This window comes from Schistocerca piceifrons, chromosome 11 (genome assembly GCF_021461385.2).
Source record: "Schistocerca piceifrons isolate TAMUIC-IGC-003096 chromosome 11, iqSchPice1.1, whole genome shotgun sequence".
Taxonomy (NCBI): Eukaryota; Metazoa; Arthropoda; class Insecta; order Orthoptera; family Acrididae; genus Schistocerca; species Schistocerca piceifrons.
This window is the reverse complement of record NC_060148.1, coordinates 79,130,499-79,418,856: the sequence shown is the minus strand read 5'-3', so window position 1 is coordinate 79,418,856 and position 288,358 is coordinate 79,130,499. Positions and strand designations below refer to the sequence as shown.

The 288,358-nt window shown below is 44.5% G+C and overlaps 1 protein-coding gene and 2 non-coding genes across 3 annotated transcripts; all 3 read left to right on the top strand.

The window, feature by feature from the left end:
• Nucleotides 1-69,272: 69,272 nt before the first annotated feature.
• Nucleotides 69,273-69,347, top strand: Trnas-cga. The gene has a single exon. It is a non-coding gene; the product is annotated as a tRNA-Ser (tRNA).
• A 61,370-nt stretch (nucleotides 69,348-130,717) lies between these two features.
• On the top strand, nucleotides 130,718-287,522 carry LOC124719722 (U4/U6 small nuclear ribonucleoprotein Prp31-like). The gene is made up of 5 exons (XM_047244925.1): nucleotides 130,718-130,894; nucleotides 185,462-185,819; nucleotides 195,437-195,777; nucleotides 255,472-255,831; nucleotides 287,307-287,522. Exons 1-5 carry the CDS (start codon nucleotides 130,718-130,720, stop codon nucleotides 287,520-287,522), a joined length of 1,452 nt encoding a protein of 483 aa, XP_047100881.1.
• On the top strand, nucleotides 164,262-164,335 carry Trnas-cga. The gene has a single exon. It is a non-coding gene; the product is annotated as a tRNA-Ser (tRNA).
• Nucleotides 287,523-288,358: the final 836 nt, after the last annotated feature.

Below are 288,358 nucleotides of genomic sequence, written 5' to 3'. Positions count from 1 at the left end.
CTCTTAAGCCACACGTCACACCGGTAAATGCGAAACGACGCCTCGCTCGGTGTAAGGAGCGTAAACATTGGACGATTGACCAGTGGAAAAACGTTGTGTGGAGCGACGAATCGCAATAGAACAATGTGGCGATCCGATGGCAGGGTGTGGGAATGCCCGGTGAACGTCATCTGCCAGCGTGTGTAGTGCCAACAGTAAAATTCAGAGGTTGTGGTGCGATGGTGTGGTCGTGTTTTTCGTGGAGGGGGCTTGCACCCCTTGTTGTTTTGCGGGACACCATCACAGCACAGGCCAACATTGATGTTTTAAGCACATTCTTGCTCCCCACTGTTGAAGAGCAATTCGGGGATGGCGACTGCATCTTTCAACACGATCGAGCAGCTGTTCATAATGTGCGGCCTGTGGCGGAGTAGTTACACGATAATAACGTTCTCGTAATGTACTGGCCTTCACAGAGTCCTGACCTGAATCCTACAGGACACCTTTGGGACGTTTTGGAACGCCGACTTCGTGCCAGGCCTCACCGACCGACATCGATACCTCTCCTCAGTGCAGTACTCCGTGAAGAACGGGATTGTCAGTCCCCAAGGAACCTTCCAGCACCTGACTGAATGTATGTCTGCGAGGGTGGAGGCTGTCATCACGGCTAAGGGTGGGCCAACACCATGCTCAATTCCAGTATTACCGATGGAGGTCGCCACGAACTTGTAAGTCATTTTCAGCCAGGTGTCCGGATACTTTTGGTCACATAATGTATGTGAAATAATCTGCTTTGTTTCGGTCGCTATAGCAGGGATGACGGTTATCGCTGAAACAACTGGTTTTCGGCTATATGTTTTTTTTTTTTTTTCCAGCGCGCGCTTAACCTGATTGTTAAAATTGCTTAAAATAGTCGTTTGCTGAAATGACCGAGTTTAGTTTTTAATTGCTATTTTTTCAGTTATAAATGTAGATATCAAACAAAGTTTGAAAAATTCTTAGACTGCCTCAGACTGCTGCATTATAGTTTTCAGTACACCTAGAACAAAAGTGTCAAATAAAATAGATACATAAAAGAAAACTACGTCCATATTCCGTTGGCTGCTTTTCTCGAAAAGTAACGACAGGTTGAACACTACAAAAAATCACCAATATTCTCCTACTGATTCTAATGTTTTGAAACTGCTAAAAAATTATGTTGTAATTAGAGTTGCGCTTACCAAAACTGCGATTCGGTAGTTTTGGTCCATTTCATAAACGTCGTAGTAAATGATAACATTGGTAGGGAAAGAAATATAAACAAAAGTATAATAAAGAAACTGGGGACCGACGACTTCTTTTTGTTTTGCACATAATTAGAACCGCACAGCGTTAGGTGTTAGTTCCTTGTGTATTTTATAGTCTTACACAATAGAATTGCATTTTATAAGTACCATAATAAAAGTTAGTTGATCATGTAACTTCTGCACCTTTATGAAATCAAAGCAATTACTTTTGATGCAAATAATGTACATATACAAACATAAAAACGTATATAATTATTGTTGTTATTTTTTACTTAACAGAAGGTTCAAGATTCATTGATAAATGCGAAAGTTGTTTGTAAATAGCAGAAACATGTGTTATACATGATCGACGAAGTATTGAATCGATGTTTGATATATTTTTGTTTCGCAGTCTTTTTAATTTCAGTTTTTTTAGAAAATTGCTTTTTGCAATGCTGTATGATAAATCTGTAACAGGCAGGAGAATGACTATGTAGGACAAAAATGTTCCATAGGTTACCTAGACTTTAGTATATCCCCAGCTTCTAGACAGTTCGCCACTTCCGGTTTTTAGGGGGCTGTAGTAAGACGCTCATTGCATATCTAAACATAGCGATCGTTATGAGGTAACGCCCAATAAGTATGCAACACACATAACATACACGTAACCCGGGTATGACCTTAACTGACCAAAGCTACAAGGAAAACTACCATATTTTACATTTGCTTATGATACTCTATAGTAGTTTCAAAACTGTAATTGTAATCGATAATAATAGAACTATTTGGGCATTACGAATAGTCAGTGCTAAACGACTAACACTGAGGTTGTAGAACTTTTCGTAATTTTTGAGGACATTTAGCGTTCATGAATGTGTAGCGTCTGCTCCGTTCACAGTCACCATCTAACATTACGGCGTAGGTACCAAGATGGTCTAAAACAGACCGAAACCTGTAATCTTCTATTTAAAAAAAGTTTATTGTGATTATGACAGTTCGTATTAATTTTCATTTTTCGTGTTATATAGCCCGTTGCCAAGGACTACAGACAGATGAAATCATACTATGTAGACAATGGCAGCAGATTAGCTACTACCTATATTATTACAAACAATGAAGTGTTAAATTTTTAATTTATTACTGTTGCCTTAATTTCCTTTCTCTTTGATTATTTCATAGACATGGCAGACAAATAATAAGCTTTTGTGTAAAATTTGTGACACACTCTTTAATTATTTTGAAAGAAAACCCCATTTTATCATCAAATATATTTATTTACTTTTTAATGGGAATTTGTACACGATTGCTTATTTGGCGACGAAACTTAAACGCCCTTTCAAAAAATTCAAATGAACAATTTAGATAGTACACAAAATAAAATATTTACCAGGAACAATTATGTGGCAGTAGTTAAAAATCTAGTAATGAATTAATCCATTGGCCAATATTTATTGTGCAATTTGTTCACAAATAGTCATTCTGTAATGTGTTAACCTGTAAATCGACTCCCTTCATCCGAAACAATATTTTTCAAAGTGGATACCAATCGTTCAAAAGCCACAGAACTTCCTTCATTCAACAAATATTTTTGGGCTACAAATGACAAGCCTGGCCAACACTTTCTACTCTGCTCCCAAAACACAGAAGGACCACTGCTACTAGGTAGTAAAAAACAGTAAATAATTATTGTCTCAGTATAAGGTGACCATATTTTTGAAACAAGAAAAGGGACATTTAAAATTTTTCTAAATGAAAAAGGGGCAAAAGAGAATGCATAAAATTGTTTCGTCACAAATACGAACATTTAGAAACTAATAATAAACAAATAAATAATGTGTATCTTACATGTATAGTAGCTCTAAATTCACTCCTTCGCTATCACCTGGAGCTATTATTGAGGATTTTAAATCTTCAGAACAGTCTTCATTATTACTTATTTCCTCATTTTAGCGTCCATTGTCCTTACCACCATTGGAGGTTGTAAAGAAGCATCGAACGTGAGTCCATTCTTCGCATCTTCAATTGGAAAGTTGTCTATTATGTAAGCAACGAGACTGAAACGTATAAATAAGAGCGCAAAGAAAAGCCCGTACACTTCCATTTGCATTTGAAATAGCTGGATAATAATGGTTTTAGTCAGTCATGTCTTTACTAGCTCTCGCTATTTTACAGTCAATAGTTTTAATTTGACCGTCTTTCCATTCAAATCTGTAGCTCGTGGGTAGTCGGTAAGTCGAGGTTACGTATGTTCTTCGCGCCTAGGCTTAAAATGGCTGCTGTGTGGCATAGCGTGTGACGAACAACCAGTGCGCAAGAGTATAGTCAGGTCTTAACTGCATACTTTCATTATATGGTCCACACTCTCAAGCTAGGTTGTTTGTGGGAGCCGAGATTGTGCCAGAGTGCTTCCCTTATTAAATATAAAACATGAAGCCAAGTGGATGATGTTTTGTTGAGAGCTCTAATTACGAATAACTTAAAGTTGTGCCTGAGTTTGTATTGATGTGTAGATAACACATGAGAGCACACTCTCAACTCGTTTTCTTTTTCTTCCTGCATAATTTTTAAGGGCAGAGATTCAATAGATCTTGATATGCGGGGAGCTGTGGTAGTCTAAACTTTTGGAAGGCGACAGTCAGTTTCGCCCCACTCTCGTATAGTGCTAGTGAGCGGACTCTCGCTTCTGCTTACACGGCACGTAGTATTCGCAAAAGCTCTATGGGTGAAAAGCTCTCATATGTACAGCTTAGCATTTGCGCAGTCAGCTGGCACTAGCTTCAATAGAAAATGGGCGTATATTATTTATGATACTTGCGCGTTACGCAATACGATTAAATAGTAGTGTTCCATTTTATTTTGTAATTTATTTTCCCTTCTATACGGATCGAGCTAACCACCATGAGCAGGAGACAGAGAGATACTGCACGCCACTACGCTTTTGGAAGTGCAAAGCGTAAAGCAAGAGATGAAAAGGAAAGACACACGCTGTTAAATCTAAAACACGTAAACTGTCTGAGTTTCTTAATGTTCAGAGTGATTTTGCCGAATACACAGAAAATGAAGTACAAAATGCAAAAGCTGTAGTTGATTTAAGGATGATAGTTATTTCAAAATTTTAAACATGGCTGAAGCAGCAACTGTCGAAAATCTTGACGGTAAATGATAACAACCAAACAGTTGCAGGACAAAGATTTATTGAAATCCTTGATTACGATTTCGGTATAGCTAAATATACCTTCATCAAAAGCAAAAATACACATGAACAGGGAGATACCTTCATCAGTAAAATTCTTAGCAACGTAACTGAGATAACGGAAAACACTTATAGCCTTAAGTGCCATGAAAAATTACCAGAAACTTTTTGTCACTTACAAAAATCACATCCTACAGTGGAGCTGCATCAGCGAGAGAGGGCAGTTGTGGTATACGAGAGGCACTCGCGCGCATTCAGTAAAATCCATAGCTACACTCCTGGAAATGGAAAAAAGAACACATTGACACCGGTGTGTCAGACCCACCATACTTGCTCCGGACACTGCGAGAGGGCTGTACAAGCAATGATCACACGCACGGCACAGCGGACACACCAGGAACCGCGGTGTTGGCCGTCGAATGGCGCTAGCTGCGCAGCATTTGTGCACCGCCGCCGTCAGTGACAGCCACTTTGCCGTGGCATACGGAGCTCCATTGCAGTCTTTAACACTGGTAGCATGCCGCGACAGCGTGGACGTGAACCGTATGTGCAGTTGACGGACTTTGAGCGAGGGCGTATAGTGGGCATGCGGGAGGCCGGGTGGACGTACCGCCGAATTGCTCAACACGTGGGGCGTGAGGTCTCCACAGTACATCGATGTTGTCGCCAGTGGTCGGCGGAAGGTGCACGTGCCCGTCGACCTGGGACCGGACCGCAGCGACGCACGGATGCACGCCAAGACCGTAGGATCCTACGCAGTGCCGTAGGGGACCGCACCGCCACTTCCCAGCAAATTAGGGACACTGTTGCTCCTGGGGTATCGGCGAGGACCATTCGCAACCGTCTCCATGAAGCTGGGCTACGGTCCCGCACACCGTTAGGCCGTCTTCCGCTCACGCCCCAACATCGTGCAGCCCGCCTCCAGTGGTGTCGCGACAGGCGTGAATGGAGGGACGAATGGAGACGTGTCGTCTTCAGCGATGAGAGTCGCTTCTGCCTTGGTGCCAATGATGGTCGTATGCGTGTTTGGCGCCGTGCAGGTGAGCGCCACAATCAGGACTGCATACGACCGAGGCACACAGGGGCAACACCCGGCATCGTGGTGTGGGGAGCGATCTCCTACACTGGCCGTACACCACTGGTGATCGTCGAGGGGACACTGAATAGTGCACGGTACATCCAAACCGTCATCGAACCCATCGTTCTACCATTCCTAGACCGGCAAGGGAACTTGCTGTTCCAACAGGACAATGCACGTCCGCATGTATCCCGTGCCACCCAACGTGCTCTAGAAGGTGTAAGTCAACTACCCTGGCCAGCAAGATCTCCGGATCTGTCCCCCATTGAGCATGTTTGGGACTGGATGAAGCGTCGTCTCACGCGGTCTGCACGTCCAGCACGAACGCTGGTCCAACTGAGGCGCCAGGTGGAAATGGCATGGCAAGCCGTTCCACAGGACTACATCCAGCATCTCTACGATCGTCTCCATGGGAGAATAGCAGCCTGCATTGCTGCGAAAGGTGGATATACACTGTACTAGTGCCGACATTGTGCATGCTCTGTTGCCTGTGTCTATGTGCCTGTGGTTCTGTCAGTGTGATCATGTAATGTATCTGACCCCAGGAATGTGTCAATAAAGTTTCCCCTTCCTGGGACAATGAATTCACGGTGTTCTTATTTCAATTTCCAGGAGTGTATTAACAATGGATACGACCCTATGTTAATTGACCAAATTGTTTAAAAAGAAAAACAGCTGTAAAATGTTCTGTTGTGGACTGGCAAGACAGCCAATCCACAGTGACGGGTAGCCGAAAGGCACGCGTTTAAGCTCACGCAGACTGGCGTGAGGTCTGGAACAGGACAATGTCTTGAGAATTGCAAATAAAGTACGAAGATCTTGGACTACTTAACTTTAATCCATAATTGGAGAACATCGCTCTTGTTTATACATAATTACAATCTCAATATAACTGGTAATGGCGCCTTGCTAGGTCGTAGCAAATGACGTAGCTGAAGGCTATGCTAACTATCGTCTCGGCAAATGAGAGCGTAGTTTGTCAGTATAGCATCGCTAGCAAAGTCGTCTGTACAACTGGGGCGAGTGCTAGGACGTCTCTCTAGACCTGCCGTGTGGTGGCGCTCGGTCTGCAATCACTGACAGTGGCGACACGCGGGTCCGACGTATACTAATAGACCGCGACCGATTTAAAGGCTACCACCTAGCAAGTGTGGTGTCTGGCGGTGACACCACATGTTCCACCTAAGGAGATAACAGGGCGATAAGGAGTGAGGGTAATAACTTTATTTCTATTCCATTTTTGGGGAACGTGTCATATAAGATAAGGAGAATTCTACAGAAACAATTCCCCCACCTGCCCTCGGCTGTGGTATGTCATATTTGCCAACTTTCTAGTGCAATGTTCAAGTGAATGTTCAGTGTTGTTCCTCTATCCAAAGTGTTGCGAACAGAAATCATGCAGTCGCTGGGTGTGAATTTTATGTCTCTTGCGAATAGAAACCAGACTGTCGCCGTGTTTTTTAATTGTCTGTCTATTCTTTTACCTGTCTGCTTCATACGTATTTTACTAGTATCATCATCCCTTTGTTTCAATGTTTTAAGTTCCACGATTTTTTCCGCCATGTTACCATTTAAGTCTCCGATTTTATCGCCTCTTTTTATTATTTATTATCTTCCTCTTTTTAAAACAAATTCTGTAGGCTGAAGACTGGCATACTAAGCTGCTGCCAGCCCGCTCCCTTCGGGGGGAATCGAAACTCAATAAACGGAAAAAAAAACAGGAACAATACGGTTACAGAGTTACCTTCCCGTAGACAATAGTTTAAAATAAAGAGTGATTCATACTATTGGGGCACGGGAAGAGCTTTGCATTAGATCCGGAGTTTACAAAATTACCTGTAATGACTGCCCCAACTATTACGTTGGACAGACTGGTAGAACCATTAAAGTAAGGTATCAAAGAACATGTGCTAGGTAAAAATGGGGAAAACGTGTACAATTCCACGTTTGCTGAACATCTATTGTTCTTCCAACATACGCCATGTAAACTGGATGACGTAGAATTGCTACACAAAGTGAGTAAGGGTTACAAACTGGACCTGTTCGAGGAATTAGACATTTTCAAACATATAGCTCAAAAAATTGGATTTATTCTTAACGAACAGGTGCAGCTTAGAGAAAAAAATTTTGGATAGTTTCAAACCCCTTCTTGCTCTAACGTAATATGGTCTGACTAGAAGCTAGTTTTCTTGTCTGTTGATGCTAGTGAGATGTTCCTTTCCTGTCTTGTTCGGATTTTACGTGATTTGGATGATTGTTGTGATTCTTGAGTTTCTCCCGGCGTATTTGATAATCAAAATATCCACGGGTATGCTGCCGGTCTATAGTGTCCAACGGGCACAATATTTCGGCGATCAAAGATGTCGCCATCATCAGGTGAACTGACGGACTGAGCTCCTGTGAACGTGCCAGCACGGAGATCCGTACGCTATGGCTGCTCAGAGGGAACTGGGTTCGGTCGCGGCGGCGGCCGATTTAAATACCCTCCGCCCGCGGCGCGTCCCCTCCGCCGTCCGCGCCCAGCGCCACGGTCGCGCGGTGGAACAGATTGCGACGGCGTCTGAGATGACGTCGGTGTGATGGCTCTGTCCGCCGTGGTCGTCACAACTATACGTCTGCTCGATTTACTCTTGATTAACCCGATCGCTGGTTCCCAAGCCTTGCTAAGATTATAGCCACAGTCACGGTTTATGAGGTATTCATTGGTGCGAATTTCGATGGCCTCTCTAACAACGCTGTCCCAGTATCTCGACGTCTGTACCAGAATCCTCGTGCGGTCATACTCCATGGCGTGATTTTCCGACAAACAATGTTCAGCGACCGCCGACTTGCTCGGATACATCAGTCGAGTGTGCCTCTGGTGTTCACGGCATCGATCCTCGACGGTACGCATCGTCTGACCAATATACGACTTGCCGCACTGTCACGGAATCTGGTACACGCCGGCCTTCCTCAAACCGAGGTCATCTTTGGCGCTCCCCACCAGTGCACGAGTTTTATTTGGAGGGCAAAACACAGTTCCGACCCGGTGTTTCTTCAGAATGCGGGCGATTTTCCCCGAGAGTGCGCCTGTGTATGGAATAAATGCAGTGCCTACCTCCTCCGGTCGCAGAAATTGTTAGTGCTGTTGAACAGGTTGCAGTTCGACTTCCGCCAGAATCAGCCGAGGAAATACGTCGTGAAACTTGTCGTGCGTTGACGAAATCCAAGCCGATGAAGTCAAATATCAGCAGTAAAGAGAGGGCGGCCATTCGTGATCTGAGGGAGCGCTCTGAAATTGTTGTCTTACCGGCTGACAAAGGCAATGCTACAGTTGTTGTCTCCCATAAGGACTACACTGATAAGATGCACAGCCTGCTAAATGACGATTCCTACCGGAAGATCAGCGTTGACCCTACAAAGAAGGTGGAGAACAAGACGAGGGCGCTTCTCAAGGACGCAGATTTACCGGAGGGTGACGCTAAGAAATTGTTACCCCAAGGTCCGGTACCGCCTAGACTATATGGACTCCCGAAGGTTCACAAAGAGGGGGTACCATTTCGCCTCATTGTCAGTAACATCAGGGCACCTACATATTTGTTGGCCAAATACCTGACGGGAATATTAAGTCCTTGTGTGGGTAAATGCCCTCATCACATCCGTAATTCCGTGGATTTTGTTAAACGCCTTGATAGCTTCAGGTTGGATGAGTCAGATATCATGGTGAGTTTTGACGTCGTTTCCTTGTTTACGAGGGTACCCCTGCGAGAGTCACTAGAATTGATTAGTCAGAAGTTTGACGAGAAGACCACTGAACTTTTTAGGCATGTCTTGACTTCCACGTATTTTCTTTTTAATGGAGAATACTACGAACAAACGGAGGGAGTCGCCATGGGTAGCCCACTCTCACCGGTGGTAGCGAATTTGTACATGGAGAACTTCGAGGAGGAAGCCCTGTCGTCATCCGTATGGAAACCTACTTGCTTTTTCCGTTACGTGGACGACACGTTCGTCATCTGGCCACATGGTATGGATAAACTCCTTCACTTCCTTACACATCTAAACTCCATACACCCCAACATCAAATTCACTATGGAGACTGAAACGGAGGGTAAATTACCTTTCCTTGACGTCTTGGTCAAGAGAAGGGCTGACGGCACCCTAGGTCATGGGGTGTATCGGAAGGCTACGCACACTGATCTGTATTTGCATGCAGACAGCTGCCACCACCCTTCACAGAGGAATGGGGTACTTAAAACTCTAGTACATAGGGCGCGCACTATCTCTGATGCAGAGAGTCTACCCCAGGAATTGGAACATCTGAGAACTGTATTTCGAAAAAATGGGTACTCAGAGTGGCAGATTCGACGTGCTCTCCGCCCAACCACTGCAGCACAACCTGTTGAGATGGATGAAGTCACGAGGGAAGAGGTAGGCACTGCATTTATTCCATACACAGGCGCACTCTCGGGGAAAATCGCCCGCATTCTGAAGAAACACCGGGTCGGAACTGTGTTTTGCCCTCCAAATAAAACTCGTGCACTGGTGGGGAGCGCCAAAGATGACCTCGGTTTGAGGAAGGCCGGCGTGTACCAGATTCCGTGACAGTGCGGCAAGTCGTATATTGGTCAGACGATGCGTACCGTCGAGGATCGATGCCGTGAACACCATAGGCACACTCGACTGATGTATCCGAGCAAGTCGGCGGTCGCTGAACATTGTTTGTCGGAAAATCACGCCATGGAGTATGACCGCACGAGGATTCTGGTACAGACGTCGAGATACTGGGACAGCGTTGTTAGAGAGGCCATCGAAATTCGCACCAATGAATACCTCATAAACCGTGACTGTGGCTATAATCTTAGCAAGGCTTGGGAACCAGCGATCGGGTTAATCAAGAGTAAATCGAGCAGACGTATAGTTGTGACGACCACGGCGGACAGAGCCATCACACCGACGTCATCTCAGACGCCGTCGCAATCTGTTCCACCGCGCGACCGTGGCGCTGGGCGCGGACGGCGGAGGGGGCGCGCCGCGGGCGGAGGGTATTTAAATCGGCCGCCGCCGCGACCGAACCCAGTTCCCTCTGAGCAGCCATAGCGTACGGATCTCCGTGCTGGCACGTTCACAGGAGCTCAGTCCGTCAGTTCACCTGATGATGGCGACATCTTTGATCGCCGAAATATTGTGCCCGTTGGACACTATAGACCGGCAGCATACCCGTGGATATTTTGATTGATGATTGTTGTTCGCGGCTTTTCATGTGTATGTGTGGTTTAAATGTTTCGTTTACGTTCTTTATTCATGATGACAGATGGTTTCGATTTACTACAACATTTTGTACGTTTTCGCTGGTATGTATCCTAGCCTTTAATTTGCGCGAGATTCTCGCACATAACACTAGTGCCCTCTCTCGCTGGATATGTTCCTTAGCGCAAGCTTCACCTGCTTGACACAAGGGTACAGGCAAATTGGTGTTCCTATTTTCTATTGTATGCAGGTGTCTTAAATGATTCTGATATGTTTTATTTATTAAGATAGAGGATTTGAAGTAGCATAACCTTTAAAATTTTGACGCGCATGAGTATGTATCCCGGGTTTTAATGCACGCCAGTGTCTCGCGCATACTGCAAGTACCCCCTCTCGGTGGAACTGTCGAAGCCGGGTGCCCACGGGGCGTGACACGCTAGCGTGGAACACTACCCGTGTGAACGAAGAGACGTGAATTTGACTGTGACGTCACGGGCAGGCGTGAGGGCTCATGCTTCATATCAAACGTGTTTGATTTTCAGTCGTGGGTTTGCCTCGTCTGTGGCTGTGTCAGATTACAACATCTAGTGCTACGAACAACAAGATGGCAACTAGTGCCATTAAAAGTCGTGTGATCAAGTTGCAAGACAGTGAAACTTTAGAATTTCTGGAACTTTACACTACTGAGCAGGTCTTGTATGATGTAAGCAGAGAAGAATACAGAGACCGAGATGCAAGAATGGCTGCTGCTAAAAGAATTAGTCATGCGCTCCGAATTCCAGGATTCGGACCGAAAGAAGTAATTGTGAAATTTAAAAACTTGAGGGGTTCGTATTGTCAGGAACTGAAGAAAATAATCGAAAGCGAACGGTCTGGAGCTGCCACTGACGAGGTTTATAAACCAAAAATCTTCTGGTTTGACAAGATGAATTCTTTCATTCGCCCATTCGTTCAGCAACGACCCACACTATCAAATCTGGTAAGTGAAATAGAAGTTTGTTTCCACATTTGAAATTTTATGTTGTTGTTGTGGTCTTCAGTCCTGAGACTGGTTTGATGCAGCTCTCCATGCTACTCTATCCTGTGCAAGCTTCTTCATCTCCCAGTACTTACTGCAACCTACATCCTTCTGAATTTGCTTAGTGTATTCATCTCTTGGTCTCCCTCAACGATTTTTACCCTCCACGCTGCCCTAAAATGCTAAATTTGTGATTCCTTGATTCCTCAAAACATGTCCTACCAACCGATCCCTTCTTCTAGTCAAGTTGTGCCACAAACTTCTCTTCTCCCCAATCCTATTCAATACCTCCTCATTAGTTACGTGATCTACCCACCTTATCTTTAGCATTCTTCTGTAGCACCACATTTCGAAAGCTTCTATTCTCTTCTTGTCCAAACTAGTTATCGTCCATGTTTCACTTCCATACATGGCTACACTCCATACAAATACTTTCAGAAACGACTTCCTGACACTTAAATCTATACTCGATGTTAACAAATTTTTCTTCTTCAGAAACGATTTCCTTGCCATTGCCAGACTACATTTTATATCCTCTCTACTTCGACCATCATCAGTTATTTTGCTCCCCAAATAGCAAAACTCCTTTACTACTATAAGTGTCTCATTTCCTAATCTAATTCCCTCAGCATCACCCGATTTAATTTGACTACATTCCATTATCCTCGTTTTGCTTTTGTTGATGTTCATATTATATCCTCCTTTCAAGACACTGTCCATTCCGTTCAACTGCTCTTCCAAGTCCTTTGCTGTCTCTGACAGAATTACAATGTCATCGGCGACCCTCAAAGTTTTTACTTCTTCCCCATGAATTTGAATACCTAGTCCGAATTTTTCTTTTGTTTCCTTTACTGCTTGCTCAATATACAGATTGAATAACATCGGGGAGAGGCTACAACCCTGTCACTCCCTTCCCAACCACTGCTTCCCTTTCATGCCCCTCGACTCTTATAACTGCCATCTGGTTTCTGTACAAATTGTAAATAGCCTTTCGCTCCCTGTACTTTACCCCTGCCACCTTCAGAACTTGAAAGAGAGTATTCCAGTTAACATTGTCAAAAGCTTTCTCTAAGTCTACAAATGCTAGAAACGTAGGTTTGCCTTTTCTTAATCTTTCTTCTAAGATAAGTCGTAAGGTTAGTATTGCCTCACGTGTTCCAACATTTCTGCGGAATCCAAACTGATCTTCCCCGAGGTCCGCTTCTATCAGTTTTTCCATTCGTCTGTAAAGAATTCGCGTTAGTATTTTGCAGCTGTGACTTATTAAACTAATAGTTCGGTAATTTTCACATCTGTCAACACCTGCTTTCTTTGGGATTGGAATTATTATATTCTTCTTGAAGTCTGAGGGTATTTCGCCTGTCTCATACATCTTGCTCACCAGATGGTAGAGTTTTGACATGACTGGCTCTCCCAAGGCCATCAGTAGTTCTAATGGAATGTTGTCTACTCCCGGAGCCTTGTTTCGACTCAGGTCTTTCAGTGCTCTGTCAAACTCTTCACGCAGTATCTTATCTCCCATTTCGTCTTCATCTACCTCTTCCATTTCCATAATATTGTCCTCAAGTACATTGCCCTTGTATAAACCCTCTATATACTCCTTCCACCTTCTGCCTTCCCTTCCTTGCTTAGAACTGGGTTGCCATCTGAGCTCTTGATATTCATACAAGTGGTACTCCTCTCTCCAAAGGTCTCTTTAATTTTCCTGTAGGCAGTATCTATCTTACCCCTTGTGAGACAAGCCTCTACATCCTTACATTTGTCCTCTAGCTATCCCTGCTTAGCCATTTTGCACTTCCGATCGATCTCATTTTTGAGACGTTTGTATTCCTTTTTGCCTGCTTCATTTACTGCATTTTTATATTTTCTCCTTTCATCAATTAAATTCAATATTTCTTCTGTTACCCAAGGATTTCTATTAGCCCTCGTCTTTTTACCTACTTGATCGTCTGCTGCCTTCACTACTTCATCCCTCAGAGCTACCCATTCTTTTTCTACTGTATTTCTTTCCCCCATTCCTGTCAATTGTTCCCTTATGCTCTCCCTGAAACTCTCTACAACCTCTGGTACTTTCAGTTTATCCAGGTCCCATCCCCTTAAATTCCCACCCTTTTGCAGTTTCTTCAGTTTCAATCTGCAGTTCATAACCAATAGATTGTGGTCAGAATCCACATCTGCCCCTGGAAATGTCTTACAATTTAAAACCTGGTTCCTAAATCTCTGTCTTACCATTATATAATCTATCTGATACCTATTAGTATCTCCAGGATTCTTCCAGGTATACAACCTTCTTTTATGATTCTTGAACCAAGTGTTACTTATGATTAAGTTATGCTCTGTGCAAAATTCTACAAGGCAGCTTCCTCTTTCATTTCTTCCCCCCAATCCATATTCACCTACTATGTTTCCTTCTCTCCCTTTTCCTACTGACGAATTCCAGTCACCCATGACTATTAAATTTTCATCTCCCTTCACTACCTGAATAATTTCTTTTATCTCGTCATACATTTCATCTATTTCTTCATCATCTGCAGAGCTAGTTGGCATATAAACTTGTACTACTGTAGTGGGCGTGGGCTTCGTGTCTATCTTGGCCACAATAATGCGTTCACTATGCTGTTTGTAGTAGCTAACCCGCACTCCTATTTTTTTATTCATTATTAAACCTACTCCTGCATTACCCCTATTTGATTTTGTATTTATAACCCTGTATTCACTTGACCAAAAGTCTTGTTCCTCCTGCCACCGAACTTCACTGATTCCCACTATATCTAACTTTAACCTATCCATTTCCCTTTTTAAATTTTCTAACCTACCTGCCCGATTAAGGGATCTGACATTCCACGCTCCGATCCGTAGAACGCCAGTTTTCTTTCTCCTGATAACGACGTCCTCCTGAGTAGTCCCCGCCCGGAGATCCGAATGGGGGACTATTTTACCTCCGGAATATTTTACCCAAGAGGACGCCATCATCATTTAATCATACAGTAAAGCTGCATGTCCTCGGGAAAAAATACGGCTGTAGTTTCCCCTTGCTTTCAGCCGTTCGCAGTACCACAACAGCAAGGTTGTTTTGGTTATTGTTACAGTGCCAGATCAGTCAATCATCCAGACTGTTGCCCCTGCAACTACTGAAAAGGCTGCTGCCCCTCTTCAGGAACCACATGTTTGTCTGGCCTCTCAACAGATACCCCTCCGTTTTGGTTGCATCTGTATCGCTGAGGCACGCAAGCCTCCCCACCAACGGCAAGGTCCATGGTTCATGTTCCTTACATTTACATTATTACAACAGTTTTTATAATGATTATACAGAATAGTAGGTATATCATAGGAACTGTACCAGCTTCTTTTAATACAACAATATCTAGCACTGTAACAACACATTCTTATGATAAAATATATCTAGCAATGCATTTACGTTGTGACACATAGTAATTGAAGACAATCATGTACAAAATAACTGAGCACAATATTGACACTGATGTGCTCTACGGTTCTGTTTTTGGAGCGTCGCCGAGTAGTACATTTTGCCAGGGCACAGCATCTTCATTATTAAAGTAATCACGGTACTTATTCCGAATTTGTTGTGCCTGTCGATGTGGATGTCTGTTAGCAGTTTGCTCTGACCACTATGGGACTTAACTTCTGAGGTCATCAGTGCCCTAGAACTTAGAACTACTTAAACCTAACTAACCTAAGGTCATCACACACATCCATGCCCGAGGCAGGATTCGAACCTGCGACCGTTGCGGTCGCGCGGTTCCAGACTGTAGCGCCTACAACCGCTCGGTCACACCGGCCGGCGAAGTCAATTAAACCTCGTGAGATGTAGGCGGGATTCATTTTCCGCAGCCAGTTGTGCAACGAGCAGCAGGCTAGTACTACTTTGTCCATCGACTGTATTTTTAAAGATATTGGTTTTTCAAATAATCTAAATTTACTCACAAGTATGCCGAAAGTTTTTTCTACAACTCTTCGAGCCCTTCAAACTCGATAGTTGTGGATTCTTTCCTGTCGAGACATGTTACGCCGACTGTAAGGTTTCATCAGATAAGTCTTTAGCGGAAACGCATCATCCCCTACAATAACAAAATCACTTGGCATTGCAACGGAATTTGTCTCCAAAGCTTTGTACAATGAGCTATTTTGAAATATACCACCATCAGAATTTCTTCCTTTAGCTCCTACATCAGCATACAGGAAACAATAATCGGAGTCAGCTAAAGGTAGCAATACAATACTGAAACCACTTTTGTAATTGTAATAATCGGATCCAGTAGCGGGAGGGGCACGAATGATAATGTGTTTTCCGTCCAAAGCTCCTGCACTGCCTGGAAAGTTCCATCGTTCTCTAAACCCATATTCTATATTTTTCCATTCATCTGAAGTTGCCGGCGCCTGAAACAAAATTAATGTTTTGATTGCAGGTGTCACCAATAAACACAAATGAACAATCACAACTGAAAAAGCCACAATCCCTATCTGTAGATTTAACTGCTGTTGACGATCTCAACGAGACCACGCCAAGTACATTACAGATTCCAGCATAAACTGAGACACCCAGGACAGTACTAAAACGAAAAGTGCCTTCAAGTCCATCGCAGGCATCATCATCAAAAAATCGGCGAAAAAGTTCTGCACGACTCCCAAATTTACTCACAAGTATGCCGAAAGTATTTTCTACAACTCTTCGAGCCCTTCAAACTCGATAGTTGTAGATTCTTTTCTTCCGTGCGCATTGAGAAATTAGAAGCTATTTCAAATCGTGCTGCAGTAATGAACCAAGAGGACTCCTACGACTATTTCGGAAAGTATGTTGCGTCAGTGCTACGCAGTATTGGGCCTCCAAATTGCCATGAGGCTTCAAGAGTCAATTACGTCACAAATAACAAATGCGATGTGCCCACCACCAACTCCCTCCAACCAATCAACACTACCAAGTGAGAGAGAATCAAATATATGAGTGCTGATTTCTCAGATTACTATTTATTTACAAATTTATAGGTCGATCTTATTTTATTACTCAAACGATTACTTTGTTTCTATGCTGGTAACATTTTTAATGATCTATATTATTATCTGATCAACCATTTTCGTATTATTGTTTCTTTCTATTCCTTAAATACTTAGACCTAGAATACTCGTACATTACTATGTTGAAAATTCAAATAAAATAATAAACGAAAAAGTTGTATACTACATGTTATTGTAATTACCTGTATGTATTCCATAAATGCCTTGTGGACCGCTTCGCAGGTTTCAGGTATAAATTTACTAATTGTGTTCTTTGGAACACGAAATAAATATTCCAGACTTTTAAAAGAGTCCCCTGTGGCTAAATAGCGTAAAGTTACTTGCAGTTTAAATTTTGCTTTTACTGCTTGTCTCATATTAGTATCTGATTTTGAAATCAGAAGTGAAACGCGTTCCAGAAGGTAGTCAAACTGCACCTGAGACATTCGTAATAAGTTTTTGAAATCTTCAGGGTAATGGTTTCTTAGTTCCATATCAACCAAATTATGTGCCCTCGATGTTCTTGGAAGTATCCAGTTCCTGACCCACCATCGTCTTTTCTTCCGTTTTTCTTGAGGTTCCACCAACCGATTCATTCTCTGTGGCAAAACAGTGGCAATAACCGAACTCACCAAACCAAAACTCTCGATAAGGAGCTCGTTCATGGCCGGCTTCGCGCGATCAACTGAATCACGCTTTCGTTGACACTCCACTCGGCGTGAACTGTCCACGCCCCACGACTGATGGTTTCACTCCTGTCATGGCACGAAATCAAGCACGAAAGCGTGGCACACATTCGTGCTCACGCCGTGTGGGAACCCAGCTGGATCTCAGTTATGTTGCTAAGAGGTTTGCTAATGAAGGTGTATTTTTGCTTCCGATGAAGGTATATTTAGATATACCGAAACCGTGGTCAAGGATTTCGATAAATCTTTATTCTGCAACTGTTTGGCTGTTATCGTTTACTGTGAAGATGATAGTTATACTACAGAAGATTCATCAGAATATGCAACTTTTTCCGATGTAGTTACGTTTTCCACAAGTGATATAGCAACTGAACAGACGGCAAGCCTCCCCAGTTTAGCCATATCGTCTCCAAGCCAGACTGAATTGAAAAGCACAGGAAGTCCTATCGGCCCAGAGACCTCGTCTTCAAGGCAAGGAGAAGACGAAAACATGTTACAGGCTTCTGACATTACTACATCTGGTAAAAGTGGAACACAAAGTGAAAGCAAAATGTATTCTAACGATGCTGGTGAGAGGCCAAACAACTATGATAGAGATTATTGGATTATGAAAGGAAGTAGCGAAGTTCAGCATATGATTCAAATGGCTCTGAGCACTATGGGACGTAACATCTATGGTCATCAGTCCCGTAGAACTTAGAACTACTTAAACCTAACTAACCTAAGGACAGCACACAACACCCAGTCATCACGAGGCAGAGAAAATCCCTGACCCCGCCGGGAATCGAACCCGGGCGCGGGAAGCGAGAACGCTACCGCACGACCACGAGCTGCGGACTCACCATATGAGCAGTAGTGTTTTGTCTTCAATGAAAATACACGAGAAGGAAAATATACCAATATTCTGTAGAAATTCGTTTTTCATATACAAACATAAACGATCGAATAAAACTTACATGAGAGATTGGTTACGCCATTCAGAAGGCAAAGGGCGACTGTTCTGTTTTGTTTGAACAGTGGCAGATTCTGACGGCACGGCACTGTTTACGAAAGACAGATTAGATGACTGGAACAATGTAAATATTTTGCTGAACAGACTTGAAGAAAGCAGTTCGCATAGAAAAGTGTTAATTTCCCTGTTGGTTCTAAAAAACAAGAATGCACGTGTCGATTCTCAACTTGTAAGCCAATTTGAGAGCGAACAAAAATTTTGGCGAACACTCTTATAACGAATTGTTGCAGTTATAAGTTTTTTAGCTGAGTGACGGCTAGCATTTCGTGGTAGTGATGAAATTGTTGGTTCATCCCACAATGGAAATTATTTAGGGTTATTGGAATTACTAGCCAAATTTGATGTGTTTCTGGCCCAACATATACGTATTCATGCAAATAAAGGAAAGGGACATATGTCATATTGGTCAGAAACAACGTGCGACGAATTTATCCGTGTAATTGCATCAGCCATACTGGATCACATTATTTGCGAAATTAAGAGCTTCAAATACTATTCACTCTCTCTGGATTCTATTCCTGATATGTCTAACGTAGACCAACTTACTCTGATAGTGCTCTACATCGTACCATCCGGACCAGCGGAAAGATATGTGAAGTTTTTAGATGTGGAAGGTCATACTGCAGAACAACTCTCCCAAAGCTTATTATCTTTTTTAACAGAGGATGGCATTAATATCAGAGATTGTAGTGGGCAAAGCTATGACAATGCCAGTAGCATGAGTGGCAGGTACACTGGCTTGGAAGCACCAAATAAAGATATAAATAAGTACGCTGAATATATTCCTTGTATTTCACATTCGCTAAATTTGGTCGCCAAGTGTGCTGCAGAATGTTGTACAGAAACATCCATTTTCTTTGATTTCCCTGAAAGCCTCTATACATTTTTTTCCGCTTTTACCTGTCGATGGAGCCTTCTTTTGAAAGCACTGAAAAATGATAGTACTAAAATGCCGATTTTGAAAAGGTTATCGGACTCTAGGTGGTCAAAAAATGGTTCAAATGTGTCTGAGCACTGTGGGACTTAACTTCTGAGGTCATCAGTCCCCTAGAACTTAGAACTACTTAAACCTAACTAACCTAAGGACATCACACACGTCCATGCCCGAGGCGGTCGCGCGCTTCCAGATTGTAGCGCCTAGAACTGCTCGGCCACTCCGGCCGGCTCTAGGCAGTCAGCCAGAGCTGATGCTACGAAGGCACTTTTGTGTGGTTTTCATGCAATCAAACAAGTTTTGAATGGCGTATCTCCTAATATGCATCAGAAGGTAGAGTGTCGCAATCTGGATTGCGGACTGAATTTGAAATGAGTAAGTTGGAACTGGAATAATGTATGTCGCATGAACAGAATCCTAAACACTTGCTGTGAATGCTTTTCCAGATGATTTAGAAGAGTCGCTAGGTGACGATCTGGTACAGTTTGCTGAGCTGCTGAACACAGATATCGCTGCTGCCATTGGCAGAAAAAAGAACGAAGCTTTGGAACTACAAATTTACAAATTTTTAATGGAAAATTCGTTAGGATTGTGTTTTCCAATTGTAGAACTAGCCCCTTCACATTTACTTAAAGTATCTTTAATGATCACCAACTGCAGTAGACAACGTTCTTTTTCAGCATTAAAAATGGTGATATCAGCATTAAAAATGAATTAAGAAATACGAGGTGCTATCCAAAGTTTTCGGGACTGGTGCTGCCGTCTGTTGAGAATCTTACCTTTGGACTAACGGCCACCATCACCCTCGAAGTAGTTCCCATGCGCACGTACACACCGGTTCCAGCGCTTCTGACTCTGGTCAATCGTTTTCTGGAAGTCCTGTTCTTTGAGGGTGTTTATCACCGCCAGCGATGCTTCCTGAATCCTCTCTAGAGTGTCGAACCGGCGGTCTTTCAACCTGAGTTTCAGGTTTGGGAATAGCGCGAAGTCACAAGGTTCCAAATCTGGCGAGTACGCTGGGTGGGGTACAACCGCCATGTTGTTTTTTTTACCAAAAAATCCTGGTGAGCAAGGACGTGCGACAGGGGGAGTTGTAATGCAGCAGCCAGTTCCCTTGGCACCAGAGTTCGGGCCATTGGTTGGGTGGTGCGAATTCTTTGTGCACAATTCCCTTGGTATCAAAGAAAACGATGATCATGCTCAACACGTTGCTCTTCACCTGTCTCGCTTTTTTGGGTCTTGGAGAGCCCGGGCACCTCCACTGGAGCGATTGCTGCTTTGTCTCTGGGTCCCCCAAACACTTGTTGAATCATTGCAAGGGTCTCCGCAGCACTCTTCCCGAGATTCGCACAGAATTTTGTTCGCGGATCCATCGTAAAATCGCCACATACCAAACACAGAGTACTACGGAAATCACTGTGGACATGCAACACGTGCTCCCAGCTGAATGCCACTCCGCACACTGACCCATCAGATTTGCAGCTCTCGCCACCTACCAGTACGGCTTTGCCGCAGTGGATACACCGGTTCCCGTGGGATCACCGAAGATAAGCGCTGTTGGGCGTGGTCGGCACTTGGATGGGTGACCATCCAGGCCACCATGCGATGTTGCCATTTTTCGGGGTGCACTCAGCCTGGTCATGCCAATTGAGGAGCTACTCGACCGAATAGTAGCGGCTTCGGTCAAGAATGCCATCATAACGACTGGGAGAGCGGTGTGCTGACCACACGCCCCTCCTATCCGCATCCTCCACTGAGGATGACACGGCGGTCGGATGGTCGCGGTAGGCCACTCGTGGCCTAAAGACGGAGTGGAGTAACTAGGGCCTCCTGTCAGGTAGACCGTTCGCCAGGTGCAAGTCTTTCGATTTGACGCCACATCGGCGACTTGCGCTTCGATGGGGATGAAATGATTAGGACAACACAACACCCAGTCCCTGACCGGAGAAAATCTCCGGCCCAGCCGGGAATCGAACCCGGGCCCTTAGGATTGACATTCTATCGCGCTGACCACTCAGCTACTGGGGGCGGACAACGTCTAAATGACCTCAGTATAATGAACATTGAATACGATTTGCCCAGAGACGTTGATCTAACTTATATTATTTCTAAATTTTCCGAAATTAAATCGAGAAAAGTTTATTTGTAACAATCTTGTAAGGGGATGCTCACCTGCGAGTTTCTTACTACTGCTACTATAGCCCCAATGCGGGTTTTCCCAAAGTTTCAAATCTTTATAAATTATTTTCACCATTTTTCCTAGTTTGCCTAGGGTACATGCTTTGCTCTACTTACGCTAATTTTAGCTTCGTTTAATTTTTGTTCGTCTACGCGGTTTTGATTAGGTTCAAAACTGCGGTGAAGCTCTCTTCACTGCTGGGGCAGCTTCCTAACACCGCTGTCGAACAACGGTGGAGCTTTTCCAGTCCTCAGAACTTTGCCTGGCACATAGCTTTTTAAAGCATATTGTACAATAAACTGTGTGGCTGGTCCCGGCGGAGGTTCGACTCCTCCCTCGGGCATGGGTATGTGTGTTTGTCCTTAGGATAATTTAGGTCAAGTAGTGTGTAAGCTTAGTTTCAAAATGGTTCAAATGGCTCTGAGCACTATGGGACTTAACATCTGTGGTCATCAGTCCCCTAGAACTTAGAACTACTTAAAACTAACTAACCTAAGGACATCACACACATCCATGCCCGAGGCAGGATTCGAACCTGCGACCGTAGCAGTCGCGCGGTTCCGGACTGAGCGCCTGAACCGCTAGACCACCGCGGCCGGCTGTAAGCTTAGGGACTGATGACCTTAGCAGTTAATTTCCGTAAGATTTCGCACACATTTGAACTTTTTTTTTTTTTTTTTGGACAATAAATTTATCCATTTACGCTAAATATGTTCATTGGCGTTTATCTGGCAATTTCACTTTCAGAACTGAATGCTTGATGTCGACTGTTCAGGTAATGAGAATTCTGTTTCTTGTTGTACTTACTAAACATAAATATCACCATAGCTTCGTTTACATTGCTGTTATCACACGCATTCAGTGATATTGTGGCCTCCTTATGATAACTAATTCCATACTCTACCTTAACTGGGTCGAAAAGTTCGGCGTTGTTTGTAACCAGTAGATCCAAAATTTTGTCCTCTCTCTGATTAGGTGCTGAAGGTAATTTTCGGATTATTCATTTAGAACAGCTGCACACGATTCCCCACCGATACTACCCCCCTTAATCATTTGAGTCTCTTAGTCTACAAACGATAAGTTAAAATCTCCCCCTAATGCTTTACGAGCGTCTTCTCCAACTTATTCCTGAAATGCTCCTCCACTACTGCTCGTAGGGCAGGATATCTCTAAAAATGTTTGAGCGCCATGTTGGATCAACTTTAACACAAGTCTCCATCCGAATTATTTCGCTTTCGCATTTTGTACTAACTTGTATTATTTACTGCTATTAACACGCCCCGACACAAGTATTCATCCTAATATTTCCATGTATATAAAAGTCATTGTCCTGACTGACTGATTCCCACACTGACTCATCATTGCACAGCGCAATCCGCTAAGAATATCAACTTGAAATATGGAGAGGTTATTGACCTTATACTGTAGGGGTCGTTTAAGAAGGGGTTTTACAAAATTCCACCCCTAAGGGCATGAAATAGGCGATGAGAGGTTTTTTGAAAATATGTCACAATTAAGGCAATTTTGAAGCTAGAGCTACGAAAATTTATATTTCGTTTCCCGGTCAGGAACGAAGAAATATGAGTTTCAGCATTTCTGGAAAAGTTAACTCCTATGGAGTGAAATTGTGGGTGAAAGTTTTCTGGAGAATAACCATTATTAAAGAACTACAGCACCAAAAACCAACATATATGAAAATTGCTATTTGATTTCTTAATTAGAAATTAAAGAATATGTGTTTCAGTGTTTTTTGAAATTCAGTCCTTTACTGGCTGAAATAGGGGATGAAAGTTTTAGTGGCAATATTTCATTATGAAATCATTTTTTTATCTAAATCCATGAAAATTTGTATTTGGTTTTTCTGTTAGAAATAAAAGAAATTCACATTTCACTGCCGTCAGAAATTCAACCCCTAAGGAGGTGAAACAGGGAGTGAAATGTTTTACAGAAATATTTCATTGTGAAAACATTTTTAAAGCTAAATCTATGGAAAATGGTATTTGGCTCTCGGTTGGAAATGAATAAATATGTATTGGACTGTTTTTGGAAGTTCAACCCCTAAGGGGGCGAAACAGAAGCAGACTGATTCACTGACTCATCATTGCCAAGCCCATATCTCTAGCGATATAAAGTTGAAGTTTCAAGAGGGTGTTTATCTTGTACTGTTGGGAACGTTAGAGAAGTAATTGTTCGAAATTCCACACGTCAGGCGGTGAATTAGAGGATGAAGGGTTTTTTGAAAATATGTCGCTATTAACACAGTTCTGAAGCTAGAACTCCGAAAATTGGTACAGTGGTACCTCGCTTAGCGAACACCACCCATAATACACAATTAGCTCAACGAGCAAAACAAATTGTAAAAAAAAAAAAAAAATTACTTGCTTAACGAGCTATGTTTCGCAAAACCAGTCACAACGATTTAGCGTGACGTCACTAGCCGTTCGCGCGCGGCGGGGAAACATTCAACAATATGAACATCTATCATTGTTGGCAGCGGCATATGAACAATGTCTGTAGTATGTACAGCAGTCTGAGTTTAGCGCTCATTCTGCTAGAATGTTAGTGCAGCTTGTCATCACACATTTTTCTAAACTTGTGTTCACACAGTGTTTTTTGTGTGTGAAAATTTTAATAACCTCCGTAGAAATGTCCCTAAAGAAAAAACCGCAATAACAGGACCATAAGAAAAAGAAAATGACCTTAGAAATGAGACGTAAAATTACTGATAAACGCTTTGCTGATTTAGTACGCATAAACAGTCGGTCTACATCAAATATTTGCGGTACCCTCAAGAACAAAGAGATCCTTCAAAGGGAGTGACAAGAGAGTCTAAACAACGGTTTCGTATTCTGGAGGATGTCGAAAGTTTGCTCCTATTAGGGGTAAATGAAAAGCAATTGCAAGGCGACACTATTAATGACAACTTCATTGTGAGAAGGCGAAAATGATTTTCGCTGACAAGAAGACGCCAGGATCGTCAGCGGCCAAAGAAGTGTTTAGGCCAAGCTATAGGTGGTTTGAGAAGCTTAAGAAAAGAACCGGCATCAACTGCGTTCTGAGGCACGGCAAACCAGCCAGCTCCGACATAAAGCCGGCAAAGAACTTCACAACAACTTTAAGGTGAGCGTAGATTCTGAGAATCGCAAGTCCAGAAGAGCAGATTAAATGTGATATGGAGGTCCATGAAAGGGCTTGGATGTCACATAATCATTTTTGTGACTGGATCAATGAAGTGTGTCTGCCCCAATATCTGAGTGATCAGCTCGACGGAATGCTAAGGGGCCCGGGTTCGATTCGTGGCTGGTTCGGAGATTTCCTCCGCTCAGGGACTGGGTGTTGTGTTGTCTTCCTCATCATCATCTCATCCCCATCGACGCGCAAGCCGCCGAGGTGGCGTCAAACCAAAAGACTTGCACCAGGCGACCGGTCTACCTGACAAAAGGCCCTCGCCACACGACATTTAAATGTAATGAAGTGTTTCGTCCTTTGGTGAGAATATACAATACTGGCCATTAAAATTGCTACACCAAGAAGAAATACAGATGATAACGGGTATTCATTGGACAAATATATTATACTACAACTGACATGTGATTACATTTTCACGCAATTTGGATGCATAGATCCTGAGAAATCAGAACCCTGAACAACCACCTCTGGCCGCAATAAAGGCCTTGATGCACCTGGGCATTGAGTCAAACAGAGCTCGGATGGCGTGTACAGGTACAGCTGCCCATACAGCTTCAACACGATACCACAGTTCATCGAGAATAGTGACTGGCGTATTGTGACGAGCCAGTTGCTTGGCCACCATTGAGCAGACGTTTCCAATTGGTGACAGATCTGGAGAATGTGCTGGCCAGGGCAGCAGTCGAACATTTTCTGTATCCAGAAAAGCCTGTACTGGACCTGCAACATGCGTTCGTGCATTATCCTGCTGAAATGCAGGGTTTCGCAGAGATCGAATGAAGGGTAGAGCCACGGGTCGTAACACATCTGAAATGTAACGTCCACTGTTCAAAGTGCCGTCAATGCGAACAAGGAGTGACCGAGACGTGTAACCATTAGCACCCCATACCATCACGCCAGGTGATACGCCAGTGTGGCGATGACGAATACACGCCGGCCGATGTGGCCGAGCGGTTCTAGGCGCTTCAGTCTGGAACCGCGCGACCGCTACGGTCGCAGGTTCGAATCCTGCCTCGAGCATGAGTGTGTGTGATGTCCTTAGGTTAGTTGGGTTTAAGTAGTTCTGAGTTCTAGGGGACTGATGACCTCAGATGTTAAGTCCCATAGTGCTCAGAGCCATTTGAACCATTTGAGGAATACACGCTTCCAATGTGCGTTCACCGCGATGTCGCCAAACACGGATGCGACCATCATGATGCTGTAAACAGAAACTGGATTCATCCGAAAAAATGACGTTTTGCCATTCGTGCACCCAGGTTCGTCGTCGAGTACACCATCGCAGGCGCTGCTGTCTGTGATGCAGCGTCAGGGGTAACCGCAGCCACGGTCTCCGAGCTGATAGTCCATGCTGCTGCAAACGTCGTCAAACTGTTCGTGCAGATGGTTGTTGTTTTGTAAACGTCCCCATCTGTTGACTCAGGAATCGAGACGTGGCTGCACGATCAGTTACAGCCGTGCGGATAAGATGCCTGTCATCTCGACTGCTAGTGATACGAGGCTGTTTGGATCCAGCACGGCGTTCCGTATTTCCCTCCTGAACTCACAGATTCCATATTCTGCTAACAGTCATTGGATCTCGGCCAAAGCGAGCAGCAATGTCGCGATACGATAAACCGCAATCGCGATAGGCTGCAATCCGACCTTTATCAAAGTCGGAAACGTGATGGTACGCATTTCTCCTCCTTACACGAGGCAACACAACAACGCCGGTCAAATGCTGTTTGTGTATGCGAAATCGGTTGGAAACTTTCCTCATGTTAGCACGTTGTAGATGTCGCCACCGGCGCCAACCTTGTGTGAATGCTCTGAAAAGCTAATCATTTGCATATCACAGCATCTTCTTCCTGTCGGTTAAATTTCGCGTCTGTAGCACGTCATCTTCGTGGTGTAGCAATTTTAGTGGCCAGTAGTGTATTTGCTTGGGATAAATCTGCCACTTCATATCTTGTTTGTTATGGGCAACGCCCTTGCCCGTTCTCCATGCCTATAAAACCACATGCTTGAAGAATTTCAATTCATGAAGATCCAATTTCTGCTTCTCAACACCACTCCGTTACTCCAGCCTATGGGCCAGCAGATTATTTCTAACTTTAAGAAGCTCTACACCAAAGCACTCTTCGAGCATTGTTTTGAGTTGACTGAAGCCACCAATCTCACTTTCAGAGAGTTTTGGAAACATCATTTCAACATCGTTGCCTGCGTCTAGACGATCGAAAGGCGTGAGAAGGGGTTACCAAAAGAGCTCCCACTTCCGTTTGGAAGAATCTTTGGCCAGAGTGCTTTGCCGAATGTGACTCTGAGGCATTTGAGTCAGTACTTGTGGAGCCAGTAGTCGACGAGGTTGTTCTTTGGCCAAGAGCGTGGGACTGTAAGTAGATAACAACGATCACAGCCAAGAAATGACCACGGAAGATCTTATGGAGTTGCAATGCGTTTCACAGCACGAGTTGTGAAGAGGAGTTTTTCGGAGGTGGAGGAGGAGGCGGTAACAGCAAAACAGCAACCTTCTGGCGCAATAAGAGAAATGATGAAAGCACGGGAATGGGTTGGATCGAACATTGTAAATTATCACCCCAATAAGGCAGTGGCTACACGCACTGCAAATTTATTTGACGACATTACTGTGTCGCATTTTCGGCAAGTGTTGAAGCGTCGGCAGAAACAAATGACTGTAGATAGCTTCCTAGTAAAAAAGAGTTATTGATGTATCGTTAATAACAAAGTGCATAATACTGTACGTATAATTTTCTTTCAATAAATGGTATGAATGAGACAAAACTTTTAGTACTTTTTCTGCACGGAACGCACTATCGTATTTTACATTAATTTGTAGTGAATAAACTGTTTCGCTTAACAAACGTTTCACACAACAAGTGAGCTTCTGGAACAAATTGAGCTCGCTAAGCGAGGTTTCACTGTGTTTAGTTTCTCAGTCAGGGTTATACCATGTGGAGGGGCACTTGTGTGGAGTTTCTGTCAATATCCTGTAAAATCGGGTCCTTCAAATGTGCTATGCGCACAGTTCGCCCCCTCCCTGCTCGTTCGCCTATTTTAATGGACCCACGATCAAACGAACGTCCAATAATGCCTTGAAATGTTGGTGTAATGTGGTTGGTGTCTGTGAGGGTAGTTGTTTTGGTATAGCCGTGCTGCCTCTCGACCGTTTCCATCTACTTGTCGCCGGCCGGAGTGGCCGAGCGGTTAAAGGCGCTACAGTCTGGAACCGCACGACCGCTACGGTCGCAGGTTCGAATCCTGCCTCGGGCATGGATGTGTGTCATGTCCTTAGGTTAGTTAGGTTTAAGTAGTTCTAAGTTCTAGGGGACTTATGACCACAGCAGTTGAGTCCCATAGTGCTCAGAGCCATCTGCTTGTCCGTACACATACACCATCTCTAGGGTGACCAGACGTCCGGATTAATCCGAACATGTCCTCCTTTGTAGCTCTTTGTCAGGGGTCCGGGCGGATCTTTACAGTGTCCGGCTTTTTCGCAAAGTTGAGCGTAATACAGTTAAATTTACAATTCGTCCCGTTCTATAGCTCTTTTCTTAATACTTTAACTATTGGAACAGCCTTCGTGATAAACAACGCACGAAGGCGGTGTTAGTAGGTGGCACCAGGATTGTTGATGTTATCGTTGATCGACCTATAAGCGAAAGCATTATATCGATTATTTAAAATTTTCGTTTCGTACCTTCGCTTTGTATTGGCTTGGCTCCCTGCAGTGCACGTATGATTTGTGAGTGTAATTTTTAACCGAGTAAGTTACGTAAAATATGCCTAAACGAAAGTGTACATTTTCTGCATAGTCAATCAATTTATTTGTATTCGGAAGGTTAAAGTGCAGTTTACATGTCGTCAGCTGCTGCTTGAATTGTAGATGTTGGTAGCTGGTGCGTCGAATGAAGGGAAGTGAATGCTCTTACGTTTTTCGCTTTGTAAACAATTCCGTGTTGTTGACATAACAAAACAATTGACGCCACACTGTCACCACAATCAATGTTTTTAATTTTTTTTTATATTGCTCAGTTAACCACCACCTGACCATCAGTAACAATTAACTACTAGTTTTACCGGTAATTCCCGGCAGTCACGTGACATGTCCAAAGCTGATGGATGGTATCCTCATCTGCAGTTACCCCTTTGATGTGTCCTCTCTGTCGTCCTTTGCCCTCCTCTTTGAAGCTGTTTGTCCTCCTTTTTAAACAACTGCATCTGGTCACCCTAACCATCTCGGCTTGTTCCCGACATGAATATGGGACCATTTTGCTGCTTACAGTGTGCTGCATCAATTACACAGCCTGCAACACACAGCGAACACACGGCACATGGTCAGAGGAACTGTCATTTGTCAGCTGCATCTACGGTGGCAACGACGCAGTTACGGACAAATGTTCATAGGACATTTTTTCCTCTGTTTCCAGTTAGGAATCCGTCCCTGCAGTTTGGCGGTTTTATTGGAGTTCAACCTGTATAGAAGGCTGTGAGCAATCAAATGGGGCGGCGTATGTCTATAGGCAACACAGCGTGTCTGTTGCTCGTTATCAAATCAAAGCACCAACTTCTCCGTTCCAAGAATGTCTGAAGTACGTATTTGTGTTTTCTTACACATCATAGACATTGTTCTGAAACGTTACTACACACCTCAGTAATTCTGCTTACTTGTACAAAATTTGTATGTAGTGGGACGAAAAATGGCTCTGAGCACTATGGGACTTAACTACTGTGGTCATCAGTCCACTAGAACTTAGAACTATTTAAACCTAACTAACCTAAGGACATCACACACATCCATGCCCGAGGCAGGATTCGAACCTGCGACCGTAGCAGTCGCGCGGTTCGTAGTGGGACGTATATGACCCAGAAAACCCTACAGAATGTAAAAAAAAAAAATTAAAATAAAATGGCGTGTGGTATGTCAAAGCCATCTTTAAATATTATGTTGGAAACTCGTGTGTGATGTTTCATCTTTTCCATAGACAGAAGAATAAATGTATTTTGATACTGATTTGTTACACTTTTTTCCTTAATCGTCCTCTTGATAAAATTATCTAAAATTAAAAATTTAGCTCTCAACATCCTAGGTTCACATGAAAACATCACTCTAGTTAGGTTCGTGGGCCAAATGTGTCCCGCTTCGCCGATTTTCAAAATCGGTCAGCTTAAGATATTTTTGCTTGTGTAAGTGTATTATTTATTGCACAGAAAGACAGATTTTGACATTTTTATTTTTCAAACATGTCCAAAATAAATTTTAATTATTTAAGAGTTAATGTGCATTCCGAACCACGACGGAACTCTGCATTTTTCGCATCAAATCCTAGGATTTGCTCTGGATCGGACCCATGACCTGTGTATTTGTAGTCTGACACTTTGCCAATTTTTTTTTCTAAATGACTAAATTTTTCGTCTCTAAATTTAAGTATAAACTTTAATGGACACATGAAACCAAAACCAACTTCTTCTTTTTGAGGGTATGTTATAATTCAATTCGTGGCATTTTAGAATCAAAATTATGTTCTCAATGTATTTGAAGTGCGGGAACTGACATATACTTCTACATAAACTTCAGACTTCCTCTGAAAGACCAGTTCTAGGCTCTACAGTTCGGAACCGCGGGACCGCTACGGTCGCAGGTTCGAATCCTGCCCCGGGCATGGATGTGTGTGATGTCCTTAAGTTAGTTAGATTTAGGGGACTGATGAGCTCAGGAGTTAAGTCCCATAGTGCTCAGAGCCATTTTCCTCTGAAAGAATTTGTTTGGTGTTTTCCTTTTCAAATACCATTGTTTTTATAAAAAAAGTGTATGAATGGGCCGAATTTTCCTTTTTATGGTTGTTTCTGACCTTTCTTGGTGCACGAGTAGTTTGAATTGTGTTACAGATTCACCTCCATCGTTGATGACATAGTTTATGTAGCAATATGTAAGCCACAAGACATTGTAATTCTCTCAGAGACAGCAAAGGACTTGGAAGAGCAGTTGAATGGAATGGACAGTGTCTTGAAAGGAGGGTATAAGATGAACATCAACAAAAGCAAAATGAGGATAATGGAATGTAGTCGAATTAAGTTGGGTGATGCTGAGGGAATTAGATTAGGAAATGAGACACTTAAAGTAGTAAAGGAGTTTTGCTATTTGGGGAGCAAAATAACTGATGATGGTCGAAGCAGAGAGGATATAAAATGTAGGCTGGCAATGGCAAGGAAAGCGTTTCTGAAGAAGAGAAATTTGTTAACATTGAGTATAGATTTAAGTGTCAGGAAGTCATTTCTGAAAGTATTTGTATGGAGTGTAGCCATGTGTGGAAGTGAAACATGGACGATAAATAGTTTGGACAAGAAGAGAATAGAAGCTTTCGAAATGTGGTGCTACAGAAGAATGCTGAAGATTAGATGGGTAGATCACATAACTAATGAGGAATTGGGGGAGAAGAGAAGTTTGTGGCACAACTTGACTAGAAGAAGGGATCGGTTGGTAGGACATATTCTGAGGCATTAAGGGATCACCAATTTAGTATTGGAGGGCAGCGTGGAGGGTAAAAACCGTAGAGGGAGACCAAGAGATGAATACACTAAGCAGATTCAGAAGGATGTAGGTTGCGGTAGGTACTGGGAGATGAAGAAGCTTGCACAGGATAGAGTAGCATGGAGAGCTGCATCAAACCAGTCTCAGGACTGAAGACAACAACAACAACAACATGTAAGCCACGTGATTAGTCTCGTCTTTGAAACAAGGAACGTTTTGAAATCCGTGTGCAGTATCCACTTGGTGTTATTTTCAGCCGTCGTTGTCGTTAATAACACTGCACATTTAAATTTAATCCACTTCCGTAAGCCTAGCATGAGTGAACAGCCAACTGCTCGGTGCAGCACTGTGTCAGTGAAGCCACAGTGTTCACAATAAGGGTTTACCGCGAATCGCAGATGGTGTCACCGTGATGCTGTTGGAAATACACTCGCAATCGCGATAGGCTACAATCCGACCTTTATCAAAGTCGTAAAGGTGATGCTACGCATTTCTCCTCCTTACACGAGGCGTCACAACGTTTCACCAGGCAACGCCCTGTTCAAATGGTTCAAATGGCTCTGAGCACTATGGGACTTAACATCTATGGTCATCAGTCCCCTAGAACTTAGAACTACTTAAACCTAACTAACCTAAGGACATCACACAACACCCAGTCATCACGAGGCAGAGAAAATCCCTGACCCCGCAGGGAATCGAACCCGGGAACCCGGGCGTGGGAAGCAACGCCCTGTCAACTGTTGTTTGTGTATGAGAAATCGGCTGGAAACATTCCTCACGTCAGGTGTCGCCACCGGCGCCAACCTTGTGTGAATGCTCTGAAAGGCTAATCATTTGCATGTCACAGCATCTTCTTCCTGTCGGTTAAATTTCGCGTCTGTAGCACGTCATCTTCGTGGTGTAGCAATTCTAATGGCCAGTAGTGAATCTTAAACTGGTAACATTATTTAGTTGTATACATGTAATACTTGGGACTGGTAATAATAAAATGTTTTTGTGCTAGCAATGCATTGCATTGGGATCGATAGTCAATTGCTGGGGATGAAAATATTTGCTGAATTTGCCAAAATCCCGATTTCAAATCCAATGCGGAATAAATAGCAGTACCATGAAATTTCTGTAGAAGTTCTTCTAGTTTCTGTGAGCGATCTGTTTCATTAATAATAATGTCGTTGACATGACGCGAATCAAGTACGAGGCGAAGTGAGCCATCCTTTTTCGTAACAATATGGAGCGGGTTTATGTACGGACCAACTGCCGGGCCGGCCGATGTGGCCGAGCGGTTCTAGGCGCTTCAGTCTGGAACCGCGCGACCGCTACGGTCGCAGGTTCGAATCCCGCCTCGCGCATGGATGTGAGCGATGTCCTTAGGTTAGTTAGGTTTAAGTAGTTCTAAGCTCTAGTGGACTGATGACCTCAGAAATTAAGTCCCATAGTGCTCGGAGCCATTTGAACCATTTTGAACTAACTGCTGGTTCAATAATACCTTGGTCCAGCATAGCTTGCAATTCTTTCTTAACTTGTTCTCTGTGAATATATGGAATGGGATAATGTTTGGCTTTAAATGTGTCGTGCTGTTTAACTTGAAATTTATACATAGAACCGGACATAGTACCAGGGATGTTGTCAAAAACTGGAGCTTGCTGTAAAAGAAATTTGCGTAGCTCTGTACATTCGTCGTCTGTATTTGCGCTGCTCTGTTTTACTTTCTCTGAAATCATTTTCATAACGTCATAGTAGGCTCCATCTGGTGTATTGTAGTTGTGTACAAACGTTATCTGTGAACCATATGTGATCACAGTTTATGTAATGCGATGTAGAAATGACCTCTGTTCGATCAATTGCCTGTTCTTCTGCAGATAAAGCGTGCTGAAATTCTAATGCCAATTGTACCTTTTCATCCTTTAACATTAAATAGGAATTTTGAAAGTCAATAATTGCATCGAGTTAGACCAAGAAATTCGTACCTAAAATAATGTCTGTTGTCAATAACGGAACAATCCAAAAATTTGTGTGGAACGTATGACCTGCAATACAAAATGATAAGTGTGTCTGTAATTCCACATCTACTCCTTTGCCAGATACTGCTCCTTTTACTTTAGTTTTTCCCAATGGTAACGTAGGATAGGTGTTTCATTGTTACATTCGTTGAAAGTTTCTTCATTTATAGCTGACATAGGTGATCCTGAATCGATTACTGCTGAAAATGTGGATGATCCAATCATTACTTCAATAATAGGGTGGAAAATGGTTTTTTGTGTAACTGGTTTTTCATGTAAAAGTGTGTCTCAAATGTCGTCAAAAGTAATAACATTTTCGTGAACAATATTCTGTGTATCAAAAGTATCGCTTACGTTGCTGGAAGATGCAACCTGTACTGTATCTAGTCAAATTCTTTCTGACGTGCTGTTATTTGCAGGAGGATGCTGTGGCATTTCGACTATTTGTACTGTTCTGTTACTTCGCCCTGACGCATTACGTTGGGGATGATATCGACTGTCTGGTTTATTCATGATAATCTGTTGTTGTGGATGATTCTGTTGCTCATAAAACCTACTGTTATTAAATGTACGCTGAAAAGTGTGCTCATTACTTTTACGTCTGTCATTATAGTCATTACTATACGGAGCGTTGTGATAGGAATTGAAATGATGTGTCTTCTGTACGTAGCGATTTCCTTGTTGCTGTGCGTTACTATTTAGCGGAGCCGACGCTAAACGTGTAGGCAGCGCAGCATTAAAGCTTGGTTGACCTTGCACATTATTTGTTGGTTAGGTATGCTAATCGGATGGTTTTGTTGTTGTGGGGAAATCCATCTATTGTTGCCAAAATGTGTTCGCTGTTGCTGATAATTTTGATGATACTGATAATTAAAATTTTGTCTGCTATTAAAGTTCTGGTGGTTGTCATTCTTGGAGTGTCTAATGAAAACTGTCACTTTCAGGTAAAACTTGTCATATCAGGTTTTCTTTACTCATTCCTAATCCTATATTGATCGATAGTTGTAGATTTGTTTTGATAGATATAAATGATCGTAAAAGAGTAGGCAGTAGTGCAGAAAACTAAAGAAGAAATAGCACTACTACGGCTCGGGGCCCTGTGCACGCTACAGCACATATTCATCGAAGTGTAATGAATCCCCTGAGGTCAAAAGCTGAAAATAAATTTTAGTTTCTGCATTACAGGCCAAGCCGGTGGAAATGCAAAAGCAAATTGTTGTATCCAATCCAACGGGTGAATCTGTGATCTATCATTTTAAAATACCTGAAATTTCCTAACGAATAGAAAGTGCTTGTAATCGAAATTATCGTCTTTGAATGTCTGAGCAGGTTCAGGATTGTATGATAATCTGTTTGTCTGTGTCTGTTCGGAATCTAACTCACGTACTCTCTGTAAATTGTTTAAGTTATACTGGCTGTGTGAGTGTGACAAATGTTCAGAATGTGGCATACGCTGTGACGTGTTAGAGGCTGAAACATTTTTCATTTCTGTCACTTCTTACTGTAAAGATGACAATTTTCTATGCAATGTATTGTTGGATGAACCTATCTCACTGATTGTCTGCCGTAAATTTTGGAATTCGGATGTTTGATTGAACGAAATTTGTGACGTATCGTCTGATTTGGTGTCATTGTTATTTTCGACAACGTCAATACGACTAGCCAATTCATCATATTTTTCAGTCAGTGCTTTTACCTGATCGTCATTTTTAGTGTCACAACCATTCATTTGTTTCTGCATTTTGCATGTGGTGTTGTTCAATTTCTTAACACCTGCTTTAATGGCATCGGGATCCTGTATTAATTCCAATTGTTAAAGTCTTTTTGTCACTTTCTGAAAGTCTACTGTGTATTTATTTTCCAAAGCCTGAATATCAGTGTCTGTTTTTATTTTTAGATTGGAGATTTCACCATGCAATTCAGTGTTCAACTGTTTGATAGTATTGATTTCGTCTGATACTGTAGCAAAGTTGTTGTCTACGTATGTTTTTGCTTTCATAAACAAATTATGCTTGTCTTCCTGTCTCTGTGCAGTAATAATTGTTTCCATGACTTGTTTCTTTACTTTGTTATGTTCCTGTATGAATTTACGATATCGCGTCTCACTGTTTTGTAAGTGGCGATTAAAACGTTCGTCAATTTGGCTGATCTGTTGTTCAAATTTCTTGTCTACTTTCGCATCCAGTGTGCGTGAAAGTTCTGCTGACATTAATTTAAACTCGTCGCGTAACTGTGTTGCGTTCTCTTAACATTGTTTAGCAACTGCACTAATTTCATCTCTAAGTAATTTTGTTGTGGCTGCAAGTGTATTACGTAACTCTTGTCCAACGGATGTAATTTCTTCACCACTATTCCTAGCACAAACCTTAATTACCTCACGTAACTGTTCTTTGGTATCATGACATTGCACGGCAACAGCTTTAATCTGTTCACTAAGTTGTTTGTAACTGTTGTCTTGATTTTCATTAAGTTGCTTGAAATTGTTGTCTTGTTTTTCATTCAACTGTTTGAGATATTCATTAAGTTGTAGCAAGACCGCCATAACTTAATCCATGCCAAAATTAGCGACTCTATTCTCTGTACTGTGTGATAGTGTATCTGCATTTTTCACGTTTTGTGTAACCATTTGGTCATTGTCTGATTCTTGAAAAGGTTTGCCATTTGGATGTGCACTATTGGTCACTACATCGGAATCAAATAAATCTGGCTTATTTTGAGTACATTGTTCATCTTCATTAGAAACATTTAACTGTTCACTGTGTAAATTTTGCAATCAGTTGTGTCAAACTGGGCAGCGTTCACTGTCGTTAAATTTAATTTGGACATAATTGAATTTGTTCATCGTTTGGATTAAAATCATTACTGGTGGTCGGTACGCACTGATTATCTGTATTTGGATGATTATCATTATGATACTGAGTGTTCTAGTATTATGAGTCAAGTCGCCTTTTTCACTCATTGTGCATCGCGATGTACTGTTAACAACTTTTCGCGGCATTTTCACAAGTCAAAGGTAAGCACAAAATCAAACAAAGACAAAGAAAAATGGAACAAATACAATAACAACAAAGAGCAATAAACTGCCGATGATCTGTGAAAGAAGGAATGACAAATCAGTAAATGCGTTGTGCCAGATGCAAACTACATTTAACGGTAGGTAAATAAGAGCAGATATATAACTGACTACTTCTCAGAAAGTCACAAAAAAAATACGATCCTTGCTGGTTGACGCCAAGTGTAACGTCCCAACAGAAAAAATATATACAGGGTGATTCAAAAAGAATACCACAACTTTAGGAATTTAAAACTCTGCAACGACAAAAGGCAGAGTTAAGCACTATCTGTCGGCGAATTAAGGGAGATATAAAGTTTCATTTAGTTGTACATTCTTCCCCCATGAACCATGGACCTTGCCGTTGGTGGGTAGGCTTGCGTGCCTCAGCGATACAGATGGCCGTACCGTAGGTGCAACCACAACGGAGGGGTATCTGTTGAGAGGCCAGACAAACATGTGGTTCCTGAAGAGGGGCAGCAGCCTTTTCAGTAGTTGCAGGGGCAACAGTCTGGATGATTGACTGATCTGGCCTTGTAACATTAACCAAAACGGCCTTGCTGTGCTGGTACTGCGAACGGCTGAAAGCAAGGGGAAACTACAGCCGTAATTTTTCCCGAGGACATGCAGCTTTACTGTATGTTTAAATGATGATGGCGTCCTCTTCGGTAAAATATTCCGGAGGTAAAATAGTCCCCCATTCGGATCTTCGGGCGGGGACTACTCAAGAGGATGTCGTTATCGGGAGAAAGAAAACTGGCGTTCTACGGATCGGAGCGTGGAATGTCAGATCACTTAATCGGGCAGGTAGGTTAGAAAATTTAAAAAGGGAAATGGATAGGTTAAAGTTAGATATAGTGGGAATTAGTGAAGTTCGGTGGCAGGAGGAACAAGACTTTTGGTCAGGTGATTACAGGGTTATAAATACAAAATCAAATAGGGGTAATGCAGGAGTAGGTTTAATAATGAATAAAAAAATAGGAGTGCGGGTTAGCTACTACAAACAGCATAGTGAACGCATTATTGTGGCCAAGATAGACACAAAGCCCACGCCCACTACAGTAGTACAAGTTTATATGCCAACTAGCTCTGCAGATGATGAAGAAATAGATGAAATGTATGACGAGATAAAAGAAACTATTCAGGTAGTGAAGGGAGATGAAAATTTAATAGTCATGGGTGACTGGAATTCGTCAGTAGGAAAAGGGAGAGAAGGAAACATAGTTGTTGAATATGGATTGGGGGGAAGAAATGAAAGAGGAAGCCGTCTGGTAGAATTTTGCACAGAGTATAACTTAATCATAGCTAACACTTGGTTCAAGAATCATAAAAGAAGGTTGTATACATGGAAGAATCCTGGAGATACTAAAAGGTATCAGATAGATTATATAATGGTAAGACAGAGATTTAGGAACCAGGTTTTAAATTGTAGGACATTTCCAGGGGCAGATGTGGATTCTGACCACAATCTATTGGTTATGAACTGCAGATTAAAACTGAAGAAGCTGCAAAAAGGTGAGAATTTAAGGAGATGGGACCTGGATAAACTGAAAGAACCAGAGGTTGTAGAGAGTTTCAGGGAGAGCATAAGGGAATAACTGACAGGAATGGGGGAAAGAAATACAGTAGAAGAAGAATGGGTAGCTCTGAGGGATGAAGTAGTGAAGGCAGCAGACGATCAAGTAGGTAAAAAGACGAGGGCTAGTAGAAATCCTTGGGTAACAGAAGAAATATTGAATTTAATTGATGAAAGGAGAAAATATAAAAATGCAGTAAATGAAGCAGGCAAAAAGGAATACAAACGTCTCAAAAATGAGATCGACAGGAAGTGCAAAATGGCTAAGCAGGGATGGCTACAGGGCAAATGTAAGGATGTAGAGGCTTGTCTCTCTAGGGGTAAGATAGATACTGCCTACAGGAAAATTGAAGAGGCCTTTGGAGAGAAGAGAACCACTTGTATGAATATCAAGAGTTCAGATGGCAACCCAGTTCTAAGTAAAGAAGGGAAGGCAGAACGGTGGAAGGAGTATATAGAGGGTTTATACAAGGGCGATGTACTTGAGGACAATATTATGGAAATGGAAGAGGATGTAGATGAAGACGAAATGGGAGATAAGATACTGCGTGAAGAGTTTGACAGAGCACTGAAAGACCTGAGTCGAAACAAGGCCCCAGGAGTAGACAACATTCCATTAGAACTACTGATGGCCTTGGGGGAGCCAGTCATGACAAAACTCTACCATCTGGTGAGCAAGATGTATGAGACAGGCGAAATACCCTCAGACTTCAAGAAGAATATAATAATTCCAATCTCAAAGAAAGCAGGTGTTGACAGATGTGAAAATTACCGAACTATCAGTTTAGTAAGTCACAGCTGCAAAATACTAACGCGAATTCTTTACAGACGAATGGAAAAACTGATAGAAGCGGACCTCGGGGAAGATCAGTTTGGATTCCGTAGAAATGTTGCAACACGTGAGGCAATACTAACCTTACGACTTATCTTAGAAGAAAGATTAAGAAAAGGCAAACCTACGTTTCTAGCATTTGTAGACTTAGAGAAAGCTTTTGACAATGTTAACTGAAATACTTTCTTTCAAATTCTGAAAGTGGCAGGGGTAAAATACAGGGAGCGAAAGGCTACTTACAATTTGTACAGAAACCAGATGGCAGTTATAAGAGTCGAAGGGCATGAAAGGGAAGCAGTGGTTGGGAAAGGAGTGAGACAGGGTTGTAGCCTGTCCCCGATGTTATTCAATCTGTATGTTGAGCAAGCAGTAAAGGAAACAAAAGAAAAATTAGGAGTAGGTATTAAAAGTCATGGAGAAGAAGAAAAAACTTTGAGGTTCGCCGATGACATTGTAATTCTGTCAGAGACAGCAAAGGACTTGGAAGAGCAGTTGAACGGAATGGACAGTGTCTTGAAAGGAGGATATAAGATGAACATCAACAAAAGCAAAACGAGGATAATGGAATGTAGTCAAATTAAATCGGGTAATGCTGAGGGACTTAGATTAGGAAATGAGACACTTAAAGTAGTAAAGGAGTTTTGCTATTTAGGGAGCAAAATAACTGATGATGGTCGAAGTAGAGAGGATATAAAATGTAGACTGGCAATGGCAAGGAAATCGTTTCTGAAGAAGAGAAATTTGTTAACATCGAGTATAGATTTAAGTGTCAGGAAGTCGTTTCTGAAAGTATTTGTATGGAGTGTAGCCATGTATGGAAGTGAAACATGGACGATAACTAGTTTGGACAAGAAGAGAATAGAAGCTTTCGAAATGTGGTGCTACAGAAGAATGCTGAAGATAAGGTGGGTAGATCACGTAACTAATGAGGAGGTATTGAATAGGATTGGGGAGAAGAGAAGTTTGTGGCACAACTTGACTAGAAGAAGGGATCGGTTGGTAGGACATGTTCTGAGGCATCAAGGGATCACAAATTTAGCATTGGAGGGCAGCGTGGAGGGTAAAAATCGTAGAGGGAGACCAAGAGATGAATACACTAAGCAAATTGAGAAGGATCTAGGTTGCAGTAGGTACTGGGAGATGAAGAAGCTTGCACAGGATAGAGTAGCATGGAGAGCTGCATCAAACCAGTCTCAGGACTGAAGACGACAACAACAACAGTTGTACATTTGTTCGCTTGAGGCGCTGTTGACTAGGCGTCAGCGTCAGTTGATGCTAAGATGGCGACTGCTCAACAGAAAGCTTTTTGTGTTATTGATTACGGCGGAAGTGAATCGACGACAGTTGTTCAGCGTGCATTTCGAACGAAGTATGGAGTTAAACCTCATGATAGGTGGTGTATTAAACGTTGGTATAAACAGTTTACAGAGAATGGGTGTTTGTGCAAAGGGAAAAGTTCTGGACGGCCGAGAACGAGTGATGAAAATGTAGCACGCATCCAGCAAGCATTGGTTCGCAGCCCAGGAAAATCGACTCGCAGAGCTAGCAGAGAGCTGCAAATTCCACAATCAACTGTATGGAGAGTCGTACGAAAAAGGTTAGTTATGAAACCTGAACGCAACTACCCGAGGCGATGGATCGGCCGCCAGGCAGCCCGTGACAGACCACTTCATCACTGGCCTCCAAGAAGCCCTGATCTTACCCCCTGCGATTTTTTCTTATGGGGGTATGTTAAGGATATGGTGTTTCGGCCACCTCTCCCAGCCACCATTGATGATTTGAAACCTGAAATAACAGCAGCAATCCAAACTGTTACGCCTGATATGCTACAGAGAGTGTGGAACGAGTTGGAGAATCGGGTTGATATTGCTGGAGTGTCTGGAGGGGGCCATATTGAACATCTCTGAACTTGTTTTTGAGTGAAAAAAAACCTTTTTAAATACTCTTTGTAATGATGTATAACAGAAGGTTATATTATGTTTCTTTCATTAAATACACATTTTTAAAGTTGTGGTATTCTTTTTGAATCACCCTGTATAATAAATACTTATAACATTCACATTTAGTGTAACCTCGCAATAATAACATGACTAACCTTCCAATATAAAAAAAATGTGACTCATATATAACCTTTCAATAATTAACTGACTGTGAATCTAAACTGGTAAATGTGGACGTCAGCAGTGCTGCGTCATGGCCCTGAAAGATCATTCTGAATAAATTGAAAATTCTTACCTCAGTTAAGTCGCCGGATAATATCTGCTCCTATAAGAATTTTTTCTGACACAGCCCAGTGCAGTGCTGGTCGCTAGATTTGTCATGTATAAAAAGAAACAACTGATTTTTCTTTACAATAATAGGGATGACCATGGATAGGAGAAATTAGTAAATTCTTTCAATTCAGATGAATGATTGTCAAAAGTTAATTTTTATAAGAAAGATTATTATTAAAAGATTTTTTAAAAACATTTACATGGGACTTGATATGACAATAGTACAAATTAAGTTGTAACAGATATTCGCGCGGCTGCATTTACATTACAGCCTGCTACATCGCTGAGGCACGACCGGCCCAACCGCCCGACTACTGCCGACACAGCTCCTACTGCTCTGCCATTCTATTATAGCTTACATATCGCAGGCAGCGCGTGAGCAATCCACCGAAGTTACATCTGCTCGAGTGCGCTGGCAATAAATTCCTTAGTCAAGGACCTCTTACAGCGTTTATCTCGAAATGACATAATTTTTATCGCCCGGTATTGTAACTTCAAATGTACTGAACCGATTGGCATGATTCGTTGTTTCCGACGAAGCCAACTAAATTGTCTAGGAGTTGTACCACTTTTATTCCGATTCATCAACTATAAATATTTTTACTTGGCCGACGAAATCGAAAAATCGATGAAAAAAACACTATTTTTTTCAAATGGCCGCCATTTTGTTTCCTATGGTCCAAAAACTTAAGCGAGGTACAACTCCTAAAGAATCTTATATACTTCGCTAACGTCAACTCAATTTTGATTCCAGATGAGCCGGCTGACCTGTGGCATACCGCCCGTGGAGGTCTACATCGAAATTTTGTTTCGTTCCGACGGCACTTCCGCCTATGCTCTTCGACATTTCCGGTCGAAAAAATTCCAGTTTGTAGAGGAAATATCAGTAAACATTTTGACGAAATTTGACATTGATACCTATAACACACCCCGATAAAAAAATCTCGAAGAAGATGCTTTTTTCGGGCCAAAAATAGTAAACCTCTCCTTAACGTAACATTTTGGACTCCAGCTATCTGGCCGGCCAGGGTAACCGAGCGGTTCTAGGCGCTACAGTCTGGAACCGCGCGACCGCTACGGTCGCAGGTTCGAATCCTGCCTCGGGCATGGATGTGTGTGACGTCCTTAGGTTAGTTAGTTTTAAGTATACTACTGGCCATTAAAATTGCCACAACAAGAAAAAATGCAAATGATAAACGGGTATTCATTGCACAAATATATTATACTAGAACTGACATGTGAGTACATTTTCACGCAATTTGGGTGCATAGATCCTGAGAAATCAGTTCGACGACGTTTGCAGCAGCATGGACTATCAGCTCGGAGACCATGGCTGCGGTTACCCCTGACGCTGCATCACAGACAGGAGCACCTGCGATTGTGTACTCAACGACGAACCTGGGTGCACGAATGGCAAAACGACATTTTTTCAGATGAATCCATATTCTTTTTACAGCATCATGATGGTCGCGTCCGTGTTTGGCGACATCGCGGTGAACGCACATTGGAAGCGTGTATTCGGCATCGCCATACTGGCGTATCACCCGGCGTGATGGTATGGGGTGCCATTAGTTACACGTCTCGGTCACCTCTTGTTCGCATTGACGGCACATTGAACAGTGGACGTTACGTTTCAGATGTGTTACGACCCGTGGCTCAACCCTTCAGTCCACAGCTCGTGGTCGTGCGTTAAGCGTTCTCGCTTCCCACGCCCGGGTTCCCGGGTTCGATTCCCGGCGGGGTCAGGGATTTTCTCTGCCTCGTGATGACTGGATGTTGTGTGCTGTCCTTAGGTTAGTTAGGTTTAATTAGTTCTAAGTTCTAGGGACTGATGGCCGTAGATGCTAAGTCCCATAGTGCTCAGAGCCATTTGATCCATCAACCCTTCATTCGATCCCTGCGAAACCCTACATTTCAGCAGGATAATGCACGGCCGCATATTGCAGGTCCTGTATGGGCCTTTCTAGATACAGAAAATGATCGACTGCTGCCCTGGCCAGCACATTCTCCAGATCTCTCACCAGTTGAAAATGTCTGGTCAATGGTGGCCGAGCAACTAGCTCGTCACAATACGCCAGTCACGACTCTTGATGAACTGTGGTATCGTGTTGAAGCTGCATGGGCAGCTGTACCTGTACACGCCATCCAAGCTCTGTTTGACTCAATGCCCAGGCGTATCAAGGCCGTTATTACGACCAGAGGTGGTTGTTCTGGGTACTGATTTCTCGGGATCTATGCACCCACATTGCGGGAAAATGTAATCACATGTCAGTTCTAGTAAGACATATTTGTCCAATGAATACCCGTTTATCATATGCATTTCTTCTTGGTGTAGCAATTTTAATGGTCAGTAGTGTAACAATCATATACAACCGTTCGTTCGACGAATGATCCAAAGATTGGAAAGTTGCACAGGTCACACCAATATTCAAGAAAGGTAGTAGGAGTAATCCACTAAATTACAGGCCCATACCGTTTACGTCGGTATCCAGCAGGATTTTAGAACATATATTGTGTTCGAACATTATGAATTACCTGGAAGGAAACGGTCTATTGACACACAGTCAACATGGGTTTAGAAAAGATCGTTCCTGTGAAACACAACTAGCTCTTTATTCACATGAAGTGCTGTGTGCTATTAACTAGGGATTCCAGATCGATTCCGTATTCCTGGATTTCCGGAAGGCTTTTGAGACTGTACCACGCAAGCGTCTCGTAGTAAAATTGCATGCTTATGGAATATCGTCTGTTATGAGACTGGATTTGCGATTTCCTGTCAAAGAGGGCACAGTTCGTAGTGATTGACGGAAAGCCATCGAGTAAAACAGAAGTGATTTCAGGCGTTCCCCAAGGCAGTGTTATAGGCCCTTTGCTGCTACTTATCTATTTGGGTGACAATCTGAGCAGCCGTCTTCGGTTGTTTGTAGATGACGCTGTCGTTTATCGACTAATAAAGTCATAGAAGATCAAAACAAACTGCAAAACTATTTAGAAAAAAATATCTGAATGGTGTGAAAAGTGGCAGTTGACCCTAAATAACCAAAAGTGTTAGGTCATCCACATGAGTACTAAAACGAACTCGTTATACTTCGGTTACACGATAAATCAGTCTAATCTAAAAGCCGTAAATACAACTAAATACCTAGGTACTACAATTACGTACAACTTAAATTGGAAATAACACATAGAAAATGTTGTGGGGAAGGCTAACCAAAGGCTGCATTTTACTGGCAGGACACTTGGAAAATGTAACAGACCTACTAAGGAGAGTGCCTACACTACGCTTGTCCGTCCTCTTTGAGAATACTGCTGCGCGGTGTGGTTGTTGTCTTGCAAACGTCCCCATCTAATGACTCAGGGATCAAGACGTGGCTGCACGATCCGTTACAGCCAAGCGGATAAAATGCCTTTCATGTCGACTGCTAGTGATGCAAGGCCGTTGGGATCCAGCACGGCGTTCCGTATTACCCTCCTGAACCCACCGATTCCATATTCTGCTAACAGTCATTGGATCTCGACCAAGGCGAGCAGCAATGTCGCGATACGATAAACCGCAATTGCGACCGGCTACAATCCGACCTTTATCAAAGTCTGAAACGTGATGGTACGCATTTCTCCTCCTTACACGAGGCATCACAGCAACGTTTCACAAGGCAACGCCGGTCAATTGCTGTTTGTGTATGAGAAATCGGTTGGAAACTTTCGTGATGACAGCACGTTGTAGGTGTCACCACCGGCACCAACCTTGTGTCAATGCTCTGAAAAGTTAATAATTTGCATATCACAGCATCTTCTTCCTGTCGGTTAAATTTCGCGTCTGTAGCACGTCATCTTCGTGGTGTAGCAATTTTAATGGCCAATAGTGTAAGTATGGAGCTAATGCATGAGCATACTCCGAAAGGAACTTAATTGGTATACAGTCTGGAACAGAAGACTTGCTTTTATTAAGTGATTTGAGTTGCTTCACTACTCCGAGGATATTTACTTCTACGTTACTCATGTTGGCAGCTGTACCCGATTCGAATTCTGGAATATTTATTTCGTCTTCTTTTTTGAAGGCATTTCGGAAGGCTTTGTTTACTAAATATGCTTTAGCAGCACTGTCTTCGATAGTATCTCCATTGTTATTGCGCAGAGAAGTCATTGATTGCTTCCTGCCGCTAACATACATCACATACGACTAGAATCTCTTTGGAACCTGTTACAATGAATACCTAAGCTATCTGACTGCGTATTTGAATAAGAATTTACAAGTGATACAGAATTAACTTGTGCAACGGAATTTGCTGGATTAGAGTACACGAAATGTTGTGGTGCGTCAGTGTCTCTGTTTTGGCCATAAGTTTTGCACTCTCCTCTTTAGATGACTACCTTTTCCCAAGTGATTTACAGCAAATCGCAGCAGCATGCAGCAGCAGCGGCTAAAGCTTATTGTTATTATGACTGGCTTTAATAAAAAGGATTTGCTTTGATCATGTTAACTACTAAATAATTTGTAAGAAGTGGTTTCATTAACTAAGTCTATTTAAAAATTTCAGAAATCATCACGGCCAATAATAGTTTGACAAGTATTAATAATGGCGAAATGCCTGACAATGACGTAAGTATCAATACTGGCTGAATGCCAGGTTAACAAATTATTTCATTGTCAAAGTTACATTAATTTAATCACTACAGCATTTTTAGTGAATTAGATGTGCAGAATAATTATTATTACTTGACGGGTAAGGAGGCTTCTTTAACCGACAAGCAAAACGTGGGATTATAGCAAAGTCGGACCAACAATCACGAGCCCAACTTTACCGTTGCGCTTTACGCTATGCTTCCGAATTTTACCTTGAATTCCATCTTCAAGCATAGTTAAGACATCTAAATCGCTCCTGGCCATATGAATCAAATCAGGCCTTGTGTGTGGTAAGATCTGCCATCACCGACGTGAGTGCAGCGTCACACGTCTTCTGTCACCGCGCACTCGACCTACACTACTGACTCGTCTCACAACAATGCTTAGAATCGCGCTCCCATGTTTCGCCCTGAGATTGTTACTATCGGCGTCTGAATGCTTATTTACTTCCGATCTTACTCAGTGCAAAGAATAGCCTTATGGTGGCTAACATTTAATCAATGTACTGGAGAATTCGACACACTCCTTACAGCAGTTCAGCAAAGAAACAATACAGCTTCGTTGTCATTTAATTATTTGAAGGGACTTAAATAATATTCGGCAAAACTCCAGCTCTACATCACGCTTCTTAGGTGGCCAGCCGGAGAGCATAAAATACTCTCGTTCTCGCCGGGCATAGCATGCTAATTACAAAAAAGAGTGACGAAAATTTCCAACGTAAACACAAGGTAATTTTTCTGAGCGAGCTATGTGCGATGCAAAAGCATACTGCAGGGATTTTATCGTATTGTTGAATACTCTAGCCCCCGAAGATATTAATCACAGACAGTCGTCTGGTAATCTCCTAGCTCCCTCGTTTTCCGAATCGAGAAATACATTTCAGTTCTGGAACTGTCATCTCCTACATTGATAACGAGTCGATCAACAACAGAATCCACGAAGCCACCCAGGCGCCGCATTTCCTCCACCTCTTTTATGACGTGCCGTTCTACACTCATGCTCATAAATTAAGGATAATTGCAGAATGTGGTGCCACACAACGTGGCACTACACAAAACTGGCGCTAATAGCATAGGCACATAGGGAACACACACGACACAGGTCTGTAAGCCCACGGTATTGGTGATAAGTTGAGCAAACCGTCCCGAAACACATGTGCTACAAAACGCCACTGTTTCCTGCGCTTGTAGCCCGACAGAAATGTGGTATATGATCACCATGCACACTACACAGGCCGCACAATGGGTTGGCATACCCTGAATCAGGTGGTCGAGCAGCTGCTGGGGTATAGCATCCCATTCTTGCACCAGTGCCTGTCGGAGCTCCTGAAGTGTCATAGGGGTTTGAAGACGTGCAGCGATATGTCGACCGAGAGCATCCCAGACGTGCTCGATGGGGTTTATGTCTGGAGAACAGGCAGGTCACTCCATTCGCCTGATACCTTCTGTTTCAAGGTACTCCTCCACGATGGCAGCTCAATGGGGCCGTGCGTTATCATCCATCAGGAGGAAGGTGGGACCCACTGCACGCCTGAAAAGGCGGACATACTGGTTCAAAATGACGTCCGAATACACCTGACCTGTCACAGTTCCTCTGTCAAAGACATGCAGGGGTGTACATGCACCAGTCATAATCCCACACCATCAAACCACGACCTCCATACAGGTCCCTTTCAAGGACATTAAGGGGTTGGTATGTGGTTCCTGGTTCACGCCATATGAAAACCCGGCGAGAATCACTGTTCAGACTGTACCTGGACTTGTCCGTGAACGTAACCTGGGACCATTGTTCCAGTGACCATGTACTGCGTTCTTGACACAAGGCTTTACGGGCTCTCCTGTGACCAGGGGTCAGTGGAATACATCTTGGAGTTCTCCGGGCGAATAAACCGTGTCTGCTCAGTCTCTGCAGACTGTGTGTCTGGAGACAACTGTTCCAGTGGCTGCGGTAAGGTCCCGAGCAAGGCTACCTACAGTACTCTGTGGCCGTCTGCGGGCACTGATGGTGAGATATCGGTCTTCTTGTGGTGTTGTACACTATGGACGTCCCATACTGTAGCGCCTGGACACGTTTCCTGTCTGCTGGAATCGTTTCCATAATCTTGAGATCACACTATGTTGCACACGGAGGGCCTGTGCTATGACCGGCTGTTTTTGACCAGCCTCCAGTCGCCCTAGTATTCTACCCCTCATAACGTCATCAATATGTGTTCTCTGAGCCATTTTCAACACACAGTCACCATTAGCACGTCTGAAAACGTCTGCACACTTGCTCGCTGCTTCGTACTCTGACATGCACCAACACACCTCTGCGTATGTAGACTGCTGCCAGCGCCACCGTGCGACGACCGCATGTCAAATGCACCGCATGGTCATACCCTGAGGCGATTTAAACCCGCAAACCGCCCACCAGAGCGTTGTTTCACCATGTATCAGCATTATCCTTAATTTATGAGCATGAGTGTACATTCCGCCAGTGTTCGGCAGTGACATGCGAAAAAGCTGCGTGGCTTAGTTCCAGCACGTCTGTGGCAGCTTAACACTCTGGTTGTTTCTCGCGACGAATCCGTTAACTTGGCTGCAGATCAGTTCTGTTGGGTTCTTACTGTAATCGTGCAGTGGCAAATGTAAGAATGCAGCATTTGTGCTCGTTGATGTGAAAATGATTGTTTTTTATGTTTTTTCGGCGCCTACCATTCCGGTCCGCGTGAGACTACACGTGTGGCATAAAACAATGGACATACCCAAATAAAGTGTATTTGGTTTTACATTTTTGTCCTAAAAATAAATTGTTTTGTATTCTTAATTTAAGCAATCTTTATTAACAATCCTTCTTTGAATATCTATAGTTAAGAATTTATATTTGAAATGAAAATAGGAATTTGGCGTGCAATATGTGATTAGAAACAAGAAGGTACGCATTATTAATCAAACATGGTGGTGAATTTTACAATTACGTGATGTAGGTATTTCAAATTGAACGAAAAAAAGGACGACCATCGCGAGAGTTGAACCAGAAATCCATGTCCTGCAGCCAGCCGGAGTGGCCGTGCGGTTCTAGGCGCTACAGTATGGAGCCGAGGGACCGCTACGGTCGCAGGTTCGAATCCTGCTTCGGGCATGGATGTGTGTGATGTCCTTAGGTTAGTTAGGTTTAATTAGTTCTAAGTTCTAGGCGACTGATGACCTCAGAAGTTAAGTCCCATAGTGCTCAGAGCCCTTTGAACCATATAAACCAATCAGAGCACAGCAGTACCGAGGTTGTGGCTGTACATTATTTCTGAAATAAAAACTGCATAGCAAAAGCGTGACTAAGAAAAACGTAGTTGGGTGTTTAGTGTATTAGAATATCTTTAAGTTTCATTTAACTTAATTCAGTAATAAGATTTCTAATACATAAGTAGGACCTATTTCCGTGCGTGCTACGGATTCCGACCTATCATCGCGTTTGTGTTTGCTTGTATCAGGCAACACACACGCGACACCACTACTGCCATCCTATATCACTGCAGGTCCACGGAACACGTGCAGGCGAGGCTTGAATGAGTTGCGGAGAGAATTTGCGGACGCACGGAAGAACTAAATTAGGTACTGCTGAGAAAATTAAGTTAGGATTTAAGACCAGTTTTGGTCATTTGGGTAGCAAAGTAATGGACTATGGCCGAAGTAGAAAAGGCTATAAAATGTAGTAAGACAATGGCAAGAAAAGCGCATTTGAAGAAGAGGTACACTACTGGCCATTAAAATTGCTACATGACGAAGATAACGTGCTATAGACGCGACATTTAACCGACAGGAACAAGATGCTGTGATATGCAAATGATTAGCTTTTCAGAGCATTCACACCAGGTTGGCGCCGGTGGCGACACCTACAATGTGCTGAAAGTTTCCAACCCATTTCTCATACTCAAACAGCAGTTGATCTGCGTTGCCTGGTGAAACTTGTTGTGACGCCTCGTCTAAGGAGGAGAAATGCGTACCATCACGTTTCCGACTTTGATAAAGGTCGGATTGTAGCCTGTCGCGATTGCGGTTTATCGTACCGCGATATTGCTGATGGCGTTGGTCGAGATCCAATGACTGTTAGCAGAATATGGAATCGGTCGGTTCAGAAGGGTAATACGAAACGCCGTGCTGGATCCCAACGGCCTCGTATCACTAGCAGTCGAGATGACAGGCGTCTTGTCCGCATGACTGTAACGTATCCTGCAACCACGTCTCGATCCCTGAGTCAACAGATGAGGACATTTGCAAGACAACAACCATCTGCACGAACAGTTCGACGACTTTTGCAGCAGCACGGAGTATCAGCTCGTAGACCATGGCTGCGGTTACCCTTGACGCTGCAGCACAGACGGCAGCGCCTGCGATGGTGTGCTCGACGACGAACCTGGGTGCACGAATGGCAAAACGTCATTTATTCGGATGAATTCAGGTTCCGTTTACAGCACCATGATGGTCGCATCCGTGTTTGGAAGCGTGTATTCGTCATCGCCATACTGACGTATCACCCGGCGTGATGGTGTGGGGTGCCATTGGTTACACGTCTTGGTCACATTGACGGCACTTTGAACAGTGGACGTTACATTTCAGATATGTTACGACCCGTGGCTCTACCCTTCATTCGACTCTGTGAAACCCTACATTTCAGCAGGATAATGCACGACCGCATGTTGCAGGTCCTGTACGCTCCTTTCTGGATACAGAAAATGTTAGACTGCTGCTCTGGCCAGCACATTCTCCAGATCTCTCACCAACTGAAAACGTCTGGTCAGTGGTGGCCGAGCAACTGGCTCGTCAAAATACGCCAGTCACTACTCTTGATGAACTGTGGTATCGTGTTGAAGCTGAATGGCCAGCTGTACCTGTACCCGCCATTAAAGCTCTGTTTGACTCAGTGCCCAGGAGTACCAATGCCGGTACTGTGGCCAGAGGTGGTTGTTCTGGGTACTGATTTCTCAGGATCTGTGTACCCAAATTGCGTGAAAATGTAATCACATGTCTGTTCTAGTATAATATATTTGTCCAATGAATACCCGTTCGGCATCTGCATTTCTTCATGGTGTAGCAATTTTAATGACCAGTAGTGTAAGTTAACTCAGTAATAAGATATCTAATACATAAGCAGGACCTACTTCCATGCGTGCTACCGCTTCCGACCTATCATCGCGTTTCTGTTTGCTTGTATTAGGTTCATTCTAACGATGAACAGACTGTAGACAGTAACATAACTAAGAGCTGCAAGACGAACGAGACACTACTTGTGCATTCCTATAACACTGCAGGTCCACGGAACATGTCCAGGCGAGACTTGAATGAGTTGCGGAGAGAATTTGTGGACGCACGGAAGAACTAAATTAGGTAATGCTGAGAAAATTAAGTTACGATTTAAGACCAGTTATGGTATTTGGGTAGCAAAGTAACGGACTATGGCCGAAGTAGAAAAGGCTATAAAATGTAGAAAGACAATGGCAAGAAAAGCGCATCTGAAGAAGAGGTATTTGTTCACATTTAATAAAAATTTAAGTGTTGGGAAATCTTTTCTAAATGCAGTTGTCTGGAGCGTAGCCTTGTACGGAAGTGAAAAGTGGACGAAAATAGTTGAGACGAGAAGATGGTACAGAACGAAAACTTTCGAAATGTGATGCTATACAGGAGGTAATCGTCTTAGCGCAGTGGATCCACCGGTTCCCGTGAGATCACCGAAGTTAAGCGCTGTCGGGCGTGGCCGGCACTTGGATGGGTGACCATCCGGCCGCCATGCGCTGTTGCCATTTTTCGGGGTGCACTCAACTTCGTGATGCCAATAGACTCGACCGATTGGTAGCGGCTCCGGTCAGAGACAACCATAGTAACGACCGGGAGAGCTGTGTGCTGACCACACGCCCCTCCTATCCGCATCCCCATCTGAGGATGACACGGCGGTCGGATGGTCCCTGTGGGTCACTTATGGCCTGAAGACGGAATACTTCTTCTTGCTATACAAGAAGCTATCGGGTAACCCGGAGCATGGTTCGTCGTCCCAGAAGTAGGTTGCCTGTCCAATGGCTTCCAGGGGCAACAAAAATATAATTGCCAATATTTCATGGAATTATTGATCGAATTTAAAAACTTTCAAGTTCTGTTATAATCTACTCATTAAGATGTGTAATCTTATATTAAAAGTTTAACAGATTAAGACAAGTATTACACTTACAGACGGCGTACGTTTCTCGAAACAACATAACTCATGGCGCGAAAACAACCCAGACTACATTCATCCAGTAGTTGAGAATGACATCACTTAGCTGCATCCGACAAACTTTACCTTCTCGCACCTTCTCGCTAAATCAACCACAAAATCCATATACACTCCTGGAAATTGAAATAAGAACACCGTGAATTCATTGTCCCAGGAAGGGGAAACTTTATTGACACATTCCTGGGGTCAGATACATCACATGACCACACTGACAGAACCACAGGCACATAGACACAGGCAACAGAGCATGCACAATGTCGGCACTAGTACAGTGTATATCCACCTTTCGCAGCAATGCAGGCTGCTATTCTCCCATGGAGACGATCGTAGAGACGCTGGATGTAGTCCTGTGGAACGGCTTGCCATGCCATTTCCACCTGGCGCCTCAGTTGGACCAGCGTTCGTGCTGGACGTGCAGACCGCGTGAGACGACGCTTCATCCAGTCCCAAACATGCTCAATGGGGGACAGATCCGGAGATCTTGCTGGCCAGGGTAGTTGACTTACACCTTCTAGAGCACGTTGGGTGGCACGGGATACATGCAGACGTGCATTGTCCTGTTGGAACAGCAAGTTCCCTTGCCGGTCTAGGAACGGTAGAACGATGGGTTCGATGACGGTTTGGATGTACCGTGCACTATTCAGTGTCCCCTCGACGATCACCAGTGGTGTACGGCCAGTGTAGGAGATCGCTCCCCACACCATGATGCCGGGTGTTGGCCCTGTGTGCCTCGGTCGTATGCAGTCCTGATTGTGGCGCTCACCTGCGCGGCGCCAAACACGCATACGACCATCATTGGCACCAAGGCAGAAGCGACTCTCATCGCTGAAGACGACACGTCTCCATTCGTCCCTCCATTCACGCCTGTCGCGACACCACTGGAGGCGGGCTGCACGATGTTGGGGCGTGAGCGGAAGACGGCCTAACGGTGTGCGGGACCGTAGCACAGCTTCATGGAGACGGTTGAGAATGGTCCTCGCCGATACCCCAGGAGCAACAGTGTCCCTAATTTGCTGGGAAGTGGCGGTGCGGTCCCCTACGGCACTGCGTAGGATCCTACGGTCTTGGCGTGCATCCGTGCGTCGCTGCGGTCCGGTCCCAGGTCGACGGGCACGTGCACCTTCCGCCGACCACTGGCGACAACATCGATGTACTGTGGAGACCTCACGCCCCACGTGTTGAGCAATTCGGCGGTACGTCCACCCGGCCTCCCGCATGCCCACTATACGCCCTCGCTCAAAGTCCGTCAACTGCACATACGGTTCACGTCCACGCTGTCGCGGCATGCTACCAGTGTTAAAGACTGCGATGGAGCTCCGTATGCCACGGCAAAGTGGCTGTCACTGACGGCGGCGGTGCACAAATGCTGCGCAGCTAGCGCCATTCGACGGCCAACACCGCGGTTCCTGGTGTGTCCGCTGTGCCGTGCGTGTGATCATTGCTTGTACAGCCCTCTCGCAGTGTCCGGAGCAAGTATGGTGGGTCTGACACACCGGTGTCAATGTGTTCTTTTTTCCATTTCCAGGAGTGTACGTTATGGCATCACAAATATGTATGTACACTATGTGATCAAAAGTATCCGCATACCTTGCTGAAAATGACTTACAAGTTCGTGGTGCCCTCCGTCGGTTATGCTGGAATTCAGTATGGAGTTGGCCCACCCTTAGCCTTGATGACAGCTTCCACACTCGTAGGCATACTTTCAATCAGGTGCTGAAAGGTTTCTCGGGGAATGGCAGCCCATTCTTCACGGAGTGCTGCACTGAGGAGAGGTATCGATGTCGGTCGGTGAGGCCTGGCACGAAGTCGGCGTTCCAAAACATCCCAAAGGTGTTCTATAGGGTTCAGGTCAGGAATCTGTGTAGGCTAGTCCATTACAGGGATGTTATTGTCGCGTAACCACTCCGCCACAGGCCGTGCATTATGAACAGGTGCTCGATCGTGTTGAAAGATGCCATCCCCATCCCGGAATTTCTTTTCAATGGTGAGAAGCAAGAAGGTGCTTAAAACATGAATGTAGACCTGTACTGTGATAGTGCCACGCAACCCCCCATGCAAAACACGGCCACACCATAACACCACCGCCTCCGAATTTTACTGTTGTCACTAGACACGCTGGCAGATGACGTTCACGGGGCATTCGCCATACCCACACCCTGCCATCGCATCGCCACATTGTGTACCGTGATTCGTCACTCCACACGACGTTTTTCCACTGTTCAATCGTCCAATGTTTACGCTCCTTACACCAAGCGAGGCGTCGTTTGACATTTACTGGCGCGATGTGTGGCTTATGAGCAGCCGCTCGACCAAGAAATCCAAGTTTTCTCGGATTCCACCTAACTGTCCTAGTACTTGCAGTGGATCCTGACGCAGTTTGGAATTCCTATGTGATGGTCTGAATAGATGTCTGCCTATTGCACATTACGACCTCTTCAACTGTAGATGGTCTCCGTCAGTCAACAGACGACGTCGGCCTGTACGCTTTTGTGCTGTACGTGTCCCTTCACTTTTTCACTTCACTATCACATCGGAAACAGTGGACGTAGGGTTGTTTAAGAGTGTGGAAATCTCGTGTACAGACATATGACACAAGTGACACCCAATCACCTGACCACGTTCGAAGTCCGAGTTCTGCAGAGCGCCCCATTCTGCTCTCTTATGATGTCTAATGACTACTGAGGTCTCTGATATGGAGTACCTGGCAGTAGGTGGCAGCACAATGCACCTAATATGAAAAATTTATGTTTTTGTTGGTGTCCGTGTACTTTTGATCACGTAAAGTTTGTGTGTGTGTGTGTGTGTGTGTGTGTGTGTGTGTGTGTGTGGGCGGGTGGGTGGGTGTGCGAGCGTGCGTGCGTGTGTTCCACATCTCCTTATAAACCACTGGACCGATTTCAACCATACTTAAGAGTACACATGTTCCTTACTGTCACGCACAGATCGCTGTTGCGGTAAGAACTACCTACCCAGCATAGTTTAAGAGACTTGACGTCATAAACAATGAAATGCGTAAAAAACATGACGTTTAAATTTATTACTTCTTTGCTACTGATTCTATTCCCAATAAATTTCGCAGACAGTATCCACGTGTGCCGCTAATGCGCCTACAAAATTATATCATGGTACCGCACGTATTTCAGGAGATATGACGTCGTAAACAATGAGATGCGTGAAAAACTGCCGCATTGTTCATGACGTTTAAGTTTATTACTTCTTTGCTACTGATTCTATTCGCAACACACCTGTAGACATGTCCACATATGGCGCTGAATGTGCCTATTAAGTGACACATAGTTCAGGGCATGTATCTTATTTAACACTGAGATGCGTGAAGAAATGTCGCATCATGTATAAAGTTTTAACACATTATTGTTTACTACTAAAACAGTCCTACAGTCGAGTCAACTCAAGGAAATCCCTGACACATGGCAGCGGTTTTGACGGCTTTCAGCTGCGAAGTGTAAACGGCCCTAGGCGAAAATAATAGCCGTCTATGGGGCTATGAAGTGGCGTTGCCATAGAGACATTTACAAAATCGCACTGTAGACATGCGAAGCAGCTCTCAGCTGTACTTATACATTTGTACATTATGCATATTTCTGTATACGACTGCATCACAATTTCAAGGGTATTTTCACGAATCCATGGAAATTAATTTTTTTCGATATTACGCTACGAACACTATTCATTTTTTGTTTCCGTTTCATATAAAAAACTGGCAAAATGAATACCTGGGCTATCGCAGGTTTGTCACATAATGATGACATACAAAATGATTCTGGCTTACTACAGTTTCACTGTTCATGCTGTAAAACTTCGACACTGTGCATGACGTTTAATTTATTAATTCTTTACTACGAATTCTATTTAGAACACATTTTGCAGACAATATCGAGTTACACCACCAAATGTACCAGCAGAATTACATCTTAGTTCAGGAGGTGTGCCGGCCGCGGTGGCCGAGCGGTTCTAGGGGCTTCAGTCCGGAACCGCGCGACTGCTGCGGTCGCAGGTTCGAATCCTGCCTCGGGCCTGGATGTGTGTGATGTCCTTACGTTAGTTAGGTTTAAGTAGTTCTTAGTTCTAGGGGACTGATTACCTCAAATGTTAAGTCCCATAGTGCTCAGAGCCATTTGAACCATTTTTGAATCTGGAGGTGTGACATCACAAACATTGAGATGCGTGAATAACTATTTTTTTTTTTTATTAAAGCGGAGTACCAAGTATCCAGTGTTTGATAATGAAAGCACTTGGTGACATCGAACAAACTTAAAGCATAATTTTAAACCTTTTGCAAACTTTTTCTCGCTTACGTGCGTAACGCCAAGTATTTAATACATCGGTGCATTTAAAAAGTAAGAAGACGTTTGACTCTGTTTAAAGAAAGAGGGTTTGAGAGTATACTAGTGCTGAAGATTACGAAAGTAAATCGGATAACTAATGAAGTAGTACTGAATCAAATTGGAAGGAGAGCAAATTTATGGCACAACTTGACTGAAATAAAATACTAGTTGGTAGGACACGTGTGCAAGATGTATGAGACAAGCAAAATACCATTAGACTTAAGGAAGATTGTAGTAATGCCAGTTCCAAAGAAAGAAAGCGCTGACAGTTGTGAATACTGCCAAACTATCAGTTCAGTAAGTCATGGTTGCAAAATGCTTACACAAATTCCTTAGAGAAGAATGGAAAAACTGATATAAGCCGACTTAGGGGGAGATCAGTTCGGATTCCGGAGAAATGTTCGAACACACGAGGCAATACTGACCCTACGAATTCTCTTAGAGAAAGCTTTTGACAATATTGACTGGAACATTCTCTTTGAAATTCCGAAGGTAGAAGGGGTGAAATACAGAGAGCGAAAGGCTATTTACAACTTGTACAGAAACCAGAGGGCAGTTATAATGGTGGACAGGCTTGAAAGGGTAGCAGAAGTTGAGAAGGGACTGCGGCACGGTTGTAGCTTATCCCTGATGTTATTCAATCTGCAGGCTGAGCAAGCTGTAAAATAAACCAAAGAAATCATACAACGAAGGCTTTCACGGTCGGATGTTTCAGCTGCTGAGAATTTTTCCGGTTTCTATGGCCGTGGTCCATGGAACTCTTCAATCCCTGACGTTTCGTCCAAGGCTACGTTGGATATCTTCGGAGGTGCTCCTGGTTGTGCTGAGTCTTGAGATTAGATGAGTACTTGTTCCATAGATCATGAATACGACACTTCGTAATGATGTGGAACGTGTGCGGTTAATAAAAGGTGTCTCTACAAGATAGTACATTAGACAAAATAAATGACGAGTCGCACGTCGAATAGCGGCCTAAGTACCGTGGAAAGTAGGCGTGGTTTGGATTTCACTTGGTAGCAGAGATAAATCTTCCACGGTATTTAGGCCGCTCTTGGACGTCCTACTCGTCAGTCGGCAAGACTCAACACAATCAGAAGCACCTCTGAAGATGCCCAACGTATCCTTGGACGAAACGTCAGAGATTAAAGAGTTCCATGGACCACCGCCATACAACCCGGAAAAATTCCCAGCAGCTGAAACCAAAGAAATGTTTGGTGAAGGAATTAGAGTTCAGAGAGAAGGTAGCCAATGCCGTTATAATTTCGTTAGAGGCAGCAAAGGACTTGAAAGAACAGCTGAACGCAATGTACAGTCTCCTGAAACGAGGATGTAGGATGAATATCAACAAAATCAAAACAAGGATAATGGAATGGAGTCAAATGAAGTTAGGCGATGCTGAGGGAATTAGATTAGGAAATGAGACGCTTAAAGTAGTAAAGGAGTTTTGCTATTTGGGCAGCAAAATAACTGACGATGGCCAAAGTGGAGAGGATATAAAATGTAGATTGGCTATGACAAGAAAAGCGTTTCTGAAGAACAGAAATTTGCTAACGTGGAATATAGACTTAAGTCTTATGAAGTCTTTTCTGAAAGTATTTCCATGTAACGTAACCGAGTGTATAAGTGAAAGATGGACGACAAACAGTTTAGACAAGAAGAGAATAGCTTTCGAAATGTGATGCGACAGAAGAATGTTGAAGATTAGGTGGGTACATCACGTAACTAATGAGGAGGGAATGAAGAGAATTGGGGAGAAGAGGAGTTTGTGGCACAACTTGACAACAAAGAGGGATTGGTTTATAAAAAGACTTTTTTTATAATATGAATATTTATGCACGTGTTTGGAGAGAGAGAGAGATTGATTTTTGATTGAGATTTTTACTTTGAGTCGTAACTGGTACCTGAATTTTGGTTTCTGCCTCTTTAAATGATCAGCTTCTGCACCAGTTGTTGACGTATTGCAATTTGGAGAAAGTTATTGTTCTTTAAGGTTTAAAATACGACTCTGTTAGTTACTTGGCCATATTGCGGATAGCTTTGAGCCCAAGTTTTCGTAGCTTTTCATACCTAAGGGACCACTGTTGTAAGTAAGTAAGATCAAACAGCAATCTGCTTTTCGTGAGAAAAGGAGATTGCTTGACACACAAACTTCTTTCAAACTACACGTCCTGCTACATCAAAATTGGTCATTGGAGTTCAGCACCATACTATTGTACAAGAACATAATCCAATTACTGTAATTAAGCAATTATGAGAGGTTGTTACTTATTGAATCAAAACTATAGAGAATGCGTTTCTTTTCCTGTATTTTAGTGAACTTTGTACACTTACAGTTCTGTCGATTGATAGACGGCAACGACAATGAAGTTCACCTCCTTTTCCAAAAACAAGATATTTCCATTCTTCACTTCCAGAAAGTTTGTATACATAAATGTTTGGCAACTCTTACACATTCAGAATTTGAAAGAGAGTATTCCAGTCAACATTGTCAAAAGCTTTCTCTAAGCATTTGTAGACATAGAGAAAGCTTTTGACAATGTTGACTGGAATACTCTCTTTCAAATTCTGAAGGTGGCAGGGGTAAAATACAGGGAGCGAAAGGCTATTTACAATTTGTACAGAAACCAGATGGCAGTTATAAGAATCGAGGGGCATGAAAGGGAAGCAGTGGTTGGGAAGGGAGTGAGACAGGGATGTAGCCTATCCCCGATGTTATTCAATCTGTATATTGAGCAAGCAGTGAAGGAAACAAAAGAAAAGTTCGGAGTAGGTATTAAAATCCATGGAGAAGAAATAAAAACTTTGAGGTTCGCCTATGACATTGTAATTCTGTCAGAGACAGCAAAGGACTTGGAAGACCAGCTGAACGGAATGGGCAGTATCTTGAAAGGAGGATATAAGATGAACATCAACAAAAGCAAAACGAGGATAATGGAATGTAGTCAAATTAAGTCGGGTGATGCTGAGGGAATTAGATTAGGAAATGAGACACTTAAAGTAGTAAAGCAGTTTTGCTATTTAGGGAGCAAAATAACTGATGATGGTCGAAGTAGAGAGGATATAAAATGTAGACTAGCAATGGCAAGGAAAGCGTTTCTGAAGAAGAGAAATTTGTTAACATCGAGTATAGATTTAAGTGTCAGGAAGTCGTTTCTGAAAGTATTTGTATGGAGTGTAGCCATGTATGGAAGTGAAACGTGGACGATAAATAGTTTAGACAAGAGAATAGAATCTTTTGAAATGTGGTGTTACAGAAGAATGCTGAAGATTAGATGGGTAGATCACATAACTAATGAGGAGGTACTGAATAGAATTGGGGAGAAGAGGAGTTTGTGGCACAACTTGACTAGAAGAAGGGATCGGTTGGTAGGACATGTTCTGAGGCATCAAGGGATCACCAATTTAGTATTGGAGGGCAGTGTGGAGGGTAAATATCGTAGAGGGAGACCAAGAGATGAATACACTAAGCAGATTCAGAAGGATGTAGGTTGCAGTAGGTACTGGGAGATGAAGAGGCTTGCACAGGATAGAGTAGCATGGAGAGCTGCATCAAACTAGTCTCAGGACTGAAGACCACAGCAACAACAACACATACTTCACTCGGTTTTATCACTAAAATATCAGTTTTCATTAAATGTAACAATACGTTCTGAGCGACGGCCTAGCAACACGTCCTCTTTCCACAAGATACAGATTAACAGTTCTCTTTTTTATTAATAAATCAATTGTCCTTTTTTTTAGAGTCCATATTCATAGATTCACAACTACTATTGTTGCGGGGATTGCGAGCTAAAGAGTTTGTTGCTGTCCAGCTGCGCTTCACTTCACTTCAAGTACTTTTTGAATCAAATTTACATTTACGGTATTTACACACATTACTGAGCTTCTCAGAATAAAATCAGGCACAAATTAGGTAAAGGAAAAAAAGCAGTGAGGCAGACATAACATTACAGGTTGATAGGACACGTTTAGTGTTGGGGGGGGGGGATAGTGTGGGGGGTAAAAATCGCAGAGGAAAGTAAGCAGATTCAGAAGGATATTGGCTGCAGTAGTTACTCGGAGAGGCTTGCACAGGATGAAGTAGAATGGAGAGCCACGTCAGACTAGTCTTCAGACTGTAGACCACAACAGCAACAGGACGCTTTCCGAGGAATCATCATTTGGTAATAGAGGAATGTATGGAGATGGAGAGGGGAGTAATAATAGTAAAAAGGAGACCAGGGTTCACAACACCCATCAGGTTCAAACTGACGTAGGTGGCAGAGGTTAGCAGAGACGAAGAAGACTTGTGGAGCTAAGACTAGCTTGGAGTGTTGCATTTTTCCTTCGGGTCGAGGTCTACAATAACAACAACAACAACGGGTGCCAGTTGTTTTACTGAACTTCATGAAAAAATTATTAAGTGTGTCTTAGAATATGATTAGAAAAGAGAGCAAGCTCAAGAATAAGCAAGTTTCGTCCTGGCATATCAACAAATCACCTCACTCTTTTAATTGCGAATGAAATAGATTCGAAAGATTGTAGCGCCGCGGAAACATGCAGGGGAGAGAGTCGAACCCGGCACTTCCAAGCGGAGGGAAGGCCGAGTCTAATTCCTAGGGGAGCGTAGGGGACCTCCCTAGTTGGGGGAGCCGGCGCGAAAGAATTCCACAGCTCCGCGAATCGATAAGGGGTCAGTGGACTCGGAACGTACACTGGCTTCCAAACGCAGTGGTCATCCCACATGCGAGCAGCTAAGGGCGAATGGTAGCTGAAGAGTACGGGAGGAAAAGGGGGCGGGGCGGGTAAACAATACGCGAGAATTTTACAGGAGAGAACTTTCAAAAAATTAAACACGAGTTAATTTTATTATTATTATTTTGAGCTTTTCCTCATTACAGAGGCTTATCTCCAACATAATAATTTACTTGGAAATTACAATACAAACAATAAACGTTCTTAAACTATATTCTCAAAATATTTCTCCAGGTGTTTCGATCTTGTGTGCCCTCTTCCTCTGCGCCCATTCTCCTCATTGTGCGCTGTACATTTTGGAGCCAGGTGCTCCTAGGTCGCCCTCTTCTTCTTCTCCCCTCCTGTTCCCACTCCAGTATCAGTTTTGGTATTCTGGTTGTCTCCATTCGTCGTACATGCCCGTACCACTGTAATGTCTTCCTATCCATTACGTCATATATTCCTTCTTTTATTTCCATTCTCCTTATTACTTCGGTGTTCCTTATCTTTTCTTTCCTGGAGATTCTTGCCGATCTTCTCCAAAAGTCCATGCCTAGAGCTTGTAATTTTTTAATGTGCTTCATGTTAATTGTCCAGGTCTCCGTTCCATACAGAACCACACTCTCTAGTATGGATTTGTATATTAATTTTTTAGTTCTGCTCATTACATTCCTGCTCCATAAGACTGAATTAAGCATCCCAATGACCCTCCGTCCGCTACTAATTCTTTTATTGATTTCTGACTCTGATTTTCCCTCGATTTCTAAAATGGATCCCAAATAACAGAAAGTGTTTATCTTTTTCATTTTCTTTCCTTCAATGTATAGCTCATCTGAATCATTAGTCAAGTATTCTGTTTTTTGGTAATTAATCTTCAAACCCCAAGTTTTGTATGCTACTGCTAGTTGATTGCACATATAGTTAGCATCCTCCCCACCTTGTGCTACGACTACTTGATCATCAGCAAATAATAAATGATGTAGGTAAACTCCATCTCTTATTTCTAATCCCATACTATTACATTTACGAGACCATGTTCTAAGGCTAATATCTATATAGATTTTAAATAATGATGGTGACATGGGACAGCCTCGTAAAAGGCCTTTGCTTGTTCTAAATTTCTGTGAAAGTTTATTACCAACTTTCACTTGGCAAATGTTATCTTTATACATCTGTTGTATTATTTTAATCAAGGAAGGGTTTATGTTTGCCATATGTAGTGCTCTCCAAAGTAATTTTCTTGGAACAGTATTATACGCTTTTTCTAGAGCTATGAAAATTAATCCTATATTTTTCGATTTTTCCCTATGTTTCTCCAAAATCTGTCGTAATGTAAAAATATGTTAATTTTACAGGAGAGGAATTTCAAAAAATTAAACGTAATGATTCAGCAGGCCTACAGTTCTCTATCGAGAAGACACAGTATGTGACGAACATCAAGAGACAAGGAGGATAACTCAGATGACACAGAGGAGTTACATATATTGGTTGGGAGTACGCACTGTTTTAAATCAATGGGGAAAGTGGAAAATTTGTGCAGAATCGGGATCCGAACACGGGTCCCCTGCTCACTAGGCAGATGCTTTCTACATCTACATCTACATGGTTACTCTGCAATTCACACTTAAGGGTGGTAGGACGTCAAACGGGCCGACTTGGAGCAGGAGAGGCACCACAGGACATTCTAATTTCCACTGTCTATACTTTTACAAATAAATTCATAAAACTTTGTCAGCGTGACCAGGAAGGATTCAGTATTCACATTTATAGCAGTGGAAGTTCAAAAACATAACAAAATTATTTTCACTTACTATTAGCTGCATTTGTTGCTATAGGTATACTTTTCTTCATAATTAACAGAGATTATTCGATGAATTTTCCACAGCATACAAATCATACTTACAGGTGTATGAAACTCTAGAATTTCCCAAATCTGTTAAAAACTGTGGTAAAAATTGAGACAGTTAACTATAAAATTCAAGTTTTTTTAAACATGAAATCTAAAATGTAACAGCTCGTTCATTTTTTCATAAATTAAATGAATTCTAGAGTCTCACACACCTGTAAGTATTGTTTGTATGCTGGACAAAATTTATCGTAGAATCTCTCTTACTTATGAAGAAAAGTGTACCTATAGCAACAAATGCAGCCAAGAGTAAGTGAAAAAATGATAAATTTCACATGAACAAAAAATTTATTTTATGATATTCTTGAACTTCCACTGTTATGAGTGTGAATCCTGAAACCTTCCTGGTCATGCCAGCAAAGTTTTATGACTTTATTTGTAAAAGTATAGACAGTGGAAATTTAAATGTCCTGTGGTGCCTTTCCTGCTCCAAGTCGGCCCGTTTGACGTCCTACCCGCCTTAAGTGCCTGGCAGAGGGTTCATCAAAGCATTTTCATTTTACTTCTCTACCATTTCACTCTCGAATGGCACGTGGGAAAAAGGAGCAACTAAATCTCTCCGTTCGAGCTCTGATATCTCTCATTTTATTATGATGATCATTTCTCCCTACATAGGTGGGTGTCAACAAAATATTTTTGCATTCGGAAGAGAAAGCTGGTGATTGAAATTTCGTGAATAGACCTCGCCGCAAAGAAAACCGCCTTTGTTTCAGTGACCGCCACCCTAACTCGCGTATCATATCAGTGACACTCTCACCTCTATTTCACGATAACACGAAACGAGCTGCCCTAATTTGCACGTTTTCGATGTCTTCTGTGAATCCTACCTGGTAAGGATCTCACATCGCGCAGCAATATTCCAGCAGAGGACGGACAACTGTAGTGTAGGCTGTCTCTTTAGTGGGTTTGTCGCATCTTCTAAGTGTTCTGCCAACAAAGCGCAGTCTTTGTTTCGCGTTCCCCACAATATTATCTATGTAGTCTTTCCAATTTAAGTTGCTCGTAATTGTAATTCCTAGGTATTTAGTCGAATTGACAGCCCTTAGATTTGTGCGATTCATCGTATACCCAAAATTTATCGGATTTCTTTTAGTACCCATGTGGTTGACCTCGCACTTTTCTTTGTTTAGTGCCAATTGCCACTTTTCGCACCATACAGAAATTCTCTCTAGATAATTTCGGAATTGATCGTCTGATGATTTTACTAGACGGTAAATTACAGCGTCATATGCAAACAGTCTAAGGGGGCTGCTCAGATTATCACCTAGATCATTTATGTAAATCAGGAACAGCAGAGGGCCTATGACACTACCTTGTAGATCGCCAGATATCACTTCTGTTCTACTCGATAATTTACCGCCTCTCACTACGAACTGTGACCTCTCTGAGAGTCACACAACTGAGACGGTACTCCATATGCACGCAATTTGATTAATAGTCGCTTGTGAGGAACGGTATAAAAAGCCTTCTGAAAATCTAGGAATATGGAATCGATATGAGATCCCTTGTCGACAGCACTCATTACCTCATGGGAATAAGTTGCACAAGAACGCTATTTTCTGAATCCATGTTGGTTATGTATCAATAAGTCATTTTCTTCGAGGTGAGTCATAATGTTCGAGTACAGTGTATGCTCCAAAATCCTACTGCAAATTGAGGTCAGTGATATGGGTCTGTAATTCAATAGGTTACTCCTATTTCCTTTTTTGAATATTGGTGTGACCTGTGCTACTTTCCAGTCTTTAGGAACAGACCTTTCGCCAAGTTAGCGGTTGTACACTCCTGGAAATTGAAATAAGAACACCGTGAATTCATTGTCCCAGGAAGGGGAAACTTTATTGACACATTCCTGGGGTCAGATACATCACATGACCACACTGACAGAACCACAGGCACATAGACACAGGCAACAGAGCATGCACAATGTCGGCACTAGTACAGTGTATATCCACCTTTCGCAGCAATGCAGGCTGCTATTCTCCCATGGAGACGATCGTAGAGATGCTGGATGTAGTCCTGTGGAACGGCTTGCCATGCCATTTCCACCTGGCGCCTCAGTTGGACCAGCGTTCGTGCTGGACGTGCAGACCGCGTGAGACGACGCTTCATCCAGTCCCAAACATGCTCAATGGGGGACAGATCCGGAGATCTTGCTGGCCAGGGTAGTTGACTTACACCTTCTAGAGCACGTTGGGTGGCACGGGATACATGCGGGCGTGCATTGTCCTGTTGGAACAGCAAGTTCCCTTGCCGGTCTAGGAATGGTAGAACGATGGGTTCGATGACGGTTTGGATGTACCGTGCACTATTCAGTGTCCCCTCTACGATCACCAGTGGTGTACGGCCAGTGTAGGAGATCGCTCCCCACACCATGATGCCGGGTGTTGGCCCTGTGTGCCTCGGTCGTATGCAGTCCTGATTGTGGCGCTCACCTGCACGGCGCCAAACACGCATACGACCATCATTGGCACCAAGGCAGAAGCGACATTCATCGCTGAAGACGACACGTCTCCATTCGTCCCTCCATTCACGCCTGTCGCGACACCACTGGAGGCGGGCTGCACGATGTTGGGGCGTGAGCGGAAGACGGCCTAACGGTGTGCGGGACCGTAGCCCAGCTTCATGGAGACGGTTGCGAATGGTCCTCGCCGATACCCCAGGAGCAACAGTGTCCCTAATTTGCTGGGAAGTGGCGGTGCGGTCCCCTACGGCACTGCGTAGGATCCTACGGTCTTGGCGTGCATCCGTGCGTCGCTGCGGTCCGGTCCCAGGTCGACGGGCACGTGCACCTTCCGCCGACCACTGGCGACAACATCGATGGCGGCGGTGCACAAATGCTGCGCAGCTAGCGCCATTCGACGGCCAACACCGCGGTTCCTGATGTGTCCGCTGTGCCGTGCGTGTGATCATTGCTTGTACAGCCCTCTCGCAGTGTCTGGAGCAAGTATGGTGTGTCTGACACACCGGTGTCAATGTGTTCTTTTTTCCATTTCCAGGAGTGTATATGATTGCCAAGAAAGGCGGTATTGTGTCTGCATACTCTGAAAGGAACCCGATTGGTATACCGTCTGGACCGGAAGACTTGCCTTTCTTAAGTGATTTGAGTTGTTTCGTCACACCTGAGATATCTACTTTTATGTCACTCAAGATAACAGCTGTTCTGGTTTCGAATTTTGGATACTTACTTCATCTTCTTTCGTGAAGGAATTGCGGAAAACTGTATTTAGTAACTCCGCTTTGACCACTAAGCCATCCAGACACAGCGGTCAGCGTAACTGCACGCACTGCACTAGAGACCGGCCGGTGTGTCCGTGCGGTTCTAGGCGCTTCAGTCTGGAACCGCGTGACCGCTCCGGTCGAGGGTTCGAATTCTGCCTCGGGCATGGATGTGTGTGATGTCCTTAGGTTAGTTAGGTTTAAGTAGTTCTAAGGTCTAGGGGACTGATTACCTCAAATGTTAAGTCCCATAGTGCTCAGAGCCATTTGAGCCATTTGCACTAGCACGCCTCCCTTCGCATACAAATTCTCAACTTATCCACACACTACTAATGTAGTGCCCCTTGCCCATTTTCCTTATTACGATTCCCGTAAGAGACATGTCCGAAAGAACAGACACATCATATAGATAACTCAGAAGTTGGAGATATTTAAATACCTAGGAGAATGGACAAACTCTGGTCTGACAGAAAAAGAATCAACTGCACCACGAATAATTTAGCGTACAAGCTTCCATGAATATTTACAATAAGAAGAATATTTCAATCAACGCAGAACTGAGACATCGCCAGACAATGATCCGCCCTGATGACTTTTACACAGCAGAAAGTGTGAACCTAGTAAGAATGGAAGTACTTAAGAGACCGGAACGTACTGAATGGAGGATTCTCAGCAGGATGTTGGGATCACAAAGAATAGCAGACTGTCTATATACGAGGGTCACTCCAAACGAAATGCACACTATTTTTGTAAAAATACAGTTTTCATTCTGCATGTGTGAAAGTTTTACAGTGTGTAGATACACCCTTCCCGCTTGTTTTCAGACTTAGTTCAACCTGTTCCCGTGAGTGGCGCCGCCACAGCATGTTTTCAAGATGACTGCTACACTTGACTTTCGTCAGAAGCAACGTGCTGTCATAGAATTCCTGTGCTGTGAAAACGAGACAGTGGGAAACATCCACAAGAGGTTGAAAAAGGTGTACGGAGATGCTGCTGTCGATCGCAGTACAGTTAGTCGGTGGGCGAGCAGGTTACGTGATGAAAGCGGGCACGACAATATTGAGGATTGTCCTCGCAGCGGCAGGCCTCGTACTGCGCACACTCCAGACAATGTGCAGAGAGTCAACGAATTGGTGACTGCTGACAGACGCCTCACAGGGAACGAATTGTCACGCTGCGTTGGGATAGGGGAAGGAAGTGTTTGCAGAATACTGAAAGTGTTGGCGTCAAAAAAGGTTTGTGCCAGGTGGGTTCCCAGGATGCTGACAGTGGCTCACAAAGAAACAAGGAAAACGGTATGCAGCGAACTTCTGGAACAGTACGAGAATGGTGGAGATGAATTTCTTGGAAGAATTGTGACAGGTGATGAAACATGGCTCCATCATTTTTCACCAGAGACGAAGAGGCAATCAGTGGAGTGGCATCATGCAAATTCACCCAAGGAAAAAAAATTCAAAACCACACCTTCTGCTGGAACAGTTATGGCTATGGTGCTTTTCGATTCCGAAGGACTCTTGCTTGTGGACATCGTGCCAAGTGGAACCACCATAAATTATGATGCATATGTGACGACACTGAAGAAACTTCGAGCTCGACTGACTCGTGTTCGACCACATCGGCAAAAGCAGGATGTTTTGCTGTTGCGCGACAGTGCACGGTCACATGTCAGTCAAAAAAACCGTGAAGGCGATCACAAAATTCGGATGGACAACCCTGAAACACCCGCCTTACAGTCCAGACCTGGCTCCATGTGACTATCATCTCTTTGAGAAACTGAAAGACTCTCTTCGTGGAACAAGGTCTGAAGATGATGACTCCCTTGTGCACGCTGCCAAACAGTGGCTCCAACAGGTCCAGAATTTTACCGTGCGGGTATACAGGCGCTGGTTCCAAATGGCGTAAGGCAGTTGAGAGGGATGGAAAGTATGTGGAGAAATGAAAAATATTGTTCCTAAAAGATGTATCTACACACTGTAAAACTTTCAAACATGTAGAATAAAAGATGGATGAAAAAAAATAGTGTGCATTTCTTTTGGAGTGATCCTCGTAGAAGGTCAGCGAACCAGAAAGTACACACGAGATCTGTTCAAAAAAATTCCGGAACTTTGTCCACAAAATTTTTCTACGCTTACCTTTCACTTATTGTACATGGTCTCCTCTGAAATACTCTCCTCCATAATTGATACACCACTCCCAACGCCGTTCGCACTTCCGGATGCAGTCCCGATACGCCTCCTGCTAGATCGCGCGAAACGCCTTCTGCGAATTTTGTTTTATCTCGTCTGTCACTGTAAATCTTCGTCTCTTCAACGGGATCTTCAACTCTGGAAATAAAATAAGTCCGCAGGGGCAGGTCTGGAGAGTACGGAGGAGGAGGCAGCACAGTGATTTCGTTTTTTGTGCAACAGTCACACACCGACAGGGATGAATGTGTGGGTGCGTTATCGTGATGGAAGAGCCACGAATTGCCTCGCCACATTTCAGGCCGTTTCCCTTTCACATTTTCTCGTAGGCGTCGCAACACGTCCCGACAATACCATCGATTAATAGTGTGTCCCTGTGGCACAAATTCATGATGAACTAATCCTTCAGATTCAAAGAATCTGACCTGACGAGCTTTTTTTCGTCTTGGAGAGCCCTTCCCGACCGATTGTGAAGATTGAACACATTTTGTCTGCCAGAATGAGATTTTCACTCTGCAGCGGAGTGTGCGCTGATATGAAACTTCCTGGCAGATTAAAACTGTGTGCCGGACCGAGACTCGAACTCGGGACCTTTGCCTTTCGCGGGCAAGTGCTCTACCAAGGTTCGCAGGAGAGCTTCTGTAAAGTTTGGAAGGTAGGAGACGAGATACTGGCAGAAGTAAAGCTGTGAGTACCGGGCGTGAGTCGTTCTTGGGTAGCTCAGTTGGTAGAGCACTTGCCCGCGAAAGGCAAAGGTCCCGAGTTCGAGTCTCGGTCCGGCACACAGTTTTAATCTGCCAGGAAGTTTCATATCAGCGCACACTCCGCTGCAGAGTGAAAATCTCATTCTGGAAACATCCCCTAGGCTGTGGCTAAGCCATGTCTCCGCAATATCCTTTCTTTCAGGAGTGCTAGTTCTGCAAGGTTCGCAGGAGAGCTTCTGTAAAGTTTGGAAGGTAGGAGACGAGGTACTGGTCAAAAATAAAGCTGTGAGGACGGCGCGTGAGTCGTGCTTGGATAGCTCAGTTGGTAGAGCACTTGCCCGCGAAAGGCAAAGGTCCCGAGTTCGAGTCTCGGTCCGGCACACAGTTTTAATCTGCCAGGAAGTTTTGGATTTCACGCAAAATTTAATGCAGATGCGTTGCTCCTCTAACCGTGCCATCTCGAAATTCCCAAACTGTGCAACGCAACGTTCCACTCATACAGCACTGAACAACTAACTGAGATACATTAGCGAAACTTCTGGCAGTTACACATTACACACAGTCGTGTGCAGTGATGCCATCCACATTTCGCTCCAATACACCATTGCCGTGAAATTACGAATGTTCCGGAATTTTTTGAACAAACCTCGTACTGAGATAGGGAGAATTCTGAACATCATGAGAGAAGAAGGAGCAAATTCTTCGTACACATGCGTAAAATGGACCAGGAAGATTGACACATCAAATAAAACAGTTTCTTGTGCATAACAAAACCAAAACACGATGGATACAAAACTTACGCAGAGAACTGTGAGAAATGGGAATACAGGAACCAGAGATTTACGAGAGTATGAAATTAAAAATTAAAGTTATCACAGGTTTCCAGGACAGAATTAGGGCCAGGCCGAAATCTTCATCGACAGAAGAGCGAAAAACATTGCAAGGTATGCCAACTATAGAATAATGGACGAGGAAAAAGACTGGAGGAAATGAAGCTGACCCAAATTAAAATGGTCCTCAGATGGCCAAAACGAAAACAAGAAGAAGCAGATTCACATATTCTAGAAAACGCATTTATAAATGTTTAACGCCAAAGCTGCTATTTATTTAGTGGCTAACTAATTTCAAATGGCTCTGAGCACTATGGGACTTAACTGCTGTGGTCATCAGTCCCCTAGAACTTATAACTACTTAAACCTAACTAACCTAAGGACATCTCACACATCCATGCCCGAGGCAGGATTCGAACTTGCGACCGTAGCAGTCGCGCGGTTCCAGATTGTAGCGCCTAGAACCGCTCGGCCACTCCGGCCGGCAACTTGTTTCGGGTTTGGCCATTTCACAAACCGCCTATTACATAGGACCGAATTTGCAAAGAGTGGATGTGCCGAATGTGGATAGTAAAGGTGTCAATGATATACGATACTTAAGTATTTTGTATTTGAGATGTATTTGGTGTGCCGGCCGGTGTGGCCCTGCGCTTCTAGGCGCTTCAGTCCGGAACCGCGTGACCGCTACGGTCCCAGGTTCGAATCCTGCCTTTGGCATGGATGTGTGTGATGTCTTTAGGTTTGTTAGGTTTAATTAGTTCTAAGTTCTAGGCGACTGATGAACTCAGAAGTTAAGTCGCATAGTGCTCAGAGCCATTTGAACCATTTTTTTTGTATTTGGTGTGGACGGTTCTATTTATCTCATCACGCTCAATTATTTTACAGATCTGCATTAAAAGATGTCACAGTTGTGGTTACACCTTATTGTATTGTGTTAATGTATGTGGATAATTTATATTGTTATTAATTATTACACTTTATTTAATAAAGGTACCACAATTAAGAGAAAATATATTTTAGCAACATACATTAATACAATGCAGTAATGATGAGACCACAATGAAGAAAATAATATATGTTATGCACCTACATCAACGTAATATAGTAAGGTGTAATTTTTTTGTTTATTTATAGACGCAATCACACGTTTATGACACAGTCATAACCGGTTTCGGCCACACAATGAGCATCTTCAGATTCTAAAGGCGACATACACTGAACACAGGTTCATGCGTTGTATGGCCGAAATCCGTTATGACTGTGTCAAAAACATGTGATTGCGTCTATAAATAAACAAAAAAAAAATTACAAAAGTCTGTCACACACTCCATAGACAAAATGTTTATTTCAAAATAGTAAGGTGTAACTAGAATTGCGACAATTCTAACGCTGACCGCAGATATACGACGGTGAGTTAAATGAAAACCTTAAATTTGTAATAACAAATCGAAATTTCGCGCCGTTATCCTGTAAGTTGGTAAGCGCGCCCTACAAACAGCGTGCTGAATGGCCTGTAGGTGGCAGCATAGTCTAGAATCTAGATGCACACATACCGTCGCGTTATCAGTATAAAGATGACCGCCCCACTCGCGACCTGCACCAGGGACGAACTGCGTTCTGTTATTCGGTTTTTGCGTAGTGAAGGGGTGAAACCTATTGAAATTTATCGACGAATGAAGGTTCAGTACGGTGACGTATGTTTGTCACAGCAGCAAGTCTACAAATGGAGGAGGACGTTCGCAAATGGTGTGACTTCAGTGGAAGATGCTCCTCGTCCAGATCAGGCACAACGAGTTGTGACTCCACAGAACATTGCAGCAGTTGAAGCCACAGTGAAGGAAAACCGCCGAGTGACACTGAATGACATTGCAGCATGTTTACAGATTAGTCGTGGGTCAGCACACCACATTGTGCACGATGTGCTCCAGTTTCACAAAGTGTCTGCAAGATTGGTGCCACGGCAGCTGACTCCTGAAATGAGAGAACTACGTGTTTATGCTTGTGAAGAACTTCATCGGCGCTTTGAAAGAGAAGGTGAGGGCTTCCCTGCAAGAATCGTTACTGGGGACGAAACCTGGGTTGACTTCCAGCAACCGGAAACGAAGAGAGCGAGCAAGGAATGGCGCCATTCCTCATCACCAAAACCAAAGAAGTTTCGAACAGAACCATCGGCAGGGAAGGTTATGCTGACTCTCTTTTGGGACGAGAAAGGCGTCATTTTGGATCATTACGTGCCTAGAGGGACCACTGTCACCAGTGCATCGTACACAGATCTCCTAAAAAATCATCTGCGGCCTGCAATCAAATCAAAGCGACGTGGATTGCTGTCAGCAGGTGTCCTTTTGCAACATGACAATGCAATGCCCCACACTGCCCGTACAACAGTTGCAACAATCACACACCTGCATTTTGAGTGTCTTCCTCATCCACCATACTCACCAGACCTTGCCCCAAGTGATTTCCATATGTTTGGACCACTCAGAGACGCAATGGGAGGGAAGAAGTTCCGTTCCGATGAAGAGGTACGCCACGCGGTGCATGAGTGGTTGCGCCGACTACCAAAAGAATTTTTTTCTAAAGGAATTTATGCACTTTGTAACCGCTGGAGGACTTGCATTGAGCTTGGTGGAGATTATGTTGAAAAGTGATAACAGCTTTGTACCACTTTTGCATAATAAATAACATTTAAAAAATATTTAAAGTTTTCATTTGACTCACCCTCGTATGTAAGTGTGATGATATAAATAGAACTGTTCACATCCAACATATCATAAATACAAAATGTGTAAGCAGTTACTATATGCATCATAACAAATTTTGTTCTCTATAAAAGTTGGCTTGTGAAAATGGGCAAAACCAGAAACTACGCAGCCAGTAAAGAAATAAGAGCTTTGGTGGCAAATATTTAAAGTGCCTTATCTTCAAAATTTGAAACTTGCAAGACGCTACGTAGTTAAAACTTTCATATGATTCATACACCAATAATACGCTACTGGCCATTAAAATTGCTACATCAAGAAGAAATGCAGATGATAAACGGGTATTCATTGGACAAATATATTATACTAAAACTGACATGTGATTACATTTTCACGCAATTTGGGTGCATAGAGCCTGAGAAATCAATACCCAGAACAACCACCTCTGGCCATAATAACGGCCTTGATACGCCTGGGCATTGAGTCAAACAGAGCTCGGATGGCGTGTACAGCAGCTTCCCCTGCAGCTTCAACACGATACCACAGTTCATCAAGAGTAGTGACTGGCGTATTGTGACGAGCCAATTGCTCGGCCACCATTGAGCAGACGTTTTCAATTGGTGAGAGATCTGGAGAATGTGCTGGCCAGGGCAGCAGTCGAACATTTTCTGTATTCAGAAAGGCCCGGACAGGACCTGCAACATGCGGTCGTCCATTAACTTGCTGAAATGTAGGGTTTCGCAGGGATGGAATGAAGGGTAGAGCCAAGGGTCGTAACACATCTGAAATGTATCGTCCACTGTTCAAAGTGCCATCAATGCGAACAAGAGGTGACCGAGACGTGTAACAAGTGGCACCCCATACCATCACTCCGGGTGATATGCCAGTATGGCGATGACGAATACACGCTTCCAATGTGCGTTCACCGCGTTGTCGCCAAACACGCATGCGACCATCATGATGCTGTAAACAGAACGTGGATTCATCCGAAACAATGACGTTTTGCCATTCGTGCACCGAGGTTCGTCGTCGAGTACACCATCGCAGGCGCTCCTGTCTAAAAGGAGTAAAAAAATCCACATAATTACTATGCATAATACAAAAACTAAAAGTATGTTTCAGAAGATACACTGCTGGCCATTAAAATTGCTACACCACGAAGATGACGTGCTACAGACGCGAAATTTAACCGACAGGAAGAACATGCTGTGATATGCAAATGATTAGCTTTTGAGAGCATTCACACAAGGTTGGCTCCGGTGGCGACATTTACAACGTGCTGACATGAGGAAAGTTTCCAACCGATTTCTCATACACAAACAGCAGTTGACCGGCGTTGCCTGGTGAAACGTTGTTGTGATGCCTCGTGTAAGGAGGAGAAATGCGTACCATCACGTTTCCGACTTTGATAAAGGTCGGATTGTAGCCAATCACGCTTGCGGTTTATCGTATCGCGACATTCCTGCTCGCGTTGGTCGAGATCCAATGACTGTTAGCACAATATGGAATCGGTGGATTCAGGAGGGTAATACGGAACGCCGTGCTGGATCCCAACGGCCTCGTATCACTAGCAGTCGAGATGACAGGCATCTTATCCACACGACTAACGGATCGTGCAGCCTCGTCTCGATCCTTGAGTCAACAGATGGGGACGTTTGCAAGACAACAACCATCTGGCCTAACAGTTCGACGACGTTTGCAGCAGCACGGACTATCAGCTCGGAGACCGCGGCTGCGGTTACGCTTGACGCTCCATCGAAGACAGGAGCGCCTGCGATGGTGTACTCCACGACGTACCTGGGTGCACGAATGGCAAAACGTCATTTTTTCGGATGAGTCCAGGTTCTGTTTACAGCATCAGGATGGTCGCATCCGTGTTTGGCGACATCGCGGTGAACGCACATCGGAAGCGTGTATTCGTCATCGCCTTAGTGGCGTATCACCCGGCGTGATGGTATGGGGTGCCATTGGTGACACGTTGCGGTCACCTCTTGTTCGCACTGTCGACACTTTGAACAGTGGACGTTAGATTTCAGATGTGTTACGACTCGTGGCTCTAGCCTTCATTCGATCCCTGCGAAACCCTACATTTCAGCAGGATAATGCACTACCGCATGTTGCAGGTCCTGTACGGGCCTTTTTGGATACAGAAAATATTCGACTGCTGCCGTGGCCAGCACTTTGTCCAGATCTCTCACCAATTGAAAACGTCTGCTCAATGGCAGCCGAGCAACTGCCTCGCCACAATACGCCAGTCACTACTGTTGATGAACTGTGGTATCGTGTTGAAGCTGCATGGGCAGCTGTACCTGTTCACGCCATCCGAGCTGTCTGACTCAATGCCCAGGCGTATCAAGGCCGTTATTGTCGCCAGAGGTGATTGTTCTGGGTATTGATTTCTCAGCCTCTATGCACCCAAATTGCGTGAAAATGTATTCACATGTCAGTTTTAGTATAATATATTTGTCCAATGAATACCCGTTTATCATCTGCATTTCTTCTTGATGTAGCAATTTTAATGGCTAGTAGTGTATTTTGAAGAAATTCTGAACAATTCGAGGGAATCATTTGGCCACCCAGATAGACCGACATGGATCCCATCGAACATTTATGGGACATAATCGAGGGTCAGTTCGTGCACAAAATTCTGCACCAGCAACACCTCCGCAGTTATGGACGGATATAGTAGCATCGTGGCTCAATATTTCTGCATGCTGCGTCGAGCTAGTTCACTACTCCGGACAAAAGGAGGTCTGACATGATATGAGGGCGCATCCCATGACTTTTGTCTCCTCAGTATATAGGGGGTGTTCAGAAAGTCTCTCCACACTGCCGTACGATTGTTAGCCGCGCGTGCCGTATGCCGCAGTGAATATACCGAAATGAAACTCAGTGAAATACAAATTATTAATTTATTCAATATTCATTTTTACTTACAAATTTTCACGTTAATTGTTGAAAGTGTCCCCCCTGTTGCTGAATACACAATTCAATTCGTCTAACCATGTTTCCATACACAAGCTGTAACATTTCTTCTGTAACAGAAGCAGTGAAAGTGGATTTTGCAGTTTCCAATTCATCGATGCATTTTGGACGGTTTTTATGGACAGTTGCTTTCGCTGCACCCCAGAAGAAAAAGTCAGGTGGTGTTAGTTAGGTCAGCTGATCGCGGAGGCGAAAGTCCCTGTGAAATTATGCGATCACCAAAAACACCAGCAAGCAGTGACATTGAAACGGGAGCTGTATGCGCGTTTGCACCATCTTGTTGAAAATAACCGTTCAGTATTTCACTTAGCCGAAGTTCTCCTATGAATGGGTACAGAATATCACTGCAGTATCGTTGTGTGTTTATTGTTTCGTTGAAAAGCAATGGGACCCACAATCCGACGTCTAGAAATTGCAATCCGAACTCCTATTTTCAAACAATGAAGTGGTTCCCCATGAATACACAGTGGATTTCCGCTACTTCATACGAGATTTTTGCGAGTTCATGTACCCGGATAAATGGGTTATGCCTCATCAGTGAAAAACGTTTCATTAAGAATATCGCTTCCATTTTGTTGAACGAAATTTTTGAGCCATTAACAATAATGCGGTCTCTTGCCATGATCAGTATTTTTCAGTTCTTGTACGACTGTCACTTTGTATGGGAAAAGTTCTAATTTTTTCCTTACAGCTGTGTGGGCCGTTCTGATACTAACATTGATTTCCTGGGCGAGTTTTCGTACAGACTTGTTCGGGCTCGTGGACATTTTATCGGAAATATCGAGTAGTTTATCCTCAGACAAAACGCTAGGACGTCCACTTCCCGATGCATCTGTCACTGAACCCTTACTTCGAAATTTGTTACTCAAATCTCGCACAGTATCGCGATGTGGGAGTGTTGTCTCCGGGAAACCTGAATTAAATGTTTTTGCCGCCAGCTTTGAACCGTTGTTCGACTAAAAACACACGTTCTTCAATGGTTAGCATTTTAACAGTGACGAAAACTAAACAAACGAACAAAGAAACTAAACTTAAACGTTGACGTCAACACGTAACGACACACACCAACGATACTACTGACGCTGGCTGAGATCAACGAAACAGTGGAATGTTGGGAGAGTCCACTTGAAGGGAAGTAACCCAGGCAGGCGAACAATTATACGGCACGCGCGGCTAACAGTCATATGGCACTGCGGAGAGACTTTTTGAACACCCCGTATTTCAGTAGCTATGCGGAGATGGAGAGGCTTGCATGGAAAGCTTTCTCGAACCAGTCGTCGGTCTGGACACCATAACAACAACAGAAGTAACATTTTTAATACGAGAGAAATAAAATCCGGCGCAACGAGAGTACCTGTTCAGGTGCACAAGGCGCCATATGAAAGTATATGCGCAAAAACATACATTGTTCCATTTGATGTTTCATATATTTACAGAAGGTTTGAGTAATGTTCCTAGACCTTCATTCAGCATAAAAAAAATACAGCCCCACTTCTATATGGCATCAACAGTTGTGACATACTCTTGTGTCTGAAACGGTTTGCTCCCGTCACTGTTCTAGTAACCACGTTAAGCCCCAATCTTCCTTACAAGGGAACCTCCCCATCGCACACCCCTCAGATTTAGTTATAAGTTGGCACAGTGGATAGGCCTTGATAAACTGAACACAGATCAATTGAGAAAACAGGAAGAAGTTGTGTGGAACTATGAAAAAATTAACAAAATATACAAACTGAGTAGTCCATGGGCCACATAGGCAACATCAAGGAGACCGTGAGCTCAGGAGCGCCGTGGTCATGTGGTAGCGTGAGCAGCTGCTGCACGAGAGATCCTAGGTTCAAGTCTTCCCTCGACTGAAAATTTTACTTTCTTTATTTTTACATAGTTATTATCTGTCCGTTCGTTCATTGACATCTCTGTTCACTGTAATAAGTTTAGTGTCTGTGTTTTGCGACCGCACTGCAAAACCGTGCGATTAGTAGACGAAAGGACGTGCCTCTCCAATGGGAACAGAAAACATTTGATCGTAAGGTCATAGGTCAACCGATTCCTCCACAGGAAAACACATCTGATATATTCTATACGACACTGGTGACGGCATGTGCGTCACATGACAGGAAAATGTTGTCGACCCACCTAACTTGTACACTTGGCGAATGGGTAAAAAGATTCTTCTACCTTGCCCGATTTAGGTTTTCTTGTGGATGTGATAATCGCTCCCAAAAAAGTGATGAAAACATAAGAATTTGTCACATAAACTGAAAATAAAAAATTAAAATTTACACTCGATGGAAGATTTGAACCAAAGACCCTTCGTTCCGCAGTTGCTCACGTTACCACGAGACCACGGCGCACCTGCGTTGGTTTTGTCCTTATTGTTGCTTATCTTCGCTTGAACTACTCAGTTTGTATATTTTGCTTATTTTTTCACAGTTCTACACAACTTCTTCCTGTTTTCTCAATTGATCTGTGTTCAGTTTTTCAAGGCCTATCCACTGTGCCAACTTGTAACTAAATCTGAGGGGGGTGCGATGGGGAGGTTCCCTTGTTAGAATATTGGCAGTGCTATTACGTTCCGTTGAGCAATATACTGTGTTAAATGCGTTGCTATTGATCATCTTCTTCCAGTGTAAGCTGAGGGTAAAGCCTTTTCCTGATTAAAAAAAAATATTTCTTTGGAACAATGGTAGCGACATCTAAGCGGCGCGGTCAATGCGACCGAGCGGTTCTAGGCCCTTCAGTCCGGAACCGCGTTACTGCGGTCCCCTTCTGTTCTTGATATATATGAACGACCTCCCTTCCTATCTGAAACAGGGAGCTGAACTGACACCGTTTGCTGATGATACAAGCATCATTATTAATCCAGTAAAAGAAATTCCAATTGAAAATGATACAAGTAAGGTCTTTGGAAAAAGTCATTAATTGGTTGTCTGCAAATGGGCTTGCTCTAAACTTTGAAAAAACACAGTACATCCAATTTTCTGCTGCAAAAAGTACAGTTCCTTCAATAAATATAACACATCAACAGAAGTCAGTAGACAGGGTAGAGCATACTAAGTTTTTGGGTGTACATATAGATGAGAAGCTTAATTGGGAAATTCATATTTTGGATCTCCTAAAGCGACTAGGTTCAGCAACTTTTACGATCAGAATAATTGCAAATTTTGAGGATATAGAAATTAGTAAGGTAACATGCTTTGCATACTTTCACTCTCTGATGTCATACGGAATAATAGTTTGAGGTAACTCAACATTTGGACAAAAAAGTATTCACTGCTCAAAAGAAAGTAGTTAGAATAATGTGTGGGGTTCATAGTCACACGTAGGCATCTTTTTAAAAGATTGGGAGTCCTTACAACAGCTTCACAATACATCTACTCAATAATGAAATTTGTTCTCCACAACATGGACCAGTTTAAAAACAACAGTGTGTTCATGATTATAATACCAGAAGAAAGAAAGACTTACACTATCCTTTGCTCAACATATCTTTGGCACACAAAGGGCTAAAATATGCTGCTATAAAAATTTTCGACAAATTACCAGATGAAATAAGGTGTCTGACAGACAGCAGAAAGAGCTTCAAAAATAAATTGAAATCATATCTCCTTGACAACTCATTCTATACCATAGATGAATTCTTGCATAAGAATAAATAAATATAGTATATGCATTTTCTTACGTTTAAGGGAATGGGGTAAATAATAGAAATATTAATCCTTAACTCTGTATTGTTATATATACAGGGTGGTCCATTGATAGTGACCGGGACAAATATCTCACGACATAAGCATCAAATGAAAAAACTACAAAGAACGAAACTCGTTTAGCTTAAAGGGGGAAACCAGATGGTGCTATGGTTGGCCCACTAGATGGCGCTGCCATAGGTCAAACGGATATCAACTGTGTTTTTTTAAAATAGGAACCTCCATTTTTATATCATGTTCGTGTAGTACGTAAAGAAATATGAATGTTTTAGTTGGACCAGTTTTTTCGCTTTGTGATAGAGATGGCGCTGTAATAGTCACAAACGTATAAGTACGTGGTATCACGTGACATTCCGCCAGTGCGGACGGTGTTTGCTTCGTGATACATTACCCGTGTTAAAATGGACCGTTTAGCAATTGCGGAAAAGGTCGATATCGTGTTGTCGATATCGTGTTGATGTACGGCTATTGTGATCAAAATGCCAACCGGTGAATGCTATGTATGCTGCTCGGTATCCTGGACGACATCATCCAAGTGTCCGGACCGTTCGCCGGATAGTTACGTTATTTAAGGAAACAGGAGGTGTTCAACCACATGTGAAACGTCAACCACGACCTGCAACAAATGATGATGCCCAAGTAGGTGTTTTAGCTGCTGCCGCGGCTAATCCGCACATCAGTAGCAGACAAATGCGCGAGAATCGGGAATCTCAAAAACGTCGGTGTTGAGAATGCTACATCAACATCGATTGCACCCGTACCATATTTCTATGCACCAGGAATTGCATGGCGACGACTTTGAACGTCGTGTACAGTTCTGCCACTAAGCACAAAAGAAATTTCGGGACGATGACAGATTTTTTGCACGCGTTCTATTTAGCGACGAAGCGTCATTCACCAACATCGGTAACGTAAACTGGCATAATATGCACTACTGGGCAACGTAAAATCCACGATGACTGCGACAAGTGGAACATAAGGGATGTTGGAGGGTTAATGTGTGGTGCGGCATTATGGGAGAAAGGATAATTGGCCCCTATTTTATCGATGGCAATCTAAATGGTGCAATGTATGCGGATTTCCTACGTAATATTCTGTCGATGTTACCACCAGATGTTTCACTGCATGACAGAATGGCGATGTACTTCGAACATGATGGATGTGCGGCACATAGCTCGTGTGCGGCTGAAGCGGTATTGAATAGCATATTTCACGGCAGGTGGATTGGTCGTCGAAGCACGTTCACCGGATCCGACGTCCCCGGATTTCTTTCTGTGGGGAAAGTTGAAGGATATTTGCTATCGTGATCCACCGACAACGCCTGACAACATGCGTCAGCGCATTGTCAATGCGTGTGCGAACATTGCGGAAGGCGAACTACTCGCTGTTGAGAGGAATGTCATTACACGTATTGCCAAATGCACTGAGGTTGACGGACATCATTTTGAGCATTTATTGCATTAATGCGGTATTTACAGGTAAATCACGCTGAAAAAGCATGCGTTCTCAGAAATGATAAGTTCACAAAGGTGCATGTATCACATTGGAAGAAGCGAAATAAAATGTTCAAACGTACCTACGCTCTGTATTTTAATTCAAAGAACCTACCAGTTATTAACTGTTCGTCTAAAATTGTGAGCCATATGATTGTGACTATTATAGCGCCATATGTCACAAAGCAAAAAAAGTGGTCCAACTAGAACATTCATATTTCTTTACGTACTACACGAATATGTAAAAAAACGGGGGTTCCTATTTTTAAAACGCAGTTGATATCCGTTTGACCTATGGCAGCGCCATCTAGCGGGCCAACCATAGCGCCATCTGGTTTCCCCCTTCAAGCTAGCCAAGTTTCGTTCTTTGTAGTTTTTTCGTTTGACGCTTATGTCGTGAGATATTTGGCTCGGTCACGAACGATGGACCACCCTGTATATATATATATTAAAATTGTTCTTTCATATGTGCATTTCTTGTGCACTTGACACGTTCCACATCATAACGGCTACCGTACCGTGCGATTGATCCATGGAACACGCAACCAACTAACTACGATCGGAGGTTCGAACCCTGCCTCGGGCATGGATGTGTGTGATGTCCTTAGGTTAGGTAGTTTAGGTGTAAGTAGTTCTACGTCTAGGGGACTGGTGACCTCAGATGTTAACTCCCATAGTGCTCAGAGCCATTTGAACCATCTAAGCAGTTTCTTTTAAGTGGTAGCTTAAATCTTATAGTTTTTTATTCATAAAATTCCAAATGTACTTCGTTTGTTGCCCATAGAGGGTTTAGGCGAACCCTTCTCTCTGTTAATGTCCTCGCTAACATATCTTCTGTCACTGTATCATCTCGTATTCGTGTGGTAAAAGTTTGCACATCGGCAACTGGTGAACTCAACACAAGCCGGCCAGTGTGGCCGAGTGGTTCTAGGCGCTTTAGCCAGGAACCGCGCGACCGCTATGGTCGCAGGTTCGAATCTTGCCTCGGGTATGGATGTGTGTGGTGTCCTTAGGTTAGTTAGGTTTAAGTAGTTCTAAGTTCTAGGGGACTGATGACCTCAGATGTTAAATCGCATAGTGCTCAGAGCCATTTTTGAACTCAACGCAACCGCGCAAGAAAATCGAGAGGGCTCGCGTCTGGCGAACGTGATACCCTTCATGTCGGGCCATCACTACCGCTCCATCTGCCCAGAAAGGTTTCAGCCAAGAATTGGCGAACAAATAATCCCCGGCGCTGAGGAGTGCTATCTTGCTCAAACAACTCCCATGATTGAGTTCCTGTAATTGAGGTGCAACGTAATGTTCCAATACACCCAGGCAAACTTCTGCGTAGTGAAAAGGAACGGGCAATTTATTATGTCGTGCATTACACCACAATGTACAGTTACTTTCGGACTGCCCATTATCTTCTGTGTCCGCCCCTCGTGGTCTCGCGGTAGCGTTCTCGCTTCCCGAGCACAGGGTCCCGGGTTCGATGCCCGGCGGGGTCAGGAATTTTTCCTGCCTCGAGATGACTGGGTGTTGTTGTGTCGTCTTTATCATCATCATTCATTCCCATTACGGTCGGAGGAAGGCAACGGCAAACCACCTCCACTAGGACCTTGCCTAGTAAAGCGGTGCGGGTCTCCCGCATCGTTCACCTACGCTCTGTAAAGAAGCATGGGACTTCATTTCCATTCCATTATCTTCTGTACCGCGATAAGTGGGCTCTCCGACCTCCGGACTCTGACATTTCGGTTGCTTACTTTCTGGTAGGTGTGAAATGCGCTTCATCAGAATCCAATCCTTATTAAAGGAGTATCTGCATCGATTCATTCCACCACGTTACCAGAAATCTCAGCACGTATGGGCCTATCATCTGGTGCGAAGCTTACAGGACCTAAAAGGAACTTTCATTCACTAGAGTAGCAAGGACCGCAGCTCGTGCTCTCGCGGTAGCGTTCTCGCTTCTCGGGCACGGGGGGCCGGGTTCGATTCCCCGACGGGTACAAGCCTTTTCCCCTGCCTCGAGATGACTGGGTATTGTTGTGTCGTCTTTATCATCATCATTCATTCCCATTACGGTCGGAGGAAGGCAACGGCAAACCACCTCCATTAGGACCTTGCCTAGTAAGGCGGTGCGGGTCTCCCGCATCGTCCCCCTACGCTCTGTCTAGGAGTATGGGACTTCATTATCACAGTAGCAAGGCATTTCTGTAAGACAAAAGCACTAATATTTGAAACATTTTCTCACAGAAATTTGGAGAGTTGTAATACTTGTACATAAAACTTCGTAGAAAAAATACATTAAATTTATTCTGACAGATTTTTCAAAAAAGGGACATTTTTACTCACCTTCCTGAAAAATTTCAATTGTTTATAATTCAAAACGTGTAACTTCAATAAGCATAAAGACAAATGTGTGTGTTCATATAACATTCCTTAACAACTGTGCCGAATTTAGTTACATTACCTCGAAAATTTTTGACTTAATAAGGGTTTTTTTTTTCAAAGTATTGGAACTTCGCATACTTGCCACCCTTAAAAAGATTGTCAACAAGGCAAGAAACGGTGGTTCTGGAGTGAGTGATAACACTGTTCATACCAAGCTCACAGCATTTCAACGCAGTCCGCGGAAATCGATGCTTCACGTTTCCAGATAAACAAACGGCTGCATATCCATGAACACAAATGGTGTCTACATCAACATGGATACTCTGCAAAACACATTCAAGTGCCTGGCAGAGGGTTCATCGAACCACCTTCACAATTCTCTATTATTCCAATCTGGTTTAGCGCGCGGAAAGAACGAACACCTATATCTTTCCGTACGAGCTCTGATTTCCCTTATTTTATCGTGGTGATCGTTTCTTCCTATGTAGGTCGGTGTCAACGAAATACTTTCGCATTCGGAGGAGAAAGTTGGTGATTGGAATTTCGTGAGAAGATTCCGTCGCAACGAAAAACACCTTTCTTTTAATGATGTCCAGCCAAATCCTGTATCATTTCAATGACACTCTTTCCCATATTTCGCGATAACACAAAACGTGCTGCCCTTCTTTGAACTTTTTCTATGTACTCCATCAGTCCTATGTGGTAAGGATCCCACACCGCGCAGCAGTATTCTAAAACAGGACGGACAAGCCTAGTGTAGGCAGTCTTCCTTAGTAGGTATTACATTTTCTAAGTGTCCTGCCAATAAAACGCAGTCTTTGGTTAGCCTTCCCCACAACATTTTCTATGTGTTCCTTCCAATTTAAGTTGTTCGTAATTGTAATACCTGGGAATTTAGTTGAATTGACAGCTTTTACATTTGACTGATTTATCGTGTAACCGAAGTTTTAACGAGTTCCTTTTAGCACTCATGTGGATGACCTCACACTTTTCGTTATTTAGGGTCAACTGCCACTTTTCGCACCATTCAGATATCTTTTCTAAATCTTTTTACAATATGTTTTGATCTTCTGATGACTTTGTTAGTCGATAAACGACAGCGTCATCTGCAAACAACCGAAGACAGCTGCTCAGATTGTCTCCCAAATCGTTTATATAGATAAGGAACAGCAAAGGGCCTATAACACTACCTTGGGGAACTCCAGAAATCAGTTTGACTTTCCCTCAGTTACTACGAACTGTGACCTCTCTGACAGGAAATTACAAATCCAGTCACATAACTAGACGATGTTCCATAAGCATGCAATTTCACTACGAGCGGCTTGTGTGGTACAGTCTCAAAAGGCTTCCGAAAATCCAGAAACACGTAATCGATCTGAAATCCCTTGTCAATAGCACTCAACACTTCATGTGAATAAAGAGAAAGTCGTGTTTCACAGGGACGATGTTTTCTATACCCATGTTGACTGTGTGTGAATAGACAGTTTTCTTCGAGGTAATTCATGTTGTTCTAACAGAATATATGTGCCGGCCGGTGTGGTCGAGCGCTTCTAGGCGCTTCAGTCTGGAACCGCACAACGGCTACGGTCGCAGGTTCGAATCCTGCCTCGGGCATGGATGTCCTTAGGTTTACTTAGGTTTAAGTAGTTCTAAGTTCTAGGGGACTGATGACCTCAGAAGTTAAGTCCCATAGTGCTCAGAGTCATTTTTGAACAATATATGTTCCACAATCCTGCTGCCTATCGACGTTAACGATATGGGCCTGTAATTTAGTGGATTACTCCTACTACCTTTCTTGAATATTGTTGTGACTTGTGCAACTTTCCGGTCTTTGGGTACGGATCTTTCGTCGAGCGAACGGTTGTATATGATTGTTAAGTATGGACCTAATGCATCAGCTTACTCCGAAAGAAACCTAATTGGTATACAGTCTGGACCAGAAGACTTGCTTTTATTAAGTGATTCAAGTTGCTTTACTACTCCGAGTATATTTACTTCCACGTTACTCATGTTGGCAGCTGTTCTCGATTCAAATTGTGGAATATTTACTTCTTCTTTTGTGAAGGCATGTCGGAAGGCTGTGTTTAGCAACGCTGCTTTTGCAGCACTGTCTTCGAGAGTATCTCCATTGCTATTGCGCAGAGATGGCATTGATTGTTTCTTGCCGCTAACATAGTTCACATACGACCAGAATCTCTTTGGCTTTTCTGCCAGGTTTCGAGACAAAGTTTTGTTGTGGGAACTGTTATAAGCATCTCACATCGAAGTCCGCGCTAAATTTCGAGCTTCTGTGAAAGATCGCCAATCTTGGGAATTTTGCGTCTGTTTAAATTCGGCATGTTTGTTTTGGTGTTTCTTCAACGGTGTTCTAACTCGTTTTGCGTATCAAATTTATTTGGTATTTGTTAATTTATTTGGTATAAATCTCTCAGTTGCTGCCGATACTATTTCTTTGAATTCAAGCCACATTTGGCCTACACTTATATTATTAATTTGGAATGAGCGGCCGGCCGCTATAGCCGAGCGGTTCTAGGCGCTTCAGTCCGAAACCATGCAGCTGTTACGGTCGCGGGATCGAATCCCGCCTCGGGCATGGATGTGTGTGATGTCCTTAGGTTATTCAGGTTTACGTAGTTCTAAGTCTAGGGGACCGATGACCTCAGATGTTAAGTTCCATAATGCTTAGAGCCAAATGAACCATTTCAAATGAGCGGAGATTGTCTCTCAGGAAGGCGTCAAGTGAATTTTTATCTGCTTTTTTGAATAGGTATATTTTTCCCTTATTTTTGGAGGATTTGGGGATTACAATATTCAATCTCGCTACGACAATCCTATGTTCACTAATCCCTGTATCGGTTTTTATGCTCGTTATTAACTCAGGATTATTTGTTGCTAAGAGGTCAAGCGTGTTTTCACAACCGTTTACTATTCCCGTGGGGTCATGAACTTACTGGTCGAAATAATTTTCAGAGAATGCGTTTAGCACAATTTTGGATGGTATTTTATGCGTACCTCCGGAATTAAACATGTATTTTCGCCAACATATTGAGGGTAAATTAAAGTCACCACCAACCATTATCCTATGAATCGGACACGTGTTTGAAATCAAACTCAAGTTTTCTTTGAACCTTTCAGCACTGTATCATCTTAATTGGGAGGTCGGTAAAAGGATCCTATTATTATTTTATTCCGGTTGCCAACAATAACCTCTGCCGATACTCACAGGAAGCTACTTCAATTCCGCGACAAGTAATACTACTTCTAACAGCAACAAACATGCCACCGCCAACCGTATTTAGCCTATCCTTTCGGAACGCCGTTAGGTTCTTCGCAAAAATTTCGGCTAAGCTTATATCCGGCTTTAGTCAGCTTTCAGTGTCTATAGCGATTTGAGCATCAATGCTTTCTATTAGCGCTCTGGCACTTTCCCAACACAGCTACAACAATTTAGTTATGCCGACAATTTAGTTCTGCCGATGGCTCCTGTATCTACGTTTTTCTTGTGTTCGGCCTAATGTAGATGTGCATAAATGTAGATGTACACAAATGCCTTACTACTGTAGTAAATGAAAATTCCTTCCACACAATATTTCATTACAGTACTGACTAATTGCATGCCAAATGTAAGTACTATAATGTCCGTGGTTTGTGAGGAAAACGTACATAAAGCTGCCAAAATATAAGTTATGGGAAACCTGCATCAAAGATTTGACAGTGTTTGTATTAGGCCTTACCTTATCTTGGTGAACTAGCGCAAACCATGTGCATTCTCGTCTTCATCCTCAAGCATTCCCTTTCCTTGTCCTCTTAGGTTAACCTGATTTTGGAAATGAGTAACAATAATGTCAGTTGCATCAATTTTCCTGTTATCGATTTCCTTCAGTAGCGACAGGGGGAAGGTTCTGCATCAAATCCAAGCCTTCTTAAAGTTCTTAGTTCGCCAAGAATATCACAGTTACAAAGTAGAGAAGCATCATATGTTGCACGGCCGAAGGCGCTGCAGTCATGGACTGTGCGGCTGGTCCCGGCGGAGGTTCGAGTCCTCCCTCGGGCATGGGTGTTTGTGTTTGTCCTTAGGATAATTTAGGTTAAGTAGTGTGTAAGCTTAGGGACTGATGAGCTTAGCAGTTGTCCCATAAGATTTCACACACATTTGAACATCATACGCTGCAACTTTATCAGCAATTCTGGAAACAAATGTTATCTTGGCAGCATGGTTTTCCTATTAGAGAGTTGTAACTTTCATTAGGATTTTGAGTTTTTCCGTGCACATATGTTTGTAGAAGTTATGGATCTGCTAAACACCGAAGTGTTCCCCACATTTGAGTGCATAAAACGAAGGAAACACTGCAGGAACTAGATAATATGAGGAAATACAGAACAACTGATGGGCGTTGCCTCGTGCAAGCTTTGTTGATCATTATTTTTATCACACATAGGAGTGGAACTGAAGCGCAATACTCACGAACTGAAATTTCAATACCCTGTGGTAAATGAAAATCCCATAAAAATCTTTTCACACTTTTGGTCGCTTTCGCGTACGTCTCCCCTTCAACTTTTCATACCATCCACTGATGCTCTGGCGGGTGTCGATCGTAGGCTCCTCTGCCGGCCACTGTGGTCGAGCGCTTCTAGGCGTTTCAGTCTGGAACCACGCGACCGCTACGGTCGCAGGTTCGAATCCTGTCTCGGGCATGGATGTGTGTGATGTCCTTAGGTTAGTTAGGTTTAAGTACACTACTGGCCATTAAAATTGCTACACCCAGAAGAAATGCAGATGATAAACGGGTATTCATTCGACAAATATACTAGAACTGACATGTGATTACATTTTCATGCAATTCGGGTGCATAGATCCTGAGAAATCAGTACCCAGAACAACCACCTCTGGCCGTAATAACGGCCTTGATACACCTGCGCATTAAGCGCTGTCAGGCTCGGCTAGCACTTGGATGGGTGACCGTCCGGTCTTCCGAGCACTGTTGGCAAGCAGGGCGCACTCAGCCCTTGTGAGGCAAATTGAGGAGCTACCTGATCGAGAAGAGCACAGGTAGTCCCAGTCTTCAAGAAGGGTCGTCGAGCAGATGCGCAAAACTATAGACCTATATCTCTGACATCGATCTGTTGTAGAATTTTAGAACATGGTTTTTACTCGCGTATCATGTCGTTTTTGGAAACCCAGAATCTACTCTGTAGGAAGCAACACGGATTCCGGAAACAGCGATCGTGTGACACCCAACTCGCTTTATTTGTTCATGAGACCCAGAAAATATTAGATACAGGCTCCCAGGTAGATGCTATTTTACTTGACTTCCGGAAGGCGTTCGATACAGTTCCGCACTGTCGCCTGATAAAGTAAGAGCCTACGGAATATCAGACCAGCTGCGTGGCTGGATTGAAGAGTTTTTAGCAAACGGAAGACAGCATGTTGTTCTCAGTGGAGAGACATCTACAGACGTTAAAGTAACCTCTGGCGTGCCACAGGGGAGTGTTATGGGACCATTGCTTTTCACAGGATATATAAATAACCTAGTAGATAGTGTCGGAAGTTCCATGCCGCTTTTCACGGATGATGCTGTAGAGTACAGAGAAGTTGCAGCATTAGAAAATTGAAGCGAAATGCAGGAAGGCCTGCAACGGATAGTCCCTTGGTGCAGGGAGTGGCAACTGACCCTTAACACAGACAAATGTAAAGTATTGCGAATATATAGAAAGAAGGATCCTTTATTGTATGATTATATGACAGCGGAACAAACACTGGTAGCAGTTACTTCTGTAAAATTTCTGGGAGTATGCGTACGGAACGATTTGAAGTGGAATGATCATATAACATTAATTGTTGATAAGGCGGGTACCAGGTTGAGATTCATTGGGAGAGTCCTTAGAAAATGTAGTCCATAAATAAAGGAGGTGGCTTACAAAACACTCGTTCGACCTACACTTGAGTATTGCTCGTCAGTGTGGGATCTGTACCAGATCGGGTTGACGGAGGAGATAGAGAAGATCCAAAGAAGAGCGGCGCGTTTCGTCACAGGGTTATTTGGTAAGCGTGATAGCGTTACGAAGATGTTTAGCAAACTCAAGTGGCGGACTCTGCAAAAGAGGCGCTCTGCATCGCGGTGTAGCTTGCTCGCCAGGTTTCGAGAGGGTGCGTTTCTGGATGAGGTATCGAATATATTGCTTCCCCCTAATTATACCTCCCGAGCAGATCACGAGTGTAAAATTAGAGAGATTCGATCGCGCACGGAGGCTTTCAGACAGTCGTTCTTCCCGCGAACCATACGCGACTGGAACAGGAAAGGGGGGGTAATGACAGTGGCACGTAAAGTGCCCTCCGCCACACACCGTTCGGTGGCTTGCGGAGTATAAATGTAGATGTAGATGTAGATGTAGATGTAGACACCGTTGGGTGGCTTGCGGAGTATAAATGTAGATGTAGATAGATGTAGAGGGTCCGGTCATGAAAACTGACAACGGCGGGGAGAGCGGTGTGTAGGCCACACGTCGCTCCATATCTGCATCCAGTGACGCCTGTCGGGAGAGGATGACACGATGGTCGGTCAGCACCGTTGGATCTTCCGAGGCCTGTTCGGACGGAGTTTAGCTAAGTTCAGTTTAAATGTATACACGATCTCATTTTTGGTCGAAATCGAACAATTTCGGAACAATCTTCGCCGTTATTCCTTTCATGCCCAAAGCACACAAAAAAATCGCTTCGCATGAGCCAAGGGACATGCCAACATATCAGCAACCTCTCTGATGGTGATTCGGCGATTTTACAGAACCCCTATCTTCACGTCTTCCACAGTGTCGTCAGTAATTAATGTGTTAGGGCGCCCAAGCGGTCGTCGTCTTCAACGTCTTCCGACCCTCTTTGAAACATTTACACAACTCGTAAACTCTTATCTTATAGTAGATTCGCCAAAAACGACAGCCGACATTTCGAATACAATGCTGCACTTTATTTCATTTTCAAGTAAAATATAACACAAATTCTTTGATCTATCGTTTTCGTAAGTAAAAATTCGCCGAGCACTCGAAATCAGATACAACCTTTCTGACTGTCAACAATAAAATAAATATTCAAAACAGCTGATAATGCAAACATATGCCAGGAACATGTGTATCACCAAGATAAAAAAGATCTTGATAATCAGACGTATAAAGCCCGCGAAGTTAAAAAATTCCCGCTACTTTTGATCGCATCTCGTATGCACTCTACTGATATCGTTGCTAGTAAATGACTGCACTGCACGTATGTACTGTAATTGTAAAAGTCTCTGCTTCAAATCTTACTAGTAACAGCTTTTTAATTTTATTTAAATTATATATTTATTAACAAATATAAGTGTTAATTAACAAATATCCTATCATAAGTTTGTAATAAAAAATGTATCTTTCTATTTCCAATTAATGAACATATGAAAATAAATCTAAATTTGATAGAAATATGTGAAATGCCTTATTGATAAATGAAAACATTATAAAATCAATAATCCTGCTTAACCTCTAGAAATAAAAAAATATATATTTATTTTTATTTTGTATCTGATGTTTGGCATTTTTGCAACAGATTTTAATTTAACATGAACACTGATTCTTTCTATGGAATCAGCAATTAAAATAAAAGTATTTTGTTTTATTAAAATATTACGAATCAGTGTTTGTTAATTAAGATGTCTATTTGTTAATACATATGGAATTTAAAAAATAAAAAATGTTAAAATATCCACGGGTGTACTGCCGGTCTGTAGTGTCCAACGGGCACAATATTTCGGCGATCATACATGTCGCCATCATCAGGTGAACTGACGGACTGAGCTCCTGTGAACGTGACGGCACGGAGATCCGTACGCTATGGCTGCTCAGAGGGAACTGGGTTCGGTCGCGGCGGCGGCCGATATAAATACCCTCCGCCCGCGGCGCGCTCCCTCCGCCGTCCGCGCCCCGCGCCACAGTCGCGCGGTTGAACAGATTGCGACGGCGTCTGAGATGACGTCGGTGTGATGGCTCTGTCCGCCGTGGTCGTCACAACTATACGTTTGCTCGATTTACTCTTGATTAACCCGATCGCTGGTTCCCAAGCCTTGCTAAGATTATAGCCACAGTCACGGTTTATGAGGTCGTCATTGGTGCGAATTTCGATGGCCTCTCTAACAACGCTGTCCCAGTATCTCGACGTCTGTACCAGAATCCTCGTGCGGTCATACTCCATGGCGTGATTTTCCGACAAACAATGTTCAGCGACCGCCGACTTGCTCGGATACATCAGTCGAGTGTGCCTCTGGTGTTCACGGCATCGATCCTCGACGGTACGCATCGTCTGACCAACATACGACTTGCCACATTGGCACGGAATCTGGTACACGCCGGCCTCCCTCAACCCGAGGTCATCTTTGGCACTCCCCACCAGTGCACGAGTTTTATTTGGAGGACAAAACACAGTTCCGACCCGGTGTTTCTTCAGAATGCGGGCGATTTTTCCCGAGAGTGCGCCTGTGTATGGAATAAACGCAGTGCCTACCTCCTCCCTCGTGACTTCATCCATCTCAACAGGTTGTGCTGCAGTGGTTGGGCGGAGAGCACGTCGAATCTGCCACTCTGAGTACCCATTTTTTCGAAATACAGTTCTCAGATGTTCCAATTCCTGGGGTAGACTCTCTGCATCAGAGATAGTGCGCGCCCTATGTACTAGAGTTTTAAGTACCCCATTCCTCTGTGAAGGGTGGTGGCAGCTGTCTGCATGCAACTACAGATCAGTGTGCGTTGTCTTCCGACACACCCCATGACCTAGGGTGCCGTCAGCCCTTCTCTTGACCAAGACGTCAAGGAAAGGTAATTTACCCTCCCTTTCATAGTGAATTTGATGTTGGGGTGTATGGAGTTCAGATGTGTAAGGAAGTCAAGGAGTTTATCCATACCATGTGGCCAGATGACGAACGTGTCGTCCACGTAACGGAAAAAGCAAGTAGGTTTCCATACGGATGACGACAGGGCTTCCTCCTCGAAGTTCTCCATGTACAAATTTGCTACCACCGGTGAGAGTGGGCTACCCATGGCGACTCCCTCCGTTTGTTCGTAGTATTCTCCATTAAAAAGAAAATACGTGGAAGTCAAGACATGCCTAAAAAGTTCAGTGGTCTTCTCGTCAAACTTCTGACTAATCAATTCTAGTGACTCTCGCAGGGGTACCCTCGTAAACAAGGAAACGACGTCAAAACTCACCATGATATCTGACTCGTCCAACCTGAAGCTATCAAGGCGTGTAACAAAATCCACGGATGTGATGAGGGCATTTACCCACATAAGGACTTAATATTCTCGTCAGGTATTTGGCCAACAAATATGTAGGTGCCCTGATGTTGCTGACAATGGGGCGTAATGGTACCCCCTCTTTGTGAACCTTCGGGAGTCCATATAGTCTAGGCGGTACCGGACCTTGGGGTAACAATTTCTTAGCGTCACCCTCCGGTAAATCTGCGTCCTTGAGAAGCGCCCTCGTCTTGTTCTCCACCTTCTTTGTAGGGTCAACGCTGATCTTCCGCTAGGAATCGTCATTTAGCAGACTCTGCATCTTATCAGTGTAGTCCTTATGCGAGACAACAACTGTAGCACTGCCTTTGTCAGCCGGTAAGACAACAATTTCAGAGCGCTCCCTCAGATCACGAATGGCCGCCCTCTCTTTACTGCTGATATTTGACTTCATCGGCTTGGATTTCGTCAACGCACGACAAGTTTCACGACGTATTTCCTCGGCTGATTCTGGCGGAAGTCGAACTGCAACCTGTTCAACAGCACTAACAATTTCTGCGACCGGAGTGAACTTGGGGGTGGGAGCGAAGTTGAGACCTTTCTGCAAAACCGAGACCGCATCATCACTCAACACCATGCCACTCAAATTGATGACAGTCTTGCACGGAACCTGCAGAGATGGTTTGTCAAGGAGACGTGAGAACCTGGCTGTTTGACGTCCCGTAGCCTTCTTATGGGCGGAATCAGCTGACACCCAGGTGACACCATCAATCCAATCCCAGGAACAAGAAGTGAACTTACTAGCCAGTTGCAAATGTAGTTTGAGTAATTCCTGTGAGATAAACTCAAGGCTCCGGCGGGTGAATTGCACTCTCTCACGTACCAATGCGAGGCTTGATTCTCTTAGCTACTGCAGAATCGATGTGATGCATAACATTAGCAAAATTTGGAACAACATTCTCGGAACGACATCTCTTTAGAAAGGCAAGAGTACTTAGCAAACGACATCTACGGTGGCGCAACTTTTCAAATTTCTTCATGCTGCGATACATCTCCTCCCCGTAAAGGTTTATGATGTGATTCTTGAGTTTCTCCCGGCGTATTTGATAATCAAAATATCCACGGGTGTGCTGCCGGCACCAATGACGACCTCATAAACCGTGACTGTGGCTATAATCTTAGCAAGGTTTGGGAACCAGCGATTGGGTTAATCAAGAGTAGATCGAGCAAACGTATAGTTGTGACGACCACGGCGGACAGAGCCATCACTCCGACGTCATCTCAGACGCCGTCGCAATCTGTTCCACCGCGCGACCGTGGCGCGGGGCGCGGACGGCGGAGGGAGCGCGCCGCGGGCGGAGGGTATTTAAATCGGCCGCCGCCGCGACCGAACCCAGTTCCCTCTGAGCAGCCATAGCGTACGGATCTCAGGAGCTCAGTCCGTCGGTTCACCTGATGATGGCGACATGTATGATCGCCGAAATATTGTGCCCGTTGGACACTATAGACCGGCAGCACACCCGTGGATATTTTGATTATCAAATACGCCGGGAGAAACTCAAGAATCACATAAAAAATGTTGTTTTTAGTGAGATTCGAACCAGCGGTTTCTACACCACAAAGATTTTATGTTATCCACGCAGTTAATGATGTTTCCTTTTTCCGCATTGGTTTATACGTTATTGTAAGTTAAATGTTATAAATAATTCCTGGATTGTAAAAGTGAATATCTCAGCAACGCAATACCCAATTGCAACAAACGAAGTGTCTAAGGCTATATCATGTAAAATTGCATCGGACTGTGGTAGTAGATTTACTGAAATTATTCACATATTTAAATAAGACGCCGAAAAGTGGATTTCGCACAATTAAAAACAGCTTTTCATACTAAATAAATTGATAAACATTAAAAGTAGCGGCAGTACTGTAAACTTGAGGTATGAAGTAAATTATTTAATGCAAAATTTAAATTTTTTGTAATATAGACCCGAAAACAGAGGAAAATCATATAAATTATTGTTTAGATATAAGCGATGGTAGATAAAAGAAAAATGATATTAGCACAATATTTCTCAGAAAACTTCTTTGTGATTTGCAGTATCATATGCACATAAAAGGTTAAACTTAAGAATTCCAGCAATTTTCTGTTTCGGTAGTTTAACTGACTTCAGTGGTGCTTGAGCAAGGTTTCCTGAGTGAACAGTGGCAATTTGGAGGAGAGTCTGGGTTCGGATTCCGTTGGTGGCGGTTAGGCTGTGTTAGTCTGTGATAGGAAAAAGTTTTATCTGATAAGAGGTGAAATAGCCGCTAGTTGCGTGTGTGAATTATTCAGAGTTCCTACTTTCGAAGATAGATATTTTTCGGCATCTGATAAACTTTTTATTTTTCGGGTTGCATGTGATACAAGCCGCACTTGTAAAGTTTCAGTGTGCAGCCATTGTGGAATTTATATACTGTGGAACTTTAACGGTTTCCTAAAGATAACTCACGCAGTTAATCGTGGTTTATTCTACTGCCTCCAAGTCCTTACGAAACTTGGTCAGGCTCTGAAATTAATTTATTGTGAACCATGACTTTAGATTTTTCTCTGTTTCTATTGAAAATAAACTCGAATTTTGGAAACTTTATAAAATACCTGAGTGCATATGTGATTTTTGCATAGCAAATCCTGCCTGCTTTCGTATTAAATACTTTTGTGGAACGTTGGGCACATTGCTACGAAAGTGAGTTGGCGTCCCACATATGAAACGTAGCCAGACTTGTAAGTCCAGCCACATTTATGGGAACCCATTGAAGTGTTTGCACTGCGTAATATGTGGATAAATCTTTTCATGCAGTAGCGTGTGGGGGCTTCTAGCTGATGCAGAACTTGAGAACAGTTTAGAACTTCGATTTTCGGCGAGTTGATGAGAGAGCTTGTATTTTATTTCATCATCGACACCACATTCACATTACTCTACAAACCACCATTTCTGTATAAAACAGTGTATCAATTATCTTAAATGTAAATATTACATTTAGAAAACATTCAGAATGTTACATGTCGAACAATAACATATAATATCATTTTATCGTGAGGCTAATATCTGACAAAACGGTATTCACTTCTTTCTTTTGATTTAGTCAACAGTTTCTTGTCATTCTTAACAATTTACAAACAGACCTCACAACAGTAGCTCTAAGTTACAGCTGAATAATTTCATCTCGAAGTAATTATTAGTGACATACGTTAGCCTTGAATAATTATTTTCTCAGCTTTATGGATTATCGACTTGGATACTCTGCAAACCACACTTAAGAGCCCGAAAGATACATCCATAGCCGCTTAACTCGCTTAAAAGGTGAATTAGACATTATTATTTCAGTGTCAATCATATTCGTACCACAAACAAGTAATGTAAGCTTCCATGGTCCGGAGTTGCAGTTAGCATTGCCTCGATTAAATAAGGCATTGCTTACTGTTGTCGTAACTTTTCAAAGTCAAAAGTATTTTTCAGTAATACATAGGCTGACTAGACGTCCCAGTTTTGCCAGAACAGTCCCGATTTTCACATGAATATCTCGGTGCCCCGAGAAATTCACGACACATAATTGACTCGGTTCTTAATCTAGAAATGAAATGCGTGCAATAATACACTAAGTGATCAAAAGTATCCAGACACCTGGCTGGAAATGACTTACAACCTCGTGGCGTCCTCCATCGGTAATGATGGAATTCAATATGGTGTTGGCCCACCCTTAGCCTAAATGAACAGACATACGTTCAATCAGGTGCTGGAAAGTTTCTTGGGGAATGACAGCCCATTCTTCGCGGAGTGCTGCGGTGAGGAGAGGTATCGATGTCGGTCGGTGAGACCTGGCACGAAGTCAGCGTTCCAAAACATCCCAAAGATGTTTTATAGGACTCACGTCAGGACTCTGTGCAGGCCAGTCCATTACAGGGATGTTATTGTCGTGTAACCACTCCGCCACAGGCCGTGCATTATGAACAGGTGCTCGATCGTGTTGAAAGATGCAATCGCCATTCCCGAAATGCTCTTCAACAGTGGGAAGCAAGAAGGTGCTTAAAACATCAATGTAGGCCTGTGCTGGGATAGTACCCCGCAAAACAACGAGGGGTGCAAGCCCCCTCCATGAAAAACACGACCACACCATAACACCACCGCCTCCGAATTTTACTGTTGGCACTACACAAGCTGGCAGATGACTTTCACCGGGCATTCGCCATACCCACACTCTGCCATCGGATCGCCACATTGTGTACCGTGATTCGTCACGCCATACAACGTTTTTCCACTGTTCAATCGTCCAATGTTTACGTTCCTTACACCAAGCGAGGTGTCGTTTGGGATTTACCAGCGTGAGGTGTGGCTTATGAGCCGTTTCTCACCTCCCGCCTAACTATATAGTACTTGCAGTGGATCCTCATGCAGTTTGGAATTCTTCTGTGATGGTCTGGGATAGGTCTGCCTATTACACATTACGACCCTCTTCAACTGTCGTGCGGGCCACGGTATGGTGCTTCGACGACCAATCCACCTGTCATGAAATATGCTATTCAATACCGCTGCAACCGCACGCGAGCTATGTGCCAGACATCCATCATGTTGGAAGTACATCACCATTCTGTCATGCAGTGAAAGATATTGTAGTAACATCGGTAGAACATTACGTAGGAAATCAGAATACATTGCACCATTTAGATTGCCATCGGTAAAATGGGGGCCAATTATCCTTCCTCCCATAATGCCGCACCATACATTAACCCGGCAAGGTCGCTGATGTTCCACTTGTCGCAGCCATCGTGGATTTTTCGTTCCCCAGTAGTGCATTTTATGCCGTTGTATGTTACCGCTGTTGCTCAATGACGCTTCGTCGCTAAATAGAACGCGTGCAAAAAATCTATCATCGTCTCATAATTTCTCTTGTGCCCAGTGGCAGAACTGTACAAGACGTTCAAAGACGTCCTCCATGCAATTCCTTGTGGATAGAAATGTGGTACGGATGCAATCGATGTTGATGTATCTTTCTCAACACCGATTTTTTTGGGATTCCCGATTCTCGCGCAATTTGTCTGCTACTGATGTGCGGATTAGCCGCGACAGCAGCTAAAACACCTACTTGGGGATCAATATGTGTTGCAGGTCGTGGCTGACGTTTCACATGTGGCTGAACACTTCCTGTTTCCTTAAATAACGTAACTATCCGGCTAGCGGTTCGGACACTTGGATGATGTCGACCAGGATACCGAGCAGCATACACAGCACACGCCCATTGGGCATTTTGATCACAATAGCCATACATCACACGATATCGACCTTTTCCGCAATTGGTAAAAGGTCCATTTTAACACGTGTAATGTATCACGAAGCAAATACCGTCCGCACTGGCGGAATGTTACGTGATACGACGTACTTATACGTTTGTGACTATTACAGCGCCATCTATCACAAAGCGAAAAAAGTGGTCCAGCTGAAACATTCATATGTCTTTACGTACTACACGAATATGTAATAAAAAATGGGGGCTCCTATTAAAAAAAAAACGCAGTTGATAACCGTTCGACCTATGGCAGTGCCATCTAGCCAGCCAACCATAGCGCGTTTCCCCTTCAAGCTAGACGAGATTCGTTCTTTGTAGTTCTTTCGTTTGATGCTTATTTTGTGAGATATTTGGCCAAGTCACTATCAATGAACCACCCTGTATATTCCCTTGGAAGCTGTTACATAGGCAGTCTGCTACTATAACTGTGCACCGAGTTCATCGTTTAGTAATGTAAATAGACTGCATTACTTAAGTTACTTTGACAACTGACGTAGGCTGTAGCTCCTATAAAGGAAATGCAAATTTAAATACACTGTCTAACAATAAATAAGTGATGTGATGTACCTTACCGTTATTCTGGCAAATGTGTTATAAGAAGTACTGATATTTTAGCATATTGGTCAGTGACATGCAGGAATACAGTGATGTAATTTCAACGAATGAGTTACAAGAATAACACAAATTAGCGGGGATATATTTAGGACGGAGCTGTAGCGTCCCGTACATGGTCCAACAGGATATTTTTTCCACCTTAAATATGTGACGGTTGGTAACCCCTGGCGCACTTATGAAACCGGAAAGGGTTTCGTGAGTAAACTGTCTTTACGGGACTGCCCCGCCGCATTCCCGAGGGCATTCTATGAACACGTGATTCGCCGGCGCTTCGGAGCTCAAATTGCACCCCTCTCTTCGGCCCTACGCGATTGTTTGCCTGTGCATTAGTATGCCTATCTGTGTGTGTGTGTGTGCATGTGTGAGCGAGCGAGAGAGGGGGGGGGGGGAGTGTGTGTGTGTGTGTGTGTGTGTGTGTGTGTGTGTGTGTGTGTGTGTGTGTGAGGGAGGGAGAGAGAGAGAGTGAGAGAGTAAGAGAGAGAGCAGAAGGGGGACGGGGTGAGTGGGTGAGGGGCGCACGTGCTCGCCTTGAGCCGTAAACAGAAGGACTGTCGGAGCGGCGGGGGGGCTCAGGATAGCGTGGTATAATGGGGCAGCGCCGCCCCACCCCGTCCACGGAACAGCTCGTGTCTCCCTCGCTGATGCTGATCGATGTGGAGTGTGGACTGCCTCCGTGTTGGAACAGTCCCACGCCTGACTGCTGGCGAGCGCCACGCGCTCCCGCCAGATGCACCTGTCTCGGCGTCGCGTGGACCCATCAGACTGTTCTCCTCCCCCTTTCCGATGAAAACATTTGTGCCTGCCAAAGTGCCTCCACGCTTCAAATACCATTCATTGCAGTGCTGCTGGCTTCCTCGCCGTTAGCCGCCCTTCAAGGTGAGTACAATCCTTCTTTTTATTGGTGTACTTCCGTGCTGTTGTTTCCATTTTATGCACAATATGTGAACGACCCTGTCAGCTGTCTTATTCAAGTGTTACGACTTTTTTCTGTTACGTATACTCTCTGCCTGACCGTGAGCTACTGTCGATCTCGCGCCGTTGTTTCCGAGCTCGATTCCCAACACCCACTACGGCCTCATCTCATGCTATTTTGTTTTTCAATGCCCGCACTGATATTTTTACATCTACATCCATACTCCGCAAGCCACCTGACGGTGTGTGGCAGAGGGTACCTTGAGTACCTCTATCGATTCTCCCTTCTATTCCAGTCTCGTATTGTTCGTGGAAAGAAAGATTGTCGGTATGGCCTCTAATCTCTCTGATTTTATTCTCACGGTCTCTTCGCGAGATATACGTAGGAGGGAGCAACATACTGCTTGACTCCTCGGTGAAGGTATGTTCTCGAAACTTCAACAAAAGCCCGTACCGAGCTACTGAGCGTCTCTCCTGCAGAGTCTTCCACTGGAGTTTATCTATCATCTCCGTAACGCTTTCGCGATTACTGAATGATCCTGTAACGAAGCGCGCTGCTCTCCGTTGGATCTTATCTATCTCTTCTATCAACCCTATCTGGTACGGATCCCACACTGGTGAGCAGTATTCAAGTAGTGGGCTAACAAGTGTACTGTGACCTACTTCCTTTGTTTTCGGATTGCATTTCTTTAGGATTCTACCAATGAATCTCAGTCTGGCATCTGCTTTACCGACGATTAATTTTATATGGTCATTCCATTTTAAATCACTCCTAATGCCTACTCCCAGGCGGCCGTGGTGGCCGAGCGGTTCTAGGCTCTTGAGCCTGGAACAGCGCGACCGCTACCATCGCAGGTTCGAAACCTGCCTCGGGCATGGATGTATGTGATGTCCTTAGGTTAGTTAGGTTTAAGTAGTTGTAACTTCTAGGGGACTGTTGACCTTAGCTGTTAAGTCCCATAGTGCTCAGAGCCATTTGAACCTACTCCCAGATAATTTATGGAATTAACTGCCTCCAGTTGCTGACCTGCTATATTGTAGCTAAATGATAAAGGATCTTTCTTTCTATGTATTCGCAGCACATTACACTTGTGTACATTGAGATTTAGTTGCCATTCCCTGCACTTCGCTGCAGATCCTCCTCCATTTCAGTACAATTTTCCATTGTTACAACCTCTCGATATACCACAGCACCACCCGCAAAAAGCCTCAGTGAATTTCCGATGTCATCCACAAGGTCATTTATGTATATTGTGAATAGCAACGGTCCTACGACACTCCCCTGCGGCACACCTGAAATCACTCTTACTTCGGAAGACCTCTCTATTGAGAATGACATGCTACGTTCTGTTATCTGGGAACTCTTCAATCCAATCACACAATTGGTCCGACAGTTCATATGCTCTTACTCTGTTCATTAAACGACTGTGGGGAACTGTATCGAACGCCTTGCGGAAGTCAAGAAACACGGTATGTACGTGCATTCCTAGAAATGCACATTCTGCCAGTGTTTCGCAGCTTTGCTGTATGTGACAGCCGCCTAGATCTTATGGCTGGGGTAAACGTGAGAGCGAAGGACATTCATGCCAATTTCCAGAATACGCTGGTGGCCTGTGCTCCTTGATATTCATCTGTTGCCAAATGGTCAAACGAATTTAAATTTCGTCGGGAAAGGTTAGATGATGATCCGCGCAGTAGTCGGCCAATATGTGTCACTACTCCAGAAATAACTGCAAAAGTGCACAAAATGGTCGTGGAGTATCACCGATTGAAAGTTCGTGAAATTGCTCACGCTTGCCAAATGTCATGTGAAAGGGTATATCACATTTTAACTGAAGAACTACAAATGAAAAACTTATCTGCTAGATGGGTGCAGCGACTCTTGACGCTGAATCAAAAGCGTACGAGAATGGACTTAACGGAACAATCTTTGGCCCGTTTAAGGAGAAAAAAACAAATTTTTCCGCCGGTTTGTGACCACAGCTGAAACTTGGGTGCAGTAGGATGCCGCAGAGACAAAACAACAGCCAAAGCAGTGGAAACATGCTGATTCTCTGCCACCAAAGAAAGCCGGAGTGGCCGAGCGGTTGTAGGCGCTACAGTCTGGAACCGCGCGACCGCTACGGCCGCAGGTTCTGGCATTGATGTGTGTGATGTCCTTAGGTTAGTTACGTTTAAGTACTGGGTGATCAAAAAGTCAGTATAAATTTGAAAACTTAATAAACCATGGAATAATGTAGATAGAGGGGTAAAAATTGACACACATGCTTGGAATGACATGGGGTTTTATTAGAGCAAAAAACAAAGAAACAAAGTTCACAAAATGTCCGACAGGTCTCTTGCGCACGTCGTTTGGTGATGATCGTGTGCTCAGCCGCCACTTTCGTCACGCTTGGCCTTCCAGGTCCCCAGACCTCAGTCCGTGCGATTATTGGCGTTGGGGTTACCTGAAGTCGCAAGTGTATCGTGATCGACCGACATCTCTAGGGATGCTGAAAGACAACATCCGACGCCAGTGCCTCACCATAACTTTGGACATGCTTTACAGTGCTGTTCACAACATTACTCCTCGACTACAGCTATTGTTGAGGAAGGATGGTGGACATATTGAGCATTTTATGTAAAGAACATCATCTTTGCTTTGTCTTACTTTGTTATGCTAATTATTGCTATTCTGATCAGATGAAGCGCCATCTGTCGGACATTTTTTGAACTTTTGTATTTTTTTTGGTTCTAAAGAAACCCCATGTCATTCCAAGCATTTGTGTCAATTTTTACCTCTCTATCTACATTATTCCATGATTTATTCAGTATTCAAATTTATAATGACTTTTTGATCACACGGTAGTTGTAAGTTCTAGGGGACTGATGACCTCAGCAGTTTAGCCCCATAGTGCTCATTTCCATTTTTGAACAATTCCTTCAGTGGGAAAGGTCATGGCATCATTGTTCTGGGATTCGAAGGGGATTCTGTTTGTAGATTATCTCCCCACTGGAGAATACTATGCTAACAAAAGATACGGGAAAAAAGACCAGGTTTAGCAAGGAAGAAAGTCATCTTCCATGAAGACAACACGCGCCCGCACACACGTGCCATCGCCCTGGCAAAATTACACGAAATAAGGTATGAATTGTTGGCACACCCGCCTTATTCACCCGATATAGCTCCGTCAGACTTCGATCTCTTCCCAAAACTGAATTTTTTCTTTTGGTGGACGAACATTCACTTCAGACGGAGAATTGATAGCCAGAGTTGACAACTATTTTGCAAGCCTGGAGGAAACTCAATTTTCGAGATGGGATCAAGGTACTGGAACATTGTTGGACCAAGTGTATTAATCTACAAGGAGACTACATTGAAAAATAAAAAGAGTTTCAATGTTGTAAGTATTTCTTTTCTGTTCCGTTCTGAGAACTTTTCATACCGCCCTCGTAGTACACGCTGGACTGTTTACACTAGGGGCGACTTTTCGCCGATAGTTATTGTCTGATAGTTCCTTGCGAGTGTCCGAGAGTTTTGCGAGAGCAGATGTGCGAAGCGTTTACACTCTACAGGGTGAGTCCGTCCGTGAGAGGTGACAGATCACTGCCAGCGATGTTTCTCTCGTAGTTGTTTGCGCGGAAGAAGAGATTGCGGTGGAAGAGTGTCGGGCTGCAGCTGTACTTGTAATACTTTTAGTAGCAAAGAAAAATTTATGTAAAAGACTCTGTTCGTTCATACAATGTAAACTTTCACGGCCGGTATTGTCTTCACGTAAAACTTCCGGGCTGATAGGCCGTGGTCGAAGTATAAAACTGTCTCCTGACGTTTCGTCTCCGACTGCGGGAGACATCCTCGGAGGTAAAGCGGCGAACTGCAAAGAGAACTCGAGGAAGCGCTGATTATATAGGCAGTACAGAGGGCGCCACTGTCGATCACGTGGCGTCAGCTATAAGATTTTCTCTGGTAATGCCGACATTCACGATTGAAAGTAATCGATCGCCACGCTTGCGGTGCAACGCTGACATCCAAATTTTATCCAGTTTAACACCTTCGTCTTTCCCGTTAAAATTATTACGATGTTTATCAATCTCGATAGCGTCTCTATACAAGCGTGCATAATAATGCGAGGTTTTTGATATGACGCTCGTCTCGCTGAATTTTTTTTCATGATCACCTTCCTGGTAAACATGTTCCGCTACGGCCGATTTATCCTTGTGACCCAGGCGGCAATTCCTCTCATGTTCGACAATATGGGTGTTCACACTTCGCTTTGTGGTACCGATGTATACCTGTCCACAACTACAAGGAATTTTATATACCCCCGGTGTAGCCAAAGGGTGCCTTGCATCTTTTGCCGACCTTATAAATTCTTTTATTTTCCTAGTGGGTCTGAAAATAGTTTCCACCCCATACTTGCCTAAAATTTTCTCAATGCGATCTGTGACCTTACTAATGAAGGGAAGAAAAACTTTACCCTTGGGCGACTGTTGTTCGTCGTTACTCTTGATTCTCTGCCTAGATCGAAGTGCTCGATCTATATCCTTGCTAGAATAGCCATTCTTCACGAAAGTTGACTGTTGGGCCATAAGGTGCATAGAAAGCCCACACATACTGATCGTTATCTACACAAAGATTCAAACCACCACCCTAGACAATAAAGAGGTGTAATGAAAACTTTGGTAGACAGGGCGTACAAACTTTGTGAACCTGTTTATTTAAAAGATGAGATTGAACATCTACGGTCAACTTTCGTGAAGAATGGCTATTCTAGCAAGAATATAGATCGAGCACTTCGCTCTAGGCAGATAATCAGGAGTAACGACGAACAACAGTCGCCCAAGGGTAAAGTTTTTCTTCCGTTCATTAATAAGGTCCCAGATCGCATTGCGAAAGTTTTAAGCAAGTATTGGGTGGAAACTATTTTCAGACCTACCTGGAAAATAAAAGAATATTTAAGATCAGCAAAAGATGCACGACACCCTTTGGCTACACCGGGGGTATGTACAATTCCTTGTAGTTGTGGACAGGTTTACATCGGTACCACAAAGAGAAGTGTGGACACCCGTCTTGTTGAACATAAGAGGAATTGCCGCCTGGGTCACACGGACAAATCGGTCATAGCGGAACATGTTTACTGGGAAGGTGATCATGAAATAAAATTCGGCGAGACGGGCGTCATATCAAAAACCTCGCATTATTATGCACGCTTGTATAGAGACGCTATCGAGATTGATAAACATCGTAATAATTTTAACGGGAAAGACGAAGGTGTTAAACTGGATAAAATTTGGATGTCAGCGTTGTACCGCAAGCGTGGCGATCGATTACTTTCAATCGTGAATGTCGGCATTACCAGAGACAATCTTATAGCCGACGCCAGGTGATCGACAGTGGCGCCCTCTGTACTGCCTATATAATCAGCGCTTCCTCGAGTTCTCGTCGCAGTTCGCCGCTTTACCTCCGAGGATGTCTCCCTCAGTCGGAGACGAAACGTCAGGAGACAGTTTTATACTTCGACCACGGCCTATCAGCCCGGAAGTTTTAAGTGAAGACTCTGTTCGTGTTGAATAAGAGAGCGGATCAGGTGGCGCGATTATTTTGAAGCACGAAAGAATCCCATAGTGCTGAACTGCCATATTGCGTCCCAGATTTGCGCCGTTTACAGTTTGTACGCTAAAAGGCTGCACAGCTTGTGATGGAAGATTTTATAAGAATGACGGCGATGGAGATGGAAGAAGTACTCATTATAACTGGACCTAAAATTGCCATTCTAGATACTCTTCTGTGTAAATCCATCACTTTGCAGGTATGAATTAAACAACGCCATCAGTCACAACTTTTTCGTGTTTTATTAACTACACGGTGCATTTCGGACCCTGTGGCTCCATCGTCAGGTGCAATTTGTCTTAATACATGTTTTATTTCTTCTCCTGAATGAGGTGAAATGTATACTCATGTCACGAAAAGGTTTAATGTTAGGTTATGAATTTCGTAAGTCGAACGCGGAAAATATGTGGAAAATACTGGAAAATGAACAGTGTAAACTTACCACATCATCCAAGGAAACCATTTTTAATGTTTTAGTACCGGAAAAACATTCTTTTCTCCATCGTTTTAGTACATGTCACTTCATTCAAAATGTACATTTGACACACACATGTTTATAAACACTTCACCAGGCTCAAGAATTTCGAAGAATCAGTCATTACACAACATATGTTGGAAACGAAACATGTCATCAACAGTCTAGAAAACAAGTTGGTAATACTAGATAACGAAGCCAATGGTAAGACCCTAAGTCTGTTAGAACAACTGGAGATATACCCCCACTAAATCAAAAGACCAGAACCTATGTTACATGAACAAACAGATTTCGCAAGCCATAGTTATTTCAGTAACTTTAAAGACCTATTCTAAAGTTGTTTCTTGTATATGTGAATTGTTTAGTAGTCATATCTTTAGCACTACGAATAAATTCATCTTTGACAATACCATGTACAAAAACATCTGTGAAGTGTTTATAAGCATGTGTGTGCAAATGTACATCTTGAATGAAGTGACATGTACTAAAACGACAGAGAAAAGAATGTTTGCCGGTACTAAAACGTTAAAAATGCTTTCCTTGGATGATATGGTACGTTTACACTGTTCATTTTCCACATATTTTCCGCGTTCGACTTACGAAATTCATAACCTAACATTAAACCTTTTCGTGACAGGAATGTGCATTTCACCTCATTGAGGAGAAGAAATAAAACACGTATTAAGACAAATTACACCTGACGATGGACCTACAGGGTCCGAAATGCATCGTGTAGTTAATAAAACACGAAAAAGTTGTGACTGAAGGCGTTGTTTAATTCATACCTCCAATGTTTTGAATTCAGTCACGTTTTAAGCTGCAAAATATGGATAAAATTAAATCCATTACTGTTAAAGACAGATTGCTTATGACACTAACGTTTCCAGCATCAGCTACGTTTATTCTCTTTAATATTTGCTAATGTAACAATTACAATGAAATAACATTGCACCAGTTTCGTCTTGATATCTATAGACGTTCAAATTCCAGGTAGGTCGGAAATCTGGTAACTGAAGCATACCCGTAACCGGGTGCATAAGTCCGTAGCGTTATTTACAACAGTGTGCCAATGCTGGGGTAACTTATCGATTCCGCGACTGTGGAAATAATGTGGTTTTGAGGCGAAGAACTCGACAAGTCATATTCGAGGCGCATTTTCATCCGGGTAGGAAGTTCCTTGAAGGTTATTCAGTCGAGAGCGTGAAAGGTGGAAATCTGAGGGCCCAAGATCAGGTTGATAAAGTGGGCGTGGAATGATTTCTCAAGCCAACTGCTGTGTAGTGTTCTTTGTCACTTTAGCAGAATGCGGGCGGACGTTATAGTGAAATAGCATCACTTCACGTAGTCTTCCTGGTTGTTGTTCTCGGACTGCGCCTGCAAGACGTCTCAGCTGTTGACAACAAATGTCAGCAGTGATGTTGACACCTATATAGTGTTGAGGAACAGTGGACAAAGTTCAAAACCATCGTACAATATGCATTAGATGAGTATGTGCCAAGCAAGATCGTAAGAGATGGAAAAGAGCCACCGTGGTACAACAACCGAGTTAGGAAACTGCTGCGGAAGCAAAGGGAACTTCACAGCAAACAAAAATATAGCCAAAGTCTTGCAGACAAACAAAAATTACGCGAAGCGAAATGTAGCGTGAGGAGGGCTATGCGAGAGACGTTCAATGAATTCGAAAGTAAAGTTCTATGTACTGATTAGCAGAAAATCCTAAGAAATTTTGGTCTTGTGTCAAAGCGTTAGGTGGATCAAAACAAAATGTCGAGAGACTCTGTGACCAAAATGATACTGAAACAGAAAGGCCGAAATACTAAATGTATTTTTCCAAACCTCTTTCACAGAGGAAGACTGCACTGTAGTTCCTTCTCTAGATTGTCGCACGGATGACAAAATGGTAGATATCGAAATAGAAGACAGAGGGATAGAGAAACAATTAAAATCGCTCAAAAGAGGAAAGGCCGGTGGACCTGATGGGATACCAGTTCTATTTTACACAGAGTACGCGAAGGAACTTGCCCCCCTTTTTGCAGCGGTGTGCCGTGGGTCTCTAGAAGAGCGTAGCGTCCCAAAGGATTGGAAAAGGGCACAGGTCATCCCCGTTTTCAAGAACGGACGTCGAACAGATGTGCAGAACTATAGACCTATATCTCCAACGTCGATCAGTTGTAGAATTTTGGAACACGTATTATGTTCGAGTATAATGACTTTTCTGCAGACTAGAAATCTACTCTCTGGGAATCAGCATGGGTTTCCAAAAATACGATCCTGTGAAACCCAGCTCGCGCTATTCGTCCACGAGACTCAGAGGGCCATAGACACGGGTTCCCAGGTAGATGACGTGTTTCTTGACTTCCGCAAGGCGTTCGATACAGTTCCCCACAGTCGTTTAATGAACAAAGTAAGAGCATACGGACTATCAGACCAATTGTGTGATTCGATTGAAGAGTTCCTAGATAACAGAACGCAGCATGTCATTCTCAATGGAGAGAAGTCTTCCGAAGTAAGAGTGATTTCAGGTATGCCGCAGGGGAGTGTCGTAGGACCGTTGCTATTCAAAATATGCATAAATGACCTTGTGGATAACATCAGAAGTTTACTGAGGCTTTTAGCGGATGATGCTGTGGTATATCGAGAGGTTGTAACAATGGAAAATTGTACTGAAATGCAGGAGGATCTGCAGCGAATTGACGCATGGTGCAGGGAATGGCAATTGAATCTCAATGTAGACAAGTCTAATGTGCTGCGAATACATGGAAAGAATGATCCCATATCATTTAGCTACAATATAGCAGCTCAGCAATTGGAGGCAGTTAATTCCATAAATTATCTGGGAGTAGGCATTAGGAGTGATTTAAAATGGAATGATCATATAAAGTTGACCGTCGGTAAAGCAGATGCCAGACTGAGATTCATTGGAAGAATCCTAACGAAATACAATCCGAAAACAAAGGAAGTAGGTTACAGTACACTTGTTCGCCCACTGCTTGAATACTGCTCACCAGTGTGGGATCCGTACCAGGTAGGGTTGATAGAAGAGACAGAGAAGATCCAACGGAGAGCAGCGCGCTTTGTTACAGGATCATTTAGTAATCGCGAAAGTGTTACGGAGATGATAGATAAACTCCCGTGGAAGACTCTGCAGGAGAGACGCTCAGTAGCTCGGTACAGGCTTTTGTTGAAGTTTCGAGAACATACCTTCACCGAGGAGTCAAGCAGTATATTGCTCCCTCCTACGTATATCTCGCGAAGAGACAATGGGAATAAAATCAGAGAGATTAGAGCCCACACAGATGCATACCGACAATCCTTCTTTCCACGAACAATACGAGACTGGAATGGTTCAAATGGCTCTGAGCACTATGGGACTTAACATCTATGGTCATCAGTCCCCTAGAACTTAGAACTACTTAAACCTAACTAACCTAAGGACATTGCACACATCCATGCCCGAGGCAGGATTCGAACCTGCGACCGTAGCAGTCGCGCAGATCCGGACTGAGCGCCTAGAACCGCTAGACCACCGCGGCCGGCGGGACTGGAATAGAAGGGAGAACCGATAGAGGTACTCTAGGTACCCTCCGCCACACACCGTCAGGTGGCTTGCGGAGTATGGATGTAGATGTATATGTAGAAGCTCCTGTTTCGTTTTGGCTCGACTATTCCTGTCTTTTCCTTATGTTATCACGAAGACAGCATTTCTCGTCACCAGCAACGATACATCATAGGAATAGTCGGTTTTTCTCACGAGCCATTTGATGACGAGCTAGTACAGATGCACGTATGGCCTCCCGCTGATTTTTGTGATTTTAGATTAGAACATGCGGTACCAAAGACCCGGTTTTTGGACCTTCCTCACTGCATGAAAATTTGTCACGCTGATTGAATAATCACATTTGCCAGTTCTCGAGTATGCTGACATGAATCATAGGGGATTAATGAATTTAAATGATCTGCATAGAGCCCCGATGTCTTCCTGCACCTGGAGAGTAACCAATGTCAAAAGGATCCTCCTTAAAACGAGAAAATCATTTTCGTTCCATGCTCTGTCCAATGGCGTTATTCCCGTACACGACGCAAGTGTTTCTCGGTCCCTCCTCCGGTGCCGTCACCCCTCTATTGAACTCAGATAGAAGAGTATGTCGGAAATGTTCCGATTTCTACACTTGGCACTCCATTTTCTAGCGTCCACAGCTCCAATCACTATCTCCAGATGACGAAATGACAGTATGTAAACTCAGACAGCAACAGTAAACAAGAAATAAAAAAATTACAATCGATAAATAAACCCATAGGAACCGGAATATCAACATCCAAAGCTAAAACGCTACGAACTTATGCACTAACCTAATACCTTTATTTTAGCGTTTTTACTTGTACTGAATTAAGGAACAACTCGTAGATTTTTGAACATCTATTCTTCAACATGCAATATAGTAATATAATCAATAAACACCACGTCATATAAAATTATAGATGCAGCTGTATTACTTGAAGTTAAATGGAAATTTTCCGAGTTCTAAACCGATTACTTTCAAATATAACTTCACTTGTCTTTTATGTTAATTAATCTATGTTATAAAATTGCTTTGCCTGATTTTTTGAATTTTTGATATTCTGATAAATTTCTTCTGTAGAGGTGTTAAAAACTGTAGCTGTTTCAGGTAACAAACATTGCATCTTGTCTTAGTTCCTGTATTCCAGTAACTGTACATTCCCTAATGCTGGCCGTTCCTCGTAAAAACTAGTTAAATGGACAACTTCGTCCTGATGCCACTACCTGGGAGCTTTCTTCAGCACTTTCCTTCGCCAACACTTTGCGGACATTCACTGACGGTGCGTATCCGGTTGTCTCAGCTGTCCCGACAACACCGGTATACGTTTAGGGAATGAGGTGTCCCAATGTTTGTATGGCATGTTGACCAAGCCACCGCATGCCTGTCTACAAACATATTATTAGCCTCGAGAAAAAGCTTGGAGGAAATGAAACAGCCCAATCAGTTATATTTTCTTCCGTGGCTGTAAGGTGAATTTTACCGTAGACGCGGCCATGGGAAATTCTGGTAGTGGTTGGTTTAGACTGGCCATTGTTCGTTGTGAAAACGCCTCTCTACCTGGACTGGAATCTTTCGCTGATCGAGATGTTATCGCCTACAAGACCTGCCGCGCGGGATCAGCCGAGCGGTCTGAGGCGCTGCAGTCATGGACTGTGCGGTTGGTCCCGGCGGAGGTTCGAGTCCTCCCTCGGGCATAGGTGTGTGTGTTTGTCCTTAAGATAATTTAGGTTAAGTAGTGTGTAAGCTTAGGGACTGATGACCTTGGCAGTTAAGTCCCATAAGATTTCACACTCACCCTACAAGACCTGGCATTGTGGAATAGATCCCAAGACCCAAAACAGACCTAGTTATGTATATAGTAAAAAGCCATTTACATTGTATACACGCTCCTGTAGAAAAGTTAGTAATAATGAAAGGACTTGCTGAAAATGTAACTGTAACTGGAGATTGTACAATAATTACTAATAAAGTGTGATCGCTGACTTTAGCAACCGGGGAGCGGACATCGCGAACCGGGGGCTCAAGGATGCAACAGTTTGAAAAAAAATCGAAAGCATAGTGCCGGACTGCCCGCTGAGCGCCTAGCGAGTCGATGACGCAACCCGCCCGACTTGGCTCGGCGCACCAGGGCGTACGGCTACAGCACGCGTACGGGTTAACTCCATTATACGAGGACTGTCTAAAAAGTATCCGACCTTTGGCCAGAAAAAAATATTTCGAATACCTGACGGGATTGGGATCCTAATCCCCTTCAAAGTAGACCCATTGTGCTTGCACACACTTAGCCCACCGATCCTTCCACTGCTGGAAACACCTCCGGAAGTCTTCTTTTGGAATGGTGTTCAGCTCCATCGTCGTGTTCCGCATTTTCTCTACTCTCAAAACGGGATCCTTTCAGTGGCGTCTTCAATTTTGGAAACAACCAGAAGTCGCAAGGAGCCATGTCTGGAGAATAGGGAGGTTGGCGAACGGCTGTAATTCCATGTTTGGTGAAGAAATTTTGGATCAACTGGGATGAATGTGCAGGGGCGTTGTCGTGATGAAGTTGCCAGTTTTCTGCTGTCCACATGTCTGGTCTTTTGCGCCGAACTGCGTCACGGAGTCGGCGGAGAACATTGTGATAGTACTTCTTTGTCATTGTTTGTCCTTCCGGTGTGTGTTCGTGATGCACAATTTCATGGACATTGAAAGGTGGCTACAGGGAGTCGTAGCGCCTGAGATTGCGCCAAAGTTTGTTATTCCGCCGCCTGCACTGGTGCAGTAGTAGTTCAGAGGATGTCGAGGGCAGTTGTTGTTCTGTTGAGCGAGAGAGTAGACGCTGTTCGGTTGGTGTAATGTATAGATGGAAGAAGTTGCAATTGTCAGAATATATTTGAGAAAGGAGATGGGCTTTTGATTTATGATGCTGGTGTAATGGAATATTTTCGTCAATATATAATGAGGTAAAAAGGTATTTCGGTTTTCTTTAATGACAATTCCTCTTGCTCACAGGTACAGTCAACAAAGCACCTGGCTCATGTTCATTTATTAGACTTGTAATTCTGGTTTCTATGTGCAATTATCGTAATTCTGGTTTTTCAATTAGTTCATTGTAAATGGTGTTTAAAATATTTTGTCGTATTGAGGAAGAACCGAGCGCAGATACATGTACGTTGAGTCACATTACCACATTTCGTAGCTTTTATAGTTGCAGGGGACTTAATTAATCAATTGTGTTAATGGAAATTCCTTGTCATTCTTTATTTTTATTTTATGCAGTCAGATTGCATGCTAATACTAGTCAGGGCCAACCGGTTACGAGACTTCGTAACTGGTCACACAGCTACTAAAATTATTGCATATATTCATTAATATTGCCGGCCGCGGTGGTCTCGCGGTTCTAGGCGCGCAGTCCGGAACCGCGCGACTGCTACGGTCGCAGGTTCGAATCCTGCCTCGGGCACGGATGTGTGTGATGTCCTTAGGCTAGCTAGGTTTAAGTAGTTCTAAGTTCTAGGGGACTGATGACCACAGCTGTTAAGTCCCATAGTGCTCAGAGCCATTTGAACCATTTTTCATTAATACTAGTCCTTTCTTTTTAATTAAGCCTCCATGCAACATGAAAGAAGGCAGCATTACCTAATTTTGCTTCACACCTGCCGCACTTTCTTCAGCCTTGGAGACTCGGGACGCTTCCATTGCGACAACTGTCTTTTTGTTTCGGAGTCGTACCTGTACACCCATATTCACGGTGTTCAGAAACCTAGGATCAGTGTTGGTGGTGTCCAGAAGGACCTGTGCAACGTCAAAACGGAGGTCTTTTTGTTTCAGCGACAACAACTTGGGCACGAATTTCGCAGCCACTTGGTGCAAGTTCAAATCATCACGTAAAACTGCATGTGCAGAATCTTCACTCTCTCCGACCTCTTCGACAATCTCCCACACGGCCAAACCAAATTTTGCACCCTCTCAACAACAGCTGCACTCCGAGCAGTTTGGGGCCTGCCAGAACGCTGGTCACTCTCCGCTGATGTGCGGCCATTTTCGAATCGGTTGAACCACTACTTAATTTTTGTTAGACCATTGCATCTCCTCCAAACACCTGCTGAATCTTACGAATGTTTTCCGCTTTGAGAATCACCAAGCTTCAGACAAAATTTGATGCAGTATCTTTGCAAACACGTTCAGTCATCTTGAGAGAACCGGTAATCCTACGAACACATTGTGTAGCACCTCGCTCAGCGACCGATAGGCAGCGACTGATGGGCTGGGAGGCAGGGACAAAATTCACGCATGTGCATAAAGCTCTCTTCCTTTACTGTGTACAGTGGTGCCGCTATCGTCTCTGTTTTGCGCGGAAAATTCAAAGGTCGGATACTTTTTAGACAGACCTTGTATACTTGTACTTTCGTTTGGTAATTCTATAAAATCAGACTATGGTGTTTTATATGTTATTTGCTGCATAGCACAAACTCGCCAGGTTAGCCGAGAACGCTAATCCACTGCTTCCTGGACTCGGGTAGCCGCGCCATCTCCGGATCGAATCCGCCCGACGGCTTAACGACAAAAGCCAGTGTTCCGGCCAGCCTGGATGCGGTTTTTAGGCGGTTTTCCACATCCCACTTGGTGAATACCGGTCTGGTCCCCACATCACGCCTCAGTTCCACGGCCCACAGACATTTGAACTCATTCTCACTATTCCATGGATTACACTAGACACAGACAGTTGGAGTATACTAATTCCATCCCGGGGGGGTACGGGGTGTCGGCAGTAAGGGCATCCGGCCACCCCTTAAAATAACCTCGCCAAATCCGATTAAACATGCCGAAAGTCATCGAGTGAAACAGAAGTGATTTCTGGCGTTCCCCAAGGTAGTGTTATAGGCCCTTTGCTGTTCCTTATCTATATAAACGATTTGGGAGACAATCTGAGCAGCTGTCTTAAGTTGTTTGCAGGTGACGCTGTCGTTTATCGACTAATAAAGTCATCAGAACATCGAAACAAACTGCAAAACGATTTATAAAAGATATCTGAATGGTGCTAAAAGTGGCAGTTGACCCTAAATAACGAAAAGTGTGAGGTCATCCACATGAGTGCTAAAAGGAATTCGTTAAACTTCGGTTACACGATAAATCAGTCTAATCTAAAAGCCATAAATTCAACTAAATACCTAGGTATTATATTTACGAACAAAATAAATTGGAAGGATCACATAGAAAATGTTGTGAGGAAGGGTAACCAAAGACTGCGTTTTATTGGTAGTACACTTAGAAAATGTAACAGGCCTACTAAGGTGACTGCCAACAATACACTTGTCCGTCCTCTTTTAGAATACTGCTGCGCTGTGCGGGATCCTTACCAGGTAGGACTGAAAGAGTACATCGAAAAAGTTCAAAGAAAGGCAGCACTTTTTATATTATCGCGAAATATGGGAGAGAGTGTCACAGAAACGATACAGGATTTGGACGTTTTTCGTTGCGACCTAATCTTCTCACGAAATTCCAATCACCAACTTTCTCCTCCGAATGCGAAAATATTTTGTTGACACCGACCTACATAGAGAGGAACGATCACCGCAATAAAATAGGGGAAATCAGAGCTCGTACTGAAAGATGTAGGTGAGATTGGAATAATAGAGAATTGTGGAAGTGGTTCGATGAAGCCTCTGCCAGGCACTTGAATGTGATTTGCAGAGTATCCATGTAGATGTACAGACAATTCATGGCTCTTGCATCACGATAACGCACCCACACAACCATCCAGTTTCGTGCGTGACTACCGCACAAAAAAACGAAACCTCTGCACTGCCTCGTCCTCCGTACTCTCCTGACCTGGCCACTGCGGACTTTTTTTTCTTGTTTCCAAAGTTAAAGATCCCGTTGAAAGGACGAAGATCTGCAACGATAGGCGAGACAAAAGAAAATTCGGAGACGGCGCTTTGCGCAATACAGCAAGAGTTGTGCTGAGGCTGCTTCCTCAAGCGGAAACGGTGCTGGGAGAGGTGTATCAATTGTGGAGGAGAGTATTAGGAAGCGGACGACGCACAATAAGTAAAATGTAAGTGTAGAAAGGTTCGCCGATGACATTGTAATTCTGTCAGAGACAGCAAAGTACTTGGAAGAGCAGTTGAACGGAATGGACAGTGTCTTGAAAGGAGGATATAAGATGAACATCAACGAAAGCAAAACGAGGATAATGGAATGTAGTCGAATTAAATCGAGTGATGCTGGGGGAATTAGATTAGGAAATGAGACAGTTAAAGTAGTAAAGGAGTTTTGCTATTTGGGGAGCAAAATAAGTGATGATGGTCGAAGTAGAGAGGATATAAAATGTAGACTGGCAATGGCAAGGAAAGCGTTTCTGAAGAAGAGAAATTTGTTAACATCGAGTCTAGATTTAAATGCCAGGAAGTTGTTTCTGAAAGTATTTCTATGGAGTGAAACATGGACGATAAATAGTTTGGACAAGAAGGGAATAGAAGCATTCGAAATGTGGTGCTACAGAAGAATGCTGAAGATTAGATGGTAGATCACATAACTAATGAGGAGGTACTGAATAGGATTGGAGAGAAGAGAAATTTGTGGCACAACTTGACTAGATGGAGGGATTGGTTGGTAGGACATGTTCTGAGGCATCCAGGGATCACCAATTTATTTTTGGGCGGCAGCGTGGAGGGTAAAAACCATAGAGGGAGACCAAGAGATGAATACACTAAGCAGATTGAGTATGATGTAGGCTGCAGTACGTATTGGGAGATGAAGCAGCTTGTACAGGATAGAGTAGCATGGAGAGCTGCATCAAACCAGTCTCAGGACTGAAGACCACAACAACAACAAGTGTAGAAAAATTTTGTGGACGAAGTTCCGGAATTCTTATAACAGACCAAGTACATCTGCACCCAAACAAAGGATTGCAATTTCTGAAAAACTGAATGATTTATCCAAGAGAAAGAGCTTAACAAATTGAGCGACTGTATAATGCGTTTGTCCATCTCCAGCCCTTATGCAAGCAGTAATTCGGCTTGGCGCTGATCGATAGAGTTGTTTGATGTCTTCCTGCGGGGTATCATGCCAAATTCTGTCCAACTGGCACGTTAGATCGTGAAAATCCCGAGATGGTTGGAGGGCGCTGCCCATAATGCTGCAGACATCTCAACTGGGCAGAGATCCGGCGATTTTGCTGTCCAAGGTAGGGTTCCGCAAGCACAAAGACAAGAAGTGCACTACTGGCCATTAAAATTGCTATACCAAGAAGAAATGCAGATGATAAACGTGTATTCATTGGACAAATATATTATACTAGGACTGACATGTGATTACATTTTCACGCAATTTGCGTGCATAGATCCTGAGAAATCAGTACCCAGAACAACCACCTCTGGCCGTAATAACGGCCTTGATACGCCTGGCCATTGAGTCAAACAGAGCTCGGATGGCGTGTACAGGCACAGCTGCCCATGCAGCTTGAACACGATACCACAGTTCATCAAGAGTAGTGGCTAGTGTATTGTGACGAGGCAGTTGCTCGGCCACCATTGACCAGACGTTTTCAGTTGGTGAGAGATCTGGAGAATGTGCTGGCCAGGGCAGCAGTCGAACATTTTCTGTATCCAGAAAGGCCCGTACAGGACCTGCAACATGCAGTCGTGCATTATCCTGCTGAAATGTAGTGTTTCGCAGGGATCGAATGAAGGGTAGAGCCACGGGTCGTAACACATCTGAAATGTAACGTCCACTGTTCAAAGTGCCGTCAATGCGAACAACAGGCGACCAAGACGTGTAACCTGTTGCACCCCATGCCATCACGCCGGGTGATACGCCAGTATGGCGATGACGAATACGCGCTTCCAATGTGCGTTCACCGCGATGTCGCCAAACACGGATGCGACCGTCGTGATGCTGTAAACAGAACCTGGCTTCATCCGCAGAAATGACGTTTTGCCATTCGTGCACCCAGGTTCGTCGTCGAGTACACCATCGCAGGCGCTGCTGTCTGTGATGCAGCGTCAAGGGTAACCGCAGCCACGGTCTCCGAGCTGATAGTCCATGGTGCTGCAGACGTCGTCGAACTGTTCGTGCAGGTGGCTGTTTTCTAGCAAACGTCCCCATCTGTCGACTCAGGGATCGAGAAGTAGCTGCACGATCCGTTACAGCCATGCGGATAAGATGCCTGTCATCTCGACTGTTAGTGATACGAGGCCGTTGGGATCCAGCACTGCGTTCCGTATTACCCTCCTAAACCCACCGATTCCATATTCTGCTAAGAGTCATTGGATCTCGACCAACGCGAGCAACAATGTCGCGATACGATAAACCGCAATCGCTATTGGCTACAATCCGACCTTTATTAAAGTCGGAAACGTGATGGTACGCATTTCTGCTCCTTACACGAGGCATCACAACAACGTTTCACAAGGCAACGCCGGTCAACTATTGTTTGTGTGTGAGAAATCGGTTGGAAACTTTCCTCATGTCAGCACGTTGCAGGTTTCGCCACTGGCGCCAACCTTGTGTGAATGCTCTGAAAAGCTAATCATTTTCATATCAAAGCATCATCTTCCTGTCGGTTGAATTTCGCGTCTGTCGGACGTCATCTGCGTGGTGCAGCAATTTCAATGGCCAGTAGTGTATTACAGATATCTTGCTTCTCAAGCAAGACAGCAGATAACAATAACCAAGAGACTTAAAGAGATGACCCACAGAGATTTCAAATAAAATACAGTCTGAACCTGATTTAAAGAAATGGCACATTTAAAAAAAAATTAACAATATGAAGGTGATTTACGAAAAGCATCAGTTCGTTTAGAACCCCCAAAAATTCAATCAGCACAACACGTGACTATAATTACAATTCATTCTCAACAAATTTAAAAACTTTCTTTTTAAAAAGCAATACATGAAATAGGTGAAATGCCTTCAAACGGGCCGTGACCCCAGGCTGGCCTGGGCAAAGGTGACTTAACTTAAATGCCGAAAGCAGCAGACCAGCCGTCCAAACAACACCTAAACGCCGGTACCCAACCTGGAGTCACTTCCCACTAGACGGCACGTCACAACTTCTGTGCACCGAAGCGGGACGTGGCAACTCGCAGAAACTGGAACACAAACAGACCGCAGAAGACACGGTAAACACCAGCCCAACATCAATCAATACACGTTAAGAAATCGATAAACAATAAAATACACCAACCGATTACTGTTGACTGAGTGCATTCAATAAGTGCACGTATATAAAGAAGTACATATAAATCACCAGCTTTACAAAATACAAGTTTTACTAATAACAGAATAACTGCTTGCAATAGATGTGGGTCAAATTTTTTTTCTTTTACAGCAATATACCAGGAACGTCGTTTGATAGCAATAACCGAAAATTACACGAACGCCTTCGTGTTATTCTGCCTTTTAATAGTAATCCAACCAGCAGATTTTAAAGGAAATAGTAATTGCTGGTCTCCATACAGTCTGCCGGCTGCTCTTACACCGACAACACGTACTTTAGAACCAACCGATCGACTAGTACACTCGCTGCAACGAAAATCGTTTGACGAAACGAAGGCACCAAACCACTTACACGTACGATGGAGAGCGTTGTTCGAGATGGTCTCGAGGGATGGGTCTCTCCGAGAAAACAGACCACAAAGCAATGCGACGAGCAGCGCCCGAAGTTGACATCAGACAGGTCCGCCCCAAACACGCGACGGTGCTGCGAAGTAGACCGGCGGCGCCGCAGCTGGCCGAGTCCGCATGTTTTGCTCCGTCGTCGCCTCAAGCACGCCCTAGCGACTCGCAGCCAGTCCGACGACCAACTCTGCTATCGCAAATACCCGCCGCCAGATCACGACAGGAGCATATATCGTAGTACAAAGTGCATTCAAATTCTAAGACCTCCGATTTTTTTTCTCCGGACTGGAAAGAGATAGAAACATGCGCATTGTTTTAAAATGAGGCTGCGTTCATTGTCAATACGTCCCAGAGATGGTAGCACCGTACGGCAGATGGAATTTTACCGCCAGCGGCGAGAATGAGAACTGTTTTAAATACACTCCTGGAAATGGAAAAAAGAACACATTGACACCGGTGTGTCAGACCCACCATACTTGCTCCGGACACTGCGAGAGGGCTGTACAAGCAATGATCACACGCACGGCACAGCGGACACACCAGGAACCGCGGTGTTGGCCGTCGAATGGCGCTAGCTGCGCAGCATTTGTGCACCGCCGCCGTCAGTGTCAGCCAGTTTGCCGTGGCATACGGAGCTCCATCGCAGTCTTTAACACTGGTAGCATGCCGCGACAGCGTGGACGTGAACCGTATGTGCAGTTGACGGACTTTGAGCGAGGGCGTATAGTGGGCATGCGGGAGGCCGGGTGGACGTACCGCCGAATTGCTCAACACGTGGGGCGTGAGGTCTCCACAGTACATCGATGTTGTCGCCAGTGGTCGGCGGAAGGTGCACGTGCCCGTCGACCTGGGACCGGACCGCAGCGACGCACGGATGCACGCCAAGACCGTAGGATCCTACGCAGTGCCGTAGGGGACCGCACCGCCACTTCCCAGCAAATTAGGGACACTGTTGCTCCTGGGGTATCGGCGAGGACCATTCGCAACCGTCTCCATGAAGCTGGGCTACGGTCCCGCACACCGTTAGGCCGTCTTCCGCTCACGCCCCAACATCGTGCAGCCCGCCTCCAGTGGGGTCGCGACAGGCGTGAATGGAGGGACGAATGGAGACGTGTCGTCTTCAGCGATGAGAGTCGCTTCTGCCTTGGTGCCAATGATGGTCGTATGCGTGTTTGGCGCCGTGCAGGTGAGCGCCACAATCAGGACTGCATACGACCGAGGCACACAGGGCCAACACCCGGCATCATGGTATGGGGAGCGATCTCCTACACTGGCCGTACACCACTGGTGATCGTCGAGGGGACACTGAATAGTGCACGGTACATCCAAACCGTCATCGAACCCATCGTTCTACCATTCCTAGACCGGCAAGGGAACTTGCTGTTCCAACAGGATAATGCACGTCCGCATGTATCCCGTGCCACCCAACGTGCTCTAGAAGGTGTAAGTCAACTACCCTGGCCAGCAAGATCTCCGGATCTGTCCCCCATTGAGCATGTTTGGGACTGGATGAAGCGCCGTCTCACGCGGTCTGCAAGTCCAGCACGAACGCTGGTCCAGCTGAGGCGCCAGGTGGAAATGGCATGGCAAGCCGTTCCACAGGACTACATCCAGCATCTCTACGATCGTCTCCATGGGAGAATAGCAGCCTGCATTGCTGCGAAAGGTGGATATACACTGTACTAGTGCCGACATTGTACATGCTCTGTTGCCTGTGTCTATGTGCCTGTGGTTCTGTCAGTGTGATCATGTGATGTATCTGACCCCAGGAATGTGTCAATAAAGTTTCCCCTTCCTGGGACAATGAATTCACGGTGTTCTTATTTCAATTTCCAGGAGTGTACTTAAAATGGCGACGTTTTCCTTACTTTAACAGCGTGCAATCATTCGTTTTCTGAATTTGCGTGGTCTGAAACCAATTGAAATTCATCGACAGTTGAAGGAGACATGTGGTGATGGAGTTATGGATGTGTTGAAAGTGCGTTCGTGGGTGCGACAGTTTAATGAAGGCAGAACATTGTGTGACAACAAACCGAAACAACTTCGGGCTCGCACAAGCAGGTCTGACGACATGATCGAGAAAGTGGAGAGAATTGTTTTGGGGGATCGCCGAATGACTGTTGAACAGATCGCCTCCAGAGTTGGCATTTCTGTGGGTTCTGTGCGCACAATCCTGCATGACGACCTGAAAATGCGGAAACTGTCATCCAGGTGGGTGTCACGAAAGCTGACGGATGACCACACGGCTGCCCGTGTGGCATGTTGCCGAGCAATGTTGACGCGCAACGACAGCACGAATGGGACTTTCTTTTCGTCGGTTGTGACAATGGATGAGACGTGGATGCCATTTTTCAATCCAGAAACAAAGCGCCAGTCAGTTAAATGGAAGCACACAGATTCACCGCTACCAAAAAAATTTCGGGTAACCGCCAGTGCTGAAAAAATGATGGTGTCCATGTTCTGGGACAGCGAGGGCGTAATCCTTACCCATTGCGTTCCAAAGGGCACTACGGTAACAGGTGCATCCTACGAAAATGTTTTGAAGAACAAATTCCTTCCTGCACTGCAACAAAAACGTCCGGGGAGGGCTGTGCGTGTGCTGTTTCACCGAGACAACGCACCCGCACATCGAGCTAACGTTACGCAACAGTTTCTTCGTGATAACAACTTTGAAGTGATTCCTCGTGCTCCCTACTCACCTGACCTGGCTCCTAGTGACTTTTGGCTTTTTCCAACAACGAAAGACACTCTCCGTGACCGCACATTCACCAGCCGTGCTGCTATTGCCTCGGCGATTTTCCAGTGGTCAAAACAGACTCCTAAAGAAGCCTTCGCCGCTGCCATGGAATCGTGGTGTCAGCGTTGTGAAAAATGTGTACGTCTGCAGGGCGATTACGTCGAGAAGTAACGCCAGTTTCATCGATTTCGGGTGAGTAGTTAATTAGAAAAAAAATCGGAGGCCTTAGAACTTGAATGCACCACGTACAGCCAGGTAATCGATAGTCCTCCAAAGAGCTGGTGTGCCAGAGAAGGGCACCACGGCTCAACCATTAAATTACAAACATTCCAAGTCAAACAAAAAAAAAAAAAAAAAAAGAAGAAGTTCAAATGTGTGTGAAATCTTATGGGAGTTAACTGCTAAGGTCATCATTCCCTAAGCTTACACACTCCTTAACCTAAATTATCCTAAGGACAAACACACACACCCAAGCCCGAGGGAGGACTCGAACTTCCGCCGGGACCAGCCGGACAGTCCATGACTGCAGCGCCTCTGACCGCTCGGCTAATCCCGCGCGGCAGTCGAATTACAAATCACGATTTACACTGATCAGACAGAACATTATGACCATGACCTACTATCGATATAAAACCGTCCAGGCCATAGCAGCGTCACCTGCTAGTCAGACACAGGCGCGGCACATGTAGTATCAGTGAGCCTTCTGTCCGTATGTAGAATGGGGAATGAGCGCGATCTACACTCCTGGAAATTGAAATAAGAACACCGTGAATTCATTGTCCCAGGAAGGGGAAACTTTATTGACACATTCCTGGGGTCAGATACATCACATGATCACACTGACAGAACCACAGGCACATAGACACAGGCAACAGAGCATGTACAATGTCGGCACTAGTACAGTGTATATCCACCTTTCGCAGCAATGCAGGCTGCTATTCTCCCATGGAGACGATCGTAGAGATGCTGGATGTAGTCCTGTGGAACGGCTTGCCATGCCATTTCCACCTGGCGCCTCAGTTGGACCAGCGTTCGTGCTGGACGTGCAGACCGCGTGAGACGACGCTTCATCCAGTCCCAAACATGCTCAATGGGGGACAGATCCGGAGATCTTGCTGGCCAGGGTAGTTGACTTACACCTTCTAGAGCACGTTGGGTGGCACGGGATACATGCGGACGTGCATTATCCTGTTGGAACAGCAAGTTCCCTTGCCGGTCTAGGAATGGTAGAACGATGGGTTCGATGACGGTTTGGATGTACCATGCACTATTCAGTGTCCCCTCGACGATCACCAGTGGTGTACGTCCAGTGTAGGAGATCGCTCCCCACACCATGATGCCGGGTGTTGGCCCTGTGTGCCTCGGTCGTGTGCAGTCCTGATTGTGGCGCTCACCTGCACGGCGCCAAACACGCATACGACCATCATTGGCACCAAAGCAGAAGCGACTCTCATCGCTGAAGACGACACGTCTCCATTCGTCCCTCCATTCACGCCTGTCGCGACACCACTGGAGGCGGGCTGCACGATGTTGGGGCGTGAGCGGAAGACGGCCTAACGGTGTGCGGGACCGTAGCCCAGCTTCATGGAGACGGTTGCGAATGGTCCTCGCCGATACCCCAGGAGCAACAGTGTCCCTAATTTGCTGGGAAGTGGCGGTGCGGTCCCCTACGGCACTGCGTAGGATCCTACGGTCTTGGCGTGCATCCGTGCGTCGCTGTGGTCCGGTCCCAGGTCGACGGGCACGTGCACCTTCCGCCGACCACTGGCGACAACATCGATGTACTGTGGAGACCTCACGCCCCACGTGTTGAGCAATTCGGCGGTACGTCCACCCGGCCTCCCGCATGCCCACTATACACCCTCGCTCAAAGTCCGTCAACTGCACATACGGTTCACGTCCACGCTGTCGCGGCATGCTACCAGTGTTAAAGACTGCGATGGAGCTCCGTATGCCACGGCAAACTGGCTGACACTGACGGCGGCGGTGCACAAATGCTGCGCAGCTAGCGCCATTCGACGGCCAACACCGCGGTTCCTGGCGTGTCCGCTGTGCCGTTCGTGTGATCATTGCTTGTACAGCCCTCTCGCAGTGTCCGGAGCAAGTATGGTGGGTCTGACACACCGGTGTCAATGTGTTCTTTTTTCCATTTCCAGGAGTGTATATGAGGTTGACCGGTGGCTCCGCACGAGCATTTCAGAAACTGTGTGACTTGTCGGGTGTTCGAAGAGTGCTGTGGTGAGAGTCTTCAACACGTGGCGAAACCAAGTCCAGGCGTCGTGGGGTTGGGCGACAACTTCTCATTACATATGCCGCACGTCGTGGCCTGGGCAGACTGTTAAAACAGGACAGGCGAACTGTGGTGGAAATAACATCAGCCTTTGACACTGGGCAGAGTATAAGTGCGTCTGAACACACAGTGTAACTAACAGTCCTAACGACGGGCCACCGCAGGCCACGACAGCGTGATATCGGCAACTAGTACTGAAATGGGAACGTTGTAAGGTATATGCAATTACACTCATGCTCATAAATTAAGGATAATTGCAGACTGTGGTGCCACACAACGTGGCACTACACACGAGACATATCTGTAAGTCCACGGTATAGGTGATAAGTAGAGAAAACCGTCCTGAAACACATGTACTACAAATTTCACTGTTTCTTGTGGATGTACCCCGACATCAATATGGGATATGATCGCCGTGCACACGTACACAGGCCACACAACGGGTTGGCATACTCTGGATTAGGTGGTCGAGCAGCCGCTGGGGTATAGCCTCCCATTCTTGCAACAGTGCCTGTCGGAGCTCCTGAAGTGTCATAGGGGTTTGAAGACGTGTAGCGATACGTCAACTGAGAGCATCCCAGACGTGCTCGATGGGGTTTAGGTCTGGAGAACAGGCAGGCCACTCCATTCACCTTATATCTTCCGTTTTAAGGTACATGTCCACGATGGCAGCTCGGTGGGGCCGTGCGTTATGATCCATCAGGAGGAAGGTGGGACCCACTGCACACTTGAAAAGGCAGACATACTGGTGCAAAATGGCGTCTCGATACATCTGATCTGTTACGTTTTCTCTTTCAAAGACATGCAGGGGTGTACATGCACCAATCATAATCCCACCCGTCAAACCACGATCTCCATACAAGTCCCTTGTAAGGACATTAAGGGATTGGTACCTGGTTCCTGGTTCACTCCAGATGAAAACCCGGCGAGAATCACTGTTCAGACTATACCTGGACTCGTTTGTGAACATAACCTGGGACCACTGTTCCAGTGACCATGTACTGTGTTCGTGACACCAGGCTTTGCGGGCTCTCCTGTGACCAGGGGTCAGTAGAATGCACCTTGCAGGTGTCCGGGCGAATAAACCGTGTCTGTTCAGTCGTCTGTAGACTCTGTGTCTGGAGACAACTGTTCCAGTGGCTGCAGTAAGGTCTCACGCAAGGCTATCTTCAGTACTCTGTGGGCGTCTGCGGGCACTGATGGTGAGATATCGGTCTTCTTGTGGTGTTGTACTCTGTGGACGTCCAGTACTGTAGCGCCTGGACACGTTTGATGTCTGCTGGAATAATCTTGAGATCACACTTTGTGGCACACGGAGGGACCGTGCTACGACCTACTGTATTTGACCAGCCTTGCTCGCTCGCTGTATATCTCTGGCGTCATCTGCCAGGTGTGAAGGCAGGGTAAGCAGCATGGCTGCTGTTCCTGCATGGACCTCTCTTTTGTATTTGTTGGCCTAACTGCTTGGATTGTCCTCAGGATTGTCTCGACGGCATAACACGCCTAAGAAATCCGGATTTTGGGCCACGAATTGGTACGTTCTCTCCTCGGTAGGGTTCTCTCCGAGCTCCAGGAATTGCTGGTATGCTGGATGCTGCTGCACTTCCGGGCGCACTTTCCCAGCCGCTGCGCCCCGTTCTGAGACCAGAAAAATGTGTTCCCCGTCCGTGGGCGTGAAGACGGGGTGCTGGTTGATGATGGTCAGGTCCTTCCTCGATACCAGTCCTCTAAGAGCCTTGTTGTTCCTCACTGGTCCGTAGGGCTGGTGCGGAAGGGCCGGTTTCGTCCTGTCGGGTGGAGTAAATGGATAGGGGTTGTCCAGGTGCGGGTATGTCCCGTCACGAAGAGGCGCGGCGACCTTCTGCAGCACAGGCTGCACGCTGTACTCCGTAGGGAGCGGCAGGCATTTAGTCTCGGCCGCAGCAAGTGGGGGTGTCTCGGTGTGCGTCTCCTCGTCATGTGCCCGCGGCTCGACCTCCCCGTCAGGAGGGAGAGCAGGCTGCTCCACTTCTATGTCCATGGGTGCCGCTACGCCGCCCTTCACGTCAACTGGCGGCGCGGGTGGCTCCGTCTGTGTGGAGGCGTCAACCGCAGTGGAGCTGGCGGTGGGGGTAGCCGTCTTTCTGAGGACCCGCAGCTCTTCACGCAGCTGTTGCAGCTGGCGGTGAACAGCCACGAGTTCCGCCCTCATGGCGGCCCTCTCGACCGCGAGGGCGGTGTGGAAGGCGGCCAGTGCGCCGTCCGTGGCGGCTTCGCGGCGGCACGATCCACCACCCTCGTGGGAACGGGGGGGTGGGGCGTCCGTCGCGACGCGACGAACCTCTGCAGGGCGTGGGGCGGCCATCTTGCTTCTGTAGCCCCGCACGTAGGCACAGCTGCGCGAGTTTGCGGCGTGGCCACCGCCGCAATTCACGCACTTGGCAGCCGCGTCGCGGGGCTTGGTGCAGTTGCGTGTGTCGTGTGCCTCAGCACACTTCAGACACGCTAATGTGCCCCTGCACACTTTTGCGATGTGCCCCATTCTTTGGCACTTGAAGCATTGCTGCACAGTGCGCTGTTTCCTCGTGTGGCGCCGTCTCCGTTCGCGGTCATTGCCGATAGCATCGACCAGGAGTTCCAGCGCAGCCGCAATCTTGCTGCTCTTCCTGCGTCCGGCCATGTCCCATCGTCAGCGTGTGCGTACCGGCGTCGTGCACCGCGTAGTCTGCGCGTGCGTGACCAGCCTCCAGTCGCCCCAGTATTCTACCCCTCGAAACGTCATCAATGTGTGTTCTTTGAGCCATTTTCAACACACAGTCACCATTAGCACGTCTGAAAACGTCTGCACTCTTACTCGATGCACCGTACTCTGACATGCACCAACACACCTCTGCGTATGTGGACTGCTGCCAGCGCCACCGTGCGACGACCGAAGGTCAAATGCACCGCATGGTCATACCCTGAGGTGATTTAAACCCGCAAACCGCCCACCAGAGCGTTGTTTCACCATGTATCAGCATTATCCTTAATTTATGAGCATGGGTGTAAATAACTGAAGTGTGAAACCCGGTTGTTTAATTTTATATAGGTTTGTTTCTGATTATGTTTTTGCCTCAAGTTTGTTTTAGATTTCTTTGAGATTTTTATTTTACGTTTTTTAATTTTTTCGTAATAATTGTTGTTGTCTATGATTTACGTTGGTGTTCTGTCTCTGTTTTACACTGCTCATGTTTTTATCGCTGTTACTATGGGTATGTGTTGTTTAGACTCTCTGATTTTATTGTTTTACTCGTCTTCCCGATGTATAAAGTGAATAAAGTTTTCTTTTTGTGCTTTTGGTCAGTTTGTTCGTTCAATAATTTTGTTGGGTTGCTGTATGCATATGAGAATATATCTCTGTTTCCTCAAGGATGTTCATGAATGTTCCCTTCTGCGTAATATGGAGGATTTCTAGTGCTTCGTTTATGGGTTTTGCATCATGTTTCTCTGTTTGTAAATGTTGAAAAAATGTGGATGGGTTGTTTTCACTTTCTCTGATGTGATATTTATAACTAAGTTTGAAGTTTCTACCAGTTTGCCCTGTGTGGAATTTGTGCAGTGTGTTACACGAAATTATATAAACGTCTGGATTGTTGTGTATGGGGATTTTCGAGCTGCCTTTGTGAATTTTGTGTTTTATGCTGTGTGTGTTTTTAAATACAAATTCGTTGTCAGTTTTGTTGAATAGTTTGTTGATTTTGTTCGAGATGTTTCTTAGATACGATATATACTACATAAAAATAATAATAAACAACTGAATTTCACACTTCACTTATTTATAATGGTAACTATGTAAAGAGTTTGACAGAGCACTGAAAGACCTGAGTCGAAACAAGGCCCCCGGAGTAGACAATATTCCATTGGAACTACTGACGGCCGTGGGAGAGCCAATCCTGACAAAACTCTACCATCTGGTGAGCAAGATGTACGAAACAGGCGAAATACCCTCAGACTTCAAGAAGAATATTATAATTCCAATCCCAAAGAAAGCAGGTGTTGACAGATGTGAAAATTACCGAACTATCAGCTTAATAAGTCACAGCTGCAAAATACTAACACGAATTCTTTACAGACGAATGGAAAAACTAGTAGAAGCCAACCTCGGGGAAGATCAGTTTGGATTCCGTAGAAACACTGGAACACGTGAGGCAATACTGACCTTACGACTTATCTTAGAAGAAAGATTAAGGAAAGGCAAACCTACGTTTCTAGCATTTGTAGACTTAGAGAAAGCTTTTGACAATGTTGACTGGAATACTCTCTTTCACATTCTAAAGGTGGCAGGGGTAAAATACAGAGAGCGAAAGGCTATTTACAATTTGTACAGAAACCAGATGGCAGTTATAAGAGTCGAGGGACATGAAAGGGAAGCAGTGGTTGGGAAGGGAGTAAGACAGGGTTGTAGCCTCTCCCCGATGTTGTTCAATCTGTATATTGAGCAAGCAGTAAAGGAAACAAAAGAAAAATTCGGAGTAGGTATTAAAATTCATGGAGAAGAAATAAAAACTTTGAGGTTCGCCGATGACATTGTAATTCTGTCAGAGACAGCAAAGGACTTGCAAGAGCAGTTGAATGGAATGGACAGTGTCTTGAAAGGAGGATATAAGATGAACATCAACAAAAGCAAAACAAGGATAATGGAATGTAGTCTAATTAAGTCGGGTGATGCTGAGGGAATTAGATTAGGAAATGAGGCACTTAAAGTAGTAAAGGAGTTTTGCTATTTGGGGAGCAAAATAACTGATGATGGTCGAAGTAGAGAGGATATAAAATGTAGGCTGGCAATGGCAAGGAAAGCGTTTCTGAAGAAGAGAAATTTGTTAACATCCAGTATTGATTTAAGTGTCAGGAAGTCATTTCTGAAAGTATTCGTATGGAGTGTAGCCATGTATGGAAGTGAAACATGGACGATAAATAGTTTGGACAAGAAGAGAATAGAAGCATTCGAAATGTGGTGCTACAGAAGAATGCTGAAGATTAGATGGGTAGATCACATAACTAGTGAGGAAGTATTGAATAGGATTGGGGAGAAGAGAAGTTTGTGGCACAACTTGACCAGAAGAAGGGATCGGTTGGTAGGACATGTTCTGAGGCATCAAGGGATCACCAATTTAGTATTGGAGGGCAGCGTGGAGGGTAAAAATCGTAGAGGGAGACCAAGAGATGAATACACTAAGCAGATTCAGAAGGATGTAGGTCGCAGTAGGTACTGGGAGATGAAAAAGCTTGCACAGGATAGAGTAGCATGGAGAGCTGCATCCAACCAGTCTCAGGACTGAAGACCACAACAACAACAACAACTATGTAAACATGTAATATCCCTGACCCACTGTCATTCAAGTGGCCAGAAAAATAGCATATATAGGAAACAAGTAATATCCGACATACAACTCCAGTGTACAACTGGGAGAAAGTAATAATTCTAAAACAGACAGGACATAACAGCAACGTTGTTACATGTAAGACAAAACACCCAATGATATATTATAGGTTTTCAAATCATAGTTAGAAGACCTTTATATAAAGATCATCGCTTAATTATGTATTTACACAGCAGCTGACGATGGCAATTTGCCGAAATGGGCTCATCGTGAGTTGGATAAAATATAAACAGTTTACGTAGCAGTGTAGCTGGCTATTCATAATAATAGTAATGTGTTGTGTTTGTGGTGTTTCCACATTTTTGTCCACCCCTAAGTACCGGGTGATCAAGAAGTCAGTATAAATTTGAAAACTTATTAAACCACGGAATACTGTAGATAGAGAGGTAAAAATTGACAAACATGCTTGGAATAACATTGGGTTTTATTAGAACCAAAACAAAATGTCCGACAGATGGCGCGGGATAGCAAAACGTCAGTGACTGCGCATGACAATCGTGCATAAAAGGAGCTGTAATGAGAGAGAGATGCGCCAGCAGTCGCAGCATGTTGATGTTACCTGAAAAGGCGCTTTTAGTGAAGCTGTATTATCAGAATGGGAAATGTGCTACTTCAGCGTTACGATCCTATCGCCATAGGAAGGGGATTCAGACGGGTAAAGGTCCGTTGACAAATGCAACTGTGGCGAGAATGATTTCGAAGTTCGAAGCCAAGGGTTGTTTAGGCGATAGACCATTTGTAGCGGGTTCGTCTATGCACGGGAAGTCAGCGTTCGTGCAGTCGCACGTCGCGCCGGCATTCCGTACACTACTGTTTGGTTGGCACTTAGGTATACCCTCCGATGCTATCCGTACAGAATCCATCGGCATCATGAACTGTTACCTGGCGATTTAGTGAAGCGGAGGGCATTTGCGGTGTGGGCGTTTCAAAAGATGGCGGAAGATGACTATTGGTTGAGTAACGTGTTGTGGACCGACGAAGCTCATTTCACGCTCCGAGGGTCTGTCAACGCCCACAACTGCAGAATTTGGGCTACCGAAAATCCTAGAACTGTCGTGGAAACTCCATTGCACGACCAAAAAGTCAGGGTATGGATTGGATTTACCACATCTACCGTTATCGGGCCTTTTTTCTTCGTGGAAATGCGTGATTCTGGTTTTGTAACTGCTACCGTGACGGGTGAGAGGTACGCCGATGTGTTACTGAATCGCATCATCCCCAGCCTGGCTGACAAACACCTGCTGGAACGTACGATGTTTATGCAGGATGGCGCTCCACCCCATACTGCTAGACGCGTGCAAGATCTCTTGCGCACGTCATTTGGTGATGATCGTGTACTCAGCCGCCACTTTCGTCATGGTTGGCCTCCCAGGTCCCCAGACCTCAGTCCGTGCGATTATTGGCTTTGGGGTTACCTGAAGTCGCAAGTGTATCGTGATCGACCGACATCTCTAGGGATGCTGAAAGACAACATCCGACGCCAATGCCTCACCATAACTCTGGACATGCTTTACAGTGCTGTTCACAACGTTATTCCTCGACTACAGCTATTGTTGGGGAATGATGGTGGACGTATTGAGCATTTCCTGTAAAGAACATCATGTTTGCTTTGTCTTACTTTGTTATGGTAATCATTGCTATTCTGATCAGATGAAGCGCCATCTGACGGACATTGTTCGAACGTTTGTATTTTTTTGGTTCTAATAAATCCCCATGTCATTCCAAGCATGTGTGTCAATTTGTACCTCTCTGTCTGCATTATTCCGTGATTTATTCAGTTTTCAAATTTATACTGATTTTTTGATCACCCGGTACATATCGGCACGTGTTAATGTGATGGTATCGTTTTTCTCAACAGGGAGCTTGCAGCATTAATACTCTCTCTGGTCAGAGATAACGTCTGCGCGCCATGTCTCTGGCAGAGGAGCTGGCAGCGGACCCAGACCTGCGGCTGGAGGCGCGCCTCGTATTCTCTGCAGAGGACGACAACAGCGGCGCCTCCCTGCCCTCCGCCAACCCCCCCGGGAGGGTGGCCGATGTCGTGAGGATATGGGGCTCCGAGAGGTTGGGAGACCTGCTTGCTAAGGTGAGTGGGTTCTGCACTGCTGCCACACTGCGTAAACATGTCATACAGGCTGGCCACAGATCCTCCTGCATAGGCTCATGAAAATAAGTATGTATAGAAAAAAAATTTGCAAACTCATTTATCGTTTGATGACGTGTTGCTACAACACCCTTTCTTCGTATCATCTGTCATACACTCCTGGAAATGGAAAAAAGAACACATTGACACCGGTGTGTCAGACCCACCATACTTGCTCCGGACACTGCGAGAGGGCTGTACAAGCAATGATCACACGCACGGCACAGCGGACACACCAGGAACCGCGGTGTTGGCCGTCGAATGGCGCTAGCTGCGCAGCATTTGTGCACCGCCGCCGTCAGTGTCAGCCAGTTTGCCGTGGCATACGGAGCTCCATCGCAGTCTTTAACACTGGTAGCATGCCGCGACAGCGTGGACGTGAACCGTATGTGCAGTTGACGGACTTTGAGCGAGGGCGTATAGTGGGCATGCGGGAGGCCGGGTGGACGTACTGCCGAATTGCTCAACACGTGGGGCGTGAGGCCTCCACAGTACATCGATGTTGTCGCCAGTGGTCGGCGGAAGGTGCACGTGCCCGTCGACCTGGGACCGGACCGCAGCGACGCACGGATGCACGCCAAGACCGTAGGATCCTACGCAGTGCCGTAGGGGACCGCACCGCCACTTCCCAGCAAATTAGGGACACTGTTGCTCCTGGGGTATCGGCGAGGACCATTCGCAACCGTCTCCATGAAGCTGGGCTACGGTCCCGCACACCGTTAGGCCGTCTTCCGCTCACGCCCCAACATCGTGCAGCCCGCCTCCAGTGGTGTCGCGACAGGCGTGAATGGAAGGACGAATGGAGACGTGTCGTCTTCAGCGATGAGAGTCGCTTCTGCCTTGGTGCCAATGATGGTCGTATGCGTGTTTGGCGCCGTGCAGGTGAGCGCCACAATCAGGACTGCATACGACCAAGGCACACAGGGCCAACACCCGGCATCATGGTGTGGGGAGCGATCTCCTACACTGGCCGTACACCACTGGTGATCGTCGAGGGGACACTGAATAGTGCACGGTACATCCAAACCGTCATCGAACCCATCGTTCTACCATTCCTAGACCGGCAAGGGAACTTGCTGTTCCAACAGGACAATGCACGTCCGCATGTATCCCGTGCCACCCAACGTGCTCTAGAAGGTGTAAGTCAACTACCCTGGCCAGCAAGATCTCCGGATCTGTCCCCCATTGAGCATGTTTGGGACTGGATGAAGCGTCGTCTCACTCGGTCTGCACGTCCAGCACGAACGCTGGTCCAACTGAGGCGCCAGGTGGAAATGGCATGGCAAGCCGTTCCACAGGACTACATCCAGCATCTCTACGATCGTCTCCATGGGAGAATAGCAGCCTGCATTGCTGCGAAAGGTGGATATACACTGTACTAGTGCCGACATTGTACATGCTCTGTTGCCTGTGTCTATGTGCCTGTGGTTCTGTCAGTGTGATCATGTGATGTATCTGACCCCAGGAATGTGTCAATAAAGTTTCCCCTTCCTGGGACAATGAATTCACGGTGTTCTTATTTCAATTTCCAGGAGTGTATGACTGGTTTTAGGTGGCTCACAGCTAATTCCTCTCTTCCACCAACCCCTTCATCTCAGAGTAGTACTTGGAACCTGCGCCCTCAATTATTCGTTGGATGTATTCCAATCTCTGTCTTCCTCTACACTTTTTACCCTCTACAGCTCCCTGTAGTACCATGAAAGTTACTACTTGATGTCTTAACAGATCTCCTGTTCTCGTGTTCCTTCTTTCTCGTCAATTCTCTGGAGAACCTCCTCATTCCGTACCTTAATCGATCCACACAATTTTCAAGATTCTTCTGTAGCACCAGATCTCAAATGCTTCGATTCTCTTCTTTTCCGATTTTCCCACAACCTATGTTTCACTACCTACAATGCTGTGTTCCAAACGTACTTTCTCAGAAATTTCTTCCTCAGATTAAGATATATGTTTGACAATAATAGACTTTAATAATAATCGCCAGAATCCCCTGTTAGGCTATGATAATCGGCTTTTTACGTCTTCCTTGCTTCATCCATCACACATTATTTTGCTTGCAAAGTAGCAGAATTCCTCTAAAGCTTTTACTGCGTTGTCTCCAATTTTGATATTAATGTTGGCCGTTGTGGCCGAGCGGCTCTAGGGGCTTCAGTCTGGAACCGAGCTGCTGCTACGGTCATAGGTTCGAATCCTGCTTCGGGCATGGATGTGTGTGATGTCCTTAGGTTAGTTACGTTTAAGTAATTTTAAGTCTAGCGGACTGATGATCTCAGATGTTACGTCCCATAGTGCTCAGAGCCACTTGAACCATTTTTTGATAATAATTTTATTATTGATCTCATTCTTGCTACTACACATTACTTTCATCTTTATTTGGTTTCTTATCAAAGCACAGTATGTCCTCATTAGACTGTTCATTCCCCAGATTTTTTGTGGTGAGTTCCTCCGGCCCAAACTGCTGAGGTCATCTGTTCCTAGGCTTACACACTACTTAATCTAACTGAAACTAACTTACGCTAAGGACAACACACACACCCATGCCCAACGGAGGACTCAAACATCTTACCGGGGGAGCGAACCATAGCAAGGTGCCCTAGACCGCGCGGCATATCCTAAGATTCACAGTATACATCTCAATGTACTGTATATTTACATGTTTAGTGACAAGTTTGTTATTACCTCTTTAATGAAATTATTTGTAAGACTTTTTGAGTTATCAGCATCCAGAAGCACTTATCACATAGATCTGTGGAAGGGAAATCAGCATGTTTTATTTGTAATTATGTAGTAACCTAGCTGATTGCAATTGTCTCAGTCCTCCATTGTTAGGACTGCTGTTGTGGTCACAGACAGGTCAACTGGGAACGGCCGACAGCCATGTCAACCATCAACTAATAGTGTCATTTGGATCCCATATGGAGGGGCGTGGTGTCAACACACTGCTCTCCTGGGCATTGTTGGTTTAGAACACCTACATGTACACTTGACAGCAAAAAAAGTGGGTCACTGCCGAATACAACCAACATAACGTAGCTGTGTTGCAGGTCCTCTAAACACCAAAACCCCATGGGGTACAGTCGTTTGACTACACACAATGGGTACCGCAAGAGACTACTAAGAGACCAAAGGTCTTTATGCCAGTCAGTCTAAGCGTCAACTAATATCGTCGTACAAAACATATTAGAAAACACGTTCTCAGCGATGAGACACCCCATAACACTCATAAACTAACCTTAATTACAACAAGTGACATTCCAAAAGTTCTGAGAAAACGGTTTATTTTTCATATATCGTACAGTAATACTTAGTCAAAATTAAATACTTGATACAATATCTGGAGTTACAAAGCTGTACGGCAATTGGAAAAAAGTTTTTCGCTCTAAAAGGTTTTCCATCCACATGCTGAAGGTCGCTCAACGGCGAGTGGCTCTGGAAACTGGATATTGGACGAACCAGTAGAAAAACGCGATTAACGGCAACAAGCACTCTAAGGAAACCTCAACATTAACAGCGAATCACCAGTAATATCATTGTTCTCGTAACACATCAACAGCTACGTGTACACAAATTTGAACTTTAAATGACATGACCAACGTCGTCGTTCTGGACCTGGATTCAAACCCAGCACCTATAGCCATTGCTAACTAATCTAAGCTTTGTTTGTGCCTTATTGAGACCGGATCACTAGGCATAAAGAGGCGTGAAGTATAGACGTTTGCACCAGTATCAGTTATCAATTCAGATCCTGAAAATAAATGACGAAAATGTTTGTACTGAACTGGGAATCCTGTCTAAACAGTTACCGTCCTGGGAACTACCCCCAACGACGTTTAATATGGTGTCATTCACAAGGAACAAGGTATGCTCATGTTTAAAATTGAAACGCCATCATATAAAGCTTGTGACAGGGATGCGAACCCAGCACCTAATCGGATTGTTAACGAAGTACAATCATGCTCAAAAGTATCCGAACGACCAGGATTGCATTTCGCCTGATTCCCATGCAACCCACATAACGCAGCTGTCTAGCAGGTCCTCTAATCGCTCCTTGGTACAGTCGTTTGACTATTGAAAATGGTTCCAACAAGTCACCACTAGAAAACACTGCTCTGTATCGCAATAACTCAGGATGTAAAGTAATACCACGATACTAAAAATATCAGGGAACACCTCATCACAGATAAGACTGTCCTTAAGGCTTATAAGCTCGCATTTATTGCAATAACTGACATACCTGAAATTTTAGCACTCTCATTATTACGTCAGATAGGTCATGCACGTAGTAAGTTCGTCGTATTCATGATTTCCTCTTCAAAGTAACATACCATAATTGTTATTTAACACAAAATGTCATTAAAATTTACGTTATTCACGAGCAGCTAGTTGAGAATATGTATGAACTTCTAATGACACGATGAACCGACTCGTTCTGCATATGGATTCAAACCCAGGTCATGCAGACTAAGATTTCGTCATTGACGGAAATTAACAGTCATTGCTGACTAGGCGTAAAGAGAGTGATATACCTCGATTTTAGACAGTATCAACAAATATCAACTTTAAATTACATAACGTAAACATTTTTAACGGTCACGAATTCCTACCCAATCTATTCTCCCTGTTAACGAACTACGAGAGATGTTAAATACTGCTTCTTCACAAGTAACTTACTTGAAATGCAGTGAGGTAAAGCTTTGTGTTGGACCTGGATTCGACCCCAGAACCTAATCGGATTGTTATCGAAGCACAATCAACTTTGACATATCGGATTTTCTCGGCAGTAGCTAGATATATTAACTGAAATGACGAGACGAAACATTAATTTTTTCCTTCTCAGGACTCCAACCCGGCGCATATCGCTGTTATATTCTAGAGAAAAGGAACGTTAAGTATGGGTCTGTTACACTAGCAGCGACATGTGAGCATATTTGAACTAGAAATAATATGACAAAGAGTACAGTGCTGACTAGGAATCGAACCCCACACATATCTTTGTTGACTACACACAAAGAGACCACACTTACCGAATTTTTCTCCACCAGCAGCTCGGAATAACATCCTTGAACTTACAGTGATCTCGCAAATAGTTCTGTGTCTCACTGGGAGTCAAAAACGTCAGATATCGTTAGTGTTGACAACGAATGAAAATGCATTAAAAATAATAAGTATTATCCACCAGCAGGTAGGTGTTCTCATGCTAGAGCTTGATAATACATAGTGAAAAGTTTAGCGCTGGGCCAGGATTCCAACCCATTCATGCGCAATATGTGGAGATGTTGAGGAATCTGCAGTTTTGAACAAACAACAAGTTGTAGTCGAGCTGTATTGTCACGAAGGGATCAAATTCCACGTTAAGGGCGGTCTGAGTTGCATTCCCAGTTCAGAACCAATTTTATCGACATACAGAAGCTCAAATAAAAGACGGAATAAGTGCCTTGTGACCATACACAGGGTTTGTTTCGTCACTAGAAATAAATAACTAGTATAAGAAAGGTTACTGGTGATAGAGTTTCTGCATGTCGCCACTTCTTACTTTATTGTGGTTCCACCTAACGTCTACTTGGTAGAGAAGGAATATTATGTTTAATGTGATTTTCAGGCCACAATGCCATTATACCTCCTTCACTTGGCGGAGCCAGAAGAGAATAGTATCTGCCTTTCCCTATAAAAAAAATATCGTCAGAAGTTGGAATCGAACCGAGACGATCATCATATGAAACTATCATCCGTCAAACAGACCACCAAACCCTCATCTCTACGACTCATTTCTCAATCATAACACCGTTGAGGCACACAATATGAGAATTCTGACACACGGGCTCCCTGTAGTGGTTTGCAGGATGTTCAGCACATTCATTTACTTGGTTGACCGAATCGCCATGAACTAGCTTCCTTAGCTACCCAGTGCATACATTCGACTCTATTTTGTAATCACCGAAATAAAATAACATAACTGCCACCTACACAGAACTGCCAACAGTGTAGGATGCAGAAATTTAAATAGGATGTATTCCTTTCCATTTGAGCTACTCTATTTCGCTATCTGTTTGTTGAAACCATCGTGCAGTGCAAAAGAAATGCTGTAACTGTCTGTCTCTCAGAAGTCTAGATCCGGCCATATGCATTATCTCACAGCACTGTGGAATGCCGAAGTTCTGGAGGAACTGTTGTTCACTTCCAGAGGTGTTGCAGCTACGTCGCAGCTAGTAGCGTAACGTTAAGCGTCGCGCACTGTTGATAAGACATCGCGTGTTCTATAAAATTCGCTACTACATTTTTTTAAACCCAATTCTGCTGTCTTCTGAAGTTAACAATTTAATGGAACTTTGAACATAATTCTCTTCACTTCTCAACCCAAAATAGTCGCATGTGAAAAAAAAGGCTAACTTCTGCGTCATTTTGTTCTTTTCAGGTTTAATAGATGGCCAGGCAGCAGATGCGCTCGAAGCTTTTGTATTATTTATGGGGAGAGTGCATCGTGCCAAAATAGTCAGAAAAGTATTTTCTACATTAGCTGTCGTCTGGTAGTGGCATTTTATTCTTCTTCAAACTTTGTTTGACAGCTTTAACTCAGAACAAGTTTTCTACATGCATGTAATCAATAACCTGGATGTGCATTGTCAGACTGTTATAGATAACATCAGAGAATTCGCATATATCGTTGATGATTAATTTCTCCCTCATGTTTAGTATTGTTTTAACAACACTAAAATAAACCTTACCAAAACTGTGCACTGTATTGTAAGAAATGAAATAAAACTACCCAAGATAACCTTACGACAGAAGTAAGTCTGTTTTAACAAAACTGAGTATCTGTACACAAGCGTGCCTCTATCTGCACGAATTAGTAAAACACTACTCACTTAGATTTCGATTGGGTCTGTGTTTAAATGGTATGCTGTGTCATACTCGTATGCAAATGTGGCATTTCATAAATAAAGTTACTTATTCCTAGAAACCCAAAATTTGCTTGTCAGCAACGGAAAGAGGCGTTACCTGCCTGTTGTACAGCATTGTAAGGTTTTCACCATTGCACTATGAGCTGAAAGTATTTTCTTACGATTTGCTTATCGATGTTTGGTCTGACTGCTTGCAGCTCTTACACAGAAGGGATAAAAACGTTACATTCAGCGAGGCTGGTACCGCGAACCATAACAGTCGCGTTTCCACAGGTCAGCGTGTCAACACAGAGCTAGCGGATAGATATGCTTTGCGCTTTCCTCTTACGAGGCCAATAGTGGCTAGAACTCGTAAACCGCTATTTACAGGACGAGATTAGTTGCGATTGCCACGTTCAATGACTTTGCTGGGCTGAAAACCGTAAATTTACAATCTTCTGTTACACCTCCAGCGATAACAACTCAGGTTATTCAATGGAAATGACACGAGAAATCAAGTGAACTTTGTGGCTTAATTCCGTGCACACCAGGAAGGAACTCGTCGATCACAGAGTTGCCAAACATACCTTGTGTTTTTGCCAAATCTCAGTTACATTACCAGCAGGAAGAAGACGAACCAATGTGATCCTACAGCGGGCTGGGAAGTGAACATAGCTGGTGTCTCAAAGACACGGCTGCCACGGCCTGGAATACGTAATGCGTCTGATTCGCATTTCTGTAACCAGGTTTAGGGACTGGAGCTTAGTTACTAGTAATACTCAGAACTGACTGCTACTAAGCATCATAAATCAGTAACTCTCACAGTTGTTTTTATATTTCTTTTGTAACTGTACTCAAAACTAAGAAACTCATTCACGGACGTTTTCGTGCCTCACCGACAGTCGAGCACAACAAACAAATAAAAATAAAAAGAGAATGTGTGTGTGTGTGTGTGTGTGTGTGTGTGTGTGTGTGTGTCAGAGAGAGAGAGAGGGTAAAAAACTGTTGTAAAGAAATTGAATACTGGTACGTAAAGAAATCTTTCATTAAAATGACTCGTTCCACATCATTACGAAATGTCGTATTCATAATCTATGGAACAAGTATTAATCAAATGTAATCTAATCATACCATATTGCTGACATCCATGAAGAGTCATGAAGTACCGAAATTTTCGCCTATATCAGTAACCAAATCTAAATTTGAAAATAAAAGACGACAGTTTTTGTAATAAACCGGGACTCCTATCAAGACCCTTTCATCCCTGTTAAGTAACCATGAAAGATGTCTGATATACCTCAAATCAGAAGTAACGAAGTATGTATGAATTTAAAGATGAAGCGCATGATGTGAAGTTCTGTGACGGAGATACGAACCCAAGACGTGATCGGATTGTTAACTAATTAAAATCAAATGTTACGTATCGGTTTTTCTTGCCAGCTGCTAGATGTTTAATCTAAAATAAGGACACAAATTTTTGCGCCTGAGCGACCATCGAACCGCACTCCTATCGTTCTTCTTTATTCTCCACGAATATTGCTTAAGTATCAATTGCTTACTCACCAACAGTAAGATGTGTGCGTGTTTGTCCAGAAATTGTTGGCAACATGAACAGACATTAAAAATGCATCTTAATTTTCACTAGCAGGCCGGTGTGCGCGTGATAGAGCTTGAAATGAAATTATGAATATTTTTTGTACTGGATCAGGATTCGGACCCACATATTTACCTTTGGAGGAGACCTAGAGAAGACTGCAATCTTGGGAAAAGGAATGAAATGATTGAACTATACTGTTCCGAGAGATTCAGATCCTCGAAAGAGGAGATACGAATTCGAATCACAGTCCAGCATCAAATTTTTCAACGTCTCTAGTTCAATCAAGTACAAGTAAAATAAGAGCCCTGTTCGTTTAGACGGCTATCAGTTCATCAAATAAAATAACATTTTCTAATGTAAGTAAGTTTACTGGTGACAGTATTTCTGTTTACCCTGACCTCTACCTATGTCATTTTCCAACGTAAACCGGCTCTGTCCAGTTTGGAATGAAGGAACGTGATGTTTAATGCGGATTCTGGATTACAACATCTTTCTCTTGAGGTTACCAGAGGTAAAGTAAATCTGTTTGTGCCTCTTAGAAGTAAATGCCTGAACCCACGCATTCACTTGTGATAGTTCGTTCCACCAGACCATTATGGCCCCATTTCCCATCCCCAGGAGTGTGCTGTAATGGATGATGTGCTTAGCTTACTAAACTAGTCACGGTGGAAGAAAACGCGAGTCTATTAAATGGTTAAGTAGAAGCAAGCTTCTGACGTGGAGATTATGCTATTCTCATGTCAGCAGGATGTGAAGACTTTTCTAGGCGTCATAGCCTTGATTTGAAGCCATTTTGAAATTTTCACTAATTCAGGAAGTTTCTTAGTTCCAGAAAATCCACTGTGAGGTGTGAAGTTATCGGATAATTCGATTATCACTGTCATTATTACTGTCATTTTCTTCATACCGCTGCTAGAACACATGTGCTTGAAGATCATTTAAGTCCTTTTGGTCGTTATAGAGGTAGTTGCCCGAGAACAAGTTCTTTCCCTGTCTACGGAACCCTTTTCATGTTAATATCGAACATCAGCAATTACTCGTAGATCACATTAAAACTAAAGTAATTGATGAAGACGTTATTTGATAACGAAAACGCGCTGCCTTTCTTCATTTACTTACGCCTATAAATGGCTGTCGAATATTGCCAAACCAAAAGCCAAGGGATCTTACTGCCTTCCAATATACGTCGCTGTCGGTTCTTCCATATGATTTGGTCGACGTGACCTGTTTCAAGTTGTGTGTGACACAGAATGTTTTAGGAAATCAATTGTTTTCCTTTGCAATAAACAGAAAGATTTTCATTCTAAGCTATCCAAGTCCAAAATTTTCGCAATATTAGTTCAAATTTAATATTCGCTTCTATAATGTAGGAAAGTATTTCACTGTTGCAAAACCCGCATCCTTACACTTAGTCGCTGACTATAAATTCTAGCTCAGAGTGACGCCAGTTTAAGTAACCTAATGCAGTGAAGACTGTTTGCCAGTGCTCTTTCTCACCGGGAAATATGCAATTCACTCGCTGGGCTCCATAAGTACACAGTAACAGTAATTTCTGTGTGTATGCAATGCATTCGGATTGTAGAATTTAGTGGTGCTCTCTCTTCCACTTCTGTGTACAATATGCCTGACCTAAACGGGCCCTTTATCATTACAGGCCCTGGGCGGTGCAACATCATATTGACAACAACAATGTGCTTATACTGACAACCTCATTGTTCGTTTTACCCGATTTTGTAATCATTTAAGTAAAACAACATGACCTTCGAGTGGGAGACATTTCGTCCCCCTTTTCCTTCTGTGAAATTTGTCGGTAAGCTTTTTGCTTTCGAACCAGCGAAATGCGGCAGAATACGGCAGGTAAACGATTTACAAACCACGATTTAGTGCCGTTAACACAATTTCTTTAAACATTGGCGTAGCTGAAAGAATTTAGTTTCTTCTTAAATCGCCTAATGCAGCAACGTTCACAGATATCTCAAATAGGAAAAGCTCTTTATCCAGGTACGAAGGTTGTAAAACAAACTTCCCACAGTTTGTGTCAGGTTGATCTTTTCGTCTGATAGCACTGCGTAAGTATTTTGTGTAAGAGGTATTAAAGTAGTGTTTCCTGTAGCTGTGGGAATCATTGGTAGAAAAAGAGTTTCACGCCAATGGGTACAGTACTGATAAATATTCAAAATGATTAGCCTCTACGGTCGCAGGTTCGAATCCTGCCTCGGGCATGGATGTCTGTGATGTCCTTAGGTTAGTTAGGTTTAAGTAGTTCTAAGTTCTAGGGGACTGATGACCTAAGATGTTGAGTCCCATAGCGCTCAGAGCCATTCGAACCATTTGAACCAAAATGATTATCAACCTAAGTGTGCGTTCATCCACAAACAGAGGCGTATTTGTAATATTGAAGCTAGACTAGGTATCCTCGTCTTCCTTGAGTGGGCATTGGAAGGCGTTTACACACACGTATACGAGGATAATCCCAAAGGTAAGGTCTCCTAAGGTACACGCAAGTGCCAACGCAGGCACAAACGAGAGATCCTTAATTTTAATGGCAAGCAGAAACCACAGTGTTGGCTGCATGGTGGCAAGGTGATAAAGAGCAAGACTATGGATACGAAGGTCTCAGGTTCGATCCCTCACCAGTCCCTCGATTTTTATGTGGCGTTTTACACATATTTCCCCTGGGGCAGTGTTTCTTGATGTGAAAAACGCCGAGTTGCACTGTGGTCCGAAAGCCGCGTTAAACTGTAGGTTCCCCTATTAACTGGCTAGGTAAGTCAACTCAAAGGTCGGATGAAAGCAACAGCATACCACCTCCAACAAGACCGTGCCTATTAAAGTACTGTGGTGTTCAAACCACTCTTGCGACTGATGCCTGGTTTACTTTCTATGGGTTCCAAAACTAATGATATTCGGGTTATTAACATTTTTGTGTTTTCATGCTGTAGCTATGATACCAGTAAACGTAAGTAACCGGCCGAGCACTGTCGCCGTTCGAGTTGTCAAAGTGGTAGACGAAGATGTTGTCGACCCCAGTTACAATTTTGGTCATGGTTATGTTTCAGTCGAATACCTCTATGGGTCTTTCTGCGTATTTCAAGATATACTTTTATACACTTGGTACGCTTCCAAATTGATATCTGGTAGAGCTGTATTTAGCAACATGAATCAGATATGTTTTCCGTGCAATATATCGGACAACACGTCAGTGCAGCGAGATTTCGTTTATGTGTTGCACATGGTGCAAGAAATATTTGTGTTTTGCTTGCTTCCGTGATAGGTTTCACCCCACTGAATGCGAGCAAGCTCACGAATAGACTGTCAATAACTGGAATTATGCAATAACGCACTTAAAAGTTGTATTTTTGCATTAAGTATCCCGATGGAAACAACTGTAAACAGGTTATATGCCTAATTGCGTATTATCGCGCTTCTCGATGCTCTCCTCAAAAAATTAAAATTAAAATAAAAAAAGAGACAGAGACAGAGAGAGAAAACAGAAAAGTATTTCAAATAGCATCTCAGTGACGCCATGTTCGTCTCGTGATGTAAAGCAAGGATTGTTGGTAGGTAATATCTCGTTGTACTAGCGATATGTATGGCTACGGGGTTCTTTGTTTTCTCTCTGCAAACAACTAGAACAGAATTCAGTAACAAAGTGGTAAGAACACCTACTCAGTGCACCAATTAAACACTCTGCCATTCTTGGTTATTTTGTTAATCGTCTGCAATGCAGTAAACATCCTTGATTATTGATTTGTAATTACTACCATTTTAATTGTTATTCGTCACCCCACAACAGCTTTCCTATCACTCATTGCCGCCGATGCACGTAACGAATGGATCAGGATGAATGGAATGTGGGATGTTTCGTCACGAAGAATATACACATTCATCTCGGCGTCTTGTGTCAGGGTAATATGAAAATCTCAATCAGAAAAGACGACAATAACACCCAACTATTTCTGTCCACTTAACACCATGACGACAGACAAATTGTATTTTGATTATAATTCGTGTCTTCTTGCGACCTCATTTTAATACCTCGTGGGTGCAGGGATAACATTTTGCTTTTTGAACACCGAACAATAACACACAAAGATAGTAGATGGAAGGATACACAGAAAAAATCCGACTCATGGGTGTTTATCCAGTTCATCATAAGAAGACTAAACAAGAGGGAAACATTACGAAAGCAATGAATACGCTGGTTAGTATACATTATTTGTATAGCGCAGATCTGCACAATGCCCGCATCTGCACTTTAGTTTCTGTCTTAATGGGCATAATTTTTAGTTTCTTTTCTTCTGAATCATCAAATGAACTGATTATTACGTGGTACAGAATAATTAGGTAACTGTGTTTCTTACATCTTCCATTCGCACCAACATATTTCTACATTCTCGTGCAATTCATGAAATTCTACTTCTATGATCACAAGACTGCACATAGATGCAATCGATTTCGAGGTGCAAAGTGGTTGTTATCTTACTTTTCGTGACAGGTTGGCAAAGTTGATTTCCAAAGACTTTTTATTGTACTGAAATAATCTTTTGTAACAAAGTAACAAGGTAAGTGTTTTATTCGTATATATTTTGTGGGAAACTGTAATAGTGATGGAAGATTGCACACCTGAATGTTTGACACTACTGGTAGGAGAAAACGCTGCATATTAACCAAACCCCGTGCCTCCTCTCCGTATCCTGCTATGACGCGAGCACGCGATTCTCCTCCTATAACGCTACAGAGCTGTTCCTAGCACAGCTGAGAATTGGCAACATCGTCACAAACATTTGGCAACACTGTGACAGTGCAATCACTTCCGCGTGTGGTACTGAACTGACTCGCTAAATTCACTTCATATTCCCTTTCCATTTGAATGACTCGTGGTGTATAATCCTCACGTAAACTAAGACACTGAGACGGAAATTTCAATTTTTTGGCTAAAGAAATGCTATTCTTCACATAAGTGACAACTTTTAATATCTTTCACGAAGCGTTATGAGGCTGAGCGACCAATACCACGACGAGAGTGGGGTGCTGGCAGCAGTATGTCCGTAGCTCCGTGGTACCGCCCGTATCTCGTGTTCCAACGGTTAAGAAAATCGTCGGTTCTAACCGTGGTAGGGGCAGCGCGTGCGAGGTTTTTTTGTGTATCATTTCATGGAGCTGCGATTTACCAGAAACAATTAAGTAACAGAATCAGAAGAAAACCTTTACACATCAAATCCTCTTGGCAGCTCGACTCAGTAAGTTGTGTTAGTGGTCGTAGATCTCGGCTTTCTGCCAAGCTGCTATACAATGCAAGCATCTCTGAAGAAATTCGAATCGACCGTCAACGATACGAAATTCAATAATGTTGTTCACTTACGACTCCCATGCCAGGGTGATAAGTATGAAGGAAATAAATTGATTAGCAAATCACAAGAAAATACTTTCAGCTCAAAGTGCAATGGTGAAAAACTTACAATGCTGCACAACAGGTAACGCCTCTTTCCGCTGCTGACAAGCAAATTTTGGGTTTCTAGGAATAAGTAACTTTATTTATGAAATACCACATTTGCATACCTGTTGAGTATGACACAGCATACCATTTAAACACAGACCCAATCGAAATCTAAGTGAGTAGTGTTTTACTAATTCGTGCAGATAGAGGCACGCTTGTGTACAGATACTCAGTTTTGTTAAAACAGACTTACTTCTGTCGTAAGGTTATCGTGGGTAGTTTTATTTCATTTCTTACAATACAGTGCACAGTTTTCGTAAGGTTTCTTTTAGTGTTGTTAAAACAATACTAAACATGAGAGAGAAATTAATCATCAACGATATATGCGAATTCTCTGATGTTATCTATAACAGTCTGACAATGCACATCCAGGTTATTGATTACATGCATGTAGAAAACTTGTTCTGAGTTAAAGCTGTCAAACAAAGTTTGAAGAAGAATAAAATGCCACTACCAGACGACAGCTAATGTAGAAAATACTTTTCTGACTATTTTGGCACGATGCACTCTCCCCATAAATAATACAAAAGCTTCGAGCGCATCTGCTGCCTGGCCATCTATTAAACCTGAAAAGAACAAAATGACGCAGAAATTAGCCTTTTTTTCCACATGCGACTATTTTGGGTTGAGAAGTGAAGAGAATTATGTTCAAAGTTCCATTAAATTGCTAACTTCAGAAGACAGCAGAATTGGGTTTAAAAAAATGTAGTAGCGAATTTTATAGAACACGCGATGTCTTATCAACAGTGCGCGACGCTTACCGTTACGCTACTAGCTGCGACGTAGCTGCAACACCTCTGGAAGTGAACAACAGTTCCTCCAGAACTTCGGCATTCCACAGTGCTGTGAGATAATGCATATGGCCGGATCTAGACTTCTGAGAGACAGACAGTTACAGCATTTCTTTTGCACTGCACGATGGTTTCAACAAACAGATATCGAAATAGAGTAGCTCAAATGGAAAGGAATACTTCCTATTTAAATTTCTGCATCCTACACTGTTGGCAGTTCTGTGTAGGTGGCAGTTATGTTATTTTATTTCGGTGATTACAAAATAGAGTCGAATGTATGCACTGGGTAGCTAAGGAAGCTAGTTCATGGCGATTCGGTCAACCAAGTAAATGAATGTGCCGAACATCCTGCAAACCACTACAGGGAGCCCGTGTGTCAGAATTCTCATATTGTGTGCCTCAACGGTGTTATGATTGAGAAATGAGTCGTAGAGATGAGGGTTTGGTGGTCTGTTTGACGGATGATAGTTTCATATGATGATCGTCTCGGTTCGATTCCAACTTCTGACGATATTTTTTTTATAGGGAAAGGCAGATTCTATTCTCTTCTGGCTCCGCCAAGTGAAGGAGGTATAATGGCATTGTGGCCTGAAAATCACATTAAACATGATATTCCTTCTCTACCAAGTAGACGTTAGGTGGAACCACAATAAAGTAAGGAGTGGCGACATGTAGAAACTCTATCACCAGTAACCTTTCTTATACCAGTTATTTATTTCTAGTGACGATACAAACCCTGTGTATGGTCACAGGACACTTATTCTGTCTTTTATTTGAGCTTCTGTATGTCGATAAAATTGGTTCTGAACTGGGAATGCAACTCAGACCGCCCATAACGCGGAATTTGATCCCTTCGTGACAATACAGCTCGACTACAACTTGTTGTTTGTTCAAAACTGCAGATTCCTCAACATCTCCACATATTGCGCATGAATAGGTGGGAATCCTGGCCCAGCACAAATCTTTTCACTATGTATTATTAAGCTCTAGCATGAGAATACCTATCTGCCTGTGGATAATAATTATTATTTTTAATGCATTTTCATTCGTTGTCAACACTAACGATATCTGACGTTTTTGACTCCCAGTGAGACACAGAACTATTTGCGAGATCACTGTAAGTCCAAGGATGTTATTCCGATCTGCTGGTGGAGAAAAATTCGGTAAGTGTGGTCTCTTTGTGTGTAGTCAACAAAGATATGTGTGGGGTTCGATTCCTAGTCAGCACTGAACTCTTTGTCATATTATTTCTAGTTCAAACATGCTCACATGTCGCTGCTGGTGTAACAAACCCATACTTAACGTTCCTTTTCTCTAGAATATAACAGCGATATGCGCCGGGTTGGAGTCCTGAGAAGGAAAAAATTAACGTTCCGTCTCGTCATTTCAGTTAATATATCTAGCTACTGCCGAGAAAATCCGATATGTCAAAGTTGGTTGTGCTTCGATAACAATCCGATTAGGTTCTGGGTTCGAATCCAGGTCCAACACAAAGCTTTACCTCACTGCATGTCAAGTAAGTTACTTGTGAAGAAGCAGTATTTAACATCTCTCGTAGTTCGTTAACAGGGACAATAAATGCTGGGTAGGAATTCGTGCCCGTTAAAAATGTTACGTTATGTAATTTAAAGTTGATATTTGCTAACTGATACTGTCCAAAAATGAGGTATATCACTCTCTTTATGCCTAGTCAGGAGTGACTGTTAATTTCCGTCAGCCACGAAATCTTAGCCTGCATGATTGGTTCAAATGGCTCTGAGCACTATGGGACTCAACATCTGAGGTCATCAGTCCCGTAGAACCTAGAACTACTTAAACCTAACTAACCTAAGGACATCACACACATCCATGCCCGAGGCAGGATTCGAACCTGCGACCGTAGCAGTCACGCGGTTCCGGACTGAAGTGCCTAGAACTGCACGGCCACCACATCCTCGCCTGCATGACCTGGGTTTGAGTCCGTATGCAGAACGAGGCGGTTCATCGTGTCATTTGAAGTTCATACATATTCTCAACTAGCTGCTCGTGAATAACGTAAATTTTTAATGACATTTTGTGTTAAATAACAAGTATGGTATGTTACTTTGAAGAGGAAATTATGAATAAGACGAACTTACTACGTGCAATACCTATGTGACGTAATAATGAGAGTGCTTACATTTCAGGTATGTCGTTTATTGCAATAAATGTGAGCTTACAAGCCTTAAGGACAGTCTTATCTGTGATGAGGTGTTCCCTGATATTTTTAGTATCGTGGTATTACTTTACATCCTGAGTTATTGCGATACAGAGCAGTGTTTTCTAGTGGTGACTTGTTGGAACCATTTTCAATAGTCAAACGACTGTACCAAGGAGCGATTAGAGGACCTGCTAGACATCTGCGATATGTAGGTCACATGGGAATCAAGTGAATTGCAATTCAGATCGTTCGGATAGTTTTGAGCACGACTGTGCATAAAATCAGAAGTTAAATGTCAAATGATTTCACCAATAGCGAAATTCTGGAACCTTAATTGACGATAGAATTGTTTTTGCCTGACTGGGATTCGAACCCAGCATGTAGCACCGTCGTTTTCTAGCTAGGAAGAGACGATAAATAGCTATTGTTGGTTCACCAGTAGCGAGATGGGCGCATGTTTAGCTAGACATTAGGCGACGAATAGTTCTGTGCTGAATGGAATTCAAACCCCGCACACGTGGTCTTGAAGAAACTTTAATTATCAAATTCTTTTCCAATAATAGCTAGTAATGGCATGTTTGTACTTTCAATGATGTGATGGAAAATACTCTGCTGGCTAGAAGTTGAATCCACAACATGTCGTCGTTGGTGATCGCAACGAACACAACGTCAAACCCAAATCCGTTTACACCAGTAGGATGGAGAGGAATGTTTGAACTTGAAAAGATGTAAGGAACCGTTTGATGTTGTAATGTTGTGATAAAAAGCTCATCACGTGGCTATGAGTTGAAACGGACACGTTACAGCTGACAACGCACGAAGAGACGTTGAAAATGCAACTATTTTTCACCAGTAGTTCGGAGTGCACATGCTAGGGCTTGAAATGAAATAAGGAATATTTTGTGTTGATCAGGATTCGAAACCAGATAGGTGCCTTTCGACGACGTCTAGAAGAGTTTGCAGTCTTCGGGAACACAGTGAAATCCAATTCTAATCCCAGTCCAGCACCACAATTTTCAACGTCTCAGTTTCAAATAAAGTAAGAGCCTTGTGAACTTACATGGCCATTGGTTCATTAAATGAAATACGTTTTCTAGTTTACGACGGCTTGCTGGTGACAGAGTCTCTGCCTTACGGGGTTTCTCCATCTGTCACAGCTCAAACGAATGCCCAGTCCACAGCGAAGGGATGTTATCTTTACTGCGGATATTGAACTACGGAGCTCACGGGCGTTCTGCACTTGACGTTACTAGGAGTGAAGGAGAGCTACTTGTGTGTGTGAAAAATCTACGCCTGACGTGAGATGTGAAACTACACGTTTTACACATCAATAAAAGATTAATCCACCAGACCACAGAACCACCTGCCAAGCACATAACTATTAATTGCAGAGTATTCATTTAGATGTAGATGCAGATGTCAAGGGACGCGTAACAGGAAGGAGGGCGGGGTCTGGGAATGAATAGAAGTGCAGAAGTGCAAAATATAAGCGTGAAATGCTTGAAAAGTATTGCTTACTTAAATGTGTGCCACAGGTCGTCGTCTTATCTTAGGACCGAAAGATAAGGAAGGACTGTTCTCAGAACGAAGAATGGGTTATAGGGAAGGGGAGATCAAAGAATACGGTTTCATAGGTGGTGAGAGGAATGATAGTGAGTAAAGACAGCAGCAATTAAAAGAGAAAATGTAGCGTCATTGGAAACCGCTAGATTTGTTTACAAAGTTTTGGGGGTTCAAAATGGTTCAAATGTCTCTGAGCACTATGGGACTTAACATCTGAGGTCATCAGTCCCCTAGAACTTAGAACTACTTCAACCTAACTAACCTAAGGGCATCACACACATCCATGCCAGAGGCAGGATTCGAACCTGCGACCGTAGCGGTACCGCGGTTCCAGACTGTAGCGCCTTTAACCGCTTGGCCACCCCGGCCGGCCAGTTTTGGGGGACTGTAATAGAAGGGCACTTGCGGCGATAATGTCAGAGAGAGAGAGAGAGAGAGAGAGTGTGAGAGAGAATAAAAGAGATATTAACAACGAGTAGACATAAATGTTCAAATGTGCGTGAAATCTTATGGGACTTAACTGCTAGGGTCATCAGTCCCTAAGCTTACACACTACTTAACCTAAATTATCCTAAGGACAAACACACACACCCGTGCCCGAGGGAGGTCTCGAACCTCCGCCGGGACCAGCCTCACAGTCCATGACTGCAGCGCCCCAGACCGCTCGGCTAATCCCGCGCGGCGAGTAAACATAATATGAAATCGTTGGCGTATTGTGTGGAGGACGGAGGGTGTATTCATGGATGGAGGGGAAGAGAGAGACGTATTTGGAATAACAAAAACTACTGTGACAGAGTCCATCTAAGCCGGTCAGAGTGGCCAAGCGGTTCTAGGCGCTACTGTCTGGAACCGCGCGACCGCTACGGTCGCAGGTTCGAATCCTGCCTCGAGCATGGATGTGTGTGATGTCCTTAGGTTAGTTAGGTTTAAGTAGTTCTTTCTAGGGGACTGATGGCCTCAGAAGTTAAGTCCCATAGTGCTCAGAGCCATTTGAACCATTTTTGAGAGTCCATCTACGCTGATTAGTTTGTAAGTATGTAGACAGGGTATAAATGAAATCAAAATAGAATACTTAACAAATTGTATATTCAAAAGAAACCTACTTGAATTAAAAGGGCAACTCAAAGGAAAGCTAACCCATATTGTATCTTTTCTGTTGCCACGCAATCTTCCACAAGCTCCCAGTGAGGAAAAATGACGAAAAAGAAGACATAACAAAACATTTTAAGAACTCTAATATTTTATCCAGAATCCTTCATTATTTTGTACTTCTATCACGCGTCTTGGCATAGAATGTATAAGCCGTCGGACGTAACAGCCTGAAGAAGCAACTTCCTCCCAGGCTTCCTGGACGCAGTCCTGAAGAGCGTCCGCAGTAGTTGGTTGGTTTCGTGACCAGTTCTCTGTTAATGTTCTGGCGACCTCAGCCCACATGTTTTCCATGGAGTTCATATCAGCCGCCCGTGGCGGCCAGTCCATGACGTTGACGCCAATCGTGGAAAGCCGCTGCTGAACAAACGCAGACTTGTGAATGGGAGAATGGTCCTCTTCCAATGTGACGTCCCCTTCTGCGTACAGCATTCGCACTGACGGAAGCATCACATTTTCCAATATGTGGGCATACTGCGCGCTGTCCAGAGTTCCTTCTATCCTGTGAAGAATTCCGGCCCCTCTCGCAGAATTCCAACCCCAGCAGGTAACAGATAACCGGCCACTTCTTCTCGTCGTGGTTACATATTCGCGTCGATGGCGAGTCCCTTGCGGCCTGCAAACGATTCGTGGACCGTCGTTATTGGTGGAAAACACCTTCTCATCAGTGAAAATGACGTTGTCCCACGACGCCTTCAGATGGAGGTCCGCAAATGCTAGCCGGTATAAAACGTTGTCTTCGCTGAGCTCTTGTTTCACGGCGGATCGTCGTGCATGCAGTCCAGCGTCCCCCAGCCTTCGGCGAATCGTGTCACTGGAGCCGGGGAAGTTGGTCTCCCGCCGCAGCTGCTCCGCGTTCAGAAAGGGATTTTCTTTGCTCCTACGCCGGCCGCGGTGGTCTAGCGGTTCTAGGCGCTCAGTCCGGAACCGTGGGACTGCTACGGTCGCAGTTTCGAATCCTGCCTCGGGCATGGATGTGTGTGATGTCCTTAGGTTAGTTAGGTTTAAGTAGTTCTAAGTTCTAGACCTGTGGTCTAGGGGTAGCGTCTTTGATTCATAATCAAAAGGTCTTCGGGTTCGATCCCCACCACTGCCTAAATTTTGATAAATAATCAGCATTGGCGGCCGAAGACTTCCGGCATAAGAAGTCAGCCTCATTCTGCCAACGGCCTTCTCAAAAAGGGCGGAGGAGCGGATTGAGGTTCAGGGCACTCTCTTGTCCTAGGGGTGGGAAATTGCCCCTAAAGGCGGAAGAATCAGCAATGATCAACGACATGAGGATGCAGAAGGCAATGGAAACCACTGCATGAAAGACACGTAACGTGTATCCACAGGACATGGGGCCTGTATTTGAAGAAGTGTCATGATGATCTCTCCATTGGCAAAAGATTCCGGAATAGTCCCCCATTCGGATCTCCGGGAGGGGACTGCCAAGGGGGAGGTTACCATGAGAAAAAGATTGAATAATCAACGAAAGGATAACGTTCTACGAGTCGGGGCGTGGAATGTCAGAAGCTTGAACGTGGTAGGGAAACTAGAAAATCTGAAAAGGGAAATGCAAAGGCTCAATCTAGATATAGTAGGGGTCAGTGAAGTGAAGTGGAAGGAAGACAAGGAATTCTGGTCAGATGAGTATCGGGTAATATCAACAGCAGCAGAAAATGGTATAACAGGTGTAGGATTCGTTATGAATAGGAAGGCAGGGCAGAGGGTGTGTTACTGTGAACAGTTCAGTGACCGGGTTGTTCTAATCAGAATCGAGAGCAGACCAACACCGACAACGATAGTTCAGGTATACATGCCGACGTCGCAAGCTGAAGATGGATAGAGAAAGTGTATGAGGATATTGAAAGGGTTATGCAGTATGTAAAGGGGGACGAAAATCTAATAGTCATGGGCGGCTGGAATGCAGTTTTAGGGGAAGTAGTAGAAGAAAAGGTTACAGGAGAATATGGGCTTGGGACGAGGAATGAAAGAGGAGAAAGACTAATTGAGTTCTGTAACAAGTTTCAGCTAGTAATAGCGAATACCCTGTTCAAGAATCACAAGAGGAGGAGGTGTACTTGGAAAAGGCCGGGAGATACGAAAAGATTTCAATTAGATTACATCATTGTCAGACAGAGATTCCGAAATCAGATACTGGATTGTAAGGCGTACCCAGGAGCAGATATAGACTCAGATCACAATATAGTAGTGATGAAGAGTAGGCTGAAGTTCAAGACATTAGTCAGGAAGAATCAATACGCAAAGAAGTGGGATACGGAAGTACTAAGGAATGACGAGATACGTTTGAAGTTCTCTAACGCTATAGATACAGCAATAAGGAATAGCGCAGTAGGCAGTACAGTTGAAGAGGAATGGACATCTCTAAAAAGGGCCATCACAGAAGTTGGGAAGGAAGACATAGGTACAAAGAAGGTAGCTGCGAAGAAACCATGGGTAACAGAAGAAATAGTTTTTCTAGGGGACTGATGACCTCAGATGTTAAGTCCCATAGTGCTCAGAGCCATTTGAACCATTTTTTGACTCTACCTCGAAAAGACCTCTCCCAGTGAGCCATTACGGCAGAGAGCGTGATGTGTATTTCTGCTTGCAGCTCTTATACTGATTCCAGGAGAGGAGGTAAACATATTTACGTGAAACGGAGCGGCAGAGGCAGAGGCATGCGGCGCAGCCGTGCTGGCTCGTCCCGGGCTGTTGGCCCACCAACGCCACCGCCAGCTCGCTCACTTGCGTCTCGCCTCGGCCAGCCTGGCTGGCCCGTAGCTCGCGAGCCGCGGCTGGTACAGACCCGGGCCGCATGGCCACGATCACCCCTTGAAGGATCAAAAGTTACACCTAACGTACCCAAGTCTGTAGTACAAACTAACGCAGCTACAGCTATTATGCTACAACATATGCAGGCACACCTACAGCTGACGATTTATTCAAATATTTGGCGAACAATACTTTCAAAAATACATTCATCTTAAACATAGCTACCACAAAATATTTCACCTAGCTAGCAATAGCATGACGCAGGAAACTATACTTTCTTGTAAGCGCTGTGCATTAGATGTAGCCTTAAGAAAACCTGTATTCAACCACGACAACTAAGCGGAATGTAAAAGTAAACAGGTTTGGCGGCAGCTTCTCCAAATAATAGTATATACTTAGTATACAGGGTGAGTCACCTAACGTTACCGCTGCATATACTTCGTAAACCACATCAAATACTGACGAACCGATTCCACAGACCGAACGTGAGGAGAGGGGCTACTGTAATTGGTTAATACAAACCATAAAAAAATGCACGGAAGTATGTTTTTCAACACAAACCTACGTTTTTTAAAATGGAACCCCGTTAGTTTTGTTAGCACATCTGAACATATAAACAAAAACGTAATCAGTGCCGTTTGTTGCATTGTAAAACGTTAATTACATCCGGAGATATTGTAACCTAAAGTTGACGCTTGAGCACTACTCCTCCGTTGTTTGATCGTGTGTATCGGAGAGCACCGAATTACGTAGGGATCCAAAGGGAACGGTGATGGACCTTAGGTACAGAAGAGACTGGAACAGCACATTACGTCCACATGCTAACACCTTTTTATTGGTCTTTTTCACTGACGCACATGTACATTCCCATGAGGGGTGAGGTACACGTACACACGTGGTTTCCGTTTTCAATTACGGAGTGGAATAGAGTGTGTCCCGACATGTCAGGCCAATAGATGTTCAATGTGGTGGCCATCATTTGCTGCATACAATTGCAATCTCTGGCGTAATGAATGTCGTACACGCCGCAGTACATCTGGTGTAATGTCGCCGCAGGCTGCCACAATACATTGTTTCATATCCCCTGGGGTTGTAGGCACATCACGGTACACATTCTCCTTTAACGTACCCCACAGAAAGAAGTCCAGAGGTGTAAGATCAGAAGAACGGGCTGGCCAATTTATCCGTCCTCCACGTCCTATGAAACGCCCGTCGAACGTGTACCTCACCCCTCATGGTAATGTACATGTGCGTCAGTGAAAAAAACAATAAAAAAGTGTTAGCATGTGGACGTAATGTGCTGTTCCAGTCTCTTCTGTACCTAAGGTCTATCACCGTTCCCTTTGGATCCCTACGCAATTCGGTGCTCTCCGATACACACGATCGAACAGCGGAGGAGTGGTACTCAAGCGTCAACTTTAGATTACAATATCTCCGGATGTAATTAACATTTTACAGTGCAACAAACGGCACTGATTACGTATTTGTTTATATGTTCGGATGTGCTAACAAAACTAACGGGGTTCCATTTAAAAAAACGTAGGTTTGTGTTAAAAAACATACTTCCGTGCATTTTTTTATGGTTTTTATTAACCAATTACACTAGCCCCTCTCCTCACGTTCGGTCTGTGGGATCGATTCGTCAGTATTTGATGTGGTTTACGAAATATATCCAGCGGTAATTTTAGGTGACTCACCCTGTATAATACACGTTTTGTGCACTTATAACATGTACTCAGTGTCTCTGAAACAATACGTGCTGCACGACGGAAATTACTTTCTGCTGAGGCACTTCATTTACATCTCAATGATAACGACTACTAGAGAACATTGCTCTTTACAGCAGTCAATCCACTTGTAAATTAACATCATGATATCGCAGATACTAGGCAACACGTTGCTAGGGATGAGTAAGGCCCTAAGGTTTGCAACTAAACATGCTACTCCTAGCTACTACTGAATATGAAGTTGATTATTAACGTGTCTTCATAACCATGTGTTCGGCGTTCCACTCTCAGTCAGCATAGACGTTTTCGTCACCTTATTTCTAGTTAAACGTGTGCACATCTCGCTGATGGTGGACCAACATTGGACATTTCGTGTCTGTTCCTGGTTAGACAACGACGGCGGTAGGCGCCAGGTTCGAATCCCGGTCAGGTAATACAACTTCAGACGTCATTTAAGGTTCCAACCCCACTACTGGTGACAAACTGTGATATCTACATTCTGTTTTTACGTACTTATTCAACAATCCGATTAGGTGCTGGGTTCGCATCCTTGTCCCCAGCATTACATGATGGCATTTCAATTTTAAACATGTGCATCCTTTATTCCTTGACAATGCAACACTATACAACGTCTTTCCAGGTTAATTACCAAGAAGGTAATTGTCATATTAGGGTTCCTGCTTTCGTACAAACGTTATCGTCATTTACATTCAAGTTGAGAATTGATAACTAACATCCCTTTCTGCCTAGTGATCGAGTCTCGATAGGGCACAAAGCTTTGCTTGGCTAAAAATGGCTTTACGTTCTCGGTTTGCATCCGGATCCAGAACGAAGACGTTGGTCATGTCATTTAAAGTACAACTTCGTGTACAAGTAACTGTTGATGAGTAATATGAACAATGATATTACTTGTGATTCGCTGTTAATGTTGGGATTTCCGTAGAGTGGTTGCTGCCGTTAATCACGTTTTCTTTTAAGTGCTTAGTACTACATAAAGTTGATGCGAAACCACTCCCCGTTGAACGTTGAACGACGTACAGCATGTGTTGCGTAAAGCTTTTAGGCAGCAAAGAACTTGTTTCCAATTGCCATACAACTTTATAAATCCATATACTGTCTCAAATATTTAATTGTGCCTAAGGATTACTGAATGGTTTATATGACAAAACTAGTTGTCCCATAACATTTGAAATGCCACTTATTGTAATTAAGTTTAGTTTACAAATGTTAAGGACTGTCTGATCTATTCTGTACTATCGTGGTTATACTTTACATCTGGACGGACTGTCATAAAGACCGGTGTTCTCTAGTAGTCTCTAGCGGTACCCATTGTGTATCTTACAACGACTGTACTGTGGAGGGTTGCGACTATGTGCAACACAGATATGCTATGTTGGTTGCATACATTGAGGTGCAGCCTACACGTTGGAATTCAGGGGTGACCCACTTTTTTTGCTGTCGAGTGTACATCTCCATCAAGCACCATAGAGTGCATGATGGAGAGCAACTTGTGCCACTACGAGTTATTTCCTTACCTGTTCCACTCGCAAAATGAGCAATGTATATGTCTCCGTACAAGCTCTACTTTCTTTTATCTGCGGAATCCTTACGCAAATTATTCGTTGGCGACAATAGAATCCTTCTGCAATCAGCTTCACACGCCTAAAAAGAATGTTCAGATGTGTGTGAAATCTTATGGGACTTAACTGCTATGGTCATCAGTCCCTAAGCTTACACACTACGTAACGTAAATTATCCTAAGGACAAACACACACACCCATGCCCGAGGGAGGACTCGAACCTCTGCCGGGACCAGCCGCGCAGTCCATGACTGCTGCACCTTAGATCGCTTGGCTAATCCTATGCAGCCTGAAACGCCTATTCACTAAATACCCTCAATAGTGTGTCATGAAGAGAATGGTGTTTTGTCTCCAGGGATTCCCATTTGAGTTCACAAGGCATCTCTATAATAAAAGAGATCTTCAGACACCGGCCGCTGTGGCCGAGGAGTTCTAGGCACTTCAGTCCGGAACCGCACTGCTGCTACAGTCGCAGGTTCGAATCCTGCCTCCGGCATGGATGTGTGTGATGTCCTTAGGTTAGTTAGCTTTAAGTAGTTCTAAGTGTAGGGGCCTGATTACCTCAGATGTTAGGTCCCATGGTGCTTAGAGGCAGTTGAACCAGACCTTCAGGCCTCAAATCGATCAGCACTCCTCTGAATTTCTTCGATGTTTTCCTTTTAATCAGTGAGGATCCCAAACACTCAAGCAGTACTCAGGAATTGGTCACACTTATTGTTCTACACATGCTCAATCGTGTGAATGTAGTTCATACAGATGAACTACATGACCCTTAAATTCCCCTGAGAAATCAAAGTCAACTATTCAGCTTCCCTACAGTCCTTATGTCTTTGTTCCACTTCATATTGCTTTGTACTGTTATGCTTAGAAATTTTATCATTGTGACTGTCTCAGACAGCATACCAAATATTCGAACGTTAGAAGATTGTTTCTCCTACTCATCTTCATTAACTTAGTTTTCCTAAATTTAAAGCAAGCAGCCATTCGTCACACCAACTAGTCAGTGGCGGCTAATGTGTAAGATCACAAGAGCACGTGAACACCCTAGCTTTCGACACCTTGCAGATTCATTGGTATTTTTCTTTGAATGCTGTCAAACGTAACATAAATGCTGCAATCTGAAAGATACTCCGCGAAACTTGGCATGACAGTGGCGGGCGCACCTTCAGTTGTGCATGTTTTAAGGTGCTTTTGCGCATGCGCAACCTGCATGATGTAATTGTCTTACGGGTCCAATACATAGGGATTTGATAAACAATGTGCATGGTTCACGATGTACACATGCCACACAACTAGAAGTTCACGTCAGTGCCACCAGATGGTAGCACACTGCGGCAGACTTTTATCCCCATTCACTCGGCACATATCCTGCTAGATGACAGCACACTCCTCAGGTATGCTGATTCACTCACTATACCGGGTGATCAAAAAGTCAGTATAAATTTGAAAACTTAATAGACCACGTAATAATGTAGATGGAGAGGTAAAAACTGACTCACATGCTTGGAATGACATGGGGTTTTATTAGAACAAAAAAAAAGTTCACAAAGTGTCCGACAGATGGCGCGTGATTCTGGTTTTGCAACTGCTACCGTGACGGGTGAGAGGTACGCCGATATGTTACAGAATCGCATCATCCCCAGCCTGGCTGATAAACACCTGCCGGAACGTACGATGTTTATGCAGGATGGCGCTCCACCCCATATTGCTAGACGCGTGAAAGATCTCTTGCGCACATCGTTTGGTGATGATCGTGTGCTCAGCCGCCACTTTCGTCATGCTTGGCCTCCCAGGTCCCCAGGCCGCAGTCCGTGCGATTATTGGCTTTGGGGTAACCTGAAGTCGCAAGTGTATCGTGATCGACCGACATCTCTAGGGATGCTGAAAGACAACATCCGACGGCAATGGCTCACCATAACTCCGGACATGCTTTACAGTGCTGTTCACAACATTATTCATCGACTACAGCTATTATTGAGGAATGTTGTTGGACATATTGAGCATTTTCTGTAAAGAACATCATGTTTGCTATGTCTTACTTTGTTATGCTAATTATTGCTATTCTGATCAGATGATGCACCATCTGTCGGACATGTTTTGAACTTTTGTATTTTTTGGTTCTAATTAAACCCCATGTCATTCCAAGCGTGTGTGTCAATTTGTACCTCTCTATCTACATTATTCCGTGATTTATTCAGTTTTCAAATTTCAAATTTATACTGACTTTTTGATCACCCGGTATATTGTATTAAAGTACAGCAGAGTCCCGCTAATCCGAACTGCAGTAATCCGAACGTTCGGTTAATCCGTTCATGAAAAATGTTAGTCTAAACACAGAAAACTGTGCGGTAAACTGCTGTACACACACACTATTTTAATTTAGACAGTACACTAAACATGTATTAGAAAAATTGGCAAGAAAACATTAAGTTTAAGCAATACACGACAATGAAAGAAAAGTTGTCAAACTTACTAAAATACAGCGGAAATTTTATCCCTACTGTTCAGATGACAAAATATCAGTCATTGGTTTTTGGCGTAATGAAGACAGTCTGTTAGATGACGCATACTTGCGCCATCGTCTCATAAACATGAAATCAGCTGGTTTAGCAGTGGGCTGTTGCTCCAAATAATGTAGCTCGAGATCAAGGGCTTCTGCTGCGTCACTGTTTGGCACCAGCTGTCCTTTGTCGCTTTCAGGCTCATTGTCACTTCCGTCACAGCAGTCCACTTCTTCCTGGTCTTGAATCACAGTAGCAACTAAATCAGCGTTTGTAAAGTTCTCCGTACATGCCCCATCCGCTGCCATCCACTCATCTACGTCTCCTTCACAAGCTTCTTCACATCCAGGGATTGTATCATCTATAGTAGATTTTCCTCTTCATCTTCAACTAGGTTGTCCTCCAATTCAAGAGATGTCCACAGTTCTCTCGACGATTTTCTCAGAGTATTTTCTGAAATATTCTGCCATGCCTTAGCTTCCCTATAAACAACATCCTTCACATAGGCCTTTTTTATTTCGTCCACTAAAGGAATGCTATCATCTTGGATCAGCATTCTTAAAAATTGTTTTCTGTAAATCAGTTTTAATGTTTGCAACACGCCCGGGTCCTTCGGCTGTAGAAGTGGTGTAACGTTCGGCGGCAAAAACTACGCCACGATTTCCCCATCACATAATTCCTCACTGCTGGGCTGAGATGGCGCGTTATCAATCAAAAGGATTGCACGGGGAGACAAATGATCTTCCTTAGAAAACCGTCGAACATAGGGAACAAACTGGCTGCGAAACCATTCTTTGAACAGCTTACCATTCATCCGTGCTTTTCTCTAGTTGCGATAATATACGGGCAGGGACTTCATGTTGCAGTTTTGAAAAGCTCTGGGCCAGCAGATTTGCCGATCAGCGTTAAAGGCAGCTTGTGATTACCAGCAGCGTCGCTGCACGCTAATAAAGTCACACTATCTTTGTACATTTTAAAACCAGGAGCATGGTCTTCTGCTTTTGATGCCAGGCTTTTTGTTGCCAACGCCATAAAATTAAGGCCAGTCCGTCAGCGTTATAAATTTGTTGGGGAGAATACTTTCCCTCTCTTATTTTTTCAAACTCACCCAAGTATTCCTTCGCTGCATCACGGTCAGAAGTAAGCTTCTCTCCAGTAATTGTTAGCTGACGGATTCCATGACATTTTTTTGAATCTGTCCAACCAACCTGTACTCGCACTAAAAGACTCATCACCATTCGTTAACTCGTTCACGTAAACAGCCCTCTTCTAAACCAGTGCTCCACTTTGGAGTTCCCCTTTCTCTTTCCTGCGTAAACCAAAGGAAAAGAGCTTCATCCACTTTTTCGTACTGGGACTGTTTCCAAGTGTGCCGAATTTCGAATGTTTTTCCCGAAGGCGTTGCACAGGACTGTTCAAGCTTCACTCGGTTCTTCTTCCAATCACAAATGGTTGCTTTACCAACACCCAGTTCCGTTGCCAGTTGAGATACATTCTCGCCATTCTCTATCCGCTTCAAAGCATTCAGTTTTTCTTTGAGAGTTAACGTTGTATGTTTTCGTTTACTCATGACGAAAATACGTACACCACTACACCTGAACGAATACAGTACAACTGTTTACGAGTGCCAGCGATCGATAACTAACATAACCAATCGCTTTGTGAGCCAACTGGCAGTTCACTGACCTCAGTCACTACAAAGGTCTCAACAATGCACAATAGCAAGGGCAGGGAGTGAGAGTGAGCCATTGTTCCCACACTTGTTTCCGTTTGTTACCATGGGGTACCTACTTAATAAGCTTGGTATACTTCATTCTAGAAACTCTTCACCGTAATTCTGGCTAATCTGAACAAATCGGTAATCCTAACAAGATCCAGTCCCAAATAGTTCGGATTAACGGGACTCTACTGTATATGTTAAAGCTGTATTGACAGTAAACCTATTTGTGAGTTTCTGAATGAGCTAAAGTATACTAAGTTATGAATTTTATCATAGAGTAGGGTGACCATATTATTTTCGGTGAAAACCGGGACACATTCCCCCGGGTGCCAACGGACACCTCATTACACATGTACCCAGGTTTCTTAATTTTAAATATTAATGTTTTGTTGATACATTTTGTTAACCCGATTATTATAACTAATAAGAGGATGCAAAAGATTGATATAATCTAGATTACCTATATAATTAATGGCATTTAATAAACGTATACAGTAATAAAGAAATGTATTACGATTTTACAAAATTTTACAGCCATTCAACTTTTAATCAATTAATATTAGCATGAGCTTTAATATTACTGAGCACTTGTAGATGGAATTGACTGTCCTTGGAGAAAAGGGTATTTTTCACTGCCTCCAGCCTTCTTGATCATGTCTTTGTTCTTTGAGACACAGTGATAAAACTCGGCACAATCCATTTTGTAGTTGTACAGGATCTGCAGGATTGCTTCAAGAGAGTCCACCTCCGTTCTGTTTCTTTCATCAGTCCACTGGAGATTCACGAACGAAAATATTATTTCCACATTGGCATTATGGGCTGGGATTGCAAAATTAATACCTTGCAATTATTACCAACTCAGAGTAATGCTGAAGACAGTCACAGCTTTTAAAAAAAACTCACCCACTTCTCATGACATTCCAATGGTGGTTTTTTTTTCTCCCCTTCCACTTGTGAAGACTTTCTTCAACAAAATTTGCCAGTATGCCGAACTGATCAAAGAGAATGGAATCATCGATTTCAGTCTCTTTACTCTTCAAATAAGAAACTGTCTCTTCAACACTTTCCCATTTTGGCACTCTTTTCAGTAACATCCAATCAAACACCGGCGATGAGGATAAATATGAGGCGCTCCACTTGCTGAGATATTCTACACAAGTGTCAAAAAACTTGTTAACTTCTTCTCTAAAACTCCTTTCCGCTGCTTCTGATACTTCTGCTCTTTTAAGGACAGATTTAACATTAAAAGAAATGAACTGCTCTCCTCTTAGTAAAAGATTCCAGAGTATTTTTCAAAACATCATTTACCTCTATTACACTTTTCGTGCTTCCCACAATTTCCTTTATCCCATGCTGCAAAGTGCTAAGCTGACTGTGAATGAACCATAAGTAGGCTTCACTTAAAGGGTTACTGAAAAACTGAACCAATATTTTGGGGGCTTTGTCTTCATTTAGGAAAAAATCTTTTAACTGTTCAAACAGGCGGATTACTCTTTCAACTGCTGGAAACAGTGATAACCAGCGAGTGACACATTACATTCATATATTCAGTTCCCACACAATCACACAACTCCTTAAGCCTCTCTGTTCTAACAGTATATATGTAAAAGTGTGAGTATACCTTCATGACGATAGTTTCAGCATCACAGCTTGAACTGCCAGCAGATGTCTGCACGCTATTGTCTAAAACATGTGCAGGGCACCCTATGCCTTCAATGTTTTCATGCAATGTTGCCTTTAATTTGGTAAATACGTTGCATTTGCCTTGTCTTTTTAAACTACCAAAGTTTGTGTTGGTGTTGTCTCCACAAAATGCCACACATTTATTTTTCTCAAGATCAAACATTTCAATAGTATTCATACAAAATCTTGAAATTTCGTCAGATGTTTCATTAGGTAGGGAACTCACCTTCAAAAGTTTGGTCTGAATTCCCTGATTAATATCGAAAAACTGAGCAACAAACGGAAATATTTTAGTGGCCTTATGATTGCTGGCATCAGTGGATATCCCGTAGAAAGAAGACTTTGTCATGTATTCAAGGCTTTCCTTTACACTCTGGGGAGCAATAACTCCTTTCACTAAGGCTGACACTATAGTTCTTGCTGAACTAAACTTTTTTGCAGTGGAAGAACCATCAAACATAATGCTGTTACGCTTATTAGTACAATCACTAGATCTATAAGTTTGGTGATGTTTTACCGTGTGGTAGGCTAGTGTAAGCTCGGCTGCTCGAACTTTCGTCTCTTCACTTGACTGATGTTTCACAAAATAATTTTGTAGAGTTTTACTGCAGCTCGGTGCACTGTATCTGTTAATGTGTTTCTTTGACCTGATGTGATCAACTATGTCGGAACGTCCACCATGACTTATACTAGTAAAACAGTTACATACGGAACACTCTGCTTCGTAATCAAAACGACCTTTCTTAATGAAATTCCATTCGTTGGAATAACAGTCACTGAACTTGCAGGCACGTTTCGGCATTGCGTTTCACAGTACTGCAGCAATAATACCACTAATATGAGAGAAAACTATTGCAGTTTGTCTGACAAAACATCAGCTACTACACTGTTCTGACAATGAGTGTGTGAGTAAGCGGCGCGACAATCGGACGGTTTCATAGCTCTGTTACAATAATACAACTTACTACTTGTTGGCCAAAGTACCGCTCAAAGTAAATTATTGCCTGAGTGTATCAATACTGATACTGTGGTTACTAGTATGGGACAATGGATGTTCACCGAGCGGTTCAATCCCGCGTCCGGCCATCCAGATTTAGGTTTTCCGTGATTTCCCTAAATCGCTCCAGGCAAATGCCGGGATGGTTCCTTTCAAAGGGCACGGCCGGCGTCCTTCCCCGTCCTTCCCTAATCCGATGAGACCGATGACCTCGCTGTCTGGTCTCCTTCCCCAAAACAACCAACCAACAACAACAATGGATGTTTTAGATAAATAAGCTAAAATATATTAAGTTCGTGTGTTGTATTTCCTCTAATATAGCGAAATCCCAAAAAAATTGAGAAAGTTTCACGAAATGTATTTAAAAACTGAATTCCGGGACTTTTGAGCGTCCCGAAACAAATTTTCGGGACACCCGAACACAGGGATGAAAACCGGGACAATCCCGGTTTCCTGGGACGTTTGGTCACCCTACCCTAAGGGCTATCTTTGCTCATTTGTATTCTAGTCAAGTGACCGTGTTGGTAGATATTACTACTTCAGTTGAACCATTTCCACAAACGGCGCATTGTGTTGCTTGTTTACTGTGCGGGAATCGGCTTTCATATGCAGTGTAAACATGAACTATTTTGAATCCCCTTTTAAACGCTAACAGATTAGTGAAGTGTGAGAAGTTGTCGTGAGTCGTGCTTGGGTAGCTCAGTCGATAGAGCACTTGCCCGCGAAAGGCAAAGGTCCCGAGTTCGAGTCTCGGTCCGGGCACACGGTTTTAATCTGCCAGGAAGTTTCATATCAGCACACACTCCGCTGCAGAGTGAAAATATCATTCTGGAAACATCCCCCAGGCTGTGGCTAAGCCATTTCTCCGCAATATCCTTTCTTTCAGAAGCGATAGTTTTGTAAGATTCGCGGAAGAGCTTCTGTGAAGTTTGGCAGGTAGCAGACGAGGTACAGGCACAATTGAAGGTGTGAGGAAGGATCGTGAGTCATGCTTCGGTACCTCAGTCGGTGGAGTTCGAGTTTCGGTCGGGCACGCAGTTTTAATCTGCCAAGAAGTTTCATATCAGTGCACACTCCACTGCAGAGTGAAAATCTCATTCTGGAAATTTCTTTGACATAAATACACTCCTGGAAATGGAAAAAAGAACACATTGACACCGGTGTGTCAGACCCACCATACTTGCTCCGGACACTGCGAGAGGGCTGTACAAGCAATGATCACACGCACGGCACAGCGGACACACCAGGAACCGCGGTGTTGGCCGTCGAATGGCGCTAGCTGCGCAGCATTTGTGCACCGCCGCCGTCAGTGTCAGCCAGTTTGCCGTGGCATACGCAGCTCCATCGCAGACTTTAACACTGGTAGCATGCCGCGACAGCGTGGACGTGAACCGTATGTGCAGTTGACGGACTTTGAACGAGGGCGTATAGTGGGCATGCGGGAGGCCGGGTGGACGTACCGCCGAATTGCTCAACACGTGGGGCGTGAGGTCTCCACAGTACATCGATGTTGTCGCCAGTGGTCGGCGGAAGGTGCACGTGCCCGTCGACCTGGGACCGGACCGCAGCGACGCACGGATGCACGCCAAGACCGTAGGATCCTACGCAGTGCCGTAGGGGACCGCACCGCCACTTCCCAGCAAATTAGGGACACTGTTGCTCCTGGGGTATCGGCGAGGACCATTCGCAACCGTCTCCATGAAGCTGGGCTACGGTCCCGCACACCGTTAGGCCGTCTTCCGCTCACGCCCCAACATCGTGCAGCCCGTCCCCAGTGGTGTCGCGACAGGCGTTAATGGAGGGACGAATGGAGACGTGTCGTCTTCAGCGATGAGAGTCGCTTCTGCCTTGGTGCCAATGATGGTCGTATGCGTGTTTGGCGCCGTGCAGGTGAGCGCCACAATCAGGACTGCATACGACCGAGGCACACAGGGCCAACACCCGGCATCATGGTGTGGGGAGCGATCTCCTACACTGGCCGTACACCACTGGTGATCGTCGAGGGGACACTGAATAGTGCACGGTACATCCAAACCGTCATCGAACCCATCGTTCTACCATTCCTAGATCGGCAAGGGAACTTGCTGTTCCAACAGGACAATGCACGTCCGCATGTATCCCGTGCCACCCAACGTGCTCTAGAAGGTGTAAGTCAACTACCCTGGCCAGCAAGATCTCCGGATCTGTCCCCTATTGAGCATGTTTGGGACTGGATGAAGCGTCGTCTCACGCAGTCTGCACGTCCAGCACGAACGCTGGTCCAACTGAGGCGCCAGGTGGAAATGGCATGGCAAGCCGTTCCACAGGACTACATCCAGCATCTCTACGATCGTCTCCATGGGAGAATAGCAGCCTGCATTGCTGCGAAAGGTGGATATACACTGTACTAGTGCCGACATTGTGCATGCTCTGTTGCCTGTGTCTATGTGCCTGTGGTTCTGTCAGTGTGATCATGTGATGTATCTGACCCCAGGAATGTGTCAATAAAGTTTCTCCTTCCTGGGACAATGAATTCACGGTGTTCTTATTTCAATTTCCAGGAGTGTATTTGACATATCAACTTCGACAAAGAAATATGATAGTGTAATACCGGCCTTAGACGTTCACAACTGTGTATTAATTATGCAGTGGATCACATTCAGCATCTTCCATACATGTATTTCTCACCATAGTTTCCATGGAGAGTAAATGGCAAGTCCACTTCAGCTCTTCGTTTGTGTAATTTCACTGCATTTCCTTTGTACGTACATGGACTACTTTCATCTGTGGCACCATGCACTTGCTGCAGTGATTGACATGTATCACCATACCGGACCTTGATCGCCGATGAATTTCAGTATGTTTCGTATGTTCACTTTTCCGAAAACTGGAGCAAAGTGTTGTTCTTCGTTGGTGCAAATAGCAAGCGGGGCAGACACTTGGAACTGGTATTGTGGCTGCGTTTCGCTTGTCTGTAGTACAAGGGGCGTTTGAAAAGTCCGTGCAAAATAAAAACTACTTACATGTTTGGGGTAAACCGTTTTCATTTTTCGACATAGACTCCTTTTAGACATATACACTTCGTCCAACGCTGTTTTAATTTGTTGATCCCTTCCGAATAATAAGAATTGTCCAAGTCTGTAAAATTGCTATTAGTTGCAGCAATCATCTCCTCGTTTGAATAAAATCTTTATCCCGCCAGCCATTTCTTCAAATTGGGGAACAAATAGTAGTCTGAGGGAGCCAAGTCTGGAGAATAGGGGGGATGTGAAACGAGTTTGACTCCTATTTCCAATAATTTTGCGACCACAACTGCTGAGGTGTGTGCTGGTGCATTGTCGTGATGGAAAAGCACTTTTTTGCGGTCTAGTCGGCGGCATTTTTCTTGCAGCTCGCTTTTCAGACGGTCCAATAACGATGAATAATATGCACCTGTGATAGTTATACCCTTTTCCAAATAGTCAATGAGGATTATCCCTTGCGAATCCCAAAAGACAGTCGCCATAACGTTTCTGGCCGAAGGACTGGTCTTCACCTTTTTTGGAAACCCATTGTTTAGATTGTTGTTTGGTCTCAGGGCTATAGTAATGTATCCATGTTTCATCCACAGTGACGAAATGATGCGTAAAGTCCTGCAGATTCTTCCTGAACAGCTGCAAACCATCCTTGCAACGCTTCACTGTATTTCTTCTTTGGTCAAGCATGATCAATTGCGGATAGCTTTCTCATGTCCAAATATTTATGCTAAACATTGTGTACCCGTTCATTCGAAATGCCCACAGCTCTATCAATCTCATGCACCTTAACTCTTCTCCCATCCATTACCATATCATGGATTTTGTCCACAGGGCGCCCAGGACGTTCAGCGTCACTTGTGCCCATATGGCCGCGCCGAAAATTTTGAAACCACTTATAAACTGTTCTAATTGAAGAGTTCCAGAGTCACCGTAATATTTCTGTTTAGACTCCTGAGACTTTTTGCCTTTCATAAAGTAATATCTAATCACCACACAAAATTCTTCTTGGTCCATTTTTTGACAATCACTTGACTTTCTTGATTCACACGAGTGCCAAACACAAAGAAATAGACCAATATGGCCGAAACTTGGTGTGCACTCTTTCCAAAGATGCTACTAACTAAACGTGACCTCGATAAGCGCCGACGGTGCCATCTCTCGGACTTTGCACGGACTTTTCAAACGCTCCTCGTATGCTGCCGCCTGTAAGGCATTCCTAACCTCGCAGGTGACAGCACTGCCTACTTACAGAACAATGGCGCGAAATGTCGATTTTTAAATACTCTTCTGTTATCTATGTCAAGGACACTATATGCGGCTTGCAAACTGGACAGACCATACCCTAGAATAAGACAGGCTCCAGATCAGCAATACGTAGTAAACGATACAGATACAACACAGACTCTGACTTGGATGCTGTATCACACACGGGAAATGAAGCAAGATACACATACAAACATAGTAAAAGTAAGCTAAGATTTTCCAGCACTAAATGGAATCAGTCTATCTCCCTATGCACTTGGTTCTTATACCATTTCATAATATGTGACATTTCTTCTTCTTTTGCTGCATCAGGTATGATTGGTTCGAACTTTTACCGAGCCATCGCACCTGATGCAGCAGACTATGACGTTTTAAAGCAACTCGCAATCTCCGCTGTTACCGTTAGTTGGAAAACACATTGAAACATACTTTATCAATATATTATTAATCAAGTATTAGCAGAGCCAAGACCACATTTGTAACATGAATATGAACCTGGTATCTGTTCTTTTGGACACGTCCGGAAGAACAGATACCACCTTCATACAGATAAGGCTTACCGGCCAATGATCTTCTTCAGTGCGGATGCACTCACATTGCTCAAACTCTTACAGAAATCGGTTGACTGACTGCTGCGAGTAATGAGTGTAGTGGGCAGGGTCACTAAAAATGTAGTGTGTGGACAGTTAGTTGGAGGTGTGGGTCTCGTGGGGAGCGTGCCAGAAATAAGTCCCTGCAGTCGCACTGCCCTCTGTGTCCTCGATGGCTCAGTCGGATGGAGTGCCACGTAAGCGGGAGATCCCGGGTTTGATCCCGGGTTTGGGTCCTGGACTGGGCACATATTTTCAACTGTCCCCATTGATGTTTATCAACGCGTGTAAGTAGCTAATGGTCTGGATTTCATTGCAATTTCACATTTGTGACAGGTCCATACCACACACACAGAATGTTTAAAGGAAAGAATAAGCATGTCACTCGGCCAACAGCGGCCTCCTGCAGACCGACGCTTAAGGCACACCAAATCGACATCGAGAGAGTGTCCCTGTCATATGGCACTCGCGGTGTATACGCTGAAATTAAATGTAAAAAATACGGCTTCTTTAGTGGGCGTCGCCCTACTGCAGTGTCACACATGACGAATAATTAGGAAAACAGTAGAACGTCTGTGTAGGGCCATGTTTTTACCTACGATTGTCACTTGGCTGAATGTGTATAAGGCTGTGTGGCATCGTGCAAACACACATATATAATCAAAGTAGCTGTGTATCTCTAACAAAGACGACGTTTGTCCTCACATCGGTGACGATTAATACGATTTCGCCCCATGGGGGGGTGGGGGGGGCTCGAACCACGAACCTTTCTGTTAAAAGCCGAACGCGCTAGCCCATTGCGCCACGGAAGCTGTCGTTTCCACTACCTTCTGCTCTGTTTATCAATGCAACTCGTATACCTTCTGCAGGTATCTCTCAGAATGGTAGCATCTGCTTACGCCTCTTCACGTGGATCACGTGCATACACACTGTAGCGAGGCTCATAAACCAATGACATCGCCAAGCACGACATTTTATTACAAAATGCATACAAAACAGTGTTCAGCCTACGTATTAAGAAAACCTCTGAGGCAAGTAGAATACCTGTCATAGGCTGTAGAGCTTCCCTTTCATTCAGTGTAGTGCCATGTGTTAGATGCTGCTCGAGCTTATTCTTTCCTTTCTTATTATTCTCATCTCTTATTTCTTTGATTCAGCACAATTTTAATTTAAAATACATCCACAACCTATTACATCTCTTATTTATTATCATTATATAAGCTAGCAACAAATTTAAACAAAGCTGCATGCATACATTCGCACTTTTTTAGACTTCTATTCTTTTATGCTATCGTTTTGTAAAATTCTCAAAAAATGTACTACTAATGAAACAGTAAAACTGAATTTGTGCGATGTAACATGTAAAATTACAAAATGTATGACTTGCTATATAATAAGAGGCAGAGAGTCTTTACTTCCAAAATAAATAAAGCAATGTTATGGTATGTTAACCGAGGACCTAGAAACGACGGAGACGCTCCGTCCCCGCCGCAGCCGCAGTGGTCCACAACCCCACGACGACTACCCCAGTCCACTTCACCCCTCCGCCGCCCCACACCGAACCCAGGGTTATTGTGCGGTTCGGTCCCCGGTGGACCCCCCAGGGAACGTCTCACACCAGACGAGTGTAACCCCAAATGTTTGCGTGGTAGAGTAATTCTGGTGTACGTGTACGTGGAGACAGTGTTTGCGCAGCTATCGCCGACACAGTGTAGCTGAGGCGGAATAAATGGAACCAGCCAGCATTCTTCAAGGCAGATGGAAAACCGCCTAACAACCATCCACAGACTGGCCGGCTCACCGGACCCTGACACAGATCCGCCGGGCGGATTCGTGCCAGGGACCAGGCGCTCCTTCCCGCCCGGAAAACCGTGCGTTTGACGGCACGGCCAACCGGGCGGGCAATGAAGCCCTACTAATATCATAGATGGGAAAGCAACTCTTGTCTGTTTCGCTTTCACGACTATACCGCTGAACCGCTTTTGATAGGTTTGATATGGAGATTGCTTGAACTCTAAGGAAGACTAGAGGCTACTTAAAAAGTTGTATCTTTTTTAGTATTGTAAACATTTTTAAATATGGTTTACGTGAGTGGCATGCAGGTGACGTTGCTACGATGGTCTCCGACCGTTAGTGTCTATAGATTTTTCCATGGCTGTGCAAATCTAAGAGTTTGTCCGTTTCACGATAATTCCCGCAAACGTGACGCCATTCTGACGTGACGCCCAATATCAACGACAGCATGAACGGCTGTGGACTTTCATTAGCATTCGATACAAGTCTCACACAAGATTCCATGCGGGCGCACCTGAGATTCACAAAAACACGTCATTCTTGGAATGATTTACTATAATTATTGTTATTAGCCGGCCGCTGTGACCGAGCGGTTCTAGGCGCTTCAGTCCGGAACGAAGCGGCTGCTACGGTCGCAGGTTCGAATCCTGCATCGGGCATGGATGTGTGTGTGTTGTCCTTAGGTTAGTTAGGATTAAGTAGTTCTAAGTTCTAGGGGACTGATGACCTCAGATGTTGTTTTCGTGTTATTAGAGTCATTTGAACCATTTTTTGAATTATTGTTATAGTAAAATGTCATGTAATCGTTTATCGACGGCCGGCTGGACTGGCCGTGCGGTTCTAGGAGCTATACAGTCTGGAGCCGAGCGACCGCTACGGTTTCAGGTTCGAATCCTGCCTCGGGCATGGATGTGTGTGATGTTCTTAGGTTGGTTAGGTTTAATTAGTTCTAAGTTGTAGGCGACTGATGACCTCAGTAGTTAAGTCGCATAGTGCTCAGAGCCATTTGAGCCATTTATCGACGGTTAAAGCCTTCATATAAGAGTGCTCTCTTAGGAGTAGTTGTTGTCGTGAGTAATTTAGAAATTAAGAATGAAACACGCTTGTTTTGTTATCTGCAGTTTGCCGCTTCAAGATAACAGGGCATTGAAAATTTATCACAAACATGTCACCACTGTCATTAAATCTCAGTTAATAACGTATCAACGATATAACCGTTCAAGAGAGAATAAGATAACAAAGACACGAGACATAAATGGCACAATGAAGTGTAAGTATATTGGATAAAGTTGTAGTTCATGGAGTCGAAAAATGTGGGTTCGTATCCTGCCAGATGCATTTTTTTTTTCGTGTTATTAGAGTTCTTAACATGGTCCGGGACTATCTTATGAATGTAACAATGATATGCGACATTCGATGTTATTTACGTACCATTGATTTGAGAACGAAAGAGGAAATAAATATTTGTCGATTTCCGAGTGTGTGGTTAGCCAGCAACCTAAGAGTACAGCTTTAAATGCCACAACTAAAACGAACTAAAGTAAAATTCTTGTTTATTCTTCTCACAAACATTTCTTTATTTCCGTATTTTTGGCGAATTCCGCGTGTATAGTTAGGCAGGAACCTAAGAGGACAGCTTAAATTGCTGGGAGTGAATCGAGGAGCAATAACATTCATATTGTTCCTTGTCACAAAGTCGACAGCCGATCTTGCGGTCGTCAATATTCCGCGTGACATCAAAATGACGTCACGTTTGCGGGAATTATTGTGAAACGATCTTTACCCCAAATTCAATGTTGATTGAAGTGTTGAGTGCTATTGACAAGGGATTTTAAATTGATTCCGTATTTCTGGATTTCCAGAACGCTTTTGACACTGTCCCACACAAGCGGCTTGTAGTGAAATTGCGTCCTTATGGAATATCGTCAGTTATGTGACTGGATTTGTGATTTCCTGTCAGAGAGGTCACAGTTCGTAGCAATTTACGGAAAGTTATCGAGTAAAACAGAAGTGATTTCTGGCGTACCCCAGGGTTGTGATATAGGCCCTTTACTGTTCCTTATCTATATAAACGAGTTGGGAGACAATCTGAGCAGCCGTCTTAGGTTGTTTGCAGATGACGCTGTCATTTACCGGCTAGTAAAGTATCTAAAGATAACAACAAATTGCAAAACGATTTAGAAAAGATATCTGTCTGGTGCAAAAATTTGCTATTGATCCTAAATAATGAAAAGTGTGAAGTGATGCACATGAGTGCTAAAACTAATGTGTTAAACTTCGGTTACGCGATAAATCAGTCAAATCTAAAGGCCGTAAATAACTAAATGCCTAAGAATTAGAATTACGAACAACTTAAAATGGAAGGAAGACGTAGAAAATATTGTGGGAAACGCTAACCAAAGCCTGCGTTTTATTGGCAGGACACTTAGAAATTGTAACAGATGTACCAAATATACTGCCTACACTACGCTTGTCCGTCCTCTTTTAGAGTATTGTTGTACGGTCTGGGATCCTTACCAGATAGGATTAAAGCCGTCGGCACATGGACCGTGCTGTCGAACGTCAACGTGGAGCGTGCCAAGTTCAACGTGCTGCTGAACGCTCAGGGACGATGCGACTCGTACACACGGTACGTGGGCCCCAACGTGGTATACGCAACCGCAACACACTCCAGCGGCAGTTGAGGGACGTTTCTAGTTCGTAAATTACACTGTTTACTAAACGGACACGCATAAAAATTTGCACGTTAGCTCTATTAAAACGCACATTTCCACCAGTGTCCACGAAAAGGAAAGTACCATGTCCAATCAAAAAGGATACAGTCTTATAAAAGTTGCAATAGTTCTCCACATAAGATAAATATTATTTCATCATTCCCACATTTCAGTAAAACCCTAAGGTCATTCTTACTTGATCACTGTTCCTACCCAGTAGCAGAATCTTTAAAATACGTGAATTACGAAACGTAAACGTAAAAGGAAAAGGGAGCAAAATAGATTTATACAAGAAGCGCAAGCTATCCTGTAGATAAAGCCAATCGAACAAACTCACTCCTCAAAGAACAGGTGAACTTATATTTACATAACATCAAATACACTACTCGTCATTAAAATTGCCACACCACGAAGATGACGTGCTACAGGAAGAAGATGCTCTGATATGCAAATGATTAGCTTTTCAGAGCATTCACACAAGGTTGCTGCCGGTGGCGAAGCCTACAACGTGCTGACATGAGGAAAGTTTCCAACCGATTTCTCATACACAAACAGCAGTTGACCGGCGTTTCCTGGTGAAACTTTGTTGTGATGCCTCGTGTCAGGAGGAGAAATGCGTACCATCACGTTTCTGACTTTGATAAGGCTCGGATTGTAGCCTATCGCGATTGCGGTTTATCGTATCGCGAGATTGCTGATCGCGTTGGTCGAGATCTAAGTACTGTTAGCAGAGTATGGAATCGGTGGGTTCAGGAGGGTAATACGGAACGCCGTGCTGGATCCCAACGGCCTCGTATCACTAGCAGTCGAGATGACAGGCATCTTATCCGCACGGCTGTAACGGATCGTGCAGCCACGTCTCGATCTCTGAGCCAACAGATGGGGACGTTTGCAAGACAACAACCATCTACACGAACAGTTCGACGACGTTTGCAGCAGCACGGACTATCAGCTCGGAGACCGTGGCTGCTGTTACCCTTGACGCTACATCACAAACAGGAGCGCCTGCGATGGTGTACTTGACGACGAACCTGGTTGCACGAAAGGCAAAACGTCATTTTTCGGATGAATCCAGGTTCTCTTTACAGCATCATGATCGTCGCATCCGTGTTTGGCGACATCGCGGTAAACGCGCATTGGAAGCATGTATTCGTTAGGTTAGGTTTACGTTAGTGTGTTAACGTCGCGTCGACAACGCGGTCATTAGAGACGGAGCGCAAGCTCGGGTTAGGGAAGGATTGGGAAGGAAATCGGCCGTATCCTTTCAAAGGAACCGTCCCGGCATTTGCCTGAAACGATTTAGGGAAATCACGGAAAACCTAAATCAGGATGGCTGGAGACGGGATTGAACCGTCGTCCTCCCGAATGCGAGTCCAGTGTGCTACCACTGCGCCACCTCGCTCGGTCGCGTGTATTCGCCATACTGGCGTTTCACCCGGCATGATGGTATGGGGTGCCATTGGTTACACGTCTCGGTCACCTCTTGTTCTCATTGACGGCACTTTGAACAGTGGACGTTACATTTCAGATGTGTTACGACCCGTGGCTCTACCCTTCATTCGATCCCTGTGAAACCCTACATTTCAGCAGGATAATGCACGACCGCGCTTGTTGCAGAGCCTGTACGGGCCTTTCTGGATACAGAAAATATTCGACTGTTACCCTGGCCAGTACATTCTCCAGATCTCTCACCAATTGAAAACGTGTGGTCAATGGTGGCTGAGCAGCTGGTCAGTCACTACTCTTGATGAACTGTGGTATCGTGTTGAAGCTGCATGGGCAGCTGTACCTGTACACGCCATCCGAGCTCTGTTTGACTCAATGCCCAGGCGTACCAAGGCCGTTATTACGGCCAGAGGTGGTTGTTCTGGGTACTGATTTCTCAGGATCTATGCACCCAAATTGCGTGAAAATGTAATCACATATCAGTTCTAGTATAATATATTTGTCCAACGAATACCCGTTTATCATTATTCTTGGTGTAGCAATTTTAATGGCCAGTAGAGTAGCTTTATACAAGTAGCGCAAGCTGCCCTGTAGTATAACAAACTGACTCCTCAAAAACGGGTGAACTTATATTTACATAACATCAAATATTACAGTATACACTTATATTAAACTAATAATAAAGCATTAGGACCTATTAAAAACGCGAACGTTAGGAAAAAATTTGACGCATCGAGACGCGAAAGACCACCACTGCAAGCATCATATTGAGCATCGTTCACGCTTCCCACCAATCTACATCGACAACGTATCCAGGGGGTCCTAGCATTTTCGCACTTTCTAAAAGTATTAATCGTAGTTATGTTACTAATTATAATTTAATTATAACAAATTGTACCAAGAACAGTGCGTTTTTGGTGGATTTCAGTGTGTTGTAGACTTCAAATGGCATACTCTCATAATAAGCAAGTTACAATAATTCTTTTGCCACGAATATTATGTTTCTTATTATTTTATTGCAGTGAATCACACAGTTAACAACGGGTTTTCGAGTGATTCTCAATTTGCTGGTGCTCAGAAACGGCATATATACGTATAGCGTTGAACTGAATGTCAATATGGCGCCTCGCAGCTTTGTGCTGAAGGGAGATGGCGTGCACGTGACGTAGATGGCGTCGTGCCATCCCATTGGTCAACGCTCAGACGCACGCTCAGAATATCTGACATGCTACATATCGCTATGCACGTTCGGAAAGACTCCCGAATGTGCTATTCCACGCCATGACGTCAGAAACTCGGCACGCTCAACGCTCAACGTTCGGATGGACGGTCCGTGTGCCGACGGCTTTACGGAGTGCGTCGAGAAAGTTCAAAAAACAGCAGCACGTTTTGTATTATCGTGCAGTATAGGAGAGAGTGTCACGGATACGATAAAGGATTTGCAATGGACGTCATTACCGGAAAGACTTTCTCGTTGCGGCGGAATCTCCTCAAGAAGCCGCGGGAGGTAGCCGCGCGGTCTGGGCGCCTTGCCACAGTTCGCGCGGCTCTCCCTGTCGGAGATTCTAGTCCTCTCTCGGGCATGGGTGTTTGTGTGCGTGTGTGTGTGTGTGTGTGTGTGTGTGTGTGTGTGTGTGTGTGTTGTCCTTAGCGTAAGTTAGATTAAGTAGTGTGTAAGCCCAGCGATCGATGACCTCAGCAGTTTGGTCCCACAGTGCGACGGCGCGGTTACCTTCGTCCTTCACCTGCGCCTACCTGTGAACTCGTCGCAGCAGATCGCCGGTAGGAAAGCCGAGCAGGAACCTACCGTACTGAAACTCGCACCAGGCTGCATACAACGTAACTATTCTAATCATTGGGAAAAGGTCTTAATTTTGAGTGAAAGTTGAATACTGGCAAAACTTCGGTATATTCTGAACCTTGAGGTGTACACGTTCACTGCCAAGCCCATGCTAATCCTAACACAGTAATGCACAAACCCTTTAATTCACGTTAGCAAGTTTATGGTAACGTATTTCCGGAAATCTGAACAGCTCCTAAGCACGGATTATTTTTAAAAGAAAATATTCGCCATACTACACTCATGCTCATAAATTAAGGATAATTGCAGAATGTGGTGCTACACAACGTGGCACTACACAAAACTGGTGCTAATAGCATAGGCACATAGGGAACGCACACGACACAGATCTGTAAGCCCACAGTATTGGTGATAAGTTGAGAAAAGCGTCCCGAAACACATGTGGTACAAAAGCCACTGTTTCCTGCGCATGTACCCCGACATCAGTATGGGATATGATCACCATGCACTCGTACACAGGCTGCACAACGGATTGCCATACTCTGGATCAGATTGGCGAGCAGCTGCTGGGGTATAGCCTCTCATTCTTGCACCAGTGCCTGTCTGAGCTCCTGAAGAAGGTGGGACCCACTGTACCCCTGAAAAGGCGGACGTACTGGTGCAAAATGACATCCAGATGCACCTGACCTGTTACAGTTCCTCTGTCAAAGACATGCAGTGGTGTACACGCACCAATCATAATCCCACCCCATACCATCAAACCACGACCTCCATACAGGTCAAATGGCTCTGAGCACTATGGGACTTAACATCTGAGGTCATCAGTCCCTCAGAACTTAGAACTACTTAAACCTAACTAACCTAAAGACATCACACACATCCATGCCCGAGGCAGGATTCGAACCTGCGAACGTAGCGGTCGCACGGTTCCAGACTGAAGCGCCTAGAACCGCTCGGCCACACCGGCCGGCAAGGAGATTAAGGGGTTGGTATCTGGTTCCTGGTTCACACCAGATGAAAGGCCGGCGAGAATCACTGTTCAGACTGTACCTGAACTCGTCTGTGAGCATAACCTGGGACCACTGTTCGAATGACCATGTACTGTGTTCTTGACACCAGGCGTTACGGGCTCTTCTGTTATCAGAGGTCAGTGGAATGCACCTTGCAGGTCTCCGGGCGAATAAACCGTGTGTGTTCAGTCGTCTGCAGACTGTGTGGCTGGAGACAACTGTTCCAGCGGCTGCGGTAAGGTCCCGAGCAAGGCTACCTGCAGTACTCCGTGGCCATCTGTGGGCACTGGTGGTGAGATATCGGTCTCCTTGTGATGTTGTACACTGTGGACGTACTGTAGCGCCTGGACACGTTTCCTGTCTGCTGGAATCGTTGCCATAATCTTGAGATCACAGTTTGTGGCACACGGAGCGCCCGTGCTACGACCTGCTGTGTTTGACCAGCCTCCAGTCGCCCTAGTAGTCTACCCCTCATAACGTCATCAATATGTGTTCTCTGAGCCATTTTCAACACACAGTGACCATTAGCACGACTGAAAACGTCTGCACACTTCTACATCTACATCTACATTTATACTCCGCAAGCCACCCAACGGTGTGTGGTTGGTTGGTTGGTTGGTTTGGGGAAGGAGACCAGACAGCGTGGTCATCGATCTCATAGGATTAGGGAAGGATGGGGAAGGAAGTCAACGGTGTGTGGCGGAGGGCACTTTACGTGCCACTGTCGTTACCTCCCTTTCCTGTTCCGCGTATGGTTTGCGGGAAGAACGACTGTCTGAAAGCCTCCTTGCGCGCTCGGATCTCTCTAATTTTACACTCGTGATCTCCTCGGGATGTATAGGTAGGGGGAAGCAATATATTCGATACCTCATCCAGAAACGCACCCTCTCGAAACCTGGCGAGCAAGCTACACCGCGATGCAGAGCGCCTCTCTTGCAGAGTCTGCCACTTGAGTTTGTTAAACATCTCCGTAACGCTATCACGCTTACCAAATAACCCTGTGACGAAACGCGCCGCTCTTCTTTGGATCTTCTCTATCTCCTCTTTCAACCCGACCTCGTACGGATCCCACACTGATGAGCAATACTCAAGTATAAGTCGAACGAGTGTTTTGTAAGCCACCTCCTTTGTTGATGGACTACATTTTCTAAGGACTCTCCCAATGAATCTCAACCTGGCACCCGTCTTACCAACAATTAATGTTATATGATCATTCCACTTCAAATCGTTCCGTACGCATACTCCCAGAAATTTTACAGAAGTAACTGCTACCAGTGTTTGTTCCGCTGTCATATAATCATACAATAAAGGATCCTTCTTTCTATATATTCGCAATACTTTACATTTGTCTGTGTTAAGGGTCAGTTGCCACTCCCTGCACCAAGGGACTATCCGCTGCAGGCCTTCCTGCATTTCGCTTCAATTTTCTAATGCTGCAACTTCTCTGTACTCTACAGCATCATCCGTGAAAAGCGGCATGGAACTTCCGACACTATCTACTAGGTTATTTATATACATTGTGAAAAGCAATGGTCCCATAACACTCCCCTGTGGCACGCCAGAGGTTACTTTAACGTCTGTAGACGTCTCTCCACTGAGAACAACATGCTGTGTTCTGTTTGCTAAAAACTCTTCAATCCAGCCACACAACTGGTCTCATATTCCGTAGGCTCTTACTTTGTTTATCAAGCGACAGTGCGGAACTGTATCGAACGCCTTCCGGAAGTCAAGGAAAATGGCATCTACCTGGGAGCCTGTATCTAATATTTTCTGGTTCTCATGAACAAATAAAGCGAGTTGGGTCTCACACGATCGCTGTTTCCAGAATCCGTGTTGATTCCTACAGAGTAGAATCTGGGTTTCCAGAAATGACATGACACGCGAGCAAAAAACATGTTCTAAAATTCTACAACAGATCGTTGTCAGAGATATAGGCCTATAGTTTTGCACATCTGCTCGACGACCATTCTTGAAAGCTGGAACTACTTGTGCTCTTTTCCAATCATTTGGAACCTTCCGTTCCTCTAGAGACTTGCGGTACACGGCTGTTAGAAGGGGGGCAAGTTCTTTCGCGTACTATGTGTAGAATCGAATTGGTATCCCGTCAGGTCCAGTGGACTTCCCTCTGTTGAGTGATTTCAGTTGCTTTCCTATTCCTTGGACACTTACTCGCTGCACCGTACTCTGACATGCACCAACACACCTCTGCGTATGTGGACTGCTGCCAGCGCCACCGTGCGACGACCGCAGGTCAAATGCACCGCACGGTCATACCCCGAGGTGATTTAAACCCGCAAACCGCGCACCAGAGCGTTGTTTCACCATGTATCAGCTTTATCCTTAATTTATGAGCATGAGTGTATTAAATTTACCGGTGTGTAATGCACTCAAGTTTTTAGTCACCGATCTGCTCAATATGCCAGTCGGAAATACTGTCTTTTCTCATACACAAATTTAATTAAGAAATCCGCACACTGAAAAAAAAAACCACACCGGAATAAATATTCCTTCACTTTAAAATACCTTTGAAAGATGTAGCACAACTAAACCCGGCAAATTATATAACTTCCTTCGGAGCTCATACTACAGACGACCGAACCATGGAAAGGTTGGGCTCAGGCTCCCTTAGCCTGCTGTACGCACTCTCTTTCTCCAAGAGAAAAGACTCGCGAAGAATACTCCGTTCTGATCGGTCAGTTTTCTGTCAGGCCAATAGAAAAAAATTATTCTTCCGCGTTCGCCGCGGATTTCATGACTAACCAATCGACAAATAACACACTTTCGAGCTGTACTTTTTCCCGAAATAAATATTTAACATTCTGATATTTGGTTTATGCTTTACTTTATTAACTATTTTCGTCTGCAGTCGAATTAGCTTTCCTTTTACCATACACTTACTTAACAAAATTCCCCGTCGTCTGCATTCTTAAAACTTTCTCACACTAGTACGTACAGCGTTCATCAGTAGATCAATGATCTAAATATTTACTTTAGACCACATTCACGCGTCATTCACACTACTAAAAGTATATGCAAAACTGTACAAACATTAATAAATGAAAAAAGCCTTCAAGAAATAAACAGAACAACTCACGAAAACATTCTCTTGACCTGTTTCTTGAATGTGTCTGTGCAGTACTGTCGTCTGGCAGATGAAAATTAGAAGTACCTACTCGACTAAACCCGTTTCACACCACCTGTCACTGTGCACGCATGAGTCATTCTCCCGATACACGGGCTTTAGACAGGAGCGATATAGGGCGCCACGCCTCGATGGCAACTCACCACGAATTTCCAATTTTTCACGCAATTTCAATGAGCAACTTTCTCCTCCGAATGCGAAAATATTTTTTTGACGCCGACCTACCTAGGGAGAAACGATCATCATGATAAAAGAATCAGAGCTCGCACGGAAAGATGATATAGGTGTTTCTTTTGTTCCGCGCGCTGTTCCAGATTGGAATAATCGAGAATTGTGAAGGTGGCTCGATGCACCCTCCGCCAGGCACTTAAGGGGAGTTGGAACGCCCTATCCCGCTCATATAGAATCTATTACGAAACTTTTACAGGACATTAAACTGTTTCTGAGTCTGCTGAACTAGAATAATTGCATTTCAGCCACTGCTTTCGGAAATACAATTTTTTGATTACATGGTTAAAATTTTGTGTACTTTTTTGTACGTTCTCCTAAATAATTTTAATTATACATAACATTACGTTCTCCTTGTAATTCAGTAGACTCAGAATATGTATGTTATTACTCGCTGAAAGTTGTGGTTTCTGAGATTTAAGGAAAAATGTAACAGAAAAAGTAAATGTTCAGGAACGGATTTCAAAAAACTGTTCAAATGGCTCTGAGCACTATGGGACTTAACAGCTGTGGTCATCAGTCGCCTAGAACTTAGAACTACTTAAACCTAACTAACCTAAGGACATCACACACATCCATGCCCGAGGCAGGATTCGAACCTGCGACCGTAGCGGTCTCGCGGTTCCAGACTGTAGTGCCTAGAACCGCTCGGCCACACTGGCCGGCCTCAGAAAACTGTAACTTACTTAATATTTGCTTAATTTTTTTTAAATTTTCAGGCATTCAGAAGCACTCTGCTCCATACTGTATTTCATCCTCTTGATATTTCTCCAAATTTTTTCTTCTTTTCTTCTTTCTGGGCTCCTTAGTGGCCAACTGTGCCGCATACTCTGCTTTATCAATGCAGAGCTCGTCCATCCGTTCAAGTTCTCTGATGCAGTTTGCTCCAGGATTAATTCCATATGCTGTTGCACTTTCGCCCTACCAATGTCGCCATCATGAAAAGCAATAACAGCATCACTGACCCCCCACTGTAGTGTCTTCGTTCCAACAAAAACATTTTTTGGTAAACGCCTCCGTATAAGATTTTTGAACGACTCATTGGGATATTGAATCTGACCATGCAGACACTTCAGTAATTCAGGATTTGCCAGGTCTCTGTAAATAGGTTTTATGATATCCATGACTGCTGCTGGGATGGAATGTTTACGGCTGCTGTGCGGGATCCGCCGAGCGGTCTAGGACGCTGCAGTCATGGAGTGTGTGGCTGGTCCCGGCGGAGGTTCGAGTCCTCCCTCGGGCATGGGTGTGTGTGTTTGTCCTTGGGATAATTTAGGTTAAGTAGCGTATAAGCTTAGGGACTGATGGCCTTAGCAGTTAAGTCCCATGAGATTTCACACACATTAGAGCATTTAGTTTACGGCTGTATGAACTGTTTGAGTACTGGGCATTGCGGTAATTGCACCATGAATCAGGTCCAGCAGGGCAAAGGTGGTGTTCTGGTTTTTCATCAGTTGACAGTCTGTGGAAGAAGGTAGCCCATACTGTCTTTTTAACAAATCCTCAGCATTATTTCCAATGGCCATCCCATAATATTGCTGCAGTTCATCAATCATTTTTTCCGTCAACCTGCTTCTTATGGTTTTACCATCAGAAAGTTTCTTGTCTCTCAAACTTTGCTTCAACTTCCTCAACCTGGTGGTCATCCTCTCGTGGACATGACCTTTATAATACAGCACTCCTCACGCCTGTATATAAAAAATTCCCGATTTTATTAGAGCTTGAAGTCATGCGCGTAAAAGAATAACATTTTGAACCGGTGTAGATTATACAGGGTGGCACACGAAATGTGTTACCATTTTGTTTTTAAATATAAACTTTATTGTCGATACAATCTGAAAGGAACATATACTACAGTGAAGAGTCGTCCATGGAGATTTGTTCTAACTTAGCACATGCTCAATATGTCCACCATTTCATTTCCTAATTTCCTTCAAACGAACATTGAAGTTAGTATTACCCTACGGCACATGTCTTCCGTAATTTCACTGCAAGCTTGAAGAATAAGTGTTCTGAGCCCCATTAAATCACGTGGTCGTTTCGGGAAATTTTTCCTTTAGGTACCCCCAAAGAAAAAAGTCACACAGATTGAGGTCTGGACTATTGGGGAGCCAATTTTGTCCGTCATTGAAATGACCTGGAAACCTGAGTGATATGATCCGCATGTCGAAATGCTCGTGTAAAAACTCCAACACAATGTTTGCAGTATGTGGCCTTGCTCCACCTTGCACGAACGACTACGTGTTGAACGACAAGGCAGTAGCAAGAAGCTGTGGAATGAAGCTATTGCGAGGCATGCTCAAAACGCTCGCTGTTCACAGTTTCTTCAAAGAAAAAGGGTCCAATAACTCCATGAGTGGAAATTGCTGCCCACGCTGTAATCCTCGGAGCATAATCCATGAAGCACTTGTGGGTTTTCAGTGGCACAAAAGCGTACATTTTGTTTGTTAACCACACCGTCTAAATGAAAATGCGCCTCGTCTGAAAACTAAACGTTGTTGAGAGTTTCTTCCGTATCCTCCGCCGACTAAGCAAACAGTAGTCTCTGCTGCTTGTGTTCTTCAGTGAGCTTCTGTGCACAGGTCATCTTGTATGGGTACATATGGAGGTCACTTTTAAGCAGAGCATCTAGATATTCCCAGTTGCACTCTTGCCTTTCCACACGATTTCGCGGCACTTCTCTGTACAGCAACTCGTACCGCTTCAATATTCTCCGGCGAACAAACAGGCTTAGGCCGAGGTCGCTTCGCTTCCAATACTGATCCTTCCTGTACAAACTTATCGTACAACCTGTGGATGGTCTTCTTGGAAGGGACCCATCGTGTGTTAAACTGTTGTCGAAAACGCCTCTGGGTCACAACAAGGCTTTTCGTTTCACGAAAACGTAACACAATTGCCGATCGTTGCTGTGTCGTCAGTCTTCCATTGTGAGCCATTGCTGCTTACAAGTCTCCTAGCGGCAGTATCGTGAATTACATGTCATTTCGTAACTCATTTGTTTTTCAAGCTCTGCTGGTACTTCTGTAGAGATCTCATCGGGATATCTAATATGCGCCGTAAATTGCGAAAGAAGCAAATGGTAAGACATTTCGTGCGCCACTCTGTATTTAAAAGTATACAATGAAATAGTTCCCATGTGAGTATATATATATATATATATATATATATATATGTCTTACCATTTGCTTCTTTCGCAATTTACGGCGCATATTAGATATCCCGATGAGATCTCTACAGCAGTACCAGCAGAGCTTGAAAAACAAATGAGTTATATATATATATATATATATATATATATATATATATATATATATATATATATATGGTGAGTCACCTAACGTTACCGCTGGATATATTTCGTAAACCACATCAAATACTGACGAACCGATTCCACAGACCGAACGTGAGGAGAGGGGCTAGTGTAACTGGTTAATACAAACCATACAAAAATGCACGGAAGTATGTTTTTTAACACAAACCTACGTTTTTTTAAATGGAACCCCGTTAGTTTTCTTAGCACATCTGAACATATAAACAAATACGTAATCAGTGCCGTTTGTTGCATTGTAAAATGTTAATTACATCCGGAGACATTGTAACCTAAAATTGACGCTTGAGTACCACTCCTCCGCTGTTCGATCGTGTGTATCGGAGAGCACGGAATTACGTAGGGATCGAAATGGAACAGTGATGGACCTTAGGTACAGAAGAGACTGGAACAGCACATTACGTCCACATGCTAACACCTTTTTACTGGTCTTTTTCACTGACGCACATGTACATTACCATGAGGGGTGAGGTGTACGTACACACGTGGTTTCCTTTTTCAATTACGGAGTGGAATAGAGTGTGTCCCGACATGTCAGGCCAATAGATGTTCAATGTGGTGGCCATCATTTGCTGCACACAATTGCAATCTCTGGCGTAATGAATGTCGCACACGCCGCAGTACATCTGGTGTAATGTCGCCGCAGGCTGCCACAATACGTTGTTTCATATCCTCTGGGGTTGTAGGCACATGACGGTACACATTCTCCTTTAACGTACCCCACAGAAAGAAGTCCAGAGGTGTAAGATCAGGAGAACGGGCTGGCCAATTTATGCGTCCTCCACGTCCTATGAAACGCCCGTCGAACGTGTACCTCACCCCTCATGGTAATGTACACGTGCGTCAGTGAAAAAAACAATAAAAAGGTGTTAGCATGTGGACGTAATGTGCTGTTCCAGTCTCTTCTGTACGTAAGGTCCATCGCCGTTCCCTTTGGATCCCTACGTAATTCGGTGCTCTCCGATACACACGATCGAACAGCGGAGGAGTGGTACTCAAGCATCAAATTTAGGTTACAATATCTGCGGATGTAATTAACGTTTTACAATGCAACAAACGGCACTGATTACGTATTTGTTTATATGTTCAGATGCGCTAACAAAACTAACGGGGTTCCATTTAAAAAACGTAGGTATGTGTTAAAAAACATACTTCCGTGCATTTTTGTATGGTTTGTATTAACCAGTTACACTAGCCCCTCTCCTCACGTTCGGTCTGTGGAATCGGTTCGTCAGTATTTGATGTGGATTACGAAATATATCCAGCGGTAACGTTAGGTGACTCACCCTGTATATAATTGCGAATTTTATGAGATAAAAATCCGAAAACGTGAAAAAAATTATTTTTCCGTTCTAACTCCACTTAAGCGTTATTTGCAGAGTATCCATGCAGATGAAGATGTAGAAGAAGCAGTTGGCAACAGCTAGTAAAAAAAATAAATAATCTCTACCCGTGAGTAAGTTTGTGTGGAAGTCCTGTAGAGAGAGTGCTACTCGCACTTGTGCGGGTATTCCCCCTTTTTCGCTGACTGCGGTGGAAGCTCACTCGTGCACGCCTCCGGCCGACTGCCCCGCAGGTGGCGGGCGGGTGCGAGCAGCCGTCCACGGTGTGGGAGGCGAGCGCGGCGTGCAGCGACCTGGACGGCGACCTGGGCGCGGCGCACGCGCTGCTGCGCGCCCTCTACGGCCGGCGCTTCCCCGAGCTGGAGGCGCTCGTCCGGGCCGGCGCCGCCTACGCCGCCGTCGCCAGGCGCCTCGGCTGCGGCAGCGCCGGCGGGGGCGGCGCCGGCTACGGGGGCGTGGCGTTCGGGGGCGGGCTCGGGGGCGGCGCCGTCGCGGCCGCGCTGGCGCCGCTGCTGCCGCCGGCCTCCGTCATGGTGGTCTCGCTGGCCGCCGCCACCACCAGGGGACGCAGCCTCACCGAGCAGGAGCAAGGTACGCCGCCTACACTGCACGACAATATCCACAAACACCTCACATGTCCGTTTTTTCACAAAATTGAGTTTTTTTTCCGTTATTGAATTTCGATTCCGCCTGAAGGCGGCGGACTAGCAGCAGCTTAGTTCGCTGCCCTACAGCCTATAGACTTTTTAAAAACCTGGTCTCCCGGTAGCGTTCTCGCTTCCCGAGCACGGGGTCCCGGGTTCGATTCCCGGCGGTGTCAGGGATTTTTCCTGCCTCGAGATGACTGGGTGTTGTTGTGTCCTCTTCATCATCATCATTCATCCCCATTACGGTCGGAGGAAGGAATGGCAAACCACCTCTACTAGGACCTTGCCTAGTACGGCGGTGCGGGTCTCCCGCATCGTTCCCCTACGCTCCGTCACGGAGTATGGGACATCATCATCATCATCGAGAAGAAAGAAAACAATAAAAGCAGGCGATAAAATGGTGACTTAAATCGTAAAACGGCGGAAAATTGTGGAAAGGTAAAACGTAAAGCAAAGGGGTTGGCAATGCTAATAAAATACACAGGTATCAGACAATTAACACGGTAAACACACAATTAAAAGAAAACATGGCGACAGTCTGGTTTCTGTTCGCAACAGATAAAAAATCACACCCAGCGACAGTACGATGTCCGTTCGCAACACTTCCCAAAAGACACACAACACTGAACACTCACTGTAAAACACTGCACGTAAATGTCGGCACAAAGATGACACTCCCTAGCCAAGGGCAGATCAGGGAGGGGGGGAGGACCTGGATGAGGGGGAAAACAAGGAGAGAGGAGAGGAATAAACGAAAGGGGGGGGGGGGGAACCAAAGGTGGGAGAGGACTCATAAGGGGGGAGACGGGCAGGGCAGACGCGAGAGCGAATGAGAAAAGGCAGAGGAGGGAAATGCAAAAGGACTCTGGGGAGAGAAGGGGGGCAGAGAGAGGGTAGGTGGGAAAAAAAAGAGGATGGAAGGGGGGAAGAGGGACCCCAGGAAAAGGACAGAGGAAAGGAGGGGGAGTGAGGATCAGAGTTGATAGGAGGGGTAAATGGAAGGAGAGTTGATGGAAGCCACCTTGGGGAAGGAGATGAAGGGTGCAGAGATGGAGGGTAGGGGGGACACAACAGTGAACAAAATTCAGTTACCTAGGATTTTGTACTTTAAATGCATGAGCCACTCTGGAAATGAGATCTGTTAGAATAGTAACAGGCAAACACACCCACACATATATATATATATATATATATATATATATATATATATATATATATATATATATATATATGGTGAGTTACCTAACGTTACCGCTGGATGTATTTCGTAAACCACATCAAATACTAACGAATCGATTTCACAGACCGAACGTGAGGAGAGGGGCTAGTGTAATTGGTTAATACAAACCATAAAAAAATGCACGGAAGTACGTTTTTTAACACATACCTAGGTTTTTTTAAATGGAACCCACTTAGTTTTGTTAGCACATCTGAACATATAAACAAATACGTAATCAGTGTCGTTTGTTGCATTGTAAAATGTTAATTACATCCGGAGATATTGTAACCTAAAGTTGACGCTTGAATACCACTCCTCCGCTGTTCGATCGTGTGTATCGGAGAGCACCGAATTACGTAGGGATCCAAAGGGAACGGTGATGGACCCTAGGTACAGAAGAGACTGGAACAACACATTACGGCCACATACTAACACCTTTTTATTGATCTTTTTCACTGACGCACATGTACATTTCCATGAGGGGTGAGGTACACGTACATAAGTGGTTTCTGTTTCCAATCACGGTGTGGAATAGAGTGTGTCCCGACATGTCAGGCCAATAGATGTTCAATATGGTGGCCATCATTTGCTGCACACAATTCCAATCTGTGGCGTAATGAATGCCGTACACGCCGCAGTACATCTGGTGTTATGTCGCCGCAGGCTGCCACAATACGTTGTTTCATATCATCTGGGGTTGTAGGCACATCACGGTAACTCATTCTCCTTTAACTTACCCCACAGAAAGAAATCCAGAGGTGTAAGATCAGGAGAACGGGCTGGCCAATTTATGCGTCCTCCACGTCCTATGAAACGCCCGTCGAACGTGCATCTCACCCCTCATGGTATATATATATATTTATAGGGTGATCCATTGAAAGTCAATGGGCCAAATATCTCACGAAATAAGCGTCAAACGAAGAAACTACAACCAACGAAACTCATCTAGCTTGAAGGGGGAAACCAGATGGCGCTATGGCTGGCCCGCTAGATGGCGCTGCCATAGGTCAAACGGATATCAACTGCATTTTTTTAAACAGGAACCCCCATTTTTATTACAAATTCGTGTAGTAAGTAAAGAAATATGAATGTTTTAGTTGGACCACTTTTTTCGCTTTGCGATAGATGGCGCTGTAATAGTCACAAAGGTATAAATACGTGGTACACGTAACATTCCGCCAGTGCGGACGGTATTTGCTTCGTGATACATTACCCATGTTAAAATGGACCGTTCACCAATTGCGAAAAGGTCGATACCGTGTTGATGTATGGCTTTTGTGATCAAAATGCCCAACGGGCGTGTCCTATGTGTGCTGCTCGGTATCCTGGACGACATCATCCAAGTGTCCGGACCGTTCGCCGGATAGTTATGTTATTTAAGGAAACAGAAAGCGTTCATCCACATGTGAAACGTCAACCACGACCTGTAACATATGATGATGCTGTTGCGACTAATCCGCACATCAGTAGCAGACAAATTGCGCGACAATCGGGAATCCCAAAAACCTCGGTTTTGAGAATGCTACAACATCGATTGCACCCGTACCATAATTCTATGCACCAGGAATTGCATGGCGACGACTTAAAACGCCGTGTACAGTTCTGCTACTGGGCACAAGAGAAATTACGGGACGATGACAGATTTTTTTGCACGCGTTCTATTTAGCGACGAAGCGTCATTCACCGACAGCGGTAACGAAAACCGGCATATTATGCACTATTGGGCAACGGAAAATCCACGATGGCTGCGACAAGTGGAACATCAGCGACCTTGACAGGTTAATGTATGGTCCGGCATTATGGGAGGAAGGATAATTGGCTCCCATATTTTCGATGGCAATCTAAATGGTGCATTTATGCTGATTTCCTACGTAATGCAGGATTGCTGGCACATAGCTCGCGTGCGGTTGAAGCGGTATTGAATAGCATACTTCATGACAATCTTCATAGATCCATAATTAAAATGGACGACTTGGGACGTCAGCTGGTATAACATATGTTAAAAAATGACGTCATTCCTCCAGCTGTATTAAGGTGTTTATTTTATTGGCAACTAGTTTCCATGTTGTTAGAACATCATCTTCACGCCCGTACTTGTTGGCAGTAACCGTATGTGTCTAACACTAGTAGTCAGTGGTGAGATAGGTGTGTTCCACGCGGAACGCAGGTACTAACTGATCAGTTACTAGTGTTAGACACTAGTGTAGTAACTAGTGCGTGACACATACGGTTACTGACAACAAGTATAGGCCTGAAGATGATGTTGTATCAACATCGAAACTAGTTGCCAATAAAACCAACACCTTAATACAGCTGGAGGAATTACGTCACTTTTAACATATATTTCATGAAAGATATGAAGCTTATTGAGCATATATGGGATGCCTTGCAACGTGCTGTTGACAAGCGATCTGCACATCCTCGCATTCTTACGGATTTGAGGACAGCCCTGCAGGATTCATGGTGCCAGTTCCCTCCAGCACTACTTCAGACATTAGTCGAGTCCGTGCCACGTCGTGTTGCGGCACTCCTGTATGCTCGCGGGGGCCACACGCGGTATTAGGCACATGTACCAGTTTCTTGCCTCTTTAGTGTGTAATCCACACTCCTTTCAAATTCAGCATTACTCCAGGTCAGTCCAGCAAGAGAGGCTAGCTGTTATCAACAAGAGAAGATCGAGGAGGAACAGCAGTTTTCTGCTTAGCCTCCAATACCTCGGACCAAAGGATAGGTCCGTTTTCCTTGCGACCTCCGACCTGTGCCTTCGTGAGACTTCGATGGTTCATCTGAAGATGACTGGCAGGTGTCCAGTCGAAATATAGTTTTCACGACGACAGGCTGCAATCCTCAAACCTCTTCGAACAGCTCATAAAGCTTTGTAAATAAAGCGAACTTTAATAACGTTCTACATCGTTATTCTGCACATACACAATTTCTCAACATAGTCACAGCGCCGAGCAATAAATTTCCTCTCCAACGAGAGACCAGAGATTTAGTTGACAGAGCTCAATCTGACCTCTATTGCAGCGCATCATCATTATTTAAGCGATGTCCTGGAAGGTGTTCATAATGTTTTGGAAACACGTTACCTTTATTGCCATCGTTTTCTTCATCACGTGTATGAATAACCCAGTACCGGACCAAACTCCCCAGACAACGACATTATTAAGCATATCTGGGATGCCTAGTAACGTGCTGTACAGAAGAGATCTCCTCTCCCTCGTACTCTTACGGAGTTATGAACAGCTCTGAAGGATTCGTCGTGTCAAATCCCTCCAGCACTACTTCAGATATTAGTCGAGTCCATCCATGCCACATCGTGTTGCGGCACTTCTCTATGGTCGTGGGGGCCTACACGATATTAGGCAGGTGTACCAGTTTCAAAGCGTCAAACGAAAAAACTTCAAAGAACGAAATTTGTCTAGCATGAAGGGGGGAACCAGATGGCGCTATGGTTGGCCCGCTAGATGGCGCTGCCATAGGTCAAACGGATATCAACTACGTTTTTTTTTAAATAGGAACCTCCATTTTTATTACATACTCGTGTAGTACGTAAAGAAATATGAATGTTTTAGTTGGACCACTTATTTCGCTTTGTGATAGATGGCGCTGTAATAGTCACAAACATATGGCTCACAATTTTAGACGAACAGTTGGTAACAGGTAGGTTTTTCAAAGTAAAACATTTGAACATTTATTTCGGCTGTTCCACTGTGACACATATACCTTTGTGAACTTGTCATTTCTGAGAATGCATGCTGTTACAGCGTGATTACCTGTAAATAACACAATAATGCAATAAATGCTCAAAATGATGTCAATCAACGTCAATGCATTTGGTAATACATGTAACGACATACATTTTGTTGTAACATTGGTAGAACATTACGTAGGAATTCAGCATACATTGCACCATTTAGATTGGCATCGATAAAATGGGGGCCAATTATGCTTCCTCCCATAATGCCGCACCATACATTAACCCGCCAAAGTCGCTGATGTTCGACATGTCGCAGCCATCGTGGATTTCCCGTTGCCCAATAGTGCATATTATGCCGGTTTCCGTTACCGCTATTGGTGAATGACGCTTCGTCGCTAAATAGACCGCGTGCAAAAAATCTGTCATCGTCCCGTAATTTCTCTTGTGGCCAGTGGCGGAACTGTACACGACGTTCAGATTCGTCGCCTTGCAATTTCTGGTGCATAGAAATACGGTACGGGTGCAATCGATGTTGATGTAGAATTCTCAACACCAACGTTTTTGGAATTCCCGATTGTCGCGCAATTTGTATGCTACTGATGTGCGGATTAGCCGCGACAGCAGCTAAAACACCTACTTGGGCATCATCATTTGTTGCAGGCCGTGGTTGACGTTTCACAGATAGCTGAACGCTTCACGTTTCCTTAAATAACGTAACAATCCGGCGAACTGTCCGGACACTTCGATGATGTCGTCCAGAATACCGAGCAGCATACATAGCACACGCCCGTTGGGCATTTTGATCACAATAACCATACATCAACACGATATCGACCTATTCCGCAATTGGTAAACAGTCCATTTTAACACGGGTAATGTATCACGAAGCAAATACCGCCTACACTGGCGGAATGTTACGTGATACCACGTACTTACACGTTTGTGACTATTACAGCGCCATCTGTCACAAAGCGAAGAAAGTGGTCCAACTAAAACATTCATATTTCTTTATGTACTACACGAATAAGTAATGAAAATGGGGGTTCCTATTTAAAAAAAAACGCAGTCGATATCAGTTTGACTTATGGCAACGCCTTGTAGCGGGCCAAACGTAGCGCCATCTGGTTTCCCCCTTCAAGCTAGAGGAGTTTCGTTCTTTGTAGTTTTTTCGTTTGACGCTTGTTTCGTGAGATATTTGGCTCGGTCACTATCAATGGACCACCCTGTGTATATATGCTCGTAGCATCGCCACCGAACGTCGTCTGAATCTTCCGAATTGTTTCCATCTCGCTGTCGCAAAATTTGATGCAATAGCGTTTCTTTAGTCGTTCCGTCATTTCCCTAGCAATGATAAACCGACGCGAGCATTAGATACTACCTAACTCAACTCCAAGTTGCCAGCAACTGAGCAACTGACCCTATCGACAGGCGGGAAAAAATTCATGCATTCATATATGGGCGACAACCAGATGGAAACAATTCGGAAAATTCAGACAGTGTTCGGTGACGATGCTATGGGCATTACACAGATTAACCATAGAATACTGTTGGTAGTCGTTTCGACGAACACGTTCCCCTTCAGTAAGCCTCCCTCTTGTTGCGGTCGGCAGGGTTCGACGTCTCACAGTAGTGCCTGGGGGGTGGGGGTGGGGGTTGAGGATGGGTGAGTCCAGTTGGGTCTCTGATTCCGCCGGTGAAAGGGACCTACGCCGCTCTTCGCTGAGGTAAACCATATTTCGTCCCGAAGTTATAGCATCAAATCGGCGAAGGTATAGGTATACACGTAAATGTTGATTCGTCGTGTAGTGTTCAGGAACAAAATGGACTCGTCGATTCGACGAACGTTTAGTAATGAGCGGCCAATTTGCAGTAGGTATCTGGTTGAATGTTCGTTGCAAAGAACGTTTTTGTTTGAAGTGGGCTATGGCACCTATTCCATAACTTTCATTTTCTTTTTAGGTCCTATAGAAGTACCCAAAACTGATAGATGCAATGGAATCAGAGCTTTACATACTATCATCTGATGATTCTGACAGAGACTACATTATCAAAAGGAATATATTGTTTCCGATGGCACCATCCAGTCTGTATCAGATTTCGACGAAGAAATACGCAACGCAACGGTGACCCAAACTGACAAGGAAGCGTCTGTTGGGAAAAATAAGAAGAAGGCAAAACAGTCAACTGTTCGTCCTAAATATGTTGGCCTGTAAAATGTTCGGAACACATGCAACGAGAGTGGTTCACTGTTCACTGTAGAAGGGTTCCTCAGCACGACTTCCGAAACATCTTGGTGCCATCCAGATGGGAGCTAATGTCTAAGACAGCAATGGCCTGTCTCGGCTGAATTTCATGGTCTCCCTTGCATATGCCCTGTCGTGTTATGGTGAGGCATTGGCGTCGGATGTTGTCTTTCAGCATCCCTAGAGATGTCGGTCGATCACGATACACTTGCGACTTCAGGTAACCCCAAGGCCAATAATCGCACGGACTGAAGTCTGGGGACCTGGGAGGCCAAGCATGACGAAAGTGGCGGCTGAGCACACGATCGTCACGCGTCTATCAATATGGGGTGGAGCGCCATCCTGCATAAACATCGTCCGTTCCAGCAGGTGTTTATCAGCCAGGCTGGGGATGATGCGATTCTGTAACATCGGCGTACCTCTCACCCGTCACGGTAGCAGTTACAAAACCAGAATCACGCATTTCCTCGAAGAAAAAAGACCCGACAATGGTAGATGTCGTAAATCCAACCCATACCGTGACTTTCTCGTCGTGCAATGGAGTTTCCACGACAGTTCTAGGATTTTCGGTAGCCCAAATTCTGCAATTGTGGGCGTTGACAGACCCTCGGAGCGTGAAATGAGCTTCGTCCGCCATCTTTTGAAACGCCGACACCGCAAATGCCCTCCGCTTCACTAAATCGCCAGGTAACAGTTCATGATTCCGATGGGTTTTGTCCGGACAGCATCGGAGGGTACGCCTCAGCGCCAACCAAACAGTAGTGTATGGAATGCCGGTGCGACGTGCGACTGCACGAGCGCAGACTTCCCCGTGCATAGACGAACCTGCTACAGTCTCCATTTCTTCCTGAACTGTCTCAGCAGCATTACGCCTTGTGCTCAGTCGGCCACTACGGGGTCTATCGTCTTAACAACCCCTGGCTTCGAACTTCGAAATCATTCTCGCCACAGCTGCATTTGTCAACGGACCTTTACCCGTTCGATTCCCCTTCCTATAGCGATAGGATCGTAACGCTGAACTAGCACATTCCCCATTCTGATAATACAGCTTCACTACAAGCGCCTTTCCAGGTAACGTCAACATGCTGCGACTGCTGGCGCATCTGATTCTCTCTCTCATTACAGCTCCTTTTATACACGATTGTCATGCGCAGTCACTGACGTTTTGCTGTCCAGTGCCATCCGTCGGACATTTTGTGAAATTTTTTTTTTTTTTTTTTGTTTCTAATGAAACCCCATGTCATTCCAAGCATTTGTGTCAATTTTTACCTGTCTATCTACATTATTCCGTGGTTTATTAAGTTTTCAAATTTATACTGACTTTTTGATTACCCGGTAGAAAACGTGTTGAGGTTACAAACGTCTCTGAAAGGTGCCCGAAACAAAAGTAAGAGGAATTCCACCCCTCCTGCAGCAATTCCCAACGTAGGTCAAAGAGCCGCATCCCAAACCAGCCCTCTCGGCCTAAAAAACGCCGCATTCGCCGAGATTGTGCAACGTGTGATGCACCTGTGTATGGGGAACATCACAACACTGTGTGCAATAGGTGCCATCAACAATGTTCATAAAGCCTGAAGAAATTCACATTGTCGGGATGAGTTACTTGTCTCCCAGAATGTTTTTCCTTTGAGGTCGGTTTTGTACAGTTCCTCGGTAACATTTTCGATATGTAGCCATATTCATGTTGTATTCGTTTTTATGTCGGCCATTCTGATCATTTCACTGGATATACATGCTTTCTGTGTTTCCACATTTTTTATCAAGATTCTTCTTCTGTTCTTTGTTTAACTATTGTTTGTATTCAATTCTCTTGGCAACCCATCATTCAGATTATCATGCAATTGAATTGACCCCATTTTCTTTTGGATACTTATTCCGCAGTGTTTCCACTGGGTGAAAAATATGTATCAACGCCTTTTTGTCTGCAAACCTGTGCGGTCTGAGTTTTGTGATTTATTGCAATCGAAGAACCGTGTAAACCTTGAAATGTGTTTCTCTTACAGGCTTTATAATACTACCGTTGCGTCGCTTTTAACCACTTTACTGGCCAAACGTAGGTGCGGTAGTCAAGTCAACGAAGGTATAGTTATGGAAGGGTTTGAAATCGGTACAGTATTCTACGGTTAAGGAGTGGTACAACCGATTTAAAGACGCTACACGTCATTCAATTTTAACTGGGTATTTTAAGAGTGCGTGATAGGACTTGCAATATCCTATTCATATCTTTTTTGGTATCCGCAACAATGTCATAAGAAAATATGATACGGCGTATCCTAGCTCTGTTGGCTTTTTAGTTTCATTTTGTCTTCTGTTTTAGGATGTGGCTCTGCTTTGCTTGTCCGAAGTGGTAGTTAAAATTTTGTGACGGTGTGTTTGAGAAATGGACGCCGTGTGTGCAGAGTGCGTGACGGAGGTGCTGGACGCGGAGGCGGGAATGACGGCGGCGCGGGCGGTGCTGGGGGCGTACGTGGAGGCGCGCATGGCGGCCGCCGCCCCCGAGCTGGCGGCCGTTCTGGGGGCGGAGGCGGCGGCGCGCCTCGTGGCGGCTGCGGGCGGCCTGCACAAGCTGGCGCGCACGCCCGCCTGCAACGTGCTCGCGCTCGCCAAGGCCGCCGCCGCCGCCTCGGGGGTGGCGGGGGCGGCGGGGGCGGCGCGGCTGGGCGCGGGGCCGGGCGCCGCCGCCGCCAGCCTGCTCGCCTGCCCCACGCTCATGGATGCGCCGCTGCACCTGCGCAGGAAGGTAAGTCTTAACCCCGTCTCCTCCAAGCGAGAACTGTGGCTGTAGCACAATTGTGTAAGTCAGTATTCATCATGTGGTTTGCAGCTCTTGTAGTAGCTATGTTCACAGACAGCATTACCGACTTTCATGTTCTCCTGTCTTTTTTTTTTTTTACTTTATTGTTATTTTAATACCTGTACAAATCAGGTAGGCTGGCAGCAGCACACGACGCCGCTCTTCAGCCATAGTGTTTACAATAGTATAAGAACGGAGAATGATAATGAACACAGTGACGGGCAAAAGAGAGAGGTCACAGAGACACAAAAAACACGGAGTCGTTCACACGTGACGATAACAACACTGAAAACACGGCACGGCGCACAGAACACTGATGAATCCGACGGCACAAGTGAACGTAGTAGTGGGACGGCGGACACCAAAAACACTAAACGACGTCACACACACGAGACACAGAAGGCGATGATCTCCGGCGCGCGAATGTTCACTATGCGTGTGCGAGTCCGGGGACCTGCCAAGAGAGGAGGAGGAGGAAGGGGAGTGGGAGAGCGAGAGGGGAGAGCAGAGATGCCACGGGCAGGGGAGATAGGGGGGAGGGAGGAAGGGGGAGAGGAAGCCCGGGGGAAGAGGGTGGAGGGAGGGGACAGGGAAAAGGAAAAAGAAGGGAAGAGAAGAGAAGGGAGGGAGGGTGCCGAAAGGAAAGGACACCGGAAGTGGGGGGCGGGGCAGGGTCAAAGTTGATAGGAGGGGTAGATGGAGGGGACGAGGACATCATCAGGGAGAGGGAGCTGGCGGAAGCCACCGTGGGAGAGGGTAAGGAGGGTGGAGAGATGGAGACCGGGCGGGATGTGGGAATACAGGCGCGGCAGCGGGCGGGGGTGGGAGAGGATCGGGTATACGAGCGAGTGAGGAGGATCGAGTTTACGGGAGGTGTACAGGATCCGTATCCTTTCAAGGAAAAGGAGGAGGTGGGGGAAGGGTTCTCCTGTCACGCGAGCAACTGTTTTATAGAAGCCCAGGTACGCGTCAGCACCTTTCTGCCACAGTCTTTTATTCAGTTACGTAAAATGCAAACATTTTTTAACTATGCCATAAAACTGGGCAACTCTGTGACTGATCAGGAAAGTACTTGGGCTCGAACAAACATAAATACACCAAAATCGTGTGAGAAATAATGTAAAGGTCTCTTATTGCACTAGTGATACTCCCGCATCTGCAAATCTCTGCAGTCGTCCGTTAGAGGCCTCTGCGTATGCCGTGCCGCACTGCACACTGACCTGCCGGTACGCCAGTCGGGACCAGTAGGGACGGTGCAGTGTGCCTCTGAAATTGCGTTTTGTCACATTATTTGTGGTGTAGAAAACGAATCATTCTCATGTTTTCTGGTATCTATTATATTGCAGAAATATGAGCATAAGTTAGAAACAGATACTGTTGTAACACTAACACATGATGATGATGATAGGGATGACAATGACGAACAACTCATTGCAAACGGTAGTGCTACGGCGAGTGCGGGAAGAGGCGATGGAAGCAGTGACAGTGAATACCGACCATCTCCCGAGAAGAAGGTTAAAGTTGCAAGTATCATCACGGCGTTTGATGACAACACACTGGAGAACATGTACGACGATTATTACGTAAGAGGTTTCGACTCATACGACAAGCTTCTCAAAAGATACCCTAAACTGAACTCTAAAAGAAATATTAAAAACATACTGGATTACTTGGCAAAGAAAAGAGAAGGAAATACAGTTTTCAAAGGAAATCGTACACTGCTGTTCAAGACCATCGAGGAGCGTGTAATGGCGAAATTCGATGAAGCGCGAGAATGCGGTTCCGCCGTTCATTATTGGCATTTACAACATTGGGCTTTGGACGTTGCCAGAAATCTCGGGTGTACAAACTTTACAGCTTCACTAGGATTTATTACTAATTTGAAAAAGGAGTTTAGGATAATATCACGCTGTATCACTATGCTCCAAGCACGAAAAGATAAGGATGACGAAGAAGAGCTGATTGAAAGAGTTCAAACGTTTGTTGCTGACGTCAATGAGCACATCACGAGAGAAAACATCGATATTAGTTCTGTATGGAACTGTGATCAGAGTCAGTTCAACTATGAACTTTCATGTGACAGGACACTATCCATGAAAGGGGAGAGAAACACTGTCACGATGTTGCAATCAGTTAGCTGTGCAACACACAGTTACACGATCGATGTTGCTATATCGATGGACGGACGATTGGCAGACAAACTCTATATTTGCTTCCAAGAATCCAGTGGAAAGTTTGGACCCCTCGTGTCAAGGGAAATAGAAACGCGGTGCCCTCCAAATGTCGTCGTCGATGCAAGTGTGAGTGGGAAGATGACGAAACAACATCTGAAGACGTTTTTTCGGTCAGTTTTGAACCCACATTTTTCAGGAAAGTCATTAGTACTTTGTGACGACTCCTGGTCTGGACATAACGACGAACGAGTACTACTGGAAGCATCTGGCGGAAGACATGTAGATTTAAAAATCATTCCGCCTAAAACTACAAAATATGCACAACCTCTGGATGTGTATTTCTTCAGGCAATATAAAATATATGCCAAGAGAATAACAGACTTCATTAAACTACGTCACAGTAATTTGCAGCCGAAATTGCACGACAGATTCTTTATCACGAATATGCATTCTGTCATTTACAATCAGTTATCTGCGGGAATATACAGACCAATGCTTCGTTACGCGTGGCAGAACGCTGGCTACGATATTGGAGAACCAGTGGACAACTTCAAAAGTGCCATTGACGTGGCGTTCAACACTGATATTATAGAATGTGCAAATAGGCCATGCGATCAACTTGCTGCGTTTTGCAGTTATTCGTACGGCTCGGAGCATTTTATTGACATTGAACATTTTACATTTATAGTTAAGATTGCTGCATTGCGTATGCCGTCTACAATTACATCTGCAGTGATATCTAGAGCATGATTGCAGAGTTTTGCATAAAAACGACACCCACTAGCGCATTCAGAGGTACATAATGGTCCTGTAACCAAACGTTCATACAGATCTGTTTGTTCGAACCCAAGTACTTTCCTGGTGAGATATACTTCGTGACAACAACACTTTTCAGCAGTTTATTCTTAAATATTGTAACCAAGGTCGACATGCAAGATACAGAGTGTTCGTTTTAAATAAGACAACTAAATATGTGGAGGACGACGCATCACTACAAAAAAAAAAAAAAAGTTCAAGAAAAGTTGATATCAATAAAGTGGACATTTGCCTATGTTACAACTGGCTAAATCCTTACCCCTCCTGCGTGGAAGGGGGCAACTTTGTACTTTCAAAACGAATCCCTCCAATTTTTACTGCATGTTCAGATTCTTCGCCAAAAAATACGTATGGTGTACTCAAACCATTGTTTACCATTCGTGGTGAATGGCACTGTACCCAACAAACACCAGGTGTGCATGTTTTTGAAATTAAGAAGTGACGCATATGATTCTACACTTCATTTATGATGTCAATGTAAACCATTGTTTTCTAACAGTTGATATTGGTGTTAAAATGCTCTTGAGTATTACAAATGTTAGCCCGCCAGTTAGCCGAGTGGTCTAACGTACGGCTTTCCGGAGTGGAAGGAGTGCCTGGCCCCGGCATGAATCCATCCACACTAGGTTCAGTGAGCCGCCCTTTCTGTAGATGGATTTTAGGCGGTTTTCCATCGCCTCGGTGAATGCCGGCTGGCTCCCCTTATTCCGCCTCAGCTGCACTATGTCGACGATTGCTACGCAAACAAGTTCTCCACATACGCGTACACCACCATTACTATACCACGCAAACATAGGGGTTACACTTGTCTGGTGTGAGACGTTCCCTGAGGGGGTCCACCAGGGGCCGAACCGCACAGTAAACCTGGGCTTGGTGTGGGGCGGCAGAGGGGTGTAGTGGACTGCGGTAGCAGTCATGGGGTTGTGGACCACTGCGGCTGCGGTGGGGATGGAGCCTCTCCGTCGTTTCTAGGTCCCTGGTTAACGTACAATACAATTACAAATGTTCTTGTACAGTACAAATAATATGGCGAGACATGGACTTTTGCAGCAAATAAGCTATTTGTAGGGTAATGTAGTTTCCTATTCCCTCAGAGCTGATTGTGATGAGTCCCAAGACATCGGAAAGCCTGATTTCGGTTGGCGCCCTGCTATCCCGCCATTAGGGTGACTGATTTGGGTGTGTGTTTCCATCCAACTGTTGTAACTTACGCGATGTCTGCTATGCAGCTACTGGCTGAATACAACTCACAACCACTGTAATAACCTATCCAAGAAGTGTTAGTGACTGGCACACCTGCCATGGACACTCACCAGAATCAAGCACTCCAACGGTGAGAGGCAAGGGGACTCCCCAGAATCAAGCAGTCTGATGGTGAAAGGCAAGCAGGGCGCATCAAAATCGAGCACCTTAATGGCGAGAGGCAAGGGGACTCACTGAAACCAGGCAACATCATGGTGAGAGGCAAGGGGACTCACTGAAATCAAGCACCCCATTGGAGAGAGGCAAAGGGGCCCACCAAAATTAAGAACGCGAATGGTGAGAGGTAAGATGACTCACTGAAATCCAGCACCCCAATGGTGAGAAGCAAGGGAACTCATCAAAATCAAGCTCCCAGATAATGGGAGGCAATGCGGCTCAGTGAAATCACACACCTTAATGGTGAGAGGAAAGGGGACACCAAAATCAAGGGATTCGATGGTGAGAGTCAATGGGTTGCACCAAAATCAAGCACCCCAATCATGAGAAGCAAGGGGACTCACCAAAATCAAGCACCCCAATGGTGAGAGGCAAGGTCTCACCAAAATGAAGCAGCACATTGCTGAGAAGCAAGGGCACTCACCAAAATCAAGCAACCTGATGGTGAGAGGCAAGGGGACTCAACGAAATAAAGCATCACATTGGTAAGAGGTAATGGGACTCTCCAAAATCAAGCATCCCAATGGTGAGAGACAAGGGAACTCATCAAAATCAAGCACCCAAATGACAAGAGGAAAGGGGGCTCACCAAAATCAAGCAACCTGATGGTGAGAGGCAAGGGGACTCATCGAAATCAAGCACCCCAATGGTGAAAAGCGAGGGAACTCACCGAAATGAAGCAATGCGATGGTGAGAGGCAATGGGACTTACCAAAATTAAGCACCCCCATGGCTAGAGGCAGGGGTAAAATATAGGGAGCGAAAGGCTATTTACAATTTGTATAGAAACCAAATGGCAGTTATAAGAGTTGAGGGGCATGAAAGGGAAGCAGTGGTTGGGAAGGGAGTGAGACAGGGTTGTAGCCTATCCCCGATGTTATTCAATCTGTATATTGAGCAAGCAGTGAAGGAAACAAAAGAAAACTTCGGAGTAGGTATTAAAATCCATGGAGAAGAAATAAAAACTTTGAGGTTCGCCGATGACGTTGTAATTCTGTCAGAGACAGACTTGGAAGAGCAGTTGAACGGAATGGACAGTGTCTTGAAAGGAGGATATAAAATGAACATCAACAAAAGCGAAACGAGGATAATGGAATGTAGTCGAATTAAGTCGGGTGATGTTGAGCGTATTAGATTAGGAAATGAGACACTTAAAGTAGTAAAGGAGTTTTGCTATTTGGGGAGCAAAATAACTGATGATGGTCGAAGTAGAGAGGATATAAAATGTAGACTGGCAATGGGAAGGAAAGCGTTTCTGAAGAAGTGAAATTTGTTAACATCGAGTATAGATTTAAGTGTCAGGAAGTCGTTTCTGAAAGTATTTGTATGGAGTGTAGCCATGTATGGAAGTGAAACATGGACGATAAATAGTTTAGACGAGAAGAGAATAGAAGCTTTCGAAATGTGGTGCTACAGAAGAATGCTGAAGATCACATGGGTAGATCACATAACTAATGAGTAGGTGTTGAATAGGATTGAGGAGAAGAGAAGTTTGTGGTACAACTTGACTAGAAGAAGGGATCGGTTGGTAGGACATGTTCTGAGGCATCAAGGAATCACCAATTTAGTATTGGAGGGCAGCGTGGAGGGTAAAAATCGTAGAGGGAGACCAAGAGATAAATACACCAAGCAGATTCAGAAGGATGTAGGTTGCAGTAGGTACTGGAAGATGAAGCAGCTTGCACATGATAGAGTAGCATGGAGAGCTGCATCAAACCAGTCTCAGGACTGAAGACCACAACAACAACAACATGGCTAGAGGCAAGGTGACTCACTGAAATAAAAAAAGTGGTTCAAATGGCACTGAGCACTATGGGACTTAACAGCTGCGGTCATCAGTCCCCTAGAACTTAGAACTACTTAAACCTAACTAACCTAAGGACATCACACACATCCATGCCCGAGGCAGGATTCGAACCTGCGACCATAGCAGTCACGCGGTTCCGGACTGAGCACCTAGAACCACGAGACCACCGCGGCCGGCTCACTGAAGTCAAGCACCGCAATGGTGAGAGGCAAGGGAACTCATCAAAACCAAGCACCCAAATGACGAGAGGCAAGGGGGCTCATTGAAATCAAGCACCTTAATGGTGAGAGGAAAGGGGACTCACCAAAATCAAGCAACCTGATGGTGAGAGGCAAGGGGACTCAACGAAATAAAGCATCACATTCGCAAGAAGTAATGGGACTCTCAAAAATCAAGCATCCCAATGGTGAGAGACAAGGGAACTCATCAAAATCAAGCACCCAAATGACAAGAGGAAATGGGACTCACCAAAACCAAGCAACCCGACGCTGAGAGGCAATGTGACTCACCGAAATGAAGCACCCCATTGGTGACATGCAAGGGGCTCACTGAAATCAAGCACCCCTTTGGTAAGAGGTAATGGGACTCACCAAAATCAAGCAAGCCTATGGTGAGAAGCAAGGGAACTCTCCAAAATCAAGCACCCCCAATTTTTGAGAGACAAGGGGACTCACTGAAACCACGCAACCCAGTGGTGGGAGGCAAATGGACCTACTGAAATCAAGCAGCCCATTGGTGAGACGCAAGGAGACTCACCGAAATCAAGCATCCCAATGGGAACATAACAATATTGCATATACGTCGTTTTTCCTGCATGATGCTGACCGTAATTTCTAACCAGATATTGAAATAGCTAACCATTTTGTACTCTACTACCAAATTTGCAACACGAAAGTAAATTGCAAACATCAGTACCAACCATCTGAACACTAAAGTTTACATTTTCATTGTAAATGAAATGAAGAATGAAATTCGTCAGTCTTTAGTTCCAAAAGCGGGCACACTTGATATTGGTCGATTCAGCGCCGTCTACCATGAATAGAAGAGGGTGGAGGGAGGGGACAGGGAAAAGGAAAAAGAAGGGAAGAGAAGAGAAGGGAGGGAGGGTGCCGAAAGGAAAGGACACCGGAAGTGGGGGGCGGGGCAGGGTCAAAGTTGATAGGAGGGATAGATGGAGGGGACGAGGACATCATCAGGGAGAGGGAGCTGGCGGAAGCCACCGTGGGAGAGGGTAAGGAGGGTGGAGAGATGGAGACCGGGCGGGATGTGGGAATACAGGCGCGGCAGCGGGCGGGGGTGGGAGAGGATCGGGTATACGAGCGAGTGAGGAGGATCAAGTTTACGGGAGGTGTACAGGATTCGTATCCTTTCAAGGAAAAGGAGGAGGTGGGGGAAGGGCTCTCCTGTCACGCGAGCAACTGTTTTATAGAAGCCCAGGTACACGTCAGCACCTTTCTGCCACAGTCTTTTATTCAGTTACGTAAAATGCAAACATTTTTTAACTATGCCATAAAACTGGGCAACTCTGTGACTGATCAAGAAAGTACTTGGGCTCGAACAAACATAAATACACCAAAATCGTGTGAGAAATAATGTAAAGGTCTCTTATTGCACTAGTGATACTCCCGCATCTGCAAATCTCTGCAGTCGTCCGTTAGAGGCCTCTGCGTATGCCGTGCCGCACTGCACACTGACCTGCCGGTACGCCAGTCGGGACCAGTAGGGACGGTGCAGTGTGCCTCTGAAATTGCGTTTTGTCACATTATTTGTGGTGTAGAAAACGAATCATTCTCATGTTTTCTGGTATCTATTATAGTGCAGAAATATGAGCATAAGTTAGAAACAGATACTGTTGTAACACTAACATATGATGATGATGATAGGGATGACAATGACGAACAACTCATTGCAAACGGTAGTGCTACGGCGAGTGCGGGAAGAGGCGATGGAAGCAGTGACAGTGAATACCGACCATCTCCCGAGAAGAAGGTTAAAGTTGCAAGTATCATCATGGCGTTTGATGACAACACACTGGAGAACATGTACGACGATTATTACGTAAGAGGTTTCGACTCATACGACAAGCTTCTCAAAAGATACCCTAAACTGAACTCTAAAAGAAATATTAAAAACATACTGGATTACTTGGCAAAGAAAAGAGAAGGAAATACAGTTTTCAAAGGAAATCGTACACTGCTGTTCAAGACCATCGAGGAGCGTGTAATGGCGAAATTCGATGAAGCGCGAGAATGCGGTTCCGCCGTTCATTATTGGCATTTACAACATTGGGCTTTGGACGTTGCCAGAAATCTCGGGTGTACAAACTTTACAGCTTCACTAGGATTTATTACTAATTTGAAAAAGGAGTTTAGGATAATATCACGCTGTATCACTATGCTCCAAGCACGAAAAGATAAGGATGACGAAGAAGAGCTGATTGAAAGAGTTCAAACGTTTGTTGCTGACGTCAATGAGCACATCACGAGAGAAAACATCGATATTAGTTCTGTATGGAACTGTGATCAGAGTCAGTTCAACTATGAACTTTCATGTGACAGGACACTATCCATGAAAGGGGAGAGAAACACTGTCACGATGTTGCAATCAGTTAGCTGTGCAACACACAGTTACACGATCGATGTTGCTATATCGATGGACGGACGATTGGCAGACAAACTCTATATTTGCTTCCAAGAATCCAGTGGAAAGTTTGGACCCCTCGTGTCAAGGGAAATAGAAACGCGGTGCCCTCCAAATGTCGTCGTCGATGCAAGTGTGAGTGGGAAGATGACGAAACAACATCTGAAGACGTTTTTTCGGTCAGTTTTGAACCCACATTTTTCAGGAAAGTCATTAGTACTTTGTGACGACTCCTGGTCTGGACATAACGACGAACGAGTACTACTGGAAGCATCTGGCGGAAGACATGTAGATTTAAAAATCATTCCGCCTAAAACTACAAAATATGCACAACCTCTGGATGTGTATTTCTTCAGGCAATATAAAATATATGCCAAGAGAATAACAGACTTCATTAAACTACGTCACAGTAATTTGCAGCCGAAATTGCACGACAGATTCTTTATCACGAATATGCATTCTGTCATTTACAATCAGTTATCTGCGGGAATATACAGACCAATGCTTCGTTACGCGTGGCAGAACGCTGGCTACGATATTGGAGAACCAGTGGACAACTTCAAAAGTGCCATTGACGTGGCGTTCAACACTGATATTATAGAATGTGCAAATAGGCCATGCGATCAACTTGCTGCGTTTTGCAGTTATTCGTACGGCTCGGAGCATTTTATTGACATTGAACATTTTACATTTATAGTTAAGATTGCTGCATTGCGTATGCCGTCTACAATTGCATCTGCAGTGATATCTAGAGCATGATTGCAGAGTTTTGCATAAAAACGACACCCACTAGCGCATTCAGAGGTACATAATGGTCCTGTAACCAAACGTTCATACAGATCTGTTTGTTCGAACCCAAGTACTTTCCTGGTGAGATATACTTCGTGACAACAACACTTTTCAGCAGTTTATTCTTAAATATTGTAACCAAGGTCGACATGCAAGATACAGAGTGTTCGTTTTAAATAAGACAACTAAATATGTCGAGGACGACGCATCACTACAAAAAAAAAAAAAAGTTCAAGAAAAGTTGATATCAATAAAGTGGACATTTGCCTATGTTACAACTGGCTAAATCCTTACCCCTCCTGCGTGGAAGGGGGCAACTTTGTACTTTCAAAACGAATCCCTCCAATTTTTACTGCATGTTCAGATTCTTCGCCAAAAAATACGTATGGTGTACTCAAACCATTGTTTACCATTCGTGGTGAATGGCACTGTACCCAACAAATACCAGGTGTGCATGTTTTTGAAATTAAGAAGTGACGCATATGATTCTACACTTCATTTATGATGTCAATGTAAACCATTGTTTTCTAACAGTTGATATTGGTGTTAAAATGCTCTTGAGTATTACAAATGTTAGCCCGCCGGTTAGCCGAGTGGTCTAACGTACGGCTTTCCGGAGTGGAAGGAGTGCCTGGCCCCGGCATGAATCCATCCACACTAGGTTCAGTGAGCCGCCCTTTCTGTAGATGGATTTTAGGCGGTTTTCCATCGCCTCGGTGAATGCCGGCTGGCTCCCCTTATTCCGCCTCAGCTGCACTATGTCGACGATTGCTACGCAAACAAGTTCTCCACATACGCGTACACCACCATTACTATACCACGCAAACATAGGGGTTACACTTGTCTGGTGTGAGACGTTCCCTGAGGGGGTCCACCAGGGGCCGAACCGCACAGTAAACCTGGGCTTGGTGTGGGGCGGCAGAGGGGTGTAGTGGACTGCGGTAGCAGTCATGGGGTTGTGGACCACTGCGGCTGCGGTGGGGATGGAGCCTCTCCGTCGTTTCTAGGTCCCTGGTTAACGTACAATACAATTACAAATGTTCTTGTACAGTACAAATAATATGGCGAGACATGGACTTTTGCAGCAAATAAGCTATTTGTAGGGTAATGTAGTTTCCTATTCCCTCAGAGCTGATTGTGATGAGTCCCAAGACATCGGAAAGCCTGATTTCGGTTGGCGCCCTGCTATCCCGCCATTAGGGTGACTGATTTGGGTGTGTGTTTCCATCCAACTGTTGTAACTTACGCGATGTCTGCTATGCAGCTACTGGCTGAATACAACTCACAACCACTGTAATAACCTATCCAAGAAGTGTTAGTGACTGGCACACCTGCCATGGACACTCACCAGAATCAAGCACTCCAACGGTGAGAGGCAAGGGGACTCCCCAGAATCAAGCAGTCTGATGGTGAAAGGCAAGCAGGGCGCATCAAAATCGAGCACCTTAATGGCGAGAGGCAAGGGGACTCACTGAAACCAGGCAACATCATGGTGAGAGGCAAGGGGACTCACTGAAATCAAGCACCCCATTGGAGAGAGGCAAAGGGGCCCACCAAAATTAAGAACGCGAATGGTGAGAGGTAAGATGACTCACTGAAATCCAGCACCCCAATGGTGAGAAGCAAGGGAACTCATCAAAATCAAGCTCCCAGATAATGGGAGGCAATGCGGCTCAGTGAAATCACACACCTTAATGGTGAGAGGAAAGGGGACACCAAAATCAAGGGACTCGATGGTGAGAGTCAATGGGTTGCACCAAAATCAAGCACCCCAATCATGAGAAGCAAGGGGACTCACCAAAATCAAGCACCCCAATGGTGAGAGGCAAGGTCTCACCAAAATGAAGCAGCACATTGCTGAGAAGCAAGGGCACTCACCAAAATCAAGCAACCTGATGGTGAGAGGCAAGGGGACTCAACGAAATAAAGCATCACATTGGTAAGAGGTAATGGGACTCTCCAAAATCAAGCATCCCAATGGTGAGAGACAAGGGAACTCATCAAAATCAAGCACCCAAATGACAAGAGGAAAGGGGGCTCACCAAAATCAAGCAACCTGATGGTGAGAGGCAAGGGGACTCATCGAAATCAAGCACCCCAACGGTTCAGTAAAAAAAGACAAATATTTATTTTTTATTATACCTTTATTTCTAAATATAACGGAAGGTACGTTGATATAAATTAGTTATATGCTAACATCATTCTGTACAACAGATAACAGTTAAAAAGAGTTCTCCACTCACTGGAAAGCAAATAAGATTTATGGGTAGCTTTGTGGCAGCGCACATACCTGAAGAAAAAATGTAACAATTGAAATGGTAGAGAAGAAGTCCCATTAATGAAATTAGGAATGTTTGTGAACGGTTCAGTAAAAAAAGACAAATATTTATTTTTTATTTTACCTTTATTTCTAAATATAACGTACTGTTCGTCAGAATATTATATCATATGAGTAACGACTTCGTTTTCCTCATAGCACTGAACTTGTTAAGTGCCTAACAGGTTGAATTATTACGTTGTTTATTGGATATTGTGCTAAATGTAAGTGTTGTGACCTGTTCTTTCTCATACGATTCCACTGAACAGATATGGCTCTGAGCACTATGGGACTTAACATCTATGGTCATCAGTCCCCTAGAACTTAGAACTACTTAAACGTAACTAATCTAAGGACATCACACAACACCCAGTCATCACGAGGCAGAGAAAATCCCTGACCCCGCCGGGAATCGAACCCGGGAACCCGGGCGCAGGAAGCGAGAACGCTACCGCACGACCACGAGCTGCGGACACTGAACAGATACTTAAATACATACATACATACATACCTTGTTCCATAGATCATGAATACGACATATCGTAATGATGTGGAACGTGTCACTTTAACATAAGAGTAAATGTGTAAACATTTTCTTTCGTTACCTTGCTTAATGGAGTTTAGCTTTCTTCTTTCTTACTTTGCTTGAATGAGAACAGACGTATACTTATTTGTATTTTAAGAAAATAACAAAAATAAATCTCATTAAACTGACAAACTTTGCGAAAAATGGTTCAAATAGCTCTGAGCACTATGGGACTCAACTGCTGTGGTCATCAGTCCCCTAGAACTTAGAACTACTTAAACCTAACCAACCTAAGGACATCACACACATCCATGCCCGAGGCAGGATTCGAACCTGCGACCGTAACAGTCGCACGGTTCCGGACTGCGCGCCTAGAACCGCGAGACCACCGCGGCCGGCTTTGCGAAAAATGTTTCTCTGTGTGCGGGTATGACAACACTCATAAAAATGTGCAAATTTGTAACAAAGCGTTTACTGTGTGTCATAAGGAAACACTAAGATGGGCTTTGTTTCTAAAGGCGCGTTTACACTGAGTACGCAACATTGTTCACAACATTGTTCGTGGCTTGTAATTGACTACCGATGTTCGCAACTGTTGGCAACATGTTCGCAACACAAAATCAATGTTCCACGGCTGCGTCAGTAGAAATCAAAGAAATATTGTTCGTGGCCTGTTACCACTAAATTCCGCTACGCAGCGCTAGTGTTCCTATGCTCTGAGAAAGTGTTTTGGTGTTTGTTTTGCTGGAGTGTAGTGGTGCGTTTATTTGATGTCCCTTCATTTTTATTTCAAATGGAGTGCTCACGAGATAAAATTTTCCAATCGATATCGCTCTATGAGGCAGAGCAGTCCCTGTGGAATGTACGTTGCGCAGGTTACAAAAATACTAAAATCAAACATGATTCATTACAAAAAGTTGCTGCGGCGCTTGGCACCAACAGTAGTGACATGGACAAAAAAATTAAATCTCTCTTGTCTCAGCACCGACGAGAGAAAAGAAAAATAGAGGAAAGTAAAACATCTGGATGTGGTACTGACACACTTTACGAAACGAAGTGGTTTGGATTTAAATATCTACGTTTCCTGGATGATATGGAACTGGCTGGCTCTGAGCACTATGCGACTTAACTTCTGAGGTCATCAGTCGCCTAGAACTTAGAACTAATTAAACCTAACTAACCTAAGGACATCACACACATCCATGCCCGAGGCAGGATTCGAACCTGCGACCGTAGCGGTCGCTCGGCTCCAGACTGTAGCGCCTAGAACCGCACGGCCACTCCGGCCGGCTGATATGGAACTATTTGAGATATGGCTGACTTTGATAGGAGTCTCCTGATGCCAGAAAACGAAGAGTAACAGCAAGTCTTTCATTCAAGCGATTCCTGTTCGGGGAAATTTGTGTCTTTCAGCCGGCCGCTGTGGTCTCGCGGTTCTAGGCGCTCAGTCCGGAACCGCGCGACTGCTACGGTCGCAGGTTCGAATCCTGCCTCGGGCATGGATGTGTGTGATGTCCTTAGGTTAGTTAGGTCTAAGTAGTTCTAAGTTCTAGGGGACTGATGACCTTAGAAGTTAAGTCCCATAGTGCTCAGAGCCATTTGAACCATTTTTGTGTCTTTCTTTGAAACAATTGGTCCAATAATATTCAACAACATTTCAAAATTTGACGGCGAGATCCTAGTGACGTTACGAAAGCCAGAACCGTCTTCCAAATTCAGCTCACAAAGCATGTCATTCCCGCCACGTCTTCTATAGTATGTTTTGGTCCACCAACGACGACTACGTCGTTTTCTTCGTCTGTTCATTTCGTTAAGTATTATTAATGCAGCACCAAATGTCGTAAATTCTTCCTCTTCAGTTGGCATAGCGTATCTCTTGGTCTGGATACACAAAGTAACCTATCAGTTCACCGCAGCAGACTATGCGAATAAGTAGAAATGTTGGTCGCTAGCGTAAACGTGAATGCGAACAACGAACAGTGTTACCAACATGTTGAGGGAACAAGTTGCACACAATGTTCCGAACAAAAACATGTTCTCAGCTAAATGTAAACGCGCCTTAATATAGGGTGACACAGAATAACGGGATTGTTTGAAATGAGTAGTGGCAGCCATCAGCAGATGGCATCACTGCAGGTTCGCAACAGTTAGCGAGTAAACAATCCGCAGTGTCAGTAATCATGCATCAGTGGAACGGGCAACAGCGTGAGTTAGCCATAAAAATGTTTTATGAAAACAATGATAGTTTGATGGCGGCGCAGAGGGAGTTTCGACGTTTTTATAATTCAGGACGTCATGACGCCGTTCCGTCAAAACACGAGATAAAATGTTGGATTAATAACTTTGAAGAGACTGTATCTGCCCTCAAGAAGAAACGAACAGGACGAACAAGAAGTGTGCGTTCTTCAGTGAACATTGATGTTGTACGCGAGTCTATATTACGGAGCCCACGGAGTTCAATTCGTAACCAAGCAGCAGTGCTTGGAATGTCCCGGGAGAGTGTTCGCAGAATTCTTCATCTTGATTAAAAATTTCATCCGTACAAACAACAGATGGTGCAGCAATTGAAGGACAACAATTACCGGTTACGGTTACGATTCTGTCAACAGATGATAACAAAAATAAACAATGACGATGAATTTCTAAAGACGTTCTGGATGACAGACGAGGCACATTTTCATCTCATAGGTTATGTCAATAAACAGAACTACCAATACTGGGCAAACACAAACCCTAATGACATTCATCAGCGCCCTTTACACGGTAGTAAAGTGACAATATGGTGTGGTGTTTCATGACATGGGATTATCGGACCGTAGTTTTCCGCAAATGAGCAAGGAAACACAATAACTGCCAACGCCCATCGGTTCGTGGAGATGTTACGAACTTTCGTTACACCTGTGGTGTCACCGCCAGACACCACACTTGCTAGGTGGTAGCCTTTAAATCGGCCGCGGTCCGTTAGTATACGTCGGGCCCGCGTGTCGCCACTGTCAGTGATTGCAGACCGAGAGCCGCCACACGGCAGGTCTAGAGAGACTTCCTAGCACTCGCCCCAGTTGTACAGCAGACTTTGCTGACAAAATACGCTCTCATTTGCCGAGACGATAGTTAGCATAGCCTTCAGCTACGTCATTTGCTACGACCTAGCAAGGCGCCATTATCAGTTGCTATTGATATTGTAAGGAATGTACAGACAAGAGCTACGTTCAACATTAATGGATTAAAGTTAAGTATTCCACCATCTGCGTCCGTTTTTCTAAGTTCTCATTTCCTTGTCCTGTTCCAGACCTCACGCCAGCCTGCGTGAGCTTAAACGCGTGCCTTTCGGCTTCCTCTCAATTTAGTGGGTTGGTCTCCGGCCAATCTACAACATCACCTACATTGAACAACTTTCCAAACGTTCAAGAATCCTGGTTTCAACAGGACGGAGCGACATAACACACTGCCCGGCAATCAATGGTATATGTGCGAGAATTGCTTGGCAACCGTGTGATCTCAAGATTCGGTAACATTCCCTGGCCCCAGATTTTTCCGTTTTTGATTTTTTCTTGTCGGTTATCTCAAGAGCAAAGCCTTCACGACTCGACCAAGGACTCTGGATGAGTTAAAACAGGGAATTCGGGATGCAATTCACAGTACCCCAGCTGAGATGTTGCAGCGGTCAATGAGGAATCCCAACAGCAGATTTCACGAATGTATTCGTACAGGAGGACGCCATCTAATGGACGTAATATTTGAAAAATGAGAAATGACATCAGTGTTTCCTAAATGGCAAAGTTGTAAGGTTTCAATTACTATGAGTGCAATTTCTTTCCTTCATCACTTCTAGTATTATTGGATTGTGCAAATGTTCCCGTTTTTCTGTGTCACCCTGTACTTCATGTTTCCAGCGTGTTATTGCACATAAAAATTTTGTGGCTAGCAAAGTTAAAAGATAAAGGTTATAAAATTCCATATACGTGGACATTAAATGTAACTGTACATATTTGTAGAAGGTTATGTTAGAGAAAAGTCATAAAGTGTCAAAGCGTTGCCCAGTTTTTCGGTGATAGTTATAATTTCATGTGGCTGAATACCCTGGTACACGTCTCTCAGCTGGACACAACTATCGAGCGAGGTGGCGCAGTGGTTAGCACACTGGACTCGCATTCGGGAGGACGACGGTTCAATCTCGTCTCCGGCCATCCTGATTTAGGTTTTCCGTGATTTCACTAAATCGTTTCAGGCGAATGCCGAGATGGTTCCTTTGAAAGGGCACGGCCGATTTCCTTCCCAATCCTTCCCTAACCCGAGCTTGCGCTCCGTCTCTAATGACCTCGTTGTCGACGGGACGTTAAACACTAACCACCACCACCACTGGACACAACTTCGACTTGTGTGTCCCTAACCCACTTTACCTATAAACATAATTTTGTTGTACGAAAATATCTCACGAGTAAACATCGCAATTATTTACGGTTAGTTTCGAAATATCCGTTCTCATTTGCATTCTCATCTGTCATCGCGCAGATACAATAGGTACATATTTTTGCGGAACTTCACTCGGAAATTACACTTTTTCACTTTAGAGAAATTTCGCAAAACACGTTTTGTGTTTGCGTAATGACAGATGAGAAAGCATAATTATGAGAACTGATGTTTCGAAACAAACTTTAAGTAACCGCAAAATATAAGCGTGCAATATTTTCACGCAATAAAATTACGTTTATAGCTAAATTGGTTTGTTAACTCGCCAACAACACTCTCAGTAACATCATTCAGTTGTAAATGACAAGCTGCCAGTATAGAGTAATATAATGAGTGTCTTACATGACCCAAGAATGTAGAAAAATTAATTTAATAACGACAGTTAAAAACCGTTTTTAAGCTTAATTTCATTACAATAATTATTACTTAAAACATGTTTAGATATGACAGAACTGAATAAAAAAAATACCCACTGACGATGGCACAAAGGTGCTGAAACCTGCTTGCATTTATATAAAAAAACTATTTGTTTGCATAAAAAGCGAACAGGAAATCCAGTAATACATTTATAATGTTTATAATATAATGCGGTAACCAGCCGCAAGTGCGCTTTAAAGAACTTTATTCAAATGAAAACATTGCCGGTTTCGGATGTTAACATGGCTCTTACGGATTTTCTTGCTTTCCTGCTGGGGCATCGTTTTGTGATAGTTATTGGTTTTGTGCAGGTCGACAAACCGGTTTTCGATCGTGATTCGGTAAACTTACGAGACATTTGACGTATTTCTTTTCTTTTTTACCTTTGCAGAAAGATTATGACAGTGATTTAGAATTAAGAAATCGTGGCGAAAACGTACGTGGTATAAATTTCTGTGTGACGGAATCATCATATATTTGTGACTGAAGTTAAAATCTTCTGGGTTATTAGGCCGCGTAATGTTTCTTCTAAAATGTTCGACGTTTCGACCCCTCTGCTGGGATCTTCCTCGGGATCTTTTGGTGTCCACTACTGCTAGAACACTGTCAGAGACGAGTGTCGTGTCCATTTATAAAGGGGGAGTTTTCTGGTGTTCGTGCAGGAGAAGTGATAGTATTGGTTAAAATTCATATGGCTGGCATTGGTGGGCCATAGTCATAGGCTAATATTCCCGCTCTGATGCAGAAGAAGGGGCGTTGGTAGATCACTTCCTGTGGATACCATTGGTGACCCATCGTCATTGGATAGAAAGCCACTATTCCAGACTTATGCTGGAGAAGGATTATTGGTTGAAATGCCTGCTACCGCTACTCGTTGATCGTCATCAGTGGCTAGATTCGAAACGGACAGAGCAAGAGAGGGGGAATGTTTTACCCTAAATATTATTGTCCGCCGAGGTGAGTTGCAGCGCGTTGTTTATGCCGCTCACAAACCGCGTATTTACTACCTTGATAGCGGGGAGCCACGATGCCGGAAGCCTATAACCGTCCTCTCTATTCAAATTAGATGCATTCTTAGAAATTTCAACCGCTTCTCGGACCTTTCTTCTATAAATGTTTGTTTCTTTAGCCAGTACACGTACGTTATTAAAATCGATGTCAGAGCCACAGTTCTCGTGATGTTCCGCTACTGCCGATTTTGCACTTTGCTTTAGCCACCGTTGTGGCCGAGCGGTTCTAGGCGCTTCAGTCTGGAACCGCGCAACCGCCACGGTCGCAGGTTCGAATCCTGCCTCGGGCACGGATGTGTGTGATGTCCCTAGGTTAGCTAGTTTTAAGTAGTTCTAAGTTCTAGGGGACTGATGACCTCAGATGTTAAGTCCCAAAGTGCTCAGAGCCATTTGAACAATTTGTTTTTAGCCGCATGTGCCGTTCATGTTCCTTAATGCGTCCTTTAACAGTTCTTCCCGTTTCGCCTATATACACTCTGCTGCAGCCACATGACACTTGATAGACGCCTGCATTGTGGAGGTAAAGCCAAGAAACGATCGGTAACCTGACAGAGTGAGAAGGCGGTTCCTCGTCATTCTTATTAGCGGTATAAATATTCCGCCTAAAAGCCCTGTCGATTGAATAACTATCATACTCATCTGCCTTCAATGTCCTCTTTAAAAAATTCAACTCCGATACGAAAGGCACGTGAAGACACAGTGTTGAGTACTTATTGCTCCTGGGCTGGGTGGTGGTGCGAAGTGGCATCTAAATACCTGTTTGTGTTAGTCGGCTTTCTGTACACTCTGTGACCCAGAGTGCTATCAGGTCTTCTGTATACCAACACATCTAGGAACGGGAGACCGACCTCACTCTCAATCTCCAAGGTGAATTTTATTTTGGGGTGGATTCCATTTAAGAAATTGTTGAACGCATGAAGTTCTTCTTCGCCGTGTGGCCATATAACAAACGTATCGTCCACATAGCGGAACCAGCAAGAAGGCTTCAAAGGAGCACTACTTATGACGATGGACCGCCAAGGGTATCCACAGGAGATGAGCTACCAACGCCCCTTCTTCTGTATCAGAGCGGGGATATTAGCCTATGACTTTGTCCCACCAATGGTAGCAGTGATCTCTATACAACCTGGATGTAGAAGTCTGGTCTCTGACTACAGAACTGCAGCGTGTCTGCAAATACACGTGCTTTGCATCGTCCGCCATATTGTAGTTTGGCAAACAAATTTCCATCGTTTTGCATGTGACAAAGAGTTGTAAACTGATTTCTTGTTTTGAACTTTATGTCAATATATGATGCAATAGGCTGATGAGGGAGCGGAACCGAAAAGTGTTTTCTTTTCGTGTTCTAGTGACATTTCGTAGCAGCCATGTTGTAGTTTGGCAAGAAATGAAATATGAGCATCTATGGCTGGCACGATCAGATAGCTAAAGTTCAACATCCAGGTAGTATAGAGATCACTGAATGGTAGCCATATGAATTTTAACCAATACTGTCACTTCCCCAGCACGAACGCCAGAAAACTCCCCCTTAATAAGTGGAGTGAACACCAAAAAATCCTGAGGAAGATCCCAGCAGAGGGATCGAAACGTCGAACAATTTAGAAGAAACATGACGCGGCCTAATACCCAGAAGATTTTAACTTCAGTGACAATGGTCACGAAAGCCTGCAGACTTACATCATATATTTGTGTTGTACATTCCAGAGTTCCCACATTATCGCACATGCACTATGTCGGCACTGTTAAATTCTCAGCAAACTTCTTGAACAACTGTGGATATTGTATCACACACACAGTCCCTTTGACTGTTCAGAGATGTGACTAAACCCGCCCAATGATGTAAACAACCATGCATGAGCAGCGCCTATTAGACGGAAGGAGTCCGACAGCCGGTCAGTTCCAGTCATTCCACCAGGAATGGAACGCACGGTTCGTGTTGTCTGTAGTTCAACCATGCCTAGACGGTCAATACCGCGGTTAGATCTCGTCAGCATTGTTACTTTGTGCCAGGAAGGGCTCTCAACAAGGGAAGTGTCCAGGTGTCTCGGGGTGAACCAAAGCGATGTTGTTCGGACGTGGAGGACATGCAGAGAGACAGGAACTGTCGATGGCATGCCTCGCTCAGGCCGCCCAAGGGCTACTACTGCATTGGATGACCGCTACCTACGGGTTATGGCTCGGAGGAACCCTGACAGCAACGCCACCATGTTGAATAATGGTTTCGTGCAGCAACAGGACGTCATGTTACGACTCAGACTGTGTGCAATAGGCTGCATGATGCGCAACTTCACTCCCGGCGTCCATGGCGAGGTCCGTCTTTGCAACCACAACACTGTGCAGCGCGGAACAGATGGGCGCAGCAACATGCCGAATAGACCTCTCAGGATTGGCATCGCGTTCTCTTCACTGTGAGTGTCACATATGTCTTCAACCAGACAATTGTCGGAGACGTGTTTGGAGGCAACCCGGTCAGTCTGAACGCCTTAGACACACTGTCCAGCGAGTGGAGCAAGGTAGAGGTTCAGTGCTGTTTTGGGGTGGCATTATGTGGGACCGACGTACGCCGCTGCTGGTCAAAGAGGGCGCCGTATGATACGTGAATGCTATCCTCCGACCGATAGTGCAACCATATCGGCAGCGTATTGGCGAGGTGTTCGTCTTCATGAACGGCAAATCGCGCCCCCACCTTGCACATCTCGTGAATGACTTCCTTCAGGATAACGACATCGCTCTATTAGAATGGGCAGCATGTTCTCCAGACATGAACGCTATCGAACATGCCTGGGACAGGTTGAAAAGGGCTGTTTATGGACGACGTGACCCACCAACTACTCTGAGGGATCTATGATAAATGACCATTGAAGAGTGGGACAATGTGGACCAACAGTACCTTGATGAACTTGTGGACAGTGTGCCACGACGAATAAAGGCATGTGCTACTGGGTATTAGAGGCACCAGTGTGTACAGCACAGCAATGTGGACCACCACCTCTGAACGTCTCGCTGTATGGTGGTACAACATGCAATGTGTGGTTTTCATGAGCAATAAAATGCGCGGAAATGATGTTTATGTTGCTCTCTATTCCAGTTTCCTGTACAGGTTCCGAAGCTCTATGAACTGAGGTGACGCAATTTTTTTTTATGTGTGTACTACAAATCCGTCTTCCGATGGCTTCTATGTATTTTCTTGCTTCCCTTCAGGGGCTCGTTTTACAGTCGTTATTGGTTTTGTGAAATACCGAAAGCCGGTTCGTGACCAGACACTGGAGAGTGACAGGACACTGGCGCGAACTCTGATTTTCAGGAACTGTATACCACCGCCTCTCTGGCTCTTGCTGGCCAAACACTGATGGCGACATTTTCTTCTACCACTGGGATTCGAATTGGCTTACCTTCAAGTCGAGTACCACTGTACAGACGTACGTTACGGGCCTGAGGTATTGAGGCAGGTTGCTTGAGAAATGGTACCTTATTTGTAACATTTTGGTCCTGGCCACAGCTGTGTATTGATCCCGTTTGCTGTAGTGAGCGCAAAGGTCAGGGGATGGTCACTTTTGTCTAGGATGGAGGTGATGGGTAGGTCTCTCTTTAATTCTTCTGAAAAGGTTGTGGTACAGGCCTACTACACTGAGTTCAGGACGAGTGATTTTTCAGCTTGTGCTGGAAATACACTTATGAAAGGTTGTGGCAGGAAGTTAGACTTTGCTGAGGAATACTATTGGGTCAGGACAGGAAGTGGCTAGCGAAAGTACCTATACTGTGGACCTGAGGCTGTTTGACATTTGATATTCCATACACATCAAAAAGTCATACATATATGCCAATCACTATTTATCCATACAATTGTCATCCTCTGTAGCTCCCTCTAGTACCGTGCAAGCTATTTCCTCCGGTCTCAACCACTGGCCTACCATCCCGAACCTTTTGGTAAGCGTTTGCCGCATATTCCTTCCTTCGCTGATCCTGTGGAGAACGTTCCCGTTTTTGAACCCTCCAGCACCTTGGTGTTGAGTTGACATCATGCCCAGGTGGCGAGGCTGCTGGCGGCCAAGGCGGTGCTGGCGGCGCGGGTGGACGCGAGCAGGCTACCGCCACCCGGGGTCGCCTCCAAGAAGATCCACAACCTCAACAACAACAACACCCAGCACCGCAACAACAACAACAGCGCGCCCAGCGACAGCACGAAGGTGAACGGGTTCATCCCCGGACAGGCCGGCACAGCTCTCCGGCAGCAGGTAAGTGGCTTGCCAGCAGACTGCATCTACATCTACATCTACATGATTACTCTGCAATTCACATTTAAGTGCTTGGCAGAGGGTTCATCGAACCACAATCATACTATCTCTCTACCATTTCACTCGCGAACAACACGCGGGAAAAACGAACACCTAAACCTTTCTGTTCGAGCTCTGATTTCTCTTATTTTATTTCGATGATCATTCCTACCTATGTAGATTGGGCTCAGCAAAATATTTTCGCATTCGGAAGAGAAAGTTGGTGACTGAATAGTAAACAGATCTCGCCGCGACGAAAAAGTCTTTGCTTTAATGACTTCCATCCCAACTCGCGCATCATATCTGCCACACTCTCTCCCCTATTACGTGATAACACAAAACGAGCTGCCCTTTTTTGCACCCTTTCGATGTCCTCCGTCAATCCCACCTGGTAAGGATCCCACACCGCGCAGCAATATTCTAACAGAGGACGAACGAGTGTAGTGTAAGCTGTCTCTTTAGTGGACTTGTTGCATCTTCTAAGTGTCCTGCCAATGAAACGCAACCTTTGGCTCGCCTTCCCCACAATATTACCTATGTGGTCTTTCCAACTGAAGTTGTTCGTAATTTTAACACCCAGGTGCTTAGTTGAATTGACAGCCTTGAGAGTTGTACTATTTATCGAGTAATCGAATTCCAACGGATTTCTTTTGGAACTCATGTGGATCACCTCACACTTTTCGTTATTTAGCGTAAACTGCCACCTGCCACACCGTACAGCAATCTTTTCTAAATCGCTTTGCAACTGATACTGGTCTTCGGATGACCTTACTAGCCGGTAAATTACAGCAACATCTGCGTACAACCTAAGAGAACTGCTCAGATTGTCACCCAGGTCATTTATATAGATCAGGAACTGCAGAGGTCCCAGGACGCTTCCTTTGGAACACCTGATATCACTTCAGTTTTACTCGATGATTTGCCGTCTATTACTACGAACTGCGACCTTCCTGACAGGAAATCACGAATCCAGTCGCACAACTGAGACGCCGGCCGAAGTGGCCGTGCGGTTAAAGGCGCTGCAGTCTGGAAACGCAAGACCGCTACGGTCGCAGGTTCGAATCCTGCCTCGGGCATGGATGTTTGTGATGTCCTTAGGTTAGTTAGGTTTAACTAGTTCTAAGTTCTAGGGAACTAATGACCTCAGCAGTTGAGTCCCATAGTGCTCAGAGCCATTTGAACCATTTGAACTGAGACGATACCCCATAGGCCTGCAGCTTGATTAGAAGTCGCTTGTGAGGAACGGTGTCAAAAGCTTTCCAGAAATCTAGAAATACGGAATCAACTTGAGATCCCCTGTCGATAGCGGCCATTACCTCGTGCGAATAAAGAGCTAGCTGTGTTGCACAAAAAGGATGTTCTCTGAAACCATGCTGATTACGTATCGATAGATCGTTCCCTTCGAGGTGATTCATAATGTTTGAATACAATATATGCTCCAAAACCCTACTGCAAACCGACGTCAATGATATAGGTCTGTAGTTCGATGGATTACTCCTACTACCCTTCTTAAACACTGGTGCGACCTGCGCAATTTTCCAATCTGTACGTACAGATCTATCGGTGAGCGAGCGGTTGTATATGATTGCTAAGTTGGGAGCTATTGTATCAGCGTAAAGCACCCTTTTGCGTGAGCAACTTACCATCCACAGTCCAAGACCAACAGTCGCGAAACATTGTAGGGCAAAGAAATATAACCTTTTAAAAGATGTAGTGATGCTTGTTCTCCAAGCAGCTAGCTTGTAATAACAGAATATTGGTATGATACACCCAGCCAATCCAAAACGTATCGAGACTGGACTAATGACAGATAGAGAAAAGTTAAGATTGTAGTTGTAACGCTTCAGGTATTCTTCATATTTCCCCACCCTACTTGAGTCCAACGGACAGAACATTCAAACAACCATGTGAAACTGCCAGAAAAGTCTTTTTTTGGGATGCAACTTCATGGCAGACAAAAGCTGCGTGCTGGACAGTGACTCGAACCAGCGGCCTTTGCCTTTCTCAGGCAAGTGCTCTACCGACTCGGCCAGCCAATCACCACTGACGACCCACCCTCACAGCTTCAGTTCCACCAATCTCTCGTCTCCCATGTCCAAAGCTTGACAGAAATTCTCCTTCAAACTTATGGGACCAGCACTCCTGGAAGACAGGACAGGTTGTGTGTTGTGTGGAAACTCAGTTCGTAGAGATCTTGCCCAAAAAACGCAGAGGTCCTGTGTTCGAGTCCCAGTCTGGCACACACTTTATATCTGCCAGGGAGTTTAAAATCGCTATACTCAGAGACCTGAAAAGAAAAAAGAAATTGTACATTACAGACTAAAGTACAGTACTCTGTTAAATATGGAGTTGGTAATTTCATCACAACGACACGTGGATTATATTTTCTTGATGCACTACGGTCGCAGGTTCGAATCCTGCCTCGGGCATGGATGTGTGTGATGCCCTTAGGTTAGTTAGGTTTAAGTAGTTCTAAGCTCTAGGGGACTGATGACCTCAGACGTTAAGTCCCATTGTGCTCAGAGCCATTTGAACCATTTTTCTTGATGCAGCCCTGTTTACATTTGGAAGCGACTTATACTTTTACATTCCAGTGGGATTGTTTTCATGTTTTTTAGAGTGTGTAATATTAAGATTTATCAATAGTGCTCGTAGTTCAGTTATCTTCTGACATAAATAGTGCTCGCACGACAGTCTTTCAACTGCAGGTACGTGTCATTCACAAAATGGTTCAAATGGCTCTGAGCACTATGGGACTTAACTTCTAAGGTCATCAGTGCCCTAGAACTTAGAACTACTTAAACCTAACTAACCTAAGGAAATCACACACATCCATGCCCGAGGCAGGATTCGAACCTGCGACCGTAGCGGTCGCGCGGTTCCAGACTGTAGCGCCTAGAACCTGCTCGGCCACTCCGGCCGGCTGTGAATAGTATGCCACGACGAATACAGGCATGCATCGATGCAAGAGAATGTATTATATGTACCACTGTGTACAGCAATCTTGGCCACCACCTCGGAAGGTCTCGCCGTATGGTGGTACAATATGCAATGTGTGGTTTTCATGAGCAATAAAAAGGGGGGAAATTATGTTTATGTTCATCACTATTCCAGTTTTCTGTATAGATTCCGGAACTCTCGGAACGGAGGATATGGAAAACGTTTTTTGATATATATAAATATACATGTAGGGTAATTCACGAAGATGTGCAAATATTTTAATATCTTATTCTACAAGTAAAACTAAAGATAAAGATACCATAAATATAGGTCCGCAAATGTTTAGTTACGGAGTTATGGCTAAAAAAAGATTTTGCCTGAAATTTAGGAACTTCGCTAATATGAAGCCATCGCAAAACTGTACGAGGTTAAACTAAAGCACGATTCCCATTTATTTCGTTGTAATCGATCTGGTAATCAAATAAAACATGTCCCAGACGTTTAGCTGCAGTAGTTTCCCAGAACATCCGGATAAGCAAAGAAGTAATTTCGTAAAATTATTAATTTATTAACTACTTGGGCCAATTTGTTTTTTAAATTCCAGACAATTGCACAAAATTTTGAAGCAGAGAGAATGTAATTTTGTAAAAATGAAGGTAATAACGTTAAGTGAAACTGTATGACTATGTCAGATAATCTGCTTTTTTTAATACCACAGCACACGTGAATTCATATTAAACCGGAAAAATAACAAAGCTCAGAGTACATACACTTTCACAGTACATTCACAATAAACGTTCAGAAATGTGTCCTCCTAGTTCAATGAATTTAGCTGCACGTGTATGAACAAATTTTGTTGCTCGTTTCAGTTCAGCAGGGGTGTTCTTAATTTCGTCTACTGCATTCATAATGCGAGCAAGTAATGTCTCACGTGTGTTGACTTTGTCCTCATAAACTTTGTCTTTCATCTATCCGCATACACAAAAATCCATTGGTGTTAAATCGGTCGATCTGGGTGGCCACAGAGGTGTAGCACCACCTTCAATCCATTTCTGGGGAAAATGTTCCTTTAAATGTGTAGTAACGGCGTTGGTGAAATTTGGAGGCGCGCCGTCATGTTGACAATACATTTGCAATCGCGTAGCAAGTGGAACATCTCCCAGCAAGCGGGGCATTTCTTCTTGAATGAATTGTAAGTACGTCTCGCCAGTTAGACGTCCTGGGAAAATAAACGGTCCAATAAAGTGTGTGTTGATTATACCACACGACACATTTATGCTAAATCGCTCTTGGAAATTGCGTTGCACTGCTGCATGTTGGTTAGCTTCAGAGCATACGTGTGTAAATTGTTTATACTATCACGAGTAAACTGTGACTCATCAGTAAGTAAAATGTATTTGTGTAACTGCCGTTTAGTACTTAACCAGTTGCACAACTCCGATCGATGGGCAGGATCTCCCGGATGTAAATGATGCACTTTTGTTTATAACAAGGATACTGATTATTGTATTTCAGTGTACGCCATATCTTAGATTGGGAAATGCCTAATCGTCGTGTACTGGTACCCGGGCTACCTTGAACAGCATCCATAATATCCTCGTCACCGTCTTCGCTAAGTAGAGAATCCGTCTCCCGGACCATTTGAAATACTAGACTAATGGTTCGTGCATTCGGGATCCTCAGAGTTGGATAACGTACGCTACATTCGTAAACTGCAGCCGTAGCATTACCACCACATTTGCCGTAAATAAACACCATATAGGCGGATTCCTCTGTCATTAATTTGAAAGGCATCCCTATTTCATAAATAATCTACAAACTACAACAGTTACTATGTAGTTTTACTTAAATACACTGTTGTTATTATGTTCTTTCACTGAACAATACAGAAAACTAACTCGTTTCAAGGTTAGGAAAAGACTCAAACAACTCACTAACTATTGCCACCAATGACATTAACGTTTCTACATTCTTAATGGAAAGTAAACAAATTTACTTGTATAATAATCTTTGCTTCCATGGACATTCTGGAAAACTATTGCAGATACACGGCTGAGACAAGTTTTTCTAGATTCACCAGACCGGTAACAACAAGATAAATGGAAATCGTGCTTTACTTTAACCTCGTACAGTTTTGCGATGGCTTCATATTAGCTAAGTTGCTAAATTTCAGTCAAAATCTTTTTATTAGCCGTAACTCCGTAACTAAATATTTAAGGACCTATGTTTATATGAACTTTTTTCTTTACTTTTACTTGTAGAATAAGATATTAAAATGTTTGCACATCTTCGTGAATTACCGTACATAAACAGGGTGAGTCACCTAACGTTACCGCTGGATATATTTCGTAAACCACATCAAATACTGACGAATCGATTCCACAGACCGAACGTGAGTAGAGGAGCTAGTGTAACTGGTTAATACAAACCATAAAAAATGCACGGAAGTATGTTTTTTAACACAAACCTACGTTTTTTTAAATGGAACCCCGTTAGTTTTGTTAGCACATCTGAACATATAAACAAATACGTAATCAGTGCCGTTTATTGCATTCTAAAATGTTAATTACATCCGGAGATATTGTAACCTAAAGTTGACGCTTGAGTATCACTCCTCCGCTGTTCGATCGTGTGTATCGGAGAGCACCGAATTACGTAGGGATCCAAAGGGAACGGTGATGGACCTTAGGTACAGAAGAGACTGGAACAGCACGTTATATCCACATACTAACACCTTTTTATTGGTCTTTTTCACTGACGCACATGTACATTTCCATGAGGGGTGAGGTACACGTACACACGTGGTTTCCGTTTTCAATTACGGAGTGGAATAGAGTGTGTCCCGACATGTCAGGCCAATAGATGTTCAATGTGGTGGCCATCATTTGCTGCACACAATTGCAATCTCTGGCGTAATGAATGTCGTACACGCCGCAGTTCATCTGGTGTAATGTCGCCGCAGGCTGCCACAATACGTTGTTTCATATCCTCTGGGGTTGTAGGCACATCACGGTACACATTCTCCTTTAACGTACCCCACAGAAAGAAGTCCAGAGGTGTAAGATCAGGAGAACGGGCTGTCCAATTTATGCGTCCTCCACGTCCTATGAAACGCCCGTCGAACGTGTACCTCACCCCTCATGGTAATGTACATGTGCGTCAGTGAAAAAGACCAATAAAAAGGTGTTAGCATGTGGACGTAATGTGCTGTTCCAGTCTCTTCTGTACCTAAGGTCCATCACCGTTCCCTTTGGATCCCTACGTAATTCGGTGCTCTCCGATACACACGATCGAACAGCGGAGGAGTGGTACTCAAGCGTCAACTTTAGGTTACAATATCTCCGGATGTAATTAACATTTTACAATGAAACAAACGGCACTGATTACGTATTTGTTTATATGTTCATATATGCTAACAAAACTAACGGGTTTCCGTTTAAAAAAACGTAAGTTTGTGTTAAAAAACATACTTCCGTGCATTTTTTTATGGTTTGTATTAACCAATCACACTAGCCCCTCTCCTCACGTTCGGTCTGTGGAATCGATTCGTCAGAATTTGATGTGGTTTACGAAATATATCCAGCGGTAATGTTAGGTGACTCACCCCCCCTTATATTTATATACAGGGTTATTACAAATGATTGAAGCGATTTCACAGCTCTACAATAACTTTATTATTTGAGATATTTTCACAATGCTTGCACACACATACAAAAACTCAAAAAAAATTTTTAGGCATTCACAAATGTTCGATATGTGCCCCTTTAGTGATTCGGCAGACATCAAGCCGATAATCAAGTTTCTCCCACACTCGGCGCAGCATGTGCCCATCAATGAGTTCGAAACGGTAAGGCTTCTGCTTTAGCCTTTTCCGTAAGGTTTTCCAAACCGTCGGCTGTGGTACGTTTAGCTCCCTGCTTGCTTTATTCGTCGACTTCCGCGGGCTACGCGTGAAACTTGCCCGCACGCGTTCAACCGTTTCTTCGCTCACTGCAGGCCGACCCGTTGATTTCGCCTTACAGAGGCATCCAGAAGCTTTAAACTGCGCACACCATCGCCGAATGGAGTTAGCAGTTGGTGGATCTTTGTTGAACTTCGTCCTGAAGTGTCGTTGCACTGTTGTGGCTGACTGATGTGAGTGCATTTCAAGCACGACATACGCTTTCTCGGCTCCTGTCGCCATTTTGTCTCACTGTGCTCTCGAGCGCTCTGGCGGCAGAAACCTGAAGTGCGGCTTCAGCCGAACAAAACTTTTATGAGTTTTTCTACGTATCTGTAGTGTGTCGTGACCATATGTCAATGAATGGAGCTACAGTGAATTTATGAAATCGCTTCAATCATTTGTAATAGCCCTGTATATCAAAAAACGTTTTGCATCACCTCGGTTCCGAGAGTTCCGGAACCTGTACAGAAAACTGGAATAGAGATGAACATAAACATAATTTCTGCCCTTTTTATTGTTCATGAAAACCACACATTGCATGTTGTACCACCATACGGGTTCACCACAGGGCTTCGCCAGTAATGCCCTGCTGCTTTTTACCGAGCTCATGTTGAAACGTCAACGAGTGCACTGCGATTGGTCAGGTATGTGAGACTATGAATCACGATGACTGATAACGGCACTTGGCTGCCGTAGTTGGAACTGGAAGTTCTCGTCTTACTCATGAAGTAATGAGTGATAACGACGGGGAATGTCGAATTGATTCCATATTTTGAGATTTCCAGAAGGCTTCCGATACCGTTGCTCACAAGCGTCTTCTAACCAAACTGCGTGCCTACGGAGTATCGCGTCAGTTGTGCGACTGGATTCGTGATTTCCTGTCAGAAAGGTCACGGTTCGTAGTAATAGACGGAAAGTCATCGAGTAAAACTGAAGTAATATCCGGCGTTCCCCAAGTAAGTGTTATGTTATAGGACCTTTATTGTTCCTGATCTATGTTAACGGCATAGGAGACAATCTGAGTAGCCGTCTTAGATTGTTTGCGGATGGTCCAGCTCCGATTCGTTCCAACGCAAATATTGAATGAGAACGTCCCTGGAAGTTGGATAGAACGAAATTCTGCTGTCAAATGGCCTGCGAGGTCCGCCGATTTGCCTCCTCTTGATTTCTTTCTTTGGGGAGCACCAAAGATGCAGTGTATGACGAAGCTCCGACTTCGTCAGACGTTATGTGTCGTCGAATCACGGGTGGACGCTCTACCATATCATCCACTGTAAATACGTCTGTTCATCGTTGTTTCGAACGGTGATTGCAAACGTGCCTTTCAATCCATGGTCAACAGTTTGAGCTCATACTTAAATAAAGGGTAAAGTAATTGTTTTAGGAAGACAAAATGTAATTTATGTGATGGTTTGCAAATCATTGACAGTAAATTGTTTCTTTCATTTATATGTGCACGAAATTGCATTGCAATGCGAAATAATTCGACAGTGTGTATCGCACGTAGCTAATAACACTGTCGTTGTGTGTTTACATTCAGCTTGAAACGACGTTTCGTTAAGAAGGATATTAATTCTACCGTGTACAGGTTGTCACCAAAGTATTTTTAATAAAATGTTTAGTTCAACGAATGTGTCCCATATGATGTAATTTAGAGCACTGTAGGTAGAAATGGAAATGAGCGTTTGGCGTCATTGGCCGGGAGGCCCCTTGCGGGGCAGGTCCGGCCGCCTTATCGCAGGTCTTGTTACATTCGACGCCACATTGGGCGACCAGCGCGCCGGATGGGGATGAAATGATGATGAAGACAACAAAACACTCAATCCCTGAGCGGAGAAAATACCCGCCCCCGTAGGACGGTAATCCGTCACGCTCACCACTCAGCTATCGCGGCGGACAGAGTAGAGACAGTTGTCCAACAACATGTACTTTATCTGTGTGAAGAACATAGCCACATACAGGAAAAGATAGGTCAACTCGTCCTCTTAACATTTACATATTTAGTGCAGTAGTTGCTTTTTGCAGCGTGTAAGACCTCTTTATTTTTGGAAAATGAACAGCTGATTTCTCTGCTTCAGCTCACGTAAATCTGGGAGGATACACGAATGTGAAATAGTTTTCTAAAGCCCTTTGTGACACGCTATTTCTATTAAAACATTCGTAAGTGAACCTACGTCTAGATCGTAAGTTATCCAAGGGCAAGTCAAGGTTTATTCTCGTAGCGTAGGCCTGCCTTTACTGTATTCAACTACGCAGCCTGGTGCGGGACGCCTGCTTCGCACTGTTTCACCGCAGATGCCGTTTCCGGTCACCGTGTTCTCACATTCTAGGGCGTTTCTCTAATTTTTTACGACAGGTTTCAACGTCAACATTAACAAGCGCCATAGCACTGTAATTGTCTTCCCGAGAGCTATCGAATGCAATTATAAAAAGTATCCGTTTCCATTTTAAAAAACGCAATTATTTCAATGTTTGAGTTGATACTAGCGATAGAAAAATTAGCTAAGGAAAAACATAAGGCCCTAGACGCTCTAACGTTTGCAGAAATCCGCGTTTTGATTCGATATCTGTAACCGTTCACGAAGTAAAAGGGGTGTTACATTTTACATGACTCAGCTTATACGAGGATGACTCCAAAAGAAATGCACACTGTTTTTGTAAAAATACAGTTTTCATTCTGCATGTGTGAAAGTTTTACAGTGTGTAGATACATCCTTCCGGCTTGTTTTCAAACTTAGTTTAACCCGTTCCCCTGAATGGCGCCGTCATAGCATCTCTTCAAGATGGCTGCTACACTTAACGTTCGTCAGAAGCAACGTGCTGTCATAGAATTCCTGTGCTGTGAAAACGAGACAGAGGGAAACATCCACAAGAGGTTGAAAAAGGTGTACGGAGATGCTGCTGTCGATCGCAGTACAGTTAGTCGGTGGGCAAGCAGGTTACGCGATGAAAGCTGGCACGGAAATATTGAGGATTATCCTCGCAGCGGCAGGCCTCGTACTGCACACACTCCAGACAATGTGCAGAGAGTCAACGAATTGGTGACTGCTGACAGACGCATCACAGTGAACGAATTGTCACGCTACGCTGGGATAGGGGAAGGAAGTGTTTGCAGAATACTGTGAGTGTTGGCGTTAAAAAAGGTTTGTGCCATTTGGGTCCCCAGGATGTTGACAGTGGTTCACAAAGAAACAAGAAAAACGGTATGCAGCGAACTTTTGGGACAGTACGAGAATGGTAGAGATGAATTTCTTGGAAGAATTGTGGCAGGTGATGAAACATGGCTCCATCAATCAATGGAGTGGCATCATGCAAATTCACCAAAGAAAAAATAATTCAAAACCACACCTTCTGCTGGAAAAGTTATGGCTACGGTGTTTTCCGATTCCGAAGGACTCTTGCTTGTGGACATCGTGCCAAGTGGAACCACCATAAATTCTGATGCACATGTGACGACACTGAAGAAACTTCAAGCTCGACTGAGTCGTGTTCGACCACATCGGCAAAAGCAGGATGCTTTGCTGTTGCACGACAATGCACGGCCACATGTCAGTCAAAAAACCGTGGAAGCGATCACAAAACTCGGATGGACAACACTGAAACACCCGCCTTACAGTCCTTACCTGGCTCCATGTGACTGTCATCTCTTTGGGAAACTGAAAGACTCTCTTCGTGGAACAAGACTTGAAAATGATGACTCCCTTGTGCACGCTGCCAAACAGGTTGGTCCAGAATTTTGCCGTGCGGGTATACAGGCGCTGGTTCCAAGATGGCGTAAGGCAGTTGAGAGGGGTGCAAATTATGTGGAGAAATGAAAATATTGTTCCTCAAGGATGTATCTACACACTGTAAAACTTTCAAACATGTAGAATAAAAGAGTGGTTTAAAGAAAAATACTGTGCACTTCTTTTGGAGTGACCCTGGTATGTATACAGGGTGAGTCAGGAGGAAAGGTACATGCTTTAAGGGGTGATACTAGTGGTGATTCTAAACAAAAAAACTCCTAATAAACGTATGCCCTTTTCTTAACCGTTTCCGGGTAAACCAATGAAAGCAACGAGGAACGGCAAACGTGTAGCGTCGACCTTACTAACCGTTTTAGTACGCAGTTCATTGCGCATGGTGCAGTTGTTTACCTCAAGTCTCAGTCTGACAGTGCTTTGGTAGTGCACGGGACTACAGCGTTGTTACGTGAACAACGAATACAGTTTAGCGCAGTGGAAATGCCACGGATATTCACAAATGCAGAGTGTGCTGACGTGGTGTCGGTCTATGGTTTGTCCAATGAGAATTTCAGAGCTGCTTTGCGAGAATACCGATTTCCGAATCGCAGATAGCACCGTGTTTAACAGGGTGTTTTCACGGATTGCGTGAGCATGGGCACACTTCCCAGCGTAAATGTTGTCTCTGAACATCCCGTACAACAAACCCTTAATGAAGTTGAAACCATTATTGAAGCTGTGGAACGCAACCCTATTACTAGCTCTAGACGAATTGCCGCCCAACTTGGTGTTCTGCAGACACGAGTGATACGCACAGTACACGAGCACGGTCTGTATCCTTTTCATCGGCAGAGTGTACAATATCTGCATGCAAGCGATGCTGCCACCCGGCAAGAATTCTGTCAGTGGACCACTGCCAATAAGCGATTAAATCAACGTATTCTGTTCACTGATGAGCCAACATATACCTGCAACGGAATCAACAACACGCGCATCTCTCATGTATGGGCAAATGAAAATGTGCACCTTACTGTGGAAAAGAATTTTGAACGGCGTATTTCAATGAACGTGTGGTGCGGTGTCACTGATGACCAACTCATCGTTCCAGTTGTTTTACACTACTGGCCATTAAAATTGCTACACCAAGAAGAAATGCAGATGATAAACGGGTATCCATTCGACAAATATATTACACTACAACTGACATGTGATTTACATTTTCACGCAAATTGGGTGGATAGATCCTGAGAAATTAGTACCCAGAACAACCACCTCTGGCCGTGATAACGGCCTTGATACGCCTGGGCATTGAGTCAAACAGAGCTGGGATGGCGTGTACAGGTACAGCTGCCCATGCAGCTTCAACACGATACCACATTTCATCGAGAGTAGTGACTGTCGTATTGTGACGAGACAGTTGCTCGGCCACCATTGACCAAACGTTTTCAGTTGGTGAGAAATCTGGAGAATGTGCTGGCCAGGGCAGCAGTCGAACATTTTCTGTATCCAGAAAGGCCCGTACAGGACCTGCAACATGCAGTCGTGCATTATCCTGCCGAAATGTAGGGTTTCGCAGTGATCGAATGAAGGGTAGAATCTTAAATGTAACGTCAACTGTTCAAAGTGCCGTCAATGCGAACAAGAGGTGACCGAGACGTGTAACCAATGGCACCCCATACCATCACGCCGGGTTATACGCCAGTACGGCGATGACGAATACACGCTTCGAATGTGCGTCACCGCGATGTCGCCGATCACGGATGCGACCATCGTGATGCTGTAAACAGAACCTGGATTCATCCGAAAAAATGACGTTTTGCCATTCGTGCACCCAGGTTCGTCATGGAGTACACTATCGCAGGCGCTCCTGTCTGTGATGCAGCGTCAAAGGTAACCGCAGCCACGGTGTCCGAGCTGATAGTACGTGCTGCTGCAAACGTCGTCGAACTGTTCGTGCAGATGGTTGTTGTCTCGCATACGTCCCCATATATTGACTCAGCGATCGATACGTGGCTGCACGATCCGTTACAGCCATGCGGATAGGATGCCCGTCATCTCGACTGCTAGTGATTCGAGGCCGTTGGGATCGAGCACGGCGTTCCGTATTACCCTCCTGAACCCACCGATTCTATATCTTACTAACAGTCATTGGATCTCGACCAACGCAAGCAGCAATGTCGCGATACGATAAACCGCAATCGCGATAGGCTACAATCCGATCTTTATCAAAGTCGGAAACGTGATGGTATGCATTTCTCCTCCTTACACGAGGCATCACAACAACGTTTCACCAGGCAACGCCGGTCAACTGCTGTTTGTGTATGAGAAATCGGTTGGAAACTTTCCTCGTGTCATCACGTTGTAGGTGTCGCCACCGGCGCCAACCTTGTGTGAATGCTCTGAAAAGCTGATCGTTTGCGTATCACAGCATCTTCTTCCTGTCGGTTAAATTTCACGTTTGCAGCACGTCATCTACGTGGTGTAGCAATTTTAATGGCCAGTAGTGTAGATAACCGTCTTACTGGGACACGGTATCTTGAGTTTATCCGAAGTGTGTTACCAGGAAACGTGGAGGATATCCCTTTGGCAACACGAGCTCGTATGTACTTTCAGCATGAAGGGGCTCCTACACATTCCGTACAGCCAGTGACACAGTATCTCAACATAACGTATCCTGGCCGTCGGATCGGTCGCCGTGGACTCATTGCTCGATCACCGAGGTCACCCGATCTTACCTCCATTGGATCGCTGTTCGTGGAGGTGGTTGAAGAGCGAAGTCTGCAAGCGCAGAGTGGACACAAGAGAGGAACGTCTCGCTCGTTTTTCACGTGCTTGTGGCCAGTGAGCTCCGATCGCCGACACAACACCTGTCTACAAGAGCAGCAACGTCCATTGAAGCTGACGGTGGTCTGCTTGAACATCTCCTGTCAGGAAACGTACAGAATTAAACAAATCATAATATAACACTATCTTAATTTACCGTCACCTGCACCTTTTCTGTTCCTGGCTGTTTTCATTGGTTTACCCGGAGACGTTTACTAGAATTTTTTGTTCAGAATCACCAGTAGGATCACCCGTCAAAGCATATACCTTTCCGCCTGAGTCACCCTGAATGTATAATCACGAGGTAGTCAACAACTTGTAATTCTCTTTAGGTAAACAATGAATTAACTAAAACTAGTCGTTTTCTCTTTTACAACATTACCATAACGAAGGTCGTGGTAGTGAAGAAAACTAACATCAGATAAAACGTGGTTCCTGTACTACAAAGTCAACCAGTTACCATCTAATTTGCTCTGCATTCATTACAATCGACAGTTTCTTCTTTTTACAACAATACCCTAACGAGTATTAAAATAGGTTATTTTCCTTTTCAACAGCGGTACCGTAACGAAAATGAAATCCACTTGTTTCGTCTTACACTATCACTACAATAAGCGTTCAAAATGCCCACCATTAGATTCAACACATGATTCGTTACGGCGAACCCAGATTCAAAAAAATGATTCAAATGGCTCTAAACACTATGGGACTTAACATCTGAGGTCATCAGTCCCCTAGACTTAGAACTGCTTAAACCTAACTAACCGAAGGACATCACTCACGTCCATTCCCAAGGCAGGATTCTAACCTGCGACCGTAGCAGCTGCGCGGTCCCGGACAGAAGAGCCCACAACCGCACGGCCACAGCGGCCGTCGAACCCAGATTCATTGCACTCGTTCACACACATGCACATTTGCCTTTATGGTATTGGTATGGTATCCCGTGTGTAAGTTCGTCCACACTATTTATTTGCTGAGCGGAAATAAATACCTTCATATGTCCCCAAAAGTAAAAATCCAGTGGATTTAAATGAGGACTATTCATCGTTCTGGAAATGGCCTCTTCAAAAATCTTCGTGCTCTGTGACCATTGTGGGGTGGAGCATCATCGTGGAGCAAGCACATGTTATCACCTACGGCTAACAGAATGTTTTCTAATAAAGATGGTGGTGGAAGTTCCTATGGGACAAAACTGCTGAGGTCATCAGTTCCTAGGCTTATACACTACTTAATCTATACTAACTTACGATAAGAGCAACACACACACACACCCATGCCCGAGGGAGGCCTCGAACCTCCGACGGGGGCAGCCACGCGAACCGTGACAAGGCGCCCCAGACCACGCGGCCTTTTAATAAAGTTGGTAACAATCTTTCCTCCAGAAAGGTTCGGTAATTTTTAACATCCAGTCGTGCAAGTAAGACGTTAAGGCCCAATACTGTAATCATCGATTACACCCGCCCATACATTTACGGAAAACGGCGCTGAAAATGTTGCTAATTACACTACTGGCCATTAAAATTGCTACACCAAGAAGAAATGCAGATGATAAATGGGTATTCATTGCACAAATATATTATACTAGAACTGATATGTGATTACATTTTCACGTAACTTGGGTGCACAGATCCTGAGAAATCAGTACCGAGAACAACCAACTCTGGGCGTAATAACGGCCTTCATACGCCTGGGCATTGAGTCAAACTGAGCTCGGATCGCGTGTACAGGTACAGCTGTCCATGCAGCTTCAACACGATACCACAGTTCATCAAGAGCAGTCACTGGCGTATTGTGACGAGCCAGTTGCTCGGCCACCATTGACCAGACGTTTTCAATTGGTGAGAGATCTGGAGAATGTGCTGGCCGTGGCTGCAGTCGAACATTTTCTGTATCCAGAAAGGCCCGTACAGGACGTGCAACATGCGGTCGTGCATTGTCCTGCTGAAATGTAGGGTTTCACAGGGATCGAATGAAGGGTAGAGCCACAGAAGTTCGAAGTATGGCGAGTACTTCAATGCGAGATGCTTTTAATAATTTCCACAACGAAATTCTGTCTCGAAGTCTGACAGAAAACCCGAGGAGATTCTGGTCATTCATAAAGCACACCAGTGGCAAGACGGAATCAATACCTTCACTGTGCGATAACAACGATGATGTCACTGATGACAGTGCCACTAAAGCAGAGTTATTAAACGAGGTTCTACGAAACTCCTTCACCAAAGAAGACGAAGTAAATATTCCCGAATTCCAATCAAAAACGACTGCCAAGATGAGAAACGTAGAAGAGATATCCTCGGTGTAACAAAGCAGCTTAAGCCACTTGATAAACGTAAGGCCTCCGGTCCAGATTGTATACCAGTCAGGTTCCTCTCAGAGTATGCTGATAAAATAGCTCCATATTTAGCAGTTATATACAACCACTTGCTCACAGAAACATCCATACCTAGACTGGAAAATTGATCAAGTCAAACCAATACCCAAAAGGGAAGTAGGAGTAGTCCACTGAATTACAGGCCCCTATCACTAACGTCGATTTGCAGCAGGTTTTTTGAACATATACTGTGTTCCAACGTTACGAAGTACCTCGAAGAAAACGATTTATAGTCAGCACAGATTCAGAAAATATCGTTCTTGTGAAACACAACTAGCTCTTTACATTCATGAACTAATGAGTGCTATCGACAGGGGATGTCAAAGGTGACAGTTCGTAGTAATACACGGAAAGTCATCGAGTAAAACAGAAGTAATAACTGTCGTCACCCAAGGAAGAGTTATAGGCCTTCCATTGTTCCTGATCTATATTAAGGACATGGGAGACAATCTGAGCAGCCGTCTTAGACTGTTTGCAGATGACGCTGTCATTTATCGCCTTGTAAAGTCATCAGATGGCCAAAACGAATAGCAAAATGATGTAGATAAGATATCTGTATGGTGTGAAAAGTGGCAGTTGACCCTGAATAAAGAAAAGTGTGAAGTTATTCACATGAGTACTAAAAGAAATCCGCGAAATTTCGATTACGCGAAAAGTCACACGAAACTGAAGGCTGTAAATTCAACTAAATACTTAGGGATTACAGTTACAAATAACCTAAATAGAAACGATCACATATATAATGTTGTGGGTAGAGCAAACCAAAGACTGCGATTCATTGCCAGAACACTTAGAAGGGGCAACAGGATGACTAAAGAGACTGCTTACCCCACAATTGTCTGCCCTATTCTGGGGTATTACTGTGCGGTGTGGGATCCGTGTCAGGAGGGACTGACGGATGACATCGAGAAAGTACAAAGAAGGGCAGCTCCTTTTGTATTATCGCGAAATAGGGGAGATAGTGCCACAGACATGATACGTGAATTGGAGTGGCAATCGTTAAGGCGTTTTTCGTTGCGACGGGATCTTCTCATGAAATTTCAATCACCAGTTATCTACTACGATTGCGAAAACATTCTATTGGCACCCATCTACATAAATGATGATCACTATAAAATAAGAGAAATCAGGGCTCGCACAGAAAAATTTAAGTGCTCGTTTTTCATGCGCGCCGTTCGAGAGTGCAACGGTAGACAGACTGCTTGAAGGTGGTCCATTGAACCCTCTGCCAGGCACTTTATTGTGAATAGCAGAAAAATCACGTAGATGTAGATTTAATATCCTTTCTCATTATACATATTTTAAACATAAGTTGTGTAAACAACAATGTTCTGTTTTGTTTGTTCCTCTCAGATGGTTTTCACAGGAAACAGGAATGTAGTATTTGGCTTATCGGTTTATGATCAAAATACTACTACTACTACTACTACTGCTACTACAGAATCTGAATTTGCAGTAACAATAAACAAAGCTCACGGTCAGAGAGGGGGGAACAGGGTAGAAAAGATGGACAGAGGAGTGAGAGGAAATGTATATAGAAAGCGGAATGGAGGAGATGGACAGAGAGAAGTGGCAGGAAGAGATGGAGAGAGAGGCAAAATAAGTCGGACATAGAAGGGAGAGGAGCTGATAGAGAGATGGGGAGAGAGAATGGGCAGGAGGAGATGGAAAGAGGAAAAGAGAGGGAGGAACGAGAAGGTGCACAGAGAAAAAAGGGGAGGAAGTGATAGAGAGGTGGATGAGGTGGATGGAGGAGGAAATGGTCACAGAGGCGGAGGAGAAGACACGGGCTCAGACGGAGGGGGGGGGGGGGGGACAAGGAGGTTAGTGCATATAGCCTATGCCTATACATATCAACTACACTATGTGGTCAAAAGTATCCGGACACCCCCAGAAACACACATTTTCATATTAGGTGCATTGTGCTGGCACCTACTGCCAGGTACTCCATATCAGCGACCTAAGTAGTATTAGACATCGTGAGAGAGCAGAATGGGGCGCTCCCCGGAACTCACGCACTTCGGAAGTGGTCAGATGATTGGATGTCACTTGTGTGATACGTCTGTACGCGAGATTTCCACAGTCCTAAACATCCATAGGTCCACTGTTTCCGATGTGATAGTAAAGTGGAAACGTGAGGGGCCACGTACAGCACAAAAGCTTAGATGCCGACCTTGACTGGCAGAGACCTCTGACAGTTGAAGAGGATCGTAATGAATAATAGACAGACATCTATCCAGACCATCACGTCAAGAATTCCAAACAGCATCAGCATCCACTGCAAGTACTATGACAGTTAGGCGAGAGGTGAGAAAACTTACATTTGATGGTCGAGTGGCTGCTCATAAGCCACACATCACGCCAGTAAATGCCAAACGACGCCTCGCTTGGTGTAAGGAGCGTAAACGTTGGACGATTGAACAGTGGAAAAACGTTGTGTGGAGTGACGAATAACGGTACACAATGTGGCGATCCGATGGCAGGATGTGGGTATGGCAAATACCTGGTGAACGTCATCTGCCAGCGTGTGTAGCGGCAACAGTAAAATTCTGAAGCGCGGGTTATGGTGTGGTCGTGTTTTTCGTGGAGGGGGCTTGCACCGCTTGTTTTGTGTGGCAGTATCACAGCACAGGCCTACATTGATGTTTTAAGCACCTTCTTGCTTTGTGCTGTTGCAGAGCAATCCGGGGATGGCGATTGTATCTTTCAAAGCGATCGAACACCTGTGGCGGAGTGGTTACACGACAATAACATCCCTGTAATGGAATGGCCTGCACAGAATCCTGAACCGAATCCTGTAGAAGACTTTTGGGATGGTTTGGAACGCCGACTTCGTGCCAGGCCTTACCGACCGACATCGATACCTTCCCTCAGTGCAGCACTCCGTGAAGAATGGGCTGCCATTCCCCAAGTAACCTTACAGCACCCGATTGAACATATGCCTGCGAGAGGAAGCTGTCATCACGGCTAAGGGTGGGCCAACACCACACTGAATTCCAGCATTACCGATGGAAGGCGCCACGAACTTGTAAGTCATTTTCAGTCAGATGTCCGGATACTTTTGATTACATAGTGTACCTAGCAAACAAGCTTCAAAAGGCGACATGGGTTCCTCTTGAAAATACTGTGTACTCATTCCCCTGTACATCTCCTAAAAGCCTATAATGGGAATTACCGAACACCCTGTATGATGACTGAATTGGCGTATGTGAAGAATATATTAGCACCTAGCAGGATTCGTCTCAAGCGAACGGTGATAAAAATCAGCTCCAGTGTTCTACCATCTAGCGGCACTGGCACAAACATTTGGTTCATTGGTAAGGGGTAGGTGTGCACACCATGAACCCTACACGATGTTTGTCAAATCTGTATGTATTTGACCCATAAGGCAATTGTGTCACGCCAGTTGCACATGCACAAAACCTCCGTTTTTAATGTGCACAATTGATAATGTGCTCATGGCCAAATCGCCAAGTTTCGTGGTCTGGAGGAGTAGCAGTGTAGCATAGCGGAGTAGATTTAAATGCAGTATACAGATCGAACGCCAGCGGCCTTCCCGCAGTAGTTACGCTGGTCAGATCACCGAAGTTAAGCACCGTCGGTCTGGCCTAGCACTTGGATGGGTGACCATGTTGTCTGCCGAGCGCTGTTGGCAAGCGAGGTGCAGTCAGCCCTTTTGAGGCAAGCTGAGGAGCTACTTGACTGAGAAGTAGCGGCTCCGATCTCGTAAACTGACATACGGCTGGGAGAGCGGTGTGACGCCTGTGGGCTCAGGATGATACGGCGGCCGGTCGGTACCGTTGGGCCTTCATGACCTGTTCGGGAGGAGTTTATTAGTTTTTACAGATCGAACACCAATAAAACCAACAAAGTGCAGATACGGATTCCTTACTGGATATGGAAAAGAAAACGCCCTATGAGCGTGTATCTGTAAATGAATCATGGCGACGGTAGATGGCATTGACAAATTAATGCTCCTCCGACCTCGTGCCGTGTGTCTCTTGTGTATTGTGAGCTGTGTAATACGCGCATCGTATTGTAAGCAGCAGGATGGTCTTGTATTCATGTCGGGAACAGGCCCAGATGGTATTTGTGTACAGCCAAGCAGATGGAAAGGATCTGGAGGCAGCATGGACATACCAAAGGAAGTACCCTCACGGACAGTAACTACATACCACCTAACATGTCAAGCCCTATTTGGGCGCTTGTCGTCGTGGGCCCTTTCAGAAAGAGGAACGTGCAAGGACGTGGCGGACTATGCGTGCAACAGATTTGGAGGACCGGGTTCCACAAGGACCGCTCTAGGCAAGCGGCCTGCCAACATGGTGTTAGCCAAAGTACAATTACATGTATCCTGGATGACAAACACTACTGTGTCTATCACCTGTAACGAGCGTAAGGATTATTGGCAGCGGATTTATCTCTATGGGAAGGATTTTGTCGACGGTTTTTGCGCCAGATCATCACAATTACAGGATTTCTGTCGTCAGTCCTCTTTACCGTCGAAGCAACCTTTACCAGAATTGGTGTCATCAGTCTGTATAATCGTCATCTGTGGGCTACAAAGTCCTCGAGTAATGGTTGAGGTGTCTTATCAGCATCAGTTCAGCATCACTGTGTTGGCAGGGATTCGTGGCGACCACATACTTGGACCAATTATTATTCCGCAACGCCTCAACAGAGGAATGTACCTGGACTTTCTACGGAATACTCTGCCTTGGCTGCTTGAGAATGTGCGTTTTGTAATACGACAGGTTAAGTGGTTTTTGCATGATGGAGCACCAGCCTGCTTCTGCATTACAGTTCGCCGACGCCTCAACAACATCTTCTCCACATGTTGGGTAGGAAGCAGGTGCCCTGTAGCATGGCCTGCTAGATCATTGGACTTAAACCCCATGCATTTTTACGTCTCGTGCATCTGAAACGCGTTGTGTATGCTGAACCAGTTCCTGATGTGGAGACCCTTCACCAACATGTTCACGGCGCATGTGACTCTATTCGGAGAGAGACTGGAATGAGCGAAAGAGTGTAGCTATCCATGATTCGACATGTGGATGTGTGCATTGAATATCCTGGACGACACTTTGAACATCTTTTGTGATCTGTATGTAGTGCAGCTCTGTACTATGTTCCAGGACGGTTTGTTGTCATTGCATTCATAGTGTCCATTCCCAGACACGTGTTCATAGGGGCCTTTTTGCTCCACTTTGAGTCGGGAACCTGTCCCTACCGTTTGTCGGCTTTATTAATGTTCACCCTGTATTTTAGATTACTGTATCCGTGTTACTTTTAACAGCATTCAAAGAAAAACAACCAAAAACTATGCAAGGTGTCAAAAGTTAGGGTGTTCACAAGCTCTTCTGCTCATACACAACAGCCGCCATTGTCCACAACTGAATGTCAATGCAAAATTGTATCACTGTATGACATATTATCAGGAGATCTGACATCATAAACACCGATACGTGTGAAGAACTAGGTGGTTTTTACATGGGATTTTGATTCTATGAGGAATTGGTGAAGGTGGGAGCATTACTGGCATAAGAATTAAATGAAGAGACTGTGCCTCTAGCCCTATTCTATATCGTTGATACCGTTCGGTTCGGTAGGTTAGACTCGGTAGTGACGTAATTTTCGGTTCAGTAGCCGAAGTTGCTATTCTGTACACTGCTGAGGACTGTTAAGGTTGGAGCTGCCTGACGATTTATCATCTAATTGCCGAGAGGTGGTGAGGTATCGGTAAGGCAGTTCTTTCGGTTTGGTGTGCTTTGATTGTGAAGACAATTTGTCACTTCAGAAATATTAAGTGATTTTTTAGTTTTGGATATAGAGATTATGTTTTACTGAAGAATCACAGGAATGGTTCCAAGTGGAAAGGGAGTTCACAAATGTTATTATGCATTCATTTCAGCCGAGAATCACAGAAGCGGATACGGCACTGTTACGGTGAACGCAAAAGCAACAAAAGCGGGCAAGAAGCAAAAGGAAATCCTATGTCATGGTATTTGCCAACGTAATCTACGGGACGAGACGAACCCTTTTGAAATGCCCAAGAGCAACTTTGCAGGAAGGTACTGACTGAACAGGAAGGCAGTCCATAATTTGCTTGAGGAAATGTGGCTGTACATGAGAGCCCACATCAAAGAGCTACAGCCATCCTTTTGCGCGTGAATGTATATTTGTCAATTGAACAGTCCTTATCACTCATAAAATTTTTAAAACAGGCAGCTATTTTGAGGCAAGCCAAATATACTGTTCGAAACTGGTCAATGACAGTCTTACTGCATATTGGTTTTGTTTCAAATGTAGCACCCATAAACAACAGACACGTAATGGTAATATGGTTCAAATGGTTCAAATGGCTCTGAGCACTATGGGACTTAACTTCTGAGGTCATCAGTCCCCTACAACTTAGAACTACTTAAACGTAACTAACCCAAGGACATCACACACACCCATGCCCGAGGCACGATTCCAACCTGCGACCGTAGCGGCCGCGCGGTTCCAGACTGTAGTGCCTAGAACCACTTGGCCACCAGACCGGCATATAATGGTAATATGCAAAGCCATTTCAGTGTCACTGGGATTCGATCATACAAACTTCTCCTTTTGTTCCACCATTTCCGCTGATGTTTTATACTGGTCAGCCAGAACATTGTGACCACCTACCTAATAGTCGGAGTGTCCACCTTTGGCATGGATAACAGCAACGACACTTTGTGGAATGGAAGCAATGAGGCCTCGGTAGGTGATTGGAGGGAGTTGGCACCACGTCTGCGCACGCAAGTCATCTAATTCTCGTAAATTCTGGGGAGGAGGACGGGCAATGAGCTCAGACACCGCGTTCGATCACATCCTACATTTGTTCGATCCGGTTCAGATCTGGTAACTAGGGGAAGGGGGGGGGGGGGTGGAAGCACATCACTTGGAAGTCGTTACATCCACACCTACATTTATACTCCGCAAGCCACCCAACGGTGTGTGGCGGAGGGCACCTTACGTGCCAGTGTCATTACCTCCCTTTCCTGTTCCAGTCGCGTATCGTTCGCGGGAAGAACGACTGTCTGAAAGCCTCCGTGCGCGCTCGAATCTCTAATTTTACATTCGTGATATCCTCGGGAGGTATAAGTAGGGGGAAGCAATATATTCGATACCTCATCCAGAAACGCACCCTCTCGAAACCTGGCGAGCAAGCTACACCGCGATGCAGAGCGCCTCTCTTGCAGAGTCTGCCACTTGAGTTTGTTGAACATCTCCGTAACGCTATCACGCTTACCAAATAACCCTGTGACGAAACGCGCTGCTCTTCTTTGGATCTTCTCTATCTCCTCCGTCAACCCGATCTGGTACGGATCCCACACTGTTGAGCAATACTCAAGTATAGGTCGAACGAGTGTTTTGTAAGCCACCTCCTTTGTTGATGGACTACATTTTCTAAGGACTCTCCCAATGAATCTCAACCTGGTACCCACCTTACCAACAATTAATTTTATATGATCGTTCCACTTCAAATCGTTCCGCACGCATACTCCCAGATATTTTACAGGAGTAACTGCTACCAGTGTTTGTTCCGCTATCATATAATCATACAATAAAGGATCCTTCTTTCTATGTATTCGCAATACATTACATTTGTCTATGTTAAGGGTCAGTTGCCACTCCCTGCACCAAGTGCCTATCCGCTGCAGATCTTCCTGCATTTCGCTACAATTTTCTAATGCTGCAACTTCTCTGTATACTACAGCATCATCCGCGAAAAGCCGCATGGGACTTCCGACACTATCTACTAGGTCATTTATATACACTCCTGGAAATGGAAAAAAGAACACATTGACACCGGTGTGTCAGACCCACCATACTTGCCCCGGACACTGCGAGAGGGCTGTACAAGCAATGATCACACGCACGGCACAGCGGACACACCAGGAACCGCGGTGTTCGCCGTCGAATGGCGCTAGCTGCGCAGCATTTGTGCACCGCCGCCGTCAGTGTCAGCCAGTTTGCCGTGGCATACGGAGCTCCATCGCAGTCTTTAACACTGGTAGCATGCCGCGACAGCGTGGACGTGAACCGTATGTGCAGTTGACGGACTTTGAGCGAGGGCGTATAGTGGGCATGCGGGAGGCCGGGTGGACGTACCGCCGAATTGCTCAACACGTGGGGCGTGAGGTCTCCACAGTACATCGATGTTGTCGCCAGTGGTCGGCGGAAGGTGCACGTGCCCGTCGACCTGGGAGCGGACCGCAGCGACGCACGGATGCACGCCAAGACCGTAGGATACTACGCAGTGCCGTAGGGGACCGCACCGCCACTTCCCAGCAAATTAGGGACACTGTTGCTCCTGGGGTATCGGCGAGGACCATTCGCAACCGTCTCCATGAAGCTGGGCTACGGTCCCGCACACCGTTAGGCCGTCTTCCGCTCACGCCCCGACATCGTGCAGCCCGCCTCCAGTGGTGTCGCGACAGGCGTGAATGGAGGGACGAATGGAGACGTGTCGTCTTCAGCGATGAGAGTCGCTTCTGCCTTGGTGCCAATGATGGTCGTATGCGTGTTTGGCGCCGTGCAGGTGAGCGCCACAATCAGGACTGCATACGACCGAGGCACACAGGGCCAACACCTGGCATCATGGTGTGGGGAGCGATCTCCTACACTGGCCGTACACCACTGGTGACCGTCGAGGGGACACTGAATAGTGCACGGTACATCCAAACCGTCATCGAACCCATCGTTCTACCATTCCTAGACCGGCAAGGGAACTTGCTGTTCCAACAGGACAATGCACGTCCGCATGTATCCCGTGCCACCCAACGTGCTCTAGAAGGTGTAAGTCAACTACCCTGGCCAGCAAGATCTCCGGATCTGTCCCCCATTGAGCATGTTTGGGACTGGATGAAGCGTCGTCTCACGCGGTCTGCACGTCCAGCACGAACGCTGGTCCAACTGAGGCGCCAGGTGGAAATGGCATGGCAAGCCGTTCCACAGGACTACATCCAGCATCTCTACGATCGTCTCCATGGGAGAATAGCAGCCTGCATTGCTGCGAAAGGTGGATATACACTGTACTAGTGCCGACATTGTGCATGCTCTGTTGCCTGTGTCTATGTGCCTGTGGTTCTGTCAGTGTGATCATGTGATGTATCTGTCCCCAGGAATGTGTCAATAAAGTTTCCCCTTCCTGGGACAATGAATTCACGGTGTTCTTATTTCAATTTCCAGGAGTGTATATTGTGAAAAGCAATGGTCCCATAACACTCCCCTGTGGCACGCCAGAGGTTACTTTAACGTCTGTAGACGTCTCTCCATTGATAACAACATGCTGTGTTCTGTTTGCTAAAAACTCTTCAATCCAGCCACACAGCTGGTGTGATATTCCGTAGGCTCTTACTTTGTTTATCAGACGACAGTGCGGAACTGTATCGAACGCCTTCCGGAAGTCAAGAAAAATAGCATCTACCTGGGAGCCTGTATCTAATATTTTTTGGGTCTCATGAACAAATAAAGCGAGTTGGGTCTCACACGATCGCTGTTTCCGGAATCCATGTTTATTCCTACATAGTAGATTCTCCGTTTCCAAAAACGACATGATACGTGAGCAAAAAACATGTTCTAAAATTCTACAACAGATCGACGTCAGAGATAAAGGTCTATAGTTTTGCGCATCTGCTCGACGACCCTTCTTGAAGACTGGGACTACCTGTGCTCTTTTCCAATCATTTGGAACCTTCCGTTCCTCTAGAGACTTGCGGTACACGGCCGTTAGAAGGGGGGCAAGTTCTTTCGCGTAATCTGTGTAGAATCGAATTGGTATCCCGTCAGGTCCAGTGGACTTTCCTCTGTTGAGTTATTCCAGTTGCTTTTCTATTCCTTGGACACTTATTTCGATGTCAGCCATTTTTTCGTTTGTGCGAGGATTTAGAGAAGGAACTGCAGTGCTGTCTTCCTCTGTGAAACAGCTTTGGAAAAAGGTGTTTAGTATTTCAGCTTTGCGCGTGTCATCCTCTGTTTCAATGCCATCATCATCCCGGAGTGTCTGGATATGCTGTTTCGAGCCACTTACTGATTTAACGTAAGACCAGAACTTCCTAGGATTTTCTGTCAAGTCGGTACATAGAACTTTACTTTCGAATTCACTGAACGCTTCACGCATAGCCCTCCTTACGCTAACTTTGACATCGTTTAGCTTCTGTTTGTCTGAGAGGTTTTGGCTGCGTTTAAACTTAGAGTGAAGCTCTCTTTGCTTTCGCAGTAGTTACCTAACTTTATTGTTGTACCACAGTGGATTTTTCCCGTCCCTCACAGTTTTACTCGGCACGTACCTGTCTAAAACGCATTTTACGATTGCCTTGAACTTTTTCCATAAACACTCAACATTGTCAGTGTCGGAACAGAAATTTTCGTTTTGATCTGTTAGGTAGTCTGAAATCTGTGTTCCTCGAACCAATCAATCACATTCCTGGCCTTGTGACATGGCGCATTATCTCGCTGAAAAATGCCACTACCATCGGGAAACATGTTCGTCATGGAGGGGTGTATGTGGTCTGAAACATCTAATAACGATATGTTTACGTAATGTGTATACATAAACATACAGTTATAAATGTCCCCGTTCGTAGTCGCTAATTATAACAATATGTTTACTTTTGTGCTGTAACATATAGCTATAATCAGCGGTGGAAATATATTTGCGAACGCCGACCGTGTGCGGCTGTTTCTTGTTGGATTGTCTGATCAGTCAGAAGTTGCATTGCAGAGGAGAGTAAATGCCTATTCAAAATATAATTATTTTTGGATAGCTCAACATGAATTTCCTAAGGGACTGTAGTTTATCATGCATTTACCAGTAGAATATGGCGCGGAGAAAACATTTCGCCGCATACAACTTCCGTCCGATTTCGACGAAAGAATTCGTGACTGTGAACTCTCTATTTGGCAGAAACAAAGAAAATTAAATAACTTCATGAAGGAGTGAGACATAGATTCTATATTAAATAAATAGTCCATACACCAATTCCATTTAAATCTGAATTTATGGCAATTAATAGATGAACTTACACTGCAATGAAAGATTTAACATGGATGCTGTTTTGACTGGCACTTCTCTTCTCGTAATAAAAATAATTCCTTTGACGTTTTCACATACACGTCGCACAATAAATCTACTGCTATGCAGTATTGCACTTTTAGTATTGCACTTTTACTTTACACTAAAATATTATTATTTTTAACGATAATAATACGGCGGTAAGACATGCGCGTCCGACACAAGTTGCAAGTGACAAGAGAAGAATGAGTAACTGCTCATCGAGAATATCTCGTACATCAAAAAAAATGTGTAAAAGTGTTCTTCTTCTGTCCGTTTTTCGCGCCGCGGTTTTCAAAGTCAATAACTCACTGCATCTCTGACGGCGCTTCGACAATAAACAAGTTACGTCACAGGTCGTTCACCTTTTACATTCTCGCAACATTATTTGCTAACTGTAGCTGTTGCCGAGCGACTGCTCGATTAGTGAATGATTTAAAATGATAAGGCAATCACATAATGTTACAATCTACATCTACATTTATACTCCACAAGCCACCGAACCGTGTGTGGCGGAGGGCACTTTACGTGCCACTGTCATTACCTCCCTTTCCTGTTCCAGTAGCGTACGGTTCGCGGGAAGAACAACTGCCGGGAAGCCTCCGTGCGCATTCGGAGAACACTACTAACAATGAACCTGTGAAACTGACAACCCACGCGTGCGTCAGTGTTAACACCACGACATTGCCAACTACGACTGAAATGGGCATGTGGTCATCAGTGCTGGACATTGGCGCAGTAGCAGAATGGTGCACAGTCTCATGAATCCCGATACCTTCTTCATCACGCTGACAAATATATTGTCTTCAAACGGAACAGGTCCTTGACACCTTTACTACAGGACAGAGGTGGCACCACGATTATAATCTGGGGAATATTGACATGGGCATCCTTGGTTACCATGGTGCCTTGCACGAGCCCCTCTGGACCCAGAGATGCCCATGTCAATGTTCCCTTCAGTGCTTGACATTGGCGCAGTAGCAGAGTGGTGCACAGTCTGATGAATCCCAATACCTTCTTCATCACGCTGACAAATATGTTGTCTTCCAGGGGAACACGTCCTTGACACCTTTACTACAGGACAGAGACAAACCGGTGGCACCTCCATTATGCTCTGGGGAACATTGACATGGGCATCCTTGGTTATCATGGTGCCTTGCACAAGCCCCTCTGGACCCAGAGATGCCCATGTCAATATTCCCTTCAGTGCTGGACATTGGCGCAGTAGCAGAGTGGTGCACAGTCTGATGAATCCCAATACCTTCTTCATCACACTGACAAATATGTTGTCTTCCAGGGGAACCGGTCCTTGACACCTTTACTACAGGACAGAGACAAACCGGTGGCACCTCCATTATGCTCTGGGGAACATTGACATGGGCATCCTTGGTTATCATGGTGCCTTGCACGAGCCCCTCTGGACCCAGAGATGCCCATGTCAATGTTCCCTTCAGTGCTGGACATTGGCGCAGTAGCAGAGTCATGCACAGTCTGATGAATCCCGATACCTTCTTCATCACACTGACAAATATGTTGTCTTCCAGGGGAACAGGTCCTTGACACCTTTACTACAGGACAGAGACAAACCGGTGGCACCTCCATTATGCTCTGGGGAACATTGACATGGGCATCCTTGGTTATCATGCTGCCTTGCACAAGCCCCTCTGGACCCAGAGATGCCCATGTCAATATTCCCTTCAGTGCTGGACATTGGCGCAGTAGCAGAGTCGTGCACAGTCTGATGAATCCCAATACCTTCTTCATCACACTGACAAATATGTTGTCTTCCAGGGGAACCGGTCCTTGACACCTTTACTACAGGACAGAAACAAAACGGTGGCACCTCCATTATGCTCTGGGGAACATTGACATGGGCATCCTTGGTTATCATGGTGCCTTGCACGAGCCCCTCTGGACCCAGAGATGCCCATGTCAATGTTCCCTTCAGTGCTGGACATTGGCGCAGTAGCAGAGTCGTGCACAGTCTGATGAATCCCGATACCTTCTTCATCACACTGACAAATATGTTGTCTTCCAGGGGAACAGGTCCTTGACACCTTTACTACAGGACAGAGACAAACCGGTGGCACCTCCATTATGCTCTGGGGAACATTGACATGGGCATCCTTGGTTATCATGGTGCCTTGCACAAGCCCCTCTGGACCCAGAGATGCCCATGTCAATATTCCCTTCAGTGCTGGACATTGGCGCAGTAGCAGAGTGGTGCACAGTCTGATGAATCCCAATACCTTCTTCATCACACTGACAAATATGTTGTCTTCCAGGGGAACCGGTCCTTGACACCTTTACTACAGGACAGAGACAAACCGGTGGCACCTCCATTATGCTCTGGGGAACATTGACATGGGCATCCTTGGTTATCATGGTGCCTTGCACGAGCCCCTCTGGACCCAGAGATGCCCATGTCAATGTTCCCTTCAGTGCTGGACATTGGCGCAGTAGCAGAGTCGTGCACAGTCTGATGAATCCCGATACCTTCTTCATCACACTGACAAATATGTTGTCTTCCAGGGGAACAGGTCCTTGACACCTTTACTACAGGACAGAGACAAACCGGTGGCACCTCCATTATGCTCTGGGGAACATTGACATGGGCATCCTTGGTTATCATGGTGCCTTGCACGAGCCCCTCTGGACCCAGAGATGCCCATGTCAATGTTCCCTTCAGTGCTGGACATTGGCGCAGTAGCAGAGTGGTGCACAGTCTGATGAATCCCAATACCTTCTTCATCACACTGACAAATATGTTGTCTTCCAGGCGAACCGGTCCTTGACACCTTTACTACAGGACAGAGAGAAACCGGTGGCACCTCCATTATGCTCTGGGGAACATTGACATGGGCATCCTTGGTTATCATGGTGCCTTGCACAAGCCCCTCTGGACCCAGAGATGCCCATGTCAATGTTCCCTTCAGTGCTGGACATTGGCGCAGTAGCAGAGTGGTGCACAGTCTGATGAATCCCAATACCTTCTTCATCACACTGACAAATATGTTGTCTTCCAGGGGAACCGGTCCTTGACACCTTTACTACAGGACAGAGACAAACCGGTGGCACCTCCATTATGCTCTGGGGAACATTGACATGGGCATCCTTGGTTATCATGGTGCCTTGCACGAGCCCCTCTGGACCCAGAGATGCCCATGTCAATGTTCCCTTCAGTGCTGGACATTGGCGCAGTAGCAGCGTCGTGCACAGTCTGATGAATCCCGATACCTTCTTCATCACACTGACAAATATGTTGTCTTCCAGGGGAACAGGTCCGTGACACCTTTACTACAGGACAGAGACAAACCGGTGGCACCTCCATTATGCTCTGGGGAACATTGACATGGGCATCCTTGGTTATCATGGTGCCTTGCACGAGCCCCTCTGGACCCAGAGATGCCCATGTCAATGTTCCCTTCAGTGCTGGACATTGGCGCAGTAGCAGAATGGTGCACAGTCTCATGAATCCCGATACCTTCTTCATCACGCTGACAAATATATTGTCTTCAAACGGAACAGGTCCTTGACACCTTTACTACAGGACAGAGGTGGCACCTCGATTATAATCTGGGGAATATTGACATGGGCATCCTTGGTTATCATGGTGCCTTGCACGAGCCCCTCTGGACCCAGAGACGCCCATGTCAATGTTCCCTTCAGTGCTTGACATTGGCGCAGTAGCAGAGTGGTGCACAGTCTGATGAATCCCAATACCTTCTTCATCACGCTGACAAATATGTTGTCTTCCAGGGGAACACGTCCTTGACACCTTTACTACAGGACAGAGACAAACCGGTGGCACCTCCATTATGCTCTGGGGAACATTGACATGGGCATCCTTGGTTATCATGGTGCCTTGCACGAGCCCCTCTGGACCCAGAGATGCCCATGTCAATATTCCCTTCAGTGCTGGACATTGGCGCAGTAGCAGAGTGGTGCACAGTCTGATGAATCCCAATACCTTCTTCATCACACTGACAAATATGTTGTCTTCCAGGGGAACCGGTCCTTGACACCTTTACTACAGGACAGAGACAAACCGGTGGCACCTCCATTATGCTCTGGGGAACATTGACATGGGCATCCTTGGTTATCATGGTGCCTTGCACGAGCCCCTCTGGACCCAGAGATGCCCATGTCAATGTTCCCTTCAGTGCTGGACATTGGCGCAGTAGCAGAGTCGTGCACAGTCTGATGAATCCCAATACCTTCTTCATCACACTGACAAATATGTTGTCTTCCAGGGGAACCGGTCCTTGACACCTTTACTACAGGACAGAGACAAACCGGTTGCACTTCCATTATGCTCTGGGGAACATTGACATGGGCATCCTTGGTTATCATGGTGCCTTGCACGAGCCCCTCTGGACCCAGAGATGCCCATGTCAATGTTCCCTTCAGTGCTGGACATTGGCGCAGTAGCAGAGTGGTGCACAGTCTGATGAATCCCAATACCTTCTTCATCACACTGACAAATATGTTGTCTTCCAGGGGAACCGGTCCTTGACACCTTTACTACAGGACAGAGACAAACCGGTGGCACCTCCATTATGCTCTGGGGAACATTGACATGGGCATCCTTGGTTATCATGGTGCCTTGCACAAGCCCCTCTGGACCCAGAGATGCCCATGTCAATATTCCCTTCAGTGCTGGACATTGGCGCAGTAGCAGAGTCGTGCACAGTCTGATGAATCCCAATACCTTCTTCATCACACTGACAAATATGTTGTCTTCCAGGGGAACCGGTCCTTGACACCTTTACTATAGGACAGAGACAAACCGGTGGCACCTCCATTATGCTCTGGGGAACATTGACATGGGCATCCTTGGTTATCATGGTGCCTTGCACAAGCCCCTCTGGACCCAGAGATGCCCACGTCAATATTCCCTTCAGTGCTGGACATTGGCGCAGTAGCAGAGTGGTGCACAGTCTGATGAATCCCAATACCTTCTTCATCACACTGACAAATATGTTGTCTTCCAGGGGAACCGGTCCTTGACACCTTTACTACAGGACAGAGACAAACCGGTGGCACCTCCATTATGCTCTGGGGAACATTGACATGGGCATCCTTGGTTATCATGGTGCCTTGCACGAGCCCCTCTGGACCCAGAGATGCCCATGTCAATGTTCCCTTCAGTGCTGGACATTGGCGCAGTAGCAGAGTCGTGCACAGTCTGATGAATCCCGATACCTTCTTCATCACACTGACAAATATGTTGTCTTCCAGGGGAACAGGTCCTTGACACCTTTACTACAGGACAGAGACAAACCGGTGGCACCTCCATTATGCTCTGGGGAACATTGACATGGGCATCCTTGGTTATCATGGTGCCTTGCACAAGCCCCTCTGGACCCAGAGATGCCCATGTCAATATTCCCTTCAGTGCTGGATATTGGCGCAGTAGCAGAGTCGTGCACAGTCTGATGAATCCCAATACCTTCTTCATCACACTGACAAATATGTTGTCTTCCAGGGGAACCGGTCCTTGACACCTTTACTACAGGACAGAGACAAACCGGTGGCACCTCCATTATGCTCTGGGGAACATTGACATGGGCATCCTTGGTTATCATGGTGCCTTGCACAAGCCCCTCTGGACCCAGAGATGCCCATGTCAATATTCCCTTCAGTGCTGGACATTGGCGCAGTAGCAGAGTGGTGCACAGTCTGATGAATCCCAATACCTTCTTCATCACACTGACAAATATGTTGTCTTCCAGGGGAACCGGTCCTTGACACCTTTACTACAGGACAGAGACAAACCGGTGGCACCTCCATTATGCTCTGGGGAACATTGACATGGGCATCCTTGGTTATCATGGTGCCTTGCACGAGCCCCTCTGGACCCAGAGATGCCCATGTCAATGTTCCCTTCAGTGCTGGACATTGGCGCAGTAGCAGAGTCGTGCACAGTCTGATGAATCCCGATACCTTCTTCATCACACTGACAAATATGTTGTCTTCCAGGGGAACAGGTCCTTGACACCTTTACTACAGGACAGAGACAAACCGGTGGCACCTCCATTATGCTCTGGGGAACATTGACATGGGCATCCTTGGTTATCATGGTGCCTTGCACAAGCCCCTCTGGACCCAGAGATGCCCATGTCAATATTCCCTTCAGTGCTGGACATTGGCGCAGTAGCAGAGTGGTGCACAGTCTGATGAATCCCAATACCTTCTTCATCACACTGACAAATATGTTGTCTTCCAGGGGAACCGGTCCTTGACACCTTTACTACAGGACAGAGACAAACCGGTGGCACCTCCATTATGCTCTGGGGAACATTGACATGGGCATCCTTGGTTATCATGCTGCCTTGCACAAGCCCCTCTGGACCCAGAGATGCCCATGTCAATATTCCCTTCAGTGCTGGACATTGGCGCAGTAGCAGAGTGGTGCACAGTCTGATGAATCCCAATACCTTCTTCATCACACTGACAAATATGTTGTCTTCCAGGGGAACCGGTCCTTGACACCTTTACTACAGGACAGAGACAAACCGGTGGCACCTCCATTATGCTCTGGGGAACATTGACATTGGCATCCTTGGTTATAATGGTGCCTTTCACGAGCCCCTCTGGACCCAGAGATGCCCATGTCAATATTCCCTTCAGTGCTGGACATTGGCGCAGTAGCAGAGTGGTGCACAGTCTGATGAATCCCAATACCTTCTTCATCACACTGACAAATATGTTGTCTTCCAGGGGAACCGGTCCTTGACACCTTTACTACAGGACAGAGACAAACCGGTGGCACCTCCATTATGCTCTGGGGAACATTGACATGGGCATCCTTGGTTATCATGGTGCCTTGCAGGAGCCCCTCTGGACCCAGAGATGCCCATGTAAATGTTCCCTTCAGTGCTGGACATTGGCGCAGTAGCAGAGTCGTGCACAGTCTGATGAATCCCGATACCTTCTTCATCACACTGACAAATATGTTGTCTTCCAGGGGAACAGGTCCTTGACACCTTTACTACAGGAGAGACAAACCGGTGGCACCTCCATTATGCTCTGGGGAACATTGACATGGGCTTCCTTGGTTATCATGGTGCCTTGCACGAGCCCCTCTGGACCCAGAGATGCCCATGTCAATGTTCCCTTCAGTGCTGGACATTGGCGCAGTAGCAGAGTCGTGCACAGTCTGATGAATCCCGATACCTTCTTCATCACACTGACAAATATGTTGTCTTCCAGGGGAACAGGTCCTTGACACCTTTACTACAGGACAGAGACAAACCGGTGGCACCTCCATTATGCTCTGGGGAACATTGACATGGGCATCCTTGGTTATCATGCTGCCTTGCACAAGCCCCTCTGGACCTAGAGATGCCCATGTCAATATTCCCTTCAGTGCTGGACATTGGCGCAGTAGCAGAGTGGTGCACAGTCTGATGAATCCCAATACCTTCTTCATCACACTGACAAATATGTTGTCTTCCAGGGGAACCGGTCCTTGACACCTTTACTACAGGACAGAGACAAACCGGTGGCACCTCCATTATGCTCTGGGGAACATTGACATGGGCATCCTTGGTTATCATGGTGCCTTGCACGAGCCCCTCTGGACCCAGAGATGCCCATGTCAATGTTCCCTTCAGTGCTGGACATTGGCACAGTAGCAGAGTCGTGCACAGTCTGATGAATCCCGATACCTTCTTCATCACACTGACAAATATGTTGTCTTCCAGGGGAACAGGTCCTTGACACCTTTACTACAGGACAGAGACAAACCGGTGGCACCTCCATTATGCTCTGGGGAACATTGACATGGGCATCCTTGGTTATCATGGTGCCTTGCACAAGCCCCTCTGGACCCAGAGATGCCCATGTCAATGTTCCCTTCAGTGCTGGACATTGGCACAGTAGCAGAGTGGTGCACAGTCTGATGAATCCCGATACCTTCTTCATCACGCTTACAAATATGTTGTCTTCAAACGGAACAGGTCCTTGACACCTTTACTACAGGACAGAGGTGCACCTCCATTATAATCTGGGGAATATTTACATGGGCATCCTTGGTTATCATGGTGCCTTGCACGAGCTCCTCTCGACCCACAGATGTCAATGTTCCCCAGAGCATAATGGGGCTGCCACCAGTTTGTCTCTGTCCTGTAGTAAAGGTGTCAAGGACCTGTTCCCCTGGAAGACAACATATTTATCAGCATAATGAAGGTATCAGGATTCATCAGACTGTGCACCACTCTGCTACTGCGCAAATGTCCAGCACTGATGGCCATATGCCCATTTCAGTCGTAGTTGGCAATGTCGTGGTGTTAACACTGGCACACGCACGGGTTGTCAGTTGCACAGGCCCATTGTTAGTAGTGTTCTGTGCACTGTGTGTTTAGATACACTCGTATCCTGCCTATCGTCAATGTCTAAAGTTAGTTCTACCACAGTTCGCTGCCTGTCCTATTTTACCAGTGTGCCCAATCTGTAACGTCTGATATCTGTAATGAGGTGTGGCCGCCCAACTCCATGACATCTGGACATAGTTTCACCTTGGTTTCACCACGTGTTGAAGACAATCACCACAGCAATTCTCCAACAACCAACAAATCGTGCTCATGCCGAGCCTCTGAGCCATCACAATCTGCCTTCAGTCAAACTCAGATGGATTGTGCACCTTCCCCATTCAACATACATATAGCACGCTCACCGATACTACATGCATCATGTGTGTGTGGCTAGCAGGTATCCCTCCCCAGGTGCCACTGCTATCATCTGGACAGATTTATATCAATACTAGTTCGTAGGTCATAACGTTCTGGCAGATCAGTGTATACTGAACACATGTATACCAATTCAATTCTTAACCCTTTCGAGATCCGTGGGAAACATGCTTCCCACTACAATGAACTCGCTCCTAGTCCCGTGGGATTCACAGTTCCCACCTTCGTACGGTGCTACCACCTAGTGAACAATATAGGGTACTACTTCCAATCGGAAGTTCCCGCCGTTTTTGCTGTACCTTCGCGCAGAGGCATTGTATAGCTGAGTGATGCTCTGTAGAGGAGCCTTTCAGTGCTGTCTGCGTGACATTTTGTGATTTTTTCCTCAAAGCCATAGTATAAGGTAAATACTTTTGATTTACCCAAATTTATGAAGGAGCACGTAAAATTGGAACGAGAAGAATTCCAGTTTGAAACAAAAGGAGCCATTTCTGCAGTAAAAGGGATGGATAACCATCCAGTCACTTTCCTGTCTAATTCATGACCCATGAGAAACAGCCACAGTGAAAAGGAAAAACAAGGATGGTACTAGTACAGAGATTTCTTGTCCTGAAGTTGTGGCAGAAGACAACAAAATAATGGGTGGTGTCGATAAGTTCGATCAATTACGAGAAAGGTATGCTATTGGCAGACGTTCTGTAAAATGGAGGCACAGAATACTTTATTTCCTGGTGGATGTTGCTGCAGAGAACAGTTTTATCCTGTGGAAAATTAGTAAAAGAGAAAGCGGACAGCATGATCAGCTCACATACAGGATCCATCTAGCCAGACAATCGATCACTGACTTCTCATCCCAGAAAAGGCGTGGACAAAAACCTGTCTTTCTGGCAAAAAGGGGTAAAGTACCTGAAGATTTTCGTCATGTGGCTGTAGGGGAGCATCAACCCATTTTAGGAGAAACCTACTGGACGTGCCGTCATTGTAGTACCAAAGCTGCGGAAAAGAGCACTCGCTGTGTTTGTACATATTGTCAAATACCACTTTGCATAGACCCATGTTTCAGAAAATTTCGAGGCAAGTAATTGTGAACAATCATTGTAACAAAAGAATTAAATTTATCACATAAATGTGACATGTATTGAAAAAGTTGTTTTTGTCATTTAACTCCAAGGAAGGGCAGTGGGAAGAATACTTCCCACCTTGTTGTGTGACCTCAGTTTCACATTTTGTATGATAAATATACCTATCTGTTAACTACTATCTGATCTCCATTCATTAAAAAAACTGCTCAATAATTTTGCCCACGAAAGGGTTAATCTGTAAGATCATGGCTGAGGAGGATACGTACGCTAAATGAAGAACGTGAGAAAGGTGAGCGTCCGTGCAGCTAGTGTATGGCGTCGGCAGGTGGAGCGTCGGCTGAGGCAGCTGCAGGCTCCGCCGCCGCCCAAGGAGACGCGCGCGCTGGCGCGGCCGCCGCCGGGCGTGGGCCTGCTGGGCGGCAGCGTGGGCGGCGGCACCGGCGTGTACGTGGGCGGCGGCGCGGGGCGGCGGCGCGGGGGGCGGCGCGCGCGCCGGCAGCGGCGCCAGAGGGGGCAGCTGACCGCGCTGGCCCGCCTGCGCAACAGGGTGCGGCTGGGCGACGCGTGGACCGGCGCCCCTCCGGAGGCCGACGGCTGCTGGGGCTGGGCCGGCGACGGCGGCGGGGGCGGCGGCGCGGCGGGACCCGGCGGCGTCAGGGCGCCGCCCCCCGACGACAGGACCAAGGTCAGCCAGCGACCCGCGTCACCCGTTTGACATTCTGTCAACCAGTATACACTGTCGGACAAAAAAGGAAGAAACTGTCCGAATCAGGGTCGATACATGTTATGTACATTTACAGGGAAACAAATAATTACAACTTCAGAAAAATCGGATGAATTATTGCAGAGAAAAAGCTTCACAAACTGAGCAAGTTAGTAAATTATTGCCCCACCTCTGGTCTTTATGCAAACAGTTACTCAGCTTGTCATTGATTGATGGAGTTGTTGGATGTCCCCCTGAAGGTTATTGTGCCAAATTCTGTCCAACTGGCGCGCTATATCGTCAAAATACTGATGCTTGGATGGCTGTGCCTATTATGTTCAAATGTGTGAAATCTTATGGGACTTAACTGCTAAGGTCATCAGTCCCTAAGCTTACACACGACTTAACCTAAATTATCCTAAGGACAAACACACACACCCATGCCCGAGGGAGGACTCGAACCTCCGCCGGGATCAGCCGCACAGTTCTTTTCATAGCAGCACCTCTGTGATTGTAATGCGTGGCACCGTTACAGGGTAGTGGTACGTCGACAGTATTCAGTGCCCTGTTTTGTTGCTATTACTGGTATGCCATCCTGGTCAACACAATGAGACTCTGCTGATTGTCTGGAGCGCCCCAGACCGCTCGGCTAATCCCGTGCGGCGTGTGCCTATTATGCTTCAAACTGTCTCAACTGGAGAGAGATACACTGACCTCGCTCTCCAAGGTTGGGTTTGTGAAGCATGAAGACAATCAACAGAGTCTCATTATGCTGCCCAGGATGGCATACCAGTAATGACAGCAAAACAGGGCACTGATTACTGTCGATGTATCACTACCCTGTAGGGGTGCCACGCATTGCAATCACAGAGGTGCTGCTATGAAAAGAAATGGCATCGCGGGTTGGGTTGGGTTATTTGGGGAAAGAGACCAAACTGCGAGGTCATCGGTCTCATCGGATTAGGGGAGGATGGGGAACGAATTCGGCCGTGCCCTTTCGAAGGACCCATCCTGGCATTTGCCTGAAGCGATTTTGGGAAATTACGGAAAACCTAAATCAGGATGGCCGGCTGCGGGATTGAACCGTCGTCCTCCCGAATGCGAATCCAGTGTGCTAACCACTGCGCCACATCGCTCGGTCTGGTTCTCAGGCCGAGTAGCAGGGAAGTCAATTTGGTATACCACTGTTGTCCAGGGCGTCTCCAGAAATGTCTTCACTGTTCATCGGGCCACACTTCGAGCCGAGATTCATCACTCGAGGCAGTTCTACTCTAGTCAATGGCATTCCAGGCCGAACCGTTTCTGGAGACACTCCAGACCGTGGTCTGTCGTGTGCCATAGAGCCCTAAAAACGGGAGTGATGGTTAGGGTTGCCATTTGGTTTGGTAGCAAGACCCCTTTGGTTGTCATCCGCGGCGCCCTTACAGCACAGTGGTATTTTGGTGGTATTTCATACACCCATCCTGGGCTTACATTGCAGCATTGTGGGCACGGCCTTCCAAGGAGCTCTTGATTTTGACGATCTAACGCTACAGGTGGACAAAATCTGTGCACGATAGCCCTCAGGAGGACATGCAACAACGCTATCAATTAATGCCAATCCAAATAACTGCTACGATTAGGGCCATAGATGGGCCAATACACTATTGACTTGCTCAATTCGTGAAGCTCTTTCTCTTGAATTAAATAATTATCCAACTTTTTTGAAATTATACTTTGTTTGTCTGAACATGTACATATCACATATACCGATTTCTCTCTCGTTCCATAATTCGTTCATCGTCTACCTTGTTTTTGACTTAGATTGTATTTCATTTATATCTACCAGATGATTATAATTAAACTTTCCCTGCTTAGGAGGGCCCTCATGATAAAACGCGTGATCGTGGGACAACTACACTACTGGCCATTAAAATTGCTACACCAAGAAGAAATGCAGATGATAACAGGGTATTCATTGGTCACATATATTATACTAGAACTCACATGTGATTACATTTTCATGTAATTTGGCTAAATAGATCCTGAGAAATCAGTACCCAGAACAACCACCTCTGGCCGTAATAATGGCCTTGATACGCCTGGGCATTGAGTCAGACAGAGCTTGGATGGTGTGTACAGGTACAGCTGCCCATGCAGCTTCAACACGATACCACAGTTCATCAAGAGTAGTGACTGGCGTATTGTGACGAGCCAGCTGCTCGGCCACCATTAACCAGACGTTTTCAATTGGTGAGACATCTGGAGAATGTGTTGGCCAGGGCAGCAGTCGAAATTTTCTGTATCCAGAAAGGCCCGTACAGGACCTGCAACATACGGTCGTGCATCATCCTGCTGAAATGTAGGGCTTCGCAGGGATCGAATGGTGGGTAGAGCCACAGGTCGTAACACATCTGAAATGCAACGTTCACTGCGAACAAGAGGTGACCGAGACGTGTAACCAATGGCACCCCATACCATCACGCTGGGTGATACACCAGTATGGCGATGACGAATACACGCTTCCAATGTTCGTTCACCGCGATGTCGTCAAACGCGGATGCGACCATCGTGATGCTGTAAACAGAACCTGGATTCGTCCAAAAAAATGACGTTGAAACGTCCCCTTTGAACAATTTTACAGGACTGTGCTTGAACTGACACACAATATTTTGTTAGCGCAACGCAATCTGACTTTCAAAATTCCCTACAAAAGAATGGCCCTGACTAACATTTAACTATACCTTTCACAAATCACTTACCTCACAAAAATCTTCGCTGCTCAAGCTACTGCAATACAGCGAGCGCCACTACTGCCAGCTAAATAAAAGATTCAAACTATGGAAGGCACTAACTACTGATAGGGATAGTTAGCAAATGAAAGATATTAATAGAGAACAAACAATGTATTTACCTTGATATCATCATATATAAATATAGCAGCTCATGACAAATTTCAAAACTCCGCCATCTCTCTCTCCACATCCACCACTGCTGGCGGCTCACCTCCAACTGCGCAACGCTACGCGCTGTTCACAGCCAGCTGCCTAACACTACAATGGCGAGTATTACAACAATGCAAAGCAGCCACAGACTGCACACAGCACAGCCAGTGATTTTCATATTGAGCGCTTACGTAACATTGCCAATAAGAAAACATAAACAGCCTACTTACATAGAGAAAACATAAACAGCCTACTTACATAGAGAAAACATAAACAGCCTACTTACATAGCCCCCATGCTCCCCACAAAAAATTTAAAAAAATTTTTTTTTGGCAGTGGCCAATAATTATTTGATAAAATTTTTCATAATTACAATAACAAAGAAATCAAATGCACACACTTATTGATACAATGTTGGTCAAAAGCTAAAAATTTCTCACAGTCCATAAAGACAGTCCAGATTGTTCATCACAGTAAAAATGCAGAGTTTTTCTCAAAGTCTGAGCAGTAAAAGAAAATGCACACAGAAGTAGTGGATTTCCATGCAGTCTTGAAGAAGTAGTGTTGTCCTTCCAATGGAACGACAGTGCTGACTCTTGACATGCATACAGGTAATGGGCCACAACAGAACAAACCCACAGCAGAGTCAGTCGAAATTTTGAAGAGTATTGGTAGTTAGGTCATCACAGAGCAGACCCATTGTAGTCCTGGTAGAAATTACGGTGCTGGTGGGCCACCAGAGGTGCAGAGCCACTGCAGTCCTTGTAGCAATTGGTGGGCCATCAAAGATGCAGACCCACTGTAGTCCTGGTAGAGACGGCCAGCAGCCATCTGTTGCAAATGCGCAGGTGCACAATCACCATCGAAGAGTCTTGCGGACAATATAGCAAGTCCATAAACCACCACTTGTGCACTCACAAAGTTTCTGGAATTGTCCTTAGATCCAGCAATGCTGTTATCCAGTCCCTTGCTGAATCATTAACACAAGTGCAAACACTATCAGTCCCTACTTCTCACATATTGTCTATGTACTATGACCAACAGAAACGTGTGCAGTGAAATGTTACTTAATTTGAAGAACTGGTAACAATTACAATTTGGTAACATAAAAATACAATAACAAAGGTACAAAATACATCATTAAAGAACATAATAATACAGATAACATTTGTAGTACAGGCTTTACAAAAGAAACGAACTAACATATACATCAGTGGAATTATGACATGAGTACATACATAAAAGATCACAATAACGTTTGAAACATCAACTTCACACATGAGCATTAACACAAAACAGAATAAATAATGTCTAAGCATATTTATAAGGTAAATAACATATTATTAATGCAAATTATATTTGAGAATAACAGTATTCCTCATCATAGTGAATGTAGCTTAATATTAAAAGAAGAAAAAATTCTATGAAACTACACAGAGACAGGAAGAAAACAAATACACAAGGGTACACAAACATATAGTGGGATAATACAAAAGGAAAGGACAGGGTTTGTTGTACTGCAGTATTTTGCAAATAAAACTTTCTTTACTTCTTGGAGATCTCCCTTCATTCAACATTATTCCCAAAAAGTCCTATCTATACCTGCTTTCTGTATTCTATTCATATTTCTTTCAATATAATTATTTCTCAGTGTACAATACTCATTTTGGCCCAAATCTGTTTCATATAACTTCGCAACGCATTCTTTACCTACTCTCCATAGTCAGTTTCTTATATACTCTAGCCCTCTTAAGCTAACTTAAATCTACTGAGCTCAGATGCTAAACTAAGGGACGAAGCAATGCCGCAGCACAAAACAATTAACACAAACAGCAATGACAAAAAAATGGAAATTTGAAAAGCAAGCTACAGTGAATCTAAATTACCAAGCAATGCAACATTACAACTAATATGAGCCAATGTGCAGCAACGAGAAAAATAAATGAGTAGTAAAACTGGCTTAGCAGAGTAACACAAAGTCAAATTCAGTAACACTATGCCTGGCAAACAGCAGCTTATATCTAAACATGACATAGCTCAAGCAAAAAAATAGTATACTAAAGATAACAATGCAGATAAGGGAAATGTATAATCACATCTTAATGTCTAAGTAATTAAAGTGGTGCACCACTACAACTGATTGTAAAAAAAATATTACCATGTACTTGAAAAGAAAATTATGTGTCCAGTTACTGTTACTAGTCCCTTCTTATTGTTCTTTCCTTTCCAAGTGCTCCTTTTTTTAAAGAATGTGGATCATAAAATAATTATTTAATAGATCTGTTGACAGAAAGTGTTCACATTAGCAAATGCATTTCATTTTATAAAAGCAATGCTGCAACACAGCTGGAAACCAGATATCAAATGAAATAAGCAATTACGCAAACCAAAGCATAAAAACATCATTCAATAGTCATGTGGCATTTCGTAAGTCAGTAGCTCTCAACTCTCATAGAAAGACACTTGTCATAATCAGGTGTGCAGATGTACGAATATTTCCCATCAATTCATAAGCATTGCAGTAATTAGCACAAAGTACGAGTAATCATATGTTTTCAGGTAATGAGCGTGTAATATTTGCGATGCTTTCTACAAAGGAATGTCAATAGCAAGGTTAATGGAAGTAATGAGGGTGTCGCATTTGCAATATTTTCTCTAAAGGAATGTCAATGGCGAGGATAAAGGCCTGCCTTTTTTTCTTTTTTTTCTACCTGTGCTTCCGGAAAGGCACACCCTAATGGCTTGTTCTCCAGGTGTTTGACACAGCTGCGTGCCCACAACGCATTACGTGCAGGTGATCACTTAACTTTCTTACGGAAATATTTACGACACCAGTTTCCGCTACAGTGACAGTCTCACATAAAAATATTTCACAGGTCAAGAATTAGCGTTGCAAATCTGTAGAAAGAAAATCCTATAAATATAAGTGTCCAAATAAAATATTCGTCAGCATTGTGATACAGTCACGCATTTACGCACATTTCATAACTCTTAAAGCACGATTCTTGGTTTCCAACATACTTCTTATTCCTCATATACGGTAGCATCATCTTATTGACATAAACATACCTCAATAGCATAATACACATCGTCGTCGTAATTATAACATCATAACACCTCAGTCAAATCTCAAAAACGTTGTAGCTTTCTGCAATAATTTCAAAACCTAAAAAAAATTCTCTGCTCATTTCAATAGTGTCATCTACCTCAAACGTACTTTAAAATCATGCTCCCTTACCAAATACATCATTCAAAGCTCTCATAGTATCACAATGGTTCCGAAAAAATATGAACAGATCACACAGTACAGACAAAATACAATTTCGTAAGTGTGAAGTTATCCAACTGTGTAATTGCGTAAACATCTGTCACTGATGTAGTAAAAAAATGTTTATCTCTCAGTTACATGATCAGATAGCTGTGTAATTTGTGTGTTAGAGAAATATGGTACCGATGTGTAAAGTTGTATAAGCAAATACCATATTAGCTAGGGTTCCTTGTGGTTGCCACACACATGGTACACAAAGTAAGCGTGTACCCCCCTGAGGATTAATGTAATTATACCCTCAGGTGTTACAGATTACAGCAATGGAATGAAATATATCACGGAAAACTTTCTTTGTAATTCAAAAATCTTGAAAAATAAATGGCTTAAGTACAAAATCTCTCAAATGCGTGTCCTGTAGCGCTAAATGTGCGTCTTGCTGTAAGATAATTCTGTGGAAGTGTCGTACTTATCGTCCTCCGAAAGCCAAGTTCTGCAGAAGTCAATGTACTTACCTCATGATAAGCAAAAGTGAAATGCTTTGCGTATAGATATCGTAGTTATTATGCTTATTGGCGTGATGAAGAAAGTACTGTACAGTAACGTATTGTTATGCCACGAAAAAGGCTGTCTCATTGTTGCTATACCACAAAAGTTACTACTAAAACATGTTTTTCTTCCCAGAAGAATTCAGAAAACTGTGCAGATATAAAACAGATACACTGCAAAAGCAACATTGTAAATTGTCATTCATTAGTAGCGTCGTGATAACATCGTGTAGCTGTTACATAAACTAACCACTGTGTCCTCTGGTATCTCACAGAAAGTACTTTAAACCCAGAATGTATTTTCAAGTAAACCTAAATGTTGCATTAAAATCTCATTAGCAGTACCAGTATGTGTCCTAAGTATGTAAGCCTTATAGTCGTTCCATAATCGTGCAACTAACAAGCAAGAACGTACACACACAATAACACTGTGACGTCTGTTCACTATAACAATGCATTCGTTATTTCTGTTTAAATAAGTTCTCTTGGTTCTTGATTGGATATTTAACTTCAAACATTATTGTATGTTAACAGATTCTAAGTCTGACAAAGCATATTAGTAATGTAAAGTGAAAAGTTTTATGGCAATGACAAAGTTAAAAAGCAGATTATCTTTCAATAAACGGTTTTACATGTGAAATGTGGTGTAAACCTTTACTCTTCCTAGTACGCAGCGTTTCAACTTCAATGCAATTATCATGCGGTATACGTCGTTAAACAATACTGGAATTTTTCTCAAGGTTAGCGTCTATGTCATTTTTCTCTGAGCCAGCCGGCGCAGGTGGCTGCCTGCGGTGTGAGTCATTGCCTATTGTCTCTTTGTTGGCGCGCGTCGTTATTGGGGTTTGGAGACCTAACTTCTACAAATTCACCGTGACGAGAGGGCCCTGCTCTGTTTGAATCCCGCCAGTTCTGATGCAATTCAGGTCTGTCGTTACGATCACATCGTCTGTCGTCATGTCGGTAGTTCCTGTAGTTTCTTTCTTGTCGGTTAAGTGGTGGAGAATTTCTCCCTGAATCGTAACTGCGCGCTGGACCGTTGCGTCTAAAGTTATTCTGTCTCCCGTAATAATAATTATTTTGGTTCCCATATTGTCTGTTTCTCTGATTGTCTCTGTAATAGTCATTACTGCGGAGAGGTGATCTTTCCCTGTAATTATTACTACTCTGCCAACGGTTGTCATACGGGTGGTGTCTGTTTTGGTCACGATTTGTGTGGTGAGAATAGCCTTGTCGCGTCCAGTTATTATCGAGGAATTGTGACGGATGTGACCTGTAATTGTTGTGTTCCTGTTTCCGCATTCCGCGATTGTCAGTGTCAATTTCCAATTCTTGTAACAGTCCCTGAAAAGCTTCAATGTCGTCTTTGCAACGTCCTGCCAAAATAATGTGTCGTAAATGTTCAGGCAATTTGATTAAGCAAATGCGGATAAGTTCTGAGGGGCTGTATGGGTTTGACAGGTACTGATTCTTGCGCAACATGTCTTCAAAATATTTCATAAGACTGGAAAATTCAGATTGTTCGAAACGTTTCATCATTATGATGCTTTGTTTTACTCGGTCTTGTGTGGCCTGAGACCAATATGCTGAGAGGAAGGCATGGTAAAACTCTCCTTCACTGTGGCAATCGTGAATGACCGACCGCATTCTTACAGCTGGTTCATTCTCTAAGTAGCCACACATAAATTCTAATCTGTGTTCTAATGACCAGTTGGGATGAAAACAATGAGAGAATTGATGGAACCACGCTTGTGGATGAGTGTCGTTGGCAGAATTCTTAAATGTTTTGAATTTACGTGTAGTAATGAACAGCTTATAGTCAAAGTCATCATGTCGGCGAGTCGCATATCGGTCATTGTTACGTCGTTTCGGCGGTTCCATTTCAAAATTCGGTGCACCTTGCCAATTTCTTTCATAACTTTCGAAGTTTCCTGTGTTATTATTTTGTGGTTGTTCCGTATTTCTAAGTCCCTCTTCCCGTATTGGGGCGCGAGTGTCCTCTGAAATACGTAATTCTTGTATTACCTGAGTCAGCTGATCTTGTACATCCCGGATTTCTCTTTGGTGTTGCGTATTAATTTGATTCTGATTTTGTTTGAATTTCCTAATTTGTTCGCACTCTTCTGTGTCATTAAAGACTACCGGTTTTGTGTCGTTCAGATTATCATCTACCTTCGTAGATAAGTTAGTGAACTGATCCGAAAGTTCGGCTACTTTCTCCGATAGTGAACACATTTCCTCAGTGTGTTTTTCTGAACCAAGTTTCAGAGTGTCCATTTGTGTTGAAATCGAATCTACTGTGTTCTTTAAGTTTTCCTGAGTTTTTGCAAGTTGCGTAACCGAATCGGTAGATGCAACTGAGTCAAATTTAGCTTGCAAGGTCTCATGATTTTCATGAACAATAATTTGCAGTTCTTTTATGGCTGCTTCGTGATTCTGTAATGCCTTTTCATGCCGCGAAAAAATAGGTTGAAAATGCTCACAAATTTGTGTTTTTACGTCATTACAGACTTTTTGACATTTCGATTCAATGTGATGTAACTCAGTAGTTAAATCTTCACGCGTTTGTTCAAGAGTTTGTTCCAATGAGTCTAACTTTTGAAGCTGTTGCTGTGTTTGTCTCTGATTTTGTTCCAGTGTGTCTAACTGTTGCTGTGTTTGTCTCTGATTTTGTTCCATTGTGTCTAACTTTTTAAGATTTTGTTCCACTGTGTCTAACTTTTTGAGATTTTGTTCCACTGTGTCTAACTGTTGCTGTGTTTGTCTCTGGTGTTGTTCCATTGTGTCTAACTTTTCAAGCTTTTGTCTCATTTGTTGCATTAATTGTAATAACAATGCACTGGTGTCTGAAACATACTCCTCAGTGCTTTTCGGCAGTGAAGTTGCACCGGCAACATTCACATTTTGACAAGCGGACAATGTGTCTTGACTCATTTGAGAAAACGGTGAGAACCCAAAACCTGAGTCTGCAGTATTTGCAATATTGTGTTCTGTCATTCCTGATTCCTGAGGCGAGCTGTTTCCGACCAATCGATCGATAACGCTTCCCTGTTCACTACCTGTTTCACTGTCTACACCATTGTTTGCCGCCCGCTCCATTTCCCTATGCGCAATTACCAAATTACTACTTTGAACATTAGTTAATTCATTACTCTGCGGTGCTAACACACTGCTTTCGTCTTCACTGTCATTTCTCAGTTTACTTTGGAGCCTAGTATTACGTTTTTCACACGCCATAATTGTCACAATATTTCACACGATAACACAGAAGAGCACAATTTGAAGAGCAAAATAAAATAACATAGCAATGGAAATAATGTCTACTTAATTGCCAGCGCAGCTGCGAAATACTTGGTGCAAATCTACATGCATGCCACAACTGTTTTACTGTACAACAATGAAAAACTACAACTACAAAGGAAATTCTCTCTATGATTACGCGCTATCAATAAACAAAATCTACACTAATTACACAAACTACAAGAAAAAAATCAGAAGATTCCAGTGAGGTATCCTAGGCTAAGGGTCGACATATGAAATGTCCCCTTTGAACAATTTTACAGGACTGTGCTTGAACTGACACAGAATATTTTGTTAGCGCAACGCAATCTGACTTTCAAAATTCCCTACAAAAGAATGGCCCTGACTAACATTTAACTATACCTTTCACAAATCACTTACCTCACAAAAATCTTCGCTGCTCAAGCTACTGCAATACAGCGAGCGCCACTACTGCCAGCTAAATAAAAGATTCAAACTATGGAAGGCACTAACTACTGATAGGGATAGTTAGCAAATGAAAGATATTAATAGAGAACAAACAATGTATTTACCTTGATATCATCATATATAAATATAGCAGCTCATGACAAATTTCAAAACTCCGCCATCTCTCTCTCCACATCCACCACTGCTGGCGGCTCACCTCCAACTGCGCAACGCTACGCGCTGTTCACAGCCAGCTGCCTAACACTACAATGGCGAGTATTACAACAATGCAAAGCAGCCGCAGACTGCACACAGCACAGCCAGTGATTTTCATATTGAGCGCTACGTAACGTTGCCAATAAGAAAACATAAACAGCCTACTTACATAGAGAAAACATAAACAGCCTACTTACATAGAGAAAACATAAACAGCCTACTTACAACGTTTTGCCATTCGTGCACCCAGGCTCGTCGCTGAGTACACCATCGCAGGCGCTCCTGTCTGTGATGCAGCGTCAAGGGTAACCGCAGCCACGGTCTCCGAGCTAATAGTCCGTGCTGCTGCAAACGTCGTCGAACTGTTCGTGCCGATGGTTCTTGTCTTGCAAACGTCCCCATCTGTTGACTCAGGGATCGAGACGTGGCTGCACGATCCGTTACAGCCATGCGGATAAGATGCCTGTCATCTCGACTGTTAGTGATACGAGGCCGTTGTGATCCAGCACGGCGTTCCGTATCACTCTCCTGAACCCACCGATTCCATATTCTGCAAACAGTCATTGGATCTCGACCAACGCGAGCAGCAATGTCGCGACACGATAAACCGCAATCGTGATAGGCTACACTCCGACCCTTATCAAAGTCGGAAACGTGATGGTACGCATTTCTCCGCCTTACACGAGGCATCACAACAACGTTTCACCAAGTAACGCCGGTCAACTGCTGTTTGTGTATGAGAAATCGGTTGGAAACTTCCCTCGTGTCAACACGTTGTAGGTGTCGCCACCGGCGCTAACCTTGTGTGAATGCTCTAAAAAGCTAATTGTTTGCACATCACAGCATCTTCTTCCTGTCGGTTAAATTTCGCGTCTGTATCACGTCATCTTCAAAATGGTTCAAATGGCTCTGAGCACTATGGGACTCAACATCTTAGGTCATAAGTCCCCTAGAACTTAGAACTACTTAAACCTAAGTAACCTAATGACATCACACACACCCATGCCCGAGGCAGGATTCGAACCTGCGACCGTAGCAGTCCCGCGGTTCCGGACTGCAGCGCCAGAACCGCACGGCCACCGCGGCCGGCACGTCATCTTCGTGGTGTAGGAGTTTTAATGGCCAGTAGTGTACATTTTAAGGAAACATTTGGAAGGACATGCAGAAGAAAAATAAAAAATAAACCACAGAAGGAAATACATTTCAGTTTCCGCATCAGAGGGTAACATTGCATACCATATTTGCGTTCCAGATTAAAAACGTTGCTCAATGTGACGACCATTGGCAGCCATGACAGCCTTGAACCACACAAGATACAACGTTTCACAACTGTTTTCAGTACTTTTCGAGTGGTAGACCATGAAGTGTTAAACTGTTGTGATACAGCTCATTCGCTGCTTGAAGATCCCACATTTGGTCCAGTGTTCGCAGCCATGGCAAGAGTAACTTCTTCAACAATTTGAGGTGAAATTTCCCGTCGTCTTCCAGCAGCAATTCCCAAGTCACCTGTTAATTCGAACTTCCCAGCCACGTTCGTCAATCCCAGTGAGGAAAGAGGACCTCTCCATAATCCTTCGACGCGTCGATACTCCAGAACAGCAGCAACACCGTTACTGTTGTCTTGATGATACAGCGTTCTGAGTAAACTTCTGCTCACCTAGTGCAAAACCGTGTTTACCGTCTGCAACTGCAAATGCACACTGATGCTTGTGTTTCATTCCTATGTAGCCGTACCATTACCGGCGCCGAACAATGAGTCACGACAGTAGCACTACTAATATCGCAATTCCTGCAGCGCACGATCTCATCATCTTTCCAGTAATGTTGGATACCCATATGGTAAATAATCTGCCAGGAAGTTCCATATCACTGCACGCTCCGCTGTAGAGTGAATACACTCCTGGAAATTGAAATAATAACACCGTGAATTCATTGTCCCAGGAAGGGGAAACTTTATTGACACATTCCTGGGGTCAGATACATCACATGATCACACTGACAGAACCACAGGCACATAGACACAGGCAACAGAGCATGCACAATGTCGGCACTAGTATAGTGTATATCCACCTTTCGCAGCAATGCAGGCTGCTATTCTCCCATGGAGACGATCGTAGAGATGCTGGATGTAGTCCTGTGGAACGGCTTGCCATGCCATTTCCACCTGGCGCCTCAGTTGGACCAGCGTTCGTGCTGGACGTGCAGACCGCGTGAGACGACGCTTCATCCAGTCCCAAACATGCTCAATGGGGGACAGATCCGGAGATCTTGCTGGCCAGGGTAGTTGACTTACACCTTCTAGAGCACGTTGGGTGGCACGGGATACATGCGGACGTGCATTGTCCTGTTGGAACAGCAAGTTCCCTTGCCGGTCTAGGAATGGTAGAACGATGGGTTCGATGACGGTTTGGATGTACCGTGCACTATTCAGTGTCCCCTCGACGATCACCAGTGGTGTACGGCCAGTGTAGGAGATCGCTCCCCACACCATGATGCCGGGTGTTGGCCCTGTGTGCCTCGGTTGTATGCAGTCCTGATTGTGGCGCTCACCTGCACGGCGCCAAACACGCATACGACCATCATTGGCACCAAGGCAGAAGCGACTCTCATCGCTGAAGACGACACGTCTCCATTCGTCCCTCCATTCACGCCTGTCGCAACACCACTGGAGGCGGGCTGCACGATGTTGGAGCGTGAGCGGAAGACGGCCTAACGGTGTGCGGGACCGTAGCCCAGCTTCATGGAGACGGTTGCGAATGGTCCTCGCCGATACCCCAGGAGCAACAGTGTCCCTAATTTGCTGGGAAGTGGCGGTGCGGTCCCCTACGGCACTGCGTAGGATCCTACGGTCTTGGCGTGCATCCGTGCGTCGCTGCGGTCCGGTCCCAGGTCGACGGGCACGGGCACCTTCCGCCGACCACTGGCGACAACATCGATGTACTGTGGAGACCTCACGCCCCACGTGTTGAGCAATTCGGCGGTACGTCCATCCGGCCTCCCGCATGCCCACTATACGCCCTCGCTCAAAGTCCGTCAACTGCACATACGGTTCACGTCCACACTGTCGCGGCATGCTACCAGTGTTAAAGACTGCGATGGAGCTCCGTATGCCACGGCAAACTGGCTGACACTGACGGCGGCGGTGCACAAATGCTGCGCAGCTAGCGCCATTCGACGGCCAACACCGCGGTTCCTGGTGTGTCCGCTGTGCCGTGCGTGAGATCATTGCTTGTACAGCCCTCTCGCAGTGTCTGGAGCAAGTATGGTGGGTCTGACACACCGGTGTCAATGTGTTCTTTTTTCCATTTCCAGGAGTGTATTTTATTCTGCATAAGCAGACATTTAAATATAACCACCCTGTACATTTTCACTCCGCGAGCCACATTATGATGTGGGGCAACGGGTATTTCTCCCCTTTCCTGTTCCATTCAGTAATGGGATGCAAAGAATGTGGATTACAGAAGATATCCGTTGTATTTTATATAGGCTCACGAATTCGTCTTGCAAATGTGCTTATTCTGACATTTGCAATGAAAGAAGAAGCTATTATCAGAAATTTAATTACAAAGATGCGTCGAAGTATCTTGAAAACCAAGCTTGGATATACAGGGTGTCCCAAAATAATGTATACACTTCTTGAAACTGAACATCTCTTTAATTAAAGGAGACAGACATACAGTTTTTGCTGGTAATAATTCAGAAGGCAGTGAAAAGCATAACAACACTTTTTTTGTTTCAGCGTTGTAAACAATCATTGCATTATCATTGGATCAATGGAAATGAGTGCAAAAGTGTTACTGGAAAATGGAGAACGTAAGTGACGTATCACAACATTGGAGGCTTGAATTTGGAACACTAACGCCACCAAGCGTAACAATTACAAGAATCCAAGATAAGTTTCATGCCGAAGGAACAGTGCAGGATATGAAAAGGGGACGTAGCGGAAGAAAGAGACAATGAAAGTGTTGATCCAGTGATCCAGGCGTACACACAATACCCAAAGAAATCTGTGAGGCAATGGTCTTATGAGGTTGGCATCTCCGAAAGCAGTGTCCCTAGAATTTATCAGACTCAGAAATTTAAGCCTTACATTAGGAGATTTATCCATGCTCTTAATGGGGATGATCCTGACAGGTGAGGTGAATTCTGTGAGTGGTTCATTAACAGGTGTGAAGAACAGCAACATTTCCAATATTTAATTCTTTGGTAGCATGAAGCGATCTTTAAATTTAATGGAACAATTAACCAGCATGTGAGAAACCATATATAATCGAGGAAAACCATGCTAATCTACCAGGAGTATTAGTCTAGTGTGGCCTACTTTCCAGATGGTTAATTGGGCTGTACTTCTTTCAAAACACTGTGACAGGTGTCTATTACTTAGAAATTTTGCGTATGACAACTTCTTGTCTTAACGACGTTTCTGTAAGTTAAGATTATTACTTTCAACACACTGATGCGAGAGCACTTCTCAATCGCACATTCCCTGCCAGATGGGTACAACGAAGGGGGAGTGTGGACTTTTCTACTAGAACTCCTGATCTAACTCCTCTACTACCTGTGGGGTACTCTCAAGAAGAAGGACGACGGTTCAGTCCCGCGTCCGGCCATCCTGATTTAGGTTTTCCATGATTTCCCTAAATCGCTCCAGGCAAATGCCGGGAAGGTTCCTTTCAAAAGCGCACGGCCGACTTCCTTCCCCGTCCTTCCCTAATCCGATGAGACCGATGACCTCGCTGTCTGGTCTCCTTCCCCACACAACCCCCAACCCTACTCTCAAGAAGACCATTTACACTGCAAGACCACAAACACTACATGACCTTAAAGAGCAAATTAAACAAGTTTGTGATGCTATTCCATTAGGAACAATACAGTTGGCATGTCGCTCTGTCGTTGACAGTGCATTCCAGCTGAAGGATGTCATTTTCAACATTAACCACCTTTATTTGCGCCTTAAGCTACACCACGAACATCAGAAACATAGTACATCTCCTTTAGTTAAAGACATGTTCAGGTTCAAAGAATGTATACATTATATATATATATATATATATATATATATATATATATATATATATATATATGCACATTGGTCCATACAATACAGTGACTATGCATATTTGTGTACATGGTTAGATGCATGTATACATGGATGTATATATATAAAATACACACACACACACACACACACACACACACACATATATATATATATATATATATATATATATATATATATATATATATATAGGGTGGTCCATTGATCGTGACCGGTCCAAATATCTCACGAAATAAGCGTCAAACGAAAAAACTACAAAGAACGAAACTCATCTAACTTGAAGGGAGAAACCAGATGGCGATATGGTTGGCCCGCTGGATGGCGCTGCCATATGTCAAACGGATATCAACTGCGTATTTTAAAATAGGAACCCCCATTCTTTAATTACATATTCGTCTAGTACGTAAAGAAATATGAATGTTTTAGTTGGACCTCTTTTTTCACTTTGTGATAGATGACGCTGTAATAGTCACAAACGTATTAGTACCTGGTATCACGTAACATTCCGCCAGTGCGGACGGTATTTGCTTCGTGATACATTACCCGTGTTAAAATGGACCGTTTACCAATGGCGGAAAAGGCCGATATCGCGTTGATGTATGGCTATTGTGATCAAAATGCCCAATGGGCGTGTGCTATGTATGCTGCTCGGTATCCTGGACGACACCATCCAAGTGTCCGGACCGTTCGCCGGATAGTTATGTTATTTAAGGAAACAGAAAGCGTTCATCCACATGTGAAACGTCAACCACGACCTGTAACATATGATGATGCTGTTGCGACTAATCCGCACATCAGTAGCAGACAAACTGCGCGAGAATCGGGAATCTCAAAAATGTCGGTGTTGAAAATGCTACATCAACATCGATTGCTCCCATACCATATTTCTGTGCACCAGGAATTGCATGGCGATGACTTTGAACGTTGTGTACAGTTCTGCCACTGGGCACAAGAGAAATTACGGGACGATGACAGATTTTTTGCACGCGTTCTATTTAGCGACGAAGCGTCATTCACCAACAGCGGTAACGTATACCGGCATAGTATGCACTATTGGGCAACGTAAAACGCACGATGGCTGCGACAAGTGGAACATCAGTGACCTTGACGGGTTAATGTATGGTGCGGCATAATGGGAGGAAGGATAACTGGCCCGCATTTTATCGATGCCAATGTAAATGGTGCAATGTATGCTGATTTCCTACGTAATGCTCTACTGATGTTACTACAAGATGTTTCACTGCATGACAGAATGGCGATGTACTTCCAACATGATGGATGTCCGGCACATAGCTCGCATGCGGTTGAAGCGGTACTGAATATTTCATGACAGGTGGATTAGTCGTCGAAGCACCATACTATGGCCCGCACGTTCACCGGTTCTGACGTCCTCGGATTCCTTTCTGTGGGGAAAGTTGAAGGATATTTGGTATCGTGATCCACCGACAACACCTGACAACATGCGTCAGGGCATTGTCAATACATGTGCGAACATTGCGGAAGGCGAACTAATCGCTGTTGAGAGGAATGTCGTTACACGTATTGCCAAATGCATTGAGGTTGACGGGCATCATTTTGAGCATTTATTGCATTAATATTACTGTGGTATTTACAGGTAATCACGCTGTAACAGCAAGCGTTCTCAGAAATCATAATTTCACAAAGGTATATGTATAACATTGGAACAACCGAAATAAACGTTCTGTATTTTAATTTAAAAAACCTACCTGTTACCAACTGTTCGTCTAAAATTGTAAGCCATATGTTTGTGACTATTACAGTGCCATCTATCACAAAGCGAATAAAATGGTCCAACTAAAACATATTTCTTTACGTACTACACGAATATGTAATAAAAAATGGGGTTTCCTATTTTAAAAAAAACGCAGTTGATATCCGTTTGACCTATGGCAGCGCCATCTAGCGGGCCAACCATAGCGCCATCTGGTTTCCCGCTTCAAGCTAGACAAGTTTCGTTCTTCTAGTTTTTTCCTTTGACGCTTCTTTCGTGAAATATTTTGCCTGGTCACGATCAATGGACCACCCTGTATACACATCTCAAAAAATGTTTTGCATCACCCCAGTTCCCAGAAGTCCTGAAAATAGACATTGACTATTAATATTGTATCACAGACACAGGACCTTTGACCGTTCAGAGATGTCACTAAACCCACCCAAAGATGTAAACAACCATGCATGAGCAGCGCCTATTAGACGGAGGCGGTCCGACAGCTGATCAGTTCCACTAATTCCACAGGAAGGAGGTACACGGGTCGTGTTGTCTGTAGTTCAACCGTGCCTATACGGTCAATACAGCGGTTCGATCGCGTCCGCATTGTTACTTTGTGACAGGAAGGGCTCTCAGCAAAGGAAGCGTCCAGGCGTCTCGGAGTGAACCAAAGCGATGTTGTTCGGACATGGAGGAGATACTGAGAGACAGGAACTGTCGATGTCATGCCTCGCTCAGGTCGCCCAAGGGCTACTACTGCAGTGGATGACCGCTACCTACGGATTATAGCTCGGAGGAACCCTGACAGCAAGGCCGCCATGTTGAATGATGCTTTTGGTGCAGCCACAGGACGTCGTGTTACGACTCAAACTGTGCGCAGTAGGCTACACGATGCGCAACTTCACTCCCGACGTCCTTGGCGATGTCCTTCTTTGCAACCACGACACTATGCAGCGCGGTACAGATGGCCCCAACAACATGCCGAATGGACCGCTCAGGATTGGCATCACGTTCTCTTCACCGATGAGTGTCGCATATCCCCTCTTAGAGACAATCATCGGAGACGTGTTCAGAGGCAACCTGGTCAAGCTGAACGCCGTAGACACACTGGCCAGCGAGTGCAGCTAGGTGGAGGTTCGCTGCTGTTTTGGGGTGGAATTATGTGCGGCTGAGGTAAGCCACTGGTGATGAAGGAAGGCGCCGTAATGCCTGTACGATACGTGAATGCCATCCTCCAACCGATAGTGCAACCATATCGGCAGCATATTTGTGAGACATTCGTCTTGATGGGCGGCAGTTCGTGCCCCCATAGTGCATCTGGTGAATGACTTCTTTCAGGATAACGACATCGCTCGACTAGAGTGGCCAGTATGTTCTCAGGATATGAACCCTATCGAACATGGCTGTGATAGATTGAAAAGGGCCGTTTATGGACGACGTGGCCCACAAACCACTCTGAGGGATCTACGCCGAATCGCCGTCGAGAAGTGGGACAATATGGACCAACCAACAGTGCCTTGATATTGTGGATAGTATGGCACGACGAATACAGCCATGCATCAATGCAAGATGACGTGCTACTGGGTATTAGAGGTACCTGTGTGTGCAGTAATCTGGACCACCACCTCTGAAGGTCTCGCTTTATGGTGGTACGACATGCAATAGGTGGTTTTCATGAGCAATAAAATGGGCGGAAATGATGTTTATGTTGATCTATATCCCAATTTTCTGTACAGGTTCCGGAACTCTCGGAACTGAGGGGGATGCAAAACTTTTTTTATATATACACTCCTGGAAATTGAAATAAGAACACCGTAAATTCATTGTCCCAGGAAGGGGAAACTTTATTGACACATTCCTGGGGTCAGATACATCACATGATCACACTGACAGAACCACAGGCACATAGACACAGGCAACAGAGCATGCACAATGTCGGCACTAGTACAGTGTATATCCTCCTTTCAAAGCAATGCAGGCTGCTATTCTCCCATGGAGACGATCGTAGAGATGCTGGATGTAGTCCTGTGGAACGGCTTGCCATGCCATTTCCACCTGGCGCCTCAGTTGGACCAGCGTTCGTGCTGGACGTGCAGACCGCGTGAGACGACGCTTCATCCAGTCCCAAACATGCTCAATGGGGGACAGATCCGGAGATCTTGCTGGCCAGGGTAGTTGACTTACACCTTCTAGAGCACGTTGGGTGGCACGGGATACATGCGGACGTGCATTGTCCTGTTGGAACAGCAAGTTCCCTTGCCGGTCTAGGAATGGTAGAACGATGGGTTCGATGACGGTTTGGATGTACCGTGCACTATTCAGTGTCCCCTCGACGATCACCAGTGGTGTACGGCCAGTGTAGGAGATCGCTCCCCACACCATGATGCCGGGTGTTGGCCCTGTGTGCCTCGGTTGTATGCAGTCCTGATTGTGGCGCTCACCTGCACGGCGCCAAACACGCATACGACCATCATTGGCACCAAGGCAGAAGCGACTCTCATCGCTGAAGACGACACGTCTCCATTCGTCCCCCCATTCACGCCTGTCGCGACACCACTGGAGGCGGGCTGCACGATGTTGGGGCGTGAGCGGAAGACGGCCTAACGGTGTGCGGGACCGTAGCCCAGCTTCATGGAGACGGTTGCGAATGGTCCTCGCCGATACCCCAGGAGCAACAGTGTCCCTAATTTGCTGGGAAGTGGCGGTGCGGTCCCCTACGGCACTGCGTAGGACCCTACGGTCTTGGCGTGCATCCGTGCGTCGCTGCGGTCCGGTCCCAGGTCGACGGGCACGTGCACCTTCCGCCGACCACTGGCGACAACATCGATGTACTGTGGAGACCTCACGCCCCACGTGTTGAGCAATTCGGCGGTACGTCCACCCGGCCTCCCGCATGCCCACTATACGCCCTCGCTCAAAGTCCGTCAACTGCACATACGGTTCACGTCCACGCTGTCGCGGCATGCTACCAGTGTTAAAGACTGCGATGGAGCTCCATATGCCACGGCAAACTGGCTGACACTGACGGCGGCGGTGCACAAATGCTGCGCAGCTAGCGCCATTCGACGGCCAACACCGCGGTTCCTGGTGTGTCCGCTGTGCCGTGCGTGTGATCATTGCTTGTACAGCCCTCTCGCAGTGTCCGGAGCAAGTATGGTGGGTCTGACACACCGGTGTCAATGTGTTCTTTTTTCCATTTCCAGGAGTATATATATATATATATATATATATATATATATATATATATATATATATATATCTGTCGGTGTGTGTTAATGTGAATGAATGAACTGTGTGTAGTGTAATTGTAATGTGATCCATGAAATTGTATTTTAAACAGATAATTGTTAATTATTTGTGACACAGATTTTTTGACAGTCTCTTAAATTCTAAAAATACTCACACAGAGTTATTACACCCAACGCTTCGGTGACCTAAACAACTGATTATAATGATTTCCTTTTATTGGAGGTACGTTAACATGCAGATACGTTATTGCACACAAAAGCCACAACAACTTTTCAACATGATCTCTTTTGGTCTCAGGAATTGAAAAGTTAGGGTTCGTATGAATGTATATTTATTAGTAGCAAACTCGTTTGTTAATTCTAATTGGCCCAGTATGGCAAAATTTGCATCAGAAAATGAAAATAATGACGGAGACACCCTAATATTTCCATAAATGCACAATTTCAATCAGTTATCCCAGTAATACCCGGCCTATAAGAGCGGTAATTACTAAAACCGGTTGTACTGACTGTAATCAAAAGCACTCCGCATTCAGGCCACGAGTGGCCAACTGGAACCATCCGACCGCCATGTCATCCTCGGTGGAGGATGCGGATAGGAGGGGCATGGGGTCAGCACACCGCTCTCCCGGTCGTTATGATGGTATTCTTGACCCAAGTCGCTACTTTTCGGTCGAGTAGCTCCTCAATTGGCATCACGAGGCTGAGTGCACCCCGGAAAATGGCAACAGCGCATGGCGGCCTGGATGGTCACCCATGCAAGAGCTGACCACGCCCGACAGCGCTTAACTTCGGTGATCTCATGGAAACTGGTGTATGCGCTGCTGCAAGGCCGTTGTCGTACTGACTGTAATAGCAGACGACAATAGGGTAAGATGGTAACTGATAAGACTTCAAATAACTGCAGGAAAGGACACAATTCTCTTATAAATAAAAGAGGGCTTCAATAGTAACAAATAACATTTCGTATTCTGAAAACGATTAAGATAAATTAACAATTGTTTAATACAGAATGTAGGAAAAGTGCGTCTTGCTAGGTCAGCGGTACTGCTCGAAAATGTACAACGTCTTCTCTTTTATCGGACTAAAGAAAATTAACAGAGTATATGTCGTCTTCTATAATCATTGTCTACACAGATAATAAATCGTGCTTATTGTCTTTCTCCTTGTCACTCAATGGAATTCACATAAAAGTCAGTGTTTTTCACATTTTACAGAAAAAAATATTAAGTCCTTTTTTTCAAGTCTTGGATGTCCAGTTCGTCCCCGTACCAATATCCAGGATATTAGATCAATTACAACAGTTGTTAGCCGACATACCTCAGGAGAGGATACAGAGGCCCTTCGCAACCGAATCGGTGCGTGCATCCAGGCCAGAGGGGAGCAGCATCATACTGATAACTGGGCGCACATTTGAGTCCAATCGTAACCACTAAAATAACATCACATGCCCTCTCAACCTGTGATGTTTCATTTCGTTTCCTTCTTTGCTTCCATGGACTTCACTTTTTTGTCTGGCGTTGTTCGAAGCTATAAGATATCCGAATCAAGGCTGCCAGAAGTTTCCCCAACTAAAATACCCTGATATTTCCTTGATTTCTGGACAAGTTTTAGCATTTTTCCCTGACAAATATTGGGATCTCGAGGGTAAGTAAAGATATACATTGGGAAAAATTTAAGGAGTTCCTTAATTCTCCCCCATGTGAGCAAAAATCTTTAGTACTAACATCAACATCTTTTGTAATGAACTGTTTTTAGATGGAGAAAGCAAGGAAAATGTTATATGTGTTAAATTAAGACAACAGTTGTTATTTTATAAGGGGCGTCCAAAAAGAAACGACCCAGAGTCTGGAATGCGCAAACTGGTGACAGGAGGGTAATATCGTGGCGTGTGTAACGAGGTGTGGTTCCGACCAGACGTTGGAAGTTTACAGACCGTCGCTAGAGGACACACGTGCAAGTCACGTTGCTATACAGAGCCAGCAGCAGCATGCATCAATCGTCCAATGCTGCCAGTGCGCTACAAACAGTGGCACGGAGGCGTGAACAGAAGAGCAAAGGGGTGTTGTTCGTTTCCTGACAGCGGAAGGAGTAGGAGGACCAGACATCCATCGACGAATGTCACAAGTGTATTGTGAACACTGCATGTCCCTTGCAAGGGTCAAGGCGTGGAACAAGCGCTTCAGGGAAGGACGGGTGTCGTTAGCCGATGATGCACGGTCTGGAGTACCACACTGTATTACCAATGACATCGTCCAGCTGGTGGATGTACTCATTACCCAGGACCGCCGAGTGACAATGAAAGCCACAGCCGCCGTGGTCGGATTGAGTGTCGCAAGTGTCCACACCATCGTGAAGGATCGACTGCACATGTGGAAAGTGTGTGCCCAATAGGTGCCCCATAGTCTTCAACCACAACAGAAAGCATGTCGAATGGCCCACTGTCGTGCCCATCTGCAGCGCTATGCTTGGGAAGCGAATGCGTTCTTGGTACGACTGGTGGCTGGAGATGAGTCATTGTGTCATCACTTCGAACCAGAATCAAAACGACAACCTCTCCAGTGGAAGCCAAGACCATCCACACGAGAGCAGGAAAGGTTATGCTGACGTTCTTCTTTGACCAAGATGGCCCCCTTCTGATTCACTTCCTACCCGGCGTTACTCGCAAACCTTGACGACCCTTCGCCAAGCAATCAAATCAAAACAACCAGGTAATCTCACCTGTGCGGTTATTCTGCTCCACGACAATCCAAAGCGTCATAGGGCCGACACAGTCGCGGCACTCCAGCAGAAATTCAAATGGGAGGTTCTCGGCCACCCTCCATACAGTCTCTCCCTGTGATTACGCCATTTTTGGTCCCCTTAAAAAGGCTCTGAGGGGCAAACGATTCACTTCAGGTGCGGAACTGGTTAACATCGCAGCCCCGGGAATTTTATGAGATAGCCATACACCGCCTAGTGTCACAGTCGGACAAGTGTCTCAACAGCCAGGGTCAATACTTCTAACATACAAGTACTGGTTTCTGTAATTGTGCCTCAAGCTCGTTTCTTTTTGAGCGCACCTTACACACTACTGGCCATTAAAATTGCTACACCAAGAAGAAATGCAGATGATAAACGGGTATTCATTGGACAAATATATTATACTAGAACTGACATGCGATTACATTTTCACGCAGTTTAGGTGCATAGATCCCGAGAAATCAGTACCCAGAAGAACCACCTCTGGCCGTAATAACGGCCTTGATACGCCTGGGCATTGAGTCAAACAGAGCTTGGATGGCGTGACAGGTACAACTGTCCATGCAGCTTCAACACGATACCACAGTTCATCAAGAGTAGTGGCTGGCGAATTGTGACGAGCCAGTTGCTCGGCCACCATTGACCAGATTTTTTCAATTGGTGAGAGATCTGGAGAATGTGCTGGCCAGGGCAGCAGTCGAACATTTTCTGTATCCAGAAAGTCCCGTACAGGACCTGCAACATGCGGTCGTGCATTATCTTGCTGAAATGTAGGGTTTCGCAGGGATCGAATGAAGGGTAGAGCCACGGGTCGTAACACATCCGAAATGTAACGTCCACTGTTCAAAGTGCCGTCAATGCGAACAAGAGGTGACGGAGACGTGTAACCGATGGCACCCCATACCATCACGCCGGGTGATACGCCAGTATAGCGATGACGAATACTCGCTTCCAATGTGCGTTCACCACGATGTCAAACACGGATGCGACCATCGTGATGCTGTAAACAGAACCTGGATTCGTCCGAAAAAATGACGTTTTGCCATTCGTGCACCCAGGTTCGTCGTCGAGTACACCATCGCAGGCGCTCGTGTCTGTGATGCAGCATCAAGGGTAACCACAGCCATGGTCTACGAGCTGATAGTCCGTGCTGCTGCAAACGTCGTGGAACTGTTTGTGCAGATGGTTGTTGTCTTGCAAACGTCCCCATCTGTTGACTCAGGGATCGAGACGTGGCTGCACGATCCGTTACAGCCGTGCGGTTAAGATGCCTGTCATGTCGACTGCTAGTGATACGAGGCCGTTGGGATGCAGCATGGCGTTCCGTATTACCCTCCTGAACCCACCGATTCCATATTCTGCTAACAGTCACTGGATCTCGACCACTGCGAGCAGCAATGTCGCAATACGATAATCCGCAATCGCGATAGGCTACAATCCGACCTTTATCAAAGTCGGAAACGTGCCGGTACGCATTTCTCCTCCTTACACGAGGCATCACAACAACGTTTCACCAGGCAACGCCGGTCAACTGCTGTTTGCTTATGAGAAATCGGTTGGAAACTTTCCTCGTGTCAGCACGTTGTAGGTGTCGCCACCGGCGCCAACCTCGTGTGAATGCTTTGAAAAGCTAATTATTTGCATATCACAGCATCTTCTTCCTGTCGGTAAAATTTCGCGTCTGTAGCACGTCATCTTCGTGGTGCAGCAATTTTAATGGCCAGTAGTGTATTTCAATGAAACTAAACACATTTCTGACAAAAATACACATTTCCTTGGAGTCGTAAGACAGATTTAAAATACCTTCACTGATTTCAGGACTAACCTGAGAAAAAAGTAGGCCTCTTGGAAGAAGGGTATAAGGCAAGGAAAAGTTGTGTAAACCAACACTATAGGTGATCACCAATAAAATGTTGGTTCTACTATGTTCGTTATTGTTGGTTATTAGTCACTGTGTTATGGCTATTATTTTACAAGTATTGAGTGATTTTTCTTTTTACAAATATATGAGTACATAGCGTACAAACCGCCAGCGACTCACAATTTTCTTCGTCGTATCGTCCACGCTTGCTAATGTATAAAATATTTTCGAAGTGCGAAAATGTACTAGAATAACTAAAATACCTGTAAAACGCTGCACTGTAAAATATACTTGCGGTGAGACAATCGCAATTTCTGAATTCCATCGCCCATGGGCCTCTGGCCTGCCGAGGAGCACCTCAGTACTAGGTCCGTGGAAAAACCACGAAAATCCGCCGCATTATGCCAGACACAGACAGACCCGTCCTGTAGGCAGGTCGGTGAGACTAGATCCTATGGGCAGGGCTTGGCCATTAGTGGGAAACGATGGGCTTCAGATCGGCAGAACCAATCCGTTAGAGGTACCCACAGAAAAGACCTGCAGTTTTGGCTCATAGGGGAAGTCCAGTCGTGTAGCCAGCTATTCACGTGTCACAGACACCATGTTGATGAAATGAGACCGCTTTCACCATTCCATGCAACAGATAACTGGCGCAAATACTCTGAGAATCGGTACTAATGAGGATAAGTAGCAACACACCGTAAAGATGACCGCTGAGCCGCAGACAGGTGCGCAGAAAAGACCCTCTACATCTACATCTACATCCATATTCCGCAAGCCACGTATTGTTAGTGGAAAGAAAGATTGTCGGTATGCTTCTGTGTGGGCTCTAATATCTCTGATTTTATCCTCATGGTCTCTTCGCGAGATATACGTAGGAGGGAGCAATATACTGCTTGACTCCTCGGTGAAGGTATGTTCTCGAAACTTTGACAAAAGCCCGTACCGAGCTACGGAGCGTCTCTCCTGCAGAGTCTTCCACTGGAGTCTATCTATCATCTCCGTAACGCTTTCGCGATTACTAAATGATCCTGTAACGAAGCGCGCTGCTCTCCGTTGGATCTTCTCTATCTCTTCTATCAACCTTATCTGGTACGGATCCCACACTGTTGAGCAGTATTCAAGCAGCGGGCGAACAAGCGTGCTGTAACCTACTTCCTTTGTTTTCGGATTGCATTTCCTTAGGATTCTTCCAATGAATCTCAGCCTGGCATCTGCTTTACCGACGATCAACTTTATATGATCATTCCATTTTAAACTACTCCTAATGCGTACCCCAGATAATTTATGAAATTAACTGCTTCCAGTTGCTGACCTGCTATTTTGTAGCTAAATGATAAGGTATCTTTCTTTCTTTGTATCCGCAGCACATTACACTTGTCTATATTGAGATTCAATTGCCATTCCCTGCACCATGCGTCAATTCGCTGCAGATCCTCCTGCATTTCAGTACAATTTTCCATTGTTACAACCTCTCGAAAATACCACAGCATCATCCGCAAAAAGCCTCAGTGAAGTTCCGATGTCATCCACAAGGTCATTTATGTATATTGTGAATAGCAACGGTCCTACGACACTCCCCTACGGCACACCTGAAATCACTCTTACTTAGGAAGACTCCTCTCCATCGAGAATGACATGCTGCGTTCTGTTATCTAGCAACTCTTCAATCCAATCACACAATTGGTCTGATAGTCCATACGCTCTTACTTTGTTCACTAAACGACTGTGGGGAACTGTTTCGAACGCCTTGCGGAAGTCAAGAAACACGGCATCTACCTGGGAACCCGTGTCTACGGCCCTCTGAGTCTCGTGGACGAATAGCGCGAGCTGGGTTTCACACGAACGTCTTTTTCGAAACCCGTGCTGACTCCTACAGAGTAGATTTCTAGTCTCCAGAAAAGTTATTATACTCGAACATAATACGTGTCCCAAAAGTCTACAACTGATAGTCTCCCAACCAAATTTTCGGCCATAGCCTTTGTCACAAAACAAGAGCATACACCCATTCACACAGTCACTCAGGCACAACTCAAGCACACGTGACCGCCATCTTCGGCCACTGACTCAACAATATCTGAGCATCAGATCCAAACGAACCACTCCTGTTGCCTCCCTGGCTCTCGTCGGCAGCTGCTCGGCTAGCAGCAAGAAGTGGTGGCAGCAGTGACTGCAATCCGAGGGGAATGGTAGGAAGGGGAGAAGCAGTAGTAATGCCTTCTCTGCGCGATAGCAATGGAGATACTATCGAAGACAGTGCTGCCAAAGCAAAGTTACTAAACACAGCCTTCCGAAATGCCTTCACAAAAGAAGACGAAGTAAATATTCCAGAATTCGAATCAAGAATAGCTGCCAACATGAGTAACGTCGAAGTAAATACCCTCGGAGTAGTGAAGCAACTTAAACCACTTAATACAAGCAAGTCTTCTGGTCCAGACAGTATACCAATTAGGTTCCTTTCAGAGTACGCCGATGCATTAGCTCCATACTTAACAATCATATACAACCGTTCGCTCGACGAAAGATCCGTACCCAAAGACTGGAAAGTTGCACAGCTAACACCAATATTCAAGAAAGGTAGTAGGAGTAATCCACTAAATTGCAGATCTATATCATTAACGTCGATATGCAGCAGGATTTTGGAACATATATTGTGTTCGAACATCATGAATTACCTCGAAGAAAACGGTCTATTGACACACAGTCAACATGGGTTTAGAAAATATCGTTCCTGTGAAACACAAGTAGCTGTTTATTCATATGAAGTGTTGAGTGCTATTGACAAGGGATTTCAGATCGATTCCGTACTTCTGGATTTCCGGAAGGCTTTTGTCACTGTACCACACAAGCGGCTCGCAGTGAAATTGCGTGCTTGTGGCATATCGTCTCAGTTATGTGACTGGATTTGTGATTTCCTGTCAAGAGAGGTTACAATTCATAGTAATTGACGAAAAGTCAACGAGTAAAACAGAAGTGATTTCTTGCGTTCCCCAACGTAGTGTTATGGGACCTTTGCTGTTCCTTATCTCTATAAACGATTTGGGCGACAATCTGAGCAGCCGTCTTCGGTTGTTTGCAGATGATGCTGTCGTCTATCGACTGATAAAGTGATCAGAAGATCAAAACAAACTGCAAAACCGCATAGAAAAGATATCTGAATGGTGCGGAAATTGTCAGTTGACCCTAAATAACGAAAACTGTGAGGTCATCGACATGAGTGCTGAAAGGAATCCATTAAACTTCGGTTACACGATAAATCAGTCAAATCTAAAGGTTGTAAATTCAATTAAAAACCTGGGAACTAGAATTACAAACAACTTAAATTGGAAGGAACACACAGAAAATGTTGTGGGGAAGGCTAACCAAAGACCGCGTTTTATTGGTATTCTAACAATCCTACCACAACAAAGGTCAAAAATTAATTATGATTTGTAGTGTTGCTCACGCTGCTAAATATTGAATTTTCGGGCAACAACAAAGTTATATTATGTGGCAGGTGTCAGTAGAGCACAGTTAATAAAGTCATTTCATGAAATAATCGATAAACTACGCACTCATCTTTTCGTGTTTCCCACGCTGGTCTCGTTGTGAACTCATGGCTCAGTCGTCGAAAATCTAGGTAGTGATGATTCCAAGCTTGGATGCAAAGAGGCCTAGGTGTTATTCTGCGATATTCAGAAGTTTTATAGATGTGTTTCACAAACCATTCTTGAAGATTAAACCTTTTAAAGTTAGGACAATGGTGATGTAAAAAAGTAATCAGCACTCCGAATTTAAGTTACACTTCTTTTTTATTGCTTTTGTTACAATATCACGCAAGTCATTCCAAAACGTCACTACACAAAACATACTTGAAAATATCTTCCTCACTGTTAAAGTTCACATTTTATAAACTGACTACAATTTGCGCCTTTTCTACATGACGACCAAGTCTAATAAGAATTCACACAAGAATAATATCATTGCAATATAAACATATCCATGTATCAAAGTACTTCTACATTAATGAAATCTGCTTTACAGAAACACAGTAGAATAGTGCTGGTATCGAGAGGTTGAGGTGAGGTGCTGCAATGCTTACGTAATTCAAGTACCATTACAGTATGACACTTAGAACATGTAACATATCTCCTAAGGAGACTGTCTACACTACACGTGTCTGTCCTCTTTTACAATACTGCTGCGCGGTGTGGGATCCTTACCAGATAGGACTGACGGAGTACATCGGAAAAGTCCAAAGAAGGGCAGCAGGTTTTGTATTGTCGCGAAATAAGGGAGAGACGGCCACTGAAATGATACAGGATTTGCGGTGGCCATTAAAACAAAGGCGTTTTTCGTTTGACAGAATCGTCTCACAAAATTCCAATCACCAGCTTTCTCCTCTGAATGTGAAATTATTTTGTTGAAACCGACCTATATAGGCAGAAACGATCACCACGATAAAATAAGGGAAATTAGAGCTCGTACGGAAAGATATAGGTGTTCGTTCTTTACGCGCGCTATACGAGATTGGAATAATAGAGAACTGTCACGGTGGTTCGGTGAACCCTCTGCCAGGCACTTAAATGTTGTTTCCAGAGTATCCATGTAGATGTACTGACAGCCTTAGGAGAGCCAGTCCTGACAAAACTCTACCATCTGGTGAGCAAAATGTATGAGACAGGCGAAATACCCACAGACTTCAAGAAGAATATAATAATTCCAATTCCAAAGAAAGCAGGTGTCGACAGATGTGAAAATTACCGAACTATCAGTTTAATAAGTCACTGCTGCAAAATACTAACCCAAATTCTATACAGACGAATGGAAAAACAAGTAGAAGCTGACCTCGGAGAAGATCAGTTTGGATTCCGCAGAAATGTTGGAACACGTGAGGCAATACAGACCCTACGACTTATGTTAGAAAATAGATTAAGGAAAGGCAAACCTACATTTCTAGCATTTGTAGACTTAGAGAAAGCTTTTGACAATGTTGATTGGAATACTCTCTTTCAAATTCAAAAGGTGGCAAAGGTAAAATACAGGGAGCGAAAGGCTATTTACAATTTGTACAGAAACCAGATGGCAGTTATAAGAGTCGAGGGGCATGAAAGGGAAGCAGTGATTGGGAAGGGAGTGAGACAGGGTTGTAGCCTCTCCCCGATGTTGTTCAATCTGTATATAGAGCAAGCAGTAAAAGAAACAAAAGAAAAATTTGGAGTAGGTATTAAAATCCAAGGAGAAGAAATAAAAACTTTGAGGTTCGCCGATGACATTGTAATTCTGTCAGAGACAGCAAAGGATTTGGAAGATAAGTTGAACGGAATGGACATTGTCTTGAAAGGAGGATATAAGATGAACATCAACAAAAGCAAAATGAGGATAATGGAATGTAGTCGAATTAAGTCGGGTGATGCTGAGGGAATTGGATTAGGAAATGAGACACTTAAAGTAGTAAAGGGGTTTTGCTATTTGGGGAGAAAATTAACTGATGATGGTCGAAGTAGAGAGGATATAAAATGTAGACTGGCAATGGCAAGGAAAGCATTTCTGAAGAACAGAAATTTGTTAACATCGAGTATAGATTTAAGTGTCAGGAAGTCGTTTCTGAAAGTATTTGTATGGAGTGTAGCCATGTCTGGAAGTGAAACATGGATGATAAATAGTTTGGACAAGAAGAGAATAGAAGCTTTCGAAATGTGGTGCTACAGAAGAATGCTGAAGATTAGATGGGTAGATCACGTAACTAATGAGGAGGTATTGAAAAGAATATGGGAGGAGTTTGTGGCACAACTTGACTAGAAGAAGGGATCGGTTGGTAGGACGTGTTCTGAGGCATCAAGGGATCACCAATTTAGTACTGGAGGGAAGAGTGGAGGGTAAAAATCGTAGAGGGAGACCAAGAGTTGAATACACTAAGCAGATTCAGAAGGATGTAGGCTGCAGTAGGTACTGGGAGATGAAGAAGCTTGCACAGGATAGAGTAGCATGGAGAGCTGCATCAAACCAGTTGCAGGACTAAAGACCACAACAACAACAACAACAACAATTTCCCTGATTTCTCTGGCACTTTTGAAACTCCCTGATATCCCCTGACTTCCAGAACTTGTGGCAACCCTGTAAACACAGCAAATCTTTTGTTACCACCCAGTGTAATGAGGCCTTCTGTCGCACGCAGGTTCGCATCTCCAGAGCGCTGCAGCGCCGGCTGGCCGTGGAGCGGGAACGCTGCCTGGGCGCCGGCGACGTGCTGGCCACACCCACGCCGGGCACTGCGTCCAGTGTTGCCTTCTCGACGGTCGAGGGGCTCGAGATCGTGCACCCTGCGGCGGCCGCCGCAGAGGCCCTCCCAAGGGGCCGCGGCAGGTACTTCGCTGACGTCGGCGCCTGCTGAGGTGGCGGTACAGAACCCCACCTTCGACGCTCGTGAGGTCGCCAGTACCACCTGCCTCATGAGCGAATTCTGTCGGCATCTGCTGAGATTTTCATCACCACACCCACATTCGATGGACCCAGTCGCTGGCTGCAGAGGTTGCCGACCCAAACTGTTGTTGGCACTTGCTCAGATGCCCATTACAGCCCCAAACATTGACGACTGCCGATGTTCCAAATACAGTCCACAACTTCACAATCCTGCTGAGATATACAGCACCATATCGGAATGTGATGGGCCTTGCCACTGCCAGATGAGGTTCCCAGCAGTTTCCAGCCTTGATTCACATTGGTACCTGCTGAGGCCCACTACACAATATCCAACCTCAGCAGCTTCCGTTGGCTTCTGCTGAGGTCTCCAGGACAATCATCACCTTTGACAGCTCATGTCGACACTTGTTGAGATCTTCAATGCCACCTCCAATTTTGATGGTGTACATTGTCGTTTCAGCCTCTTACACAATTTTCGGTTTGGAGAGATATAAGCTATTCAGAAGCAGCAATACCGACATGTTTCAGTTGTATGAGGGTCATTTCGGAATTATTACCTCCCAGTTATTTTCCTGGAAACTATAACAGATACAGAAATCGCAATAACACACGTAGAACAAGGTTTCATCTACATACTAGCCAGCCGCTGTGGCCGAGCTGTCCTAAGCACTTCAGCCCAGAATGGCGCTGTTGCTATGGTCGAAGGTTCGAATCCTGCCTCGGGCAGGGATGTGTGTGATGCCCTTAGGTTAAGTCAGGTTTCAAAAATGGTTCAAATGGCTCTGGGCACTATGAGACTTAATTTCT

Coding starts and splice junctions, on each gene's coding strand:
- LOC124719722 (XM_047244925.1), top strand. CDS start 130,718: ATGTCTCTGGCAGAGGAGCTGGCAGCGGACCCAGACCTGCGGCTGGAG. Junction 185,820..195,436: donor CCTCACCGAGCAGGAGCAAG/GTACGCCGCCTA, acceptor CCGTGTGTGCAG/AGTGCGTGACGGAGGTGCTG. Junction 195,778..255,471: donor CGCTGCACCTGCGCAGGAAG/GTAAGTCTTAAC, acceptor TGGCGTCGGCAG/GTGGAGCGTCGGCTGAGGCA.